The 288,358-nt window shown below is 38.0% G+C and overlaps 8 protein-coding genes and 1 pseudogene across 11 annotated transcripts; 4 read left to right on the forward strand and 5 right to left on the reverse strand.

Moving 5' to 3' along the window:
- Positions 1–16,053: 16,053 nt before the first annotated feature.
- Positions 16,054–16,479, forward strand: LOC137734255 (uncharacterized). The gene has a single exon (XM_068473551.1). It carries the CDS (start codon positions 16,054–16,056, stop codon positions 16,477–16,479), a length of 426 nt encoding a protein of 141 aa, XP_068329652.1.
- A 15,056-nt stretch (positions 16,480–31,535) lies between these two features.
- On the reverse strand, positions 31,536–32,774 carry LOC137735331 (uncharacterized). Its single transcript, XM_068474750.1, has 2 exons — positions 32,529–32,774; positions 31,536–31,991 (listed from the first exon to the last, which is right to left on the reverse strand). Exons 1-2 carry the CDS (start codon positions 32,624–32,626, stop codon positions 31,673–31,675), a joined length of 417 nt encoding a protein of 138 aa, XP_068330851.1. The 5' UTR covers positions 32,627–32,774; the 3' UTR covers positions 31,536–31,672.
- Positions 32,775–79,178: 46,404 nt separating this feature from the next.
- On the reverse strand, positions 79,179–83,224 carry LOC137735218 (probable plastid-lipid-associated protein 11, chloroplastic). Of its 2 annotated transcripts, XM_068474625.1 has the most exons (4): positions 82,750–83,224; positions 82,539–82,604; positions 80,676–80,824; positions 79,179–79,347 (listed from the first exon to the last, which is right to left on the reverse strand). In XM_068474625.1, the coding sequence occupies exons 1-3, from the start codon at positions 83,205–83,207 to the stop codon at positions 80,725–80,727; spliced, it is 624 nt and encodes a 207-aa protein (XP_068330726.1). In that variant the 5' UTR covers positions 83,208–83,224; the 3' UTR covers positions 79,179–79,347; positions 80,676–80,724. The 2 variants fall into 2 exon arrangements, with proteins under 2 accessions (XP_068330726.1, XP_068330725.1); XM_068474624.1 differs by lacking the exon at positions 79,179–79,347 and having other exon boundaries at positions 79,379–80,824.
- Positions 83,225–104,409: 21,185 nt separating this feature from the next.
- Positions 104,410–105,601, forward strand: LOC137733732 (GATA transcription factor 4-like). Its single transcript, XM_068472896.1, has 2 exons — positions 104,410–104,759; positions 104,854–105,601. Exons 1-2 carry the CDS (start codon positions 104,559–104,561, stop codon positions 105,388–105,390), a joined length of 738 nt encoding a protein of 245 aa, XP_068328997.1. The 5' UTR covers positions 104,410–104,558; the 3' UTR covers positions 105,391–105,601.
- A 2,802-nt stretch (positions 105,602–108,403) lies between these two features.
- On the reverse strand, positions 108,404–113,242 carry LOC137733733 (disease resistance protein RUN1-like). The gene is made up of 6 exons (XM_068472897.1): positions 112,600–113,242; positions 111,347–112,445; positions 110,945–111,241; positions 109,887–110,714; positions 109,071–109,671; positions 108,404–108,880 (listed from the first exon to the last, which is right to left on the reverse strand). The coding sequence occupies exons 1-6, from the start codon at positions 113,097–113,099 to the stop codon at positions 108,687–108,689; spliced, it is 3,519 nt and encodes a 1,172-aa protein (XP_068328998.1). The 5' UTR covers positions 113,100–113,242; the 3' UTR covers positions 108,404–108,686.
- A 9,320-nt stretch (positions 113,243–122,562) lies between these two features.
- On the forward strand, positions 122,563–141,254 carry LOC137733734 (uncharacterized). Of its 3 annotated transcripts, XM_068472901.1 has the most exons (51): positions 122,563–122,787; positions 124,303–124,600; positions 124,731–124,959; positions 125,072–125,411; positions 125,556–125,669; positions 125,765–125,893; positions 125,986–126,177; positions 126,270–126,464; positions 126,617–126,754; positions 126,840–126,962; positions 127,048–127,298; positions 127,770–127,873; positions 128,547–128,641; positions 128,718–128,957; positions 129,034–129,222; positions 129,326–129,410; positions 129,508–129,575; positions 130,402–130,547; positions 130,696–130,804; positions 130,938–131,084; positions 131,202–131,249; positions 131,322–131,450; positions 131,565–131,780; positions 131,915–132,031; positions 132,167–132,252; positions 132,335–132,440; positions 133,591–133,686; positions 133,967–134,119; positions 134,521–134,694; positions 134,809–135,029; positions 135,126–135,261; positions 135,338–135,463; positions 135,683–135,727; positions 135,942–136,019; positions 136,155–136,271; positions 136,617–136,743; positions 136,830–136,930; positions 137,005–137,142; positions 137,218–137,301; positions 137,675–137,821; positions 137,904–138,035; positions 138,117–138,146; positions 138,273–138,419; positions 138,499–138,560; positions 139,135–139,288; positions 139,386–139,577; positions 139,676–139,780; positions 139,996–140,130; positions 140,278–140,511; positions 140,675–140,779; positions 140,871–141,254. In XM_068472901.1, the coding sequence occupies exons 1-51, from the start codon at positions 122,689–122,691 to the stop codon at positions 141,018–141,020; spliced, it is 7,182 nt and encodes a 2,393-aa protein (XP_068329002.1). In that variant the 5' UTR covers positions 122,563–122,688; the 3' UTR covers positions 141,021–141,254. The 3 variants fall into 3 exon arrangements, with proteins under 3 accessions (XP_068329002.1, XP_068328999.1, XP_068329001.1); XM_068472898.1 differs by having other exon boundaries at positions 137,904–138,146; XM_068472900.1 differs by having other exon boundaries at positions 129,034–129,186; positions 137,904–138,146.
- A 1,224-nt stretch (positions 141,255–142,478) lies between these two features.
- LOC137734256 (uncharacterized) lies at positions 142,479–233,421 on the forward strand. The gene is made up of 5 exons (XM_068473552.1): positions 142,479–142,928; positions 143,658–143,875; positions 190,798–190,809; positions 233,090–233,179; positions 233,272–233,421. The coding sequence occupies exons 1-5, from the start codon at positions 142,925–142,927 to the stop codon at positions 233,419–233,421; spliced, it is 474 nt and encodes a 157-aa protein (XP_068329653.1). The 5' UTR covers positions 142,479–142,924.
- A 9,493-nt stretch (positions 233,422–242,914) lies between these two features.
- Positions 242,915–244,480, reverse strand: LOC137734778 (protein transport protein Sec61 subunit beta-like). Its single transcript, XM_068474064.1, has 2 exons — positions 244,355–244,480; positions 242,915–243,350 (listed from the first exon to the last, which is right to left on the reverse strand). The coding sequence occupies exon 2, from the start codon at positions 243,345–243,347 to the stop codon at positions 243,096–243,098; it is 252 nt and encodes an 83-aa protein (XP_068330165.1). The 5' UTR covers positions 243,348–243,350; positions 244,355–244,480; the 3' UTR covers positions 242,915–243,095.
- A 3,912-nt stretch (positions 244,481–248,392) lies between these two features.
- On the reverse strand, positions 248,393–252,037 carry LOC137735082 (F-box protein At5g51370-like; annotated as a pseudogene).
- Positions 252,038–288,358: the final 36,321 nt, after the last annotated feature.

Raw genomic sequence — 288,358 nt, forward strand, 5'->3', positions numbered from 1 at the left:
ATCCAACCTGATTGAAGGATATGGAAATGCCCGTATAATGTTGTTCAATGGTACCAAATTAACCATTAAATAGGCCCTTCATTCTCCTCGTTCCGGGAAAATGTTACTGAGTTTTAGAGATATTCGAGATAATAAATATCACATTGAAACCACTGAAGAGAATGGTTTTGAATTTCTATCACTTCTTACGAATATGGCCAGAAGCATATTCACGTGAAGCTAGAAGGTTTCCTGAGTGGGTTGTACATGACAACCATTCGAGACATAGAAACTTACTATGTGGCCGACCCTAAGCTTAGGTTCCAGACCATTTTGCTATTTTGGCATGACTATATGGGGCATCTTGGAAGAGATATGATGCGCTGTATCCTTAAATCTTCACATGGGGATCATATAACCTTTTATACTGGATGCCCAACTTGCAAAACATGCCACTTGGGGAAGTTAAACACTTAACCTTCATCTACAAAGATTAATCATAACCCTCCCAAGTTTCTTTAGAGGATTCAAAGGGATATTTGTGGACTTAACCAACCAACATGCGGACCATTTAGATACTTCATGATGTTGGTTGATGCATTGGCATGTTGATCACATGTATGCTTACTGTCTATGCGCAATGCTGCTTTTACGAAAATCCTAGCTCAAATAATTAAGCTTAGGGCTCACCACCCTGATTATCTGATTAAGTTAATTCGACTTGATAATGCTGAAGAGTTTACCTCTCAGTCTTTTGATGATTATTGCATGTCAATTAGGATTGAAGTTGAATGTCATGTACCCCATGTTTATTCCCAAATGGCTTGACAGAAACTTTCATAAAGCGCATTCAATCGATAGCTGGTATCTGCCTGGGGCTATGCAATATTGCATTCAGCTATGTTGGTCCACTTAAGGCCTACTGCTACTCAATCTCTTTAATCGTTATAGTTGGTTACTAGATATGAACCTGATGTCTTGCATTTACGTGTGTTTGGGTGTGTAGTCTATAGGCCAATAACGCCACTACTACATACCAAAATGGGTCATCAGAGAAGAATGAGAATCTATGTCGGTTATGATTTTCCATCAATTATTCGCTACTTAAAGCCCTTCTTTACCTCATGTTTTACATATTGTCACTTTCATAAGACATTTTTCCGTGAATTTCAGGGCTTGAAAGTGGTAAGGTTTTGTTCTACTTGTTGTAAACTTCATTATGGTACCAATTTCATGGAATTTTGGTTGAGAAATGAAGAAGATATGAAGTTTTGAAAATTTTCCAGTTTCCAGCGAGAATTTGAGTTACAGACGGCGGCGCTAACGGCGGCAGTCGGTGAGACTCACCGAAGAAGACAAGGAATATTTCGTCAATTTTGACGGAATATACTAACGGCGTCAGGTATATGTAACAATATATTCCATTTTTAGACGAAATTTTCCCTAACGCCATTAGGTACCACACGTGTGCAAGGCACATGCCCGCGCATGGCCGGCGCGTGGGAGGTCAGAAAATTATTTTAAAAATATGGGGATGTTCGTGAGGTTGAGTAGATCACGTTGGTGTATCCAAACACCCCATTTGAGCATTGTATGAGAAGTTATTACCTAGTTTTGGTTATGTGCTTTAAATTGACGTTTTTATAGTTGTTTCGCATATAGGTGAGACCTATCCTGAGGATGAGCGCAGTCACTCGAGGCAAGGGGGTTACGACCTTTCCACATATCAGTGAGTGGGCTTTTGGTTTTCCGTATATACCTATATACTTGTGGTTTTTCCCAAAAAATGAAATGGAATGTTTATATGTTTTAAATGCCATGCATAGTCTTTGCCTACTTTAATTATGCATTAATAGTTGCACATATTTATGATTGGTGCTACGGACGCAAAAGTAAGTGCCTGGTAAGTTTATAGATTATGATTGTGAATTAGTGGTTATGTAAGATGCATAGAGAGCTCATAACTTGCACCCCCGGTGTTAGTGCTCCCGCCCAGAGTAGGGCACAGTCCTTCACGTGATGTTCACCTCCTGCACCACACGTTCATCTTGGATCTAAGTTAGGTGCATAGTCCTATCGTACATACCACTATAGGTGGTTCTGACTAGTAGGTGACCTGCGATTATTCGCCCAGTCTTCACGTGATCGTAGCACTTGAGTGTATTTATTTACACCCAGTCCTGTCGTACAGACCACTTTAGGTGGTTCCGACTCGTGTGTAGGTATAGTTAGTGAGTTGGGGATTTGAGCTCTAGATTCAGCTGCACAGGTCACGTTAGGTGACTCCGGCTGACATGTTACTTGCATTAATTGACAATACCTGGGTTACTTACATTTTATGTGCAGGCATTCGACATGGCATATTTCTGAACATGTTCTCTATATATGTGTATATTCTATTTTCTGGGAAACTATATAGGTTTTAAGGCGAGGGGTTAGAACTTTTAATAATGAAATGATTTTGAAAAGCTTTGTTTTTGCCCACTCACACTTTCTGTTTTGCGCCCCTTTAGGTTCTAGTTAGAAGCAGCTTTGGTGGTTCACGAGGACTTGATGGTGGTTTTGACAGAACATCACAAATACCTTTGGGTGTTGTGTTTTTAGTATTCATTCTTATGGACTGCACTTAGGTTTTATGTGCTCTGATTATGTTTATCCCACTTAGTCTCACACTAGTGTGTTACTTTAACTAGTTTATTTAGTAGTTTGGTTTTTATTTATTCGTACTTTTACTATTATCTTTTGCTTCCACACTGTGCACATGGCTACGTCACCCTCACGTGACGGCTAGAACGCCTTGATTTCGGTCGGGGTGTGTCAGGAGGCAAACATCACAAACTAATATTAATCACATCACACAAATGAATGAATCAAAGGAAAAACTTATTTAGATTTTCAAGTCTATATATTATTTTACTTTAATAAAAATCGAAGTTGCTACATATGGAGATGCAAAAAACAATGTAAAACCCTGGTTGCAGTTTAGAGGACTCATCTTCACTAGATTTCAATAACACCCTCCACGCTACCAAAATAGTTTTGACAAGCATTACGACATCGTTGGATCACTTGAAGAATGAAAAAAAAAATATAAAATCACCCAAAACGTTGATTTCATGTTTTATTCAATGAACTTTTTCATCAATGTATTTGTGCTTTTAGTGGTTAGGATTTTGTTTTGCAATGGAATATGGGAGCTTAAAGAAAAATAATCTTAGAATATATGGTGAAATACCTTATGGGGTAATAATCATTTCATATTAGGGTATATAAGTTATTTTCTAATAAATCTTTACGTAAGGTGTATTCAACAATATGTGGGGTGCTAATAAAACAATCCATAATTTATAAATGTTGAGTTTTGATTATAATTAGTATTTAACTGTTGGGTCTTGAATAATTTTGCAGACAAGGCAAAGATTCGTAGCTCCAAGGCTTGCGCGCTCGTTGGGATAAAGAAGAATTTGTAGATTGTCGAAGAAAACCTGATCCCGATTGCGTTGCAAATGGAGCTTGGCGGCCTGGATGTGGGTGGAGATTTCGCAAAAGAAGGAAAGAGGCACAAATGGAAGAAAGAGCTCCATGTGGCACAAATATTTTAACCACGTGCATAAATTCAATTCCAAACATGCAAAATGTGGGCTCCGTCCTTGCCACATCCTTATTTAATGGCTAATTTAACAGATTGACTTACGATTGCACTAAATTGAAATAAAACAAAAGTAAGTGTATCAGATTGAAATATTTTAAAAGTTTTGTATGAGGTTGCAATTAAACACAAATCTAAGGGGACAAAATATAATTTACCCTAAAGGAAATATACTTTTACTTTTGGTCAGTGGTGATGCCATTTGGGCAGTGGCTTTATATTAATTATTATTTTTTTAATATCGTTTCCTATGCAAAGCGGAGTTGGTAGGCAGTGGAATTTGTCTCGGCAAATGAAGACCTTAGCAAATGCTTTTGTTCCCCATATAAAGTAGCCAATGCAGAGAGGTGAAAGGACACTCAAACAATCAAATAACTCAATCTCCCAAAACCAACAGATGCACCCTTACATTTATCCTTTCATCCCAAAGGTTTGTTTAACTTAGCAAGCTTTATAGAAAGAAAGTAAAGAAAGAAAACTCATCACACTTTCATTGATGCAAAATTGCATTGTTTGAACTGTACATATCATGGCACTACTGCATTAAATAGTTCTCACAACGAACCAAACTTCGTCACGCAAAGAAAAATTCCGTCTATTAAATATTGACACGATGAATCCTTCATCGCAAAGACGTTGTAGCACAAAGATCATGAAAAAAATGTTTGCACGACGTATAAAATTGTTTCATCGTGCAAGAGTTCTTGTGTGACGAAGCTATACTTCGTCAGGCAAAATAAAGGGGATCAAAGCCTATTGGTGCAGAGACCTCAAGGGTATGATGCCATGTCATCGCGTTGGGTTTATAGGAACGACAAACCATCATTAGGTAAGACTATGCGCGACAAACGTTTTCATTGAGTAAATGTTTATGCAACAAATTTGTCGCATAGTGTTTGGTTTTCAAGTAATTTTAATATTATTTAATTATAAAATTTTCGTCGTTTGGTATTCTGCTCAACGAACTTCTTTCTTGCATTTAATCATGTGACGAAGGCTTTCGTTGGGCAAAGGAATTTATTTATTTATTTACTTTTACTTTATTTATTTATTTATACTAAATTACAAATTTTAATTATTTTTTTTGTAATTATTTTAATTAAATTATAAACAACAATTAATAAACAAGAAAATCATTTATCAATATATATATATGAAAATGTACGTATAAGCCGATTTTTTTATTTTTTATTTATTTTATATCTTCTGAATATAATTAAACAAAACTACATAAAAAATACTAGGGATATTGATAACACCATTTCCAGTGGTTTGGGACTTGTCTCCACTACCAGAAATAACACCACCCCCATTAACAGGTGAAAGAGATAGGAAGACATCTTTATCCCTAGACATATAACAAGAACACCCACTGTCAAGATATCATACATTTGGTTCGGTGGCAGGTTGTGCATTGAAAACAACTAAACATCTGTTGGAGACTTTCTGAACCCATTTGGAGTGAGGCTTCACACTTTCCAAAATGGATGACTGCATAAGTTGAACGATTATGTTGACTTCATTAACCAGTCGATCCACTTGATTTTTCAAAGTATTATTCTTCCCAGAGTGGAGTTTCCTACACTTAGGACGAATGTGGCCCAATTCACCATAGTAATGACATGTGAGAATAAACCTAGTCTTTAAACTTGGATTGACTTTAGGTGCCACAGGAATAGATTCTCTCACAAATTTTGACTTAGGAGCCGTTGAGCTTGAGCCATTTTCCTCATAGCCAATACCACTTTTATCACCATGTGGTTTCCCAAAACTCAGTATCTTGTCAATTTTTTTAGCCCTAATGGTAAGACAAATAACTTCAGTTGCCTCATTCAGCTCAAATAGCTGTTTTCAGTTAGCCCCACGATACAAAACATTATTTACCTTCAACACATGAATTTGATTCATCAAGTTTTCTTGAGATTCTAGCAAGTTTTGAACCTGAGCTTCAAGAGCAGTAATAACACCATATTTTTCATCTTTGTCATTGTAAGTGGAATCATTCTCATTCAGCTCCTCAACATGGGCCTTAAGATAATTAACCTTTTCATCCAGTTTAGTTCTGGCTAGATGAAAAGACTTGTTTTCTTTTTGTAACTCAGCAACCTTCTTAGTTAGCTCAATCTTCTCCACTTTTGCAGTACATGTCTCAATGAAGAGAGTATCATACTTAATGCATAATTCATCATAAGTCATCTCCTCATTGTCACTCAGCACTAGATCGTCATTACTTGGATACACTTCCTTCATTGGAACAACAAAAAGGCAACAATTTTTTCTTCATCATCTGACGATTAGAATGCACAGATCCTTCACCTTCACTTTCACTCAAAGTAGCTATCATTGCTTTGTCCCTTTTCTGACTTGACTCTCTGTTGTTTGTATAACTGGCAGCACGATGTCCACTACCACCACAAGGAAAGCAAAGATTAGATTCTTCTGAGGAAGGTTTGTCCTTTGTACTTGTAAATATTCCTTGTTTTCTACTAAAAGAGAAATTTCTATGTGATTGGTAATTTGAATTTCTAGAGGACTCCCCAACATTTTTTTATCTCCCTTCTTTTATAGTAAGGCAAAATCATCTTGTTGAGCTTGCTCACAAGGCATATTGACAGTCTTAGCATTTTCAACACTATGAAGAACAACATCTCTCCCTTTCTTAGCATCATCCTTTTTCATGTCTAGCTCTATTTCATAAGTGATATGTTTGCCCACCAATTTGCCAAGTTTGACCTCATTCAAATCTTAAAGCTCTTGAATGGCAGCCTTCTTAGCCATGAATCTTTTAGGCAAGGATTTCAAGATCTTCTGAACAATGGTAGTTTCATCAATAGACTTGCCCAACCCTAAAGCTTCATTGGTTAACATTCCAAGTCTTTCATAGAAAGCTAAGAAGGTTTATGATTTTTTTCATCCTCAAGTCCTCAAACTTTGAGAAAGTTATTTGAAGGTTGAGATCCCTCACTTGTTTATCACCTTCATGAACTATTCTAAGATTGTCTCAAGCTTGCTTGGCTGTTGTATAATAACGAATGTGTGCAAATTGAGTTGGAGAAATGGTAGAGGTAACTTCACAAGGAGTTCATTCTACTTTAGGTTTAACCATGGATTCACCATTAACAATTCTTGACAGTGCCTTCCATTACAGGTAAGGTAGTCAACTGCAATTAAGTCTTGACCCTTGAGAAAGACTTGAAACTTTTCACTCCATGCAACATAATTAGTTCCATCAAAGAATGAAGGTGAATTGCAAGAGGTATCAACCTGTTCACAATTGTAACTCTGAGATATCACTTTATGTATATCTAGAGTGCTTTGATACCAATTGAAATTGGTACCAGGTGGAATATCCTGTAATTTAAAATTCAATATATGCTTGACTGAGTAGTCAACATCTTCAGTCAACTAAGTTCAGATTTGTTAGTTTACCAAAAGTAAGAATAAACAATTATACTTGGTTTACTAACGTATTCCTAGTTAACTAAGGTCTAGTTTAGTACACATTTATACTCTGAAAAACTTAGATGAAAGCACATATCTATTTGCGAACCCTAGAGACCATATATCACAAGGAAGTGAACATGATATGTGAACTAAAGAAGCAATAAACAACACAAGAAGTTTTTGGTCGGAAAAAATCCACCTTTGAGTTAAAAAACCGAGCATTTTCCTCTAAGTCTAATCCACTAGTACAAATAAGGTTTTTACAAAGTACCACGCAAATCTCAATTCCTACACCTAGTTTACGAATCAGCTTTACCTTTGTGCAACCTTACTTTGCACAAGATGAGGATTTATTCGGTCTTCATAAGGTGGCATTTTCTCCTGAACTCTTCACATTGTGGCACCGAAACAAACACAACCAATGCATATGATGATATGCAAATCTGGATTCAATGTTCAGTTAGTTTCTTCAGTCAAGGAAGAAACTAACGAGAATCCAACAAATGGATCAATAATTAAATTTCAAACTCGAATAACTTGACCACAAATTTAATGCAAAAACCATGAATACAATGCAACCTTATTCTACAATGACTGAGTGCTTAATGCATGAAAATGGTTTTGCAACGAAGGATTCATAAATGAAGAAGGTGAAGTCTTAATACTTTTTTCTCTCTTTAGAAAAATATATCTCGAAACCCCCCACAAAAAACAAAACATGACTGGAGATATATGCAAAATAGATGTTTCTTTTCAGCTAGCAACGAAAAGGAACACATGTCAAGCTACAAAACCATCTGGGCATATCAACAGCTAAAAGCTAGCAACCAGCAAAAATGTGTTAGTCAACCCATGTGTGCATGTCTTAAATTTTGTGCCTAGCTTGCTAGAAATTTGCGAGCAAAACTAACGGAACAACTAAGCTAGCAAGAATGTAACAAGAATGTAGATGTGAAATGCACATTCATGAACAAATCTTTTAAAGTTGCCACACCTTTGAACATTTATTCCAGCAGCAACCCATAACCAGAGTATAGCCTAAAACTAATTTGAGTATGTGTGGTATCATTACAATATTGACAAGGAAAGCCAACACACAAAAGACTAGCCTTCATCAAATTAAATTGGTTACCTTTTGGATGGTGATGAAGGTGGTGTACAGCGGAGATTGAGGTGGTGTTGTGACGAAGATGGTGGTGCTGTTGTGGTGGAGAGAGAGGGTGATAGTGAGTCCGATAGGTGATAGAGAGTGAGAGAGCGGAGGATATGGGTCTCTGTAAACTGGAAGATGACTAGGTTTGAGTAAGAAGAGGACGAGTTCGAGAGGAAGAAGAACAAATGAGAAAAAAAAGGTTCTCTGTAAGATTTAATACGATAACCTTTGCATGATGAAGATTCGTCCCGCAAACAAAACCTTAGTTGCGCAATTTTTAATGAAAAATTAAAAAATCCCACCCAAATTTTTCGTGCATTGCCAAATATTTCATATCATTACGGGACGAAATCACATGAGTTCGTCGCGCTAATACTCCTTACATGATAACTTTCTTGCATTTTGTCAATAATAAATATTAAAAAACTTGCTCAAAATTGGCAAAAAGAATTAAATCATCATGCGACAAGGCCTACGTCGCTTAAAGTAGCTTTGCACGACGAGTGCGATTGTTTTGTCGCGCAAAAGGTGTTTATTCGACTATTAGAACCCTTTCGTCGCAATGTGATAATTTAATTTTAGACCGTCCCTCTTTTGGCTTCTATAAATTGACTTGTTTTTTTCTTCTTCTAATTAATGTTATTCTTTTCAAGAATATCATGAATATTAGATCTAAGTATTCAACGGTTTAGATTTTAAAAACGATAAATTTGTGTAATGAAGCCTTTGTCATGCAAAACATATACCGTCCATAAACCCTAATGAACTTTATGCGATGAAGAATTTGTCCCACGAAGAACCTTTGCACGACCAAGGTCCAATTTTTCCCGCTAAGACCCTTTGCACAACGAAGATGGGATTTCGTCGCGCTAGTTATTTATTTATTTTTTAAATTTAATTAATATGGAATAAATTTTTTAAACTAAATTAAAGAAAATAAAATATTTAACTAAGCTATTTAAATTGTCTACATGAGATAAATCAAATTAAGCAAATAAATACTTAAAGTAAATATTTAATCCAGATACAAATGAACAAAAAAATTTAAAGCTACCGTACACAAATAATAATATAATCCGATTAAATACTTTATTTTTCCATATATAATAGCTAATTAAAACATCTACTGCACTGGTAGTGCTTGTGCATTTTGATCGACGTCATGCTTCCACGCCCAGTACGGCTCTTGAATATGTCATCAGGTTAGGGTCTGTTTCATCAAATAATATAATTAACCTGTTATGCACAAAATCTTTAAATATTAAACATTATAATATGTTATAGAGCAAAAATGTTATTTAAATTAACCTGTTATGCACAAAATATTTATATATTATAATATATTATAGAGCAAAAATGATTTTTAAATCACTATTTGGCAGTTTTTTCCAAGACGCCTACTCCTAGGACATTTGTTTTGCAATAACGACCCAATATCGTGCACAAGCATGACGTTCGACTCCCGCTCAAATCCCCTCAACTACATGTCATAGTTGATTTGCTTTGGCCCGTCATTATTACCCCTTCTGACCCGCCTAGACATTCTCTTGTTTTTTTATCAACGGAAAAAAAAAATCATAATCAAACTAAGTAATTCATCCATTTTTATGATAATAATCCAATAAATTTATATGACACAAATCAAAGTCAAATCCTCCCAAAGGCAAGCCTTGAGAAACGTATAAATACAAGGTCATCCCACAAGCATTGGGGTCGGAAAAAATCTCTACACAGAAGAACCTTTGCCAAACCTTTGCAGACTAATACACTACGAAAACCCTTTTCAAAGAACATTCAACCAAAGCCGAAGCACTTCCTTGAAGAATCAACAAGCGCTCGAGCCGATTCCTTCAAGAATTTGTTGCAAGCTTATAAACTTGTAGCAACGTTCGTTTCAAGATCAAGTTGCCAAGACCCTTGAAGCAACGAAATCCTGCATCAAACACTACCCTTGCCGCACCCTAGAGGTGAAGACCATCCATGAGTTGTTTTCAAGCTCAAAACTTGAAGCAATCATTCAACCGTTCGTCCGAGATCAAGTCATTGAGACCCTTGGATCAACAATCAACCATTTACGTCAAATCAATACAAATCTACTTTGTACACGTGTTCTCGTTTCACTTGATACAACATTTTCGTGTTTACAAGTTTGGCATGCCCAAGTGGGACCTCTCTGCCTCTCATCTTTGTCTTAAAAAACCGCATAAATGGCATCAAGAAATGATTAAGATGTTCCCGCTACCGACGCGAATAACAAGGGCATCCTTGCAACAAGTGGTGGCGTTTTGGGCGTCACAACCCGAAGCAAGGTAAGAACTCTCTCTGCAGTGCCTTCCACCCCTCTATTAACTTTGTTGAAGGAGCAAGAACACCCAAAGCATTAACTTGTGATCACCCTGACCTTGCTAAGGGCGCCAAAGGAAGGAAGCTCGATGAGGTACTCTAAGTCTTCGACTTCTGACGCTGACTCAAGAAGCTCATGTCATTTAGCTATGCAAGTCATGACTACTGGCACAACTTCCATCGAGGAATAGCTGGCACAAATGAGTAAAGCAATTGCAAGGTTGACAAGGACCATGGAGGAGAAGGACTTGCAAATTGCTATGCTCGTCAACCGTCTGGAGGCGCAGCATGACTATAATGTTGACCTGAAGGTTGACCCACCAAATGAGGAAACCAACGAAAAGGAAGAACCTCTAGTGGAGAAAGCCGAAGAGAAGCTAGACCAAGCAACAACGCTTATGAGATTTCTCTCTATCTAGCAGCTGTAAGAAATGATCACTAGCACCATCAAGGCGTAGTACCAAGAAAGCTCGCATGACTCTGTGCTGTACTCAAAGCCCTACTCCAAGAAGATTGACACCTTAAGGATGCCAAGGGGTTATCAGCCGCCAAAGTTCATGCAGTTCAATGGAAAGAGCAATCCTAAACAACATATTGCTCATTTCATCGAAACTTGCAACAATGTTGGGACAGAGGGAGACTACCTTGTCAAGTAGTCATGCGCTCGCTGAAAGGTAATGCCTTTGACTGGTACACTGACCTCGAGACCAAATTCATGAACAGCTGGGACCAGCTTGAAAAGAAATTCCTCAATCGCTTCTAGATCACATACCGCACCGTAAACATGTTGGAGTTAACAAGTACAAAGCAATGGAATGATGAATCGGTCGTCGACTACATTAATAGATGGTGCTCATTAAGTCTAGATTACAAAGATAGCCTTTCTGAAGCCTCCTCCAATAAGATGTATATTCAAGGCATGCACTGGGGCTTACACTACATTCTCCAAGGCATAAAGTCGAGGACATTTGAGGAACTGGCAACTCATTCCCATAACATGGAGCTAAGTATCGCCAACTATGGAAAATAGGAGCCAATCACCGATTTCAAGAAGGACAAGGTGTTCACTCTTAATGTAAACAAGACTGGGAAGAAGCCCACTAATGAAGCTTTTACTGTCAACACTACTCCCTTCAAGACCTCCCCTACGCCTGTTAAGATTTCTTCTAAGAACAAAGTGAAGGAGATAAAAAGAGGTCAACCTTTTTGCACCCAAGATAGGTACAAAAACACCTTGAAGAAGATGGAGTAAAAGACGAACCCTTTTCCGGACTCTGACGTGGCCACAATACTAGACGACTTACTAGAGAAGAAAGTGATCGATTTGCCTGAATGCAAGCGTCCTGAATAGATAAATCGTGTAAACGATCCGAAGTACTACGAATACCATGGTATCGTGAGCCATCATGTTAACAAGTGCTTCGCCTTTAAGGAGTTCATCATGAAGCTAGCACAACAAGGGTAAATTAAACTTGATCTTGAAGACATGGCTGCAATACACACTACAATGATTGTGTTTGGATCATTCGATCACGTGCCTCTCCAAGTGACGTATGCTCATTCCCATCCATGCTCAAGCCACACATCGCCTTTTACACAATCATCCATAGAGGCAAGTGACCAAAATGCATTTACCGACGATGAAGAGGGATGGACATTGGTGACCTACAATAAGACAAGGAAGCCAAGATCACAAGCTATCAATCCAAAAGTTGAACAAGCGAGAAAGCACCGCCCCCGCAACAATAGGAAGCCCAAGATAAACGTAAGAGCTGCTAAGCTGATGTACGTTGGGGAAACTATAAAGCGAGAGCCACGCATGCCCGTCTCCTTGCACAAGTACTTCTTGAATGATTTCTTCCAACAGTGCACTACCGCTGCTTGTCACATGGTTGAAGTAGAGATAGAAAACCCCTCAAAGGGCAAAGCTATAGCCGTCAAGGAAGAGAAAACTCCCACGCCTGAAGAAAGCCTGGTGTCATACTTTAGCTTCAAGGAGGCACTACGATTGCCCAAGAAGATGAGAAGAGCACTAATAGCGATTTTGGCGAGTCTCGATGACCACAAAGTGCAAGAAAACAAAGACAAAGGCTTAGAGCTTTGTCCATATAAATACGCCACATGCTGTTCTGCCCATGACGCAATCACCATCACTGACGAAAACTTGCTGCTAGGGTCAAAGCCTTACAACCCTCCTCACTTCATCTCTGGGTACGTGAAGGAGCACAAAGTCAACTGCATGCTTGTGGATGGTGGTTCAGCCATAAACATCATGCCAAAGTCAACAATGACTACAATCAACATAAAGGTGGGTGAAATGTCTCGAAGTCGTACGCTAATCCAAGGTTTCAACCAAGGAAGACAAAATAATATAGGCATGGTCCGCGTCAAGATGACCATTGGCGAACTCAAGTTGAGCACGATATTCTATGTGATTGATGCGAGAACTTCCTACAGTTTGCTATTGGGAAGGCCTTAGATCCATAAGAATGGAGTGGTGCCATCCACCCTCCACCAATGCTTAAAATATTATCGAGAATGAGTAAATGTGATACAATGCGACACCAAGCCATTCACCGAAGTTGAACCACACTTTGCAGAAGCCAAGTTCTAAATGGATGAAGATACGATGCCTGAAGCTCTTCCAAAAGAGATCAAGTCCACAGGCAAAGCTGCACCCAAAAAGAAGAAATGGCAAGCCGTGCCCAAAGAGTAAGAATGGGAAGCCGTGGCATCTTCAAGCAAAAACAATGATGAGCCCGCTAAGCCTGTAACAACCAAAGGGAATGTAATGCCCTTAAAAGGATCAAACACACCCATTTTCCGATACATCCCGATGTCGAGAAGAAAGAGAGGGCAATCCCTGTTCGAAACAAGCAAAGCCGATATACAACTACAAAAGGACAACATAAAGTTGCTCAAGGAAAATGTAATTTTACCTTTGACACAGCTAGGTGATGCTAAAATATCAAAGCCACCGCAAGGCTTCATACAACCTCTACCGAAAGGGACGAAACCAAACACTCTTCCAACCAAGAGGATCGAAGAATGCTTTAACCCAAACGCCTACAAACTTGGAAAGAAGAATGCAAACATTGTTAATGACAAAGAACGTGACCTTACTGAGACTCAAAAGAGGTTGAAGGAGCATGGTTACATAGTTGACAACAACAAAGCTGGACTTAGCTTCACACCAAATACACCCATGAAGATTTCAAGAAAAGTGAAAAATGCTAGCGCTCAACACATCAGTGTAAACTCGCCCCTCGAACATCAGTCTTTGATAGGTTAAATTGTTCAAAACCTAGAATTTCAGCACTTGATCGCATTAGAGGTCAAGAACGAACTTCTATCTTCAAACGGCTTAACACGTCAACACCCCAAAGCTTTGTCTTCGAAAGGTTGTCAAAACTTAGGAAACAAAGCAACACGACTAGCTCTGCTCCACGACAGTCTGCCTTGGAAATACTTATAAAGACTAAGAAGACTTCTAGGAAAAGAATGACAATGCCAAAAGAAGAAAAACTCGACGGTCTAGCAGAAAAAGATGACATTCGCAGCTCGATTCCTTCAAGGATGAAGCGCCAAGCAACCTTAGAAGTGGACACAAAAGGACACTCGAAGGTAAAGAAGTGCACCATCATCTACACTAGGCAATCTTCACGCCAACAAGCCTAAGTGGACGACACTAAAGAAGAGGTCCAAGACGTTTTCCACATCACGATCCAAGAAGATGAGGAAGATAAAGTTCCTGAGGATGATGTCACTGCTGCGCCACCATAACTCGAAGATCGAGGGCAAGCCACGATAGATGATCTCAAGGAGCTAAATCTAGGCATAATCAATGAGCTAAAGCCTATCGTCGTACTACTAAGCGCAGATGAAATCGAGGAGTATTACCAACTGCTGTTGGACTACAAAGACTTCTTTGCTTGGACCTGCAAGGAAATGCTCGGCCTTGACCCTACCATTGCCGTGCATCACTTGGCAGTTAAGCCTGGAACGCGACCGATAAAACAAACTGAAAGATGATATCGATTCGAACTCATCTCACAAATTGTGGCCGAGATTAACAAGCTAATCAAAGCAGGCTTCATTCGAGAGGTGTAATACCCTAAGTGGATCTTTAACATCGTCATTGTCCTTAGGAAGTCTGGACAAAAACGTGTTTGCGTAGATTTTCGCAACCTCAACAATGTTTGCTCGAATGACGAATCGAAATCATGGTGGACACAACCACTGGCCATGAGGCGTTATCATTCATGGACGGCTCACCTAAGTACAATCAAATCTGTATAGCTCTTAAAGACGAGGAATTAACAACCTTGCGCACTCTAAAAGGTATCTACTGCTACAAGGTAATGCCCTTTGGCTTGAAGAACGTTGGAGCTACATATGATTGTGCAATACAGTGGATCTTCAACGACATGATGAACAAAAACGTAGAATGTTACGTAGACGATGTAGTTGTGAAGACCAAGAAAATATCCGATCACTTGAAGGATTTACGAATGGTGTTTGACAGACTACGACACTACAACCTCAAGATAAACCCGTGAAAATGTGTATTTGGTGTCACTTCTGGGAAGTTCCTTATCTTCATTGTTAAGCAACATGGCATTGAAGTGGACTAATCAAAGATTAAGGCCATTTAAAGCATGCCCGAGCCAAGGAATTTACACGAGCTGAAAAGTCTAGAAGGACGACTTGCCTTCATCTGACGTTTCATCTCCAACCTCGCTAGACGCTATTAACCCTTCAGTCGACTCATGAAGAAGGACGTTCCATTGGTATGGGATGACGTCTGCCGTAATGCCTTTGAAAGCATAAAAAGGTACTAGCAAGCCCACCTGTCTTAGGAGCTCCTATGTTTGGAAAGCCGTTCATCCTATACATTGCTACATAAGAAGGTTCCATTGGAGCACTCTTAGCGCAAGAAAATGAAGACAAAAAAGAAAGAGCACTCTACTACCTAAGTAAAACCTTCACGGGGGCCAAGCTCAACTACACCCCAATCGAGAAGAAGTGCCTTGCTGTAGTCTTTGATGTCCAAAAGCTCAGACATTACATGCATGCTTACACCATCCACTTGGTTGCCAAAGATGACCCAGTGAAATAGGTCATGTTCAAGCTAGTTTTGACGAGGCGACTAGATAAATGGGCATTGATTCTCAATCAATACGAGATCATCTACGTTCTGGCTAAAGCCATTAAGGGACAAGTGCTAGCAGACTTCATTCCTGATCATCCAATCCTAGTCGATTGGAAAATCTCAAATAACTTGCCTGACAAAGAGGTGTTCTACGTCGACATCTTCTCGACATGGAAAATGTTCTTCGATGAATCTATACTAGCAGACGGAGCAGGGGCAGGAGTAGTAGTATTCATGTCACCACAAAGACAAATACTACCTTATTCCTTCCGGCTAAGCGAGCTATGCTCCAACAACGACGCTAAATACTAAGCGCTAATTATCAGACTCCAAATGACGATCGACATGGAAATCATAACGCTAGAAGAATATGGCAACTCTAAGCTCATAATCAATCAACTCTTGACTGAATATGAAGTGAGTAAAGATGATCTCATCCCATACTTCCGGCTAGCAACTCAACTACTCCGAAAGTTCGAGGCTATGACGTTAGAATATGTGCCAAGAAAAGAAAATCAAATGGCAGACGCTCTTGCTAACTTAGCCTCAAGTATGGCGCTAGGAGAAGACGAAGCTACAGACGTGCCAGTTTGCCAAAGATGGGTGATCCCACCCGTCATTAAAATGCTACTAGATGATACAAACATCATCTCAGTACTTCCAGTCGACACTGAAGAATGGAAACAACCACTAATTGACTACTTGGATAATGGAAAGCTTTCGGACGATCCTAGACACCGTTATAAAATACGTCGATAAGCACCCCGCTTCCTTTACTACAAAGGTCTTTTGAAGGAGTACTTCTAAGATGCCTAGGTGAGGAAGAAACTAATCAAGCTATGGAAGAAGCACACTCAGGCGTATACGAATCGCATCAATCTGGACCAAAGTTGCATTTCCAGCTCAAAAAGATGGGCTACTATTGGCCAAGTATGGTAAATGATTGCCTGGAACACGCCAAAATGTGCCAAGCCTGCCAATTCCACACCAACTTTATACATCAACCGCCTGAGCCATTACACCTTACTGTTGCTTCATGGCTATTTGATGCATGGGGATTGGACGTCATGGGACCAATTGCACCAAAATCATCTGCTGGAGAGGCTCTTAGCCGCAACAAACTACTTCTCCAAATGGGCTGAAACTGTACCCCTAAAAAAAGTCAAGAAGGAAAATGTCGTCTGTTTCATCAAAGAGCATATCATATATCGATATGGTGTGCTTCACTACATCATCACCAACAACGAAAAACAGTTCTCCAACCGACTCGTGGATGAGCACTATGAGAAACACAAGTTCAAACAGCACAAGTCTTCTATGTATCATGCTCCAGTCAACGATCTTGTAGGAGCATTCAACAAAACGCTGTGCAGACTTCTGAAGAAGGTAATCGGCAGAATAAAGCGAGACTGGCACGAAAGAATAAGCAAAGCACTTTGGGCATATAGGATGACACATAGGACTCTTACCCAAGTGATGCATTATTCTCTCGTATATGGCGTGGAAGCTGTTATTCCACTAGAAAATCAAATCCCCTTACTAATGATGGCCATACAAGAAGGCTTGATTAAAGAGGAAAATGCAAAGCTCCGACTTCAAGAGTTCGAAGCACTCAACGAAAGGAGGTTCGAAGCTTAACAACACTTGGAATGCTACCAAGCATAGCTATCCAAGGCGTTCAACAAATAGGTCCGCCCAAGGTCTTTCCAAACTGGAGATCTTGTCTTGGCATTACGAAGGCTTATCATCACAACTCACAAGGCAAAAAGCAAGTTCACATCAAAGTGGGATGGGCCTTACGTAGTACATGAGGTTTACACCAACAACATTAACTTAATCATGGCAGAAGATAGCTTGAATATCGGCCCCATTAACGGTAGATTCTTGAAGCGATACTACCCCTAAGGCAAACACCCAATGCTCCTCGCTTACACGAGCCTAAACTAAAAACAACACAATGCTCCTTGCTTGCATTAGTTTAAACTGCAAATGGCACCAAATGATACGCAATGCTCCTTGTTCGCACGAGCATATAGGGCGACAACCAACGCTTTTAGCCCCGTAAGAGCATAAACAGTGTACGGCAAAATAAAACAAAACAAAAATACAAAAAAAATCACCATCCAAAATCGCCGCAATCCATCATTCCTTGAACTATGTCATGACTTGATCCTTCCCCAACCGAGGCTACAAAGCCTTATTACAAAAATGAGCAAAGGCAAAAGGGCTTAAAACACAAAAATGGAAGACACTACTTGAAAGCTATATCCCTAAAACTATGGCGATGATCTTTAAGCAACCCTTCCAAAGTCCTCAAAGTCTCTACATTGGTAAGAGACAAGGTGGGCACTTCCATGGCCGCACCCTTCTCTTGCTCTAAGCATAAAATCTCCTCTTGATGATGGGAAAATGTAGCTTCTTGCTCCGAAAGAACACCTTGAAGTTGTGATGCTTCAGTTTCCAACTGCTCTCGCTCACATGCCAACACTTCTAGCCATGCCTGGACGGAAGACAAAGAAGTCCCTATGACTTGATAACCTTCCAAAGCAGCTTACTGAGAAGATTGAGCTTAGGCAATTGATAAGTCTATTGCCGCAAGTTGTTGAGCTCTATTCTCTAGACTCAATTTCTTCAAGGAAATAGCATGCAAGGAAGAATACTCAATTAAGGTAGCCATAAATTCGACAATCTTGGCTTTCAAGAAGGAAGAATCAAGGTTAAGATGGTCAATCGCAGAAACAAGCTTCAATAAGTCATCCTCAAGCAAAGCAAAGTCCTCCAACGGACATTTTAAATCCTCTTCTCAATATGGCTTTTGATATCCATGGTTGTGCAAAGGTTGATGTGATGGATAAGCTGCTCAGTGACACTAAGGTTTGGCCTCATCAAAGAGAGCTCAGAGTTAGCCGGCAAAGGTGTAGACGCATGACAGGCTCCTGTACACCTTCACCTACATACGACAAACTTGGGCAACTTGGTGGATTTGGAATGAGCTCTGTACCAGGCGAATCCCCAATCTCCTCGGTCGTAGGAAGATCGCCTCCAAATAGCATCTCCATATAAGAATGAACACTCATGTTTGCCAAGTTAAACTGAAGAGGCTCAAGCACCTTTTTCTTCTTGTGATGGAAATTTACATCGCTATCATCCAAATCACCTTCACACGATTGCTTGTTCAAAATATGTTGACGCTGCTGCAGAACAAACTCATCTTCATGCGAATCAACTTCATCACCCTCCTCTTCAGAAGCATCCGGATAATGAGAAGATGACACAGGCGTTGAGGAGCTAAAGTCGTAGTATGCAAAAGAGATGCACACACATAATCAAGAGGCGTCAGCTGCGTAGGAACCACATGACAACCCTCTCTTGGTGCATCATTGTGTGAATGAGAAGAATTGGTACCACTTGTCGTCCCCAAGTCACCACGGTACACCTTTAAGAACCAACCTACGTAGGTATGGGCCACCAATTTGCTTTTAAACTCGCTTTTGGCCGGAAGGGTGATCGAAGCATTTGTGCATGAACTGGTACAAGATTCCCAATGCATATACACGGCTTGCAAGGGTGTTGGCTATGTGACTTTCTTCCGCTTGCCTGGCATAAGTTGAACAAAACCAAATTCCCTACTAAAACGGTGATGACTATAAGGCTAAACAATGCATCGATCTCCTTGCCGCAAAGAAACACACCCCGAGCGAAGACTTGTAAGATAAGACAAATCGGAAGAATAAATGTGTGAATTATCTATGGGGCCTCGTCGTGCCGAGCTAACTCTCACTAGGCAGTCCATCCTCAAGTTGTTACAATTTCTAAACAGCGCTTACGCTTGTGAATCGTCAAAACTCTTCACATAAAGCACACCAGAATACTTCGTCATCAAAGACTTTGGCTTGACTAAAGTTGATGAAAAAGGCCCTGGCTTGTCTGAAATGAACGAAGAAAAATGAGTGCTGAAGTACTTACCCAACCAACCGTACACATAATGGTAGGGGAGTACCGCAACACGATCTTCAGTGCTCGCCGAGTTTGAAACAACACTCAAGTCGTTGTAAATGTTGGCTAAGACCAGAATAGCAAGACTAAAGGATTCACCTGTAGCCATCTTGCTAGCAACTTTGAAGATTCCGGGACGGATAAGGTTGACATCGTCTTTGGGGGAAAACAAACGTACAAAGCCAACAAGCTAAGAGATTAGCTAGGTAAGATTCTTCCAAGTGCTCTAGTGCTATGCCAAGATCCTCAATGCTCTCAACTCAGCAGGAATATGGCGTCTAGCTGGACCAATAACACTTGATGGATCCGAGTCTCCCTTCGGCCTGGTTGTCTTATTGCGGCTACTTTTCTTTGAAGGCCTTTTGTACTTCATGACATCCCAGTAACAAAATTGGATCCATGAAGAAATCTTTTCGCTTAACTTACCCTGAGCCTCCTGGGAAAGCTTGTGATACGCCCAAAACAAATAGCGGCAACTCGCAAACAACCTCGGCTGTTGCGATAAGGGGCACGACTACGTCACCCCTCAAGGAAAGTTGTGACCAAAAGGCACTACCCCACACGGTAAAAGTGACGCATAGCAATAAGCTCCAAGCAGTAACTATTGGGCACGGCAGTAACAGCAAACCCACAACAAACAATTGTGTGTGTGGAAAAAAAAAAAATACACACTCAATGGTCCTATATATAGGAGTCAATTTCTTCCTAATGCTATAAGGGAAATACATACCCAAATAGCAAAAGGAAAATAAAAAAAAACAAGGAAGTACATTTCCACCAAAAGAAGGAAGCAAAATCTAAGAAAAATGGCAAGTTTCAGCCAATCTGCGCAGGCAGGACATTTTTGGTGATAATTTAACTTTTCGAAAGCGTTTTGATGCAAGGCAAATAGAGAAGGAAGCTAAGTGGTTGAGGATCATTGTGTCCAAATTTCATAATGTTCCCTAAAGCCAAACGTTCCAGTTTTCAAAATTATTTTTTTTAGATAAGAGACAAAACTACGTTTCCCATATTTTTTTAGAATTTTCCAGAAGAGAAATCGACCTCAAAATGGTCAGACGACATGTTTCCCACAAAAAAAAAAAAAAAAAAAAAAAAAAAAAAAAAAGAAAAAGAAAAGGAAAGTAGGATACCTCTTGCCATGGGGAATCAAAAGGGGAATAAAAATACTTCCCCGTTGCGGTAGAAAATCAAAACAGGGAAGAAAGACTCCTTCCTTGCTGTGGAAAATCAAAACAAGGAAAAAACAAATCTCCTTCCTTGCTGTGGAATCAAAAGAAGAAAGGAAAAAAATCCCTCCTGCATGCCATGGGACAAAACAAGAAACCAAAAAAAAAAAAAAAAAAAAAAAAAAAAAAAAAAAAAAAAATTTCCCCTTGACATGGGATAAGAGAAAAAAAGGAAAGTAAAAATGCACACCTTACTCACCCAAGAATAAGCATTAAATCTTCCCAAAACCTTGAAGGAAATCACCAAAGCTTTCCAACATTTTGAAGGAGTCATCTTTGTTACCAAAATTGAAGAGGATTCCTATCGAAGGAAGGAAAAACGTTTTTTTTTTCCTACAACCACAAGGAAAAGTGTTTGTTGTCCCACAACCACAAGGAAAGAAGTTTGTTTTCCTACAACCACAAGGAAAAATGTTTGTTGTCCTACAACCACAAGGAAAGAAGTTTGTTTTCCTACAACCACAAGGAAAAGTTCAGAATGTGCCAAATGCATTTTGTAAAAAATTATGGAAAATCAACACGCACAATAAGTACGTGTCGATTCATCCATTTTCAAGTTTTCCTTCAAGATCAAGCCTCTACAGCGCTTGAAGAAAGAAGCTCATTTCATCAAGATCAAGCCTTTACGGCCCTTAAAGAAAAGTTTTCATTTCTTTCAAGATCAAGCCTCTATGGCCCTTGAAGAAATGTTCCGTTCAAGAAATACGCCTCACCTGCCCTTGGCGAAATTCACAACTTCAATTCAAAGGAAGCCTCTACGGCCCTTGAAGAAATGTTTTATTCAAGAAATACGCCTCTACAGCTCTTTGAAGAAACAAACTAATTCAAGATCAAGTCTCAACGACCCTTGAGTTAGAACATTCAAATTGCAGAACTTCAAAACATGTTTCCTACATGTGACAAGCACATGCCTACAACGCGCCTTGAAGTGGGGGCATTTGTAGACATGTAAATTTCGTTGCATATAAAACGATGAATCACAAAGCTCCACGTGGCATATGACTCATCACAAATGGACAAGTCATCAATGACATGTGGCACAAATTAAGCAACGGAAGTATAGAACATTCCCTAAATTCGGCAAAAAGAAGAGACGTCCTTTAAATTAGGCAAAGGAGGTCCAAAATCTTTCAAAATCGGAAAAAGTTAAAGCATATTCATAAAACAAGTAAGAATGGAAGATTGCTCACAAAATAGGCAACAAGGTTCTTAAATTCGGCTAAAGTAAGGAAAGTAGTTGAAATTAATACACAAAACATACCTAAATTCTCTCATGGACATATTAGGACACAAATCAAAGTCAAATCCTCCCAAAGGCAAGCCTTGAGAAACCTATAAATACAAGGTCCTCCCACAAGCATTGGGGTCGGAAAAAATCTCTACACAAAAGAACCTCTGCCAAGCCTTTGAAGACTAATACGTTGCCAAAGCTCTCTTCGAAGAACATTCAACCAAAGCTGAAGCTTTATGTCGACCAAAGCTAAAGCACTTCCTTGAAAAATCAACAAGCGCTCGTGCTGATTCCTTCAAGAATTTGTTGCAAGCTTATAAACTTGTAGCAACGTTCGTTTCAAGATCAAGTCGCCAAGACCCTTGAAGCAAAGAAATCCCGCATCAAACACTACCCTTGTCTCACCCTAGAGGTGAAGATCATCTACTTGTTGTTTTCAAGCTCAAAACTTGAAGCAATCATTCAACCATTCGTCCGAGATCAAGTCATAGCGACCCTTGGATCAACAATCAACTGTCTACGTCAAATTTGAAGACTCAATCAGAGGAAAATTATAAACAGAGATTGTAATCTACAAATTCAAATCAATACATATCTACTTTGCACACGTGTTCTCATTTCATTCGACACATAATTTTCGTGTTTACAAGTTCGTTCTTGCGCAATGAAACCCTTTGTCGCATAATTTTTTTAATTTATCTTTTATGATCATGACATTTTTGCGCGACAATGCCCTTCTTTCGTCGCACAAAGTTCCCTTACGTGACGAAACTTGATAGATCGCGCAAAGTTTGATCGCACAAATAGTTTGGTGGCATGAAACTCGTTGTAGAGAAAAAATTTATAAGAGAATAAATGTACGAAAAGAATTGAGAGCATCATGAAATCTAATAGTTGAGTATAAAAATACGGTAAACCATGCAACGACTCTAGCTCAGCTAAAAATCAAAACTCAACAAAAAGAAATTGAATCAAGAGTGCTGATAATGCATTAGAAATAAAGTATAAGAAGTACAGAGAACAACAGAGACAAGAGAGATTGGGAGGAGAAAATTGGAGTTCACTCCGTCTTATTGGACTGCCGCTTTATAGGCTTAGGATTTACATAGAAAAAAGTCTTAGCTAATTACATATTCGTATTGACCTAGAAAATAAACAGTCGCATTATAAATATTAATAATATATTGGATTTTAGATAAAGAGAAATTGTGTTAGAGGGGCTAAAATCATATTGTATAAAAGAAATGAAAATATAATGTAGACTATTGAAATCCAAAATTTATAACGTGAGTAGTATATTGTTTGTTAAATATTTGAGGGTTGCATTAAGCCATAATATGACCGAGTGACATATGTAATTTCAAACTAAATGACGTGAAGTTAGATTAATGAATTCAAGTGACTGATCCAAGTATACTTCTGTGAGAAAGTAATGCCGCACAGCATTCTTAACATCTAATTGTTGGCTTTTTAAATTAAAACGGTCTTTGAGATTGATATGACTTCTCATTTTGGTGTCCGACAATGGAAATCGATAAAAATTGTCCCTGGCTTTATTCATCATGAATCATTTTGGTTATATCGTGAAAAATTTGTCAATATCCTAGTAGATGGGTTTGTTTAACAATACCCTTAAAAAAGTGATCACGTGATCGTTCATGTGACAATTTAACGAAGATTTTGACGATTTTTTTTTTACGGTAAGATCAAAATAATTTACAATAAACAAAACTCATAAACCATTTCCATCAATTTTCATTTTCAGCTATCAAAATAAAGAATTATACTAATCCAGCAACCATTTTTACTAAAAAAACCTCTAATTGTTTAATAGGGTCGTCGCTCACTAAGTTTTCACCAGATATGTTCAGTGGAGGATGTGTCATGGTACGATCTCCCTCTCGAGCTAGCATGCGCATGCGCATGCACTTTTGATGAGTTCCACGCAATTAATCTTAAAAGCTTGACTAGTAGACCACTTTATACTAAAAGCCAATTATCAAGATCTTGTCTAATTTTTTTTTGCCTGCCAAAGTCATATACTATATATTTCCCCAAAACCAAGTAATTGACCCTCATGTGTTCTGATATTATAATGTGGGCGTGAACTTTGTGCTCATCTTTCAGCACTCAAAGTAAAACTATTCCCCATATTTTGGTAATTCCATGATCAAACTTCGGTGTCTTGGTTATTTCCACGCATTTTGTGAGAGGTGAGGGAGGCTAATCATGTTTTATGAATAAGCCTTATGAGTAGTTTGTCTCGCTTAATTCTTATAAGGGGCATTTATACTTAAGAACATAAAGAAGATTATTTTTTCATTATAACCAGGATGCTTTTATAAATCTAGTTTTAGTCCCTAACTTTCAAACCCATAATCAATCATATTAAATACCCCTGCCCACTTTCATTATTTTCAAATTTTTTCCTAAAATTCCTAATTTAATCATCAATAAGGCCTTAAAAATAGGAATTTTTATTTCTACATATCAAATTTAGTAATTTAAAATGGAAGACTTTTTAAGTCATTATGCTCGTGAGAATTAAACTATATAAAAATTTATACCGACAATCACAAAACCAAACAAATAAATTAATATCCAGACACAATAAACAATATACATTATAAAGGTACATGAATATATACATAGGTGCATATATATTGGTACACATATATACATAGGTTCATATGTATAGGTACACAAATGTATGTATAGGTGCATATATATAGGTACACATATACATAGGTTCATATGTATAGGTACACAAATGTATATATATGTGCATATATCTCAGTACATAAATATAGATTTATGTACATCTGCATAGGTACACAAGTTATGTATACATATATATACATGCATATAAACATATATGTATTGTTACCACTTAACATTTTTTGTACCCATATTGAATACACATTAAGTAAAAATCTTCTATTTATAATACTAAAAATAAAACAAAACAAAAGTTAATAATTATTAGCTAGATTTTAGGTGATATATAAAGTCAAAGGACCAAAATCAGTATTTAATCTTACACCCAACTTTAATAAAAAAATAGATCTTATTTAAGAATTATAATCTAATTTTCTATTCTTATATAATATAGTCGATTTTTTTTTATTATAAATTTATCTTGATGCTAGAATTTTTTATTATCATATAATATCGTTGCTCTTAAAAAAATATTTTGATGATTACTTTCATTCAGCAATATAATAGACATCAGGAAGTCCTATATTTTACTTTTTGGAAGTTCATGGATCATGAAGTACTAATTAATTACATGAAAAGATTTCGAGTGGAAGTAGTTGACAATTTGATGCGCATGATCTCTAAGTGCCTGATAGAAAGCAAGTCCATGAGTTCCAAACTCGTGATTGCAAAATCTAATTATAAGTTTTAATTTCAGAGAAATACTTGATTTTATTTTTGTTACATAGAGAGACAAAACTCAATAAAAGATGAGCAAAACTATAGAGTCCAAATCTTTTGCACTCAAAATTCTGCGTGGCCCCTATGTAGCCTGCCTTATTGCTTGACACCTGTATCAAACTTAACCCATCTAACTCTGTCAACTATTAATTAAAAATAAACTCCAGTTGTCGAGACACCCAAATCATCGCCGTTTACCAAATTGCACGCCCCTAATCTAGGGGTGGGCAAAAAAACCAGCAAACTGCAAAACCGTATCGAACCGTATGAAAAAAAAATAATTGAAAAGAACCATGTTAACCGGAAAGGTCAACTTTGAATCAAAAACTGAACTGGACCATTCAAACCGATTCCGGTTCCGGTTTCGAATGAACAAGAACTAGCCGAAACCGAACCGAACCATTTTATTAATAATAAATAAATAAATTATATATATACACAATGTCATGGTATAATAGGTTGAAAAATTAGTTTCACCAAGTTGCAAAGCAGTGGATCTCATCCCAATTAAGGCTCACTCACCTCACCCTCACCTCACTCACGGCCTCATATCTCTTAGTTACTGTTTCTTCAGAGGTAAAGATTTTCTCTCCCTCTCTCTCTCTCTCTCTCTCTCTCAAATCCACTATATTTCTTTGGCTCTTTTTTTCTTGGGGAGAATTGGAGTTTTCGAGTTGGGTTGATTTCTATTAGTTCATGGTTGGATTGTTTCGGTTTTTTATACCTGAATTAAGCTTTGGTTCGCCCACAACTCCAACTCCCGCAATGCAGACTTGTCGTGGACTCGGTTTCTACAGGTAAAACTCCATTTTCTTCTCCACCTGTTTCGTGATATCTTTGGACCAACCTCTAATTTTTGTTATAATTGTTAATCAAATATGTTGTACTCTCTAATCCAAAAAAATAAATTAAATTAAATGAAGTTAAATTAAACCTGTATTTGTTCATGCGAGATGTGGATGGATATGTGGAATTGTTTTGGGATTATAAGAATTGATAGGTTTTCAAGTGTTGGGTTGTTTTGCTTCAGATTATTTTGGAGTATCTCTCTCTTTAAACTTGCATATAAATAATTTAGTAATTAATTGTACTAATTTGTGTCTTTGATAGATCTAATGCTTGTAATTCAAAAACAAGAATGGTCACTAGTGTTGGATTTGTTGCTATTTTGTTTAGTGATTTGTATCTTGTTATGCAATTTTTCGACCCGGGTATCTGAGATATTTTGTGTGTGGGTTACTTGATGCAATCAGGTCATTTGGAGGCTCCCCTCTACCAAGTCGTGTGAATTCTCAACTAATCTTTCTTCATTTGCTATGTGAGTATTATTCTTTTGTTCTATTGTTAGAATCTACTCTAAGTTTTGTATTCGGGTTTTATACGGCTTTGTTGTGGGTTACTTGATGCAATCAGGTCATTTGCTGCTACTGCTGCCAATATTAGGAGGCTAATTCAGTAATTCTGCTTGAGTTCTTCATTTTTTTGTTTGTTGACTGACCAATGCATATTTCTTTTAATTGTCTCTTTTTGTTGACTTGGTGCTACTGATCAAAGGCATTTGCATTAAAAAGGATATGTGTTGTGTGCAACTTTATATATTAGTTTAAGAAGATGTATTTGAATGCATGATGATTTGGTGTTCAAATAATTTAGTATTCGGAATCGAAAATTGGCAAGAACTGAATCAAAATCGGTGTAGATCGAACCGTACGGTTCTAGTAATAAATTTAAACGAAATCGCACTGAACCAAACAATTGATATTTTAAGATTCCGGTTTCGGTTTAGGAATGGAACCGCACCGTGCCCGCCCCCACCCCCAATCCATTCCCAGTCCAATGACAAACAAGTTTCCAATTTGTAATTCCCTCAACAGAATCTTATGACTCGTCTCTTCGGTTGACAGACTGCGAGGGAATTTCTAAACCGTAGCCCGCTAATCCAGTCAAAATTTCTTTGTCATTCGTCTCTTCGTTCACCAAATTGCAGGCCTCCAATCCAGTCCAAGCCCAACCGTTAACTCCACTTCTACACCGTCAACGTCGTCTTCGAATTTCTTTGAACATCGAAGCTCTGTTTTCAATTTTTTAGGAAGTAACAATGGGTCTAGATGTCGATGATGAGGGTGACATGGCGAGAAAGATGATGGGTCGCTGAGTTCGAAAACAGAGATGTCGTCGTCTTTGAATTCGATTTCTCGTGGTGGAGCTTGGAAACTAGTTTCAGGTCAGCAACCAAAACCCTGAGATGAGTTGAGTTCTGGAGCGACGCAGCGGTATATTGTCGCCGGAGGAAGGGTCGTCGATGATGGGTTGTGGATCATCGCCGATGATGGGTTCTCTATTTTCAAATTTCTGTATCATTTGTCAGGAAGGTCGAGTTCTCTACCTTCAATTGGGTATTGGAATGATGAGAGAGAGGAGGAAGAGGAGAAGGAGGAGGAGAACGGGATGCTTGTGTCCGATGGTGGTGGTCTGGGTTTTTACGTTTCATTTTTATTTTTATTTTTTTCAGATAGCTAACAGTGTTTAAAGTATGGGTAATGATAGGAGATTAAATTTGTAGATGCTGTGACCTATTTTATCTGAGAAAAAGAGATAGTGCATCACAAATAGGAAGAGAGAGATTGAGAGTAGGCTTGCAAAATTATGTGTGATATTTTTCAGCCTTTGTGCCTTTATTTATAGTAAACTAATGAAGATTCCTTGCCTTGCAAGTAATACAACCCTAATGGGAAAAAAATCGTCTAGTATTCTAAATACAATCTACTAATGATTTACACAAGCATATATGTGCTAGAACTATATTCATAACATTCTCCCTTGAGTGTGTAAATACTCAAGTAAATAACGCATCAGATCTGTAGGCAAATGTAGAAGCAGGTGATGAAGTCGTCTCGTTTAGTCAGCAAAGTAGCGAATGCGAGTCTCAAAACAAATAGAATGATGCATAAGTAGTAAAACTCACAAAACCTCCAGAGATCATTCTCCCTCATATCCTTTAGTTGCACGAGCAGCAAAATCACCATCATATAGAAAGTTAAAACAAGAATTGGGATATGAGGGGTTTGGGCAAGAACATAATGGGGGAAACTTTAGGATTTTGAGAAAAAGTATGTGAGGAAAAGGGAGAGTGAATCTGTGATTTTAAAGAACCCATGGGACCCTTGCATGACGAAGAATTCGTTGCGCAAAGTCTGAAATAATTACTTCACCTTAAAAGCCTGATCGACTAATTTAGAAAAATGTTTTACGCGCCAAATACTTCGTCGCGCAAACCTTTTAGTAAATACTTCATCTTTAATGGGCCACCGACCATTTTAGAATCTTCATTGCGCAAGATTTTGGCACCAAATCTTCCCCTACCCGCGTTTTTTCTTTGCCTTTGTGGGACAAATATTTGGTGTTGTCGTGCAAAGGCCTCTTGCACGACAAAACTTTTCGTCGCTTAGTTTTGCGCAACAAGTCCCTAATTACACCGTGTAATTTACCTTTGCGTGAAGAAATTTGTTGCGTCGCGTAAAGTTTCGTCACACAAATAGTTTTTTGTACTAGTAGTACATTAATTATCATATGCATTGTTTCTACTACCCTCCCTTTTTCGGTCAACAACTATTAATTCGTTGTTATAATTTGGTATAGCTCAGAATAAATGAGAGAATCAAATACATATAAAGAAGGATTAGGTGAACATTGAAAGGAACGCAAAATAGCAATATTTTCATGTGTTGTTTTGCTAGATATATATTGCATGCATATACAACGTACTGATCGAGGCTTGCTTGTAAGTCGGATAAGAGAAGGTTGAGGGTATGAAGCCGAAGCAACCATGTGACCCATCTTAATGACAGTTCGGAAAGAAAGTAAAGTGTGGACCGATCGATGGAGGAGGAAATGATCATTGGCTAAACATAATATTATTTATGGACTGAGTTTCCTTCATTTTTTATCGGCCTTCACATGAGGATCAGCAAATTCATTGGAAAATTAATTAAACACTCAAACTATTATTTATAGGACCATGAGATATCGATGGATGAATTTCCCACCTCACCAAGTAATTTAAGCTCAATGTGTCAACATTGAAACAGAAGTTTAAATTCTTTAATTTACAGTACTTTATTTTGTCCAGAAGGCGATGAATTGGAAAAATGATTTTAAGTGATTGAATATATGGACTTCGAAACAAAAAACAAAAAAAAATTCAATTCACGTTGATGTGACATTATTTATTTTTATTTATTTTCTAGTATACTCTTAATCTTGTGTGTTTTCAATAAATAAAATACCTCACTAACATTAACTAGTGGTTGATATTTTGAGAAAAGTTTCGTTGACTTTGGCGTCAGGGTTGTATAATTTTATTGAATGTTTGTAGGTCCAATCAACCGCAGAGATAGAAAGATTATAAAATTATAATTAGAAGAAGAGGAAGAAGAAAAGAGATTTGGATGGGAAAGAAAAAGGGGAGACGATGGCTTCCGTTTCTTGTCAATTCCAGACCCCCAATGAGAAGGAGTTTTGTTGTTTTCTCATAAACGGCCAAAACACGTACAGTGCAAGAGGCCTTATCAGTTTGTGTACTACGGAGATATTTCACAAATTATACGGTGCTGGTCCAAAGCATGTGTAAGAAATATAGGTAATATCAAGAATTCGGGAACTAAATGAATGGCCTAGAAGGAACAACATCCACTTAAAAATTCCCACTTAAGTTACGTACAAATTTTCTTTCGTTGTTTTCTTTTGAAGATACAACGATATATTATTGACTTAAAAAAAAAAAGGTTAATCTTGAATGAGGAGATCTTGCATAAAATTAAGAAAGTCCGCAATCCAAACTAATTTGTTTGCTGTTAGTATTCTTTTTTTATCTCGAAAATTAATAGTAGACTTAAAAAATCACTTACATATGCTATACAAATTATTAAAAATAATTAGAAGAATAACAATTTTCACCCTCAAGAGTATAAATATACTGGAAGTATCAAAATCGATATCCTGGTGAAATCCTTCTCTCCTACGAAAACCTTTTATTTTTTCTATATTCATTTTCTTGTCCCCTTTCCTCATATAATATATATATATATATATATATATATATATATATATATATATATATATATATCATTGAGCAAGCACAATAATAGAGAGGGCCTGGCTTTCAGTGATCTGTAAAATTGAGCAGCAGGCTTTAGGTACTATAAATTCTTTGGTAAGAAGGCATGCCGAGAGTCTCAACAAAGCAAAGAGACGAACCCTACAGTACTACAAATACTCATCATCTGCGTCCTCACAACACTGCTGTGACAGAGACAAACCCTACAGTACTACAAAATACTCATCACCTACGTCCTACACAACACTCCTCCCAAACAAAAAGGTACAACATATTGGATAAAACTCTTGTAAAAAAAAAAATATTATATATTGGATAAAACTGAAATTAATTAATTATGTTAGAATAGAATTAATTAAAGCTCAGCTTAATATTTGATTATAAAAAATAAAAATAAAAATAAAATAAAAAACAAAAATTGCTAATAGGTGTTAACAGGGTGAAACGGATGACCCATAAACTTCTCGGATTGAATTTGGATGACTTGTTAGCTTAACGAATTGAGTTTGGGTGATTCATTTACTTAACAGGTCAGTTTCAAACTGATATCTTGAATTGATCAATTGATTGTAGTTCATGCAGGAAAAAAATTAAGTAGTTAATGCAAGAAACCTAGATAGTATAGCTAGTTCATAATGCATAAACCAATTTATGACTTTGGGTTTTTATTTCTGACCGAAATATAGAGACTGGACCAAAATATAGCGATTCATAGAGAGAGGCCTAAAGTCATTGGAAAACAAGCTTACCTTATTATTATTAAGAACACACAAAGGAACCCAAAAAACAATTAACACTCTAGATAGAAAGCAAGTACTAAATATGATATGTAATTTACATAATTGCTTCTATAAACACTTAAAAGCCTTTTATTTTTATGAGGCTGCTGATCGTTAAGGCTTAACATTTTTGGTATCGCTCACACTCTCTAAATTAATATTCTTAACACATTACATCCTTGAGAAGCTTGTACCTGCGCGTAGCGGTTCTTGGTGACGGCACGCCACTGCTAGGGTGGTTCTTGGTGTTAACCTTCTCACCGCTACCACTCTCTTGATTATGATCGTGTTGCTTGATCTTGTGATCCCCAGAGTATTCTGACCGGCTCGAGGCACTTCCAGTCTCGACTCCTCCTGCGGCCGCCATACTCGATTTCTTGGAAGAGCTACCGTGCCTTGTCGTGCTCCTTTCTTGATCACTTAAGCACCAATCACACAGTTCAGTTGGCTCCGCATATTCGCTATAATAATTGCTACAATACCTAGAATTGAACAAAATTGATTGGGAAACTGATTCAAAAGCACATAAATGTATAACAAATTCACATCGGTATCATGCTTAATTAGTAAATGAGTTTTCTTTGTTATTGTCAGCAGTAATTGGAATATTGACATAATAGGACTAGGCATGGTTATAGCATTATAAACATGTTTATACAGATACATGGTGATGATTGATGATGGCATAGAATGCATGCCCCACGGTTTTATCATGGTACCATGACCATGACCATCAGATATCATATACATGGTACCAATAATAATTAGGTAGGTTTGGTGGGTGTTTTATGGAGATGGGTCTATTCAGTTATCAGTACCTGTCGCACCTATGAACCATGATCATGATCATGATGATACAAATATATATATATATATATATATATATATATATATATATGTATATATATGATGCCTTTACATACATAGCAAATAGCATATCGTCATGCTATGTATGATGCATGGCATATATATATGATGGTGATGATGTTTATGATGATGGTGATGGTGAAAATACATACGAGTGTTGAAATCGATTGCGGCATTTGTTGCAGCGGAAGAGCTTGTCAGGAAAACCCACGTCACCACACATGCAGCAAACAGTTTGAAGATCCACCATCTTCGTTCTTGAAGCAATTCAGGAGATACACAGAATAATATTTGTATATATCAATTATCAAGAAACACAATTCAAAACCCAAAACCAAGAGAGTCAGAGAGATAACTACAGGAAGAGAGAGAGAGAGAGAGAGAGAGAGTTAAATATAAAGAGATATACGAGGACTAATGGTTTTGGAGTCGGTGTGTAAATTCCATATTTATACATGAAGTTAATAAATATTCTCATATTTATTTATAATATTGGAGAGATATACACAGGTAGACCACAGGTTGCGTGCAGTCGTTTTCAGTTAGGGCAGAGGGGGAAAGAAGAGAGGTGAACCTTAAAATAGAGGTGGGGAAATGACACTTCTGCCCCCATGCGGAGAGCTTTGCTTCTTAATTCCGTTTCCCATTTTTTTTTGCGTTTGTAAAAAGAAAAACTAATGAAAAATGTTTCAAAATTTTGAATTTTAATAAAAAACCATCTAATAATTTTATTTAATGATAAAGATAAGAGGAAAAAAAAAAAATTATCAAACACCCATGCGGTCTCCTTTGCTGCTGCATCTTCCAGTTGCTTCTTTTTCCAGTATTCATTAATTGGGGTCCAAAAATTGTCTTGCCATAAGCAACTCCAATCATGGCTACTCCAATATTTATTTTACTGCACACACCTCTATATATTTGTACTATACGTATATGTATATATATACACATATACATACACACCCTACTACATATTATATATTATGGACATATGAAGCACTGAAAAGTACCATGCGCAACTTTATTTACCAAGCCACTACCTTTTATACCTATAATTTTGATTTACATGATGCACCATTGAGACGAATCCGATGTTCCCAACAATTTCCATCCACAAAACCGTTGGTGCTGTGAGATGCTTTGGAAATTGTATGGTATCCAAAATTCAGGGTTTTTAAGTCCACACAGATATTGGAATGATTGAAGACTTGAGATGCTTCTGAAATTAAAGGATATGAAGTGGGGGTCGATCTGGGTTCATATCCGTGGGTGTATCTGGGCTCATATCCATGGGTGTATTCGATTTTATTGATTTCGTATGCGTTATTTTTTTTATTTTGCAGAGGGAGAAGATGAGATTGTAGGTGGAGGAGAAGAGGAAGCTGCATATGGGGAGACAATAGAAGAAAATTAAGTAATTGGTGTAGAAAGTTTAGAAATTGAAGATATATAGAGACAATTTATGAGTATTGAAGAAAATGTGTTTGGAAGGTGGGAATGTGCCAAGAAAATTCAAGAAGAGGAGAGAGAAGAATGTAGTACCGTTAAGTTTCATAAACAGCGTAGCACCGTCAAGTTTCATAAACAATGTAGTACCGTTAAGTTTCATAAACATTTTGTGTGAAGACGTGCGGGTCTGCGGGTCAATTTTTTTTTAATATTAAAATTATGTCTTTTTTTTTTCCTTAAATTTAAGTTCTTTTGTCATTTTTATTAAAATTTAATAGTTTTTCATTAAAATTTTAGTATTTTTCATTAAATAAAGTTGTAGCATAGTTTTTTTTTATTAAAATAAACTTAGCCGAAACCCTTTTCATGAAAGTTTGTGTGTTATCCACACTCCATTTTACTTCTGTTGACCCTAAAAACTACACTACAACAAAATAGCTGTTTGGCGAGGACTTTTGTCCTCGTTGAAAGTTGTTGTTTTATCGTTGAAGGTTTTCAGCGAGGAAAAAAATTCCTCGCTCGTTCCTCGTAGTAGGCCCGTCGAGAAATGTGTACAACGAGGAATTGTTTCCTCACAGAAATGATACAGTGAGAGTGGAACGTTTTCTCGTAGTTGAGTTGGAGCAGTGACAAACTCCTCGCTAAAAAGGTTGGAATGTGGTCGCCAAAACATTTTGACAACCTAAATATTGGCGTTCCATAACTTATATGAGGATAAAATTCCTCGCAAAAATAATCAAATTCCTCTCTGTAAATATCTTTTGGCGAGAAATTTGTAGGTGAGTTTTCAGCAGATCAGATGTTGCGAGAATAAATTTCCTCGTTGATAAGTATCTAGGAGACACTCGTTTCCTCGTTGTATCAAAGGTACTGAAAGTTAATTCATATTAGTCCAAAACCAAAATAGCTTACAATGATAATTCATAGTCTACAAATATAGTTACACTTATTGTTAACAACTATGAAAGTTCACATTGTTTTCACAAAAAGTTCACATATTCCAGCAAAACAAAAGGACTACTTATGGAGGTGGTTGCTGCCTTTTCATTATTTTGTGTAGGAGTTCCTCAAATTTCTTTTGGTTCTCCTTCAATTCTTGGATCTCTTGTTTTGCTTCACCAAGCTCTTGTTTTGTTTCAACAAGCTCTTGTTTTGTTGTCACAAGCTCTTACTGTTGAGTCTTAAGTTTTTCTTCTAAATGTTTGTCCAACAGAGTGTCTTCACGAGAGATAGACTTTGAAGGACCTTTGAAGTACCCAAACTTGTGACCAAGAACACCTAGAACAATTTCATCATCTGTCAACGTCACCGTACCATCTGGAAAAGTTGTTTTATTTTTCATACTTAGCATCTCTTCCTACAAATGAAAAATAAACTATCACGCTTAGCACCTTCATGTACACAAACATAAAATCTATCACATTTGGTTCCTTCATATATATATATATCATAAACATAAAAGCTTCACAGATTCTTCTATCTCGATTTAATCGTAAATGACTGTCTATAATTATAATTGCTTATGATCAATAATACACCTTTACCAACATAATGACATTATCAAACTCATACAAGCACAAAAAAGCCTTGCAACTTATCAAGCCTTGAATTACATGTCAGCTCTTAAGCTAAATAAGAGGTAATTGTCAAACAATTATATTTTTTTCCCCAAGCTAAAACCTTAATGTGCCAAACTTGAGTCCAAGGAATGACAGAAAAGTGACAAAAGACACTGAACACCACAAGTCATGGACAACACCTTTTTATTTACACGTCTTATAAGTGGCAAGACTCTTTTATGTAGGAGAAATAAGCAAGAAACAATACACGCTTTCAAAAGTTTACATGTCATATTATGACATACACATAAACATTGAATACAAACATATACATTGACATAGCAGGACTAGAATATACATAACCAGCATGTACATAACTAACTTACCCACTTCAGTTTAGCTCCTTCATCCCAACCATTTTTGGTGTTTTTATGCACAGCCTCAAAGTAATCAATTGAACTTAGTTGTTCTCCAGTTTTGGCTTCCTAATACATGGATCACAAATTAAAGTTAATAACTTATTATCCACCTAATATCTAGATTAAAATTATGAAAAACACATCTTACAATCTCTTCTTCATGGGCCCTAAAAGATTTTGACCCTCCTTTATGATTGTAAGTCAAATGAGACCTATTAATTGCATTTTTATTTGAGCGTTCCTGCATAGCAAAAATAAATTTGGTGACATGAAGAAGATAAACAACATACATGACAACCACAATTCAGTTCATTAATATACACGTGTACATTGAATTGAACACTTGCATAACGATCACAAAGAAAATTTCATTCCTCTTGACTAGTTACATCCTCATGTTTGTTTCGTTTTGCTTCTTCTAGAGTTGGGAAGGAATCAAAATGCTTATTCAGCTTGTGTCGAAAATCAACAAACCGCCTTTATAATGCATAGTGACATATCAATATCGTACTTGCTCTGCATGGAATTCAATTTATAATAAATTTAATTTAAGAAAGACTTTTACATACTGAATGTAACAAAAATGTGAAATGAAAATATTACTCACATCTATTCTTTCAATCATCTTATCCACATCCTTCTGTTCTACATTCCTCTATTGCTTCACATTTAGTGGTGCATAGGTCCGAACCACAAAACCAATATCATTCACAAGAAATGAGGAATTCAAACCTGTGGACTTCCCTTTTAGTTTTGTCAAAGTAATTGGTATTTTCAAACCACCAAGCTGCTCTTGCAGTTTATCAGAATTCTTCCCACGGGTCTTTGACCTTTTTTTTTTCCATTCACCTAAAACATTATTAATGCAAAATTTATTTTACATATGATACAAGAACCTTTTACAGAAACAAAGACAACACAAAACAAGTGGAACAATAAGGCTGAGTACCAAGAAAACCATAAGAATAAAAAATAAATTGAACACACTAATAACATCGTAAAAGAAACGACCCGCATTTTCTTGCTATAAAATAGAACACCTTTTTAGGTTTATATCAAGCACTTGCTCTAACTTTTAATCCATTAATGAAAAGTTCAAATAGTTAGTAAAACATGTCATAACTCTTACACAGATTATATTCAAACACTTGGAGAAGAAAATCACTTCAATTAAGCAACCCAATATAGATAACATTCAAAATAAAAAGGCATACCATTAGCACTTCCCTGGGTATTGATTGATGAAATAACAGCAACAACTATATTGCTTGAAGGTATCACAGTAGCAGCTCTAATTTGTGGATTATCAGTTGATGCCTCACTTGAAGAGTCACGAGGGATTCGCTTCCTTTTTCCTACCATAGTGATATTCTTCGAGAAGAAAAAAACTAACAAAGTTAAAATATGCAAGTTATTTGAGAAAGCTTAACAACACGACAAATTAGTTATATGAATATGGACAATGAATAATTACAATTGATCATGGGAAACTATTGCACCATACCCCTCAAATGCCAGAGACAATAACCATATGAAAATGAAAAAAATTAAAAACATGCAACCACATCATGGCACTACCAAAAATTCAAAAATCAGAAACTACATTAGAAAAATATTAGTAGTCACTTTCAAGAATTTCTTCATCTTCACCATCATCCAATGGATTATCTTCTTCAGAATCCTCCTTGTCGTGTCTTGAATTCACCCTATAAGTTGGATCACTTTCTACAACATAGACAGGAGGCTCATCTTCAGAATCTTCATCCATCACATCATCACTTGATAAGAGATTTTCTTGATCTTCTTGAACAGCCCAGCGAACTTCATTAAACTCATCCTCTTGGTAAACATTATTATCAGTAGTTGGTTCGATATCTTCGTCTACCTTTTCAGCCGCATCATTTTCTGGAACATCCCATATATGTCTGCATTGCACTCTTTGCACGACTTTCCAACTAGAACCTAACTTGTAATCGTCGACTTAAAACACTTGTTGTGCTTGTTCAGCAAGTATATAAGGATCATCCTTATACCACAGTGAATTTACATTGATGCTTAAAAGATGATAATCTTGATGTATCTTTCTCTTCTTAGGGTCTTTGTGAGTCAAGTCAATGTTAAACCACAAACATTTGAACAAAAATACCTTATTGCAATTGATGTAAGTCAATTCCAACACACTTTCTAAAACACCATAGTAATCATAACTACAATCACTATGTTCCCCAGAGACAAAAATTCCACTAATTTGTGTGGTATGATTATTGTCACAACTTTTTGTTTGAAAGCCAACTCCATTAACAATACACCCAGTGTATGTATGCACGCGGACATCAGGCTTGCATGACAAATAATGTAGATCATCAATGGCTTCCAATGATACCATTTCTCTCAAGCCATATATCTATTAATATTATAAAAATACTAATTATTTAAAGGAAAATAATGACACATATATTTTCAAACATAAACATGTTATAAAACTTACCCGATTTTCAAACCATTTAGAAAATTCTTGTTCCTGCCTTTGACATAAATTTTCATTGCTTTTTAGCTTTAATTCTTCCATATGTTCACTAAACAAGTAAGAAAAACAAATACTTAATTAATGCTATAATACATAAAAATGAGAATATATAGATGACATAGAAGATTACTTACATAAGATATGGTTGAACCTCATCATAATTGTGGAGCAAAAACCAATGAACTTTATCAATTTCCTTTTTAGGCAATAATATAAATTTTCTACCTCCAAATGGACGTGCTTTTTGGGAGAATACTGACAAACCACCCACATTTTGATCATTTCTTCCGTCATCATTTCACTTATTTGGATTGAAGCGTGTTTCAACCCCACGTAAGTCCAATGAGCAAAACGTCATTGATTCATTTACAATATATCCTTCTATTAGTGAACCTTCAGGACGAGCTTCGTTTTGCACATAATTTTTCAGTTTACCTAAGAGCCTTTCAATCGGATACATCCATTGATTGTTAACAGGACCGTCAAGTTTGGCTTCATGAGGTAAATGGACAACTAGGTGAACCATTATATCAAAGAAGGCAGGAGGAAAAATCATCTCAAGTTTGCATAAAGTTATAACAATCTCCTTCTCCATATGCTCTAAGTCTGATACTCTTAATGTTCTAGCATAAATATTCTGGAAGAAAATAGATAATTCAATCAGAGCATTGCACACTTCTGTATCCAAAAATGGACGAATACCAACTGGGAGAAGGCGCTGAAGTAAAACATGGCAATCATGACTCTTTAAACCAGATATTTTTCCATCATTGATGCTCACATTTCTAGAGATATTGGCAGCGTACCCATCAGGAAATTTGACTAATTTTAGAAACTTACAAAATTCCCTACGTCGAGGCATTTTTAGTACATACCTAGCATGTGGTTTTCTCATTTTTCCACTTTCAAGTCTCAGATGTTGATTTGACCTGATGTTCATAGCTTTCAAGTCTCGACGAGCATTATCTATGTCTTTTGTTTTGCCCTCAATATTCAACAATGTCCCAATTCAACTTTTTTTTTTTTTTTTTTTTTTTTTTTTTTTTTTTTTTGCAACATGCATAACATCAATATTATGTCTCAACCTTAGCTTCGACCAATACTCTAACTCGAAGAAAATACTTTTCTTTGTCCAATTTAACACTTCAGCCACTCGTGGTTGATCCCTTTCTCTATTATTCTCATATTTTCCAGGACTGAAGCTTCTGACTTTATCTGATTGTTGCAATATTTGAGCACCAAAGAGAACTTTAGGAGGAAGCCTATGTTCAATATGACCATTATATTCAATACTCATTTCTCTCTAAGCATGACCACAAGGTAGAAATATTCTATGGCCCATGTAAGATAATTTATTTGTTATCCTCTGTGATGTTATATCTTTATTGCAAATCGAGCATGCCAAGTAGCTTTTTGTACTCAAACTTGACAAATTACCGTAGGCAGGAAGGTCATTAATGGTCCATAAAACACATGCATGCATACGAAAGATTTTCCCTATAAATGCATCAAAAGTTTGAATACCATCCACCCACAATTCTTTTAACTCATCCGTTAGTGGACGAAGATACACATCAATCTCCTTCCCAGGTGCATTTGGTCTAGGAATAAGTAAAGTCAACATAGAGAACACTACCTTCAGCATTTCCAAGGTGGAAGATTGTAACACACGAGAATAATTGGCCACATACTATAAGGTTTACTTATATTTGCAAACGGATTAAAAACATCCGTAGCAAGGCCTAACCTAACATTTCGAGAATCTTGGGCAAACAAAGGATATTGCTTATCAAACTCTTTCCACTCATCTGAATCAGCTGGATGCCTAAGAACCCCCTCTTCATTAACCTTTCTCTCTTTGTGCCAATTCATGTCTTTTGCAGTATGTCTAGACATATACAACCTTTGCAATCTCGGCTTAATGGGCAGATAACGTAACACTTTTTGTGGAATCTTCTTGCGCTTTCCAAAACAAGGCTTGTACCTTGGCTCGCCACACTCGGGACATTTATCAAGTTTCTCATTAGTCTTTTAGAATAATGCACAGTCATTCTTACAAGCATGAATTGATTTGTACCCCAACCCCAACTCTCGTAGCATCGTTTTTGCATCATTATTTGTTGATGGAATACATGCTTCTTTTGGATGAGATTTTTTTTAACAAACTGAGTAGCATGTCAAAATGCTTGTTAATCATAAAAGAGAGACACTTAATATGCATCAACTGTACAATAAAGCTTAAAACAGAAAAGTTCTCACAACCAGGATGAAGCTCCCTTTGAGCTTTGCCAAACAAATACTCATATTTACTAGTGTGAGAGTTGTCATTGCCACTTGTGGCATCAACATTAGTTACCATATATGTTGGGCCTTGAAAAACATGTAGCATCTCAAACATCTCATTATCCTCACTATCACTATCATTTTCAATATCATCCTCTATTTGGGCACTTGACCCACTTTCTTGAAATTCCCCATGTAAAGTCCAAACTTTATAGTGTGGTACAAACCCGCTATTATATAAATGGGAACAGATAACATGCAAAGAATGAAGATTCCCATTTAGGCAGTCTCTACATGGACAACGTGTCTTGTATTCCTCATTCAAATGTTTCTTTGTAGGCAATATGAATAAGTTTACACCATTAGTGAATGCATCACAAAATCTATGTTTAAGGAACATCTAACTTCGATCCATTGCTAAGAACTATTAACAATCAAAGCATCATTATTTTTTGCCCCGACCTCATGACCCTCCAATACTAATAAAACAAAAAAGTATGACCTACGTCTTTAACACCTATCAAATAAGTCATATATCATGTTTATGACTCTAATTGCAAAGATATCATGTTTATGATTCTAATTATCAATGATCCACATATATTTTACAACTTCAACAACATGAAAGGTTAAAACAATAAAATTAGAAGTCAAGCAACTTACCTAAGAGGAGATAAAGCATATGGTATACAATTTCTCAATGTTTTCCAACTAGAAATGATAGTTCTCTCTGCTGCCAACTAAAAAGATATAAGTTAATAACACAAGTAGAATTGAAACTTACAAGAGGTCATGGTTAAAATAGTTGGGAGATAGAAAGAAAGATACAATCCTAATTTCTGTTTTAAGTTCTGTAATTAAGTTTTTATTTGTTACAAAGTCATTTCTATTTTAAAGTATATGTCTCACTTTTGGACTTAAAAGGCACAACACGTATAGAAACTTTCATTTAATCTGCCTACATAAGCATTTTGTGATGGAAAGATACATCAATTCATGACTTTAGACAAATGTGTAATTTTTGTGTAGGTTAAGTGGTTTATGCACAAACTTAATATAGATAAGTAAATTAGAAGAAAAAAAATTGTGAGAAGAATGAATATTGCAAAAGCAGCAGCCTCATCTCCACAAAAGCCCCAGAAAAACAATTTTAGCCAACCAATATTAAGCCCGATTTTGAACACCAATAACTATACCAAATGATGCAAACAAACATGAGATTTGAAGCCTGTTTTGAGTACATTAAAAGCCTCTACGATTTGTAGGAAACAGGGTTCTAAGTTGAAAGTTATGCAAGATACAAAATAGAGCCGTGAAACCAGAAACCCAATATTTGCTGCTGTCTGGCAACTTCGTGACTCAAGTTTGTACATGGTTTTGACATATCAAAACTTAATGGAATTATGTGAAATCAGATAGGCTTTGATCATGGACATGTCTAGTTTCAAAACACATGATAATGGATCAAAATGAATGCATAAGGACATAGAAATCAAGAGCCAAAGTAGGCTACTTAAAACATAGTTTTTGTTTGCAGAAAACATAAGTTCCCTGTAACATAGAACCCAAACTCTTCTAATTATAATTTCAGAATACTTCCATACAATCCCAAAATTATGTCTCTAACTTTCATTTCAATTATACTCACAAAAAAAGGTCATACCCAGTGGATAAGGCTCCCGCTTTACGCAAGGTCTGGGAGAGGTGAATGTCAGCTAGCCTTACCCCTATTTATGGAGAGGCTGCTCCCAAGTCTCAAACCCGAGACCTACTGCTCATGGGTGAAGACACTTGTCATCGCACCAAGTACGACCTCTTTAGAAATCAATAATGATTACTAAAACAAAATCATGATTTACCCAATTCAAATTATAGAGCAATCAGAGAATCATATTCCCATATGAAATCTAACTTCACAATAAGACAATGAGAACCCATAAACCATTAACAAGTAACAATCAAGTTTTACCCAATTCAGATTACAGGGGATACTAATTAACTTCACTATGGATGGATCATGGACTACAGTAAAACAATGAAAACCCACATCCATAACCAAGTAAAAATGTGAGCTTGTGATGTGGGTAATTCTAATTTCATGAGCATCATCAAAGAAAGATATGAAATTGGAGGGAGAAAGAGTGAGAAAATGGTAACTTACTGAGTGGAACTGTTAAATCCAAGAAAATAAGAATCCTTGGGGAGAAAGTCAAACCAATTTCATTGATGCAAAGCATCTATGGAAATAACAAGGAAAGCCTTGATTGGAAGCCTTGATTATACCAAAGTTGGTGATGAGTGAAACAGAGATTGGTAATGTAAATGTATTGAGTTGCCAACACAAATCCCAGTAAGACAATTTTAGCAACAACTGATAATTAGGAGAAGAGGATTAGAAGACGATAAATGTTACTCACAATTAACAAAAATTGACTTTTTAAGCCAAACCCTAAAACATGATATTTTGATCAACACACCCAATGTATAAAATTAAAAGTAATAAGAAATATTGATACAAAGCATCTATGGAAATATCAAAGAAAGCTGGAAATTTTTACCCATGTTGCAGGTCGACAAAAGGAACCATACTCCTTGCTTCTTCAAATATAGTCTTCTATACTTTCTTAGACCTCTCTAAAAAAACTAGATATAGTTTTCTCTCCTCGTTATCCTTCTTCTACCTATTTTTCTTTCTTTTTCTTTTCCCCTATTCTCTTCTCCTCCTTTTTCAGGCATCCTCCTTTTTCCACCCACCGTCCCTTGTAGAAGATTCCCCCTTTTTCTTTTCTGTTATTATTATTATTATTATTATGCCATAAACAACACCATTTAACACTTAGAAAAATATGGAGTTTTACAAACTTGGACCATTTGCGAGAAATATTTTTCTCGCTGAACACTTATGCGACCCAAATATAACATTTCTCGCTGTAAGTATGAATAAAAGGCGCCCTATTTGAAACTTTTGGGAAATTATAGCGGGAATGCTACAGCGAGAACCCATTGTCCTCGCTAAAATTTTTGTTCAGAGAGAAAAACAATAATTTCCTCGCTAATATTTTGGCGGAAAGGGAATTTTATTTCCCGCTAAACCTAGCACAAGAAGAACAATTTTTCCTCGCTAGCATTATGTATAGCGGCAAAACAATTTTCTCGTTGAAATTATTTTTTCCTCGCTGTTTCTTAGAGATGTAAGGAAACCAAATGATCTCACTTTTTTGCGAGAACTCAAAATTTTCCTTGCCGAAAGCAACTCTACAGCATGAAAGATAATGTTCTCGCTAAAACATTTCTCGCTAAGGGAACAATTTGTTGTAGTAGGCACGCGCATGCCAAGTAACTAATGAGCTAACTACGTTCTTCGGTTGATGCGGGGCGTGCCAACTCATTGGCCGAGCTCGGCCAAGGAGTAAAATTTGTTGATGTTACGTTGAACGCACTACTAACTTTGTGATCTTGCAACTGCGATTTAGGAAGGAACACGTCTCGGCCTTCGAGTTCTCGAGCCTGAAGACAAGGCTGCTAGTTCTGCGAAGTTCACGAATCGTCAGTGCTGGGTTCGGTCATGGTGATTATATTCGTAAGAGTATAAGCACGTCAAACAAGCTCCAAACTATACGGACACATGTACTCAAAAGAGATGTATGTCTTGATGGTAAATGTTGTTCAGCCGTCAAAATGCCAAACTCTGAAACTCATTTGTGAGTATCCAATCATAAAACCACTTGGCGTTCAATGTGCCAAATGTAGTAACTTGTAACACCTCACTTCGCCGAGAAGGCTAATAAGATGACCTCTGCCAATAAGGATTTGAAAACCCTTCTCGACCAAGACTTGGATAGATAACCAATCGGCCTCGACGCAATGCTATTTATCCAAAATTAAGGTGCTCTTCGGACGATGATTCTACGGCAACAGTGTTGTTTATCCAAACTGAAGATGTTCGTCGGTTGCCTCCACAGTGTTGTTTATCCAAACTGAAGATGTGTTGGCGGAAAAAGAAAATAAAAAATCTCAAGATGTTTGAGAGGTTTGCGCAAGGAAATTTGTGTGTTGAATTGGAGGGCCTCTCGAATGACGCACCCCTCCTATTTATAGCAACTAATCTCATCTTGGCCGAATCAGAACTATACTCAGATTAGGATTCTTCATCCTAGTCCAACAAAGGCTTGGCCAATCCTACTCCTACTAAGACTTTGAACCAAACTCTCTATCCGGCCACTTTCACTTCTTAAATCTCAGCGTCCTCACTCTATTGAGACTCCTTATCGTACTAGGACTTCAACCTATCCGTTCTTATCTAAATCACTCCTACTTGCAATAAGACTCGACCGCCCTAACTAAGCGGCTTATGACCACTAGACAGCCCATAGTACGTTAGGAAAAGCTTTGGGCCGAACATAAACCTACGCTTGGCCCAATAATATTATTTTGGGCCTAAACATTGCCCTCTCGCTCTGAGGTCTTCGGCTTAGGACTCCTTAGCCGAATTTCGACCTTGAAGAAGTGAAATTAAACCTTAAAAGGTAACTAAAGGATAATGAAAAGCCTCAAATATTCCATCCATCAAGCGCATTTATGAAGTAATATCGCACGATCTGATTTTGTCAGAAAACCTGCCACGTGGCATCTTCCTGGCATGTTTGTCTTTGACACTGGAACGTCCTGTCACACCCTAAAACCTTACCACACGCTATCATTATAACCTTAAACTATGAATTTTCCGGTCTGTTTAAGTCGTGCACACAATCAAACGTCTCCTCATCATTGAGTCCGTCGTCGCACACCATCATGCAACCTCGATCTGCGAGTTTCTTGGTCTTTTTATATGGATTTCCCGAATCTCCATGATGATTGTGAAATTGTCCAACTAATCTTACCCTTTCTTTTCAAAATCAAACGATTGGCATTTTTCAAAACCCTATAAATACTCAAAATCCTTCATTTTTCCTCTTACGCCTTCAGAACTCTTAGACATTTCATTCTCGGATCACCCTTCAAAGCTTCCTTTCTAGCCAGAAAAACTCTTTTGAATCTAGAAATTCCTTCAAGTTCTCCACAATAGCTCCCAACACCTTTATTTCCAAGTTTTTCGACGAATGTGCCAAGTGCTGGGACTTTATTGACCGTAGCGCCATGAAAAACCTGCGATTCGAAGGTGACTCAAGCACTTCCCATCAGATCTTAGGACCACTCTTTAAAGACAACGTCCCGGCGTCCATTACCAACCTTCTCAAAGATCACTACCTGGAACCCCTACTTCAAGGTTATGATTGGTCGAAGTGGGAATTGACTAAACCCCAAGGAGCTTAACCTTCAACTACCGCGGCCTGGGTAGTGTGGGTTGAAAGGATGGAGAAGTTCTTCAATAAAGAGTGGAGGATTCTCAACATTTATGATGCCATCAAGCTCTCAACCAATGAGATCGCCATGGACAAAGAATTTCTCATGGCAACTCTAGGCTTTTGGTGCTTAGCCACTAATACTATGGTCTTTCTGCTCAGCCTTATCGGTCCGACCATTCTCGACATATCAGCCATTCTCAGGACCTTCCCTTCGAGTCTCTCAATTGACGTCTTCCTCTCTAGGTGCCCATCCAACCTCGACCTCGACCTCAAGATGCTCTTCGACGAATACACTGTCGAATCGCTGAGGAAGAAAAATCAAGAGCTCCTGAAAGAAGAAGTTCAAAAGTTGCACAAGAACTTCTTCAACTACATCACCCTCATTCAATATTTCGTTGGCCGAGGGGAAGAAAACCTTAAAAAAGGAGAACATGAAGACTTCATCTTCTATTGGAACAACAAATTCATTTGTTGTACCGACTTAAATAAATGTTTGCTCGAGAGCATGCCGATCGCTAAAGCATTAGCCGGTGGTCATGTCCTAACTCTTAGCTCGACTATCCTTGCCCAACTACACGTTGTCTAGCAGAGACGACGGTCAACAAGATTGACCCACACCAGACCGGCCCACTTTGGGTATTTCAACTCTGGCTGCAAGTCTATTTTGCCACCCTCAGGCCAGAAGTCCCCAACTTCATACCCACTGAAGCGTTGGGTTTTCAATTGGGCTTTAGACCCGCTTTTCTTTACTCGGCCGAAGAAGTTTTTAAATACTTTTTCGGCCTAGAAGACCTTTCTGATGACGAATTTTTGATATGCTGTCGTCAAGAATACCCCCTTCTATCAAGCTCCCATCCTCGGCATGGAATGAAAACGAAGACGCTGACCTCCGAAAGAGCTGGAGGTCGTTCGCTTTATCTCGCGATCTTCCTTTTGGCTGTGATGCTAAGCATGCAAGTTGGGAAATCTACCAACCCCATTTTACCGCACGACAACTTGGTTACCTTTAAGGCTGCCTACTGCCTCTACTCACCTCCCGTTCTGTCCTAAGCCGATGATGCCTTTCTGGTTCTTCAGAAAGAGAATGCAGGGAGGCCGAGCAGGAATTTCAAGAAAGGTGCAAGAATTCCATTTTCGACCTAACGTCCCTGAGACTCTTAATACTGCCACCTTTGTTGACTGGTGGGCCGCATATACTCAAGACTTTTTCGACACACTAGTCGAAAATGTTATCAAAAAAATATTCGGTGATCACCCGAGGAAGACTTCCGCCTCGACACCCAAAGAAACAGCTCAAGGTATTTGCCTGTGTATATCATCTTACGTTAGCCATTTGTTTGAACTTTCTTCTGACTTGATTTTAGCTTTTCTAGGTAGTCATGCAGACACAGTAGCCACAGTAGCTTTTCTAGGTAGTCATGCCCCCTTGCCAACGAAAACTGCGACTGCCTCGCCCACTTTGCCGAGTAAACGGTCTCGTCCAGAAGTTGAAACGGCCGGCGATATTCCTCACCCCAAAAAACATGTAAAGAAGTCGACGAAAAAAAAAAGAGCGGAAGATCCATTCATATCCAGTCAGACCACATGAGCAATCTCTGAGTCTCCTCGCACCCCTGTTGCTCAGACTTCGACGAAGATGCAACCAAATTTTCCTGCCCGTCGAGCAGTTGAGGTTCGTCCCACTCAACAAGTTGTGGTCGAACCAACCAATGATCTGATGGTCAAAGCATCTGCAGTGCCAAGGCCAGCCATTGCTCCTGTCTTGGAGGAAGCGGCCACCTTACCGAGATAAACCTCCCCCCACATCCAAAACAAGAATAGTGGTCGTTCTGGAGGAAGAGGTATGATTATGTTACTGGCAACTTCTTCGAATAAATTCTGTATACTAATAACCTTTATTTCAGGATGATGACGGCAACGAAGCCCCAGTAACAAGTCGCCCTCGACTGACCAAACCCCTTACCACTTATCCTCCTCATGTGGTTGAGGCGGCTGACCATGTCGATCCTCCTGTAGCAGACCATGGGAAAAAGCCTCTCGTCAAGCGTGAAGCAATGGCGGAGACACCAATCCATTTGCAGGATCAAAACCTTGGCGTTCATCCACAAGAAGTCACTTCGGCTTTTGTAAGGCTCGATCCCTTTCTCTCTTTAGTTTTACTATAACAAGTCTGAACCGAGAAAAATATTAAATGTCAGGTACCCAACTATTCATTTTACTGACAATTCTATGCGCTGAAGGGTGTTATCTAAATTTCCTAGCCACCTCAGCGGCCGTCGAACGTGGATAACCTCCATCAACCACATGAATTAAAAAGCAATCTTAAACATTGGGCTCGGCCATTGAGCTCTGTAAGTTCGAGCAATGAACCAAGGGACATGGCCGAAGTCTCCTCTCGGCAGGTTTAAAACAAACTCCCTTTACTATGTTCCTTATAATTTTCCTTCTGCTTAAAATCTTTTCCTGTGCAGCGTTCATGGAAGGTCAAGCTTGACGCTCTACTTTTGAATACTTTTGCAGCAGTCATGTTTTCTGCCGCGTTGGTCGAGCCTTCGAATACCATAGCCGGATCCAATGCCTTTGCCAAGTTGTAAGAAATCCTATCCCTCTCTGCCTCACAGGTCCTTCAATGTAAAGGCCTCAAATCTGTAGGAAAGTGCCTGAACAACCTTACAGCTGGCGGCTTATTGAGCACCGAAAATGTCGTCTACTTATCCGATCTCCTGAAGCAGACCCGACAACACTTTATTACTTTTAAACAAGCTTTCAGGGCCGAGGATGACCTAAAGGCGCAAAGATTGCTCATGAGGCTAGCCGGTTGGAGGTTGAGGCCATAAAAGCAAAGAAAGCCCAGCTGACCGGCTTTGATCACCAAATTTCCGAGCTTCAACGTCAAATTGCCGAGCTTCAACAACAAAGGTCGGCTGTTGCTTTAGAACTCGAAAAGAATTTCGAGATGAATGAGGCTGGACTGATGGATTTCATGGCTGGCATAAAGCAGATCCAGCAACTTCAACTTAACAAAAAGATGAGGCAAGCCGAAATCATAATGAGCGAAGTAAGGTGGTTGGAGTTAAAAGCCACTCTTGAAGCCTTTCTTACTTTGACCCCCTAGGATTTTAGGAACCTTTTATAATTTCACTTATACGTCTTTTTGCAAAATCAATGAAATGATCTTTTATTCTCGCATCTCCCAAGTGACTGGGTAGTATTTCTTTAAAAATTTCCCTTTGATTGGCAACTTGTGAACTAAACCAATCCGATCCTTGAGGTGGTATGCCCCATTGCCGAGAACTTTGTGAATGAAGAACGGTCTTTCCCAATTCGACGACCATTTTCTAAACCTAGGGTCTTTAATTCCCACGGGTAGCACAGTTTGCCAAACCAACTCTTTTTCGCCGAACATTTTTTGTCTGACTCGTTGATTATAAGCTCACTCAGCAATCTTCTTCTGTGCCACTAATAAGTTATAAGTGTCAAGCCAAATTTCTTCCAAGTCTTCTAACTCTTGTCTCATGGCTTAACTGTATTCGACACTGAACAAACTACTTTGTTCGATCACTCGCAAAGAGTTTATACTCAGCTCGATCGGTAACATAGCGTAGTGTCTATAGGTTAGCATATATAGAGTCGTTCCGGTGGCTGATCAGAGTGAAGTTCGATAGGCCCATAATGCTTCATTTAGCTTCAAATGCCACATACCAGGTCTCTCTTACCATTTTTTCAAGAATACCAATCAAAACCTTATTACTTACTTTGGCCTGCCCATTTGCCTGTGGGTAATACGGCGTAAACTGCTCGAGTCGAATATTTAGATTCGTCGTATACTCCTTAAACCTGTCGAATGTAAAAATTGTGCCATTGTCAATTATGATCGTTTCTGGCACTCCGAATCTGATCATAATATTTTCTTCTACAAAATTGCAAACTTCTTTGGTCGTTAATTCGGCGTATGATTTTGCTTCGACTTACTTAGTGAAGTAATCGGTTGCCACTAGTATCCACGCGTGTCCTGTTGCTCCAGAAGACGGCGTGATTTTTGCCGATTACATCCATTGCCCATCCTCTGAACGGCCATGGTTTAGTAACTGAGTGGAGTAATTCGGCCAGGACTTTCTGTATAGGTCCATGAATCTGACACTATATGCATCCTCATGTATAGTCGATGCAATTCTTCAATATACTCGGCCAGAAATAGCTGTGTCGACGAAGCAGCCAACGTATCTTACGCCTAGATTGGTGAGCTCCACAAATCCCTTCATGTACTTCGGCGATTGCTTGGGCAGCCTCCTCTGGTCGTGTTTGTCGCTAATGTTATCGAGATATTGTATAATCGACCTTCTCCAATCGTCTGGCAATGTCTCGGCAGAATATACTTCTATAGGATCTCCTTGTTCTAACAACGATGGTAAGGACATCACTCGTGTACGTATCATGTGATTGCGCTGGAGAACTTGTTGATTAACCAAGGTTGGGTAAGATTGTCATCCTACAAGTATTGCCCGGCCTAGCTTGCCCCTCAGGAGTTATGCTTTGGAGGTTATTTGAGTGAGTTCATCCGCATCAGTGTTTCAAACACGCAGAATGTGCTCAAATGTAATTCCCTCAAATGACTCGGCCAAATAGGTGGCAACCATGTGATAGGGCGCCAAAGTACAACTCATGCAACAAAAAATGTCGTTTAGTTGGTTAATCACAAGTTTGGAATCACCAAGGACGAAGACACGGGCTACTCTTAAGTCGTGAAGGCGTGAAGGCCGATGATAATAGCTTCATACTCGGCCTGATTATTCGTACAACTGAAGTCTAGCTTAAGAGAGAAATACCAAAGGTAGTGGTCAGGAGATTGAATGACGATGCCGACACCAGCCGAGGCCGAGGTGCTAGAACCATCAAAGTGCATGTCTAGTAATTGTCTCATGTTTCGACTAGTCTGATGTCGACTTCGTTGCCCCCGAAACCATATGGAGAGGGTGCTGGGCCAAAAAATTGGCTAGAGCTTATCCTTTGACGACTTTTTGGGTCAGTATTGTAAACTAAACTCTGATAATGCCATTGTCTATTTCCCAATTCGGCCTTGTAGTATAGGCCGAGTAAGCATGTAACAATAACATCTGTTTGGGCGATGACCTGCGTAACTGATGGGAGCATGTAATGTCGAAGTTTTGACACGGTGAAAAACAAAGCCAAGAAAAGTTTCTCGATGATATAAAAGATAGCTTGTTCACGCCCAATATCGTTGTCTTGTGCGAAGAGGCAACTGATGGACTCGTCAGCCCCCGAAATGTATAGCTTATGAGGCCTACCGCATCAAGGCGGTATGAAGATTGGTGGCGCTGTAAGGGAGACCTTGAGTTACGTTAAAGCCGCTTGATGTTCTTCAATGCCACGACGGTGCACAAGAAACCCAAGAAGTTACCGGCCGATACACCGAAGGGTCACATAGCCGGGTTCATTTTGAGATTATGTTGGTGCATACGAAGGAACGCTTGCCAAAGATTATCCAGATATGTTTAAGGGCTGTACGATTTCACTACCACATCGCCGATATATACTTCTATGACCGTACCAATCAAATCATGGAATATGGTATTCATAGCTCATTGGTATGTGGCACCGACGTTCTTGAGGCCAAATGGCATGACGACCCATTCGTACGTGCCGAGTGCCCCCGGTCAACGAAAAGCGGTTTTGTGAACATCAGCTTCGGCTAAAAATCTGGTTGTAGCCAGGATGGCCGTCCATGAAGGACAACATTTCATGATTGGCTGCAGTATCAATTAACAAATTTGAGATCGGCATTGAGTATTCATCTTTCGGAGTTGCCAGATTCAAATTACTGAAATCGATACAGATGCGTAAGGCACCATTTTTCTTTAGCATCGGGACGATATTGGCCAGTTACTCGACGTATCGAGTGGTCTGAATAAACCCGGTTTTTCAAAGTCGAACTAGTTCACCTTTTATGCTGAGCTGTACTTCAATCGAGAATCAGCGAAGAGGCTGTCGGAAAGGCTTACAACCAGCTTTGATGTGTAATTCATATTCAACGAAGGTCCGATCGAGGCCTGACATCTCATAATAACTCCAAGCAAAACAATCTTTAAACTCGTTTAGTAATTTACAAAGTTCGATCCTCATGGAATGGGGTAACAACGCACTAATAAATAATGGTTGAGGGTCATCGGTCGTTCCAACATTTATTTCTTCTAATGGGTCCTTGACTTAGGGCCGACTGTCTTCGAGTTCAGCCGGTGCGGTTTAAACTTTATCTAACGATAATACTAGGCCGTTATCTCCCTCGACCAAAAATTTGATCAAGTTTATGCTCAAATGTGGATGCTTAGAAATAGCATACCAATAAGCCAGCAGACGTTCCATGGTGGATGAAACCGCAGCTCGGCGCCTTTCTCGTTTGGCGTCAGTCATCAGTGTTGGTAATTAAGTTGGCCAAGTCAAGTCTCACTGAATCTTGGTGTATAGTCTCGGCACCTACTTTGATGGCTTTCTAGACTGAGATCCAAGTCAGCCATCCGTCCTCATTAAAACCATGCAGGGTAATGCAGTTGATGTGATCGTCATAATAACAGGCTTGAATCATGTTAGTTTCGAACGGCAGATTATCAGCTGGGTGGACCACAACTGATTTGTCGTCCCAAAAGATGAGAACTTGGTATAGTGACGAAGGAATGCAGCTCGTTTGATGGATCCAGTCATGGCCAAGCAATGCATTATATTCGGTCTTTGAGTCAATTATAAAAAATGCGGTTATATGGTTGCGACCTGCAACGCCTACCTCTAACAGGAGCACCCCTTTGGTTTGGGACTTATCGCAGACGAAGCTGCTTATGGTTATTCCTGATGGTATGAGTTCGTCATTAGAACAGCGTAATGCCTTCGTGATAGATACATGCATGATGTTGACTGTGGCCCCACAATCGACAAACACCTTGGAAATTGGGTATCCTTCAATATGAGTCGTAACGTACAACGGCTTCAGATGTTGGAGATTAACAGAAGAGGAACGGGGGTGTCACATCCTAGCCCAGGCCCCCACCGACTTGACTCCATCGTAACACAATATTATTTGTTTTGGGCCCCGACCACGCCCTCACGATTTTGTTTCTGGGAACTCACACGAGAATTTCCCAGTGGGTCACCCATCATAGGATTGCTCCCGTACGAACTCGATTAACTTTGAAGTTCCAATGGAACCCAAAGCTAGTGAGCTCCCAAAAGGCCTCGTGCTAGGTAGAGATGGGAATACACATATAAGGCTTACAGGATGCACTTCCCTGGGCAATGTGGGATCTTACAATCCATCCCACTTAGAGGCCCGACGTACTCGTCGGCACACCACGACCAGGGTTAGGCTCTGATACCAAATTGTCACATCCTGGCTCGAGCCCCCATCACATCCCGGGCTCGACTCCACCGTAGCACGATATTGTCCGCTTTGGGGCCCGACGTACTCGTTGGCACACCACAGCCAGAGTTAGGCTCTGATACCAAATTGTCACATCCTGGCCCGAGCCCCCACCACATCCCAAGCTCGACTCCACCGTAGCATGATATTGTCCGCTTTGGGGCCCAACCACGCCCTTACGGTTTTGTTTCTAGGAACTCACATAAGAACTTCCCAGTGGGTCATTCATCCTGGGATTGCTCTCGCACGAACTCGCTTAACTTCAGAGTTCCGATAAAACCCGAAGCCAGTGAGCTCCCAAAAGGCTTCGTCATAGGTAGAGATGGGAATATACATATAAGGCTTACAAGATCCACTCCCCTGGGCGATGTGGGATCTTACAGGGGGAACAATTCGGCCAAGGTTACTTTAAGTTTGTCGTCCTTACTCACTTGCCCATCTTCTTCGGTGGCAATGAAATCAACTTATATTGCTTCCTCGACAACCACGTCCCCATCCAAGAAATTTGGTAAGTGTGTGGTTGGTCGAAATTTAGCAGGTAAATCATGGACCATGCTAATTTCCATGTTTTCAAATACTGAATGTCCCATCAGGTCCTAGTCGTTTTCCTCCAGGTGATCGAATGTAGTATCATGCTCTTGAGCATTCTCATCATGGTCACATTCTGCCTCATTGGATGCTTGCTCTTGTGGTATGGCACTGGACCTGTTTCATTTTGGCTGTCATTTTCGAGCATGCTCGTTGTTGAGGTTTGATTTTGTCCCTGCAGTGTCTTACGGGCTCGTTCTTCTTAGGTGATTCTGGCATTCCTTATGTCTAGGTACGCATCTAAACGCGCCACACGATCCTTCTCATCGGCCATAAAGCTGAAGAGAGATACGACCGAGAAGACTTCGAAATAATATCATAAATGTTGAAGGTCTTCAAGGGAAAAATGAAGCTCGGCGATGTCTATGTCTGTGTATGGGTCGACCTCGAAGCCGAGGACCCGAGCCTCACGTATATGCTGAAACCTAGCCTTTATTGCTAGATCAATGGTTTTTTGGATAATCTATTCAGCATCAGGGCAAGTTAGAGTCAGGTCAAGGGCTTCTTAACATGCCTTGGGCAAGCCGTACAAGTCATTGGAGGAATGTTTCTTGTGAAATTCTCGCATGTACTCCAAGGATTCATCGAGGAATGGAAGGTGTAGATTCCACCAGACTTTTATTAATGGCTCTTGCGGGGATAATGGGGGAAACTTGTTTTCGGTTTCTTTTCTGAAATGCTCGAAACGAGCTTTCATCTCCCCAGGCCGAAGAAGAAGTTTGATGCGTTTCTCAGACTCTTCAATGGTGGTTTCAAAGTCGCGATCAACTGCCTTTTTCTCTTGAAGTAATTCGGCCACGATGGACGGGGTTTGTTAGTCATCGCCGCTTCCTGCTGCTTCTTTCGGCTGCCACCTGGTAGTCGAAGTAGCCTGTGCTGCCTGTCGTCGAGCCATGCAGTCTATCCGCTGGCGACGACGTTTATGAGATTTGGATAACACCGTATACATGCCAGTAGGAGAATTGTAACTATACCAACGTTGGTCGCATGGCTCAGGTGGCTTGAAGGTTTTTTGACTCACCGATGAACTAGAACTGCTGGAGTTATGCGAGTAATAATCCTCATTATAAAACGGTGCGTCAAAGTCAAGACGCCGTCTAGTTGAGGTTGAGCTGTTCATTCGTACCTAAGGACCAAGCCTTTCGAACACCTTCTGGCGCTGGCCGGCACTGAGTTCCTCTAGAGGTGTCGTTGTGGCCATGGACGGTTGTCGTGGTGTTGGAGCCTGAGGTGTTTTCTCCTTAGGTTCAGTTAGGACAATGCGTGTTTTACAACAGCCACACAAAACCAGTGGTCCATCAGCTTCTTCTGCACTGGAGTCTAACATAGATTCAACTATGGCCGGTCCCGAAAACTCCGTAAGTGGTTCATTTGAAAATAAATCAATATTGAGTCGCGGCTGAGAGTTCTGCTTTAGGACATGTTGTACTGGGATGAACTCGGCCTTCCCTTTCCCTTTGCTCTTAGGCAGATAAGCATCCACCATGCTAATTGTCGTTGAGGGAAAATGATTAACGTTGAATGACATCATGGAACAGGACGCAATTGTCATTTGTTTTTCAGGAAACTAATTGTCATTTGTTTTTTAGGAAACTTTAGCTTGCCTTTATCAATCCAGCTTTGAATGACATCATGGAACAGGACGCAATTATTGGTGGTATACTTGTTCGATTTATGGTACTTGCAATACATTTTTCCTTTCAACTCTTCGGCCTTAAAAATGTTATGTCTTGGTCGAAGTTTAATGATCTTTGCCAACAACAACTGGTCGAAAATTGCATCGGCCTTGGTGATATCGAAAGTGTAGACTTTCGATGTTTTAATCATCTCTTCAGAAGCCGAGCAGGTTTTGGCGTCCTTGGAATTAATTTGAGCTAATGCCTTGCAAACGTATAGTTTATCTATTACTATCTTGGCCGTGTCCACACTGGTGTATTGGGAATCTTTGCCTTCAGCCAATGCGTAACTAACTGTGGGATTCTTGTATATTATTCCCCGGGATAGGGACTTCGAGATCTTTTCCTTTCGGAGCAAATAATCATACTGCTCGACGTGCTAGGCCAGTTCGCACATATCTCGGAAGTTTGTCCCCAAGAATTTCTTTTTATATTCCACATCAAGGCCGTTTAGAGCGATTCTGACGAATTCAACTTTAGGAAAAGGTACTCAGCACCAATTTCTGGCCAACTTGAACCTTGTTAAGTATGCCATTGGTGACTCGTCTGATGCTTGAGCCATCCTAGCTAGTGATGAAACTGACATTTCCATCCCCGGCCGATAGAATTGTTCATGGAACTTTTTGACCAGTTCCTCCCAACTCTGGACGGAATTAGGCGGGAGTTTGATGTACCAAGCAAATGCTGAACCTGTTAGCAAGAAGTTGAATAGTTGTAGTTTATGGAAGTCGCTATTAACATATCCGCATTGAGCAGTGAACCGAGCTACCATGTCTCAATGGTCATGAACTCCGAAATTTTAGCACTGGGCCCCACTGGGCATGCCAAAATGTTGACTCTAAAAACTACAAAGCCTACGTGGTGCATAGGCTGAGTAACTAATGAGCTAACTGAGTCCTTCGATTGATGCGGGGCGTGCCAACTCGTTAGCCGAGCTCGGCCGAGGAGTAAAATTTGTTGATGTTGCGTTGAATGCGCTACTGACTTCTTGATCTTGCAACTACGACCGAGGAAGGAACACGTCTAGACCTTCGGGTCCTCAAGCCTAAAGACAAAGCTGCTAGTTCTACAAAGTTCACGAATCATCAGCACCGGGTTCGGTCACGGTGATTATATTCGTAAGAGTATAAGCATGTCGAACCGGCTCCAAACTATACTGACACAGGTACTCAAAAGAGAAGTATCTTGATGGTAAATGTTGTTTAGCCATCAGAATCTCAAACTCTGAAACTCACTTGTGAGTATCCAATCATAAAACCATTTGGCATTCAATGTGCCGAATGTAGTAACTTGTAACACCTCACTTCGCCGAAAAGGCTAATAAGATGACATCTACCAATAAGGATTTGAAAACCCTTCTCGATCGAGACTTGGATAGGTAACCAGTTGGCCTCGATGCAGTGTTGTTTATCCAAATTGAAGGTGTTCCTCAGACGACTAATTCTACGACAACAATGCTGTTTATCCAAACTGAAGATGTTCGCCGATTGCCTTCACAATGTTGTTTATCCAAACTGAAGGTGTGTTGGCGGAAAAAGAAAATAAAAAATCTCAGATGTTTGAGAGGTTTGTGTAGGGCAATTTGTGTATTGAATTGGAAGGGCTCTCGAATGACGCACCCCTTCCTATTTATAGCAACCAATCTCGTATTGGCAGAATCAGAACTATACTCGGATTAAGATTCTTCATCCTAGTCCAACCAAAGCTAGGCCAATCCTACTCCTACTAGGACTTTGAACCAAACTCTCTATCCGGCCACCTTCACTTCTTAAATCTCAGCGTCCTCACTCTATTGAGAATTATTATCGTACTAGGACTTCAACCTATCCGCTTTTATCTAAATCACTCCTTCTTGCAATAGGACTCGACCGCCCTAACTAAGCTGCTTATGACAACTAGACAACCCATAGTACGTTAGGAAAAGCTTTGGGCCGAACATAAACCTATGCTCAGCCCAATAATATTATTTTGGGCCCAAACAACTTCATACACCTCTTAATTTATGGTCGTCAGAACCGATTGAATTAAAGAAGATCACATAATAGAAATTAACAAGGGATGTGTGAGAAGTAAAATGGGATGTATGGATAGCACACCCATTTTAAAAAGGCGGTACTATCTATATACCACTTTTTACCTTCCACACACTTTTTTTTTTATTAATATTTGTCATATAATCATCTTCAATTCATTTGATGACTAAAAATTAAGAAATGTGTGTAAAAGCTAAAAAGGGGTATGTAAAGAGTACCACCTTTTTTACAAAATAATATTGTAGGCTTTTTACCCAAAATGGTCCCTAAGATTTTCATAACACATAACTTTGGTCCCTGAGATTTAAAATCATTAGAAGTGGTCCCTGAGATTGTCCACCATCCATTATTTTGGTTCTTCCATTAAAAAACTCTATTAAGTTGTCCGTGAGCTTTTTAATGGAATGACCAAAATGATGGATGGTGGACAATCTCAAAGACCAAAGTTATGTGTTATGCAAATCTCAAGGACCAAAATTACGTGTTATGCATCTCAGGGACCAAAGTTATGTGTTATACCCTCAACTTAACAGAGTTTTTTAACAGAATAACCAAAATAATGGATGGTGACCAATCTCAGAGACCACTTCTATTGATTTTAAACCTCAGAAGCCAAAATTATGTGGTATACAAATCTCAGGGACTATTTTAACTAAAAAGCATAATATTGCATGTTACAAGTGCTATCACTACGCTCCTCGATGTTGAAGTGTGATGTACGCTCTTGGATTCTATATGTATGTATATATGAACTTTTGCACACACATCAGGTTTCATCGTACACAAACTAACTACTATTCTATCGATTAAGAATATATATACACACAAACTATTAATATTCTTGCACTTCACATCCTGATGTGGTTACTGTTACTTTTTTTATATGGGCAAAGCACACAACTTTTTAGTTTTCGTTGAATACAGGCGGTGCATGAAGTATTCCTTCATGAATACTCAAAATACATGATGGGGGAACATACACAAACTTTTGCAAATTTTAGTTCTTAATTTAAGTTTAGGTTATTATGTTTAAGATTCTATTAATCTAGTATTAAACTAACAAAAATGCTACAATTATCACATTTCTCATACCATATTTTGTACAACCTCTCTTATAGAGATGAGACGCACATGTATTGGTGGCAATCCACCCAATACCAGTAGCTCCTAGAGATCACTCTATGTATTTCTAGAGCAAAGCTCTGATACCGATTGAAATTGGTACCAAGTGGAATAACCTGCAATTAAAATTCTATATATGCTTGACTGATAAGTCAACAACACTAGTCAATTAAAATCAGGTATGTCAATTAAACAGCAGTGGAAATAATCAAATTAAAAACTAGGTTTACTAAAATGTTCCTAGTTAACTAAGGTCTAGTTCAGTGTAAACGCAAACCCTGATAAGTTTAGTTACATGGACAAGTCTATGTGCAAATCAAGGTAATCATGTATCATATGCAAGAAGTGAGATATAAATCCAAGAAAAGCAATAATTAATACAGGATGTTTTTGACCGGAAAAACCTTCATCTGGGTTAAAAAACTAGGAACTCTCCACTGAGTCTAATCCACTAGTATAAACAAGATTCTTACAAAGTAACTACACCAACTCAATTCCTAGATCATAATCTACAAAGCAGCTTGTACTTTTGTGCAATCTTGCCTTACACGAGATGAATTCCTTCGTTTTTCACGAAGTGGCAACTCCTTTTGAGCTCTTCACCTTATGGCACCAAAATTAAATCAACTTATGCAGATGATGTAATAATGAAGTTGATGCAAATTTGGATTCATTCTCTAGTAAGTTTCACCAGTCACACACTTGAAAGCTAAAACTAACCTGAATCCAACAAGAGGTCAGTTTAAAGATTTGAAAATTGGAAAACTAGACCACAAACTTAAAACAAAATCACAAACACAATGCTACCCTAGTATGCAGCAGTTTGGGTGTTTAATGCATGAGTGTGATTTTGTGGCTAGGGTATCTAATGATGAACTTAAAGATGCAGCTCAAAGCAAAAACAACTTTTTCTGAAAATTTAAACCTAAGAACAATGAAACCCTAGATTAAACTTTTATAGTGGGCTTTGAGGTTTCAGACAAGAGAGGGGATGAAAAAGTCATGTGTCATATGCAAAAGTAATCTGGAAAGATTTAGGGTTGCAAATCCATTTTCAGGAAAATTTAGGGAATTGCTCTCATTTCAAGTGATTCAAGAGTTTTGTTTTACCAATACTTAGAGAATGAATATATATATATATATATATATATATATATATGTGTGTGTGTGTGTGTGTGTGTGTGTGTGTGTGTGTGTGTGTGCGTGTGTGTGTGTGCGCGCGCGCGCGTGTGTGGGGAGGGGGGGGAATGACCTAAAATAGGGAATCGGATTCTTGATTTTCTTGAAATCGAACTACCGAACAATAGGAATCAACTTTTCTACCTAAAATACCCTTATCTCCTTCCCCTTTCACCTCTGCCTCTTCTTCCTTTCACCTTTATCTCTGCTTCGTTCTATCAAAGGAATATTATTCTGGAAAGATTTAGGGTTGCAAATCCATTTTCGGGAAAATATAGGGAATTTCTCTCATTTCAAGTGATTCAAAAGTTTTGTTTTACCAATACTTAGAGAATGAATATATATATATATATATATATATGTGTGTGTGTGTATGTGTGGGGGGGGGGGGGGGGGGGGTGGGGGGGGGGGGTGGGGGGTGGGGGGAGGGGGGGGAATGACCTAAAATAAGGAATCTAATTCCTGATTTTCTTGAAATCGGACTACCAAACAATAGGAATCAACTTTTTCTACCTAAAATACCGTTATCTCCTTCCCCTTTCACCTCTGCCTCTTCTTCCTTTCACCTTTATCTCTGCTTCGTTCTGTCAAAGGAATATTATTCAGGTTTCATGGCTTGCAGGATTATGCAGTTTTCATGACCAATATCGAGAAAAAGAAGAATTAGAATAGAAGAAGATGGGGGATTTTAGATTTCAATTTTGATCCTTCGTCGTTTAGCGACGACCAAATCACTTCGATTTATCCATCAACTCGATCTCTTCTGTTTGCGATGACCTGAATTAAACATTTACAAAAGCAAGAACATGCAGAGAGAGATAGAGACATAGAGCAAGGAGAGGCGTTGGTGGTGACATAAGAGGTGTTTGATGGTGGCAGGAAAGGCGGTGGCTTTAGTGTAAGAGGTGGGGAAGATAGAAATGGGGCAGGAGAGGATCACGGTAAAAAATGAAAATAAAAAATGGGGAAGATACAGATGAGGCAGGAGAGGATCATAATAAAAAATTAAAAATGAAATAATAGAAGTTCTACTAAAAAATACTCTCTACTAAAAAAAGAAAGAATAAAAGTTTTATTAAAAATAATTATATTATTTAAAACTAGGTATTTTTGTAAATGTTTATATAGATCAATGTTCGATTCCTGACAGTTTTAGTAAACAATTTCAATAAGAATATGATTCCGATTCCACATCATTCTAATTCTTTCTCAATTCAATTTATACTTAATTAATTCCTCTCAATCTGATTACGAATCAGTAACGAACTATTAGGGAGGAGAAGATAATTAACCAGCTAGCTAGACATTAAATATTATTATGTCACTATACCCTTTGAACAACGTCCATTTCTACGTCATCTCTCATTTGCTCTCTTCTTCCAAACCTTGTGTTCTATTCTACACCATACGACAGGGCAGCGAGATCTTAAGCCGGAGTAAAAAGATTTGACAGTGGAGCAACAAGGTCTGACGGATCAATAATATTTGAAATTTAAGATTGTAGACTGGCAGATGTGATGGCAGATAGAAATTCTTCAACGGAGAAAGAGGAGAAAGAGGGGGAGGTGGAAATTGTTTGAGAAAGAAATCGCAGACATAGTCTGAGAAAAAGGGTCTTTTGCAAATCTTGATAGTTCTACTTCTAGACTTCTATGAGGAGAGAACGAGGAATTGGAAATTTGGAAGAGATGAGCATAGAGAGGAGAGAGAGAGAGAGAGAGAGAGAGAGTAAAGTGGATTTGTAAGAAAAAAAAGGAAAAAATATTTTGGATTGTTAATAATAAAATATTATAATGTTTGTTAAATAGGGAGTGTTTTTGGAGATGATAAGTTAAATTGGCCAACTAATTTAATTTTTTTTAATACTATTTAATAGCTAAAATAAGAAAAAAATTAACATTATTATTGGAGATGCTGCCACACAGTTACCATTCTTGAATGAAATTTCTTTAAGGGTTTATGTCACAAATGATCCATGAAATTACGGTCCCTGAAATTGAAAACCTATCAATGTGTCTCGACACATCGTTAAAAAATAAAAATAAAAATAAAAGGCAGAGAAGTACCAAACTGACAAGCCAACCACGTCCATAGTTGTTTCAATAACGGACAACGAAAAAAAAGATGAGCACCAAATTCCTCTAAACCATGAATAAATACCCAGACGTTGAAGTGTCGCTGGGGGGGGGGGTGGGGAAGGGATGAACATCGCCATAAATTGCGCCACGTAAGGAAATAGATCCACAAAATAGTCTGGCAAAGACCAACCCTGAGCTTGAATAATGTTAGAAACCCAACGAAGAACAGTAAGAGAAACCACTAGAGATAAAGAAGAAGGATTAATAAGCAGTTCCTCGATCCATTTATCGAATCAAAATGAAACTGACCTTTCATTACCAAAAATCCAACTACTATGCTTATGCAGTAAAGGAATAAAATGCTTTAAACCATGTCACATTGCATATTGCAAGTAGATATCCTGCTTTTGATAATACACAATAGGAAAGTGCTAACGAGCAAAAGAACCTCACAAACAAGAAGATTACAAAGCCACCCAACCAAAACCAAAACCAAGTAAAGCCGTCAAGTTCAAAGTAGCTAGATCATGTAGACCAAGCCTTCTTCACTCTTAGGCCCACACAACATATGTCAAGTGTTGGAACCAAATTCGCGTACCGTCGTTGGAGGTGGAGATGCACAAATTCAAGTACATGTAAAAGAACAAACAGTCGTAAGCAAGCCAAAGACCGAGGGGATGGGTGTGCTAGTCAAAGACTCTTTCATAAGTGTTTTACCGGAGATGAACCCTATGTATTTGCACCAGTCGAGGAGATGACCTAGTAAAACAATAAAATCCTTATTAAACCGGGAAAATCCCAAAGGATATCTATGAAGTAAATATTGCTAAGGTTCTAAAAGACGATAGTCATAATTCGAGCAGCGGGTTGGGGCCTAGCACCTAGACAGCTAGGAAATTAGGCGGATTTAAGTAAATTTATTACATATTGTATAAATAAGTGTTTGTTTATACTTAAAAATTACATAATCGTACGGAGATGCATAAATTATATAACATAATGACATAAATTATAAAGTATTAGAACATATTGAAAACATGGAGAACAAGTATATATTGAGTGTTTATCCAAGTATTCAACTAGTCTATTACAGTTTTTTGTATAAAAAAAATACAAAATGAAAGTTATTTATTTTCTACCAGCGAGAGTCGCTACCTAGGCGGGTGTCTAGGCAGGTCTAGGTGGGTACCTAGGTAGTAGTCTCGGTGGGTGCCTAAGCAAGTGTACGCATCATTTCTTAATTTTCAAACGCCTATGGATTAATCAGGGCAATGACCAGCCACCTAGCACCTAGACTGCGCAAGATGAGGATTTTTTTAATAGTAATATTGCATCATCTTAGGAGTGTGATTACTTGAGGCGCACATCAATCCTTAGATTGCAAGGACTTCAAGATTATAAGAAACCTGCTGATTCTTTGCTGGATTAGATTTTTACATCTAATGAAACAAGTATGGTCAATCTCAACAAAGTCGTTAGACTTCACCATTTGATTTCGGAACAAGATGCTGGTGGCATCGCTACTCTGTTTATTCAGCTCGCAACAGAGCATATCGAGTCCATGACCGAACTTTTGAGGCATGTGTATTCTAATTCATCTTACTCTAGTCCTAAAAAATCATAATCCCATAGCAAGCAATAATTACTAATTTACGCAAAACTAAATCCCCAAACCAAATAAAATTATGTGCACAAAAAGAAAAATACTTCAAAAGACTAGTTGACCACTGATAAATTAAGAATTTATGCATAAACAAGTTTTGGTAAACAAATTGCACTATTTGAACACACCCTACCATTGATAGAAGTTTACCTTTCCATGTTGAAGGACAAACCTTAGCCCTATCTACCAAAGCTTGAAAGTGAACCCATCTCGGTTTACAATGGAATATAGAAACCACAAGATAAATGAAATGAGCCATATCCAACCGACTCCACCTAAGCCTTGCAATGGGAAGAGGTGCACCCAAAATAAAAAAAAAATGCTTTTTTTAACATTAACAAGCTTCCTAGAAGCACAACCATGCTTGTACAAGAACCCCCTGAAGAGAACGAAAAGATCGAACATTTCCACAATAAAAAAATAAAAAGATCATCTGCATATAACACATGAGTTGGATAACAACAACCTCTTGGTGCCAGAATAGAAGAAATGTTCCTGGTTGTACACAATCAAGTGATACCTTTGTTTAGAGCTTCTTCAACAAGACCCCAAAAAAAAAAAAAAAAAAAACCGGAGATAGAGGATCACCGTGAGAAAAACCATGTAAAGTGTCATTTACCAAAATGAAAGACGAGCTGACTATAATAAGTTATGGACCCAATCCACAAAAACACGATAGAAACTAAAACAAGACAACACACGGAAAAGAAAGTTATGGTTCAAAGGATCAAAAACCTTAGCAATATCAACTTTAATGCCCATGTTGCAGGCAGAAACTTTTTTGTCCATAATATTGAAGCCTTCTGAAACTAACCTGCTGCAATCAGAAATCCATATACTTTTCAAGAATGTCATTTGCTAAGGAGAGATAATATGAGCTGCAATAGGACCGAGTCGATCAATAAGAATCTCAAGAGTAATTTTACAAAGAAGATATATGAATGCTAATAATAAACAAGAACAAGAAAGAATACGAAGAACATAACATAAAAAGATATGACACCATGCTAAGAAATAACTGAGAGAAAGAATTATTTTGTGACAGCACATCTTCGATTCATGGTGACAATCAAATTTTAGTGTCATGAGTTAATTTAAAGTTTTAATTTTTTGGGTTGCATGGGCTTGGCTATGAGCTTTGCTTAAATTTTGCTCTATGAGCTTCATTTGATAGTATAGATAGTTTCAATTTTAGTTGTGAGGCTGTACTTCACTCTTTTTTTTCTCTTTTGGAATTATTACTTTGATGTCTTATAGACATTTTTGATGCATGATTGAAGCTAATCTAATGAAAACAAAACAAAACAAAAGGTATAACTAAATTTAACTTATGGATGGCTAGTGTAATGAAAGAGTGTTTACGTGAAAGGTAATGCTAGAGAGACTAAATTTGTAGACGAAAGTTTGAAAATTAAAGGACAAGGAAGTGAATGATTGGTTTATTACTTACACATTGATAAATGTGCTCATTCCTATTGGTAATACATCATTTAGTTTGTAAATTTCGTCTCCCTAGCATTACCCATGGTGAAACTTGTGTAATAAGTGGTTTTAGTTAGATTCCTAGATCTATGCTCTAGTGGAGGCGTGCGTAGGGGTCGGCAAAGCTAGGTTGGGCTGTTTAATTTATCATTTATTACGATTTTTTTTAATATTGAATGAGAAGGTTTTGAACTCAGGAATCAATCTAACCAACTTACCTATCACTGTGCTCGTCATCATCATTATGTCAGGGTTGTTATGAAATTTCAGAAGCCCTGTGCAAAATTTATAAAGGAGGCTCTTCTTAAGACAGTCTTTCAAAAAAAGTAAACAATGTATTGATGCTAAAACAATAACTAGAAGTGAACCAAACTTTAAAACCCACACTAATTATCAGTTTCCAAATATCATTAAATGTAAATAAAGCTACAATGTATTGATGGGTTTATGCATTAGCACTTCAAGTAGCCAAATGGATATTTTCTAGTAAGCGCCATCTTTTATACCTCAAACAAGGTCACAATGAAATTATAATAAGTATGAACAACGAAACTTGGTAGTCCACAATGTGTCTAGTGGTTTTTGTGACTACTTTTCTCTTGCTATGATGATTACTTGATTAATTTCTATGAAAAGGTACAGAAGAAGAAAAAATATCATTATAGATGAAAAATACGTAAATCTTCAAATTCCAACTTAATATACTTGAACTAGTAAATATTTTACCTTAATTGAAGTTTGCATCACTCTAACCACTTGAATTGTCTCAATAATTTAGAAATTTCTCTTCAATTGGCATGAAATTATGAATTAGAGATTTTGTGTTTTGGAGAAAAAAAAACAGCAGGGAGATATAAGGGAAAGGAAGAGAAAAATAAAAGAGGTGGAGTAAAAAACAATTCGTGGTGGAGGCCTCATGTAATATTCAACTTGTAATTGTTGTAGAGCCCACTAAAATATTATTAAATAAATTTTTGAGTCTTGTATGTTAGTGTGTAAATTGATGAACTGATTAAAGAAGATTATAAGTTTGTATTAGTGTTATGCTTCAGCTCATAGGCTGAGCTTGTGTGTTAGAATGTAATGTGTTGGTTAAGTCTCATAGGGCTTGATATTGGACAAGTGTCTTAATCTCAGTGTAGGATGTAATGGATGGCTGAGATTGAATTTAGAGATGTGTTTATCTCTCTCTCACCTTCAACGGTTATATTGTTGGAGTATGAGCTCACATACTTAGTGTGTATGCTCGAAATATATGGAAGAATTGCAAAGGGATATTCTCTTATTTATCTTATCTAAATTCTCTTTTTCTTCTTGCTTAAGCTTTATGAGTTTCTCTTCCATAACCACTGCTAGAATTCCTGTTTAATTTTGAATCCTCTAACATGGCCTCAAAGCCAGGTTAGGTCTAAATTCTCTGGGCATCGTATCTGTGAGGGATTGAGCTCAGATTCGTAGCAAAAGTTCATTACAGTCATTCAAACTTGTATCTGCGATCGAGTCTCATATGGCTAGATCTGGAGAATGAGAGCTTAGAGCGCCAGTTTTCAATGGCGAGAATTTTGATTTCAGGCAAATCAAAATGAAGACCATTTTTCGTTCACATGAACTGTGGGATCTAGTTGAGAAGGGCTACAAGAGTTCAACGAAGAAGAAGAATGAGCTTACAGAGGTGGAGAAGAACCTGATGCGAGAGATTGTAGTCAAAGATGCTAGAGCACTGGGAATCATCCAGAATGTCATTTCAGATCAAATTTTCCCGAGAATCGCAACCCAAGAAAGTGCAAAAGCTGCATGGGACATTCTGAAATAAGAATTTGTTGGTGATAAACAAGTAAGATCTGTGAAACTTCAAGGTCTTAGACAAGATTTTGAGTATACTTGCATAAATGATAATGAATCTCTCTCTGTGTCTATTGCTAAATTGTTTGATATGATTAATCAAATGAGAAGTTATGGTGAAAATCTAAGTAATTAACGAATTGTTTAGAAATTGTTAATTAGCCTACCTAAATCCTATGATAATATTGCAGTTGTGATAGAAAATACTAAGGATTTAGACACCATAGATGCTCAGGATGTAATTGCCAATTTAAAGGGTTATGAACAAAGGCTTGATAGGCATGGTGAGAGTAGTATGGAGAAAGCATTTGCTAGTTTGAACATTGCATTGAAACCAAATAGGTTTAATGGTCAAACAAACAATAGCAAATACCAAAAGAATTTTAAGTCAAAAGGGAAATAGTGGAATAACAAAACTGATTGGAGTAATAAGGTTGGTGTTCCTGTGAAAAATGAAGTAAACAACACTGCAGATAAATGTAAATTTTGTGACAGACTACACTATGGTGAATATTGGGTCAAGAACAAGGTCAAGTGTCACAAGTGTAATAAGATTGGTCATATTGCAAGATACTGTAATACCAACAAGGTTGTGCCACAAGCAAATCTTGCTCATCAGGTGCAAGAAGCTGGTAATTTGTTCTATGCTAATCACTTTGGTGAAGTAAAGAAGATGAGTGATGTGTGGTATATAACTAGTGGATGCAGTAACCATATGACATCCAGGGAAGATTTGCTTGTAGACATTGATAGAAATGTGAAAGCCAAGGTTCAAGTAGGCACCGGAATCCTGGTTGAAGTGGCAGGAAATGGGACACTGGTCATCGAAACAATGAAGGGTAAGACATACATAAAGGAAGTTATGCTTGTACCTGGTCTTGTAGGCAATTTACTCAGTGTCGGCCAGATGACTGAGCATGGTTACTTTCTTCTATTTGGAGACGATAAAGTGGATGTGTTTGATGACAGGTCTCTAAGAAACTTGGTGGTCAGTGTGAAATAGAAAGGGAATAGGTGTTTCCCCTTGATTTTCAGTACAAACAAAGAGCTTGCATTGAGAACAAATGTACAAGATTGTGCAAAGATGTGGCACAAGAAGTTTGGTCATCTAAATTTTAGGAGACTCAAACTATTACAGAGTCAAGGAATGGTATTGGGGCTGCCTAAAATCTAAGATAGTGATGAAGTGTGTCAAGGGTGTACACTTGGGAAGAATCACGGGGAGCCATTTCACAAGGAATCAATGTGGAGAGCAAGGGAGCCACTGGAATTAATACACTCAAATATGTGTGGTCCTATGCAAACTCCAAGTCTGAATGGAAATAGGTACTTCAGTACTTTCATAGATGACTACTCAAGGATGTGCTGGGTTTTTTTTTTTTTTTTTTTTTTTGAGAAACAAATCAAAGGTCTTCCATGTATTTAAGAAGTTTAAAGCTATAGTATAGCTTAAATGTGGATATCCTATGAAGAAATTGAAACGTATAGGGGATAAGAGTTCATCTCAAATGAATTTGGGAAGTTCTGTGAAAACTTAAGGATAGAAACACAACTCACTGTTGCATATTCTCCACAATAGAATAGAGTTGCAGAAAGGAAAAACAGGATTGTCGTGGAGATGGCAAAGTGCATGCTTCATGAGAAAGTGAAGCAGTGAACACATATGTGTATCTGCTAAACAGAAGTCCTACAAAAGCTTTGGGGAATATTACACCTTTTGATAAGTTCAGTGGAAGGAAACCTGGGATTAAACACTTGAAAGTGTTTGGTTCAGTGTGTTACTCTCTTATTCCAGGAAATTTGAGACACAAATTAGAAGAAACAAGTGTCATAGGTATTTTCATTGGATATAGTGCTTGTGAGAAGGGATATAGAGTGCTTAATCATGCAACTCAAAAGGTTCTGCTCTCTAGGGATGTAATCTTTGATGAAAATGGTAAATGGGACTGAGAAAAGCATAAAGTCAAGGAAGTATGCATCCCACTATACAAATGAGTTACTTGACATAGGTAGAATTGATAAAGTGTCTGAATCTAGAACAGGTAATATCTGATGGGTCTCAAATTCAAATTGAAAGTTCTCCAGCCACTGATTTTGATGAATCAACTAGCTCATAGTCTACACGTCAATACGATGATACTCCAGAGACGTCACTTGTGTATTGTTAAACCAGAATGCTTTGATGAAGCTGCACATGATGAAGCATGGAAAAAGGCAATGAAGGATGAAATAAGTATGATTGAGAAAAATCAAACATGGGAATTGGTAAGGAGATCATTTGATAAGCCTGTAATTGGGGTAAAATGGGTGTATAAGACAAAGTTGAACTTAGATGGCTTGGTTCAAAAGAATAAGGCTAGGCTAGTTGCAAAGGGCTATGCACAAAAGCTTAGGATAGACTATAATGAAACCTTTGCACCTGTGGCAAGGTTAGACACCATAAGAACTCTTATTGCATTGGCTGCAAAGAACAATTGGAAGTTGTTTCAACTGGATGTGAAATCAGCTTTTTTAAATGGTGTACTTGAAGATGAGGTGTATGTAGATCAGCCAAATGGATTCATTGTGCAATGAGGTGAGGATAAGGTGTACAAATTGCAGAAGCCTTTGTATGGTTTGAAGCAGACACCTAGGGCCTGGTATGGAGAGATTGATCCCTATCTTGCAAAGTGTGGTTTCAAAAGAAGTACCAGTGAGGCAACATTATACACCAAGTGTAGAGGAGACTCAGATTTGATCATAGTGTCCATTTATGTTGATGATATAGTCTATACTTGAAGTTCTCAGAAGTTAATGGAGGAATTCAAGATTGGTATGATGCATAGTATGAAATGACAGATTTGGGCTTGCTGCACCATTTTTTGGGAATGGGGGTTATGCAAATTGAAAACTACATCTTCATACACCATAGGAAGTATGCCTCAACTCTGTTGAAGAAATTTGGACTCCAGGATTGTAAACTTGTATGCATTCCACTTATACCAAATGAAAAATTGAGAAATGATGATGATAGTAGAGCTGCATATGAAGCTCAATACAGGAAAATTATGGGAAGCTTGTTGTATCTCATAGCAACAAAGCCAGATATAATGTATGTTGCATGTTTGTTAGCAAGGTTAATGCATTGTCCTTCTAACAAGCATTATGGGACAACAAAGAGGGTACTCAGATAAGTTCAGGGAACTCTGGATTTTGGTTTAGTGTACAAGAAAGGAAAATGAGCTATTTTGATAGGCTTCTGTGATAATGATTGGAGTGGTTCAGAAGAGGACATGAAAAGTACATCCGGTTATGCTTTTACATTCTGGGCAGTTTTGAGCACTTTCACTAATTTGGACGAATTTGGGTAACAACTTGAATCAAAACACTCAAAAACACAATCTAAAACATATTTTAACTAATTAGACACTCTAAGACACTTGGGGATTTGGTTTTTGACGAAAATCAAACAAACAAAACAAATATGTAAAATAGGCAGATTCTGACAAAATTGGTGGAATTAAATGGATGGTGAGATGGCTAGGAGGTTTTTCTCCACACATGGCATACTTGCATACAAAATAATCTCCAGTTGCTTATTCGATGAATTTATGAACCTCAACACCCCAAGTTAATTAGGTACGCTTAAATTAACTCTCAGATTTCCCTTAGGTCATTGAATTGAATGGAATTAGCGCATTGCAATCAAATTATTCCTTAAAGGTTTTCTATATGAAAGCGCATGATAGAAAGACAATCAAAGATCATTAGGTTCTATGGAAATCATAGGTGTTGACGAGGCATTCGTAACTATGAAAGCGCATGATACTTATGCCAAGAATTCACTTATCATAATTGTGACCAACAATCTTAACTACTCATGAATATAAGTTCCCAACGATTAGGTGAAGTTCCCTCATACCCTAGCATCATGTTTATGCATGCAAATCAAGCGTGCACTCTCAATTCATATACATAAGCAAGTTTTAATTAAAATAGATAAGTAAATTGAATTCATCATTCATGAAATCACAACTGAAAGTAATCAAATCATCATGCAAATACAACCATGGTTTCGAATTTCCCCCCTAGCCAAAGGGGGGATTAGTTCCTCATGCTTGCACAACAAAAAGTATTGAATTTAAACATTGAAATCATAAGAAAGAATACACCTATACGTTCAGCAATTCCAAGATGGATTTGATGCACAGATTGGCTCCTCTTCCTCCTCCTTGTTGCGGCACAAAGTGTGGGTGATGGAATTGGTGGTTTTGGATGGTGTTTTCTAGTTTGGAGGGATGGAGGATGGTTGATTATGGTGGGGAAGGGTGCGGCAGAGGTGTATGGATGTGGAGGGAGGTCTATGGAGGTCAAGAATGGGGAATGGAGGTGCGGCACAAGGGTTTTCTGTCTAGCATAAGGGGTGTACGAATTTTTGGCTGAAAATATGTTTATATAGTCCTAGGGTTTATTAGATTAGGGTTTACTTAGCAGATTTGGTGAATTAGGGCCCTAGAATTCGGCCATGGGTTGTCAAATCCACCTAGGAAGAGGTTTTTGGCCCACATAGTTTTATAAAACGAATTGTATACCCAAATCCACAAGGATTAGGCCTTGGAAATCAGAATCCCAAAGGGATTGGGCCTAGGAAGGTGCGGCTGATTTAGGGGAGAGGGTAGCTTGGCTTGCAAGGCAAGGTAAAGCCTTCTAGAAAGCTTTGGGGCGCCACTTTTCTAGGGTTTCTAGAAAGAGTAGGTTTTGTGGCAGATTTGGGCCTTCTAGAATAGAATGCTTCTAGAAATAGGTTCTAGAATGATCCATTTAAGTCCCCATGTAATTAGGAGTAAGACATGATAAGGTTTGGATAGGATAAGATGAGATAAGGTTTGGATAATGTTTTGGATAATTGGATAATGTTGGATAAGGTTGGATAATGTTTTGGATAATGTTTCCTCTTTTCTTGCACTTTCCTTATCCACTTTGTCCTTAGCTTAGTTCCTTCCTCTTCTTATCACATTTCCACCTTCTTGAAGTCCAAATTCGTCCATCCATGTTAGCCCACATGCAAGCTCACCACCTAGTGTCCAAAATAGCTCCAAAATGCACCAAAATGCACTTTCTTGATACTTTAACCCATAGGACCTACAAACACACGAAATTGAGTTGTAATACGACATTAACTAAGAAATAATAGCACGAATGCACAAGAATAAGCTAGTTAAGTCGCCTAAATATGCTCCTATCAGTAGTTGCTTCTTTTCTTGGGCCTCTATCAAACAACAATGTGTTGCTTTATCCACAGCTGAAGTAGAGTATATCAGTGCATCGGAGGCAACTGCACAAGCCACTTGGGTAAGATTTATGCTGGAAGATTTTGGTGAAATGCAATCTGTTGCAACACCACTGAATTGTGACAACATTTCAACTATTGCTATCACTAAGAACCTCATATTTCACCAGAAAACCAAGCATATAAATAGAAGGTATCATTTCATCAAGGAGGCATTGCAACAAGGAGTGATTGACTTGGTTCATTGTCGTACAAAGGAGCAAGTTGCTAACATTTTTACAATGGCCTTAACAAGATTGCAATTCACCTATCTCATAGAAGTTCTTGGGGTGAAATCAGTTCACAATTTAAAGGGGAGTATTAGTGTGTAAATTGATGAACTAATTAAAGAAGATTATAAGTTTGTATTAGTGTTATGCTTCAGCTCATAGGCTGAGCTTGTGTGTTAGAATGTTATGTGTTGGTTAAGTTTCATAGGGCTTGATATTGGACAGGTGTCTTAATCTTAGTGTAGGATGTAATGGATGGCTGAGATTGAATTTAGAGAAGTGTCTGTCTCTCTCACCTTCAATGGTTATATTGTTGGTGTATGAGCTCACATGTTGAGTGTGTATGCCCGAAATATATAGAAGAATTGTAGAGGGATATTCTCTTATTTATCTGATCGAAATTCTGTTCTTCTTCTTGCTTAAGCTTTATGAGTTTCTCTTCCATAACCAATGCTAGAATTCCCGTTTAATTTTGAATCCTCTAACACTGTATGGTCAAACACTTCGCTTCACTCAAAGCCGCCAGCACTAGTTAAGGTAACCTAATGACTTTAATTAATTACTAAGTTTTTGAACCACTGATATATGTTATTATCACGTACAACCATTCTTAACTAACTAGGCCTCTATCCCAATCTCACTTCGAAGCTCAAATTAATTTGCTTATGAATAAAAAGGTAATCCTCAAATCTATTAATTATGAAAAATTGGTTACTAAACATATTATAATCATCAAAACCGTCATCATTAAAAACAATAAGAAGTAGAGGATGAAGTAACAGTAAAAGTATAGTATGAAGTAAGTCGTAGTTGACTGGGGAGTGGAAAGAAAATTTTGGTTCCGTTAACACAGCTATTGTGGTGGTGTACCCGTGCTCTCCTACCAAATTATATATAGTGCACCAAAACCGGCCACCACCATCTTCTGCCTCTTTTGCTCATACGAAAGTGTCCTATAATTTTACTGTTACACTACATTATGATATACACTGTTATAAAAAAAAAATCTCCGCCTAAACCCCACCTAGGCTCTAGGAAGCTGGACACCACTCCGATTAGTGTGCTTAGACCCGCTTCGATATCCGCCTAACCTGCCTAAGTGCCCACTACATTATGATATACACTTTTATAAAAAAATCTCCACCTAGCGCCTCCTAGACCCCGCCTAGGCGCTAGGAAGCTGTACACCACCCCGATTAGTCCCTAAGTATTTGAAAATTAAGAAAGTGCGCTTAGACCCGTTTAGATATCCGCCTAGCCCGCCTAGGCGCCCACCTAAACCCGCTTAGGTCGCGACTCTCACTTAGATAGAAATCGATAACTTTCATTATGCATTTCAATTTTTCAATAAAATGTAAGAAACTTGTTGAATGCTTAGATGAACACTCATTATATACTTGTTCTCCATATTTTGTTCTAATACTTTATAATTTATTTGTCATTTTACTTTGCAATTTATGGATTCCAATATAATTATGTGTGTTTTTTTAAGTATAAATAGGTACTTATTTATTATATAATAAATTTGCTTAAATTTGCCTAGTCCGCCTAGGCACCCATCTTGGCCCTGCCTAGCCACCTAGACGCTAAACCCCAACTCGCTACCCAACTAGTGTCTATCGTCTTTTAGAACCTTGATGATATATGACATGTGTAACGCTCTCCTCTCTTCCATCACAGGTGTAGAGTGTGGTAAGCGACGTCTCCTATAATTAGTATGATCAGCACAACATTTCATGGATTAAATTCTCACATATTTATGTGTCAGGTGACACACCCCGACCCAAAATGTCCACTAGGACTCTGAATCGAGCTGTGCTGGCCGACACCTGGAAGGTGACGAAGCCATAAAGTACGGTGATGTGGAAAATATGATTAAATTTAAACCTAAAAGTGCCTAAGGACCAGAGTGCACTGCGAGCGGGAACGAGCCCATTTCACACGCAACGTTAGAGCATAAGTAAAGTACAGTAGTGTGGGTAAGGATCATACCCTCAGAGGTAGCCACCTATACTGAGATTCATCATTCACCCTTGTTTTTGCGCCCCTCCAGGTTTTAGCTGCTGAAAGGACCCACTGGGAAGTTCTTGTGTGAGTTTCCAGAAACAAAACCGTGAGGGCGTAGTCGAGGCCCAAAGCAGACAATATCGTGCTACTGTGGAGTCGAGCCCGGAATGTGATGGGGGTCCAGACCGGGATGTGAGATCAGGTGTCACTTGCATATATAGCATGCATCACTTAGACCTACATCAATTTAACTTTATTTACATTAATTATTTATGTATGCATGCATATGCTATTATATCAACATGTTCATAAATTTCACATTCATAATTCCTTCTGTGTAAGTTTATCTTACATTGCCGGTCCCAAGCCCGAATAAAGAAGAAGGAAAAGGACGTCAGGTAGTCGACAGCCAGCACTCCTAGATTACGTCGAATCCTTATGCATCCAAATATATATAAGATCGACAAAAACCCTGGCTAGCCTACCGGGCCGTGCATGTGGCAATTCATATCATGTCTATCGTGTTATGAAAACTTTACTTCGACGTTTACATGATCCGAGGGGAGCAAAAAGGAGTGCTCATGAGTGACATCTAATCTAAAGTAGATTGAGCATGTGAGATAGCATGAATCTGATATATTTTGTATATAATATATATACACACACACACATCAATAGTATTTAGGATTTTTTAATATGGATCCAAAGTAACTAAAAATTGGATCTATTTCAAAATGTAGTCTATTAAATTAGACCTATTTCAAATTTTCCCATAGTATTTTTGGTGTATCAGATCCATTTCGGACGTTAATAGCCAATATCATCAATACCTATTAGATAAAATAAAAACATTAGGTCATATCATATATCGAATGCTGCGGTGTTAAAAAAATGATTCTTTTTTTTGTTTCTGGTAGTGCTTTCAGTGTCAAGTTCTTTTCTATATATTGTTTGTGATTCTTATGTTTCTGTCAACACTTTCACACACACATATTCTTCATATGTTGCATTAACATTTGGAACTGAAAACTTGGTAAATAATATTGTTTCATTCAATCTGTTGTTAATATACAAAAAATATTGAAGTCAAATTGTTATACATATATAGATGGAGAGAGAGAGAGAGAGAGTTGGGCAAGCAAAAAGGCACAGTTTTAAGTAAGTAAACCACACACAAGTGTTCCCAAACGAAAAGGACTTGGATTGTCTGCCATCTTCATTTTATGCCCTTTTTATGCTCTCATATATTATGTGATCACGGTTAAACCACGTCAATATTTTATATTAATTTTTTTTATAAAAATAATAAGATAAAAGCAATGAAAATATAAAATATAAAGTAATTTAACCGTAACCACAGAAATAGAAGGACATGGAAAGAACATGGAATGGGAGTAGCAAACAATTCAAGTCGAAACGAAAAACACTTTGGCAGCACCACTTTTAATTCTTTTGCTGACGCCCTAGAACACATGAATCAGATCATCGGGACCACCTATGATTTTCATCTTTGGGGAGATTCTACAGTCTGATTGCGCAGACATTCTTCAGTGACACACACAGCTTCAACCGCCCACGTGTCTGCTCATGCTACATTGGCATGGAGAAATATTGTGCGTATTCCCTCCAATGGCAGATACATAGATGAAAATGTTTCTTTATATAATGAGTTTATATATTTGACACATCCTAAGAGAAATCTTAGTTTTCATTGTTGTGTACAATTATTCTTTGTCTTCCTCGTCAAGTAAGATGGCTTACGTGATGAAAAAGATAGATAAAGATAATGATTGTTGATGAGCACATGTAAAAGGTAGGACCGTTAAATGTCACTTCGAAATTTTCGTCGAGCTCACCAAAACTGCTCTTATCCTTTCTAACAACACTATATATTAGCAAGTGGTCATTTACCACAGTAGTGGAAAGATATTGTGCCCATGCATGACGGCATGATTTCAAATCCCGTCGGTGACTAATCTAACTTACTAACGCTATTGCTCAAAAAAAAAAAAAAAAAGACTATATATTAACTTCCAACAACAAAAAAAACAATATTTTCATCCTAATAGGTCGTAAGTGTAAATAACGGGTAAATTAAGAGAATAGATGGCTCAGACTATTAAGCTGCGATGCAGAATAATACTAATAATAATAATATATAATAATTAAATAAATAAATAAAAATTATGGATCTATCAGGGGTGGGGCTGACTGAAGTTCTTTCGGGGGTGAGTGAAGATCAAGCGAGTTAATAAACAATCACGGATCACCCTACACGTATGTATTGGAGTTTTCTATGAGTGTTTTCAGTAGAAAAATTATTCGGTAGATCTGCATCAATGTCAAAATGGATTGTCGTAAAAAAATAAGAAAACAACTTACATGAAACATGATAATAGCTATCATGGTGTCTAAAATCACTAATACAAGCTAGATGCATGGGTGGGATTCTCTTCGCACACAACTTTATATTATTGGTAAGAGACGTCAAATAACGGTAAACTCGTTCTATAAAATTCTCTCCTAAGATTGACCCAACATTATGTAATGTATGGTTGAGAAGAAAGATGACCCCCCATTAAGACTTCCTCCATTCCATCACTCCCCACTCCATCCACAAATTTTACAACTGCTCATCCCAATTCTCACTCCTATAACATTTTTCTCCTCCTTTGGAAATCATTGTTCTTCTCTTTTCTTCAGTACTTAATTCACCTGTTAAGTTCAGAGTCTTCAGATCCTTATAATCCATTGATGTGCCGATCAAGCCCTCCCTCAAGTCCTCAAACACTCATCAGCCTTTTTGCCTTCACATTTTCAGGACAGGATTCCGTACAGAGCCGGCACCATTTTCCTGATAGGGAAAAGAGAGGAGGGTGGGAGCCTACAGGTGTACAAAACACATATTGCTCTATGCACCATCAGATTTTGACCCCACTGTTCTTTTTTTTTTTTTTTTTTTTGTACGTATAATTTCATGATCAAGAGGGCCCATGACCCCATTACAATGTGATTTGACACCCGATGGTGGGGCTCAATAGATTTGGCTGAGGTACGACCCAGATTTGGACTTGGACTTGTGGTGACTCCCAACCAACCAATCCATCCATACAGGTTCATCATTTCCAAGTTTTATATTAAAACCTAAAATTAAGACAAATTTAACCCATAATATGGCCAAGGTTGAAAGGCTGACCCACAAAAATTTAGGTTTTAAACTAACCTATTCATTCTCTTATTGTTGAGCGAAAAAAAGTTTTGGGTTAAGACTTAAAATTTGGGCAATTTTATATACATTAAATCCAACGACTGAGCTCAAGTATGATCAAATTTGTTGGTAAAAAAAATCTAACGGTCCAAAAATCCAACGGATGAAACAAATAAAAAAAATTAAATCAAAATTCAACCTTAAGCTCTATAAATACATGTTTCTTCAGCTCGGTTTTTTTCGGAATCTAAATATTTTTATGTTAAAATGCTCTTAAAAATAAATTATGATAATCTACATGAATTTAGTTTTTGAAAAATGCTACCGAAAAAATTTTAGCCTAAATTTATTTTTAATAATCGCAGACTAAAATTTTAACCCATTACCATTTCAGCAAAAAAACTATTTATGGGTTAAAACCTAAATTTTCTGGATTAAAATTTTGAAAAAATTGCAAGAATGGTCCCTCAACATAACCCAATTGGAGCAAGGGTCCATCAATTGAAAATTCATGATCATTGGTCCTTTAACTCATCAAAACGTGCAGTTATGATCCTTTTCGTCAACTTCGTCAGAATTCTGTGAAAATGAATCATGTTAGAAGGAATATTGCTGCAATTAGGTTAAAATTGAGGGATCATACCTCCAATTGAGTTAAAGTTTGGAGACCATTTCTTCAATTGGATTAAAGTTGAGGGATCATTGCTACAATTTTTCTCATTTGGTTTTTTATATTTTCCCCTTGATTTAGTTTCACGTGCGTGCCAGGTAACTCATTTTGATGAAAGTTCTAACGGAGTTGATGAAAATGGCTATAGCTGCACGCTTTAATGAGTTAAGGGACCAATGTTCATAGATTTTTAGTTAAGAGATCATTACTCCAATTAGATTAAAGTTGAGGGACCATTGCTACAATTTTCTTTAAAATTTTAGATTTTAACTCAAGGGTTGGAGATAATCTACACATTCATTCTTGATTTTCCTTTTTCTTTTTTTTTTTCCTTCTAATAAAGAGGAAAATTTTAAAATGCTACATAGCATTGATGATGGAAAAATAAATTGCGGGGATTAAAAATAGAAAATCTAAACAGTTGCGCAAATCAAATTTGAACGGCTAAAACACTTACATTGAATGATACATAGCATAGAATCCACACCAAAACCCAACTGTCTCAATTGTACACCTCTATTACAAGGATAAATTCATCAAACACAAATTCATTTCAACCAAATCAATTAAAAATGAATTCCCGATTGATCTAAGTTTCGTGATCCAATAAGTAACGCTTAGGAGCATGACTCGAAAATAGAAAACTTGGAAATCATAAAACATGAGATTTGGTGAATCGTGAGGCGTAGTAGTGAGTGAGTGAGTGAGTGAGTGAGTGAGTGAGTGAGTGAGTGATGATTTCCAAAGCCATGGAACCAATATTTGCAGGCGTATTCGTGCGTAATCATAGAATTGCTCTCCACCTTAAACATTGCTGAAAATCTCCTTCCGATATCACTCTTGCCATTTTGGTCTTGATTGCGTGAGCAAGTGGCTTCTGAGGTGGGATGTTAAACAAGATTATCTTTTAGACTCCTAATTCAACAACCCTCACAAAAGTCTGCATTCACAACAAATAGTAGAGCCATTGTAGCAGGCACTTGTGATCTAAATATCAAAGACTACTATTAGTATCGAACACTTGTCCAAACTCACCACTGGGGTCGGAGGTTGGGTTAAGCCACACAATGAGCCAACAATACTTTGGTATCAAAGTAACCATTCTCGGGAGTCAAACCTACGACCGCACACATACAGGTGGAGAGAAATTCCACTAGATGTGTATAATGATATTTATACAACAAAAAACAAGATCGTAAAAGGAAAACTTCAAATATTCACTTATAAACAAAGCATTCACAGGAAACGGGTGAAATACCAACTCTTTGCACGTCCCTCTTTCCAAACATAAGGAGGCACGGTCAAGAACCAAGTAATCTCTATGAATGTCTTCTGCAACTCTACGATCATCATCTACATATACAGATTCAAACCCACAGCTTTTGGGGGGGTTTCAATTATCATATCATCAAATTAATTGCGGATCAAAATCATTGAAAAAAAATGGTTGCTGGCGAACCATAGCAAGAACCTAGTCATTATGTAGAGAGTGCATCTCTAACAAGCTATATGATTATCATGAGCATCATTAAAGTACTAGTGGTATTTATGGACAACCCTTTTATTTCTTTTGCTAATTTTGCAGATTGGAACGCAATAGTTCTGTAGAAGGCAGTTTCAGTCAATTGCAATATTTTCAATTGATATCATATTTAGATTTTAGTTACTTTGTCCTCTGTAATTTGTTCCTTTCTCTTGTAGTAATAACAAATGGTTGCATTTCTCAGCAAGAAAATTAAGAAGATATTTTCTTTGCAAATATAACACAAATAGGAGGCGGAGGTAAGGGTCAGGAATCCATCACTTTGACTTCTTGAAGCAGTTAACTGTCTTCAGATTTCCTAATCTGTTGTCCAACTGGTCTTTCGAGCTTCATTTCGTGACAGTATATACTATAACTTTGACCAGTAGCAACTATGAGCCCCTAATTTTACAAATATATACCTCTAGTATAGGCACGAGACAACGAAATTCAGATACAACAGACTGTATGTTTAACGCCTAACCAGACCTTAAAAAAATGGGAAATTGGCAAGGCTGTGGATTGATGAAATATGCAAAATTCAATGAAAAGTACAACATACTCTAAGGTAAAAACTAAAGTTATGCAAAAAGATAAGATCTGGAGTACCACGAGAAGGGAAGTAGTAACATTCTGAAGAAGAAAAAAAACGTTGATGGTTGGTTTTGAATAAGTGAACTCACATTGTGTCACTAGGAGAAATAATGAGATCACTGCAAACAACTTTCTTCTTCATTCTTTCCAAGTGTAGGGAGCACGGTCTACAACCAAATAGTCTCCTCGGATATCCTTCACAACTCGAATCTCGTCATCAAGGTACACAGTGTCAAACCTAAAAAGAACCAAATTCCTTTAATACCAAAAAACATAAAAGCTAAAAGAAAGCAGCACCTCCCCAAGTATCACAAATACGGATTTGGGTTGATTAGAAAGACATTAGTATTGAAGCCTTAAGGAATACAAAATGCACCTCAAATTAAAGCATCAGATTTCTGTAATGTCAAGTTGTATGCTGATATTCACGCAGATAGTATTGCCTGTCAGAGGTTTGGCTTTTCTATCATGCAAGGGTAAATAGAAGTAAACCAGGCTGTAAATTTTTCTCATTTCTTTCTTTCTTTCTTACTAGTTTTGGTTAGTAATCAACTCAAGAGTTGAACCAGCAGTTTTCTTCAGGAGAAGTGATGAGTCTTCTGGAATAAACCATGTGTACAAAACAATGAACAGGATGCTACTATCAGGTGCATAACTTCCTTGTGACAGAAGATTCAACCTGATCAATTACGAGTAAACAACCTATGGTCGTAAAAACCAAAGTTTAGACTACTCTCTGTGGCATGATAAACCTAAATTCCAAAATCATGCTACTAAAACCAAGCACCTAAAGAAAAGATGATCTTTAACAAGTAGTTTTCAAATTGCTCTACAAAACAAACAACTTGACTATTATAGTGCACAGTAGTTTTCGACAGATGTCTGTTACTAAAGTTGAAAATTCAATGCTCTGGGGCCATTAGTCACACTATTCACCTATCTTTCAAGGTAGTATATTAATCCAGAAGTAGAAGCTAACTCTCTCAAAATAACAACATTCAGAAATTCAGCATCCATTAAAAAGGGCTCTAGCAACAAGAGGTAGGTTTCAAGCACTGGGAACGCTGATATGTTGCCTAGAGGAACAACCAGGCACACTTCCTATATGATAAGAAAAGTGGACACCAAACAAAGCTCCTTTGTAATTGAATCCCAAATTACGGAGGAAGGCTACATCTTTTCTGAAGCAGCTCTATGTCACACCTCAAAACCCACAAATGAGAATTAAAAATAGAGCAATAGGTACTACCCATCTTCTTTCAAAACTAGCAACTTCTGGGATTCAGACGTCAAGAATAAATTAAAAGGAAGTATCTTTCATGCAACGAAACTTCATCAGGACAAAAGCAGTGATAAGTAGACTTATTGTTGGCACAAAGTACCAAGGAATTCCAATAACTGGAACTTGCAGCAAAGCGATACGTTCCCCCTTCAGTAAGGAGTTCTTGGGTTAAATCATGGAAGGTGAGGGATAGAACAGAATAAAGCTGTGCACCTCTAGGGCCTGTTATTATTTGTTTCAAAATTGGAAGAAAAAAATGCGGATATATGTACACTCCCACACAATGTAACAGAATGATTCACTTTGTCATTGAAATCAGAAGGTCAGGATAACAAGGAATAGGTAACGTAAAATAAATAACCAAAGAAACATTTATCATCACATATCAAGTTCAAAACAAATAAAAACCAGTAACCAAAACAAGTGGAGACATACCATGGATAAAACTGACTTAACAAAGAAACTAATGAGACTGTAAAATCAGTTCATGCCTTCATGAGACCGGTGTCGAAGCTAACCATATGAGTGAAGTTCATAATAGTCGGTTTCAAGCTCAGAGATGAAGTGATAGAGGCAAACTATATGGCTGAAGTTCATAACTTTTCTAACCATACCAAGCAAAGCAGTAACGACTTGGGATTTTCTTAACATCAGAAAATAAAGCACTCACCAGCCCTGCCCGAACGGCGGCAATGGAATTTCCCAGCTTTTCCCTCTTAGAACTGCACTTGTAAATCTAACACAAACCAAACATCACCAATTGATCATACAACAAAATATAATTAAGTAAATACCAAAACAAAGAAAAATAAACACTTCCCAAACTTCCAAATTGTAATTCGAATCGAAATTCAACTTCAACACCAAATTCTAACACATACTTGAAATTAACCCTCTGATTTGAAGCGACGGCGATATCAGAGCGGACGAAGAAAACCCCATCCGGAGGAAAAGTGATGACATTGTTGAGGACCCTTTGGCCGACATCGATCACCTGCAAGACGTCGCCGGTTTGAGTGCCGAATAAGGAAGCGTTCTGGATGATGAAGAGCTGCTCCTTCTCCGTGGTCCAGAGCAGCCGCCATGTGGCCGAGAGGGAGCCGCCGGTGGTGACGCTGTCTCGGCCAAGATCAGCCAGGTCGTCGATGGCCTTGACGATGGAGGCGAGCTTTGTGGGGTTGTTCTGGGTCATGAGGCCGCGGTCCTGGTCGCCGATGAGGTTAAGGAGGCGTTGCTTGAAGAGCTGCGATTGGGCGGTGGGGGCGGAGCAGGTGATTTTAGCGGGGCGGGTGAAGTGGGGTTTGAGGGGGATAGCGCGGAAGGGGAAGCACGTGGCCATTTGATTATGGGGGGTGATGAGAGAGGGGGAATGATGGTGGCGTAGTGTTGAAGGTTTGAGTTATGGAGGTCATGGCTGGTAGAAGTTGAACTGGATAATTGGCGGTTAAAACTTGAGAGGTTGGGGATAATTGCCAAATATTCAAAAATAGAAATTCATAGATAAAATTTATAAATTAAATGATGTGTTACTAAAAATGAGTACGCGCTTAAATAATAATTCAATTATCGAATTCCATATAATTTAGTTTTCAAAATTTTAGCAATAGAATGTTTCATTAAAAGATGAGTTATTATACCAAATGGTCTTTGAGATTTTCATGATCAATAAAAATGGTCCCTGAAATCGAAAATCAATAGAAATGGTATCTGAGATTGTCAACATCCATGATTTTGGTCTTTCCATTAAAAACACTTTGGTTAATTTTCAAAACTTCGTAACTCAATTGATTCTTAACCAAATTTGACCCATAATATATTAAAATGAAGATAACAAAGTGTAGAAAAAGATTACCTATTTGGAAGCCTAATGATTGTCGGAGATGGCCAGAAAATAACCTAAAAGATGACCGGTCCGCGGGAAAATTGGAAAACTCGCCGGAAACTGGGTAAACTTTAAACGTTCATAACTTCTTTAATACTCAGAGCAACTCCAGCGTTAGAGCCCTCCCCCCAAGCTATGCACTATTCAATCCACCTAATGAACAGTAACTGCCCTTAATGAATAGTAATAGTCCTGGCAATAGCATTTGCATCTCCACCGTTACACTTCAATAGCCCTAGCAATAGGTAATAAAATATTAGTATTTTTTTATTTATAAAATAATACAAAATAATTTTAATTGTAATATCGGATAAGATTTTTAATCGTTCTCGTTGTGTCACGTGTCATTATCCGAAGTATTATTAAATAATACAAAATAATTTTATTTGTAATTTCGGATAAGATTTTTAATCGTTGTCGTTGCGCCACTTGTCATAAAATCCAAAAAGACAATTATTGGGGATGGATTTCCAATAAATTTTTTAATCGTACTCGTTATGCCACGTGTCATTATCCGAAAATACAATTATTGGTGATAGATTTCTGATAAGATTATTAACCAATCATGTCGCACCACGTGTCATAATATGTTCACAATCTTTGAGGATAGATTTCCATCAGATTTTTAACGAATGACGGCATGACACATGTCATAATCTGTTCACAATCTTTGAGGATAGATTTCCATCTGATTTTTAACGAATGACGACATGCCATGTGGCATTATGTACAACCTAATCATTTCTGAATCCTCCATATAATCCACCATCTATTATCACAAATCTCACACCAATTTTCTCAAGATCTCTATCATTATTCATAGTTTCTGCTTCCTTCTTCACAAAAATCTGTATCATTATTCATAGTTTCTGTTTCTTTCTTACAATGTCTTCTTCTTCCTCAAGGATGATGTGGGAACTCGATCAGGAAGAGGAAGAATTGTTTAACCAATCAGAAGCAATGTTCAATCACCAAGGGGCAAAAAATGAGAGGGAAGAGGATGAGGAGCGTAGAATGAGAAATGACGAAGTAAGAATAGGCAGAGTCTCACATTCCCGTCGACTCATCCAAGTTATGGCTCAGATCTGCAGGCCCAGCCGTTCCGGAAACCTTGATAGAAGCAGGCAACGACGAGGTATGGAACTCTTGGATGATTATTTTGTTCCTAATAGTGCATTCCCTGATACGTACTTTAGACGTCGTTTTAGAATGGAACGACATTTGTTCAACAAAATCATGATTGCTGTTTGCAACCATGATTTTTACTTTGTGCAAAAGAAATATGATTTTGGTGTTATGAGTCTACTGCTTGAGCAAAAAATTACTGTTGTCTTACGGATGCTTGCATGTAGAGCATCTGCAGACCAAGTGGATGAGATAACGAGGATGAGGAAATCAACCATTCTTGAGTCCCTGATGAGGTTTTGCAGAGCAATCGAATCTATCTACACCGCTGAGTACCTCCGTAAACCTACAAACATGGACTTGGAACGGCTGTTGAAGAAGGCCGAGATGCGTGGTTTTCCTGGGATGATTGGAAGCATTGATTTTATGCACTGGACGTGGAAAAACTATCCAAGTGCATGGCAAGGCGCTTATGGGGACAGAAAATGAGCAAAAAGTATCATTCTGGAGGCGGTGGCATCTTTTGATACATGGATTTGGCATGCCTTTTTCGGGGTCCCGAGAGCTCAAAATGACATCAACATCCTTGCCCAATCCCTAGTATTCAACGATGTCCTGCAAGGAAAGGCACCAAAAGTCACGTATGAGGTCAACGGACGTATGTACGACGGGCCATACTACCTAGCTGACGGCATTTACCCGTGATGGTCAACATTTGTCAAAACAGTGCCACGTCCCCGAAGTGCAAAGGAAAAACACTTTGTCAAAGCTGTCAAGAGGGGTGCAGGAAGGATGTGGAGTGTTGTTTCGGTATCCTCCAAGCTCGCTGGGCGATCGCCAGGGGTGCTGCCATATTGTTTGATGTAGAGTCGCTTCGATCCATCATGATGACGTGCATCATTCTGCACAACATGATTGTGGAAGATGAGTACGATTATGAAGCTATTGATGAATATGAGCCAGACACGATGAACAATTCAAGAACACGTATATATTGTGCTCATGACGCCACCGATGAGCCCGTGCAACATGAGCCATTACAAAGGGATGGACGTTACAATGAAAGGCTCATTCAACGATATACTGCATTTCAAATGCCAAACATGCACAATGCCCGACAAATTGACTTGATAGAGCACCAGTGGGCATTGAAACAAGCTGAAGATAATTAAGTTCATTTAGTGTGTTTTTTTTAATTTGGTATGTTTATGTTATTTTATTTGGTGTGTTTTATTATTTGGTATGTTTATGTAATTTTTTTTAGTGAGTTTTTAATTATTCCGTATGCTTATGTAATTTTATTTGGTGTGTTTTTGTCATTTCAATAAATATTCTCTTAGTATAAATAACTTATCAAATTAATTTGAATAAATATTCAATAAATTGGAAACAACATAAATAATACAAACAATAAATAATAAATTACAACCCAAAGTGATTGGAAAATTATGGGCTCCAATTACAAAAAGTACTATATTCATCATCACTTAACCAATTTGTGGTGCTAGGATGATCTTCTCTTGTGGTGCTAGAACCATCTTGGCTTGCTATCGCTTCTCTTGCACACCTCCTTCGCACCACGTCCGCTTTCTCTGACTTCCAAAAAAATTTAGAATTTGGAGACTTCCCTTCTAAAGGCGTGTTCATAATCTCACGATCTCGTTGAGCCCGTCTTTCTTCTCTAACATGTTCTCTTTCTTGCCTAAGTAGCTCTCTTTCTCTCTCATTAGCCTGAAATTATCTCTCAATAGCTGCAGCTTTTGCGTCCTCTCTAGCCTTATCAGCCTCATATTTCGCCAGTTCCCTCGCCAAAGTCAATTCACCTTGGCGAGTAACTTCTTCCATGAACTTTGCATAATCATTCTTGGAAGCACTTCCTTTTCTCTTTGAAGCCTTCTTACCATGAGGCCTAATTGGATAACGGGTCGAACCCGACGCTTGTTCAGGGAGGGGCATTTCGGGCACTTCTTCTGCATCATCTTCATGAACATGCGAGACATGATCGGGTGTAGAGTGTAGAGGGGTGCTGTTCATGTGCACTTCTGGACCGACTGGCACAACTCTAAATTTAGGACAATCTTTGACAATATTCCAACATTCCCACCGGTTGAATGCTTTATTTTTGCTTTTGGTTTTGGCAGCGTACCAAGCTTGTGCTTGAAGTTCCTACACAATGCGGGAGAAGAAATAATTATAATGAAAATAAGTAACAAATAAATAATACAAACAACATAATTATAATGTAAGTAGGTAACAAATAAATAATAAATTATGTAGGTAACAAATAAATAGGTAACAAATAAATAATACAAACAATACATAATAAATTATGTAGGTAACAAATAAATAATACAAACAAATAATTATAATGTAAATTTGGGTATCAAATAAATAATTATAATGTAAATTTATCGATAAGTTGTTACTAGAAGACAGACGCCTTTGCTCCCATCCTCTTTTATGAAGATGTGGCATAAGCAAACATATTACAGTTTTTCTTTAACCATCACCACTGGCGAAGCTACATCATAGAAAAGAGAGGCGGCCACCCTTCCGGTCGTTAGAATTTGACACTGAAGACAAGAATCCACCCCTCTTCACTCAATGCTGCTGCTGCGTGTGAAAACACCAGGAAAGAATCAGAAAACCACAAATTCGGATGAGCATGAATTTGAAGGCCTAAAAATGACGACGTACAACAGAGATTTGGTTGCCTTTCTTTTCCGATTAGGAGGAAAATCATAAGATGACGCATTAATAGTTTAGGGGAAAACACAACCGTCTTTTGCTTTTGATTTTTTTACAAAATTGGTACTGCATTTGTTATGATATATCATAACTGCCACTGGACCTAATGAGCGCAACCCATTAGTTTCTACACCCTAATGCTCAATCACAAAAAAAAAAAAATGATCCTATCCAAAGATTTGATGATGGCCTTTAAGGGAAGATCATTTTCCAAGTTGCTTCTTATCTTGGAGGAGATGTCACTTTTATGTTTAATGGGACATATTTTTTTGGATCAACAATCCAAAGGTAATTGCCTTTCTCATCATGTGTTAGTACCATATTAACTAGTTATCACACATAAAAGATAAAATTATCAACAATTTTTACACTTTCGTTTTCTCTTCTTGTCATCATTCTCTTGTTTATGTCACTTAATGTTTATGCAATCATGTCAATTTATTTCACTTGCAATCTTTTCTTCTAAACTACCAACAAAAGTTGGGTGAAAACATTTTGATCTTTAATCTGAGTGTTCACATTTTCTGGGATGCTGAGTTGCAAACACTAACATGCAGTGCACACAACCCACACACACAAGTGGCATAACAAATGCACCCACACTTTTGAAGTTCATTCTGTTTCTTGGGTTTATGACATTATAAACAATATTGAGATTGTCTACTATGTAAAATGATTTGGTTGTCTAAGGTTTTTTGGAACCTTTTAGGCTTTTAAATTTCACCCCTCTCCTGACAATTCCTGGCTTCGCCACTAGCCATCACCTTGATCATACCTTGACGTTGTTACTTGTTGAGGTTGTCACGCATATATGTCCATTTGTGGTTGTGAGAAGTTGCAAAGTTTTGACAAATGGGGAGAAGAAAAAACTAGGAATTTTTCGCTACCAAGTTAGGTTGTCATGGCTTGATTTGATTTTCATGTTATTCTTTAAACCTAATTTGTTCTCATATTGATGGTGCAAGTGGTAGCGGGTGGAGGTGCAATCGGAACTGCATTGTTTGTGTAGAGAAAACCTTGCTACAACGTTAGGATCTCAAGAGCAGTTGGTAATTGCAACCTTTGCTAAAGATTTCTTAGTAATACCAAGGGTTCTTTCTAAATTTCTCAAGGGCGGAGCTTGGAAAGTTTATATGGGTGGGCTATTATTCTTTTTGTCTTCAAGGTAGGCTAATTTTTGTTGGTATTCAGACCATCTTCATCATTAATAAAACTTGAATAAAAATGAGAAAGATGGAAATCTTTATAAGGGGCAGTAGCAGCAACAAAATGAGAGAACAAAAGGCAAAGAGGATACGGGAAAAACAAAGAGCAGAGAGATCTTTCTCACAAAGAGATATTTTCTTCATTTGATTTCAGCACATGGGACATCTAATAAGGCATTTAGACAGCCCTTTTACAAAAGATCTAAGCCATACATGTGGCAATAGATTAGAGACCCAAAACATTTCATATTACATAAAAGGATTAACTTTAAAGCAAAGGATTAACTTTAACACTCCCTTTTAATGCTTTGCTGCTTCACTCCCAAAAGTTCTCTTAAGTAAATGAATCTACCCTTTGGTAATGCCTTGGTGAAGATATCAGCAACTTGATCTTCTGTCTTGTAGTAGACCACATCGACTTCATTGTCTTCCACAACACCTCTGATGTAGTGATGCTTCAGAGCAATATGTTTTGATTTGCCATTACAAACAGGATGCTTGCTCATGGCAATAGCTGACTTGTTGTCACAAAGGATAGGAGTTGCTGATTCTTGTTTTTCACCAAAGTCTTGCATAATTCTTCTCAGCCACACTGCTTGAGAAGTTGCAATTAAGGCTGACACATACTCAGCCTCCACAATTGATAGTGCAACTGATTTCTGCTTCTTAGACGCCCAAGAGAATACACCAATCCCTAGTGTAAAAGTATAGCCAGATGTGTTTTTCAAGTCATCCACATTACCTCGCCAATCACTATCACAGAACCCATACAATTTTGGCTCAACATTCCTTTCATACATAATACCAAAGTCAAGTGTACCTTGTATGTATCTTAGGATCCTCTTTGTAGCTCCATAGTGAATGCGAGTAGGCTTGTGCATAAATCTGGACAACAAGCTTGTAGCATACATAATATCGGGTCTAGTCACTGTCAAATACAACAAACTCCCAACTAGGCTTCTATATACAAATTCATCAGCATCACCATTACCATCTTCTCTTTGAAACTTTTCATTCACAACTAGAGGTGTTGCAACAAGCTTGCAACCAACCATTTTGATTTTTTCTAGAAGTGTTTTTGCATATTTCTTTTGAGTAATAAAGATACCATTATTTGATTGAATGATACTAATTCCCAAAAAATAATGCAACATGCCTAGATCACTCATCTCATATTTCCTCATCATGTCATTCTTGAAATTCAAGATCATTTTATCACTACTTCCAATATAAACCAAATCATCAACATATAAGGAAATGATAAGGATATCTGAAATACCTTCGATTTTGACATAGAGAGCAAGTTCATTCTCACTTCTTTGAAATCCCCTTTCATTGAAATATGAGTCGATCTCTCCATACCATGCTCTCGAAGCTTGTTTCAGGCCATAAAGTGCCTTCTTAAGCTTGTACACCTTGTGCTCTTGTCCTCTAAGAACAAATCCTTGAGGTTGATCGACGGACACTTCTTCTTTTAGGACTCCATTTAGGAAAGCGAACTTGATGTCAAGTTGGTGTAGAAACCACCCCTTCTAAGCAGTTATAGAAATAAGGCCTCTGATTGTTTCATGCCTAGCTACTGGTGCAAAGGTTTCTTGGAAGTCAATCTCGGGTTTTTGAGAATAACCATTTGCTACCAATCTAGCTTTGTTCCTTTGAACGGGACCATCTTGTTTGAGCTTAGTCTTATAAATCCATTGCACTCCAATGACGGAGTTGTCACAAAGTCTATCCATTGGTTCCCATGTCTTGTTTTTCACAATGACATTGATCTCCTCTTACATTGCACCCTTCCATGTATCTTCTTTCACTGCACCATCAAAGTTTTCCAATTCTGCAACATAGAAATTGCAGCTTTCATAGACTTTATTTAAGCTCCTTAACCGAACCGACGTTGAACTTGGACTCGAAGGTGTGGGAGAGTGAACTTGAGGATTGTTTTCAGGTGACAATTGTGGAATTTTCGGCTCAACTCCCTCTTCATTTGGCTAATTTTCTTCTTCAATTCTAATTAGTGTAGATTCTTCTCGGATGGTTTCTTGATTCCAATCCCACGAAGATTTCTCACTAAAGAGAACATCTCTACAAACCATAACTTTCTTCTTTTTTAATTTGTAGAGTCTATACCTTTTTGTGTGTGAAGCATAGCCTACGAAAATGCATCTTTCACTTGACTTATCAAGTTTTTGTCTTAGTTCTTTCTGAACATAAGCAAAGCAGATTAACTAGGGGTGGGCACGGTGCGGTTCGGTGCGGTTCCACCCCTAAATTGGAACCGGAACCGAAATATATTAACGGTTCGATTCGGTGCGGTTCCACTTAAATTTATGACTAGAACATTACGGTTCGGTCTACACCGGTTCCGATTCGGTTCTTGCCGGTTTACGGTTCCTAATAATAAATTATTTGAACACCAAATCATTATGCATTCAAATACATCTTCTAAAACTGATTACATAAAGCTGCATACAACACATCTTTTTTAATGCAAATGTCTTTGGTAGTGGCACCAAGTCAACAAAAAGAGACAACTAAAATACATATGCACTGGTCAATCAGTCAACAAACAAAAAAATGATGAAACAAATTGCAAGTTTTCAGACTTCAGAGAGCAAGCAAGAAGCAGCAGCTCCTGTACACAATTTTTCAACCTATTATACCATGACATGTGTGTGTATATATAATTTATTTATTTATTATTAATAAAACGGTTCGGTTCGGTTCGGCCGGTTCTTGGTCATTCGAAACCGGAACCGGAACCGGTTTGAACGGTTCGGTTCGGTTTTTCACTCAAAGTTGACTTTTCCGGTCAACACGGTTTTTTTCGGTTTTTTTCTTACGGTTTGGCGGTTTTTATGCCCACCCCTAAGATTAACCCAAACAATCTCAAGTGATTCACGGAAGGCTTTCTTTCACTCCATGCCTCAAATGGTGTCTTTCCTTCAATTGCCACTATCGGATACCTATTCGTCAAGTAGACCGCTGTATTAATTGCCTCACCCCACAAATATTGAGGCATTCCCTTGTCATGCAACATTGCCTTAACCATTTCAACCATGGTTATGTTTTTTCTCTCAACTACTCCATTTTGTTGTGAAGTGTAGCTGACAGTGTCACATCCCGACCCGGGCTCCACCACATCCCAAGCTCAACTCCACCGTAGCACGATATTATCCATTTTGGGCCCCGACCACACCCTCACAGTTTTGTTTCTAGGAAATCACGCAAAAACTTCATAGTGGGTCACCCATCCTAGAAATGCTCTCATCCGAACTCGTTTAACTTCGGAATTCTGATGGAACCCAAAGCCAATGAGCTCCCAAAAGGCCTCATGCTATATAGTGATGGGCATGTACATATAAGGCATAGAGGATCCATTCCCATGGGCGATATGGGATCTAACAATCCACCCCCTTTAAGGGCCCCATGTCCTCATCGGCACACTTCCTGCCAAGGATTGGCTCTGATACCAAATTGTCACATCCCGACCCAGGCTCCACCACATCCCAAGCTCGACTCCGCCGTAGCACAATATTGTCCACTTTAGGCCCTGACCACGCCCTCACGGTTTTGTTTCTGGGAATTCACGCGAGAACTTCCCAGTGGGTCACCCATCCTGGTAATGCTATCGCCCGAACTCACTTAACTTCGGAGTTCCGATGGAACGCAAAGCCAATAAGCTCCCAAAAGGCCTCGTGCTATATAGAGGTGGGCATGTACATATAAGGCATAGATGATACACTACCCTGGGCGATGTGGGATCTAATAGACAGTAAGCTGCCTTTCCAAGCCAATATCTTGATAAAACTTATCAAATTCTATGGATGTGTACTCTCTTTCTCTGTCACTTCTAAGAACTTTGAATAGATAACCAGATTGTCGCTCAACCATAGCTTAAAACTTCTTGAAGATTGAGAATACTTCTGATTTCTGTCTTAAAAAGTATACCTAAGTCATTCTGGAATAATCATCCACGAAGATTAGGAAATACTTGTTTCCCACTTGAGTGGAGGTCTTCATGGGTCCGCAAACATCTGTATAAGTCAATTCCAATGAAGCTTTTGTTCTCCAAGCTTTACCATGTAGAAATGAATATCTATGATGCTTCCCAAGTGCACAAGCTTCACAGATTTCTTCATTTTCTTGGATACTCGACAACCCATGCACCATTTCTTTTTCTTGTAGCTTCTTGAGACTTTGAAAATTCAAGTGGCCAAGCCTTTTTATGCTATAGCTTTGAATCTTCTTGCACTTCCATCTTGAGTGTACCATTCCTCATCTCAATCTTAACCAAGAGTTGTTCACAATTCCTCCCATCATATATCTTGCAAGTATTGTCTCTCAAATATAAGCAGTAGCCATGCTCAATGAGTTGTCCAAGACTTAGCAAATTTTGCTTCAAATCAGGAACTAACATGACATCCTTGATGAACATCTTTCCATTCTTCATATGCACGACAATAGTACCTCTTCCCAATGTATCGACTAGCTGCTCATTTCCCATCTTCACTAGGGTTGGGTTTGTAGTGTCAATATTATGGAGAATGTTCTTGTTCGCCGTCATATGATTGCTACAACTGCTGTCCACAAACCAAACTTTAGCTTATTCATGGACGGTTGTATCATGACCAACATAAAACATATTGGTCTCTTCACCTTTTGCTTTGGTGTAATGAGCTAGCTGATTATCTTTGTAGGTACAATCCTTTTGCATATGCTCAAATCTGCTACACTTGTGGCATTTCACTTTTCCCTTGAACCAACATTCACCAGAATGAGCTTTGTCACAAATTTTGCGCTTCGAAACATACAAACTCTTCTCAATCTTTTTCTTCTCTTCAAAATTACCCTTTCCTTCCCACATTTTGTTTTTGCCTTTCCAATTCTTGTTGGACTTAGCTTGACTTAAACTAGCTTCAGTTTTTGGATTCATTGTAAGTGTTCGGAAAACATTTTCTACATCATTATTGTCATGCCTGGATAGTCTCTAAGCAAAACCTTTGAGTGAACCAATCAATTCTTCAACACTCAAAGTTGACAAATCCTTAGTCTCCTCTATGATTGAAACTATGTTGTTATACTTTCTTGGCAAGCTAATTAGATACTTCTGAACTATTCTTTCATCAAACAAGGTTTCACCATAACTTTTCATTTGATTAATAATCTCAAACAATCTACTCAGGTAATCATATAGCAATTCATCATCTTTCATTCTTATGTACTCAAAATCTCTTCTCAAAGATTGGAGTTTGACTGCCCTTACCTTAGTAGAGCCTCTGTAGACTTTCTCCAGCACATCCCAAGCTGATTTGGCATTTGTCTCATTCGAAATTCTCAGAAAAAAATTCATCTGAGATAGCATTTTGGATGACCCCAAGAGCTTTTGCATCTCTTTTGATGTTTTCCTTCAGTTCCCTTGTTTGAGTCTCTATCAAAACCACAGTACTTAGAGGTACCACATAACCTTTTTCAATCAAGCTCCACAAATGATGAGATACAAAAATTGTTCTCAACTTTGTTCTCCAGAAGTCATAATTCACTCCACTAAAGATAGGAGTTCAAATCTCTCCACTACTACTTGAACCAGCCAAGAATTTGAAAATCTTGATTCTAGGGTTTCACCTAGAAATTTCCCCCTTTTGAGAATCAAAAAACGCCCCACTCTTTGATCAGATTAGCTCTGATACCATGTTGGTATTCAAACCATCTTCATCATTAACAAAACTTAAATAAAAATGAGAAAGATGAAAATCTTTATAAGAGGCAGTAGCAGCAGCAAAGTGAGAAAACAGAGGGCAGAGGATACGGGATAAACAGAGAGCAAAGAGATATTTCTCACAAAGAGATATCTTCTTCATTTGATTTCAGCATATGGGACATCTAATAAGGCATTTAGACTGCCATTTTACAAAAGATCTAAGCCATACATGTGGAAATAGATTAAAGACCCAAAACATTTCATATTACATAAAAGGATTAACTTTATAGCAAAGGATTAACTTTAACAATTTTATCAAAGAAGGTCGTGCTAATTTCAAAATTACACAACTTTGTCTTATCAAACTACACACTGTTTTCTAAAATTCCAAATTGACCCTAGGCTATAGCCCAACCTAGCCATACTTTACCTCCGCCCTTGAAATTTTTTAATATTGTATCCCTCTAGCATTTGCTAATGTCCTCGGTTCATGCTTTTCATCAACATTGTGAATTTATTGGTCACAAGTTCTGGCTATCAATGCTGCTAAGGATTCTACAGAGTTGGTTGCTAAACTACGAGCCTTCCACCACACCGCACAAACTAGGGCTGACAATAATCATTTGTCTAGGTATTTTGTAATAACAGATATAAAACAGAAATTCCACATGGCATTATTCTAGTGATTGAGTTTGTTAATACAGTTAGAAGGGTATCATTGTAATTGGGATATATGGCTATATAATAGATTGTGTAGCTATCATTTCCTTAAGTTCATTTGTATACATTTTCTCTAATCAATCAATACATTCTCTTTTGTTTCTCTCTACCAATTATTTCTCTTCCTCTGTACCAACTTCATCCTCTGCAATGTAGTACATGGTATCAGAGCCACTAGGCTCACGCCTTTGATTCTGGTGGTTCCATTTCCTATTATTTTTCATCTGTTTCTAGCTTAGTTTCTTTTCAAATTTTCATTAGATTTTCGGTGCTTCCACAATTGTTCTTGGGTTGACTTTTCTGCGATTGTTACGATTGTTGGGCTGATTATTCTGGTTTGAAGATTTCTCCCTCTGAAAAGAGCTTTGTATTGGGCAGGCTCCAATTTTGAGTTGCCTTGCTTTCGGGCAGTTCTATTCTTCTCTTGTGCATTATATCCTTCATCCGGATATCCGCCATCGCCCCAGTACTAGCAGAGACGCCACAATGGAAAAATATTGATGCGAACATCACCGCCACCACAATGATCACCTTCATTGCCAACATTTTGTGACCTTGAAAAACTAGCAGTTCTTTATTTCTTGCGTTCGTAAGAAGAAGATCGAAACAAAGACGATTGATCAAGGACGAAGACGAGAAATTTGTGTGTAATGAATGAAGAGGAAAAAGTTGTGGAATAATGGAGAAGCGAATTGAAACTACGAATTGGTGGAATGGAATGGATTGGAAGAAGTTGTCTAGTGCATTCTTGCACATTACATGTTCGACGAAATGACAACTCAAGATTTTTTGTGAAGGTTATGTTTCTTGTTACTTTCTCTAAATTCTTTGAAGAATTGAAATGATTTCTTACTACGATTACTTTTGGGATGTGACAATCAATTGTTTTCATCCAAATTAAGGCATGAAATCATCTCACTTTCGATCATCTTTTCTGAGTTTCATGTTGATTTTCTGATATTGGGGTTCAATATTATTGGAATAAGTATTTTGTTGATGGTTTGTGGATTTTACTCTCAATTGGGTCTTAGAGTTCATTGTTTAGACGATTAACAAGCTCTTGGAAGAAGTGGACTTGTTTTGAAGTATTAGATAGCACCGTGGATAATGTTTTGGGGTGACCAAGAAGCCTTGCAAATGAAGTATGAAGAATAGCACCATCATAAAGTTGCTTTTCTGGTGCACGTGGAAGCACAACCCTCAATTTTTCTTGAATGGTTATAGGATGTGATCTAGAGATTACCTGTCAGCACCCAAGAAACACACCTGTTGAAGTTACTCATGGTCCTTAATAATGCAGTTGTTGCTACCATAATTTGTTCCAAATGGGACTTAATTTCAAGATTGTATATTGTAAGTCCTTGAATTTTTGTTGTCTCTTTATTAGGTTTGAATTGTTCAGAAGCTTATAACAGCCTATAATGTTGATTTCTTGGAGTGTCATTCTCCTTGGTTAATTTTGGTATCTGGGAAGATTTAGGAAGCTATCGGGAGTGTCAATCTCCTTGGTTGATTTGATTTCTTGGAGTGTCATTCTCCTTGGTTAATTTTGGTATCTAAGAAGATTTAGGAAGCTATCAAGAGTGTCAATCTCCTTGGTTGATTTGGTTTCTTGGAAGGTCATTCTCCTTGGTTGATTTGGTCTCCTTGGTTAATTTTGGCATCTGGGAAGATTTAGGAAGTTATCAGAAGTGTCAATCTCCTTGGTTGTTTTGGTTTCTTAGAGTGTCATTCTCCTTGGTTGGTTTGGTGCCAGTCTCTATAAAGATTTAGGAGGGGTAATTTGCATATACAGTAAGTGTGTTAGTATGGTTTGGTAATTTACAGTCAGTTCAAAGTCGAAAATCTGTTGGGTATGTTAACGATAAAGCTAGATTGTACTTGTCGCTTTCATCATGGCTTCACCAACAGCAAAAGTTGTAGTCTTGTTTGATGATAATGGGGTGAGCAGAGGTTTTGGTCAACAGTTACAAAGGTATCAGTGGGTGTTTTCATGTTTGCAGCAGGTTAATTCTTAAAGCATGACAGATATTTTGCTCTCGCAGTTCCAGATCAATCTCAAATACCTGGCTAGTAAAAATTTCAATTGGATACTCCAAGTGTAGTTTAAGGAGGGAGTAATAACTGATATAACAGAAATGCCACATGGCATTATTCTAGTGATTGAGTTTGTTAATATAGTTAGAAAGGTATCATGGTAATTGGGATGTATGGCTATATAAGGGATTGTGTAGCTATCATTTCCTTAAGTTCGTTTGTATACATTTTTTCTTATCAATCAATACAATCTCTTTTGTTTATCTCTACCAATTCTTTCTCTTCTCTGTACCAACTTCATCCTCTGCAATGTAGTTTACATTCTGATTGCTATGTCATGGAAAAATCTACGTACTTTTTCCTTGTTCTTATTTCGTATAACTCTTCGTGGGTTTTAGTTTCTGTGGCATTGTGGTTATGCTTGCTCAAAGGCAGCAGCCAGCAGGCTAACAAGAGTATGCCAATACATTAAATAGTAGTTTAGATTAGTTTAAAATTGAAACTTGCTTGAACAAAAAAAAATGGAGTTTTAACGAAACACTCCCAGTACTGTTCACTTTAATGAAAAATGACATTTTTACTCTAAAAAGTCACTCCTGGTACTATTCATTTACAACACCTTTTTGTCCTTTTGATTAAAACTCAAAGTTTTCAAGCTCTTTTCATTAGTTTTTCTTTAAAAAAATGTATAACAATATGATAACAATGTAACTAAACTTATTCCACAACTTGGATGCGTAGAAATCCTTGCACATTCTATCACCGCTCATGTTCTTTGCCCTAATTGTTGCAGCATAGGATTGGACCTCACGAATGGAACCGTCCGCAACAACTTAGAAGCCAGGGTCATTGAGCCGGCACAATGAGCAAAGTGAAGATGTTTCAGGTAGAAATTCACACGCACATATATATATATATATATATATATGTTTAGTAATTAAGTATGGTAGTCTTGCTTGCTTAATAACAGGCTTTGTTAATTTTTTTTGAACTAGAAGTTCTTGGTTTGACAGTGTTTGCAACTGACACAACTATAACTATTCTCCGAATTCATGACAAGATCTTTCAACATAAACATTTAGCAATTTTAGCTAATTTAAATACTTAAAATTCAAATACAAAATGTAAAATACATTTTTAGATCGACCAGTGTGAGTAATCTTCCAACAAAAACTTCTATTTTCTTTTTCACTTTCAGTTCGAAATAAAATACTTTTGATTTTAATTTATCATTTTGGTTTCCATGTAACTGTGTTTGATTTTGTTACCAACTTAAATTGATTTAAATCACAACTTAAAATCTTAAACCTTGTTCTAAGTTTAACTCATAAATATTACTCTAGAATTGTTGAGAGAATAGTGTCCATATCCTAGAATTTGTTTATTAAACAAAAATCAATGACAAGAATTTATATGAAATAACTTTACTGTCACATAAAGTTTCTATTAATAGTTTATTGTTATAAGGTTTTTACATACGATCTATTATTGGAGCAAAATGTTACAGTAAGAACAAACTTGTTCAGGATAAGTTGGATGAAATGGCTTTACTATCACATGAAGTTTCTATTAATAGTGTATTATTATAAGGTTTTTTACATAACGATGTATTATTGGAGTGAAATGTTATAGTAATAACAAACATGTTCAATATAAGTTGCTCTCCAAAAGATGATGATAGGGAGACTAAATTTTTTAAACTAAATTACAAATCAAATGATGTATCATCAATAAGAAATAAGTATGTTAATTTACACTTAATTAATAATACAATCATTTACAATCATATCATTTGGTTTGTAAATTTAATTTAAAAATTTTGATCTCTCTAGCATTCATCATCTCCAAAACACCGCCTTCAAACCTTATGGCCAATAGAAGGCGACCACAGAGAAGATCAAAGTCCAAGTTTTGCATGCAAAGGGCCGTTTGGTAAGCAAAGGTGTCTCTTATGATCCTATCACGGAAGCAGAACACGTGTCGTGGCCCTAAGCCGATATCTTACTTAATTACTATGTGATGCGAGCCTGGCCCCACATCCCATGTCCACCGACATAGCCCAATTAATTTATAGTCACTTGATTTTCTTAATTTCTTAATTATATAAATTCCTTTCTGAAATTGAGAGAATCAGAATCTCTTCAAACAAGATGGGATTGGCAGAAACATATGATGATCATTGACACCATTAGTTAATTAATTGTATTATTATTTTAATTGATCAGGATTAATGGGCACATGACCATGCACATGCAATGAAATGCGTTACTTTTGAGGGAAAAAAATGCGTTACGCTTCGGGATCACCATTTTTCGTGTCATATGTGTCACGTGATTCGAGGCATCTTTCTCGCTTATGACAAAAGCTCCAAAAGCTACTTGGTAGATTAATTTTCCATTTAATATTTATAGAGATTTAGATGATCTTCAAGGTTGATGTACATACTTATCGTACACACCTCTCAATTTTGATTATTAAATCGAATAAATTGAAAAAGATCAAATAACAAAAATTAACAAAGAATATGTGTAATGTAAAAACAAGTATGTAGATAGCACTACTCCTAAGTAATTAAGGAAATGGAAGGAAAAGAGGTTGATTTGAATGGAAAATCCTTCGTGATTCCACGACTGCAGCTTCCTAAGAGCACTTTCACCCGTTTTTTCATTGCCATGGCAAGAGTAGCCTAATGGCAATTACTAGCCAATCTAAAAAGTAATTGTCTTTGTGCAACTCCATCCATTTTCCATTGCCATGACAATTACTATTCGCAAATGTATTTTTAATAAGTTTTTTATGCTTTGTTGGTCTTATTCTCCACGTGTTATTATCGCCTTAGATTATCGATGAGATTTTCAATCACTCTCATTGTGCAACGTGTCATTATCTATTCATCATATTCGCTCATTTTTTTATATAATATTATCGATCATTCACATCGTGTCACTTGTCCTAACTGCCAGTAATCAAACGATTGTCATCATGCCACGTCATAAAGTTGTTGGGCTCTTGTATTGAAGTTGTTGCAGTAGCCCCTAGGACCGTAGTTTCTGTTGGCTAATGTTAGCCAAGTCAGCAGGCATAGAGGCTGGTAAATCTTGACCTAGCTTTTGGTCGAGAAAGGGATCATCTCCGAATCCCTTCCTCCTAATCCACCAAATCTAGAGATCCGTCTTAAATTTCAAGTAGACAGGTCATGGGCCCACTTCAACAACATCGATACTGTCCCCACTTGACCACCTGCTCAATCTGTCAGGTGTGGGGTTTTAATACAAAATGCCTCGGTATTAGTTAGAGTAGGGTAATTTTATTTAAAGGGCTTGTTCTCAAGCCTTTTGGTGGATGTGGGATAGAGGAATTCTAACACTCCCCCATATGTAAAAGACCCCATTTTATGGGTCACACGTGAAGTTCCACAGATTGGCAACCACGTGGAACCAAGTCGGGGCTCACCTGTTCGTGCAGGGCCAATGGGGACCCACCTATTCACGTGGCATCTCTCGGCCTATGTGGAGCCAATGGGGACCCCCCCCCCATTCACGTGGTATCTCTCGGCCTATGTGAAGCCAAGTCGGGGTTCACCCATTTGTGTGGGGTCAAAGGGGACCCACCCATTCACGTTGCAATACGAGCCCGTCCCTTAGCTCTGATACCATCTTAAATTTCAGGTAGACGGGCCATGGGCCCACTCCAACAACACCAATACTGTCCCTACTTGACCACCTACTCAATCCGTCAGGTATGGGGTTTTAATACAAAATGCCTCAGTATTAGTTAAAGTGTGGTAATTCTATTTAAAGGGATTGTTCTCAAGCCTTCTAGCCGATGTGGGATAGAAGAATTCTAACAATCCAGACCGTTGAAATTTGATCTAATGGCTAAAGTTATTATAACTTTTAAAGTGGATCCTTGTTTGTAGCCGTTGAATTAAATTTCAACAACTCGAATCTCCGAACATGGTGAATTAGAAGGAAGGGATCCGGAAAGGATCCCTTTCCTTTTGGTCAAGCTTCGTGTGGCCCACCTTTTGCCCTCCTCATTACGTGACAGTGGAGTAGTTATTTTGGCTTTTGGGCAATTTAATAGCCTTTACTCTCCACGGGTGGACATGCTCTAAGGCAATGACAGTGGCAAGACCTAACCCTTAAGTGTTTGGTTGAAATATAAATTAGGGCTTCTGAAATACACAACCAAACTCCAAAACTATAATTCTATTTCTACTCATAATTGAAGTTCATATATATATATATATATATATGGATTTGAATGTCTTAAAACTCATACTTGAGTTTGCACATATCTTAAAACTCATATCTGGGACTAAATATAACTTAGAACTCATATCTGGGTCTAAATTAATGTAACTTTGAATTCATATATGAGTTTGAGTATGAGTTTAACTAAGAATTCAATAATGCGCTTCGAAGCAAAAATAAATTATAAGTCGTTATTTCCACCACTTTTGAACCCAAATCTGAGGATTTGAACATCATATTGAAGATGAGATGGTCTAGCTAATAATAAAATGGACGTAAAAAAACACTCCACATTTGCTTACTTATGATTATATGCCAAAAAGAAAAAGTTGCTTCGTATGTGTTAATTTGTAGTTCTTTAGAATTTAGATTACATTTACAAACTAATCACATTGGTAATTGTTAATCATTACTGTATGTGAAATATAGATGTGTTCAGAACGGATAAAGCTAGAGAAATCAAAATTTTAAATTAATTTTGTAAACTAATGATGTGGATATAAATGGATTATTTCTTAAGTGCTGATTAACGTGCTTATTTCCTATTGATGACATGATTTACAAATTTAATTTAAAATTTTGATCTCCCTAACATTACTCGTCCATAATCTTAAACCATGATCAAATTCACATACTCGTAGGAGAATGGTGAAAGAGTGGTTAACTATCAAACAATGATATTGTAGTCAGTATGAACTCGCATAACATGTTTGGGCCATAAGTAAAAATAATGTCTGCTGTCGGACCAACACATCTTTATTTGCACAAAATCGCACGACTTCAGCCTATCAACTTCAAAGATTAGTTTAGGATCTCATCATGGGGCTCAAACCACCACCTCACATCACTCCAACCTGTCCAAGGGCTCGGACAAAGTTCTCCCTGAAGCGCGTCTGCCACATAGACGATCAAAATCAAAAATATCTCGCCTTCTTGTATGCCTATGAATGTGTAATCCAACAGGCTGATGTTGTTGCAGTAATCGTGTGAAACGCCACTTGACACAACTGAAGGCTACCTACCAAGAATTACAGTCATTGTCAGCGCTAAATGTTTGATCTACCTCTGCTCCAGCTCAGCAATGAGGTTGAGGTTGTTCCTTCTCCACTGCTTATAAATAGAACCATAGGCCTTCAAGTTCAGGACCTTCGTCAAATCAATCTCGAGACATAGCGGCTGAAAATAAATGTCATATCCACTAGTGCAATACACCACGTGCAGCAACCCGAACAATTTTGGATTAATTGAATGGGTTACTAGAATGTATCAAATCAGATAAGCGAATTAATGGAAAGTCTCAATTCATATCATTTTAGTTACATCAGTTTCGGATTAAGAAACTTCAGCCCATGACAAATGTAGTGACTATGGTATAACTGCATAAGTTATACAAAACTGTCATTTGGTTCAACAAAAAGGAAATATCCCAACAAAGTACACTGCTTTCATTAAGTAACGTACGTTACAACCTCAAAGAATAAATTTTAATAAAATCAAAACGCTCTTCATACGACTTCAACTTGACTATTGCGCTAATGCCACGCTCTATATTTATCTTTTGAGATGCGAATGGATATATAAAATTTGAAATCTCCAACGTGGGGTCACTCAAAGTGCAAATTAAGCACTAAAGTAAGGTTAATTTGTGCTAACTTATAAGTTGATCACTTTGTATTTTACAAGAAAACCTTCTTTTTTTTTTTTTGAACGAAAAAAAAAATTAACGTTTTCTTGTAAAATACAAAGTCAAAGTGACTCTAAACTAGCTAATTGATATCTTGAGCATACCCAACATTGAAGGAACTATCGGTGTTCATGCATATGCAACGAAATACATTGAAGATGCCATTAGTAATAGGACTTCTGACACGGATACAATGTTATTTTGAAATGGTATGGTGTAATGTATAAATTTTTCTTTTTTTAAAGTACAAACAATAGCGTCAGTGTCATTATAAGTTTCTCTTAGCATAAAATTTATCATACAACGACATATTTAAAATTAAAAATGGAAGAAACATTAGGGGCAGATCCAAAGGGGTCTCCTGAGTCCCGGGAGCCTATATGTGGAAGTCAGGAAATATAAGGGGACAATCACTAGAAGACCCAATGGTCATTTGGTATGGGACCTATGTCCACAAACTACTCTAGTAAGTGCTTCTTCGGCAGGGCTTGGCAAGTGATGCTATATAGGCCTTTGACATTAGGCGTTGGAAGCTGTCGACATATCTGGGCATAACGACATTTTCATTGAGTACTGGACTAAATGCCTCAATGAAAAAAATTTAAAGAAAAATTTGTGATGTGCGCGCATGAATCCCATAAAATTATAAGAGTTCCAAATCCAACGCTGGAAAACATAACATTGTATTATTGATCGTTTTGGAGATGTCTCCATTGGTACCCTCTAGCCTAGGTTTATTATACTGTACAACTGATGGGCAGTTTTGTACCTATGTTGCATGAGTAGCATCATCACAAATGAAAAATAAAATATAAATGACAATTTATTTGCAAGTGATACTCTACTGGATGAATGTTATTTTTACATTACATAGTGATTCAAACTGATTTTCTAATTTAACATCTACTTTAATAAATTCAAAAAAAAAAAAACAAAAAAAATACTTGTTAATTTATTTATCCATACTGGGGTCTTTGGAGGGTTGTAGAAGCGTACTGGCGTACTGGCGTACTGTGCAGCACTAATGTGCTCTCTCTGCCCCTCTCTCTCTCTCTGCACAGAAAAAAAAGCCAGAGCCCCAATTAAAAACACTCGCCACTCTCTCTCCTCACGTTCCTCTGCTCCCTCCTCCATCAATATATCAAACCCCACCCTTCAACCTCTCTCTCTCTCTCTCTCGAGAGCTGAGCCTGAGAGAGCCAGAGAGAAGCAACTCACACCCAAACCCCATTTCTCTTAACTCACTCACTTTCCTCGGTCTCACTGAGTCACTGCCCTCTCACTCGCTCTCTCTCTGTAGAACTGCAAAGCGAAATAATAAATAAAAGAATAAAAATGGAAGACTTCTTCCCCGTCGACGACCTTCTGGATTTGTCAAACGACGCCCTTTTCTCACCCTCCACTGCTTCCTCCACCAACTCCATGGACCTCCACCACCATCCGCCGCCACTTGACCACCTCCACGGCACCACCACCACCTCCCTTTTCGCCCCCGCCACCACCTACACCGACTTCACCAACAACCTCTGTGTCCCCGTAATTCCCACATTACCCTTTCTCCATTCAATTTCCCCATTTTCATATTTTTATGACGTTTTCTAATTCTGGTTTTGTTTCTGGGTTGCTGTAGAGTGATGACGTGGCGGAACTGGAGTGGCTATCGCGCTTCATCGACGACTCCTTGACCGACGTCCCCGCCACCGACCTAGCCGGTTCCGCATCCTTCCAAAACGAAGCGTCGTTCATGTTTCCCAGTCGGGTCCGCACCAAACTCTCCAAATGGGCCGGCCCGCCTGACCCCCAAAACTCCCCCGCGAGGCCCAACAGGCCTAGGAGAGAGCCGTCGGAAGCGTCCCCTTCACCGCTCAGGTGCACGCACTGCGCCTCGGAGAAGACGCCGCAGTGGCGGGGAGGACCGATGGGCCCCAAGACGCTCTGCAACGCGTGCGGGGTCCGGTACAAGTCGGGTCGGCTCGTGCCCGAGTACCGGCCGGCGGCGAGTCCGACATTCGTGCTGACTCAGCACTCGAACTCGCACCGGAAGGTTCTGGAGCTTCGTCGCCAGAAGGAGGCTTCCCAGCAGCAGGCACCGCAAGAGCAACCACAGCAACACCGTCCGCATCAGCAGCAGTTCTATCTTCACCGCGACGAGTTTCGAGTTTGCTGACGTGTGAAACACGTGGCGGTCTCTCAGTTGATGGGTCGTGTGGAAATTTGACCATAAACTATGGGAATTTTTTGTTTTTGAGGCAAAGAAAAAGTTGAAATTAATTTCCATTACTATTTTGGATATTTAATTAATCAAAATAAAATGTATTAATTTTTGTGAGGGGGATTATTGATTAATAAATGAATTTGGGGTGGGCCGGTGGGTGATTTTAATTAGGACCACCTACCAATGCTCTCACTCTAAACAAAGCATGGCGGGCATGATGGGGAGGGAACGGCACGTGATAAAGTGGCTGATCTTGTTTTTTTTTTTTTTTTTGGTCAAACGATAAAAATTAAGTGTCAGATTAAGAAATTGACGGAACTCAAACTCACTCTGTGGTGTAATGGCTGATTTAATATTTTTGTATCACACAATTACAGTTGAGCAATTCACTTTTCCCTTGATAAAAAAGAGTTGGGTAAATAGAATTGTGCTAGCAACCGTCGCTCATATGCTTTGTAAAATTGTTAATGATTGCCAATTATTGATGCATTACGTGACTAACTTGCGGGTAACTTTGCTCTGTTAATGCATTATAAGGTCTCGTTGTCAATTATTGATGCATTGTGTGACTTGGTTGTGGAGCCTTCTGCTCCAAGAAATTAATGTCTTGACATAAATTATAGATGCATTTGGAAAATCCTCTTGCCCTTGTGAGATGAAAGGAAGCTTTGGATGGGTAATGGATCATCAAGGCGCAAATTAGGGCTTCTGAGGCCCAACATGTGAAAATAGGGGAAGAAAGAAAAAAGTAAGATAAATGAGTTGGTGAATAGGTGTCAAGTTATGGTTGGTGGAACTCCAGGTCAGCTAATGAACCCAAAACATGGAAAAATTTCTCATGCATAAGGTATTTCAAATGAGTTGGATTTTTTGTGCTTGTATAATAGAGGTATTCGTTGATCTACCCTCTAAACTTGTAAAGATTAGTCAATTTCCCCCCTCAACTCTCATAATTAGTCAATTTCCCCATTGTTGTTCACTTTTCTGAATTTTCTATCTATGATTTCGTTAAGTATATCACGTGTTATCCACGTGACCGCCTTTTAAGGGCAAAAATGTCATTTTCTCTACACCTTCTATCTTCTTCCTTTCTCCATCCATGTTTTCTACTCCCACCTAGATTCTTCTTTGTTAGAGAAGCACCTCTTCACCAAAAGAGAAATTGACCAAAAGGAGAGAAGCACCTTAGTTCTTTAGCGTGGCAATGACCTTCGACACCGCTTACAATCCATGGCTCCATGGCACCAATAAGCCCTCCCATGAAACATTTCAAATCATAGCCAACCGATGGCGATGCCTGCTAACCCTCCCATGAAACCCTTCCATTTCAATTTTGTATAAAAGTAGCAAAAAAACTGACTTGAATAATGAAACTCCAAAACCCACCTGCAATTATACACCTAATACAGCCCATAAAGCAAACCCATCACAAAACCCCTAAATCTCATTCTCCATAATTGTCGAAACCCATCCCCAAACCCCCAACACACCGACGCCACTACAACAAACCCCAACAGTGCCGCTGCACCCAAAAACATCAGGAAACCCACTGGAAGCTTAGCTCGGGCAAGGGAATTGTCGTCTGTCGAATCGGAGCCTCCTGGGGCAAAAATGAAGCGAACGAGCTAGAGAAGAGAGGCTGGGCAATGTGGGTGGCCAAGGAGACGAGGGAGAGTGAGAAGGAGAAGGGAGCTGGGAGAGGTGGAAGGTCAAAAACGTAGAAAAGGGCAAAAATCGATGGGCCGAAGGGGAAAGTGAAGAGGTTTAGCAGTGGAATAGGAAGCGGAGGAGATGACTGATGAGAGGGTTCTGAAGAGGAAGAAGATGATGAAGGTGGAGGAAGAAATCGCGTCGATGGAGTACCGGTGGAACCAAAACGAGCTCGGCTCGGAGAAAAGGAAGAAAATAGAAAGTTTGGAGGAAAATAAGAAGATAGAATGTTTGGATAAAATGACATTTTTGCCCTTCAAGGCGGTCACATGGATAGTACATGACATACTTAACAGAAGAATAGATGGAAAAGTCAGAAAATTTAACAACAAGGGGAAAATTGACTATTATGAGAGTTGAGGAAAGAAATTGGCCAAAATTAAAGTTGAGGGGGAATTTGGCCAATCCTCACAACTTCAGGGGGTAAATTGATAAATACCTTCTTATAATAATCAAACTTATATAGGGGAAATGCCACTAGCACTACGGTCTAAAATATTTTTCTCTACTTAAAGAAGTCTCATGTTTGACTCTTATAGGTGATGAGTTTTATGACTTACCCGTTATGTGACTAAGCAATTTTGAGCTCAACTGGGGCGAATTTAATAGTTGAGTATATTTTGAGCTCATATTGATTCTTGCTGGCCATTTTGCAGGTTTACTATACTTACATTTTACATGTGCATAAAAATTAAAAATATTAATTTACTAATATTATTTTTTTGGTCAAGAATTTACGAGCATTGAGAATACATGTTTATAGATTCGGTCTATAATCTATGTATTTATATAGCAATGGCTTTTTAGCCAAACTAATCTTTAAGATTTCATCTCTTCACTTTGGTCTCTGAAATTTGAAATCAATTAAAGTGGTCACTAAGTTTGTTCATCATCAATCATTTTGGTTATTCCTTGAAAAATCTCCATTAAATAAGGATAAAATGAAAAAAATATCCTTAATTTTTTGTCAAAACATTTTGACCCATTGTTTAATAAGGAAAACACTAAATTAATGGGTAACTGAAGGTTTCATTTTGATGATGACTCATAAAGTGATGACTCATAAAGTCATTATTTCAAATGTATTTTCTAAATTAATGGGTAACTGAAGGTTTCATTTTATTTAATAAGGAAAACATGAAAATTGAATAATCTACTCTTTATGGTATTTATGAAGAATCGGCGAGAAAAGGGATTCATGTATTCATGAATTTTTTTTTTTTCGAACGATAAAGTTTGTTAAATTAGTCTCCGATGAAGTTTGAATCCACATCATTATGTAAGAGCCCAATTCCTTTCTACCATTCTGGTAAAGGTCACTTACATGTATTCATGAAATTGGATGAACCCTAAACCCTTTTAAGAGATTAGTCTTACATAAAATCGGTATTGAGGAAGAGGGAAAGAGATAAGGATGGGCGGCTGCCATGGCAACCGATAAGAAATTATAAATCCACCCATTACAATTATTCAGATAAAGTAATTTGATAGCACAGAGGGAGGGCAAAGATGATTGTGTCAAGTATAACAAATGTCTTTCATGACCGAGAGAGAGGAAAGCGAGAGAATACTAAAGAAACGAAGAGAAAGAAGACAGCGGTGAATATAACGAAAATCTTGCAGCTTCTTCGACCGCCGGTATTGCTTGCTCTCTCTGCTTCTACCAATGCTTCTGCTGCTGCAACTGCAATCGCAAGCGGCTTATCGCCCACCTGCTGCCCTTTTTCTTGGTCTAGACAAAACACAAATACCAGACAGTCCAAGAGATCAATACAATCAATACAGCAAGTTCTTCAAAAATGCAAGTGGATATGGACTTACATGTGTACACTAAGATTGATATATATCGTATTTTAAAGCACAAACAAGAACAATGCCGGATGACAAAGTGAGAGTACGAACAACTTTGCTAAACAACATACCATTCTCTTCATTAGAGTCTCCAAAGATGCTGCGGAACCAATCTTCCTTTTGCCAACTAAAAACATAGTCTTTATCTTTCACCATGGGTCCACCCCACAGGAAGTAGGTTCCTGGAACAAATTCTTCCAAATCCTCATAAAAGGGATGGCAAGGGTCTATGTTGTAGTCTTGGATGCTCATGATCTCAACTTCTCGCTCGTGCACAAGTTGGATGCCGCACTCTTTCACTAGAAATGGAGAATGTGTAAATATTGAAACAGTCACTTCATCGCCACATTCTAATCGATTCCCAAACTTCCAGTGGCTTAACCATGTCATGTCGTTTCCATCATCAGGAATGCCGTAGCAGGAGGGGCCATAGATCCAATTAAGATTCTTGCTTTTGTTACTTATTTTGATCATTACTGGATTAGGCATACCAGAAAAATTATACACACCAGAATTTGCATAGACGGAGAAGATATTCAATCCTTGGATCTTGAAATTAGGAAGTGAAGGCAAAGTAAAAGATATTGAGGACCCTTTACTTGTATGACTGAACCGGCCTGGAACCTCGTTTCCAGGAAGAAATGTGCTGAATATACCATATTCATACAATCCCTATGCCAGATAGCAAACAGTAATTAGTTGTTTTACCAAAATTTAGTTCTTCCCAACTTTTCTTTCTCTAGCTTACATGTCACATGATAATACACAAACCATCATTGCGTTAAATACCAGCAGTGTGAGCATGTCATGCAAATTTGGAAAAACAATTGGGGTTACATATAGCATTCTTGTGAGAGAGAGAGAGAGAGATAGAGAGAGAGAAGCACCTCAAGGGGACGGATCATGCCATCCCGATATAGCATATCTGGGATGAACATCCTGATGGCTTTCATGGATTCCAAGTTGCACAATCCCAAAAGTTTGATCATTTCTACATCAACTCTTTCAATGGGTTCTAACTTATACCAGTACTCAATCTCAGCAAGTTTAAAGTTGTAACCATGCATAAACCTCTCCGGGATGCACGAAATTGTTTGAAATGTTATTTTTTCCAAGGATTCAGAATGTACTGTAACTAATTCTGTAACTCTCGGTAGCCCCACAAGCGATTTGAGCTTTGAACACCGGGAAAATGCAAGGTGATTGAGCTTCGTGAGGCCTCTGATGCAATCTGGTAGGCTACAAATTGGATTGCTACTTAGATCCAAACTCTGCAATGAGGGTAAGTTACCAAAATCCCTTGGAAAAGCATCATCAGAAAGATTGCATTCCGTTAGACTTAAAACCACTAAAGTGTGAGGAAAAGTGGTAGTGTGTAATCTACTTATTGGAATTTCATCTCCTAGAAACACTTTTAGAGATTCCATCTTTCCCATTTCCATGGAAAATTCATTAAGACTCGAACAACCAGATACAATAAGTGTTTCGAGTGATTTAAGCATAGAAATGCTCTTTGGAAGCTTTGTAATATTTCTGCAACCTTTCATATTCAAGTAAACAAGCTTCTCTAGATTTCCAATGGATTCATGGACATAAACCAAGCTTACACAATCTTCAAGAATAAATCTTTCTAGATTGGGGACCGATGAAAAGTCAGCGGTTTCAATGAGATCATGGGAATGGCTGAGATCAAGGATCTTTAATGCTGGAAGATACTGTAAAACGATAAAATGCAAGAAAGCATGGGATTAATAATTGGCGTTAAAAAAGAGTTAATATGGGAATTGTTCTTGGCACTCCAAAAATCTCATTTTGCACTCCTCATAAGTGTATTTTTCATTATAAATATAGAAAGTTTGGAGTGCTAATAACAATTCCCGTTAATATTAGCGCATATAAATCCCTAGATTCCCTACAACAGAAGAACAAAACAAAAGTTCAATACCTTTATTCCCTTCCATATTTGTCTTAGGCTGCTGTAGTGCATTTCAAGAACAACCATGCTCTCTAAAAGAAGATCGCTGGGTATAGAGTCTAAGGGGAATTTAAGCCAATGCAACCATCTCAATCCATTAGGAAATTCTTCATAGCATCCATTAAGTTGTACATAACTAAGCTGGAGGAATCTCAACTTGACCATCCTTTTAAATGCCTTGGTTTCCAAGACAACCATATTCGATTTTCTTGAAGGGCAGTCCGCAGGATGCATGTTCAGGGCAAGACCTTCAATTTTTTTTGAACCCTAATACAAAAGAAGAAAGAAAAACAAAAGAATTTGGATTGGTAACACACACTTAAACACAAAAAGAGGAAAATTCATCCATAATTACAAAAGGAAATTTCTTACATTCTTTTCTCTCAAGACATTGAGAGAATCCTTATGATTCCATAATCTGCTACGTTTCTCAGGCTCTTTCGATTCTTGGCGAACAATTTCTCTTCCCATGTCCCGAATCATTTGATGCATCTTCACTTTATTATATTCATCAACTGTTACCAAACATCGGTCGATGAGATTTTGAATGCCAACAATTGTAAAGAAGCCGCATCCATCTAGTATCTTGACAATGACATCCTTATCCTTTCCAATAAAGAAACATGCAATGTGGAGGAATAAATTTTTGTCATGGTCATCTTGTAAGGATTCGTAGCTTAATTTGAGCTTATTCATGATGTCACTGTTTGGAATAGCTTCCAATTTCTTCAATGCACTTTCCCATACATCTAAATTTTGCCCCGATAGAGAGGAACCAAAAACTTGAAGAGCCAATGGAAGTCCACCGCTATGCCTTACTACTCTTTCTGAAAGTTCGATGTAACCATCAATTGGATGGTCTTGTCCAAAAGCATGCCAACTAAAGAGCTCCAATGATTCAACATGATTTAAAGTTTGAACATTATGTACCTTAACAGCCTTCTGAGACTTTAACAACCCTGCACGCCTAGTTGTTATAATGATTTTACTTCCTGGATAAAACCAATCTTGCATTCTAAGTATTGCATCTAATTGGCTCGTATGATCTACATCATCAAGAACGAGAAGAACTTTTTTGCAGCTAATGACATCTTTAATCTTAATTATTCCCTCGCTAATACTATGTATCTTCACTTCTCTCCCACCCAATATATCATAGAGAAGTTGCATTTGAACTTGTACCAAGCCATTAGGTCTTTCAGAAATTTCCCTGATGTTTTCAAGGAAACTTCTTCCTTCAAATCTTGAAAAATTTGAATTGTAAACAACTTGCGCAATGGTTGTCTTCCCTATTCCACCAATACCACAAATTACAAATATGCCAACATTGGATGATCCATCTTGTAACCATAAAGTAATCTCTTCTACTCGAGAATTGATACCAACCAGGTAAGGGGCAACACTTAATGGCGTGCGACTTAATTTGGCTTCGATCACTTTAACAATTTTCTTGATAAACTTCGCCTCATGCCTAAAAAATTGCAATCGAAATGACTTCAAATGATCAAAATTATAATGTATATAAGAGGTAATTTAGTGACAAAGTTAATCCACTAGCTAGCAATAAAAAGATAATCTAATTACTGAAACTTCATAAAAATAAATCAGTTGTAGTAGGAGTTTACCCATCATTTTCATTTTGTAAGACCATCCCTGCTAGATCTGCAACTTCTGCAAGTGCTGCCCTCCATCCATTTACCCTGTCCTTGCTCAAAGATCGATTTTTTTGGTGTCTAGAAAATGCTTTCGCAAATGATCCAGTCTGCTTCCTCACCTCCGATGGATCAATGTCATAAAACACTGGTATAACTATATTTTTAGACGCCTTCTTCCGTTCAAGGATCATCACAAGCTCGTCAAGGCACCACTTGGAAGAAGCGTAGTCTTTTGAAAACACTATGACTGAACTTTGAGAGTGTTGGATTGCTATCGGCAGCTCCAACTTAATATCTTCCCCTCTCTCAAGTTCATCATCATCTCGGAAAGTTCGAAGGCCTGCACTGACAAAGGCTTCATAGAGGTGGTCGGTAAAAGTCTTGCGAGTGTCTTCGCCTCTAAAACTCAAGAACACGTGATAAGTACTAGAATCGGAAGACGAGGCTTCTCGAGCTCTAACGAGAGCCATGGACGAACTCAGTTCTCTTGCTGGTAATTACTCTGCTGATCATAGAGATAAGGTGATACTAATGTCCTTTCTTGGTCAAGCAAATAAAGATAGTCTACCGCATCGACTTAAAAGCAATTGGAGCAACATGAAGGTACATATGCCCTCTCTTTTTTCACTCAGCCAAGAAAACGAAATCAGGTTCCTTACAACCATAATGCATGACAGCTTGGTAAAACTGGGGCAACGTGCGAATTTGATAGTGACATAAATTGGAAGATGCCAAACTTTTCTTAATACAAGTGATATAGGGAAGCATAAAATTTGAACTTCGGATATTAGGTGCAAAGAAGAATACTTTTAACCAACTTAGCTACAAGTCTTTTATGAATTGAAGATATAAGTAGTATTACAATTTAGTGATATTCTTAATTATTAAGGTTGACTTATTAGTTAGCTTAGCCTAAATCAACACCTCTTAGAGTCGAACCTAAAACTAAATGTGAAAAATGGGACTTTTTCTTTCTTTTTTGGTAAATATATATGTGACAATTTTTACCTTATATATAAATATATATATATATATACACACACATATATTAAATAAATGCATATACCGTAATCAAGTCCTATTGTCAATGGAAAATCAAGTGGGAGGGGGAGAGATTCCCTTTGCTTTTTTACAAAGGTTGTCTTGGTGGGTTTGTGTGGTGGCAACACACACAAATATATTAAATAAATGCATATACCGTAATCAAGTCCTATTGTCAACGGAAAATCAAGTGGGAGAGGGAGAGATTCCCTTTGCTTTTTTTACAAAGGTTGTCTTGGTGGGTTTGTGTGGTGGCAACGGCATCATGCGACTAAGGTGTCACAACGACTTTCAGGAGACGTTTACTAATCCATAATTAAATTAAGATGAATTGAATTGAGGAGGAATTAGAATGAGGATGAATTGAATTGAGGAGGAATTAGAATGAGGTGGAATCATAATCAGATTCTTGTTGAAGTTGTTTACTAAAACTGCCTGGAATCGGAATAGGAATGATGTTGAGTTCGTATAAATTGTTTACTAATTCACTTCAATTGGAATGAAAACTAGATTGATTACTAAATTGCTCTTACATAAATAAATTATTTTCTTACTAATTAATTAAATTAAATTCTTAATTAAATTTATATAATAAAATTTATTTATATAAAAATATTTAAATAGGTTTTATTTATTTATTAAAAGATGGCATAATGAGTGTCAAATGAAGAGCAATGTTAGGATAATCAGAAACAAGTGAGGGCATAATTGGTAGAAGAAATGCATTCCAGATTCCTCAAGTGTCAAGGAATTGAAATACCTCCCTCATGTAGGGAGTCCAATTCCTCCAAAATTAGGAGTTGGATTCCTTAATGCGCGTGAACCTCACATGTATTTTGATTTCCTAAGATTACATAAACAAATGTGTATCCTGTAATAGGAATTCAATTCCGTAAATTAATTCTGATTACGGGTAAGTTACGAACTAATCCATCAAGTTTGGTTTTAACTTCATTTTAAGTATCGTGCACAAAAATTCATGCATTCTTCCATTAAGTACCCCTCAGCAATTAAGGCCTCAGGGTGCGCATGATTACACGCATAATTTTGAAGTGTTAATAAATACCTACAAAACAATGTAATTAAAATAAAATCTGGTAAGTTATATTAAAAAATATATATAAACATATTTGATTAAGATGAAATTAAAATTACATTAGCATATTTACGAACCTCTCAATAGTATACAGCCATAAAATTGAATAGCTCCAACAATTAATGCTTCCTCAGCTAGATGGATAAACAAATGTTCCATTACATCAAAGAAAGACAGTGGAAAGATCTTCTCCAAATGAAAAAGTGCATGGACAATCTGATCTTGAACATGTTCAAAATCAGATAACATGTTCACTTTTGAGCAAAGTTGTCTAAAGAAATAGGTCAACTCGATTAATACCTCAACAACAGTTTTAGGCAAAGCTCTATGTGCAGCTACAGGAAGTAATTGTTGCATTAGTATATGCTGGTCATGGCTTTTAAGACTCCAAAGACTACGCTCCTTTATGTTTACACGACGAAAAATATTTGAAGCTTAACCGTCTGAAACCTTTACTTCCTTCAATACTTTTATGAACACATCTTTATTTTCTTTATTCATAGTAAAATAAGCAGGAGGTAGGTAAACCTTTACTCTTACCTCGTTCTTGGGGGTGTAATGGTTTTTTGATGCTCAGCTCTTGCAAATCAAGTTGTGATTTCAAATTATCCTTAGTCATTTTAGCAACACCTAACAATGTCTAATGCATATTTTCAGAAAAAATCTTTTCAATATGCATGACATCCAGATTATGATGAACCAAATTATGTTCTCAATACAGTAACTAAAAAACATAAATACTTTTATTCTTCCATAATGATCGATCATTTTTATTCTTAAGTTCATCTATTTTCCTTTTTCGAATGCCTTCCTTTTTACACTCTGTGAGTATCCTTTGTAATTGTCTTTTCACATCAGTACCAGAAATTTAGGTGGTGCACGTCCTCATTCTTGTGTGCCATCAAAAGATGCCTTATCTTTTCGAAACTTATGACTTATGGCTAAGTACCTAAGGTGACCTGTGTGGCAATAATTTCTTCTATTAGTCAGCCAACGAGATCTTGTGTTCTTATTGCAAGAAGTAGACCTGTAAACGGGTCGTGTTTGTTGCGTTTGGGTCTGGTTCAATCCGACCTGTTAAGTTAACGGGTCATCCGAACCTAACCCGTTAAGCTTAACGGGTCACCTGAACCCGTTAACAACTATTATTATTATTATTATTATTATTATTTTGCATAGTTTATTTTTTGTTGTAAGACTTTACTGAAATTACTAAAACATTCTCAACTAACGGGTCTAATGGGTTGACCCAAAGTGACCCGTTATTTAACGGGTTGTTAACGGGTTCACTCGTTAGCGACCCGACTCGTTAAGCATCCACCCAAATACTAATATTAACGGGTTGGGTCCAAAATGTCAGCTCTAGCAAGAAGGACATGCTTTCCCACCTTTAATGCTCCAATCCGATAAATTTCCATATGTAGGAAAGTCACAAAAGTCCAAAACAATGCAGCATGTAGTTTAAACATCTAATTGCTTAAGGCATCATAAGTATGTACACCTTCATGCCACAATTCCTTTGAACTCCTCAATCAATGGTTGTAAATATACATCAATCTTATTACTAGGTGCTCTCGAGCCATCTGTGAGCACATATAATATATAGAAAGGCTGCTTCATGCATATCCATTGACACGCTCGACCCTGATATTGACCAAACACCAGAATAGGCACGTGCTAGCTGACACTAGAAGGTGATGAAGCCATATTAGGATGCATGAAAAGTAACGAACATAAATAAAAGTTATCAATTTAATTATAGTGAATATGCAATTGAGGAACGTGTTCAGAGCATACAACTAAACAGAGACACTAAACAGGAATAATATAAAATTGAATGAACAAAAGGATGGGCCCCCCACCAAGAGGACTCGAAGATGCCGATGCGGAAGTGCCTTGACGCCGGGATTATACGCCTGGATTCTAAGTCCTGAGGGGGGTGCAAAACAAAACATGAGTGGACTAAGTTGATATATAAGTAATACTAAAACAGTTATTCAACAACGTACTGACCCCCAAAATTTATGAAAACTCAATAGTATAATATGTAATAGGTTTTCCGAGAACCCTAACATGTCATAAAACCTTCATAAAATATATATCATAAATAGTGTGTTAAATAGTGGTATCAGTATCGCCCGAAGGCATATAAAACTCTTCATTCACCTGAAGGCCTTCATTCGACCCATAGGCCCTTACATCACCCAATCGAAGCCATATATAGATATCATTCGATCTGTAGACCCCTACATTACCCGACCGAAGCCATATATAGATAACATTTGCCCGTAGGCATATAGTGACCACTAGATAAGCACAAAACTCATTGAACATAATATTTCCAAAGTATAAGTATATATATCTCAACGAAGCTCAGTAGCTCAAACATCATATCATAAATCATGTTCATAGTATATAGTCATCAATCATATATACCACGAAGAACGTAAAGTCGATAAAGCATGATAATTCATAAAGCGTGAAATATCAATAAGCGTAAATCCAATTTACTCATAAACGTTTCATAAAACGTAACCATTAAATCATGCTTTTCATGTATGTATTTCTAGCAATTAAAACATGCATTTTGGAAGGGGTCCACTCACAGATACTTTGTCGTCAAGAGCCGTGCGAAATAGGAAGGACGGAAACGCTGCTAATAATCGCACCTAAGCACATAAAGGGTCCAATTAATAAAAATCTACCATAACTATTGAATTTCATAAAACGAATGTCATAAACGGATTTAGGACGTCAAAAAACGTAAGGGGGGACCTCGGGTACCCTCACGTATTGCCACACGCGCCCTTACGTGCCTCCACGGGGTGGCGGCGGGATGGCCACGCCCCGATTTGGGTCGCCGTAAAGTTCGCTAGAAAAGTCAACGGCGTTGCCATGGAGGGTGGTAGAGCACAGTACCTCCTGTGGAGGTGCATGTGCTCCACGCGCTGGCCAAGGTAGACACATATGCGCCCATACGTGGACCCACGCTCGGCTTAGGATTTGGGTTGGTTCCACATGGGTTGGGCTGATGGTTTTGGGCCAAGGGTTTAATGGGTTTAGGCTACAAGGTTAGGCTTGGGCCTAGTTTGGGTTTGGGTTCAGATAGGGCCGGAGGCCTTGGGTTTGGACTTTAGGGCTATTAGACTTGGGCTGGGTTTAGTGGGTCGAGGACCCGAGTTTGCACGGTCCAAAGGCTTGGGTTTAATGGGTTTGGGCTTGGCTTAGAGGGTCTCGGGTTTTGGGTTACCCAGTCAGGTCGACTCGATTTCAGACTGGTTTCGATGGAAAAGGAGACCCGAGTTTCCTGAGCTCTATTCAACTCCGATTCTCCACCCTAACCTACAATCTACCCACCAAATTGAAGACCACCAATAATAGTTTATGAATATACCTTTTGTTTCCCAAGTGGTGGCCGAAGTTGGCCGGGAATGTCGTCTAAAACCTACGGTTCACGCCAGGAACCTGGGTTTGGTTTCCTTCCCACGTCGAGAGGTCGAGAAACTTGTCGTGGGGGTGGTGGTATCGTCACTGTTGTGGTGTGGGTTGCCGGAGGGGAGAGCATAGAGAGAAAGTTAAAGGGGAGATGAGAAAAAGAGAGAAAAGTGAGGGAGAGAAAGAGAGAGAAAGAGAGAGAGAGTTGAGTTGCTTTGGGTCGAGAGACAAAAACTGAAGGTGGGCCCTTTGGGCACACCAAACAAGACCCAAAAGTAAACCTATTTCAAAATATCCCATTTTTTGTGAAATTACAAAAATGCCCTTTTGTTTCGAAAAACTCTGGGACGGGTTGTTTCATCCATGATGACAATTATATGGTATTAAGACAACACGCCACGTAGTGTGAGGTATGGTCATTGTTCTCAATGTGTTGAAATCATCCAATGCCAAACCAAGACTTATATTACAAACTTTATTGGCAAAATCTGGACTCTTTGCATCCAAAGTTTTTCATGCTTGTGTCTACATGATGCCTTAACACATCATCATCTTTACACTTCTCTGCATGCCATTTCATAAGCGAAGCAGTTTTTTATGACATAAAAAGTCTTTGCAATCTTAGCTTCAATGGAAACTATCTGATTTGTTTGGCTGGTATTATTCTAATCACATTTTGAACTTTATCAGATTGAACTTCATTCATAACATTATTAGGCCAATCTTCATTCAAATCATCATTAGGCTTATCCTTAATCATTTTATACCTATAGTGGTGATAAATGACACATTCTCTAAGATTCTCATACTCATTTCGAAATAACATACAATTATTGGGACATGAATCTCATGTCTTGTACGTGAAACCCAAGTCTTGAGTTTTCTTTTGAGCATCATAATATGTAGTTGGTATATTTGCTTCATTGGAAAATGCTTCTTTCAGTAACGTTAGCAAGATTGTCATTAACCTGTCTATCCATCCATAAACATTTTTGTATGTTATAACCGAACAACTTAGTGAACTTTTTACACCTCGGATACAAAGGACATTCTATATCTTGTAACATTTTAAAATATTTGTAGTTTCATCATTTGGCCCTTTACCATGACCATATTTGTTTGCTAATCATTTTCTGTGGCTTGATCATTTGTTGTCGGTTGATTGTTCCCTGAATTTGAATCAAAATTTTGATGCCCAAATGTCTCATGTACCATTTGAAATATATCATCACCCACAACTATCACAGTACCTTGGTTGGAATTTACTGAATTATATGGTATTAAGACAACACGCCACGTAGTGTGAGGTATGATCATTGTTCTCAATGTGTTGAAATCATCCAATGCCAAACCAAGGCTTATATTACAAACTTCATTGGCAAAATCTGGACTCTTTGCATCAAAAGTTTTTCATGCTTGTGTCTACATGATGCCTTAACACATCATCATCTTTACACTTCTCTGCATGCCATTTCATAAGAGAAGCAGTTTTTTTATGACATAAAAAGTCTTTGCAATCTTAACTTCAATGGAAACTATCTGATTTGTTTGGTTGGTATTATTCTAATCACATTATGAACTTTATCAGATTGAACTTCATTCATAACATTATTAGACCAATCTTCATTCAAATCATCATTAGGCTTATACTCAATCATTTTATACCTGTATTGGGGATAAATGACACATTCTCCAAGATTCTCATACTCATTTCGAAATAACATACAATTATTGGGACATGAATCTCATGTCTTGTATGTGAAACCCAAGTCTTGAGTTTTTTTTTTTTGAGCATCATAATATGTAGTTGGTAAATTTGCTTCATTGGAAAATGCTTCTTTCAGTTTCGTTAGCAAGATTGTCATTGACCTGTCTATACATCCACAAACATTTTTGTATGTTATAACCGAACAACTTAGTGAACATTTTACACCTCGGATACAAAGGACATTCTATATCTTGTAATATTTTAAAATATTTGTAGTTTCATCATTTGGTCCTTTACCATGACCATATTTGTTTTCTAATCATTTTCTGCGGTTTGATCATTTGTTGTCGGTTGATCGTTCCTTGAATTTGAATCAAAATTTTGATGCCCAAATGTCTCATGTACCATTTGAAATATATCATCACCCACAACTATCGCAGTACCTTGGTTGGAATTTACTGAATGATACGCTTTGCCATGGTGGGTCCAATTTTTGTAATTTGACATAAACTCATCAATTAATCAATTATTATATGTGCTATTGCCTCATCCCTTGCAACAAAGTAGCGATTGTAACATTTCTTGCAAGGACAATAAATCCTTGTGTCACCCATATTGTTATCAAATACAAAGTCCAAAAACTGGCCAACCCGATACTCATTAGATCTTCTATGTGTTAAACTAATCCAACTTTTATCCATACCTAGTTGCTATAAAAAGATAAAGAAAGAAAAAAGCATGCACTTTTAATGCTCTAAAGTAATTCGAATAAACATTAGGTGTATGTGCATGTAGGAATGTAGTTTCTAGTTTAAAAAAACAGAAAAAGAAAAAGAACACTCCTATACATAGCATATAAATTTCATTTTTGTTCTCTAATAATCAAAGTACTTATTTGTTTATAAAACAATAAAACTGAAACATACCGAATATTTGCTCAGCTTGATTCAAACTTGTTGTCAACCATAAAGATAGAAACTCAATATAAGATCCTGCAATACATATGGGATTACAAATGGATCACAAATGAATTTGAACTATAACTCATATGGGATTACAAATGGTGCTAACGATTGTTGATATTCAAACAGGGTTCATATGTGATTAGAAATGACTCCTCATCTAAATTAGAAATGTCATATGAAAATTCATTTCATTCAGAGCTAATAAATTAACAAGTAGTCATAGAAACTAATTTACCCAATTGGAAAACCTATCTAACAAAACTGAGTATTAAAAATAACTCAAAGCATCACAAAAATACCCAATAGAAAAAATCAATTGCTTACCTTGACCAAAATTGGGTTAAATTGCCTCATTTTGAAAGCTTGACTGATTGTGGATTACAACTAGATTTAGGGCTGAATTGAAGTGTACAATTGTGAGAGTTTGTGAGAATTTTTTGCTACAACAGCGGACGTCTGCAATTGGAGAATTTTCCCGAGAAAAAGTGGGTTTCGTTTTATTTTTCTTTTCTTGGAAAATTTGGGGGAAAAAGGTAGGAATTGTGGTTTGGATTTTAATGGAGATGTGCGATGGTAACTGCAATGAGAAATGTTTATAGAGGGAGAGAAGGAAACCAAGAGGGAGAGGGAAATGAAAAGAAAGGTGTCGCATAAAACTCATATTATACTACATTTGCGATGTTTGTTGCGATGCTATTTTTATTTATGTCACATATACTTTAGCGCCAACACCTTGTGCGAAAATTACAAATATTTGCTATGCCCACTAGTTTCATTGCAAAAAATATGCCGCAAATGGCATAAGACTTTGTAATATATTCTCATTGTAGATACAACCACATTTCTATAAGTACAATTTTACTTCAGACGTGAGACTTATGGCATGCGGAAATTGCATACTAACCATTTTGAGATTTTATCTCTGGAAGCAATTTCTTAGAGCATGAAAATACCATGAAATTATTTATCAAAGATTTTGAATGAAGATCCTAAAACCTAAAGAATATAAAAAACTATTGTCAACTCCTGCACTTCCCTGGATCAAGTTCTACTCAAGTTCAATTTTCTTGAAAATTGAAGTCACATTACTTCAAATTTGACAATGGTGATTAGTCGAATGAAGGCTTACCATCATTAGGAGAGTCACTTATCAAGGAGTTATTGATCAGGAAGAGTCTTCAACAATATGCTATAATGGATATATAATCCTTCGACCCCAGTTTTTATCCCATTATATTTTTCTTAGCAATTTTTTAGCGAGGTAGCACTATGCTGTCCAAGACCTTATCAATGTTTCTTAAATCATGCTAGATTTTTCTCCTTTGCTTTGGTTTTGTCCCATTGAATTTTCCAAACAAAGTTTTATCGAGGTAACTATCATTAACGATGGACATAACTTCATTAGTGCACAATCATCCAGAAAAGAGCGTTGTGAATATTTACGTTCATGAGCTTCTCCTCCAAGTTACACGTATTCTATACAAAGGAGTGTAATAATAATGGAAGACACTTATTTTTTCCTCCTAATCTCTGGATTGTATGTTTCTGTTCACTATTACTTTATCTTTTATTCCCAACCCACGTGGGCCCACCAGAAGGTAGCACCAGTCGAATGAAAAATAACCCGCAGGTGATCGTACCACTATATTAATCCGCACTCAGATTTCAGATCAGACGCCACCAAACCAACAAGTCTCACCCTCTCTCTCGACTCTCTCGCTTCTCTCTCCTGTCGACCATTTCTCCGAATTCACCAAACTGCCCTTCTTCTTCGTAATCTTCTCTCTGAGCAAACCCTAGCTTCCGTCGTCGCGATGCTCAATTTTACGCCGACCACCGCCAGCCAGATTCGCTTCCTACTCCAGAGCCTCAACGATGCCACCTCCGACTCCGTTCTCCGAGAGCTCTCTCAGGTACTCCCCCTCTGTTTTCCCATTTGGGTTTGATTCGCCTTGTTTGCGTGCTAAATTCGAAGCCGATTTTTCTGTAATTTTTTGGGGGTTTGGTGAATTAAGACGAACTTCAATTGCATTTCTAGGAGTAGAAAAGTAGGAAAACATGATTGAAATTTGTCTCTTTTTGTTTAATTTTGGATCACTTAGTGAAGTGTTTGATATTATTGAAGGCCCGTAGGTTGGGTCTCTGTATTATGGTTCAATGCAGTGTGGAAACTGAAGCAACCCATGTGTTGTTTTTTCTCCGTCTTGTAAATTTGCGCAAAATTTGGTTTACAAATTGATGGGGCAGCTGGTGTTTCTCAGTGCCACTTAGCTGTCCCCTAGGTTTGTGCTAGAAAATTTATACTACTCATTGCAACTCCGGCTGTAAGTTTTGTGTAGAAGTGTGTTTATTGAGTGGGGATTCGGTACCATGACGAATTGAATTAGAAGTGGTTTCCGGACCATGACGAATTAGAAGTGGGGAAGGTTAACAAAAGGGGAACATGCGAAAGTTGATATCTTTTTTTGTTTTCTATTTGTAAAATAATTGCGGATTGGATTTACATGACAAATTATTGTACCCATTCATTTCTCGACCATGTATTGGGTTGTGGACGGCAATTTTAAGGCAATATCTTCAGCTAACAGCTTTAATACATGAAACTTGAACATTGTTTTTTCTTGGTAGAAGATATTTATTTTTGTGGTTAAGCGAATGGTTGAAAGCACACACTAGATTAGTAATTACTAGTTACGCTTGAGATCTCTTTGCTTTATTTTTGAAGTAGCCTGCAGGATCTGTTGCTCGTACACTTGGCCACTATAAAGTTAGTGTATTTTTAGAGTAAATTGTAACAGTGGTCCCTTAACTTTAATCAAATTGGAGCAATGGTCCCTCAACTCATTAGAATGTGTAGCTATGGTCATTTTTGTCAAAATGAGTTATGATGGAAGGACCATTGCTACAGGTGGAGTCCCTCAACTTGTCAAAACGTGTAGCTATGGTCATTTTCGTCTACTTCTTCAGAATTTTGTCAAAATGAGTTATGTTGGAAGGATCATTGTTACAATTGGGTTAAAGTTGAGGGACTATTGCTCCAATTGGGTTAAAGTTGAGGGACCATTTCTCCACTTAAATTAAAGTTGGGGGACCAATGGTAATGGGTTTTTAGTTAAGGGACCATAGCTGCACGTTTTGATGAGTTGAGGGACCAATGGTAATGGATTTTTACTTGAGGGACCATTGCTCCAATTGAGTTAAAGTTAAGGGATCATTGCTACAATTTAATCTTATTTTTAAGCTGGGTGCGAAGGTTAAAAATTTGAGTAAACGCTGAAATCCTGAGTTATTCACTAGATCTATTTCTAGGTTTCAATATTTCTAATGTTGCTGATAAACAAGTAGGCTGGAATGACAGTTTCTTACAGTTTATCAATCATGAGTCCTCACTGGATCTCCTGCTGATATAGTCTGTGATTTCGTGGCAGTTTACTGAATATGGACTTGAGGGAAGCATTTTGCTGCTACAGACCTGTCTGGATCATCTCACTAATTACAGAACAGACTTAAAGAACGCAGCATTGGAACGAGTTCTTGCCTCAATTTTCAAATATCTCCTTGACAGACCTAATTTCAGTACGGTGTTTTGTGAGTGCCTAAGAAATACAGAGATTAATGAAGGAATTCTTGAGAATTTCTCTAATGCATTACACCTATCTGTATCGGAGAAAATTGGCATTGCTCTTGCGCTGTCAGATTCTGAAAACCTAGACACCAGGATATGTGGTAAGTCTTGGATGAACGATGTACTGTATGATTTATAATATATTTTTTCTGTACAAATTTCTGTTCCACTGCCAGTATCTTTTCATTTGCTGCCTATTTCAACACAGAGCTGATTACTTTTTGATTTCAGGCAAGAACTTCTGTATGGATCAGATCCAGAAATTGTGTGAAAGTCCTATTGCTATGAATTCGTCTGAGCAAATTCAGAACATTGTTATATTCCTCCAGCGGTCTGAGGGCCTTTCCAAGCATGTGGATTCCTTTATGCAGATGTTATCTTTACTGCAACTGAAAGATGACAGTTTTTCTGTTTTAACTCCATTGCTTTCAGATGAGCTCCGTGATGCCAATTTTTTGAGGTGCAGTGATTTTTCTGATTGTCTTTCTGTTACTTTTTTTTTTTTTTTTTTTTTCTATCCGTTTGTCATGCCAGATGCATCCTGTACTCAGTAGCATTAATACTCTCTGCAGCAATGTGGGTTTGTTGCATGAAAGCGGAGAAAATGATTTTGATGCTATTTTAGCTGAAATGGCGAAGGAAATCAGCATGGGAGATGTAATGAAGGAATTAGGTTATGGATGCACAGTTGATTCATCTCAGTGCAAAGAGATTTTATCTCTTTTCTTACCACTCACTGAGATTACTATTTCAAAAATACTTGGCATGATTGCCTCTACTCATGTTGGTCTCGAGGACAATCAGAATGCATTTTCAACATTCCGGTTGGCGGTTGGTAACAGCACTTTATCTGATCTGCCTATGTTGAACACCTGGAATATTGATGTCCTTGTAGATACAATCAAGCAACTTGTAAGTTTACTTCTTCTATTCTTACAGTTAGTGTGTTTTTTCTTTTCCTTTTCATTTTTGGGTTTGAGTCTTGTGACCTAGTTACCTAGTGAAGGAAGCTGCAACCCTTTTCTATTCTAATATAGTATAGTATGCTTATTACAGGCTCCCGGTACTAACTGGATACAAGTTATTGAAAATTTGGATCATGAGGGATTCTTCATTCCTAATCAGGAGGCATTCTCTTTTTTCATGTCTGTATATCAGCATGTCTGTCAGGTATGGGTGTGTTCTTGAATATTTTAAGATCAGTAATTTGCAAATTGTGATGTTTCTGTCTATTAATCTGTGGTCACCGGACTTGAGCTGTGCAGGAGCTGTTCCCCCTCCATGTTATCTGCGGGTCTGTTTGGAAGAACACCGAGGGTCAGCTATCCTTCCTTAAACATGCTGTGTCAGCACCACCTGAAGTGTTTACCTTTGCCCACTCTGTTAGGCAGCTGGTATGAACCAATAGTTATCCAGCATATACATTTTCTCTGTTCCCTTATGTTATATTTGTTTGACCTTTATGAATTATCTATCATACTTTCAGGCCTATATTGATGCAGTGCATGGCCATAAGCTTCAACTTGGACATGCAAATCATGCATGGTTGAGTCTTGACCTTTTGGATGTACTGTGTCTACTAGCTGAGAGGGGTCATGCTCTTGCTGTCCGATCAATGCTTGAGTATCCTCTTAAACACTGTCCTGAAGTCCTGCTTCTTGGGATGGCGCATACAAATGTACCACTCTGAATTTTTTTCGTGCTTTGTTGTTCTAAACCACTGGTTTCTCCTAGAGCTTTTGTCTTATTAATTTACATTTGAAATTGCAGACTGCTTATAACCTGCTGCAATATGAAGTGTCTTATACTGTTTTCCCCATGATGGTAAAAAATGCCATGGGCATTGGCATGATTAACCACCTCTGGCATATTAACACCTCATTGGTGTTGAGGGGATTTGTGGATGCTCACAATTGTGATCCAGATAGCATAGCTAGAATTTTGGATATCTGTCAAGAGCTAAAGGTAAGCTGCTTGTGGACTCCTCACCAGTTGTCTGTTGCACTTGTGTTCGCGTTATTGAGAAGTAATATAGTTATGTAGTGTCTATTGGGGTCCGTTTTGCCTAATTTTAGTGGAATTGCTATTTATTCTGGTATGTCTTATTTGCTTTGTAGATTCTGTCATCTGTCCTAGAGATGATCCCTTCCTCTTTAAGTATCAGATTGGCAGCCCTTGCTTCTAAAAAAGAGCTTGTAGACCTTGAGAAGTGGTTGAGTAATAATTTGAATTTGTATAAGGATACTTTCTTTGAGGTAATGTGGCCTTACTATAAGTTTAGAAACCAGAATATCAGAATCATGAATATAACCGCCTTATAATCATAATGCAAATTTTCAGGAGTGCATAAAGTTCTTGAAGGAGATTCAATTTGGTGGTTCACAGGATTTTTCCACCAGACCTTTCCAGCATTCTGGTGCCGTGTCTAATATTTATGTGGACACTGCTACTATCTTCACGAAGGTTTTACAACTTGGCATGTGATTTTCTAGGATGTTAAGCTTCATCATCTATCATGCAGAATTTCATTCTCTGTATTTTATTTTAGGTTCTTAAAGCTCATGTTGGCTTGGTTGCCTCTAGCCAACTTACTGAGGAGATGGAAAGGTTGTCTGTAACAATTATGGATTCGATTCCAAGGCTCCCGAATGGTGGCACGACAGAGTCTTCAACTGATGGATATGCAGATGATATTGAAGCTGAAGCAAACTCTTACTTCCATCAAATGTTTTCTGGTCAATTGACAATTGATTCAATGGTCCAAATGCTTGCCCGATTCAAGGAATCTTCTGTAAAAAGGTATGTCTGTTAAAGCTTTTTCATCTGGTAACTTTAATAATATTTCTTACACGTTCTCTCATCTTTTTAAACGTTTACCATTATGGTATCAGTCAAAGTCAGGATGTACTTTGAAAAGAATCTGAATATGTATCTTAGTTTCTACTTTTTTTACTGTGTTTCAAGACTCTCAACCGCTTCCAACTCAAACCTTTTGCTCACATTTGAGAGGCCAAATTGCTTTCTAATAATTTCATTTTATTACATGCTATATGGATGTACTATTATGTAAGTGAACTCAAACTTTTGACATGATGTAAAAGGTTATAAAAGGATTGCTTTTAGAAGGGGTAGGTTTTATTTTGGCACTTGATATTCTCCTGTCTGTTAAGGGAAGGGGCATAGACTCCATATTGGAATTTGCTGAGGCTACTTTACACTACTTTTTGAATTGAGAGTTAATTAACATGCCTGTGCTGAGTTAATTGACAGGGAACAGTCAATTTTTGAGTGTATGATTGCAAATCTGTTTGAAGAGTATAGATTCTTCCCCAAGTATCCTGAAAGACAGCTCAAACTTGCTGCAGTTCTGTTTGGTGAGTTTCGTTCTAAGTTTTGCTGTTAACGATACGCAGGTCCAAAACATATATCTAGCTTTGCCTTAGAACTATTGTTTGTCTATTGTAAAGAATAATCTAAAACAGAGTTCAGTATAATAATTCTGGTTGAGATGAAGGATTATTTTTTAGGTAGGTAGAGGAGCCACATATATCTTCTTTATGTATATTCTTTTGGTACGTGTAGCAAGGAGGATGTATGAGAAGCAGTAAGAATAATCTATATATTTTATTTTTGTATGTTATATTTTTATATTTTGTGGTCTTGATGGGCATTATATTGCATGTCTAGTGAATGCACTTTCATCCAAACAAACAAATACACAGAGAATGTACTTGTTAATAAATTAGCTAGATGTGCTTTTGGTTATTTTATGCATTCTTTTGTATATATGTGGAGGAACTCGTAAGATTTGAGTTTGTTTATAATCTAATGTTCTTTTTCGCTGTGGATTCCCTTAGGTTTTTATAAATTTGTTGTGAATATGCTTCTTCTGTAAACCTTTTCTTTTATTTTTATTTAATTATGTGTTTTAATATGCTATTATTTGTACTAGGGATGCCTCTTTCTTTTTTTTTAAATTTTTTTATTGTTTACTTTACATCAACTGTCAATGTTTGTAAGCAATGTTGTTTCATAATCATGTTTCAGGCTCTGTCATCAAGCACCAGCTCGTAACTCATCTGACTCTTGGGATTGCTCTGCGTGGTGTTTTAGATGCATTGCGCAAACCTGCGGATTCAAAAGTTTGTACTTTTTCTCATTGAATTCTCTCATAAGGTTTTCCTATTATGATATTGCTGATGGTCTCTCTACTTGCAGATGTTTGTGTTCGGAACAAAGGCCTTGGAGCAGTTTGTGGATCGTCTGATTGAGTGGCCGCAGTATTGCAATCACATTCTTCAAATATCCCATCTGCGGAGTACTCATTCAGAGCTTGTGGCTTTCATTGAACAGGCTCTTGCCAGAATTTCTTCAAGCCATTCAGACTCGGATGGAAGTAACCATGCTTCTGCTGCTCATCACCATGGTCCCAGTCAAGCTACCCCAGGAAATGTGGAGGTAGGTGGTGTAGTCAGATTGGTAGAGCTACTCTATTGTTGTCTATGTTTTCTTATATGCTGAAACATTATTGCAGTTAAATGGTTCTACCATCTTACATAACGGGCAACAACATTCTTCTCCACTCCAGCTTCAACAGAGACATGAAAGTTCTCTTGATGACCGTCATAAAGCCTCGAATTCATCAAACGACATAAAGCCACCTTTATCTTCTGCTGTGCAACCTCCTGTTGGTCCTGTAGGCGATACTCCTCGTATTCAGAAGGCATGCTTGTTTTATTTTTTAAAAGGGGGGTTGGGACTAGATGCTATCAGCTCATTGTATCATGGAATTTTGATTTCCTACATTTTTTACTGAAAACTTGCAGTCACAAAGTGCACTCAGTGCTCCGGCAATGTTGTCTTCTCCTTCCCCTGGTTTCGTTCGTCCTACGCGAGGAGTTACTTCTACCAGTAATTTTCAACTTTATCTCCAAGCCATTGCTTTTTCATTAAATATTTATTATCTTGATGTATGTTAACTTACATTAACTATGCAATATCAATGCAGGGTTTGGCTCTGCTTTGAATATTGAAACATTAGTTGCTGCTGCCGAGAAAAGAGATACTCTTATTGAGGTATTGTGTTCCATCTATTGGCACCTCCCTGGCATGGATATGCACATTGCAGTCAGATTTTGAAAACTTATGTGGAATGCAGCTTCACTTGGTCAAATTGGTTTTTTAGCTTCTATACCAGTATCTGTCTCACAAAGCTTATTCCCGTACTTGGTTACTATATTTGGATTAGTGAACTTTTAACACGAGTATTCATATCAGCTCTTATGGACTGATTGGCCTATGTGGGACCAGAGTGGGATGGGTTTTTTTTTTCCCTACTGCAAATATCCAATCTTAATATTGCAATTGGTTTTCTTTTCTCTTGTTCTCCTGTGAATTTTCTTAATATTAGCTCTCATGGGATGATTGGCCTATGTGTGCTTGATGTGAGTGGTATCTCTATTTGGCAATGGATCTGATTTGTGGGTCCAGTGTATCCTTTAACAACATCGTTTCAGTAATCACTGAATAAGTCTGTATGTGATTTCTGATCCAAAAAATTTGACTTCCTCTTTATTAACAAGGTGCTTCGCTTCTTCACCCACTTTTCCCATGCATAAGTATATGTGCTTTGATCATCTTGACTTCGATGGAGGAACATCAAAGATGGCTACTCTCTATAATCATTTATATCTTTTGTTTATGACTTGGGGGCTGTAGCACATAGAGAGAGGATTTCTTTGTTTTTCGTTTCTCATATTTATTCTGTGTGCTTTTGAGAAGTTCTTAATTGTCTGAACTTGATGTTATGTTAGAGTTTTGCAGTTTGTGGGTGAAGTATCTGAGCTCTCCATGTTATAAGATTCTGAGTTTAATGCTTACAGGTGTTTTTTCTTTCATACAGGCTCCAGCATCAGAGATTCAGGACAAGATATCATTTATAATTAATAATATTTCAGTTGCCAATGTTGAAGCTAAGTCAAAGGAGTTTGCTGAAATAATCAAAGAGCAGTACTATCCTTGGTTTGCACAGTATATGGTTATGAAAAGGTAAGACACTTTCTTGTATCTGAGATATATAAAGATAATTTTAGATTTTATTTTCTTTGTTTATTTTTTATATATTTTTTGTATTTAGATTAGCTCACTTTCCTTTGATGATTGTCCTAACTTGTGCATCAACATAACCTCTTGGCAGGGCAAGCATTGAGCCGAATTTTCATGATTTGTACCTGAAATTTCTGGACAAAGTTAATTCCAAGGGTTTGAATAAGGAGATTGTTCAAGCCACTTATGAGAACTGCAAGGTTTTTTGTCTTTTCTTATTATGTCTTTTCCTTTTGTGGTTGGGTTCAAGGTTTCTTGTTTTACGTGTGAGGTATTTGCACATTAGAGTATGATTATATGGCAGTATTATTTAATGCCTGCACATCCTCTCAGGTTCTTCTTGGATCTGAGCTTATAAAGTCAAGCGCAGAAGAGCGTTCGTTGCTAAAAAATTTAGGTAGCTGGCTTGGGAAGCTTACAATTGGAAGGAATCAAGTCTTAAGGGCTCGGGAAATAGATCCCAAATCTTTGATTATAGAGGTAATAGTTTGATCAATGTTGTCTTTCTTGCCCTGTGGCATAGACTTGTGCTACTTATTAAATGGTTATCATTTGGTTTATGCTAATGTACCCTCCTTTCTCTCCCTCACTCTGCAGGCATATGAGAAAGGGTTGATGATTGCAGTTATACCCTTTACTTCAAAGGTATTGTTGTGGTTGTTTTGCTTTCTTTTTCTCTGGCCTAGGATGTATGAAGATCTTATGCTTTTGCTGCAGATTCTGGAGCCATGCCAAAGTAGCTTGGCATATCAGCCACCAAATCCTTGGACAATGGGTATTCTTGGATTACTTGCTGAGATATATTCAATGCCAAACTTGAAAATGAACCTGAAGTTTGACATCGAGGTATCGCATGTTTTATTTTTTTTGGTTTGCTACTAAAGAGCTTGACTTCTATAGTATTGTAACTATTGTTATAATATTTATTTGTATTTATACCTTATTATTTTGGAATTGCAGGTTCTATTTAAGAACCTTGGTGTGGATTTGAAGGAGATTACCCCAAGTTCTCTACTCAAGGACCGGAACAGAGAAGTTGAAGGGAATCCTGATTTCTCTAACAAAGATATTGGAGCATCCCAACCACAGATGGTTGCCGAAGTGAAACTAAATCAAGTTGAACTACCAGTTGATGTTGGTCCATCTAATTCTGCAAGCCATACACATATATCTCAGGTTTGTTTCCAATTGTTGAGGAATTCAGATCATTTGGGTGATCAGTTGTGACACATTTTCAGATCTTTTGGGTGATCAGATGTATGACACATCTTTTCTTATTAGCTTGACATTTTGTTGTATTTTCTATTTAGTATGCGACCCCTGTTCATGTTTCACCGGGAACCTTAATCGAGGATGAAAAGGTGTTTCCTGATCAGATTCCTGCTCAAGGACTGTTACCAGCTACTCCATCCCAGTCACCATTCTCTGTTAGTCAGATGCACTTTAATGTTTTGTTTTTGTATGAGATGTTTTTGTGTATGTGATCTATTAGGAATTAATTGCCTTCTATTTAGTTTTCATTCCCTGATCCTCTTCTTGGCTGGATCTCTGGTCTTTTGCAGCTTCCCACACCAATATCTAATATTGCAACTCACGTGGTTATCAACCCGAAACTCAGTGCTTTGGGATTGCACTTGCATTTTCAGAGGTTCTTTGATAGTCCTTCCTTACATATTTATGTTAGCCAGTTCTTTGGTAGAATTGCTCATTTTTCTTTTCTCATATTGCAGGGTGGTTCCAATTGCAATGGACAGAGCTATCAAAGAGATAGTAACTGGTATCGTTCAGCGCAGTGTTTCTATAGCTACTCAGACAACTAAAGAGCTTGTCTTAAAGGTAAGTTAACTCATATTTTGAGGTATTAATTCTCGTTACTAGTGGCCATTGTTTTATCTTTAATGCTGTGTTCTCTGTTAAATCTTGTCATCTTCATGTAATATTTCTTGTCCCTGATTGCTGTTTGATTGCACCAACTTTTTGCCCCTATTTTGCATGCTACAGCTTCTATGACATCCCTTCCTCGTCTAGTCAATCTTGTTATGCGTGCTTACTCGTATTTGATATCTGTGTTGTGGTAGCACTTTTATCTTTGTATATGCCAAATTTTGAGTACCAAGAGTATGTTTCTGTTCTGTAAAGAATAGCGGACCTAGTTCAGTGATTTTCTTCTATCTTTATATGTACAATGTCAGGAAACATTTCTGCACTTTGGGTTTAGCATTGGGACTAATACTGCATTTCCATCTGCAATTGGCTTGTTGGTGGAGTTCAAGATAATGTTTGTGATTACTATTTCATTTCTAATTAGCATTGCAATATTTTGTACATTGCTGTGCTTCTCTTGCTTTAGTCTGTATTAATGGGGTTGAGGTCAGTACAATCAAGAGTTGACATTGAAGTTCATTTGCCACTCCAATATGTCTCATACACCCATCAGGTTGAATAGAACATTTATAGGTGTTTTTATTTCTTTCTAACTAATGACCTAGGGCTGTGATTCTTCTGTATCACATTAATATTTGTCACTAGATTTTTTTTCTTTATTGTTAAGATTAGTGTAGAACCGAGCGCAATGGCGTTCTAGGATTCATATAGCCGATCCCACTTAGTGGGAAAAGGCTTTGTTGTTGTTTTATTGTTAAGATTAGTGTCGCACTTCCCACATTAAAATTTCAACAAAGTAACCATTTGGGAAAAGCTTACCTCACCTCTGTTTTCATATCATGTGAGGCACCGAGTTGCAAGAATATTTATGCTGTAAAAATTCTTTATACATTGGATGTCAAAAGTAAGAATCGTAATGTAGATCTGATTCATCTCTCTTACTGTGCTCTATTTTCATTCCTTACATTGTTGCTATGGGTTGTGTTGGGGATTACATTTCTGTAGTAAGATTCATGGTAAGGCTTGGTTTGGGTGCATGGCTAAAAGTTTTACAGAAAAAAAACTATTTCATCCAACATCTCCTCATTACTTGTGGTGGCAGGATTATGCCATGGAATCCGATGAGACAAGAATATTACTGGCAGCTCACTTGATGGTTGCAAGTTTGGCAGGAAGTCTAGCTCATGTAACTTGCAAGGTATTTCCACTGACAGTAAATTTCTTGGGATTCTTTTGGCAAAAATCATTGATAGCCTACCTGTTTTATAGGTTTTTACACATGTTATAGTTTGGGCACATTTGAAACACCTATTCGCATGCCACATGATGTATCTGATACAAAGAAAAATTGCAGTGTTCCTATTATTCTTCTGATGATGTATTCTTCCCTGCTGTAAACTTCTTTGGTGGGCCCTTTTCTTGGTGACCGACCGTTTATGTCCTGATGTTCATCTTCTGTTTGTATTTTCTTGAAGCAGGAACCCTTGCGTAGTTCAATATCAACCCAGCTGCGGAATTCCCTTCAGGGATTAAATATTCCAAATGATCATCTGGAACATGCTGTACAACTTGTTACTAATGACAATCTGGATCTTGGCTGTGCAATCATTGAACAGTCTGCTACTGATAAGGTCTGGTTCGATGGATGAATGCTTTATATAATACGTATATATGCTTTGGAATTTGATGTTATTGTTTGTTTGGTGTTAGTTCTTTTTGTGATGATTATTATGGTGGCAAGATGTCACACAACCATTGAAATATTTTTTGTTGCTCAATAGTGGGTTAAAGTCAGTATGCTGGAACCTGGGTTTGAAAACCTTTCATACCATTTTCTGGGTAAATGGGTCAGGGAGAAATATTTTTAAGGATTATATGTTAATGGAAGTTTTCTTTGGGAATGATTAAAAAGTCAGTTTAGATAAACAAATAGTAACTAATAATTTAATAATTAAACAAAATTGTTCATATTTAGAGAGAAAAATGGAAATGGAAATATTCTGTTCTGTAACTACTCTCTAATTGTTTGCAGGCAGTACAAACAATTGATGGAGAAATAGCTCAACAACTTTCATTAAGAAGGAAGAGGGAAGGTGCAGGTACAACGTTTTTTGATGCTAACATGTATACACAAGGAGGCAGTGTGCCCGAGTCCCTTCGCCCAAAACCTGGTCATTTGTCCATTTCTCAACAACGAGTTTATGAGGTATTTGCTATTTTGGCGAGTTTATGAGGTATTTGCTATTTTGGCGAGTATAGTCTGGTGCTTATATGAATGATTAGTAATTTTGTTTCTTCTTGCACCCCCTCTATCATATAGGACTTTGTGCGGCTTCCCTGGCAAAACCAGTCTAGCCAGAATTCGCATGTTCTCCCTGCTAGTACTGCAGCTACATCTGCAAGTGCAGGTCTAAATAGCACATTTGGTTCAGCCTCGGCTCAAATTAACACAGGCTTCTCAGCAGGCCCCGGAAGCAAATTTGATGCAGTTTCTCGTCCACTGGATGAGGCGATTGAATCCAATCCGGCTCTGCATCCAAGGTTTCTTTTTATTAGATTTATAGTTAGTTAGTTCTTTTGTTCATATACTTGAAGTATTAATTGCTTGAATGTTTGTAATTTTATGTGATGCTTCAGTGCATCCTCTATTAATGTCGGAGCGGGTGATGGTGTTTCCCAGCATGGTTCTGAGAATGATTCTGTCATTGGTTCATTTCCTCCTGCTGCTTCTGCCCTAGAGCTGCAATCAGTAGAGTCATCTGATACTATACAGGTTGAAATTTTTACATGATTGATAATGCGTAAGTTGCAATTTTTGTTATTTTCTCATAATTGCATTTGGATTCTAGGAGTCTGGAATTTCTTCACAGCCACAACCGTCACCTACTGTAACTGAACGTCTGGCAAGCAACATATCAGAACCTTCTCTCAATACGAGGGATGCATTGGATAAATACCAGATTGTTTCACAGAAGGTTGAAAATCACACCTATGTGGCTCCTTTCTTTCTCATATGCCTTTTCTTCTGAGACCTGGACTTTCTGATATTTGTCTTCTTCTTATCTATGTTGGGGATGAATTCGTGATATATTCTTTATGGATGTCCTTTTTGGTTTATTATTAATTTTTAGTGTTAATGAATTAATGAAAATGTATCTTTTCTTAGCTTGACATATGTTCTGTTTATATTTCAGCTTGAAGCTTTGGTAACCAACGATGCTAGAGAGTTAGAAATTCAGGTATCACATATGTTCTTCCTTGTGGTATATACTGCCTCCAGATTCTGAACTTGAAAGATATTCTCGATATGCATCATCTAAATTTGAACTAGATTGATAGTATTTTCATTTCTGTACTCATACATACATTATACATATTTACATGTACAACGCGCATACATTGGCGTACATATTTCACACGAGTTTAATGTTCTTTGACCTTATGTCTATCCAGGGAGTAATTGGTGAAGTTCCTGAGATTATACTCAGGTGTGTTAGTCGAGATGAGGCTGCCTTGGCTGTGGCTCAAAAGGTCAGTGCTACCCTTCATGTGAAGCTTTTATTTATTTGTTTGACCAGTTAATTACTGCAGTTGACAAGATCCCTGGGAAGAAAATTTATATCTCCGATACCCGATGCACCAATGCTTGTTTTCATTGTGATACAGGTTTTCAAGGGTTTATACGAAAATGCATCGAACCATACTCATGTCAGTGCTCATATTGCAATGCTGACAGCTATTCGCGATGTTTGCAAGCTTGTTGTTAAGGAGCTCACTAGTTGGGTATGCGCTTTTGTACTTGTATTTGGAGATAACTATTGTTAACTGGAAAGCCTTTATCTTCTTTTTCAAACTGAACTACTTATTATTTGGGGTCATATTGGGCCACCAAATTTTCTTCGTAAATTTGTTTGCCTTGGTGATCTTCACATATTTGCTCACATTTTATCTTTTATAGTTGAGCAAAACTTTTAAATTTCTGAGTTTTATTTTGTAGGTACTAATGGCTATATAATCATGTCACCTTCATATTAGTTAGAAACTTACAAAACCAATATAGATATTGTTCCAAGGCTTCTGGCCTTCACTTTTTCCCATTAGAATATGTTGGTTTGCAACTTCTTGCAGGTTATTTATTCGGATGAGGAGCGGAAGTTTAACAAGGATATTACTGTTGGCCTCATTCACAGTGAATTGCTAAATCTTGCAGAGTACAATGTTCAAATGGCAAAACTTATTGATGGGGGCAGAAATAGTAAGTAAAATAGCTGTGTTGTATACTGAATCATTGATTAATACTACTAGAGTTGTTGTAACTTATCAAATTCTTAAAATATGCAGAGCCTGCAACTGAGTTTTCAATTTCCCTTCTCCAATCTTTGGTGATTGAAGAATCTAAAGTTATATCAGAACTTCATAATCTTGTTGACGCATTGGCAAAGGTTTGTGTAAAAGAAAAAAAAAATGTTCTTGTGTTTATTGTAAGTACATTCCATTTATCTGTTCTGTTACACAGCTCGCTGCAAAGCCTGGATCTCCTGAGTCGCTACAGCAGCTGGTTGAAATGGTAAAGAATCCTGCTTATATTCTTGGTGCGCCGTCTGCTATTAATGTAGGAAAAGAGGACAAAGCCAGAATATCTAAAGATAAAAAGGTCGGTGTAGATGTCTTCAGTATCTTTGTGTATTTATTTTCGGCGCTAACTAATATTTTGCTTTGGTTGTAACAGGCTTCTGTTCACTCTCCGGTGAGCAGGGAAGACTTTAGTAATGTGGAGTCTGTTGAACCAGATCCTGCTGGATTCCGTGAGCAGGTATCTTTAGACATTAATTATATTCGTAAACCTCACATTGTTAGATGGTAAGGATATTAAACAGAAATATTAGTTGCAATGAATATTTAAACAGAAGAATGCCTGTTTGTCTGTTTCTTTTTATTATTATTTTAATTTTTTCATTGGGGGAGTGGGAATCCTGTTGTCCTGTTGCTTTTTTCCTTGTACATTGTCTGTCACATTATTGCTTGATACATATTATTGGGAGACGGAGCACTTGAAAAGAGTGGACCTTTTTTTAGGTGGATAAAAGGGTGAGATCTTAGATAATTTATTAGAGTACAAAAGGAAATCTTTCTAGGTACATACAAAGATTCTCTAAAGTGGTTTGACTTCTGTGGATATCCTGTAGGTGTCTATGCTGTTTGCAGAGTGGTACCGGATTTGCGAACTTCCTGGTGCAAACGATGCAGCTTGTGCCCATTTTATCTTGCAGTTGCATCAAAATGGTCTGCTGAAGGGGGATGATATGACAGACCGGTTTTTCCGTGTCCTCACAGTGAGTTCTCAATTCCTAAATTGGTTTGCTTTCAGAATGATACTTAGTGCTATAAAGCATATTTTCTGTTACTCATTTTCAGGAGCTATCTGTTGCACATTGCCTATCTTCTGAGATGACAATTCCAAGCTCACTGCAAACGCCTCAACAAGTGCAGAATCTCTCCTTCCTTGCTATTGATATTTATGCTAAACTTGTCTTCTTAATTTTGAAGGTAATTATTCCTTTGTATGTATGTTTTATGCTCTTTATGATTCCTGGACCTAATTTAACTATGGATTATCTGTTGGAGCAGGGATCAAGTAAACTATTTCTCTTGTCTAAGGTGAGTACAAATACAAAGTAATTTTTCGTTTGATTGAATCTTGTTTTTATTGCTTATTCAATAATTCGTGTCGCTGATTTTCTCAAAAAGAAATATTCATTTGGCTGATTGTTTGACACTTGGCAGATATTGTTAGTCACAGTGAGATTCATTCAAAAGGATGCAGAGGAGAAGAAAACATCTTTCAATCCAAGACCGTATTTTAGATTGTTTGTCAACTGGCTTCTAGACCTTGGTTCTTTGGATCCTGTGATTGATGGTGCTAACTTTCAGGTCTGGACTTCTGGGGTCCCTTGCTCCTTTGGTTTGTCATTTTTGCCTCTTTCACTAATGTTGGTTATCTATGTTGCAGATATTGACAGCATTTGCAAATGCATTTCATGCTTTGCAGCCCCTTAAGGTTCCTACGTTCAGGTTAGTGTCATAGTCATACTTCATACTATTCCGTCGTTGGTAGGAAATGAAACGAGTTGTTATAGGAAATTGTAGCTTGTACAGTTGCAGTGGTATGTTATATGTTCTTTTTGTTATGTGATTATGAACTGCTACCCTGTTACTAATTTTGACTGGACGACACTTTTGGAAATTTGTTTAATGTTTATTTGGTTCTGTGATTATGAACTTCTAGGTTGTTACTATTTTTGATTGGACGACACTTTTGGAATTTTATTTAATTGGGGATTGGCTTTGAGTTAAGTTTGGACTGTCCCTTGTAACTACTCCATGGGTGTTTCTTCTTGATCCATATTTTTGAAATCGCAAAACTTTGTTACTTACTCTTTGTCCCTCAATTTTGCCTCTTGCTTATCACTTTTTCTTTTCTCTCTGTTCTTTCCTCAGTTGCTTGTGTATTCACATTCTTGTATGTAAATATTTTAGTTTAGTCTCGGTGTACATAAGTTAGATATGATGATATGTGAAAGAATAGACTTTGATCTTAATATTCCTTGGAACTGTGCATTCCGTTTCTGAGAAAATTCTTTACCAGCTTTGCATGGCTTGAGTTGGTGAGTCATAGGAGTTTCATGCCAAAAATGCTTGTTGGAAATGGTCAGAAGGGTTGGCCCTATGTCCAACGTTTGCTGGTACATTTGTTTCAATTTATGGAGCCATTTTTGAGGAATGCTGAACTTGGAGTTCCGGTCTGCCTCTTTTCTCTTCTGGATTTCATTGTTTGCAGCAGTATTTCTTTATATGCTCTCTGTCTCACAGAATTTTCTGGTATTTTTATCCATGTAGGTTCATTTCATGTATAAAGGCACACTTAGGGTGCTTCTAGTGCTACTTCATGATTTTCCGGAGTTCCTTTGTGATTATCATTTTACTTTCTGTGATGTAATCCCTCCAAGCTGCATTCAAATGCGAAATATCATCCTCAGTGCATTTCCCCGTAATATGAGGCTACCAGATCCATCTACTCCCAACTTAAAGGTGGCTGATGATCTTGCATATCTATTTTGTATTTGTAACATGGTTAGGATATAAAAACTGATCTGGTGGGGACTGGTTTGTCCCCTGTATATATGCAGATTGATTTGCTTGCAGAAATCAGTCAGTCTCCACGTATTCTTTCCGAGGTTGATGCAGCTCTAAAAGTGAAGCAGATGAAAGCTGATGTGGATGAGTATCTCAAGGTACGCGGACTTTTTGGCCAGTAATCTTTTACTATTTCATTCGTTATCAGCTAATTTGTTTTGACGTTAAATAATCTTGTACTATTTCGCTCTGACTTTCTTTTGTATAACATATATCTTTTTAATCTTTTATAAATTACACATTGGGTTCCCATCGTGGTTTTCTTCTTGTAATATTTTATCGTGCTTAAACATTGTTTCAAAATACTTTACAGACAAGGCAACAGGGTTCTTCATTTCTGACTGAACTGAAGCAAAAGTTGCTCCTTTTACCAAGCGAAGCTGCCTCAGCTGGTACTCGTTACAATGTACCCCTGATCAACTCCCTTGTGCTTTATGTTGGGATGCAGGTACTTGTTCTTATGCTGGATTGTGCTACGAGATCCAACTGTTACAATGCTTTTTTGTTTAACATCAGTCCTTGTTATGTAGTATTGAAACTTACATGTAATCCAGCAGCTTCAGTCGGGTTCTTATATTTTGGGTTGATTTTACAGGCTATCCAGCAGCTTCAGGCTAGAACACCTCATGCGCAATCTACCCAAACTGTTCCATTGACTGTCTATTTGGTGGGTGCTGCTTTGGATATTTTTCAGACTCTGATAGTGGACCTAGATACTGAAGGGCGCTACCTTTTCCTAAATGCGATCGCAAACCAACTGCGTTATCCAAACACCCATACCCATTACTTTTCTTTCATTGTTTTGTACTTGTTTGCTGAATCAAACCAGGTGAGACAACTTAGATGCTTCATATATGCTCTATCATAGTCGTCTGTTGTTTTTGTTGAAAAATTTATGGGGACGTCCCCGAATGCATGTTCTTAGATTGTTTTCATATCAATTACGATTGAGCTGCATCTTCTAACTGTAGAAGTTATTTCTTTTACTTCAGCATGAAATTATCCAGGAGCAAATCACAAGGGTATTGTTGGAACGGCTGATTGTCAACCGGCCTCATCCATGGGGTCTTCTAATTACCTTCATTGAGCTTATCAAGGTAACTTCCCGTCCTTCCAAAATGAAAGATCGAAAGAAACACGAACTTCGCAATCTGAAAAATTCGAAATTGCTGTTTTTAAAATTTTCAGAATCCGAGATACCAGTTCTGGAACCGAGCTTTCATCAGATGTGCGCCAGAGATTGAAAAACTCTTTGAATCTGTCTCAAGGTCTTGCGGGGGACCAAAACCAGTGGACGAAAGTATGGTCTCAGGTTGGGTATCGGAGAGCGCCCACTAATTATTTGTATGGCCAAAAAACATGATTTGTGATTTTTGTGACACTAATCGGCAGCAAGTTGCATCTCCAGTCTTTTAGGTGTTCCAACTTCATTCCCCATGCTACTGTATGTATTTATTTTGTATTTTAGATCTCTTGTAATTAAATATTTACCTAAATTGTAATTTGTTTAATGCACTTATTTCAATCAAGGTTAAGTCTGACACTTGATAACCAAGTAACTTGGTTCGAGAAGCACCTCCTGAGTACTCTCTTATATTCTTTTTGAGAATCGCAGTGATATATATGTTGCTTGGTGCGTGGCCTTCTTTTTCTCTTGGTCCGGGTTGAAATTCTCGGCAAGGTTTTTATTGAGGCTCCTGATTTGCACCATATCCTTACCTTTGTACTTTTTCAATCGTTTATCAATAAAGTCTTTCATCTCAAAAAACTAAAAAAAAGGCTCGCCTCTTTCTTTCATTAATTGATAGCCATAGATCAACATCATGGATCAGAACTTAATTGACCAAAAAGGAAAAAAAATCAGCACTTAATAGCAACTGTCATAGCAAAGCTGGATATAAACCATGGAACTTCCATGTGAAAACAACGAAGTTGTTAGACTTTCAGATTATCTTAAAGACTGTCCATTGTGTTAGAGGGGCAAGAGTCGACTTGTCCTTGGACCCCGGCCTCGTTCAAAGAGTAGGTTATCCATGGGCAACGCCGCTTTCCGGGCCAAATGCAGCACCACCGGAAACGCCAAGCACAAAATTAGATACATCACAGGTCCCCAGGAACGGGGGTGGTGGAAAAGCAGAAGCCACAAAAGTGAAGCAACTGAGACTGAACCAAACCCCATCATGGCCGTGCGGCACCAACAAATTGTAAGATCATATGTGCTGGTGCGGCTAGTAGCGGTGTCCCTGCTCGTAAATAGTAGCAGCAGCTCGAGTAAGGTAAAAGCAAAGCAATAAGCAAGAACGCTCGACATGGTGATCATCGTGAGTGTGGGGTTTGTTTGGAAGAGATCTTGTTGCGGATATCTCATTTGGACCAACGTCAGGATGGTCGAAATGGCAAACGCAAGAATGTTGTTACGGTGTGCGTGTCGGTGGTTGGTCAGTGGTGCTGCAACGTTGACATAGACGAACAGCTGCTGCTGATTATTGGATAAATACGTGACATTATAAATTGCCATCCTGCTAGCGAATAGCTCTATACCAAGTGTATTTGGTGTTTCAGAATTGAGAGACCCAGCCATTCTAAAGCTCTATATAAAGTGTCTGGTGTTTCAGAATTGGCGAAAATTCCCCTTAATTTCCAAAATTGTTTAGATTTCAGAATACACGTCAATGAGCACGAGTTGACTTGATTGTCGGGGGACGTGGCTGGGTTGGAGGACCGCCAGCTAACACTGGGTTGGGAGGGTAATTCTCAAAAGTTCAGAGGGTGATTTTGTCCATATGGTTTAGAATTCATGATATCTGTGTTTCGAAAGATGTCGTTGTTTCATTTCCAAATTTGCTGCAATGACTAATGAGTTGGCAGCCTCAAAACATCAAGCATTGGGTTTCCGTTTTAAGAACACTTCAAGTTCCATCCTTATGTTTTTTTAACACATAGATGCAATGTTTGGTCGGGTACAAAGTATAATAAAGCATTTATAAGAGGATGATTACCCTTTTTTTTTTACATTTTTTAAGATCTTATAAATCTTTTCCTACATCTATGCATTTGTTTTTCTCAGTTCACAATTTAGCAGAATGAGAGTATATTTCTGTTTACTATAAGATGTGAATTCTAACCTTTATTCATACCTGCAGGCTAAGAATTGTGGTAAAAGAGTTTATTGTGGTTAGCTTAGAGGAAAATGTGAGATTAGCAGTTTGAAGAGTACTTTCTCCTCATTTGTTTGCTTTAACATGTGTAAGTTGTAATTATTATTTTTCTCTTCATGGCGTACTTAAATTTGGAGATCAGCATATATTTGTTTTTGACATTTCTTATTAAATGTATTTGAAAACCAACTGAAGAAAGTATCCAATTTTTTAGCAATTAAAAAAAATCACCTCAATAATTACAGTTTTATTCCAATTTCTAAGCAAGGGGAAAAAACCTCTGAAGTTTCAATGAAGAGAGTCGGAATTTCTGAATAGTAGATTTATGTAAATAGGATTGTAAATATGAATGTACATATATAAGTAAATAGAGATGTAAACATTGTTGTTAGTATGTCTAAACAGAATTGTAAACCCGCAGCAATGCGTGGGCTCTTTTGCTAGTATACTACAAAATTGTTTCAGAATTTGCAGTGACTTGTGGGTTGTTTCCTAAGGTCTTATTGACCTTTTAATTCACCACTACGAAATCGTCACGAAACCCACTTTTTTTGGATCAGGATCCTCTCCTGAGCTAAGGGTGAGGATCCTCCTGACCAAGCACATCGGACCGTTGAAATTTTATCCAATGGTTACAATTATTATAACTTTTAGAGGGATTCCTGTTTGTAGCTGTTGGATAAAATTTCAACGGCCCGATGTTCTTGGTCAGGAGGATCCTCACCCTTAGCTCAGGAGAGGATCCTGATCTTTTTTGTGTTTGGACACAAGACTAGGAGTTTTGGTCGGGTGCTTATATTTTGGGTTGATTTTACAGGCTATCCAGCAGCTTCAGGCCAATCTACCCAAACTGTTCCATTGACTGTCTATTTGGTGGGTGCTGCTTTGGATATTTTTCAGACTCTGATAGTGGACCTAGATACTGAAGGGCGCTACCTTTTCCTAAATGCGATCGCGAACCAACTGCGTTATGCAAACACCCATACCCATTACTTTTCTTTCATTGTTTTGTACTTGTTTGCTGAATCAAACCAGGTGAGACAACTTAGATGCTTCATATTTGCTCTGTGATAGTCGTCATTCTTTTTGTTGAAAAATTTTTGGGGGATTGTTTTCATATCAATTACGATTGAGCTGCATCTTCTAGCTGTTGACGTTATTTTTTACTTCAGCATGAAATTATCCAGGAGCAAACCACAAGGGTATTGTTGAAATTTTTTCAGAATCCGAGATACCATTTCTGGAACCGAGCTTTCATCAGATGTGCGCCGGAGATTGAAAAACTATTTGAATCTGTCTCAAGGTCTTGCGGGGGACCAAAACCAGTGGACCAAAGTATGGTCTCAGGCTGGGTGTCGGAGAGTGCCCACTAATTATTTGCATGGCCAAAAGACATGATATGTAATTTTTGTTACACTAATCAGCAGCTAATTGCATCTCCAGTGTTTTAGGTGTCCCAACTTCGATCGTCACGCAATTGTATGTATCTATCTTGTACTTTAGATGTTTTGTAATTAAATGTTTACCTACATTGTAAATTGTTTAATGCTGCACCACCGGAAAAGCCAAGCACAAAATTAGATACACCACAGGTCCCCAGGAACGGGGGTGGTGGAAAAGCAAAAGCCACAAAAATGAAGCAATTGAGACTGAACCAAACATCATGGCCCGTGCGGCACAAACTAATTGCAAGATCATATGTGCTAGTACTACTAGTAGCGGTGTCCCTGCTCGTAAACAGTAGCAGCAGCTCGAGTAATGTAAATGCAAAGCAATAATCGTGAGTGTGGGGTTTGTTTGGAACAGATCCTGTTGCGGATATCTCATTTGGATCAACGTCAGGATTGTCGAAATGGCAAATGCTAGAATGTTGTTACGGTTAGCGTGACGGTGGTTGGTCAGTGATGCTGCAACGTTAACATTGACCAACAGCTACTGCTGATTGTTGTAGAAATACATGACATTATAAATTGCCATCTTCCAAGGCACCTAGCGAATACCTCTATATAAATTGTATTTGGTGTTTCAGATCTCAGAGCGAATATTGAGGATAAACCAGCTCTACTAGCCTCCGCTATATATAAGATGCTACTCCTTGGTTTACGACAAATAACTTTCCAGATTGGCACATTCTCATTGGCCTGCAAGACTAGAATCTTAACGTCGGAAAAAGAAGGAGAAAGTAAGGGCCTGTTTGGTATCCTACTCAAAAACTTGAATTGTTCTTAAAACTAACTTTTAAGAACATTTCTTAGAAACAGTTCTTTTTAGGTTTCAAAAACGTGTTTGGCATTGAACTTAAAAACTATTTTTGAATCTAAAAATTTGAAAACTTGTTTGGTTTAACTCTTAAAAACAACATTTTTTTTTTAAAATTATGTATTTGTTTTAAGATATACAAAACATATGAAATTAAACCTTAAACATACTATTTTGATATTCATGTGGTAATACAACACATGTATGCTCGGTAATCAAATTAAACTTCAAGTCTTAGACAATAAATATTACATTAAAACATTCTAGAAAACCAATAAACTTTGAGACTAATTGTGGTCTCTAACATCCTTAAAAACTATTCATTTTAGACTATTAAGCCATAATTTTTTCCTCGACTCAGACATCTTCATAAACATCCTCCTCCAATCCGAGCTAGTGAACTTCTCCAAAGCTTTCAAATAAGCGGTATCATCAATATCTTCCATGCCCTCAAGTACTTCCATACAATCTTCAATGGTACTTAACTCTCTCAATGGGGAGGATACTTCCCTCTCTCTTTTACGCTTAACCTTCTCCAATGTAGCCTCAGTCTTGGCATTAAGCGACTTTGCCCAAGCTGCAATAGCTTCGTCCATTTTGGTTGACTTGGATGACTTTGACTTCTAGGAAAGATCACATGGAGGAAAAAGAGCACAACGCTTGGTACTGGTTCCTTCATGTCCCTCACTAAATGCCCTTGAACCACTTCCGATACTTTGTCTAATGCGTGCACCAGTGGTAAGAAACCCAGCTTCTAACTCTCTCTCAAAATCAGAATTTGGAGGAGAATTGGTGGATGCATACTGCATTTGACCAGTAGCAGTGGTATTATTGAAAATCTGTCCAAGCACCTCATAATGAGAACACCCTTTGCTACGGAAACGGCTAGCAAACTTGTTTTTCTATAAAATTTTAATATAGGTTGACCACACTTAGAAAATAATATTATAAATGCATATCTATAAAGAAAATACATTATATAATATAATAAATACCTTAATATAAGCTGCCCAAACTTCGTCCGATGCTTGAACAGTGTTTGCAACAGGGTCCCAACCCATCCCAGTATGATTAACAAGCTTGGCAAACTCACAGTAAATCTTCCGCAACCGATTATATTTTTGCTTCAATTTTTCAAGAGTGTATCTCTTACCATATTTGTCAAACAACTTCATGTCAATCGCATCCCACTGATTCTTTTCTAAAGTGTTGGTTTGCAAGCCTTTTTTTGTCTCTTCATACAACATACTAATGAAGTAGTCTTCAATAGGTTTTGGCCAATTAGCTTTATCATCAAGGTCATTTTCAAAGTCCTTGTTTGACATCTCTCAGACACGTACTAGAACAATGTAAACGGAAACATCGAAATTAATACAAAGCTAAAAGCTACATTCACTTATGAATGTACAAAACACATATATACTCAGTTCTATGTAGTATGTACTATATACTCAGTTTTCACGAACTAGATGATAAATAAAAAGACATTTTATGCATGCGAATATCAAACAAAATAAGAGTAGTGTGACCTAAGAGTAACTCATTTACCTCTTCCAAAGACACAGGCATGACAATACAACTTAATTCAAAGACCAAAATGAAAATGAGACTTCTCTTATTAAATCCAAACAGGAACCATTACTAAAAAACACAACGTAATTCAAAGACCAAGTCTATCATTAAAGCATTCACAGAGAAAATATGAAAATTTCATTTTTGAACTCAAACATTTGACGTTTTGGCTACTCCAAAGACCCATCCAATGAAACAAGTATATCACATAATATTACTTGCTACATACATGTAGCAAATGTCAGAAATCCATTCTATGAAACAAGCAACCATATGAATTTTGTAACCAACCACATATTTACCATGTCAGCATAAAAAAAGGATCTGAACCCATCAGCTAATTCGTGTCATCTATCGATTCAAGATAGCAAAAATCCAGCTTAAAAAGATGATTTTCAAGCTCTTAGCCATCTAATAAACAAACCCCACTTCCAAAAACTCCTCAAAAGTTGAGTTTGAATGGAAAAACGGATAGCAAATTATGACCATTAGACTAACAAAGAATGGATTTTTTAATACACTTTTCATGTAAATTAATCACAACCAGATGGTGGTTCCCAATCATTTTCTGAACTAACTAGGTAAAATGTGAGTGATGAACAATCAAAGCATTAAAGTATGGTTTTTTTTTTTTTTTTTTTTTTTTTAATATATATATATATATATCTATATATCAAAGAACAGAGAAGATGAGGAGGAGGACCTTGTTCGATGATCGGATTCTTGAGCTAATAAGGCTTGTCTAGAACGCTCTTCACCGAGAACGAAAACGACCGAGTCCGATTCGATGTCCTTGTAAACAAAAGCTTGTATTTGTTCTTCCTGGAACCGAAATCGATCAGTTTGGATTGCAATTTGCAATGCCACACTGTCTCTGCTCCATTGCTCGGAATATATATATACAATACATAAATGAATCACACCAATTAGACAGATAAACTCAATTTCTCACAACCCAACACATAAAACACATAAATCCAACTTTCTGATCATTTTCTCCATTCTGAGGAACCAAACAAAATAGTAAGAGAAAGACCCATTACCTTGATCGTTCTTGACAGTGAAGATAATGGCCCAGTCTCGTCCCCAATCAACCACTCAGAGATTCGAAGCTTAAAGCTATTCGCCGGAACCTTCACCTTACTGGCCGGAACCTCTTGGTCGTTCGTGGTTGGTGAGGTGGAAGGCTTGTTCGTGGTTTGCGCGGCGCAGGTCACTCAGACCTCCATTGCGATCTGAATCTGTGAAAAAAAAAAATAATACTAAAACCTGACTTTTGTTGTTTTCAAATTATAATGGGCTGTTCTTAAATTTTTTTGAGTCCAGTTTTGCAAAATGGGCTTACCAAACGGGTTTTTTTTTTACTTTAAAACTTAAAAATTATTTTTGAGTTAAAAACCTTGAACTCAAATCCAATACCAAACATGCCCTAAGAGACTCTCATGTATAAAAGGAGACCATTCTCATACAATTAGGGGATAATGTCACTACTGTACTTAAACTCATCATTAGAAGCTACTAATGATGATTATGCTTGAACCTATGTATTGTGTAAACTCTTCGCTATTAATGAGAACTCCTCTATTCCGTGGATGTAGCCCAACTTAGGGTGAATCAAGTACATCTTGTGTTTACTTCCTTATCTCTATCTCTTTACTTATTACTAACTTCTCTGCAACCGCTCATGTGCATGCAAGAGACATATTTTATTGCATCATATTGTTCATAGCATATAATTCCACTTTTTATTGCATCATGTTAGGATTTTGACCTTGTTTTTGTGAGCAATTATACGTTAGCTTTATGTATGAAGTGAGGACATTTTTAGCATAACGGAATGATTTCACCTTTTTGTCCTCTTCGCATTATATATATAGACTATCACCAAGTGACCGGAGCAACCTCGCAAAGCTCACAAACTTGACACTTTACGTTGTTCCAAAGTCTCATTGATTTTGTGCATCAACAAATGTCATTTTTGAAAGGGCAAGATTCTTGCCTTGGCTATAAGAAAGTTATCACTCTCTACGCTGACTAGGCTTGGCAAACGGGTCGTGTCTATCGTGTTCTTGTCGTTTTTGTGTAACACCTGTTATCTTAACGGGTCGTGTCGTGTCATACACGTTATCTTAGCAGGTCCTTAACAAGTTGGGTCACTTTACCTAACGGGTAAAGTGACCCGACCTGTTATGACCCGTTAAGAAAAATATTTTTTTTTCTTAAATTTGCACATACCACACATTGCCACATAAATATTACTTCAAAACATTAAAACACATTTGTCGCCAGGTAAGAGAGGGATATGGTGATCATGAATCCTGGAAGGAGGTGGATGGGGTGGTATCACAAAAAGCTCATTAAATTCTCCAATAAGAGATTGTAATTCTTGCAGTTGCTTGGGAGTTACGTCACTGAAAGGTACCCCTTGAGTTTCTAGTGAACAGAGGAAGAATCCCAAATTAGAGTTGCAAATCTTCTTATTGAGATGTTGCAGGGCTACATCCTGGATTAGAGGCCTTGGAGATGGTGAATTTCTCAGTTTGTAATGCTTTGGGTGCTGTGTGAATTCCATAATCAGCTTTTGGAAATCCCATAAGGCCGGACTAATTGTAGAAAGCCATTGGACTCCAAGAACTAAATCACAACCACAAAGAGGTAAACAGATCAACAATGCAATCATAGTCCCAAAGACAATGCATTAGATTTACAACAACCAGAACTTGGGACCTTCCCACCATCAGCAATCATCACTTCAAATGCTTTAGTTGGATGTACCTGTTGGCCCCATTGTTTAGCAACCTAGAATCTACAAAGTTGTGAGTGCTGCCAGAATCCAGTGAGATCCTAACAGAATGACCATTCACAGAACCATGTGCTTTCATAGTTTGAGCAGTTGGGTGTGAAGTGGTACCATAAAAGGCACATTCACTAAGTTGCATTTGTTTGAATTCAAGAGTGGCTTCAATAGTAGTCTCACCAACATCAATAATTGTTTCAACCCACACTTGAGGCCCTTAACCCATTTATCATTACAAAACCAACACTCTCCATTCTCCCTTTTCAACTGAATTTCAGCAGGTGAAAGTTTCTTAATAGGGTAATTATGTAGCCTAGGAACATAAGGTGTAGTCACTGTGGTGTTTGGCAACTGAATTTTTGGCAGTGTAGGGTTTGCTGGTTTGTAGGATCCCCCCTTAAGTTCCTGAAATTTGAAGTCTAATTGAATATCTGTAGCAATAACTTCACAAAAAGTTTTGGGTTTCAGTAGTTTCACATCAAATTTCAATTCTCTCTTAAGACCACCAACGAAACAACTATTCAATAAAATAGGACCAACTTCACTGGTATGATTAGCAAGTTTTCTAAACTCAGTAATATACTCACGAAGAGTACCTGTGTGGGGAAGTTTGAAGAGTGCTTCAACACCGTCTTCAAACTCAGAGAGCCCGAATTCTCTGCACAATGCTCGAGTGAAGTCCTCGCAGCATGAGACTATTGAAGGATCTCACCATCTAGATGCGAGGAGACCACGCCGATCGTGGGGAATGAGCTCCAGTTGAGCTGTGAGGGCTACGGGGCGCCTGGATCTGATCGATTTCACGAGAAACTTGGTTATCGGCGTGGTGCTAAGCCGATGAAGCATCGCTCCCTCTACGAACACTTTGCTCCCGCCAGAATTGCTCGAAATACATTGGTATTCGAGTTTCGAATGCATGGTCGATAGCTTCGGCGAAGAGAGTGGGAAGATTAGCAGGGGTGGATTCAATGGCAGACATGCGAGATTCCATAACGGAGATGCGAGTGTTTGGATTGGGTCAAGGCATAAAACGGAAGGGATACCAAGATGGTGGGAGATACCAGTAATAGGACTCAGCCGAGGATCGGTTCAACCTTGACCGATGATTGTGATGGCTATGGCGGTGCAAGGAGGAAGACAATGAACAGTAAAAGGAAAAATACTTTTCTATTTCTCCTGAGCTAATGAAGAGCATCATTCTCATTAATTATCCTGATCGTTCAATTTTTATCCAACGGTAACATTCATTAGCTCAGAAGAGAATCCGTTCAATTTTTATCCAACGGTAACATTCATTAGCTCAGAAGAGAATCCAAATCCCCACGTCATAGTGTGTGAATGCCAGATGGCAACAACAACTACTTCTTTAAAATAAATCCATAAAACTAAATGCTATTACAATTTGGTCCCCAAGCCTTACAATTTAACCCACACCACATCGATCAAGCAAATTCTTCAATCTATAACACTCACCATTTTTCTAACTTTCCGAGTGTTCCCTTCTGCAATTTTTCCTATTTTACAGACAGCGGAGAGAAATAATTGATAAATAGATATGGCACCGAGAACTGCTGGTGTGGAAGTACCATCGTCGACCGCCACCGTGAATGCTGGAGAAAGCAGCGGATGCACGGACGCTGCCACAAAGTGTGGAGCTTAACCAGTGACCTCTTGCTTGATATGTTAGTTACTAATTTTAATTTTATTTACATTTGTGACCATTATTAAATTTTAATGATTTTTTTTATAATTTATTTTTCATTTATTGAAATTTGAATCAAAACCATAAAATCTTCATCCTGTAGAACCCACTCGCTTTTAGATTTTCTGAGTCCTGCGATTTTGTAATAATCTTCCATAGTGAATGACTTTTGTTTGTCTTGGTTTCGCTTGATGTGCCTGATATGAGCTTCAAATTGAGATAATTTTAATTTTCACTTAATGCGTTAATACTTTTAATTTCCGATATTTTGGGTGAGTCTCAATTGCTCAATGCGTATAGTTTGCTTCAATTTTCATCTTCTTCCGGGTTTCCGTGCAATTTTTTTGAAGCCCAAATTATTCAAATTCAATTTCATTTATAAATTGATAAGTGTGGGTGTCAACACCCAATTAGTTGCAAGCCTTCAGCTTCTTAAAAGGCTAAAGCATCTTTCTTTTTGAATGCTACTAGACTCATCCCGTTGTCCTATTTCTTCACCCACATTTTAATTCTACCCACATTTAAAAGTTAAAAAATTAAAACGTTATTTTCACATCCACTATTATTCTTAAAATAACCTCTAATTAACAACTTGTCATAAAGCCTGCGTATACCTCCCATTCTGAGCACACCCCACAATCATGTTGATCCATGAAACAATATTCCTCTCTGGCACCTCATAAAAAATTCTCTGCGCACCATCAACATCCAGACACCATACATAGCATTCAAGCAGCGAATTCCAGACACCATAGATAGCCAGCAAGTAGCGAATTCCAACTCATAACACTCCTCTCAATCATACCATCAAACACCCGGCGTGCATACTCAACACCACCCATGAACCCACTTACTAGAACCCTCATGTGCACCTGTAATACCCTAAAAATTTAAATATATGAATATGTGGAAAAAAATCGATTTATGGTTATGTAAAAGTTTTGTTTCTGGAAATTATTATAATTTACATAGTAAAATTTATCGTTAAGTGGAAAAGATGAAAATAACCCTTGTTGGTTTTACTTAATTATATGAGGATGTATTCTATACTCATACATATGAAATTATCTCTTGTTAAATTTGGGTAGAGCTCGGTCCTACGAGCGCATAGGCGTAAACTGTTTGTGAAGCGGAGTTATTACAAAGGAGTTATTAACATTTAAAGTTAGGTACATTTTGGTAATTTTACTTCATTTTAGAAGGCTCCAGAAAATCTGGAGCACTAAGTTGTGCCATGTGTCACGTGTGTGGCTAGGATGAGAGGAAAATAAGAGAAAAGAGAGAGAGAGATGGATGGCTGAGATGGAAAGGAGAGAAGAGAAAGGAGAGAAAATGGTGGAGAAACTTCCCAATCAAGGGGGGGGGAGGAAGGAGAGAAAGGAGGGAGAAGGAAAAGTAACACGAACCCTTTCAATCCGCTGACCCGACCAGACTCCATTTGTCTATTCCAGCCACTGTTGATGACGGGGATGGTGTCAAATTACTCCTCACTTCGAACCTAGTCATTACCTCTCCCATTTACACCCGAAAAACTAAAGAAATTGATTTGATTTTAGGAGAAGCCGCACGGTGGGTGCGACGGGTTTGGCTTCGATTCGTCAAAACCTGAAAAATCCTTCAATTACCACCAGCTTTGGACTCTTGTTGAGGCCTAGAACAAAGCCCATGCATTGGTTGGGGTGTCGGAGTTGTTTTGGAGTTGAATCAAGAACACCAAAATCAATGGTTTTCGGTGGTTCGAGGGCGATTTGAGATGTTTATTGGCTGAATTAGACTTCGGCCTAGGAATGAAAGTTGTTTCTGTAAAATTTGGTAATTTTTAGAGTTGGTTAGAATTTGGGGTTTCCATTTGCTGGAAACCGCCGCCCACGGCGGAGCATGGCCAGTTGGCCGATGCTGCCATTTTGTTGGATATTCTAAATACGAATTTGTTATCCATTGGATGTGTTTCAATCATTATAACTAATGTTGGATATTTCGTTTATTTGGAATATAATCGGAAATGGATTAGGATTGAATTGTGAACTACGAAAGGCTTGATCTCATTCAAGGGTACGTAGGCAGTCTAACAGGAGTTAGATGCAGCCTTAATTAATCGAGACAAATCTTTTGTTGAGAAATTGAACTAAGAAAAGGAATTTGGTGAATAATTTGAGATTTAACCTTATGTTTTGGTAAATAAATGTTGGTCATAAATTTTTGTGAGGGATTAAGAAATTGAAGTAGAGAATCGTGATTAATGGTAGTTAACTAAACAAGAGTTTAGTTTGGGCCTATCACCAATATTGTTTTCCGAAATAAATATTTCGGGGTGAGGCGTTACAACACCTATTCCCCTTTTATCACCAACCCCGAGGCCTAAAAACATACGAATAGGAAAACCCATCGCCTCTGCCTCTAAACCCACCAGCCATTTATACAATTCAACAAATTCTGCGCGAAGTTTTGCTCCGAGCATAGCCTTTGATCAAATGGTTCCCCATAGTAGTACCTGTGTCTTCAACATTTTTGAAAAATTTGAGGGAGTGATTGAGACACCCAAAAGCAACGTAGAATGACAAAATCCAAACAAGAATTTAGGGTGTGCTTGCAGATCACTAGAAGCAACTTGTTTTTTACCTTGTCCTTATATGTCATTTTACAAGAGGTTAAAATTGACATAAAATAAAGTATTGAAAGATGGGTGAAAAAAATAAGACAGCATGTAGGTTTATCAGCACTCTTATTTTTTACTATTCAATTGCTTACTTTCACCAAATTTACAGTTTCTTCTCTCTCTGTATCTCTCATTAGCTGCATCTATTGAAATGTCCCACATTGACCGTATTAACGAGAAAAAAAAAAGTTTAAATATCCTAACTCCACTCCAACTAACACTGAGGCCTTTTGTGATAAAACCCCACACCTGACAAATTGTGTAGGTGGTAATTACCAAGTTGGGGACAATATCGACGTTGTTGGAAGTGGGTCTTGGCTCGTCTTTTTGATAATTCTACAACATCGATGACAAGAAGAAGTACAGAGGGATGCATTGGTTCCCACTTTTGAGGTTCCTTCCATGAGCAGGCACCCTTAATAAAGAATGAAAAGTTTCTTGATCAGATCCCTGCTCAAGGACTGTTACCAGTTACTCCATCCCAGTCACCATTCTCTTCTCAGTTGTATGTGATGTTTGTGTGTGTGTGTGTGTATGTGTTCTATTAGGAATTAATTACCTTCTAGTTAATTTTCGTCCCCTGATCCTCTTCTTGCTGGATCTCTGGTCTTTTGCAGCTTCCCACACCAATATCTAATATTGCAACTCAAGTGGTTATGAACCCGTAACTCAATGCTTTGGGATTGCACATGCAGTTTTAGAGGTTCTTTGATAGTCCTTCCTTGTAAATAGATCTACTTGAGAGGTCTTAGCTAGTTTTCCTAGATGGTGGATTTCTTATCCAATATTTTGTAATGGGTTATTATACAAAATGGTCCCTGAGATTTGCATGATCAATAGAAATGGTCCCTGAGATTGAAAATCAATAGAAATGGTCCTTGAGATTGTCCACCATCCATGATTTTGGTCCTTCCATTAAAAACGATTTTGGGCAATTTTCAAAGTTTCGTAACTTAATCGTTTCTTAACCAAATTCGACCCATAATATATCAAAATGAAGATAGGAAAGTGTAGAATAAGATTATACCTATTTGGAAGGCCAATGGTGTTGGCATGAGTCAAACATTTAGTTTAGGAATGTAATCCTATAATTTATTCCTTGTATAATTGGAATTCTTATTTCTTGTTATGTGGGATATTGTACAACTATATATTTACCTCCTAGAGAGAGGAATAAACATACAATTCAAACCCTAAATACTTTTATCTTGGTACCAGAGTAGGTTCGAACCTAACTCTCTTTCTCCTTACAGCCGCTGCATCTGAAAACCAAAAGAAAAAGTTTTTCCAGCCACATCTCTAAAACCCAAAAGAAATTATTTTTTTCTTCCAGCAATTGTCTCGAAGCAAGAGACATTGTTGCTTATCTCACTGAAAGAAGAAAGGATTACTAAACAACAAAACCTAGGAAAACCAAAGTCCAATGTCTTGAAGCAAAAGACGCTAAACTCTAAGTGCCAACAGTCTCTTCCATGGCTGATTATCAAGCGCAAACCTAAGTCGGGCAATTGGCAGAACATGTTGTCATACATGCTGGACCATATGCTGACCTACAAGCGTGGCCAATTTCTGAAGTCAGGAACACCAGTGTAGGAATTATGTGTATGTCAAGAACAATCCGATGATCCAAGTAAAATTGGCACTGCATTCACGACATCCAGTAAACGAGATTCTGGTTGGATAATTGATTCTGGGGCTACGGATCATATGACATATGATGAATTCTTGTTTCACCACTTAATCGTGCCACCCAAGGAGAATGTTATCACATCAAACAGTGAAATTGCTCCAGTTATAAGAGTGGGTTCCATTGCACTTACTCCCTCTCTATCTCTGCATAACACTCTTCTTGTTCTTTCATTGTCGAACCATTTACTTTCTGTTGGTCAAGTTACAGAACAATTAGATTGTGTTGTACTCATGTTTCCCACTTTTTGCCTACTACAGGATATCCAGACACGAGCGATCATTGGGCGTGGTACTAAAAGGAAAGGGTTATATTATGTGGATGATGTGGTACTGGGACGAGTCAACCAAGTGAGCAGTGGTCACAACAACAAGGTTAAGAAAATCTGGTTATGGCATCGTCGACTAGGACATGCATCTTTTGGTTATTTAAGAAAATTGCTTATGTCTTTATTTAATGGCATTTCAGACTCTGATTTTTAGTGTCAAGATTGCATTCTTGCAAAAATTCATTGTAGTTCTTACCACTTGAGTCTCAATAAAAGATCACTACCCTTTGAGTTAATTCACTCTGATGTATGGGGTCCCTCACCAATAACAACGCGCCACGGTATTCGGTGGTTTGTTACCTTTGTAGATGATTGCACCAGAATCACTTGGCTCTATACCATTAAACAGAAGAGTGACATTGAGAAAATTTTCCAACAGTTTTATCGAATGATTGAAAATCAATGTTCTCTTCCTATCAAAGTCCTAAGATCCGATAATGGTGGAGAATATCTTAATTCTGAACTATCACAATTTTTGGCAGAGCACGACATATTTCACGAGACTACTTGTCCTCAAACTCCTCAACAAAATGGTGTGGCAGAACGTAAGAACAGACATATCTTAGAAACTACACAGGTTTTTCTAATTAGGGCTTATGCTCCTCATACCTATTGGGCAAATGCAGTTATGTATTCCGTTTATCTTCTTAATTGAATGCCCTCTCGAATTCACAACTTCCGAACTCCCATGGAAGCCTTGATGGATTATGTCACTCTACCATCTTCTCTTCAATTATCACCTCACATATTTGGATGTGTGGCTTATGTGCATCTTCACAAGAATCAACGGAGTAAATTGGATCTGTGTACTGTTTGTTGTGTATTTTTGGGATTTAATAGCCAACATAAGGGATATCAATGTTACCATCCACCTACTAAGCATTTCTATGTCACCCTGGATGTCACATTTTATGAAACTGAGATGTTTTTCATCTCTGATCAAACCCACGGTACTTTTCAGGGGGAGTTGAATAGTAAAGATGAAGACTACAATTGGTTTGATGTTCCATATGAACGAGACAGTTGGCATGTTCCTAGTGGTACGTGAGAGACCGAGACTGAATACTTAGGTGTTATAAGCAACCCACCTGACTGTTCCTCACCAGAGGGTCGCGACACAGCAAGCCAAAGTCCAATGGATCTTGACCATGAAACCCCTGACCGACAGATAACTCATGCAGCGTCGAATAGTAGGCCTACACCATTTATGGATTCAATAGAAGGTAGTGGGTCCACAAGTGATACTGAGACTGTGCAAACAGAAAATAACCCTTATTCTCCTTCACTAGTATATACTCATGTCCCCGTGGATATCCAAGAGGTACATTTTCATACTCCAAATATTGTTGAACATTCCTATATTTTACCTCCTAGGCAAAACCGTGGGAAACCACCTGACAGATTTTCTTTGGAAGGAAAAGTGAGATATGCAATTGCATAATATGTGTCCACTCATCGACTACCACCTAAGTACCAAGCCATGGTGAATAAATGGCTAGGATTAAAATTCCAACAAAAGTGCAAGAGGCTTTGCGAGATCCCCGTTGGGTAGAAGCCATGGGAGTAGAGATGGAAGCCTTACAAAGAAATGGAACGTGGAATGTAGTGTCACTACCACAAGGGAAGAGACCAGTGGGATGTAAATGGGTGTTCACCATAAAGCACAAGGCGGATGGATCCATTGATAGATACAAGGCAAGATTGGTAGCTAAAGGGTACACACAGACATTTGGAGTTGACTACCAAGAAACATTTGCTTCGGTCGCAAAAATGAATACTACTCGAGTCCTTTTATCTTTAGCAACTAACATGGACTGGCCTTTGAAACAGTTCTATGTGAAGAATACTTTCTTGCATGGAGATCTGGAAGAAGAAGTATACATAGGAAAGTATGTAGACTCCGAAAGGCTCTTTACGAATTCAAACAATCACCCAGAGCATGGTTTGGAAGGTTCACTGAGGCAATGAAAAAGTATGGCTATAGACAGGGAAATGCGGACCACACCCTGTTCATCAAACGCATGGAAGGTAAAGTTACTTTATTGATTATCTATGTGGATGATATGGTAGTTACTGGTGATGACATGGAAGAAATAAAAAGGCTGCAGAGGTATCTTTCATCAGAATTTGAGATGAAGGATCTAGGAGGCTTGAAATACTTCTTGGGCATTGAAGTTGCTCGTTCTCGTGATGGTATTTACTTGTCTCAGTGGAAGTATGTTCTTGATCTTCTCTCTAAAATTGGAATGTTGGCTTGTAAGCCAGTTGAAAATCCCATTGTAAAGAATCATCACCTGGCGATATACCAGGATCAAGTTCCTACCAATAAAGAAAGATATTAGAGATTGGTAGGACGATTGATTTACCTATCACTTACACGTCCAGATATTGCGTATGCAGTTAGTGTTGTAAGTCAATTTATGCATGTTCCTAGTGAGGATCACATGGCAGCAGTGATGCGTATACTGAGTTATCTGAAAGGTGCACTAGGTAAAGGACTGATCTTCAGGAAGCATGGACATATGGAGGTAAATGGGTATACTGATGCTGATTGGGTAGGAAACATTACTGATCATCACTCCACATCAGGTTACTTCACATTTGTAGCAGGAAATCTAGTAACTTGGAAAAGCAAGAAGCAAAATGTAGTGGCTACATCCATGAATGAGGTAGAGTACAGAGGAATGGCACATGGAATTTGTGAATTGTTATGGCTCAGGATTCTTCTCACTGAGATTGGGTTCAAGCCTCAAGGATCTATGTTATTATCATGCGACAATCAAGCTGCGAGAGAAATAGCCAATAATCCCGTTCAACATGATCATACAAAGCATATGGAGGTAGATAGACACTTCATCAAAGAGAAGTTAGATATCAAATTGATTGATATTCCATACGTGAGGTCTAAAGAACAATTAGCAGATGTGTTAACTCATGCGGTTTCAACAAGGGTGTTTCAAGACTCACTTGACAAGTTGGGCTTAGGAGATATCTATGCACCAACTTGAGGGGGAGTGTTGGCGTGAGTCAACCATTTAGTTTAGGAATGTAATCCTATAATTTTTCCTTGTATAATTGGGATTCTTATTTCCTGTTATGTGCGATATTGTACAACTATATATTTACCTCCTAGAGAGAAGAATAACCATACAATTCAAACCCTAAACACTTTTATCTAATGGTTGCCAGAGATGGCCGGAAAATAGCCTGAAATGTGACTGGTTCGCAGGAAAACTAGAAAACTCGCCAGAAACTGGGTAAACTTTAAACGTTCATAACTTCTTCAATACTTAACCAAATTGAGTGATTCAAAACCGAAAATAATACTTCTTGATGAGATGAAGAGAATGGTACCTTTTTCAAAGGCTAACTCGCCGTGGTTTGGTCGGACAACGGCTCGAAATTGGCTTACCATTTTCGAGTTAGCCACTTTCAAGCAGTTTTTCGGCCAAACCACGACGAGTTAGTAGTAAATAAAGATACCATTATCTTTGTCTGGTCGAGAAGTATGATTTTCGTTTTGAATCACTCGATTTTGTTGAGTATTGAAGAAGTTATGACGTTTAAAGTTTACCCAGTTTCCGGCGAGTTTTCTAGTTTTCCTGCGGACCAGTCACATTTCAGGCTATTTTCCGATCATCTTCGGCAATAATTGGGCTTCCAAATAGGTATAATCTTGTTCTACACTTTCTTATCTTCATTTTGATATATTATGGGTCGAATTTGGTTAAAAATTGATTGAGTTACGAAGCTTTGAAAATTGCCCAAAGAGTTTTTAATGGAAGGACCAAAATCATGGATGGTGGACAATCTTAGGGACCATTTTTATTGATTTTCAATCTCAGGGACCATTTCTATTGATTATGCAAATATCAGGGACCATTTTATATAATAACCCTTTTGTGATTCATGTTTTTATTTGAATAAATTGTTATCGTTTCTTCAAAAAAAAAAAAAAAAAAAAAAATTGTACAACATCAGGAAACATTTCTGCACCTTGGGTTTAACATTAGGACTAACATTTCCATTTGTAATTGGCTTCCTGGTAGAATCCAAGATAATGTTTGTGATTGCTATTTCATTCCTAATTCACATTGCAATATTTTATACATTGCTTTGCTTCTATGTTTTCATGTCATGTGAGGCACCAAGTTGCGAGAATATTTATGTTGCAAAAGATTTTTTATACGTTGTTTGTCAAAAGTAGGAATCGGAATGTAGATCTGATTCATCTCTTTTACCGTGCTCTCTTTTCATTACTTACATTGTTGCTATTGGTTGTGTTGGGGATTATATATCTGTAATGAGAATCATGGTCAGGCTTGGTTGGGGTTCATGACTAAAAGTTTTACAGAATAGAAACTATTTCATCCAACATCTCCTCATTACTTGTGGTGGCATGGAACCCGACGAGACAAGAATATTATTGACAGCTCACTTGATGTTTGCAAGTTTGGCAACAAATCTAGCTTATGTAACTTGCAAGGTATTTCCTCTTACAGTAAATTTCTTAGGATTCCCCTGGTAAAATTCATTGTATAGCCTACCTGTTTTATAGGTTTTTATAGATGTCTCACAACTATTGAAATATTTTTTGTTGCTTCATAGTGGGTTAAATTCAATATGTTGGAATCTGTGTTTGAAAACATTTCACACCATTTTTGTTTGAAATGGTACCGGGCATTATGTTTTTGATTAATAAGCTTCGTTAAAGATTGAAACTTTGAGTAATAGGTTTTTAAGAAAACTGAAGTTCTTTGAAAAAGAGAGAGATAAGGAATCAAAAGTCTGTGTTTTTTTCATTACAGAAACCATAAAGTTTACAAGGACTATATCACTCTTTTCTGATCAAAAACAGAACCTACACTCTAGAGGCCTAGGAACTCTTCTCCAGCCATTAATGGACATTGGAGGATATCATCCATCCACTTGGAAGAAGATGGGAAACACAGTACAATTAAAAACAGATAAGAACACAGCTGTAAGTATTCTAAAAACAGAAACTCAACTAGCCGTTGCACATTTGAACCTAACGGCTACTTGCTAAAAATAGCAAGTTCTTCACCTCTTCGATTTCAGAGTTCTCTTCACTTCTTTCTACAGGATTGTCATCTGCAGTTCGACATTAAGCTTGTATGCAGCTTAAATCTCAACAGCCTCTCCTAAGCTGCTTACTGGCTTAACTCCAAGTCTTAATCTCAACTGATTAAATCTATCTTTTGGCAAAGCTTTTGTAAATATGTCTGCAAGTTGTTCTTCACTTCTGCAGAACTGCACATTGATCATCCCTTCTTGCAGAGCTTCCCTTATGAAGTGATACCGCCTGTTTATGTGTCTAGTTCTCTGATGAAATACAGGATTTTTGACCATAGAAATTGTTGACATATTGTCACAAAATAAAGGTGTTGCCTCAGTTTGCATTTCCCCAAAATCATCAAGAACAAATCTTAACCAAATTGACTGTGCAGTTGCCTCAGCTGCTGAAACATACTCAGCTTCAACGGTTGACAGTGCAACTGTGTTTTGTTTCACAGAAGCCCAAGAAAATACCCCACTGCCAAAACTGAAAGCATAGCCAGAGGTGCTTCTGCTATCATCTTCACTGCCTGCCCAATCTGTATCACAGAAACCAATGAGGATTGCAGACTTGTCTTTCACATACTCAATGCCATAGTTTAGGGTCCCTTGCACATATCTCAGTACTCTTCTTGCAACTCCCAGATGCTTCTTAGTCGGACCATTCATAAACCTTGATAACAGACTTGCAGCATACATAAGATCAGGTCTAGTTGCTGTTAAGTACAACAAGCTTCCCACAATTTTTCTGTAAAGCCCTTCATCTGCCAACTCACTCCCATCCACTTTTTTAAGTTTTTCACCAGTAGATAAAGGAATAGACACATGTTTGCAATCTTCAAGCCCAAATTTCTCAAGTAGTGACTTGGCATACTTACTTTGATGAATAGATACACCTTGATCAGTTTGTAATATCCCCATACCAAGAAAGTGATTTAGGAGACCAAGATCCGACATTTCATATTTCTGCATCATCTCCCTTTTGAACTCACAAATCATCTTGTCACTGCTTCCAGTATAGATAATGTCATCAACATATATTGAGACAATTATCAACCCTCCTTCATCATCAGATCTTGTGTATAGGGTGGCTTCACTTGTACTTCTTTTGAATTTACACAGAGAGAGATAAGCATCAATTTCACTGTACCCGGCTCTAGGTGCCTGTTTAAGTCCATATAAAGCCTTCCTTAACTTATAGACCTTTTGACCTGCATTTTCCAACTCAAAACCTTCAGGCTGCTCAACATACACTTCTTCATCAAGCACACCATTCAAAAAAGCGGATTTAACATCCAGTTGAAACAACTTCCAACCCTTTTGTGCTGCTAAAGCAATGAGAGTTCGAATTGTGTCTAATCTTGCCACAGGTGCAAAAGTTTCATTGTAGTTAATCCCTGGTTTCTGTGCATACCCCTTGGCTACAAGCCTGGCTTTGTGTTTTTGAACTGTTCCATCCAGATTCAATTTAGTCTTAAACACCCATTTCACACCTATAACAAGTTTATTAACAGGTCTCTCAACAAGTTCCCAAGTATTGTTCTTCTCAATCATTTCCAATTCTGCATTCATAGCTTCTTGCCAAGCTAAATCACTTGCTGCTTCTCGATAAGTCTCAGGTTCTATAATGCACATGTGACACCTTGCATATATATCTTCTAGAGTTTTCAACTTCACTGGAGTGGAGCTTGGTGTGGAGCCTTGACTGTGATTTCCACCATTGTCCTCAACTGACTCATGAGCAATAGTGTTTGAATGAGAACTTCCAGCACTGTTATACTGGAATTCATCAGTTTGTTCCTCTCTACTTTCTTCTTCATAGTCAAATCCTTCAAGATTGAAATGAGTTGAGGTAGGCTCCACTTGATCATTTTTCCAATTCTATGACTGTTTTTCACTGAAAATTACACTTCTTGAGAGTACTATCTTCTTAGATTGCAGATCATATACTCTATATCCTTTTTCACAGCTCCCATATCCCATGAAGACTCATTTCCTGGATTTCTCATCAAACTTGTGCCTCAGATGTGACGAGACATGAGTATAGCATACACAACCAAAAACTTTCAGGTGCTTGATTCCAGGCTTCCTACCTGTGAATGCTTCAAAAGGAGTTTTGTCTAGAACAGATGTTGTAAAACATCTATTTTGAAGGTACACAGCTGTGCATACAGCTTCTGCCTAGAATTCTACAGGCATTTCTTTCTCAATCATCATGGACCTTGCCATCTCACCAATTGATCTATTCTTCCTCTAAGCAACTCCATTTTGCTGAGGAGAGTAGGCAATAGTCAGTTGCCTCTCCATTCCCATGCTTGCACAATAATCTAGAAACTCATGTGAGGTGTATTCACCACCTTTATCACTCCTTAGCTTCTTTAAATTGAACCCACTTTGCAGCTCAACAAAAACTTTGAATTTTTTGAACACATTGAAGGTATCAGATTTGTTTCCGAGAAAGTATACCCAACACATTCTTGAGAAATCATCAATGAATGTGATGAAGTACCTATTTCCTCCAATGGACTCATTTTGCATAGGTCCACACAAATCTGTATGCACCAATTCAAGTGGGCAACTTGCTCTCCATGTTTTTTCTTTGTCAAAAGATTCTCTGTGATGTTTGCCTGATACACAACCTTCACACACATATCTCATTTCTGTCAAAACAGGTAGTCCAACCACCATTTCCTTCTGCTACATCTTTTTCATACTATTAAAGTTCAAATGTCCAAGTCTTCTGTGCCATATCCATGAATCTTCAACCATATATGCTTTTCTTGCTGCAGGGGTTATAGATTCCAGTGAAAGAGGAAAACATCAATTTCCTGCCATGATCACTTTTGCTACATTGTTAAGACTGCTATCATAAAAAATCACTGCCATATTACCCCCAAATAGGACATAGTAGCCATGCTCCATCATTTGGCCTACACTTAGTAAGTTTTCATCCAAACCAGGAACCAGCAATACTTCATTGATATATCTTTTCCCACGCTGAGTTTCAACCACTAAAGTGCCTTTTCCAGTTGCTTGTACAAGATCACCAGTGCCCATTTTAACTTTACAAGTCACAGATCTGTCAAGATTTATTAAGGTAGACTCTTGTGATGTCATGTGGTTGCTGCAAGCACTGTCCACAAACCACACACTTCTATCTTGCATAGTTGATGAGTGACAAGCATAAAACATGGTTCCTGTAGTTACTTCTTCTTCCTTTGCACAAAGAGCAACTTGCTTGTGACCATCACAGTCCTTTGCAATATGACCAAAACGATTGCACTTTCCACATTTTGGTTTTCCTTTGTATCTGCACACACCAAAATGATATTTCTGGCATACTTGACACTGTGGTTTCACAGAACTTTGACTACTGCTCCCTTGCTTGTTCTGTGAATTGAATCTGTTGTTCCAATTTCCTCCTGGATTGTTGCTCCAGTTTCCACTCGGAGACCAGTTTGATCCCTTCTTGTTTTGTCCCTGCCACTTTTGATTTGGCCTACTCTGAGAACCTTTGTAGGTGCCAGTGACCTGATTGTTTCCAACTCTGAGACTACTAAAAGCCCTCTCAGTTCCTGTCAATCTATCCCTTTCATCATGTAAGTCTTCCCTTTTATCATATACTTTGACAGATGCAATGACTTCTTCCACTCTAATAGCATCCAGATCTCGAGTTTCCTCAATAATAGAAACAATGGATTTATACCTCCTACTTAGACTCATCAATAATTTCTGCACAATTCTTCGTTCAGTCACATCTTCACCAAGAGACTTCAGATTATTCACAATTCCAAAAAACCTACCCAAATAGTCATCTAGGTTTTCACTATCTGTCATTCTCATATATTCAAAATCAGCCCTAACTGCTTGAAGTTTTACAGCTCTTACCTTTTTATCTCCTCTGAACTCTCTTCTCAGGATGTCCCAAGCCCCTTTTGCAGTCTTCTCATTTCTGATACGAGGAAAAAGCTCATCTGTTATAGCTCCTTGTATAAGACTCAACGCCTTGGCGTTTTTGATTCTGTCTTCTCTGGAGATGGTGGGTGGTTCCACTGGAATTTGCTCAGCCTTGCTACCCTCCTCTCCAGAACCTTTTTCCTCTTCAGGAATCTGCTGCATTTGTACACCAAGTTCCACTACATCCCATAGGTCATGCGCTATGAGGATAGTCTCCATCTTGACAGCCCAAAAATCGTAGTTTGCACCATCGAACTGTGGAGTTCGTAAGTCTCCACCGGAAGAACCTGATCCCACCATTTTCTTAGTGAGTATCAGTGAATCAACCAATAAAGGAACCACCTTTATCCCTTCTGGGAGTTTTTTCTAGGAGGAACCTCTCTCACAGCTTTACACCCTTCTTCGGAATCAGACCAAAAGCTCTGATACCATGTTTGAAATGGTACCAGGCATTATGTTTTTGATTAATAAGCTTCGTTAAAGATTGAAACTTTGAGTAATAGGTTTTTAAGAAAACTGAAGTTCTTCGAAAAAGAGAGAGATAAGGAATCAAAAGTCTCTGTTTTTTTCATTACAGAAACCATAAAGTTTACAAGGACTATATCACTCTTTTCTGATCAAAAACAGAACCTACACTCTAGAGGCCTAGGAACTCTTCTCCAGCCATTAATGGACATTGGAGGATATCATCCATCCACTTGGAAGAAGATGGGAAACACAGTACAATTAAAAACAGATAAGAACACAGCTGTAAGTATTCTAAAAACAGAAACTCAACTAGCCGTTGCACATTTGAACCTAACGGCTACTTGCTAAAAATAGCAAGTTCTTCACCTCTTCGATTTCAGAGTTCTCTTCACTTCTTTCTACAGGATTGTCATCTGCAGTTCGACATTAAGCTTGTATGCAGCTTAAATCTCAACAATTTTCTGGGTAAACGGGTGGGAGAAAAATATTTTTAAGGATTATATGTTAATGGAGTTTTTCTTTGGTGATGATTAAAAAGTCAGTTTAGATAAGCAAATAGTAACTAATAATTTTATAATTAAACAAAATCGTTCATATTTAGAGAGCAAAATGGAAATCGAAATATTCTGTTGTTAAGTACTCTATAATTGTTTGCAGGCAGTACAAACAATTGATGGAGAAATAGCTCAACAACTTTCATTAAGAAGGAAGAGGGAAGGTGCGGGTACAACGTTTTTTTTTATGCTAACATGTATACACAAGGAGGCAGGCTTGCCTTGGCTGTGGCTCAAAAGGTCAGTGCTACCCTTCATGTGAAGCTTTTATTTATGTTTGAGCAGTTAATCACTGTAGTTGACTTGGATGCTCTTGGAGTTTTCTCTGCTGATGTCAAGAAATTGCATTGATTAACCCTGGGAAGAAATTTTCTAGGGACGTTTTGATATAGACGCCTCGTTTTTAAATGTCATAAACTAAATATTTATTCTTTTTACAAATTTGATTAAACATTTTCCCTACAATTTTGGTACTTTAATTTTTTTTTCATTAGAAGTCTATTCACATTAGCATTCCCTTTTTTTCCTCCTATTTTTATGCATCTCTTATTATGATGATTTAAGATTTTTTTTTAAATTTTTTATTAAAATATTTATTCTAGTAAATTAAATAGAATGTACAAAATTCGTTGTTAGGTACGTTTGGTTATATTGGTAGATTTGATTGTAATGGTACATTTAGTTACTTGGTTCATTTGAATTTTTGGTACATTTGAATTTTTGATACATTTAGTTTTTGGTATATTTGAATTTTTGGTACGTTTGTTTTTAAAACATAAGTTTTATTACTTTTTGTCCTAATAATGAGGAATTACTTCAATTAATTTTTTTTATATAAAAAGAGTTGTTAAAAATGTAAAAGTTTAAATTACTTTAATTATTATTTTTTTATTTATAGAAAGAGTCATTAATCAATGGATAATAGCCTTTTTGTTAATTCAAAATTATATGATTTATCGTTATTATTTAGCATTATCTACAATAATAAGGATTTATCTCCGATCAACTAAAAGTTGTTCCAGAGACTTATCTACCAAAAAAACAAGACTATCTAGAGCATTGTGTATGAATCAAACATATTTTTAAACATTCCAAAAAGATGAATATTCATTTTAATATAGTTTATAATTGGGTACATTTTAATTTGGGGTTGGTACATTTTCGTTCGACGTTGGTAAGTTTTCATTTAATGTTGGTATGTTTCCGTTTGGTGTGGGTGTATATTTAGATTTGAAAAGTTTAAATTTTTAGACTTAAATATAGTTGAAATTATTTAAAATGTATAGCAGAAATTTAAATGTAAAATAATTTCAATTTATCTGAAGTAATTCAAGTTTGAGTATCTTAATCAAATGTTTCAAAAGCTTAATAAAAAACTCAAAAAGCATAAATATTTAGTCGACAAAAGTCTAAAATGAGGCATCTAATTCTAATTTTCTTAAATTTTTTATATCTATGATAACCGATGCACCAATGCTTTTTTTAATCGTGATACAGGTTTTCAAGGGTTTATACGAGAATGCATCGAACCATACTCATGTCAGTGCTCATATTGCAATGCTGGCAGCTATTCACGATGTTTGCAAGCTTGTTGTTAAGGTGATCACTAGTAGGGTATGCGCTTTTGTACTTTTGTTCAGCGATAGCTATTGTTAACTGGACAGCCTTGGTCTTCTTTTTCAAACTGAACTACTTATTTATTTGGGGTCATATTGGGTCACCAAATTTTCTTTGTAAATTTGTTTGACTTGGTGATCTTTACATATTTGCTCATATTTCATCTTTTATAGTTGAGCAAAACTTTTTAAATTTCTGATGAGTTTTATTTTGTAGGTACTAATGGCTATATAATCATGTCACCTTCATATTAGTTAGAAACTTACAAAACCGATATAGATATTGTTCCAAGGCTTCTGGCCTTCACCTTTTCCCATTATAATACGTTGGTTTACAAGTTCTTGCAGGTTATTTATTAGGATGAGGAGCGGAAGTTTAACAAAGATATTACTGTTGGCCTCATTCACAGTGAATTGCTAAATCTTGCAGAGTACAATGTTCAAATGGCAAAACTTATTGATGGGGGCAGAAATAGTAAGAAAAATAGCTGTGTTGTATACTGAATCACTGATTAATACTACTAGAGTTGTTGTAACTTACCAAATTCTTAAAATATGCAGAGCCTGCAACAGAGTTTTCAATTTCCCTTCTCCAATCTTTGGTGATTGAAGAATCTAAAGTTATATCAGAACTTCATAATCTTGTTGACACATTGGCAAAGGTTTGTGTATAAGAAAAAAAATTGTTCGTGTTTATTGTAAGTACAGTCCGTTTACCTGTTCTGTTACACAGCTCGCTGCGAAGCCTGAATCTCCTGAGTCGCTACAGCAGCTGGTTGAAACGGTAAAGAATCCTGCTTATATTCTTGGTCCGCTGTCTGCTATTAATGTAGGAAAAGAGGACAAGGCCAGAATATCTAAAGATAAAAAGGTCGGTGGAGATGTCTTCAGTATCTTTGTGTATTTATATCCGGCGCTAACTAATATTTTGCTTTGGTTGTAACAGGCTTCTGTTCACTCTCCGGTGAGTAGGGAAGACTTTAGTAATGTGGAGTATTTCGAACCAGATCCTGCTGGATTCTGTGAGCGGTATCTTTAGACATTAATTATATTCATAAACCTCACATTGTTAGATGTTAAGGATATTAAACAGAAATATTAGTTGCAAATTTAAACAGAAGAATGCCTGTTTGCCCGTTTCTTTTTATTATTATTTTAATTTTTTCATTGTGGGAGTGGGAATGCTGTTGTCCTGTTGCTTTTTTCCTTATACATAGTCTGTCACATAATTGCTTGATACATATTATTGGGAGACGGAGCACTTGAAAAGAGTGGACCTTTTTTTAGGTTGATAGAAGGGTGAGATCTTAGATAATTTATTAGAGTACAAAAGGAAATCTTTCTAGGTACATACAAAGTTTCTCTGAAGTGGTTTGACTGCTATGGATATCCTTTAGGTGTCTACGCTGTTTGCAGAGTGGTACCGGATTTGTGAACTTCCTGGTGCAAACGATGCAGCTTGTGCCCATTTTATCTTGCAGTTGCTTCAAAATGGTCTGCTGAAGGGGGATGATATGACAGACCTCACAATGAGTTCTCAATTCCTAAATTGGTTTGCTTTCAGAATGATACGTAGTGCTATAAAGCATATTTTCTGTTTCCTCATTTTTCAGGAGTTATCTGTTGCACATTGCCTATCTTCTGAGATGACAATTCCAGACTCACTGTAAACTATTTCCCATCTAAAGTGAGTACAAAGTAATTCTTCGTTTGATTGAATCTTGTTTTTATTGCCTATTCAAGCTTTCTTGTCGCTGATTTTCTCAAAAAGAAATATTCATTTGGCTGATTGTTTGACACTTGGCAGATTTAGCAGTCACAGTGAGATTCATTCAAAAGGATGCAGAGGAGAAGAAAACATCTTTCAATCCAAGACCGTATTTTAGATTGTTTGTTAAATGGCTTCTAGACCTTGGTTCTTTGGATCCTGTGATTGATGATGCTAACTTTCAGGTCTGGACTTCTGGGGTCCCTGTTTGTCATTTTTGCCTCTATCACTAATGTTGGTTATCTATGTTGCAGATATTGACAGCATTTGAAAATGCATTTCAAGCTTTGCAGGCCCTTAAGGTTCCTACGTTCAGGTTAGCGTCATTGTCATACTTATTACTACTCCGTCATTGGTAGGAAATGAAACGAGTTCTTATGATAAGGAAATTGTAGCTTGTATGGTTGTAGTGGTATATTATATGTTCTTTTTGTTCTGTGATTATGAACTTCTAACCTGTTACTAACTTTGGCTGGACGACACTTTTGGAATTTTATTTAATGCTTGTTTGGTTCTGTGATTATGAACTTCTAGGCTGTTATTATTTTTGACTGGGCTTCACTTTTGGAATTTTATTTAATTGGGGATTGTCTTCGGGTTAATTTTGGACTAGTCCATGGGTGTCTCTTCTTGAGCTTATCAAGGTAACTTCCCGTCCTTCCAAAATGAAAAATCGAAAGAAACCCAAACTTTGCAATCTGAAGACATTCTAAATCGCTATTTGAAAATTTTTCAGAATCCGAGATACCAGTTCTGGAACCGAGCTTTCATCAGATGTGCGCCGGAGATTGAAAAACTATTTGAATCTGTCTCAAGGTCTTGCGGCGGACCAAAACCAGTGGACCAAAGTATGGTCTCAGGTTGGGTTTCGGACAGTGCCCACTAATTATTTGCATGGCCAAAAGACATGATTTGTAATTTTTGTTAACACTAATCAGCAGCAAGTTGCATCTCCAGTGTTTTAGGTGTTCCAACTTCAATCCCCATATTGTATGTATTTATCTTGTTCCTTAGATGTTCTGTAATTAAATGTTTACCTAAATTGTAACTTGTTCAATGCACTTATTTCACTCTCTTTTCTCCAATTTGCCTCTTTCTTTCATTAATTGACAAAAATAAATAAATAGGGTAAAGTACAAAAAATTACCACAACTATTGATGTCACGACACTTTCATACCTCATCTTTTAAAGATGAGATATGACATTATCAATTTTAAAAGATAAGGTATGAAAGTGTCGTGACATCAATAGTTGAGGTAGTTTTTTGTATTTTACCCAAACAAATAATACAACAATAACAACAAAACTTTTTTCCACTAAATAGGGTCGGCTATCAAAAAATAAAATAATAAAAATAAAAATAAAAATCAGCACTTAAAAAATGACTTTCAGAGCAAAGCTGGATTTATTTTACACCAAATAACGTCCATGTCAAAACACGATCGTAATTCAAAAGACTTGTACTTCAGAAGGGGCAAGAGACCTGTACTTCTGATCATCCAAAAGACAAATCCATTGTGGTAAGGGGCAAGAGACTTGTACTTCGACCCCGGCCTTGCTCAGAGAGTAGGTTACGCATCGGCAGCACTGCTTTCCGGGCCAAATGCACCACCACCGGAAAAGCCAAGCACAAAATCATATACATCACAGGCTCCCATGAACGGGGGCTGTGGAAAAGCAGAAGCCATAAAAGTGAAGCAACTGAGACTGAACCAAACACCATCATGGCCGTGCGGCACAAACAAGTTGCAATGTCGTATGTGCTAGTACTATAAGTAGCGGTGTCCCTGCTCGTAAATAGTAGTAGCAGCTCCAGTAAGGAATATGCAAAGCAATACGCAAGAACGCTCCACATGGAAATCATCGTGAGTGTGGGGTTTGTTTGGAACAGATTCTGTTGAGGGTATCTCATTTGGACCAGCGTCAGTATTGTCGGAATGAGAAAAGCTAGAATATTGTTGCGGTGTGCGTGACGGCGGTTAGCCTGTGGTGCTGCAACGTTAACATTAACGAACAAAGGATTGTTGGAGAAATACCAGACATTAACAATTGGCATCCTCCAAGCAAGTAGATACTCTGAATTCTGAGAGAATATTTGGGAAAAACTCATATGCCGAGTTGGTCTATATAAACTACTAGTATGGTTATCCCAGCTATCTTTGGGTAAGCGGATCTTCGACAAAAAAAGAAAAAACAAAGAAAAGAAAGTTGGGAAGAGGATCTCCTCCGGATCCTCTTTGTGGGGATCGTGAGCATCCTCTAATCCTGTGCGTTTATTGTTTATTGTGCGGTCATAAATTATTTTAAATATATGTATTTAATATTAAACATGAACAAGAGCTGACAAAAATTGACCGTCCGATGAACGATAGAGTTCGAGATCCCCACAGAGAATCTCAGGATCCTCTTCCCTACAGTATTCTCAGCTGCCAGATGGCAGCTGCTAACTGGTCTGGCGGCTGCTAAATGGTGCTTAAAATGACACTATCACATACCACTAGAAGTCAACTTCGTTCAACTCTGATTTGTACCCACGAAAGCCAGAAGCAACTTCTCTTTTGCACAATTGTTTTCAGAGTTTCCATCTCACCACTGCCACTGTTCACCGCACCACTTCCACTGTTCACCGCAACCTTTCCATTCCAGATGGCACTATCACATAGGACTAGAGGTTGTGGTCGACTTCTTTGAACTCTGACGTTCAACCCACAAAAACCAGAAGCAACTCCTTTTTGCACTTTTTTTTTTGAGTCTAGCGATAGCTTTAGTAGTTAAATGTTAGATTAGCCACTGACGGGATTCGAACCCACGCCGTTATGCAATGATACAACACTTTTCTACCACTGTAATAAAGGGTCACTTGCTATTATCATATAGTTTTATATCTTTGTTTGCAAGTAACTTCCTCTTGGTGTCATGTTATTTGTCCATGAGTTCTGTATTTATCATTTTATGAGCAAAATATGTCGTCTCCGTACATAAAAAACAGCAATACTGCAAGGCCAAAGTTATTTTTTTATTTCCGCATTTATACATGGGCCTTGTTTAACTCTATTGGTGTCCCTGATTATTAATACCCATTTACCCATTTACTGTCACATCCGAACCCGCCGTTACCAAGATATTGTCCGCTTTCGCATTCCCTGGTCCGAGGACAAGGCTACGGCACGGTTTTGTTCCTGTGGACCGGTACTCGTCCGAAGCCAGCGCCTGCCAGACCCCTAACCGGGCCGCCCACAAAACGCGTCTTGGTAACCAACAAGGTTGCGAATGGATATATAAGGCCAGGACTCGACCCTCATGTGGCCGATGTGGGATAGGTTTACCAAGCCTATCCACCCCCCTTAGGGAGCCCGACGTCCCCGTCGGCACACCACCAGCACGAGTCCGGCTCTGATACCAAATTGTCACATCCGAACCCGCCGTTACCAATGAAACTTCTCACCTCAGTGACGGTTCGTGGTTGCTCCCAACTCTCCACAGCTGCAACCTTTTGAGGATCAACCAGAATACCTTGAGCAGAAATGATGTGCCCTAAAAATGCAACTTGATCTAACCAGAACTGGCACTTGCTAAACTTAGCATACAATTGGTGTTCTCTCAACCTCTTCAACACCAAGGTAAGATGTCGAACATGCTCTGCTTTGGACTTAGAATACACCAGAATATCGTCAATGAAGACAATAACAAATCTATCCAGGTAAGGCTGGAATACCCGGTTCATTAAATCCATAAAAGCTGCTGGTGCATTCGTCAACCCAAATGGCATAACCAGAAACTCGTAATGACCGTAACGAGTCCTGAACGCCGTCTTAGGAACATCATCCCTACTAATCTTCAGCTGATAGTACCCAGACCTCAAGTCTATCTTAGAGAATACACTAGCACCTCTCAGCTGATCAAACAAATCGTCGATACGAGGCAATGGATAACGGTTTTTAATCGTCACCCGATTCAATTGCCTGTAGTCGATACATAGCCTCAAAGTCCCATCTTTCTTTTTCACAAACAACACTGGAGCGCCCCAAGGTGAAATACTAGGCTGAATAAATCCCTTATCCACTAATTCCTGTAACTGCACTTTCAATTCCCTTAACTCAGCAGGAGCCATACGATAAGGAGTTAAAGAAATAGGATTGGTACCTGGAAGCAACTCAACATTGAACTCCACATCTCGATCTGGGGGTAAACCAGGTAAATCCTCAGGAAAAACATCAGGGAAGTGTCTAACCACTCTCACATCCTCGATTCTGCTAGGAACGGCCTCCTCTAGCACCACATGAGCTAGATACCCCTGACAACCTTTAGTCAACAACTTCTTCGCTCGCAAAGCCGAAATAACACCGTGTCTTACCCCACTCTGCTCACCCACAAAAGTAACCTCAGGTAATCCAGGACGGTGAAAAGTAACTACTTTCCCGTAACAATCAATGTTGGCACGATAGAAGTGCAACCAATCGTTGCCCAAAATCACATCAAAATCGACAATATCTAACGGGATAAGATCAGCGGGCATAACAACACCCTCTACTATCACTGGACATCCTGGGTACATACAATCTACAACACATCTCTCTCCTCTAGGCATAGCGAACTCTAAATTGTACCCTAGAGGTGTGGGGCGAGGTTGCGTTACTTGAGCAAATGTATGAGAAATAACGGAATGTGTAGCTCCACAATCAATTAAGACTCTAGCAAAATAACCAAGAATGTTTAACGTACCCATAATCAAGTCCGGGTTGTTCTGAGCATCCTGCAGGGAAATATTGTGAATACGCCCCTGGCCCTGCTGTCGTCCACCGCGACCTCTGCTCGCTTGAACACCGCGACCTTGAGCTCCACGCCCCTGACTGGGCTGACCCATCTGTCTCGAAGACCCTGCACTACTAGTAGCATTCTCACTCTGCTGATACTGTCCTCCTTGGTACCACTGAGAACCACCTATTGGAGCTGGAGGATACGGCAGGTAGTTGCTGGGATACGGGGGATAACCACCTTGTGAATACGGGTCCTGGGGGTACTGATACGGTCCCGGAGCATAGGGAACAACATCACCCTGATAGTGATAGGCACCACCTCTACCTGCTTGACCATAATTACTCGGACCTTGGATTTGCCGAATCGGTGCAGGTGGCGGCATAAAGGTCTGCTGTGGCTTCTGCTGCTGACCCTGGGGACAATTCACAGCTATATGTCCCATCTGTCCACACGTGAAACAAGCACCGTTGCCACGCCTACATTCGCCGAAATGTCGGTTATTACATCTACGGCAAAATGGAACTCGGTTTCGACCACCATCACCTTGTCTCTGGCCTTGAGCACCTCCATAAAACCTACCTCCACGTCCTTGTCCAGAGGCACTGAAACCACCACTAGACGAACTCGAACTGGCACCACCCTTTTTAAAGTTCTGAGTCTGGCGAGGCCCAAGCGACACTTGACTTTTCCCTTTGTCATCTTTCTTTTCATCACTGTCACTAGACATATTCTCTGAGTCCTCTACCCTCAACAATATCTCATAGAACTCCTGGTAGGACTCACAGTGAGTAGTAGTGGCCATAGAACGCCATCTTTTCCTAGTGCCCAAGCGAAAACGACGAAGCATCTCCGCCGGATTACCAGCGACATCAGGATAGTAATGAGACAAATCAGTGAACTTACGATAATACTCGTTAGCCGTCATCTTTCGCTGTTTCAACTCAGTGAATTCCTGTTTCTTACGATCAATATACTCAGGTGGTACAAATCTCCTTTGAAACACGTCCTTAAAAACATTCCAATCGGTCCTCTGAGCTGGAGTCAACCTACGAAGTTCTTGTTCCCACCAAGCTGCAGACTCCATCTCCAGAAACCAAGAGGTTGTCTCAACCCACCTTTCCATAGGAAGGTTCCCCTGGTTATGTAACACACGGAAAGTCTTCTCTAGGTGTTCCAACCAACGTTCTGCGCCTTCGTGACCCTCGTTACCTTTAAACTTATCCAACTTCAGGTTATACATAGTTTCCAGAGGAGTCCTCTGGGGAGGGCGCATCACTGTTTGAAGGGCTGTGGCAATCACTTCCCCCAACTGAGTAAGATCAGGGAAATTTGACTCATCTGAGCGACGTGGTTCCCGACGAGGCAGCATGATTCTGACAGAAGACACCAACTATTAGAATACTCACAAAGACACAGGACTGCCAAACCTAGGCTCTGATACCAAGCTGACACACCCTGACCGAGATCAGGGCGTGCTGGCCGTCACACGAAGGTGACGTAGCCATGTGCGCGTGCGGAAGCTAATGAGAAGGTAATATAAAAGTACTAATAATTAAAAACCTAATAGCATACAAAGTACTAGTGTATGTGAGACACAATTCAGAGCAAGTCTACAACAGTCCAAAAGGAAAAGATACGACATATGTACACCCGAAGGTGACCCTACAATGGTGAGTGTCTGTCAGAAATGCCGGGACGCCCTCTGGGATAAACCACCGAACTTGCTAGACCACTAGAACCTGGAGGGGCGCAAAAACAAAAGCGTGAGTGGGCAAAAACAAAGTTCTTTGAAAACTCTTTAGCAAAATACATTCTAACCCCTCGCCGTAAAACCTGTATACTTCCCAGAAAATGAACATATATACGTATGTATAGATATGTCAATCATACTCCATGATATGCCATTCATGCTCACAATATGCCATTCATGTTTGAGAATATGCCACAACAGAATCTCATAATCAAATATAAATGCTCAAGCGTAATTCACATCAATAACATATAATCTGGCAGCCGGGAGTCACCTAACGTGACATGTACCGCTGCATATAGAGCTCCAATCTCAACTCAACATCTGAATTTGCACACAAGTCGGAGCCACATAACGTGGTCTGTACGACAAGACTGGGTGTAATATATATACGCTCTAGTGCTACGATCACGTGAAGACTATGCGAATAATCGCGGGTCACCTACGAGTCGGAACCACCTAATGTGGTCTGCACGACAAGGCTTGCACCTAACTTGGATCCAAGGCGAGCGTGTGGTGCGGGTGAACATCACGTGAAGGACTATGCCCTGGCCCTGGGCGGGAGCACTAACACCGGGGGTGCAGATTATGAGCTCTCTAAGCATTTCAAACTACGATTGCATAATAAACAGGAATGCATAACCACATGAATACCGCTTACCTGGCACTTACCTGTGCGTCCACAGCACCAAATACACATTTATAAATGTATGCCAATTACCAATGCACGTGATAATGCGTAAACGTCATTCATATGATGCATGGCATAAAACAAATAACCTTTTTTATTCTATTTCTGGGAATTTAGAGGTATATAGGTATATACGGAAAACAAAAGCCCACTCACTGATAATTAGAAGGGTCGTAGCCCCCCTGCCTCGAGTGTGTACGCTCGTCTTCGGAAAACGAATCACCTATACGCGACAAAGTTATGAAAACGTTAATTTAAAAGCACCTAAGCAACTTCTCGTAATAACTTCTCATACATTGCTCAAATTGGACAATTGAATATACCAACGTGACCTACACAACCTCAGGATCACGCCCATATTTTTAGAAAAATTTTTGGACCACGCACGCGCCCCCACGCGCCGTCCTAGGCACGGACCTACGCGCCCCCCACGCGCGGCCACGTGCCAGGCACACTGACGGTGTCAACAGACGCCGTCAGGAATATTCCGTCAACTAACGGAATATTCCATTAGACTTAACCGGACGCCGTTAACGGCGTCAGGAATATTCCGTCAACTTTGACGGAATATTCCGTCTTCTTCTCCAGTCTAACCCCGACGCCGGCGCCGTCGCCGTCGCCGGCACCGTCGCCGGAAAACCTGCAACTCACTATATCTCTCTCGTTTTTCCACCTTTTTCCACGTTTCTTGCACCAAAATGAACCTTAAAGCTAGTAGAACATGATCCAACAAGTTTTAAGCCCTAAAATGACGAGATTATACCTGTCCAAATTTCCAAAACCCGGCCAACTTCGAACCTAGCCTTCCCGACGTCCAAACTCGTCCAACGAACTACTCCCAAGCTCCTGGGAACTTCACAAACACAACTACAAGCTTAGAATCTCCTAAAACAAGCTAGATTAGGTTTGCATGAACAGTGTATAATTCGGACCACTTCGAAACGACGTGAAAATGGTAGTTTTCTTACCTGGAATTGGTTTGGTTGTGCTCCTCACAACCTCACGAGTTCAATGGTGCAATTTGTTTCCTCGATGGTTGATGTTTTGAGTGTGTTTGTGTGTGGTCCGTAAGTTTGCAGAAGGAAGAGGAAGAAGATGGACTCGGGGAGAGAGAGAGAGACTGAGAGACAGAGTGAGGGAATGAGGGAGGGAATCCCGGGAGAAAAGAAAATGTATGATTGTGTGTGGTCCCACCACCCACACAACATAAATATACACGTAAAATAACAACTAGGGGGTAAAATCGTAATTTCAATGTACGTTTCGTTAGTTTCGGGACGGGATGTTACAACCTACCCTCCTTAATAGAATTTCGTCCCGAAATTCAAAACAACCTCATTTAACCCCTAGTAATCGAAGAACAATCTAGGATACAAATCCCTCATCCTATTTTCTGTCTCCCATGTCGCTTCTTCAACCGAGTGATTCCTCCACAAGACTTTTACCAACTTCACCGTTTTGTTCCTCAGAACCTTTTCGCATTCCCTGGTCCGAGGACAGGGCTACGGCACGGTTTTGTTCCTGTGGACCGGTACTCGTCCGAAGCCAGCGCCTGCCAGACCCCTAACCGGGCCGCCCACAAAACGCGTCTTGGTAACCAACAAGGTTGCGAATGGATATATAAGGCCAGGACTCGACCCTCGTGTGGCCGATGTGGGATAGGTTTACCAAGCCTATTCCGAACCCGCCGTTACCAAGATATTGTCCGCTTTCGCATTCCCTGGTCTGAGGACAGGGCTACGGCACGGTTTTGTTCCTGTGGACCGGTACTCGGCCGAAGCCAGCGCCTGCCAGACCCCTAACCGGGCCGCCCACAAAACGCGTCTTGGTAACCAACAAGGTTGCGAATAGATATATAAGGCCAGGACTCGACCCTCGTGTGGCCGATGTGGGATAGGTTTACCAAGCCTATCCACCCCCCTTAGGGAGCCCGACGTCCCCGTCGGCACACCACCAGCACGAGTCCGGCTCTGATACCAAATTGTCACATCCGAACTCGCCGTTACCAAGATATTGTCCGCTTTCGCATTCCCTGTCCTCGGATCAGGGAATGCGAAAGCGGACAATATCTTGGTAACGGCGGGTTCGGATGTGACATTTACCATTTTTAATCCGTTTATCTTTTATTTTATTTTTTTACCATTACCCCTTTTTCACCCATCTACATGTTTTTTAACAACTTGAAAACTAAAAAAAAAAAAAAATTTTTTTGACAATTAAATACCGTGATAGGTAACATTCATCATACATTTCCCTATTTTAATTTTTTAAGTCTTTATACCATTCTAATAATTGAAATAATAGTTTACGGACGATATTTTTAATTGTTACCAATGAAGGTAATATAATATTTGCTAAGTATTCTTGGGTTACGAAAACTCTTTAGAAGATGGTATTCTTGGGTTATTTTACCCATAATGTAAAGTATTAACATAATATATATATATATATATATATATATATATATATATATATATATATATATATATAATGAGCGACATTATATTATAATTAGCTATATAAACCATGCACTATAGTCAATAGCATTGATTTAAGTTTTGTCCGATAGAGAACATGGTTAGGAGAAGGATTACACTTGTTGACCGTGAATCATGTCTTTTCAGCAACAATCAAAAGATGCAACATTCAAATTGAAGAGATGTGATTGTTGGGTTAATAACACAAGTTCCCATCCCATGTCAAACGGTCGCATATATATATATATATATATATATATATATATATAATTTTATTTTTAAAATATTCAACATTACATATATAAAATAAATGGGTAAACGGTTATCCGTTTATAACCGTGGTTAATACCCATAACCAGCCATTTAAATTTCACGGGTAAACGGTTATACCCATAACCATTTATTTATCTAAATAGTTACCTAACCGTAACCGTAAAATTTAAATGGGCCGGTAACCGCGGTTACCCATAACCGTGGGAATTTTGCCCATCCCTAACTGCACCTGCATATGTTCTTATAATGGAAAATAAAAATATTGGAGACCCAATATAGGCCACTAATCAGCTATGCGTATTAATCAATAGTGGCTGCACTTACACAATCCATTAGCTCATAAACCCTAAAAACTATGACATATTAAAACTTAAGGGTTCACTCTATCATTCTATTTGGACCTAAAATTATTGGCTTAGGCCGAGTATGGAATTGTTCTCAGCCCAGAAGCTTTGCTCGAGGATTTCTACAAACCAGCTGGTTCATGGGCCACCTAACTGAAGTCGGCCAAGCCCTGTTTGGTAAAAAATATTCCAGATGAATAGGAAGTAGGTGGGCCCTATTGCGAAGCGGATGAATAAAGTGGTTAAGTCCTGATGCAGTAAGAATTCTCGGTCAGAGAAGGATACCAGAAAGTGGAAGTGAATATGGCCTAATAAGAGGTTGAATTCAAAATCCTAATAGAAGTAGGATTGGCCGAGGTAAGATGGATTGGGGTAAGGAGTCTTAGTTCGAGTATGGTTAGGATTTGTTCTTGCTACTATAAATAGAGAACGGAGTGTGCAATTCAAGGCCTCTCCAATTCAACACACAATTGCCATGCGCAAACCTCTCAAACAACTTGAGATTTTTCGTTTTCTTTTTCCGACAGCACATCTTCAATTTGGATAAACAGCACTGTGAAGGCAACCGGTGAACATCTTCAGTTTAGATAAACAACACTGTTGCCGTAGGATCAATCGACCAAGGAGCACCTTCAGTTTGGATAAACAGCACTGCGTCAAGGCCGACTGGTTACCTATCCAAGTCTCGATCGAGAAGGGTTTTTGAATCCTTATTAGCAGAGGTCATCTTATTAGGGTTTTCGAATCCTTATTGGCAGAGGTCATCTTATTAGCCTTCTCAACGAAGTAAGGTGTTACGAGTTACGACATTCGGCACGTTGAACGCCGAGTGATTTTATGATTGGATACTCACAAGTGAGTTTCAGAGTTTGGCATTCTGACGGCCGAACCACATTCACCATCAAGACATACATCACCTTTGAATACTTATGTCCATATAGTCTGGTGTCGATTCGATGTGCTTATACTCTCAAGAATATAATCACTGCGACCGAATCCGGCACCGACGAATCGTGAACTTCGCAAAACTTGCAGCTTTGTCTTCAAGCTCGAGAATCAAAAGGCTGAGATTTGTTCCATTCTCGGCTAAAGTCGCAAGATAAAGAAGTCAGAAACGAGCTCAATGCAACATCAACAAATTTTACTCCTCGGTCGAAGGACGTTGTTAGCTTATTAGTTACTCGGCCTGCGCGCCACGTAGGCTTTGTCATTTTTAGGGTCAACATTTTGGCACGCCCGGTGGGACTTTGTGCTAGACCTTTGGAGTTCATAACCATTGAGACACGGTCCGTAAAGAAGAAAACAATCATGGGAAAGTCAATAACCGACTTGCCAGTACAAGGCCCTGGACAAGATTTGTCTTAGGTACAAAATCCCCTCATTGTTATACCACCCGAGGCTACAAGTGCAACACGCCGAGAAAAGGAAATTTGTCTCGGCGGACAGCCTCGCAACCCAGAAATTCCCAACCAAACGACAGGCATTTTCGTTGAAGGAATAGTGGAAGATTACGATGAAGATGGTGAGGAAGGTTCTGACCCGCCAACTAGGTCGTTTCTTCGAAGATGACTTGATGAACAATCTCGGCAGGTTGAGCAGTCGATTGGCCAGAAAATGAATGATTTGCTTGACGGAATACGAAGCAATAGTGATACACAGACCATGATGCTTCAACTATTAGTCAGTAAAGCCTTCAAAGATGGCCACGTCGGCCAACCTCGACAGCCTCCCTTTAGGAATATTCCATTACAAGCCGAGAAAGGATCCGCTCGGCTACAACCAATTGACTTGGAAAAAAGAGGCGGATCAAGCAGTAGATCTGATGGGCTTGACTAGGGAGTAGAAACAACATCTGTCAATATGACCGAGGTCCAAAGAATGATCGACTCGGCCTTAAAAAAAGGGCTGAAGTTCCCAAAGTTTATCCATCTGTACCCGGCTTATGTAGAAAAGTTCGAATACCCTAAAGGCTTCAAGATTGCCGACTTTAGTCTTTTCGCTGGAAAATCGTCCTTATCTTTGTAAGAACATGTAGTTCGTTTCACTGCGCAATGTGGAGACGTTAATAGCGACTTCCATAAACTATGACTATTCAATTTTTCACTAACAGGTTCAGCCCTTGCTTGGTACATCAATCTTCCACCGAACTTCGTCTAGAGTTGGGAGGAATTGGTCGAGAAATTCCATGAACAATTCTATCGACCAGGGATGGAAATGTCCGTTTCATCGTTGGCTAGGATGACTTAAACTTCAGACGAATCGCCAATGGAATACTTAACAAGGTTCAAGTCGGCTAGAAATTGGTGCCGAGTACCTCTCCCTGAAGTTGAAATCGTCAGAATTGCCCTAAACGGCCTGGACGTGGAATACAAAAAGAAATTCTTGGGGGCAAATATCTCACATCAAATTTTTTTCGTGCCCTATTCTTTTCTTTGGCACATAAATCATCCATCCCCCTAGATTCCCACGAAAATCCTTCCCCCACACTTGCAAATTGTAGAACAAAAGGAATTCCCTCTAAGTCATGCTTTACTATACTTTAAGAACAAGGGTATGGATAGTCCTATTCTAGGCTAGGTAAGGATAATATGGTTAACAAAGAAAATTAGGCTAACTAAGGCTCAAAGGGGTTAACATACAATACATATGCAAAGGGTAAGGCTTTTTGGCTCTCGTTTTAACTAAACAACTTCATCTTGTTTTATGTTATGCACTCAATTTTATGCTTTGAATGAAATGGGCATGAGTTCTAGTATTTGGAACTATAGTGATGAAACGCATTCTAAGTAGCAACCAAGCAAAGAATAATGAGATCATGCAACGACTTAGAAAACAAGAAATCAAGATTAATAACTCTCCAAATAAAGTTTAGGCTCAAGTCTCTCAGGGTTGTAGCGTTAGTTTGAGTTTCTTCCTTCAAGCATGTTACAAAAACTTATTTTTTTTCCTTTGTGGTTATATGTGAATTCGTAAATGTCAACTACCACTAAGCATAAACCAAAGAGCATATCAAACTTCCATCCATGTTTGTAACTTTCTTCAATAGTCATGCAATTAAAAATCAAATCCTCATCATTGTGTTGGAAGGTATCCTAAGACACAAACAAAAACGACTCTCAAAACAACTCTTTTTGGGTTTTTAAAACACTCTTTTTCGATTTTTTTTTCAAATTTTCGGATTTTCTGTTTAAGACACATAAAAACACATCAAAACACACTAAAAACGCTTAAAAACAGTGAATAACAACTTTGGAAATGATAGGTGATAAAATCCCACGAATTTTCATGAAAAAAAAACAACTTGTTTACCCCCCCACACTTAAACCAAACATTGTCCTCAATGTTTTAAGCATAAACTCACAAACAAACAAATAACACAACTAACAAACATGACAATAATGGCAAAGTAAAAGCAATAAAGAGTAGGGTTTAGGAACGCAAATCTGGTTGTGGGAGCCGGAGATTCCTAGGTCTTCTTTATTTAAATGCATGGGTTGCCTCCCAAGAAGCGCTTGCTTTAACGTCTTCCAGCCGGACGATACCTCCTTTTAAACTCCCCTAGTGCCCACAGCATGGAATTGATCTTTGAATGGAAGGTGATACTTGAAATGATCCGGTAATGGTTTAAATTCAAGATTGGGTGCCTGAATCATCAACAACCTATTAGTATAAAAGGAAATTGAAATTGGAGGAGGTGGCTTACCTATGTCCTCCAACAAGAACTCAAGGATAAAAACATCTTCTTTGAACATTTCAGGAACTTTGCACTTGGACAGATTTGGTGTGAGGATTGTTCCTTGTCCTGTGTCATAAAATTCAACTTCTTTGGGGTTTTTTTGTCTCAAGAACATCCTCTTTGATGAATTCTTGATGTTCCCTACTTTGCACCTTTGGAAGGGCTTCCAAGATGTCTTTTTCACTTTCTTCTTCCTTGGAAATCATGAACCTGCAAGAAATAGGGACATTGGGTGGAATAGGGTTAGAAAGAATTAAATTTGGAACAACCTTACCTATGGTGGGCGAATTGGGGTCTTGAGGTGGCTGCGGCAAAGGTGTTTCCACCCTTGCCGTGGCTTTGTCCAACTCCTCTTCCTCAAATTGCAATCTTTCATCTTCCTTGTGATTTGATTTTGATGGTTGAGGGTCCGTTCCAACCTCTTTGCCACTTCTTAACGTGATAGCATTGGTGGTTTCAAATCCTCCCTTCGGATTTACAATGGTTGAACTAGGGAGTTTGCCTTGGTCACGAAATTGTCCTACGAACTCTGCTATCTGCCCAATTTGCTTTTCCAAGTGGTCCACCCTTTTTTCTTGATTTTGCTTCACTTTGTTTTGATTCTCTTGCCCCTGAGACAAATTGGTGAGTAACTTAATAAGCATATCATTATAGAAAGATGTACCTGAATTTGTTTGGGTAGGTTGTGGTGGTTGCATAGGTGTTGTATAGAAGTCCTCATATGGCTGCCAATATTCTCCTTGTTGAGCCTCGTTGGCTTGATTTTGTGAGCCCTGCACCAAAAAAATTAATTCATTAAGAATTTGATTATAATCTATTGACGAACCTGAGTTTGGTTGGGCATATTGAATATGAGGTTGTGGTGGCTGCATAGGTCTTGAATAGAACTCCTCATATGGCTGCCAATATCCTTCTTGTTGAACATGTTGAGGTTCCCACCACATAGAGTTTGAATGATCACTCCAATCTGAATTGTAAGTATTGGAAAACACGTCATTCCTTGATTGATTATGATCAAATGTACCAACTCTTTGGGACCTTTCCATGAGATGTGACAAAAGAGAAGCATTATCAAGAGCCATGTCGTGCTTCTCTAGTACCTAAAATCAACAAAACAAAACAAAACACAAATCAGAAACTAAAACTAAAATACATAACTGAAACAAAGGGAAACAACGGGGGATTAGCAAAGTTGCTAATTGATGTGAAATATTCTAACACTCAAATTAAAACCCTATGATTGTAGTATATGAAAGTAGGGATCGTTTTACTCCGGGGATTAGAAGGGATGCTAATCAACACAATTAAGACTCAAAAACACTAAACTAGACTCTATAGACTCTAAACTAACTTAAAACACTCAAAACAGCAACAAACACTTAAAAAGACTCAATTCTAGACCCAACAAGTGATCTTGACGAAAATAAGACTCAACTTGACTCAAAAGACTAAAAGAAAACAGATTTTGACTCAAATAACAAGACTAAATCAAAGGGGGATTGTTTTTGACGAATTTAAAACTTAAAACAAAAACTTTGTAGAAAATACTTTGGAAAAACGAATTTAAGTGAAATAAATGGGCGAAAGGCTAGTTAGAGGGTCTTTCTCCACACATGATATATGCATATGAACCAATTTCCAATTATTATTCCTTTAGACTATGAATGACAACGCCCCAAGTTAATTGCATCGCACAACTAACCATCAGATTTTCCTTATTTCATTGAATTAGATGGAATACACATCTAAACCAAATTATCTTTCTCAAGTTCCCTATATGAAACGCATGATAAAGATACATATCAAAAGTCATTAAGTTTTGTGAAAATCATAAGCATTGACAAGGCATTCATCACTATGAAACGCATGAGACTCATACCAAGGATTTACTTAACACGATTGTGACTAGCAACCTCCACTACTTGTGAATATAAGTGAATAACTTTTACGTGAAACCCCCTTATACTCTAGCATCAAATTCATGCATGCAAATTAAGTGTCGACCCCCAACCCACATACATAAACAAGTTTTAATAACTTAGATAAGCAAATCACATTCAAGCCTTAAGAAACAATAACTGGACGTAATCAATTCATATAAAACATATAATCATGGCTTCGAATTCACCTCTAACTAAAAAGAAGTTAGTTCCTTATGTTTACAACAAAACAAAGATAATTAAACTTAAACATTAAAAACAAAGATAGAATACACCTAGAAACACTCCAGGTGGCTCCTCCTTCCTTCCTTGCTGCCAACAATGGAGATTTGTGTGAATTTAGGCTCTTGAGGTGTGGTGGATGGTGTGGTGTGAATTTGTGGTAGAGGGTGGTGGTTTTTGAGTGTTGTGGCATCAAGTATTTATAGGGTGAAGGGGAGGCACGAATTTGGGCTGAAAAGGAGAGGAATTAGGACTCCAAATCACCAAAGAACAAGGATACTTTCAATCAGATTCCAAGGAGGACAAGGAATGGTCCTTGTGGCAAATTCTAGAACTTCTAGAAGGGTTACATGTGGCATAAACTTAATGCATGAAAATAAGGCTTATAGAACTTGATATTTAGGTGATTTAATGTGAAAATGAGTCCTCTTTGAAGTTGGAATTAAGGTAGGAAAAGATTAGGATAGGATAAGATAAGATAAGGTTGGATAAGGTTTGGATAAGATAAGGAAATTTGGATAAGGTTCCTTATTTCTTGCTCTTTCCTTATCTTCTTTGCATTTGGACTTCTTTCTCCAGATTTGTAGCCTTTCCTAGCATCTCTTGACTTCAATTTCGTCCATCCACATTGCTCCATAGTTAAGCTATCCAATCCATGCCCAAAACTGCTCCAAATAGCCTCAAAATGCACTTTCTTGCTCCTTTTGCCATTAGGACCTAAAAACATACGAAAATAGCTTAAAAGACTAAAATAGATAGTAGTTAAGTAACTAAATGCAAGGAAACAACATAACTAAGTAGCATAAATATGCTCCTATCACTAATCCCCGGCAACGGCGCCAAAAATTTGATGTGAAATATTCTAACACTCAAATTAAACCCTCTTTTTGACAATTGTAGTATAGATATAAGTAGAGATCGTTCTAGGCCAGAGATTAGGAGGGATTGCTAATCTAATGAAAACTGACTCAAAGATACAAAAATATGCTTCAAAACACTTAAACAAACTCAAAAGACTCTTAACTAAACTTATATGACTCAAAACAAACTTAAGAGACTCAAAACAACACAAAACAATCAAAAAGACTCAAACTAGACTCTAGGACTCAATTTGGACGAAAATAGAATTGGTTTTGACTCAAATCACTCAAAAACACTAATTAGGACAGATTTGACACAACTAAATAAAGGGGATTGGGTTTTTTAAGAATTTAAGATAAAAACAAGTAACTAAAAGACTTAAACAAGGTTTGGACGAATTTGGGGATATGGATGGGTGATTAGCTAGCTAGAGGGTCCTTCTCCACACATGACACACTTGCATACAAATTGATTTCCAGTTGCTTTTCGATAAACCATGAACCTCAACATCCCAGATTAACCGTGACATCACTAATTAACCCTCAGATTTTCCTTTAGTTATTGGATTGGATGACATCATACGACAATCCAAAGCATTCTTCAAAAGTTCCCTACATGACATCATAATAGAGATACAATCAAAGATCATTACGTTCTATGAAAATCATAAGCATTGACAAAGCACTTGTAACTATGACATCATGATACTCATGCTAGGAATTTACTTAACATGATTGTGAAAACAACCTTAACTACTTGTGAACATAAGTTTGTAACGATTATGTGAAACTCCCTTATATTCTAGCACCAAATTCAAGCATGCAAATGAAGTGTGCACCCTTAATCAACAAACAAGAATAAGTTATCCATCAAACAATTAGGTAAATTGCATTCACAATTTATGAAATCACAACTGAAATTAATCAATTCATATTGCAAATATAATCATGGTTTCAAAGTCTCCTCTAGCCAAAACAAAATTAGTTCCTCATGTTTACAACAAAACAAAGAGAATATAAATTAAACATTGAAAACAAAGATAGAATACACCTAGAAACACTCCAGGTGGCTCCTCCTTCCTTCCTTGCTGCCAACAATGGGGATTTGTGTGAATTTAGGCTCTTGAGGTGTGGTGGATGGTGTGGTGTGAATTTGGGGTAGAGGGTAGTGGTTTTTGAGTGTTGTGGTATCAAGTATTTATAGGGTGAAGGGGAGGCACGAATTTGGGCTGAAAAGGAGAGGAATTAGGACTCTAAATCACCAAAGAACAAGGATACTTTCAATCAGATTCCAAGAAGGACAAGGAATGGTCCTTGTGGCAGATTCTAGAACTTCTAGAAGGGTTACATGTGGCATAAACTTAATGCACAAAAATAGGGCTTCTAGAACTTGATATTTAGGTGATTTAATGTGAAAATGAGTCCTCTTTGAAGTTGGAATTAAGGTAGGAAAAGATTAGGATATGATAAGATAAGATAAGGTTTGGATAAGATAAGGAAATTTGGATAAGGTTCCTTATTTCTTGCTCTTTCCTTATCTTCTTTGCATTTGGACTTCTTTCTCTAGATTTTTAGCCTTTCCTAGCATCTCTTGACTTCAATTTCGTCCATCCACATTGCTCCATAGTTAAGCTATCCAATCCTTGCCCAAAATTGCTCCAAATAGCCTCAAAATGCACTTTCTTGCTTCTTTTGCCATTAGGACCTAAAAACATACGAAAATAGCTTAAAAGACTAAAATAGATAGTAATTAAGTAACTAAATGCAAGGAAACAACATAACTAAGTAGCATAAATATGCTCCTATCAATATTCGAGATATGTACGAACTTGCTCAGCACGTTGAGCAGTATGATTATTTGCTCCGAGAGGAAAAAAATATCAAAGTCCCCATCCCGAGGAACAATATACAAGACTCCCACGGTTAGCTGCGCATTGGCCGAAAGCGTGGATCCCCAATACGCCAGTGTGGATGCGGCTGAAATAGTGATAGATAAACCATACGTTTGCAAGGCATTAGCTCAAATTAGTCCCAAAGATGCCAAAACCCGTTTGGCCTCTAAAGAGATGATTAAAACATCAAAAGTTTACACTTTCGATATCACCAAGGCTGATGCAATTTTCGACCACTTGTTGGTAGCAAAGATCATAAAACTTGGGCCAGGACACAACATTCCTAAGGCCGAGGAATTGAAAGGCAAAACATATTACAAGTACCATAATTCAAACAAGCATGCTACCAATAATTGCGTCGTGTTCCGTGATGCGATTCAAAGTTAGATTGAGAAGGGTAAGTTAAAATTCCCTGAGAAACAGATGGCTGTTGACTTCAATCTTTTCCCCTCGACGACAATTGGTATGGTGGATGCTCATCTCCCTAAAAACAAAGGAAAAGGGAATGCCAAATTCGTCCCGGTACAACATGTCCGTAAGCAGGATGGTCAGCCGAGACTCAAGATTGATTTATTTTCAAATGCACCACCCACGAAGTCTTCAGGGCCGGCAATCGTTGAACCCATGTTAGGTTCTAGTTCTGAATAAACTAATAAATCAATGGTTTTGTGTGACCACTGTAAAACACGGATTGAACCTAAAAAAAGAACATCTTCGACTCCAACTTCATATCCGCCGTCCACAGCCGCAGCAAAACCACTGAAAGAACTCGGTGCCGGCCAACGACAGCAAATGTTTGAGAGACTTGGCCCACAAGTACAAGCAAAAGACCCAACCCCAGTCAGACGACGTCTTAACTTTGACGCACCATTATATAATGAGGATTATTACTCGCATAACTCCAGCAGTTCGAGTTCATCGGTGGGTCAAAAAACCTTTAAGCCATGTGACTAACGTTGGTACAGTTACAATTCTCCAACTGGCCTATATACGGTGGCAGCCAAAAGAGGCAGTAGGAAGTGGCGACGACCGACCTACGTTGACCATTATGGCTGAATTACTTCAAGAGAAAAAGGCAATTGATCGCGACTTTGAAACCACCATTGCAGAGTCCAAGAAACGCATCAAGCTCCCTCTTCGACCCATAGAGATGAAAAATTGTCTTGAGCATTTCAGACAAAAAGCTAAAAGTAAGCTTCATTCGTTACCACTGCAGGAACCGTTAATAAAAGTACGACACAATCTACACCCTCCATTCCTCAGTGAATCCTTGGAATACATGCGGGAATTTCATAAAAAATATTCTGCCAATGACTTGTACGAACTGCCTAAGGCATGTCAGGAAGCCCTCGACCTAGCACTAACTTGCCCTGATGCTGAACAAATTATTCAGAAAACCATCGATCTGGCAATAAAAGCTAGGTTCCAGCATATACGTGAGGCTCGAGTCCTCGGCTTTGAGGTTGACCCATACACAAATATAGACACCTCCGAGCTACCTTTTTCACTCGAAGACCTTCAGCACCTGCGATATCATTTCAAAGTCTTCTCGGTCATGTCTTTTGTCGGCCTTACGGCCGATAAGGAAAATCATATGGCGTGCTTAGATGCATATCTGGACATAAGGAACGCCCGAATCGCCTATGAAGAACGAGCCCGTCAAGCACTACAAAAAACAAAATCACTTTTCGGCAATAAACAGGCTTGAGGACGATGACTAGAATGAAATAGGTTTAGTCAACGCGCCCCAAGAGCAGGTACATACTGAGACATTAAAAAATCCTGTCAAAGACAGTCCAAAGACTGATACCACATCTTCTAATTTGGAAGTCAACGACCAAGACCCGATGGGTTATTCGATCCTCGAGCACATGGAAATCAGCATGGTCCATGTCCTATCGACTGAATTTCAACTGAGAACCCACCAGTCAAAATTTTTAGATGGGGACGTGGTTGCTGAAGAAGCAACACAAGTGGATTTTATCGCTACTGAGGAAGATGGGGAAATCAGTAAAGGCCACAAACTTAAGGCAGCCCTGGCCGAGTTGTTTCTCTACTCTTCTTCTGTTAACCTCCAACGTCTAAAGCCGTTATACTTCACGGCTTATATTGAAGGATACCCCATTTCCAAGGTGTTTGTCGACTGTGGAGCCATAATCAACATCATGCCGATTTCCATCATGAAGGCATTACGCCGCTCCAATGACGAGCTCATACCATTAGGGATTACAATGAGTAGCTTCATCGGCGACAAGTCTCAAACCAAAGGAGTGCTCCTGTTAGAAGTTAGCGTTGCAGGTCGCAACTACATGACTGCATTCTTTATAATTAACTCAAAGACTAACTATAATGCATTGCTCGGCCATGATTGGATCCATCAAACAAGTTGCATTTCTTCATCACTATACCAAGTTCTCATCTTTTGGGATGGCAAATCGGTCATAGTCTATCCAGCCGACAATCAGCCGTTTGAAACCAACATTATTCAGGCTCGCTATTACAACGATCACGTTAGCTACATCACCCTACAAGGTTTTAACGAGAACGGACAGCCGACTCGAATTTCAGTTCAGAAGGCCATCGAGGTTGACACCGAGACTATACAACAGGATTTGACATGACTCGGCTTGGCAGATCTAATTACTAACGCTGATTACTGACGCAGCCAAACAAGAAAGGCGTCGGGCCGCGGTTTCATCCACCATGGAACGTCTTCTGGCTCATTGGTATGCCATTGCCAAGCAACCGCACTCGGGCATAAACTTAATCAAATTTTTTGCCGAAGCGGATAATGACCCAGTTTTATCGCTAGACAAAGTTCAGGCCGCACCAGCCGAGCTTGAAGACAATCGGCCCCAAGTCAAAGACCCATTAGAAGAAATAAATGTTGGCACAGCCGATGAGCCTTGACCGTTGTTTATTAGTGCGTTGTTGCCGCCTCCCATGAAGTTTGAGCTTAGTAAATTACTCATCGAGTTTAAAGATTGTTTCGCGTGGAATTATCACGAGATGCCAGGCCTCGACTGAAACCTTGTCAAACATGAGTTACGCATCAAAGTTGGTTGTAAGCCTGTCCGACAACCACCCCACCGATTCTCGATCGAAGTACAGCTCAGCATAAAGGACGAATTAGTTCGGCTTTTGAAACCCGGGTTTATTCGGACCACTCGGTACGTCGAATGGTTGGCCAATATCGTCTCGGTGCTAAAGAAAAATGGGGCCCTATGCATCTGCATCGATTTCCCTAATTTGAATCTGGCAATTCCCAAGGATGAATGCACGATGCCGATCTCAGATTTATTAATTGATGCCGCAGCCAATCATGAAATGTTGTCTTTCATGGACGGCCATGTCGGCTACAACCTGATCTTTATTGCTGAGACTGATGTTCACAAGACCGCATTCCGTTGCCCGGGGGCACTTGGCACATACGAATGGGTCGTCATGCCATTCGGCCTCAAGAACGCAGGTGCCACATACCAACGAGCTATAAATACGATATTCCATGATTTGATTGGAACGGTCGTAGAAGTCTATATCGATGATGTGGTTCTAAAATCGAAAAGCGGCCGAACGCATCTAGATGATCTTCAACAAGCATTCATTTGTATATGTCAGCATAATCTAAAAATGAACCTGGCCAAATGCAATTTTGATGTATCGGCCAGTAATTTCTTGGGTTTTCTTGTGCACCATCGTGGCATCGAGGTCGACGAAAATAAAGCTCGCGTAATTATTAATGCTCCACCCCCGACGACCAAGAAGCAACTCTAGTCGTTACTCGGGAAGATAAATTTTCTCCGCCGTTTCATAGCTAATTCGGCAGGCAAAATGAAAGCATTCTCTACACTTCTGAAACTTAAGGACTCCGATAAGTTTGAGTGGCACGAAGAACATCAAGCGGTTTTCACGCAAATCAAGGTCTCTCTTACCACGCCACCAGTACTAGTACCGCCTCGCCGCAGTAGGCCTCTCAAACTGTACATCTCGGCAGCCGACGAGTTCATCGGCCTTCACATCCTCCATGACTTACGAGCAACCCGTGTTGTCATCCTTGGTGATTTCGAACTCGTGATTAACCAACTAAACGTGCTTGCCACCTATTTGGCCTAGTTATTTGCGCGGATTACATTTAAGCACATTTCGTGTGTTCGAAACATTGACGCAGATCGTCCAAATAGCCTCTGGAGCACAACTCACGGGGGGCAAGTTAGGCCGGGTAACACCCACAGAATTACGATCTTACACAGCCTAGGTTAATCAGCAAGTCCTCCAGCGCAATCATGTGATACGCACGAGAGTGATGTCTTTACCATCGTTACTAGAGCGAGGAGATCCCATAGAAGTATGTGCTGTTGAGACATTACAGGACGATTGGAGAAAATCGATTTTACGATATCTTGATAACCCCAACGATAAACATGACCGGAGGACGAGGGTCCACGCCATGAATTACGTGTCGTACTAGAATGAATTTTATCAAAAGTGTGAGGATAGATTACTATTATTGTGCCTCGGCCCACAGGATGTTGCCCAAGCGATGGACGAGGTACACGAAGGGATCTGTGGAGCTCAGCAATTCGGGCGTAAGATGCGTTGGCTGCTTCGTTAACACAACTAATTCTGGCCGAGTATATTGAAGGATTGCATCGAATACTCCCGAGGATGCATACAGTGTCAGATTCATGGGCCTACACAGAAAGTCCTAGCCGAATTACTCCATTCGGTTACCAAACCATGATAGTTCAGAGGATGGGCAATGAACGTAATTAGAAAAATCATGCCGTCTTCTGGAGCAGGAAAACATGGATGGATATTAGTGGCAACCGATTACTTCATAAAGTGGGTCGAAGCAAGATCATACGCCGAATCTTTACGACCGACAGGTTTAAAGAGTATAATCTTTACGACCGAAACGATCATAACTGAGAACGGCATAATCTTTACGACCGACAGGTTTAAAAAGTATATAGTGAACCTAAAAATTTGACTCGAGTAATCTACGCCGTATTACCCACAAGCGAATGGGCAGGTCGAAGCAAGCAATAACGTATTGATCGACATTCTTGAAAAAGCGGTAAGAGAGAGGCCTGGGAAGTGGCATTTAAAGCTAAGTGAAGCATTATGGGTCTACTAAACTTCACCCCGATCTGTCACCGAAACAACTCTTTACGCGCTAACTTACGGACATGACGCTATGTTACCAGTCGAGCTAAGTATAAACTCATTACGAGTGATCGAGCAAAGTAGTTTGTTCAATGCCTAATACAGTCAAGCCATGAGACAAGAGTTAGAAGACTTGGAAGAAATTCGGCTTGACGCGTGTAATTTATTAGTAGCACATAAGAAAATTGTCGAGCGATCTTATAATCAGCGCGTAAGACAAAAAACGTTTGGCGAGGGAGAGTTGGTTTGGCAAACTGTGTTGCCTGTAGGGATTAAAGACCCCAGGTTCGGCAAATGGTCGCCGAATTGGGAAGGACCGTTCATCGTCCATAAAGTTCTTGGCAATGGGGCATACCACCTTAAAGACCGAACTGGTTTAGTTCACAAACTACCAATCAAAGGAAAATTTTTAAAGAAATACTATCCAGTCACGTGGGAGATGCGAGAATGAATATCATTGTATTGAATTCATAAAAGGACGTACAGATACATTTATAAAAGGCTCTTAAAAATTCTAAGGGGACGAGGGGAGAAAGATTTCAAGAGCGGCTTTCTACTCTAGCCACCTTATTTCGTTCAGTATGATCTCGACTTGCCTCGTCTTTTTATTAAGTTGAAGCTGCTGGATCTGCTTTATGCTGGCTACGAAAGTCGTCAATCAAGCCTTGTTCGCCTCGAAATCCCTCTCGAGCTCTGAAGCAATAACGGACTTTTGTTGTTGAAGCTCGGCGATTTGACGCTGAAGCTCAGAAATTTGGCTATCAAAACCGGTCAGCTGTGCCTTCTTCGTTTTTATTACCTCGACCTCTGACCGGTTGGCTTCATGCACAGTCTTCGCTGTCTTCAGCTTATCCTCGACCCGGAAAGCTTATTCAAAAGTGGTAAATTGTTGCCGAGTCCACTCCAGAATATCGGACAAATAGGCGACATTCTCCATGCTCAAGAAACCACAATTTGCGAGGTCGTTCAAGCACTCCCTTACAGAGTTGAGGCCCCTGCACCAAAGGACCTGAGAGGCAGAAAGGAATAGCAGTTCCTGCAGCTTGGCAAAAGGTTGGGACTCGGCCACGGTCTCTGCTGGTTTGGCCGGGGCAGCAGACGAGCCAGCCGAGTCAGTAGTACTCTGAAGAAGAACATCAAGCTCGACCTCTCACAAAGGCTGCACAGAAAAAGAAAATTTTTAAGCAAAAGGAAAATTGTATGGGATGCATAAAGGAATTGGCTTTAAACCTATCGAAAGAAGACTTCGGCTATGTCCTATGGTTTGTTGCTCGAACCTAGAGAGCTCAATGGTCAAACCTCGTATTTAAGGTTGCTCTTCAATTCACGTTGCCGATGGAGGTTATCCACGTTTGACGGCCACTGAAGTGGCCAGGAAATATAGATAACACCTTTCAGCGCATAGAACTGTTGATGAAATGAATGGTCGGGCACCTGAAATTTAATATTTTCGTGAGTTTAGACGTGTTATAGTAAAATTAATAAGAAAAAGGGATCGAGCATTACAAAAGCTGAGGTTTTGATCTTGTAGATGAAGCAGTATTTCTGTCGTTGCTTCAGGCTCGACCAAGGGTCTTTTCCCACAATTGACTGTGGGAGGATCCAGTTGAACAACCACTTCGACCACGAGGGGAGGATTAGCAGAAGGAAGTTTGGTTGGTCGATGGTGACTCGCCATCGAAATTTCGTCACCCTCGTCACTCTCGTCATCCTAAAATTAAAAGCCGTTAGAACTTGTAAATCTAATAAAATGAAGAAGATCGTTAAAACAACAGTCTTACCTCTTCCATGATAACCGTTGATTGCTTTGGATTTTTAGGGAGATTTTTCTAAGTCAAAAGGGCTGTTTCCTCCAACAAAGGCATAACGGCAGACTCTTCGACCAGTGGAACGACAAGTGGCTCAACCGCGACTCCAGGGACGGGTCGAATTTGGACGGCTTGGCCAGCGGGAGTGGGCCGTTGTTCCGTAGAAGCTTGAACAATAGGGGCAAAAGAAGGGACACTAGGAACAGTCGCTCCCGTAGTCTCGCTAGAGATAACATGAATCTCCCGTTCTCCTTTCTTTGCCAATTTCTTGACACGTTTTTTAGGTCAGGGAGTTTCACATGTTGTATCGGCTTCTTGGCGAAGTCGTTTGCTTTGCAAGGCTTGCGTAGCGGTTTTCGCCTTCTTAATAGAGGCGATCGATATTTTCCTGGCCCCAGCCGCAGTAATCACATCCGCCTTTTTTGACATTCGACTGCCTAAACGACTCCAACTATACAGCATAGAAGTCTCGTGTGTCATCCAAAACGACACTCAACCGATCCAGAACCACATCTTTAACCGAAGCACCAAAGAAGTCTCGTGTGTATTCTTCCCACCAGTCGTCGAAGGTGTCAATACCAAGAGATTCGGGAACAGCTGGCCGAAGGCAGAATTTCTAGCACATTTCTTGGAATTCTTTCTCAGTATCCCGACACTCCCTCTTCAAAAAGCCAGAGAGGCACCATCGGCTTAAGAGAGAGCGAGAAGTAAGTAGAGGTACCGGGCAACCTTAAAGATAGCCGAGCTGTCGAGTAGTAAAGTGAGGATGGTAGACCTCTCCACTTGCTCGACGAGCATCATAGCCAAGGGGAAGGTCACGCGTTAGCACGAACGAACCCGAGTTTCGATGAAGGCCAGCACCTTCAGCTTCGTCCCAGGCTGATGTTAGAAGCTTGATGGAGGAAGGGTACTCTTGACGGCGGCATATCAAAAATTCATCGTCGGAAATGACGTCTAGACCAGAGAAGTATTTGAAGACTTCATTTCTTTGCCCTGATGAGGAGGCACCGATCGAGAAGCAAGTGCTTTAGTAGGTAGAAGACTGGAGATCTCTGGCCAAAGAGTGGCGAAGTAAACTTGCAACCAGACTTGGAAAACCCAGAGGGGTCCATTCTGGTGTGGGTCGATTTTATGGATGGTCGCTTCGGCTATGCAACGCAAGAGATTAATAAGCACGGTCAAGCTGAGCGACAGGGTATGACCGCTAGCCAAGGCTTTGGCTACCGGCATGTTCTCGGCCAGGCATTTGTTTGACTTCGTACAACAGATAAACTTGTTGTACCAATAAAATTGGAAGGCTTCGTGTTCTCCCTTCCGTAGACTTGCCTCCCCTTGGCTAGCAAAATGAAGAATGAGAGTGTTGTAGTTGAAGAAGTTCTTATGTAACTTCTGAACTTCTTCTCTTGAAGGCTCTTAGCCGTCTTGACTCAGTGTCTCGACGGTTCATTCGTCGAATAATGCCTTGAAATCCAGATTTGACGTACATCCAAGAAGGGCGGCATCTACTGGGATGCCAGAGGAGGAAGTGTCGAGGATAGTAGAGACATCGAGGATGGTAGGACTAAGAGGGTCGAAAGGAAGAATCATGGTGTTGGTGGCTGGGCACCAAAGGCTTAGTGTTGCCATAAAGAATTCCTTATCCATGGTGATCTCCACAGTCGAGAGTCTGATGATGTCATGTATGCCAAGAGCTTTCCATTCTTGGTGGAAGAATTTTTCCATCCGGTTAACCCAGGCCACCTAGTTTGCGTTGGTCGTGGGCCATGCTCCCTAAGGTCTTGTCATGTCTCATTTCAACTAGTCAAATCTTGCAGTAAAGGGGCCAGGCAGTGAACCTTGAAGAGCACGGTGAAGGACGATGGTATTGCGTCCTTGAAAAGTGGCCCCAGGATTTGGTGAGTAGTGCTCAAATCACTCTAAAAACGTAGGGTTTTGATGGAGCTCCAATAAAGGAAGTCATCGGTGAAAGTTTGAGTGTTTTGGGGTTTGAAGGAATAACTTCTAGTTTAAAAGTTTGAGTTTCCTGGGATTTTGAAAGCAGAATAACAAGAAGATTTAGGGGTTTTGGAAGTGTAATGTACAAATGGGAAGGTTTCAGGTATTTATAGGCGTTTTGAGAGGAAGGCTAAACGTTTGATCTTTAAAAGCATTCGATTTTCAAAATTTAGAGGGAAATCGACCGGGAAATCGCCAATCATTTCGAATATCTTAGAAATCTCCAAAGATAGGATCGAGGTTTTCGAGGACGCACAATTGCGTGTGGCAGCGGATTTAATGCATTGATGAGGAAGAGACGCTTCGGCGGGCGCACATTTTTAAGGGCCATGATTAAAGGCTGTTAGGTTTATCGAATAATCGACACGTGGCAGAACATTGGGAAAAACAAAGATCGTGCAACCATATTTCATAAATGCGCATAGTGGTGGTTATCGAGACGGTTAAGTCTAATGGCAAAGGACGTTTTTGCTTCTTCAAGGTCGAGGATTAGCGGTCAATGACCTCAGAAGCGAGGGGGTAATGTTTGGACCTAAAATTATTGGGTTGGGCTGAGTATGGAATTATTCTCAGCCCAGAAGCTTTGCTCGAGGATTTCTACAAACCAGCCGGTTGATGGGCCACCTAACTGAAGTCGGTTAAGCCCAATTTGGAAAAAATATTCCAGATGAATAGGAATAGGTGGGCCCTATTGCGAAGCGGATGAATGAAGTGGTTAAGTCCTGATGCAGTAAGAATTCTCAGGCAGATAAGGATACCGGAAAGTGGAAGTGAATATGTCCTAATAAGAGGTTGAATTCAAAATCCTAATAGAAGTAGGATTGGCCGAGGTAAGATGGATTGGGGTAAGGAGTCCTAGTTCGAGTATGGTTAGGATTTGTTCTTGCTGCTATAAATAAAGAACGGAGTGTGCAATTTAAGGCCTATCCAATTCAACACACAATTGCCCTGCGCAAACCTCTCAAACAACTTGAGATTTTTCGTTTTCTTTTTCCACCAACACATCTTCAGTTTGGATAAACAACACTGTGGAGGCAATCGGCGAACATCTACAGTTTGGATAAAAAGCACTATTACCGTAGGATCAATTGACTAAGGAGCACCTTCAGTTTGGATAAACAGCACTGCGTTGAGGCTGATTGGTTACCTATCCAAGTCTTGGTCGAGAAGGGTTTCTGAATCCTTATTGGTAGAGGTCATTTTATTAGCCTTCTCGGCGAAGTAAGGTGTTATGAGTTACGACATCCGACTCGTTGAATGCCGAGTGATTTTATGATTGGATACTCACAAGTGAGTTTCAGAGTTCGGCATTTTGACGGCCGAACCACATTCACCATTAAGACATACATCACCTTTGAATACTTGTGTCCATATAGTCTGGTGTCGATTCGTGAACTTCGCAGACCTAGCAGCCTTGTCTTCAGGCTCGAGAATCCAAAGGCCAAGATTTGTTCCTTCATCGCCCGCAGTTGGAAGATAAAGAAGTCAGAAACGCGCTCAATGCAACATCAACAAATTTTACTCCTCGGCCAAGCTCGGCACGCCCCCATTCAACTGAAGGACGTAGTTAGCTTATTAGCTACTCGACCTACGCGGCACGTAGGCTTTGTCATTTTTAGGGTCAACACATTCCCAGTCAATTTAGTTCGAAACTAAATCCTTCACAATTAAGCAGTGGAATTACAAAATACAAAAATTTTATTATTTCGACCTCCGTAGCTACTTGCATTATAAGTCAAATTAAACCATGAAAAAACAAACAATACTCATATAATCACGTTTCTTAACAGAGTAGCATTTTTTCAAGATTGATTCAACTTCAGTGGTGACGAGGGTCGGGTACTTCGGGACTTTGTTGCATGGTGTGGTAATGGCTTGGTGTTGCTGCTGCTACTATATCGTCCCTGCCGTAAAACCCTAACTTGTGATTTTCCTTTGATTTTTGAAGCAATTCACTCAGTAATGTGCTAGTTATATTTTTCTTCTTCGTCTCTAGGTAGGGGTCAAGGGACCGACTTTCTGTGCCAGTAATTATGAAGAAAACGAAGATGATGATAAAAAGGCATAGAAAAAAGTTCAGGCCTTCCATAACCTAGGGTTTGGGCTACAAACTCCACCACTATATCAAGCTATGGTGCAAGCTTATTTATATATATAGTCAGACTATATTCTTTCTTTTTTATGGATGAAGTAAGACTACATCTTAATTCTTATAATGGAATCACATGATGCTCAATACTTACTATTCTACTTTGTCTTTTTTTAATGGTGCTTAACGTCTTGCAGGCACATTAAGAGCTCTAAATAGAAAATAAAAAATAGATAAATTTGTGTGTTCGTTGCACATAATCATATGATGTTACTTATTGTCAACGTGTTATAAAGTAGGTAAACAAGGAATTCATACTTGAGATCATAATATCAACAAAACAAAGATATGTATAAATTGAGAACAGGGGAGCAAAAAATAATCCAAAAATTTTGGAGTGGTCACGTGATCTTTTACCAACGAAAGACGAGAATGCCTTTATTAAATTGGCAAGGCCCACATTTAGTCTACAATCTGTTCAATATCCCTTAAGGTGACACATGTCAGGGCAATACCCTACACATATGCCATCCCTAACTCTATGAATACCCCATCTCCACCATGAAGCCTTGAATCTCCCTATTTTCAGAGAAATTGACTTAGGCATCGGAGATCCATTGGCCAAACTCCCCTTCACCCCACCTCATGGGCACGAGTGGCTTTGGCTTTTGATCAAAGATGTTTATTTGTTTTGTAGATACACATTCGTTAAGATTGAAGACGACAGATATTTGCTACCAAAAATTGGTGCTTTCATTTAGAGCCTAAGTTAATTCGAAGAAGGCTCTCGTAATCACTTTTAGAATTTTCTGTTATGTAGAATTTCTCATATGCTTCTAGTCATCGAACATTTATATAAGTTTGTTGATCAGTCACTGGAGAAAGGATACGATGGTGGGAAATTCTGAAACCACAATAAACAGAATGCCCTACATTCAAGGATATGAAAAACAACAGGTACGATAACAGCGGCAGTAGCCACTGCAATGGCCTAAACGGTTAAAAAAAGCAGCCAAAACCCAAGCTCAAGGAATAGCCACAAGTAGAGCCCAAAGCACAACCCCACGTGAAGCTCAGGATGCGGTTTAGGCCACTGTTGCTGCAGCCAACACACATAAGGTGTTAACACTAGTCCACAAGCCAGGAGGGCTCAACCCACAATAGGCCAAAGTTCTGGCCTTTGGAGCCTAAGAACATGTACTAACTTAGTGGCTCTATCTTTCCCAGACCTAGGTTTGAGCCCAATAAGCAGCAATGTTGGCCTAACCAGCAAGAAGATCGCATGCCTAATCTAGGCCAAGGCAACGTGGGCTGGCTCAACTTGGATCCGCGCACCAACGCCCAACCCACTATGGTAGTCCAACCCTAGATAGGTTCTAGAACGGTTCAGCAGAACCGACTTAGGCATGATCGACGATTCAACCAAGGGTATTTCTGAAGTCTAGATTTATTTGTTTGGCTTTCCCTGTCAAAAATTGTAAATGATACTACACATGCTCTTAGATAGTCTTTGAATTTATAACTGTGTTATAAGTTTATCTTGCTGGATTTTGGGTCCAATGGCATTAGTTAAGGACAATCATCATCACAAAAGGGTTGTTCATACATGTGCATTTCATATCTCTATTTGTGTTGCATTCTGTCTAGTTTGATTGTCTAGTCAGTTTTGCGCGCTAACTTCTAGCTATTTGGGCACACAACTTAAGACAGCCCATAAGGGCTGATTGACACCGTTTTGCTGGTGGTCTGTTTCTGGCCCTTGATCTGCTCATATTGTCTGCTAAGTTAGTAGGTGGTCTTTGTCCTTGTTAGATGTGCAAAAATCAAATTTGTCTTTATAACCTTGGCTAGGGTCTTCATCCTCTTCGTTTGAGGTAAACTAACTTTAGAGAGGGACATTGTTTTTCATCTCCATCTCAAAGCCCGTAAGAGTATCAAGCATTTTTCTGGGTAATGTTCTTCTTTGAATATTTATGAATCTATATGTAAAAATGCTTGTTCAAATATTCTTATATGCTCATTTGTTTTGGCTAGGAGTTTTACATTTTCAGAAAAGAGTTGATTGTAGCTTTGAGCTACCTCTTGTGTTCTTCTTTGAAACCTTAGCCACAAAACCATGTTCATGCATCAAACACCCAATCTCTACATATTAGGGTAGCACTGTCTTCATGATTTTGTTTTAATTTTGTGGTCAAGTTCTTCAAGTTTCAAATCTTTAAACTGACCCATTTTGGATTCTCATTAGTTTCTTCCTATAAGTATTTTTCTAGAGAAACTGATTGGTCATTGAATCCAAATTTTTTTATAACCATCATTGTTATATCATTTGCATTGGTTGTGTTGGTTCTCGGTGCCACAAGGTGATGAGCTCAGGAAGAGCTACCACTTCATGAAGATCGAAGGAGTTCATCTTGTGTAAGGCAAGGTTGGACAAAGGTAAACCTGCTCCGTAGATAGGGATCTAGGAATTAAACTTGTGTGCTCTTTTTGTGAACCTTGTTTACACTAGTGGATTGGACTCAGTGGAGAGTCCCCGGTTTTTCAACCTAGAGGTGTTTTTCCAGCCAAAAACTTCTTGTTCTCCTTGTCTCTTAAACTTGTCCACATATCTTACTTACTTGCATAAGTTTCATGCATCCTATAAGTTGTTTTTTTGATATGTGTTAGCTACCAAGTTTACACTGCATATTATGAACAATGAACTGAATTGTTGTTGACTAGGATAACTTGTAGTGAACTAAGTTTGATTCGTAAATTTCCATTTGATTAACTGACGAATTTGTACTTAGTTGACTGGTAAGGTTGACTAGTCAATCCAGCATACTTTGTTTCATGATTTCTTTGTCATTGCTCTTTGCATAATGAACTAATATGTAAATGTCATCAAGTTTAGGAATTATTGTTGTGAAACTAATCTGGGCAAACTCTGATTAATTGGACATATTGGTCAGTTAGGATTTGTTACTGCAATTACCCTTTACATCACTGATTGACTTGTAACCAGTTAACTAGCTCTGTCATGCTCCTATCCCGACATACGTCAAAGATCGACACGTGACGTCACAAAATACTCGTATATCTCACATACCCCGTCTCCGGGATATGGCAAATCACAGTTCGAGAATCAAATTGCAAAGTAATTTTTTGTTTACTTTATGGCTACATCTAACCACCTCGTTAGACTACCTACGTACCCTCAATAAGGATCAAGCCATTCGTAGTTCACTTATCACAAAATCAGACGTTTATTCCACTAAGTTCAAGCAGAAAAGCATAGCATTCCTCAATCATTTATTATAACCTGACAACATGTAATTCCTGGACTCAGGCTACATAACCAATCCCCATGAAAACATGATTTCTCTCCCATCCAACATATGAATCATTATGTCTAATCATGATATCGTAATTCACAGCACAAATCATATTTAAGAGCTCATGAAACACCAAAACCATTCTCTAGCCGCATTAATTAATTAATTTGATCAAAGTAATAACAATCATTCCCATATATTCTAAATTCATACCTTATGAAATCATAATCGAATTATAGAAAATCCCGAAGGAGTCACTCAGACGTCCAACATCTTTTCTAACTCATTTCACAAGACTCTCGAAACCATTGACACAAATATATATAAAACTAAGGCTAAAGTGACACAGTTAGGCCAAACCTACTTCTCCAAATAATGGGATTTTAGGCTACTCCACAAAATTCAACAACCTTGGGTTACGGACCACTCAACGGAACCAAACCAAATATGATCGCCTATAAAATGTACCAACTAATCATCATTACCTCTAGAATGCGTATGGTCCCCCATCGCGGATATACCAAGCAGAACCATAGGCATAATCTCATCGTGCAGGCAGTGATCACCCATCGCGGATATACCAAGCAGGACCATCCATGTACCACAACTACATGGTGCAATCTCATCATCACACATTAAACATAATTATACGCATACATGTTATCGATTCCACATATCAATTAGCATCTAGTCATATGGAGCACAACACAAGGAATTCCCTTAATTACTAATTCTACTAAAAATCTAATAAAGTACCTAACTCATCTCTTGCCTTCCATCTCCATGTCATGCTAGGTAGAATGCCAAGTTCAAATAGATATACAGTTGGTAGTCATATCCAAATAATTATGAAACAATATTTAAATCCCATAATTGTCATAACATTCATCATAATTATCAATCACATTATTAAAAAGATAATTAAACACATATATGTCATAAACATCATCAGTGCACAAGCCAAATCCTATTTAATAAGCATAGGTCTATGGCTAAATATATAAAAATAACATTTCAATAGAAATCATTTTCATAAGATCAATTCTTAATCACAATTGATACCAATAAAAGAAATTAAGATAATAATCATGTCTCATATATTCAAGTCACTATCTAACCAATATAGGTCCACTGGTCACGCGCCGTCACATGAGTTGCCGCAGGTGGCGGTCGGCTATCCCGACTCGCCAGTTGAAAATTCAACTATTTTTAAAAATTACCAAAAATCACAAAAATGAAGATCTCAAAGAGTAGATCAAACTTTATACCTGTGGCCAAGTCCAATTTGGCCGGGAAACACCTCAATTTCACTCAAACCCGCCGAAACCCTAAAAAAATGTGTGCTTTGACTCGGCTTCCAATCGAACTCCGACGCCTCCAACATTGCTTGGGCTTTGTTCTTAGGGTTGAGGGGAGTCTTTTGGTGGTAGTCATGGACTGTGAAACTTACCAGAGCACCCGGAAAAGGGATAAAGCTGCCAGAACACCCACGGGTTTGTGGCTTCGAACTAGAAAAATGGGAAAGAATTTGGGAAATCTAACACTACAAAGATGTAGGGCTCATCAAGGGATTTCCATGGACACCAAGATCACCCAAAACAGAGTTCGTATGAAGGAGATATGAGCAGTTAAGTTGGCGGGTCGGGTGGAGAAATCGGGTTGACCGGTTCTCTCCCTCTCCCTTTCCTCCTTTCCCTCCTTTTCTTTTCTTCTGATTGGTCTCCTTATCCCACCTAAATATGATTGCCTCTTTCCCACAAGATGGGAGTTTAAAATAAATTTAAAATCTATAGTTTAGTAACACAACTTCAAATGTTCGTATCTATACCGTTATAATTCGAACTCACAAACGGCTTTCACCTATGCGCTCATAGTTTCAAGATCTATTTGAATACGTTACTTGTGACCTCAAAAGGTCAACAAATTTTAAATAATTATCTTCCAAACTTCAAACTTCGTAACTGATTTAATTAAAATCTAAATCCAAATAAATTAATATAATTTCTCAAAAATAATATAAAATCTCAACAATACAAATATGTAGAACATAACGGTGAAATCCAGGAACGGGATTTCACATTCTTCCCCCCTTAGAAATTTTCGTCCTCAAAATTTTCAGTACCAATCCTTTCAACCACTCACACAATTAATTACCGACAAGTTCAACAAATTCGAGTACCATTTCCCAAGTATAATTGCCATAAACAAAGCGGCAACATTGCTAATATGCTTACAAGCACAACATCGTCATCCCAACTAGACCTGGCATTCGTGTCGTGTTTCTCGTGTTCGTGTCGTTTTCGTGTCATACCCGATAGCTTAACGGGTCGTGTCGTGTAATACCTGTTAAAGTAAACGGGTAATATGACCCGACCCGAAATCAACCCGTTAATATTATCAGGTAATATGACCCGACCTGTTACCCGTTAAGAAAATTATATTTTAAATCAATAAAAATGAAAAGAAAAACATAATTTGACCCAAAAAAAATGTAAAACATAATACTAAATTAGTATATACATACTAAATTTCGGAGTTGACCCCTTAATGAAAGTTGTAAAGCTTTTCATTACGAGTGATTACATTTTTCACACTTATTATTATTAATTTTTCACTCAAATAAATAACATTGTTCATGAGATTTGGAGGGTGTTAAAAATCTACACTTAATTATACTTTCATCAAGTATAACATAAGATTTTATGGTATCCACTAGTGTAAATATTTTAAATTGAAGATCGAATTCATTCATTGTATTCATATAGGGTCAATGAGTGTAGCTGTAAAAAAATCATCAAAATCGGAGTTAAAATGACCGTTAAATCGTAAGTTTTCGTTTATAACCGTCGAAAAGTTTTGTCTCATTACTTGATCTCTGAATATTTGTTTTTTTGCAATTTTTGGCGTATGCAATCTCGAAGCATATATAAACAAGTTTGACGGTTGGATCATTGAAATTAGTTTCGTAGGATGCGTATCTCATCAAAACGATAGATTCACTAACACTTAAGAGTTTATTTATACTTTCATCAAGTATAACATAAGATTTTGTGATATCCACTAGTGTAAATATTTTAAATTGAAGATCGAATTCATTCATTGTATTCATTTAGGGTCAACGAGTGTAGCTGTAAAAATCATCAAAATCGGAGTTAAAATAACCGTTAAATCGTAATTTTTCGTTTATAACCGTCGAAAAGTTTTGTCTTATTACTTGATCTCTGAATGTTTGTTTTTTTTGCAATTTTTGGCGTATGCGATCTCGAAGCATATATAAACAAGTTTGACGGTTGGATCGTTGAAATTAGTTTCGTAGGATGCGTATCCCATCAAAACGATAGATTTACTAACACTTGAGAGTTTATTTATACTTTCATCAAGTATAACATAAGATTTTGTGGTATCCACTAGTGTAAATATTTTAAATTGAAGATCGAATTCATTCATTGTATTCATTTAGGGTCAAGGAGTGTAGCTATAAAAAATCATCAAAATCGGAGTTATAATAACCGTTAAATCATGATTTTTCGTTTATAACCGTCGAAAAGTTTTGTCTCATTACTTGATCTCTGAATGTTTGTTTTTTGCAATTTTTTGCGCATGCGATTTTGAAGCATATATAAACCAGTTTGACGGTTGGATCGTTGAAATTCGTTTCGTAGGATGCGTATCACATCAAAACGATAGATTCACTAACACTTAAGAGTTTATTTATATTTTCATCAAGTATAACATAAGATTTTGTGGTATCCACTAGTGTAAATATTTTAAATTGAAGATCGAATTCATTCATTGTATTCATTTAGGGTCAAGGAGTGTAGCTGTAAAAAATCATCAAAATCGGAGTTAAAATAACCGTTAAATCGTGATTTTTCGTTTATAACCGTCGAAAAGTTTTGTCTCATTACTTGATCTCTGAATGTTTTTTTTTTGCAATTTTTGGCGTATGCGATCTTGAAGCATATATAAACAAGTTTGACGGTTGGATCGTTGAAATTAGTTTCTAAGATGCGTATCCCATCAAAACGATAGATTCACTAACACTTGAGAGTTTATTTATACTTGCATCAAGTATAACATAAGATTTTGTGGTATCCACTAGTGTAAATATTTTAAATTGAAGATTGAATTCATTCATTGTATTTATATAAGGTCAAGGAGTGTAGCTGTAAAAAATCATCAAAATCAAAGTTAAAATAACCGTTAAATCGTGATTTTTCATTTATAGCCGTCGAAAAGTTTTGTCTTATTACTTGATCTCTGAATGTTTGTTTTTTGCAATTTTTGGTGTATGCGATCTCGAAACATGTATAAACAAGTTTGACGTTTGGATCATTGAAATTTGTTTCATAAGATGCGTATCCCATCAAAACGATACATTAACTAACGCTTAAGAGTTTATTTATACTTTCATTAAGTATAACATAAGATTTGTGGTATCCACTAGTGTACATATTTTAAATTGAAGATCGAATTCATTCATTGTATTCATATAAGGTCAAGGAGTGTAGCTGTAAAAAATCATCAAAATCGGAGTTAAAATAACCGTTAAGTCGTGATTTTTCGTTTATAACCATTGAAAAGTTTTGTCTCATTACTTCATCTCTGAATGTTTGTTTTTTGCAATTTTTGGAGTATGCGATCTCGAAGCATGTATAAACAAGTTTGACGGTTGCATTGTTGAAATTAGTTTTGTAGGATACGTATCCCGTCAAAACGATAAATTCACTAACACTTAAGAGTTTATTCATACTTTCATCATTTTGATGGGATATGCATTGATGTTATACTTAATGAAAGTATAAATAAACTTTAAGCGTTAGTGAATCTTATCGTTTTGATGACTTGGAATAAATATATTAATTATTTATATATTTTAAGTGTTAATTAGACTATGTTTCAATTAGTATGTGATGATATTTAATAATAAAATTACATTTATGTTTTTTATTACGTATTTTATTTTTATTCAAGTTAAAATGTTATAAGAGATAAAAAAAAAAAGAGCTGGTTATTTGTTTTCTTTGGGTTAAACATTAGGCGGGAAATTGATGGATATAGGTTGCAAAATTTCCCAAACATTAGGTGGGAAATGGATGAAACTCTTGAAATATTAGGCGGGAAATTAATTATTATAATTTTTTTTTTATGTTTTTGGTATTTTTAAATTACTTGATATTTTTATTTTTAATGTGTTTTATGATTTTTAATCTCAATCTTTGCCTATAATATACTATAAAAATAAATAAATTAATAAAACTTAAATTTTAAAATTTATATAAAATAATAATAGAATAATAATTAATAAACAATATATACATATTCATTATATCTATTGCATTTTATAGTAAGTTTTTTTTAGTAGTTTAAAAAATTAAAATCATCAAAATAGCATTTTTCTTATCGTGTCGAAACAGGTTACCCGCGTGTCATTCTCGTGTAAACCTGTTAAGGGCCCGTTATTAACGGGTTATTATCGTGTGACCCGATAATGACCCGATTAGTTATCGTGTTGACCCGAAACCCGTTATTTTCGTGTCGTTTACGTGTCGTGTTAACGGGTCGTATAATAAATTGCCAGGTCTAATCCCAACTCGACAACATCACTAATCTTTGTACAAGCGGAGTGTTACTTCCATTAATAATTCAATCATATGAACACAACCATTTCACAAACATCCATATCCATGATTTAAATGAAAAGCAATTTGACTACTATTTGAAGTAACAATGATGCATGTGAATTTCTCACCACATTTTCTAAGATTAAATAGAAATTAGCTGAACCACTTATTCAATGTACTATCAACATTCATCGCCAGAAACTCTGCTTTCGAATAAGTTAGTACAATTGATGAGCTCAACATATCAATACCAACCAATAGCAATGTCACATAAACAACACAAGCCTTCAAACCAACAAGATCAAACGGTTAAGTAGCATCCCGTCAGAATTACACATTACATTACCCCAAAAACCGTTGCAAGCCGATCAATGAATCTCACATTTAGTCAAACCCTGTAACTCATATTAAATTCTTTCGTCCTACCAGTACAAGAATATATCAACTTTAAATTTTGTTAGTCAATTTAATATCATGCCATCAATCACAAGAACTCAAAACCACTGGCTATCTAACAAAAAAAGCACAAAGTTGTAGAAACACTTCATGGAATTCAACAAGCGTGAATCATTAGATTTCAGGGCTACATAACAAACCACACGACATTCAAGATTCCCATTTCATCAATCAGATAAATCACTATAGTTCAACATGATACCTTAGTTCATAGCATGTAACATATCAAAGAACCAACGAAGCATAGTCTTATTCTCAAACCACATTGATCCACCAATCTATTCATAATAATAACAATCGCATCCAACATCATTCCACAATCACTCCAATTACTCATTCCATGAATCAAAGATGCACAACATTAACGTCTAACTACATCAATCTATCAATGAAATAACATATCATTTCACAAATTTAATTAAAGAACTCTACATAAATCCCCACTTGGATTATAAGTAATAACATGGTGAATTTCATTTATATTCACAAGGTCTATTGTGGGTAATTCTCATTCACTCGAATCTAACCTTATGGGAATGAGCGAGAGCAAGGATTCCGAACAACTCAACAAAATCCAAAATATCCAGTGGTTTCATGTAATCTACCCAAATCTATCACATGTATAATCAGTGCCTACATCAAGAGAATGGTGCACTGGCCAACCAAAACTCGGATAACTGCGAAGCTTGGGCAAGTGACAATAATACAAGTATATGATACCCAATAAAAACAGGTCATCGATCACAATCTATAAACATCAAATATAAAATCATGCTTTATGGAATCATAATCATGTCACTGCAAACTCCGAAGACGTCACCCAGACATCCAACAGCTTTTCTAATTCAAACCGAAAGATTCTCAAAACCATCATTCATATGTACATAAAAAAAATTAGGGCTAGAGGGACGCAGTTCAGCCGAAGCCTACATAAGTAACCAAACAGGAAGTGGCCCCCCAAAGCGGATTAACCAAGCAGAGCCACCCCTGAGAAAGTAACCAAGTAGGCAATGACCCCCAATGTAGATAAACCAAGCAGAGTCACTCCTACAATTGTTAAGAAGTGATCACCCAATGCGGATTAACCAAGCGTGATCACTCCTAAGCATACATGGCCATAAGGATCGCCCAACGCAGATTAACCAAGCGCGATCCATATATAGTATGGTCTCCCAATGCGGATTAACCAAGCAGGGTCAAGATAATCAGGTAGGTAGTGACCCCCCAATACGGATTAACCAAGCAGAGTCATACCTACAGAACTATTAGGCAGTGATCACCCAAAGCGGATTAACCAAGCATGATCACCCTTAAGTATAAATGGCTATAAGGATCGTTCAACGCGAATTAACCAAGCGCGATCCATATATAGTATGGTCCCCCAATGCGGATTAACCGAGCAGGACCATTAATGACCCCCCAATGCGGATTAACCAAGCAGGGTCATAGTCCCCTACTAGCCCTCAATTTACAAAACATTTCAATATACAATTCGAATCACTTTTCCACAAATATTACCAATCCATGAATCAAGTCACATTTAATAAAAATAGATTGATGGTCCATTATGAAAGAATCACATTTTAATAGAAAACACATTTATAAAGCCATGTCATAATTACAAAGGATATTAATATAAAGAATCAAGTAATCACCACATCACATATTTTAAAGTCACTCACCGAGACAAGTCCGCAAAGCTTCACTGAGTCTCTAGTAATACTTAATAATTCAAATGGTTCAAGACCCGTTGACCAATGTAATACCAATGTAAATCATAATTCCCATATACACACACACACACACACACACACACACACACGCACACACATATATCACATATATACATCTTTATGCATAAAAGTTGTGAAATCATGTAACCACAATGCATATCGTAATTCACACCAACAAGACTCGAGAAGGTTGCATATCATAGAGTATGATCATTTGCTCTGATACCACTAAAAGTTGTCACGCCCCGATCCCGACATACGTCTAAGATCGACACGTGACATCACCAAATACTCGTATATCTCACATACCTCGTCTCCGGGATATGGCAAATCACAATTCGAGAATCAAAATGCAAAGTAATTTTTCATTTACTTTATGGCTGCATTTAACCTTCTCGTTAGACTGCCCACGTACCCTCAATAGGGATCAAGCCATTCGTAGTTCACTTATCACAAAATCAGACGTTTATTCCACTAAGTTCAAGCAGAAAAGAATAGCATTCCTCAATCATTTATTATAACCTGACAACATGTAATTCCTGGACTCAGGCTACATAACCAATCCCCATGAAAACATGATTTCTCTCCCATCCAACATATAAATCATTATGTCTCATCATGATATTGCAATTCACAACACATATCATATTTAAAAGCCGACGAAACACCAAAACCATTCTCTAGCCGCATTAATTAATTAATTTGTCAAAGTAATAACAATCATTCCCATATCTTCTAAATTCATACCTTATGAAATCATAATCGAATCATAGAAAATCCCGAATGAGTCACTTAGACGTCCAACATCTTTTCTAATTCAATTCACAAAACTCTCGAAACCATTGACATAAATATATATAAAACTAAGGCTAAAGTGACACAGTTAGGCCAAGCCTACTTCTCCAAATAATGGGATTTTAGGCTACTCCACGAAATTCAACAACCTCGGGTTCCGGACCACTCAGCGGAACCAAACCAAATATGATCGCCTATAAAATGTACCAAGTACAACCAATCATCATTACCTCTAGAATGCGTATGGTCCCCCATCACAGATATACCAAGCAGAACCATAGGCATAATCTCATTGTGCAGGCAGTGATCACCCATCGTGAATATACCAAGCATGATCACCCATCGTGAATATACCAAGCATGATCACCCTTGAATATATATGGTCCCCCATCGTGGATATACCAAGCAGGACCATCCATGTACCACAACTACGTGGTGCAATTTCATCATCACACATTAAACATAATTATACGCATACATGCTATCGATTCCACATATCAACCAGCATCTAGTCATATAGAGCACAACACAAGGAATTCCCTTAATTACTAGTTCTACTAAAAATATAATAAAGTACCAAACTCATCTCTTGCCTTCCATCTCCATCTCCTGCTAGGTAGAATGCCAAGTTCAAATAGATATACAGTTGGTAATCATATCCAAATAATTATCAAACAATATTTAAATCCCATAATTGTCATAACATTCATCATAATTATCAATTACATTATTAAAAAGATAATTAAACACATATATGTTACAAACATCATCAGTGCACAATTCAAATCCTATTTAATAAGTATAGGTCTATGGCTAAATATATAAAAATCACATTTCAATAGAAATCATATTCATGAGACCAATTCTTAATCACAATTGATACCAATTTAAGAAATTAAGATAATAATCATGTCTCATATATTCAAGTCACTATCTAACCAGTATAGGTCCACTGGTCACGCGCCGTCGCATGAGCCGCCGCGGGTGGCGGTCGGCCGTCCAGACTCGCCGAAGAATTCAACTATTTTTTAAAAGTACCAAAAATTACCGAAATGAAGATCTCAAAGAGTAGAGCAAAATTTATACCTGTGATCAAGTCCAATTTGGCCGGGAAACGCCTCAATTTCACTCAAACCCGCTGAAACCCTAAAAAAATGTGTGCTTTGATTCGGCTTCCAATCGAACTCCGATGCCTCCAACACTGCTTGGGCTTTTTTCCTGGGGTTAAAGGGAGTCTTTTGATGGTAGTCATGGATGATGAAACTTGCCAGAGCCCTCGGAAAAAGGGATAAAGCCGCCGGAACACCCGTGGGTTTGTGGCTTCGAACTAGAAAAATGGGAAAGAATTTGGGAAATCTAACACTAAAAAGATGTAGGGCTCATCAAGGGCTTTCCATGGATACCAAGATCACCCGAAACGGAGTTCGTATGAAGGAAATATGAGCAGTCAAGTTGGCGGGTCGGGTGGAGAAACCGGGTTAGCCGATTCTCTCCCTCTCCCTCTCCTTTTTTCCCTCTTTTTCTTTTCTTCTGATTGATCTCCTTATCCCACATAAATATGATTGCCTCTTTCCCACAAGATGGGAGTTTAAAATAAATTTAAAATCTATAGTTTAGTAACACAACTTCAAATGTCCGTATCTATACCGTTATAATCCGAACTCGCAAATGGCTTTCGCCTATGCGCTCGTAGTTTCAAGATCTATTCGACTACGTTACTTGTGACCTCAAAAGGTCAACAAATTTTAAATAATTACCTTCCAAACTTCAAACTTCGTAACTAATTTAATTAAAATCTAAATCCAAATAAATTAATATAATTTCTCAAAAATAATATAAAATCTCAACAATACAAATATGTAGAATATAATAGTAAAATCCAGGAACGAGATTTCACAAACTTGTTTGACTAGTCTACTGTGCAAAGTTAGATTTTTATTTGCAGGTTATTTCGCTTAGTACCAATTTCAATATTTTTGCCCATTTTTATGTAGATTTGAAGAAACTAGCCACAAACCTAGCGTCATGGCAATGTACAATTTTGTCTCAACCCCTAGGATAGCGCGTCAAGAAGTATTCATTCTCAACTCAACCTGCAAGCAATAGAAGTCAGCAGCGTTTGATACCACCACCACCACATTCATTCACTCACTAACTGAGCTCAGTCTCGAGTTGGCACGCCCCTCATTCAACCAATGACTCCTTGAAGTTCACGAATCATCTGCATCATGCTCGGCCGCTATAATTATATTTAGTGCATCGAATGAGTACCAGACTGTATTGGTACAAATATTTAAATGTCTTGATTGTAAATGTGGTTTGGCCATCGAGATGCCGAACTCTGAAATATACTTGTGAATATTCAATCATAAAATAGGTTCGACTTTCAATGTGCCGAACAATGTAATCTGGTAACAACTCACTTCGCCAAGAAGGTTAATGAAGTGACCTCTTCCAAAAAGGACTTAGAGATTCCTTGCTAACCGAGATTTGGATAAATAACCAGTTAGTCTTGAAGTAGTACTGCTGAGACTAACTGAAGGTGCTCCTAGATCGTCTGATTGTACTGTTCCAGTGCTATTAATACTAATTGAAAGTGTCGCTAGTTGCCAACCATAAGGCTGTTAAGATTAACTGAAGATGTGTTCAACGAAGTTAGAAAGGTCAGTGTTTTCTTAGGAACGAAAGGGTTTCGCATAAAGTAAGAGTTTACGCATGACAGATTTGTGTGTTGATTGAAGAGACGTTGAGTGTTGCACACCCTCTTTTATTTATGGTAGCAACTTTTCCTGGTGCCGAAGTAGAGTGCTATTCGGATTAAATTTTCTTGGGATATCTTGAATGAAATATCTTATACAAATTGAACTCAATCACTCATACTAGGCAAGTGACTCTAAACCTGTCCATCTTTTGGTATCCAATTCATTTTCTATTTTAGCTAAACTTTAGAATATTAAGAATATTCTCACGCTGTCTAGATTTTTTAGGATTCCTAATTGAACTAGGACTTAGCCGTATCCATACTTGAAATTTAAGTGTCCTTCATGAATTCAAACTCGGCCAAATTCGTTGCATCCTTGGGGTAGCGGAAAATATCTTTAATACCATTCTAGTGTCTGCGTGTGGGCGCATTAATGTATCTTGCCAAAAGATTCACAGCGAAGGAGATGTCAAGTGTAGTTCATTGAGCCAAGTACAATAAAGCACCAATTTCACTTAGGTATGGAACTTTGGGCTCCAAAATCTCTCAACCTCCTTAGGACGATAAAGATCTCGTTGTGCATCTAAAGTACGAATGACCATATGAGTACTCGAATGCTTCGTTTTATCCTCATTAAAACATCTTAGCACCTTTTGGGTATATTTTGATTAATGTATTAGGATTCCATCCGAACTGTGATCGATCTCTGGGCTGAGGCAATATCGAGTTTTCCCAATATCTTTCAACTCAAATTGCGATTTCAAGCAAAAGGCAGTTTTTCTCAAGCTATTCGAGAGTTCCAATGAGATTCATGTCATCGACATAAACTGCAACGATCGTAAATCCGAAATGTGACTTCTTAATAAACACGCATGGGCATAGTTCCTTATTCATATAACCTGACTTATCCAATACTCACTCAGACATTTATACTACATCCATCCAGATTGTTTTAATCCGTAGAGTGATCTCCTCAATTGAATCAAGAGGGTGTTTCGTGGTTTAAAACTATTTGATTTAGTCAATGTAAGATATTCTGGAACTTCCATGTAGATTTCCGTATCAAGATCCCCATAGAGATAAATGGTTACCACATCTATGAACTGCATATTCAGTTTTTTGAAAACTACCAAATTGATAAGGTACCGGAACGTAATGTCATCCATTATGGGATAATACTCCTTGTAAACAATCCTAGTGTGTTGAGAGAAACCTTTCGCTAATAGGCGTGCCTTATATCGCCTATTTCATTCTTCTCATTACGTTTCTCATGAAAACCCACTTGTAGCCAATGGGCATCAAATGTGGTGGTGTGGGAACTATGGGTCCAAACACTGTGCTTTAGCATGCGAATCAAATTCAACCTAGATTGCTTGTTTCCAGTTTGACCAATCAATTCTACGTTGACATTCATCAACGAAACGTGGTTCAATGTCATCACTAAGCATGATGTCAGTAGCTATTGTGTAGCATCGTCGATCTCTCATTCTGATTCCAAACAGAATCCAAAACTGCATAATGGACCGAAATCTCATGATTCTCTAGAGGCCGGTTCATCTTGTCTAAGACATCACTGTAATTTAGAATAAACTTATGCATTGGAATGGTTAAGTAAACGATGATTGGATTCATACTGCGGTCACTAGTTTGTGCTATTTTTTTCTCTCGGGGTTGTGAATCTTTTGAACTAAGAGAGGTCTTCCACGTTTCAGGGTTGAAATCGATGATTGGCTAACTACCAGTATACCATGCAGCGTGGGAAGTGCGGCCCATCCTTCTTCGGGGATAACACATCTTTCTGGGGCAATGGTACAACTTATATAGGTACGTCGATCCTTGCAGGTGCATTTACATTTGGTATATGTGATCTCATCACCTTTGCTGGGCCAGTAAAAGTATCTGATATGCTTTGAGCAAGGCTCTGTAGATCTAGAATACGATGCACCTTAATTTGTGACTGGGTAGTGCGAGGATCTAAATGAGACATAGTGAGAGTAATCCATGACAATTTGTCGTGTTCTTCGGGAACGTTAGCATTCTTATCTTCCCCTAACAACGGGAAGACTGTCTCGTCTCAGTTTTAATTCACAAACGGGCGATAAAGATATCTCATGTCAAGGGCTCTAAGTAACGACTTGATGGTGAATCATAAACGAAATAGATTCTCATTCTTCTTTGAGGACCCATTTTGGTACGTAGTGGTAACACTATTGGCACATAAACTATGCACCCAAACACACGTAAATGTGAGACATCAAGCTCGTACCCTGTAATGGTGAATGAGGTTGAGTAACGACAAGCCTCAGGTAGACAAACATGGCTGCATGTAATATTGCACAGTCCTAGGGAGATACCGACAATTTGGTTCGTATCAAAGCTCCTGCCAGGCCGTTTTGGGTATGAACATAAGGTACTAGATGTTCTACTTCAATCCAATAGACATGCAATAATCGTCAAAAGACTGTGATGTAAACTCTCCAGCATGACCTAGTCAAATCGACTTAATCGGATAATCAGGATGGTGAGCCCTATGCTTAATGATTTGAGCTAAGAGTTTCACAAAGGCAGCATTGTGTGTGGACTGTAAGCAAACATGTGACTAACGTGTCTTGCATCAACCAACACCATAAAGTATCTAAATGGTCTGCATGTTGGTTGGATAGGTCCACAAATATTGCATTGAATCATCTGAAGAAACTTAAGGTGGGTTGTGAATGATAATTGTAGCTGAGGGTTGAGTATTCAACTTCCCATGTAGCATGCTTTGCAAGACGCGTGTCCAGGATACGAGGTTAAATGATTCCTGTGTGATACTTTGAGGATACAACACATTATATCTCGTTTAGAATGTTCCATACGATCATGCCAAAGAAACAAAGTGCTCTAGAACCCAGGGTCATGGCCGGCTACATGGTGGGTCTCAATGGCTCAAATGGTTGTGATGTACAATCGACTTGGGAGACCTTCCAACTTCTCATGAATATGCTTTTGGCCATATTCGTAAGAAGTGATACAAAGAAATTTAGAACATTCCCTTCAGTGGCTTCAATATAATATTTATTATCTTGAATATCTCTAAAGCTTAACAACGTGCTTCTGGAGCGAGAAGAATAGAAGGCCTTTTAATGGTTAATTTGGTACCATTGGACAACATTATACGGATCTTTTCATATCCTTCAATCATATTAGATGAACTTGAGAGGGTTGCCAGAGGTGCATTTTTAGGTATGAAATTAGTAAAATAGTGTCGCTCACACAAGACAGTGTGCTTGGTAATACTATCAGCCATATAACTAACTCCCCCACTAGTCATACTTAGAAATAAATTAATTGAATCGGCCACATGCATAAATATAATTTCATTCATTCAATTAATCAATCAAGAAATAATATCCAAAAAATAATTATCCATAATTCAAAATAAACCAACCAAACAAATTATTCCAAAGACTTGGAAAATTGTCTGTAAAAATTAACCACAAACTTAAAAAATAAGAGGGGTTCGGCCACATCTAGTGGGTTTGCCGCTAGGGGTAAAAAACCCTCCCAAACATGTCAAGAAAAATAAACTTATTCTTCCATAGAAGCGGATGCCTTCGGAAAATCTAAAATCTTCATGGTTGTGGTAGTTACTTTGCAATTTTTCACTTGTGCAAAGTTAGACTCACAACGGGAATGATACTTGGCAATAATCCTCAAGATTAGCTTGGCATACGGGTGACCAATGTTACCTTGATCCACAGGGATATCACATGTCTAGTTCAATGGAATCCAATTGAAGGGTAGCTTTTCCCTTGTTCTTAAAGTAAGGGGACTTAGGGGTGAGGGACTTGCGCTTTTAGGTAAAATTTCCTCCCTTAGCAGGGCCTCTGCTATGTTGATCTTGGAAAAAGGTTGGGATTGCTTCCTATTTCCACGACGTCTGTTAGAATAGGTCACATGAGGCGTAGCATTTGAGCCAATGGGTCGAGCTTGATGATTTTTCATCAAAAACTGGTTCTGCTTTTCAACGATAAGTAAAATAGAGATCGAATCTAAAAATTTGGTGAACTTCTTTATCCTATATTATCGTTGTAGGACAATATTGGTGCCATTGAATGTCGAATAGGTCTTCTCCAAGAGATCCTATTCAATCAAGTCCTCGTTATAGAACTTGAATAGTGATTAAATTCTACAAATTTCAAAGTTGTATTCATTCACAGACTTAAAGTCTTGGAAGCATAAGTGCTGCCAGTCGTTTCTTGCTTCAAGCAAGTAGATTTGCAGTGCATCATAAATGTGTCTTCAGATGAAGATCATGGCAATAGCTTTGTTAGTTTCATCAACAGGGATGCCCGTAGCCTTTTTGATGGTGGCTCGAAGACTTTTAGCGGTGAGATAGTGCTTCATGTCCTAAACCCACTTCAGGTAGTTTCTTCCAGATACTTCTAGAGCAATGAAATCGAGCTTGTTCAAGTTCGACATGTCGCTGAAACGGAGGGAGTAAGAACATGGTTAGTCATATGGAAAGACATAGATATACAGTTTTTAACAATCGTGTTCTATAGACATGTATAGGTTTAATTTAAACATGAAAGCTTCGGGTTTCATGGTGTGAGATTTGACTGAAAACTTCAGGTTTCAAAGGCACTAATTTAAGGTTTGATTTAGGATGAACTTTCGGTTCATAAAAGGGGTACCTGCAAGAGCACATAATACATATACAACTGAGTGTAGTGAATTTGGGGTTTGCTTTAGAAATCCAAGTGTGAGTGCTTCGAGACTACAAAAGAGAGTCAACGGTTCAAAGAAAAGAAATAATTTATTGAATCGTTAATGCCAAAAAGTGGCCTTCAGGACAATAATTTTGGATGTTTTGTCAGATTAATGGACTGCTGGTTACTTTAATTAATTCAATAGATCGTAACCATTCAGGTTTTATCATGGAAGCAAAATAATGATATTCGGGTCATATTAGTTTCGATTGGTTTCGGGCCAAGCGATAATGAAATTATCTTGTAGTACGACTTCAACCAAAAATGCCCAAAGATATTTGGGTATGGTTAAAAAACTGAAAAAACAACAGCCCAATATGTGTGGGCTAGCTGTGTGAGTCATAGCCCTGCAGCAAGCTGCAGGCCTTGCGCCACGGGTCACGGCTGCAAGCCAGTGGGCAATGGGATGGGTAGGCTGGAGGCACGGGAAGCCGAGCTTGTGTTGGCTTCTTTAATGGGCCGAGGCAGGGCTGGCCAGTAGCATGAAAAGCTACTAAAGGCGAGCGAGGGCGCGAGACTGGCCCAGCAAACATCAGGATTGAGGCTGGTGGGCCGTGGCTGAAAACTAACCCAGCAATGCTGCAGGGGCAGGGGCAGCAAGCCCAACTAAAACTAAAACCCAGGCCAGAGGCCTAGTCATTTTCACGCGCAGCAAACCTAAAGGCTGCTGCCTTGGGTCCAGACGTCGTACGATGTTGTCCGGGGGCGTTGCTCGACGTGGCTTGGTTACAGGCCTGTTAGCATCGCTCGGCGCGATGCCGCAGAGCCGCAGAGCCGCAAATTCCAGAAAATTGTTTTTTGTTTTTTCAAAATTTTCTTCAAATCCTAATTACTTCTAATTGCTTTCGATTATTTGACTCACAAATTCCACATAACATAATTATAATTGTGCAATGCATGAACATGTGTGTGTGTGTGTGTGTGTATTTGACAAATATATAGACATATACAACTGAGCCTATGAATTTGTAGAAGAACATATATTAATGTAGGGTGTTCATCCATCATGGGGAATGTTTTCATGCTTCATAGTCGTTTCAAATATCTTAATTTATATTAAAAGAACCTGATTGGCAGAAAACAACTAAGCCTTTGAATTTGTAGAAGAACTTCACGAACCTTTAGTTCTTAGCTTCTAGTAAAAGCGTGCTGATAACGTGTTATAGACCTAATTTACTAAACAATATAATGGACAGAGAGAGGGGATGCAGCAGCAATAGAGAGAAAGAGAGAGATATGTAATTGTGAGGTGTGTGTTATGCCACCTTATTGTGCCTTTGTTTATAGTAGTAGGAAAAGTAAATTCCTTACCCCCAATAGAATTACAACTCTAATAAGATAATATTTAATCTAAGAAATATGGTTACAACTCATCTTCTTCATCATGAACAATTTATTTAAATGTATATTATATATTGTATATTTTAAAAGTGGGTTGTGAAGCCAACTTGCGGACATACTGACGTTAGATTTGAGCCAAATAATGTTGCTTTTAGACTAATCAACAATCCTCTAATTCAACGTTTTCAGAGAATTCAATTTTGATGCAAGTTTTTGCATTAGTGATTGCAATGATTCATATTGGAAAATTGTGAGTGCCTTGGATTCAATTTTATGTTGATCAAGCTGGATCTCAATTTTGCAAGTCATCGCAACTACTGTGTTGGATAAATATTAACAATCAAAGATAAATTTATATATGCTAATAAATAATAAATGCGAATTGATAATTTAACAGAATATGAACAAAAACGAAATAATATTCAAACAGACAAACTGAAGATCGAGGCTTGCGTGCTACAATGTCCTTAGAACAGAAATTTCGTCCCTACTCAGTGATTGTAGTTTTATGGACGTCTACCTCACCAGGATTGAACGATCTAAGTCAAGATTCTAGCACTGGAAAGCTAGACTTCTGGCAAATTTTTTTGTGGTTCTCTTAGTAAGAAGGTTTGGGATTGTAGAAGAAGAATTTGATTTTTCTATGTTCTAAGTGCTATGTAGATGGATGTATATATAATAGATTTATGCATGTTTGCAACATGTATGAGAATGGGATGCGTCTGTTGGAAGACATCTTCTTAGAGGGGTTCTTTGCTCTCTGGTTGTGTTCTTTCATCGCTTCAGACTTCATCTGAAAAGATAAGTCTTTTGATAAGAAAACATTAATTAATTAAATTCAAAATTAATTAAAAAATAATTAACTAAAGAATTTAATTATTAGAGCCCGAGCCCCAAGGTCCACGATCCATCTTTTGATAATTAATTATATACTAATTATATATTAATTATCAATTAATTAGCGCACCCCAAAGCTCAAACCTAAAGTTGAGCTCAATTTTATTCTCTATGGTCTATCACTCCAATCACTTTCTAAAAAGGACAAAATCTTATAAAGTGAGGGAACCTTTTAGTAGTGACCAATTTGAGACAATGAAATATCTACTCAAAATTTTCAATATGCTGTTTTACTACTAATGCTTTTCTGCATCGTCTGCTATCTATAAAATATAATTGAAAATCTTACATGGATAAATTAGTCGTTTCATTTTAAGGTACATAAGTCGTTCAATATTAAAATTTACATGGAGTGTATTTAACAATATAGACAGTGATACCAAAAAAATACTAAATAAAATTAATTTTTCATGTAAAACAGATTATATATGCCAAAAAGTGGGAAAAGACTAAATCAAATAATGAGCTAATAATACGTGATACGAAATGACACGTGTTGATCTAATGATGAACTAATTATTTCCTTATATTGCATGTAGTTTTTACTAGTAAAAGAGAGAGAGAACTAAAATATATGAAAATTCTTAAGGAGCTTTTGGTGCGTTCGAAGTAACACGTGGTACGTGATGTCACATGATGAGCTAATGATAATTATTTTCTTACATTGCATGTAGGTTTTTACGGGAGAGAATCCTCTTCAGACCTAAACTATCCGAATCTTCCGGATCCTCCTCCTTCTTTCTTATCCACAATTTTGCTTCTGCTGCTGCTGCTTCTTCTTCAATTCTTATCCTTCAATAATCATTCTCCTTCACTCCTGGGTCTTTTTCTTCGCATTTTTTTGGGTATGTTTATAGGAAACTTCTACATGGCCAGTTTTATATAGAATCGCAATCGTTGATAGTTCCGGGGAAGTCACAATGCTGACTCCGAGAAGCACGATGCAGATTTCAAGGAAGCCACGATGCCAACGCAACCTTTAAAGAAGAAGGATATCAAGGATCCTGAGAGTTTGAGTCCGAAGAGGATCCTTTCCCATTTTTTACTAGTTAAAGAGAGAGAACTAGGGGTGGGCAAACGGATAGAGGAACTGCTGGTAGGGGCGGGTAGTGTAGGTTCGGGGCGGGTCCTTTTTTTTTGGGGAACAAACGGGGCGGGCCGGGCCAGGTCATGGTTATTTATGGGGCGGGCCGGTTCCTAAACCTTAAAAAACAGGACCCTGGACTGGCCCTTTTCTAATTATAATCAACGGTCAAGATTGAATGATAACCTATCATTCAATCTGAACCGTCAATTTGTAACCTAGGTTTCCAAATCAGTTTTGGACTTCAGTGTTCAGTCTCGATCTCTCCAACACTCCAACCCTCTCAGCTTTCTCGAATTTGCGGGCACCGCTCCTCCGTCCACCTTCTCCAACACAACTCCAGCCAGCCACAAGCAAGCCACACACATAGACAAGCACACGCACCCTGCTACTCACTCTCTCACTCCCACGCCCCACCTCTCCACTGTCACTCCTTCGAGCCTCGACTCCCTCGACAGCTACTGTCTAGTAGTGTTTACCATCGACGTCGAATTCGCCACCAAGACTTTCTGGGGTGGGAAAGTCGAACCTGCTTTCCAGGTTCACCAGGAACAAGTTTAATTTGGAGTCCAAGTCTACCATTGGCGTCGCCGTCGAGTTCGCCACCAAGACTTTGACAGTTGATTGCAAGCTCATCAAGGCTCAAATTTGGGACACTACTGGCCAAGAAAGGTGATATTTTTTTCTCCTATTTCTTTTTTCCTCTCAGTATTCTCTATATTTTTAGTTTTTCTGATTTGGGTTTGATTATCTAGCTGATTACTTGGAAATATTTGATATATATAATATATTGGTTTGATTTTTGATTGAATGGTATGCTTAATAGTTAGTTTGAGTTTTGGTTTGAGTTTCGATTAGTTTGAGTTTTGGTTTGAGTTCTGTGATCAGACAAACAATCTAGTTTGATTAGGTATGTATAAAATAAAACTATAGTTCATTGTTTGTCCATATAGTTGGAAACTTGGAATATGGTAGAGATCTTCAGATGAATGAATCTGTGCAGTTTTGAATATATATATATATATATATATGTGCAGTTTTGAATATATATATGTCCAGATCACGTTTAGCAGTAGGATTTGTCGAATATTTGGCATTATTGTTGTTATTATGATTCAATGGCTCTTTTTACATTTGACTTGTCCATGCGGTGTCTTATATTTTTTTTGTTGCAGACGTCGTGATCATAACGGGGAGTCATTTTATGGACTGGAAATTCTGGATGAAAGGGTGAATATTTGCTAGTTCTATTTCAATTTTTGTGAACCGTATAAGCAATTCTTCTTAGCACAATGGATTTGAATTTGAATCATTCATCATTTTGTTGACTTTTTTGGGTAAGTGATTCAAGATGGAAGCACAAGCGTTGGGAAAATGGGAATTGTTAGACCATAAAATCTGATTGCGATGTAATGTTGTTATTTTTAGATGTTGGACAATGTAATGTTGTTATTTTGGATGCATTGTTAATCTATGAATTTGGAGTCTTGGACAATGTGTTGTTATTTTGGACGATGTCATGTAATATTGTTATTTTGGACTCTCGGAATTTGGATATGTTGTTATTTTGGACGTTGGTAGTGCCGTGGCAGAATCATACAATCTGTGCAATTGCTGGCTGCAATTTGTTCTGTGCAATTGCTGCAATGATGCAATCTGTGCAATTGACGCACTCTGCAATTTATTTATTTTTTAATTTTTAACCCAAAAAAAAAAAAAGAAAAAAAAAAGGGGAATCGTGGACCCGGCCCAGATTGGCCCGTTTCAAATGGGTCGGATTCGGTTCAATTCCTGTAATGAAATATAATGTACCCGGACTGGCCCTACCCGTTTCGTTTAAGCTCCGGTTCCTTCAAAATTAGGCCCGGGCCGGGCCCAGCCCTAGAGAGAACCAAAATATCTGAAAATTTGTAAGGAGCTTTTGGTGGGTTCAAAGTAATACGTGGTATGTGATAGTGATACGTGGTTCGTGAAAGGGATTTGCTTCGGGTTTTGTTGGGTTCGAGCTAAGTTGGATAGAAAAGTTCTATGAAGGTCGCCACAACCTCTGGTCCTGTGCGATATGCTTTGGCACTGGCAGCAGCAAAAGTTGAACAATCAGCGTACGAATGTTTCCGCGTTGTATGTTTCCGCGACTAAGGAGGATGTAGTCAAATTAAGATTTGATGGGATTTTAATAAATTTTAAAATCAGGATATAGTCAATTAAAATTTTGAAAGAGAATTTTAAAGGAGTTTGAAATCATGGTGTAATCAAATTAGGATTTAAGAGGATATTAAAAAATACAATTAAATCTATGGATAGTCAATTACAACGTTTTTAAAAAAAAGTCTACCAAATCTAAGTGTAGTGAGAATATCAAAGATTTGCTAAGATTTTAATGAATGGAGGATTTTGATGTATTTGAAAGTGGATTGTATAAATACCAATGCCATCAAGAATCCAACCCTCCCCTCTCAGATTTCTTTTCACATTCATCACACTTCCTCTCTCAGTTAGAAGAAGAACAGTCTTCCTCAATCCCTTGAGGTATTGCTTTTCTCTTCTGTGTAGTTGTACTCAGTCTTCAAACCTAGTGCCAAAACCTCCAGGGCTGATAAACCCAAGCTTTGAGGAAACCTATATCTGTTGTTTGGCAGTGCCGACAGCAAGCCAAGGAATTAATGGAGTGCCTTCATCCATTGTATGCCCCAATTTCTCGATTATTATAATTCCCCCCACCCCACCCCATATTCATTTTTCACAAAAGAGCAGAGAAATTATATATAAATTTCTAATATTTCACAATTCGTTTTTGAACAATTTATATATAAAATTTTGGTTCTTTGAGTCAGCGCTTATATTGTTGGTTTTGCTTGGTTTTTGGTGAAGTAATTAGCAAAACCCAGTTGCCACAAGCTGGATTTATCGACAAAAATTCGGGTTTAGGAACACAGATCTTTGCATATTTAAGGAAATGTAAGGAAGCTGGAAGCTTTTCTGCAAAAACTCATTTGTTAATTTGGTGGCTTTTCCAATAACTAACCGGTGGAATTTGGAGTTTTGCTTGGCTGCTAAGGTGAATTTGGCTGTTTTGGAAATTACCCTTTTTCCTGTTACAAAATTGGATTCTTATCTCTTTCATTTCGATTTGTACAGCTAATAGATAATTTTGATTTGGTATTGTGATTTGGTAATTTTGATTTGTATAGAGCAGCGAATTATAGTGAAAATAAGACAAATTAACCCCAAATAATGCATCACTTGAACCCCAAATAAAGAAAAAGGCTATGCAAATGTATGCAAATTGCTCCAAGTTCATGTAACAAAATGTGTAAAGACCTGTACAATAGGACATGTTTTAGAAAACTAGTCTCCAACTATCATCTGACAGCCAGGATTATTACTATGGACATGTGGAGAGACAAACAAGGTGACTGCAACAACAGTTGGCAAGAGTTTCATGTACAAACATTGTAGGTTAATCTTTTGAAATTCTAAGAAATCCTAAACAAACCCATGAAAATCCACATAAATCTATTAAAATCCATATAGAATTGTAAAATCTATTAAAATCCTTTGAAATCTGTTACTTAAAAAAAACTTTTAAAATCCTCTGAAATCCAAATTGGCTACACCCCCCTAAGAATGACGGCATTCTACAACCCAACGAGTAGCTGCCATGTAGTTACTTGGTATTCGTGTTGTGTCGTTTTCGTGACATATTTGATATTGTAATGGCTCATGTCGTGTAACACATGTTAAAGTAAACGGGTCATATGACCTAATCCGAAATTAGCCCGTTAATATTATCATGTAATATGATCCGATCCGTTACCAGTTAAGAAAAATATATTTTAAATCAAAATAAAAATGAAAAACATAATTTGACTCCAAAAATATTGAAAACATAATACTAAATTAGTATATGTATACCACATTGTAACAAATCTTATTCAAAACATAAAAACAACAATTTTCTTTTAAGTATTACATACCCCAAAATAAGAGTCTAATGAAAAAAAAGAAAACATTAGTACATTATTACAAAATACCAAATGCTTAAAGATATGCAAAATGAAAGGAGTTGCATTTCAAGGTTGAGGAAACCTTGCACGTTTTTTACAATAAAACCCTTCAATTTTCATCAATCACTAAGGGAAATGGTATTGGTTTATTTCGAACTCCCTTAAGAATACTATTCATAAGAGTTTGTACGATGATGTACCCATCCTCAAAGCGAAGAGGATGCCATAACAAGCATTTACATATTTTTTTTTCACATTTTTCACACTTGTAAATTAATTATTATGTGTTTGGTTTTTTTAAATTATTTGATATTTTTATTTTTAATGTGTTTTGTAATTTTTTTAATCTCACTCTTTGCCTATAAACTATTGTATACTACAAAAATAAATAATTAAATAAATTAAATTCAAAATTTTAAATTTATATAGAATAATAATACAATAATACATATTTTAATATACAATATATACATATACGTTATGGCTATTGTATTTTATAGTAAGTTTTGTTTAATAGTTTTAAAAAATTAAAATGATCAAAATAACTTTTTTTCTTAATGTGTCGACATGGGTTACCAACATGTCACTCTCTTGTAAACCTGTTAAAGACTCGTTATCAACAGGTTCTTATCGTGTGCCCAGATAACGATCCAATTAGTTATCATGTTGACCCAAAATCTATTATTTGTTATTTTCGTGTCGTGTTAACGGGTCGCGTAAGAAATTGTTAATTAGGTTTAATATAGTAGTATTTATAGAGAAACTTGCTAGAGCAGGTTATGTAGTATCCCACATCGGCCACATGAGGGCTGACCTTGGGCCTTATATATCCATTCGCAACCTTGTTGGTCACCAAGACGCGTTTTGTGGCGACGGCGCTGGCTTCGGCTGGAGGTACCGGTTCCACAGGAACAAAGCCGTGCGGTAGCCCTGCCTTCGGGCCAGGGAATGCCAAAGCGGACAATATCTTGGTAACGGCGGGTTGGGATGTGACAATTTGGTATCAGAGCCGGACTCGTGCTGGTTCGGTGTGTGACGTTGTCGTTGGCTACGGCCGACGGGGACGTCGGCTCCCTAAGGGGGGTGGATTGTAGTATCCCACATCGGCCACACGAGGGCTGACCTTGGGCCTTATATATCCATTCGCAACCTTGTTGGTCACCAAGACGCGTTTTGTGGCGACGGCGCTGGCTTCGGCTGGAGGTACCGGTTCCACAGGAACAAAGCCGTGCGGTAGCCCTGCCTTCGGGCCAGGGAATGCCAAAGCGGACAATATCTTGGTAACGGCGGGTTGGGATGTGACAATTTAGCTGACACACCCCGACCGAGATCAGGGCGTGCTGGCCGTCACACGAAGGTGACGTAACCATGTGCGCGTGCGGAAGCTAATGAGAAGGTAATATAAAAGTACGAATAATTAAAAACCTAATAGCATACAAGTACTAGTGTATGTGAGACACAATTCAGAGCAAGTCTACAACAGTCCAAAAGGAAAAGATACGACATAATTACACCCGAAGGTGACCCTACAATGGTGAGTGTCTGTCAGAAATGCCGGGACGCCCTCTGGGATAAACCACCGAACTTGCTAGACCACTAGAACCTGGAGGGGCGCAAAAACAAAAGCGTGAGTGGGCAAAAACAAAGTTCTTTGAAAACTCTTTAGCAAAATACATTCTAACCCCTCGCCGTAAAACCTGTATTCTTCCCAGAAAATGAACATATATACGTATGTATAGATATGTCAATCATGCTCCACATATGCCATTCATGCTCACAATATGCCATTCATGCTTGAGAATATGCCACAACAGAATCTCATAATCAAATATAAATGCTCAAGCGTAATTCACATTGAATATATATAATATGGCAGCCGGGAGTCACCTAACGTGACCTGTACGGCTGAATCTAGAGCTCCACTCTCAACTCAATAACTGAATCTGCACACGAGTCGGAACCACCTAACGTGGTCTGTACGACAAGCTGGGTGTATTATATATATGTATGCTCTAGTGCTACGATCACGTGAAGCTGTGCGATAATCGCGGGTCACCTACAAGTCGGAACCACCTAATGTGGTCTGTACGACAGGCTTGCACCTATCTTGGATCCAAGGCGAGCATGCGGTGCTGGTGAACATACACGTGAAGGCTGTACCCTGGCCCTGGGCGGGAGCACTAACACCGGGGGTGCAGATTATGAGCTCTCTAAACCTCTCAAACTACCATTGCATAATAAACAGGAATGCATAACCACATGAATACCGCTTACCTGGCATTTACCTGTGCGTCCACAGCACCAAATACGCATTTATATATATATGTATGCCACTACTAATACATGCGATGATGCGTAAACCATATTCAAATGATGCATGGCATAATACATATAACCTTTTCTATTTAATTTCTGGGAATTAATATGTATATAGGTATATATGGAAAACAAAAGCCCACTCACTGATAATTAGAAGGGTCGTAGCCCCCCTGCCTCGAGTGTGTACGCTCGTCCTCGGAAAATGAATCACCTATACGCGACAAAGTTACGAAAACATTAATTTAAAAGCACCTAAGCAACTTCTTGTAATAACTTCTCATACATTGCTCAAATTGGACAATTGAATATACCAACGTGACCTACACAACCTCAGGATCACGCCCATATTTTTAGAAAAAATTTTGGACCACGCACGCGCCCCCACGCGCCGGCCAAGGCACGGACCTACGCGCCCCCCACGCGCGGCCACGTGCCAGGCACACTAACGGTGTCAACAGACGCCGTCAGGAATATTCCGTTAACTGACGGAATATTCCGTCAAATCTAACCGGATTCCGTCACTGCCGTTAGGAATATTCCGTTAGACTTAACGGAATATTCCCCTTTCTTCTCCGGCGAACCTCCGGCGCCGGCGACGGCGCCGGAAAACTGGGTAATTTTCAAACTAAGTTTTCTCCTTCGTTTTTCAACCATTTTTCACGTTCTTTATACCAAAATGAAGCTTAGGACTAGTAGAATCACGTTAGACTAGTTTTAAGGCCTAAAAATTGCTAGATCATACCTGTCCACGACTTCAAAGTTCGGCCAACTTCGAACCTAGCCTTCCCAACGTCCAAATTCACCCAACGAACTACTCCGAGGCTCCTTGGGACCTCACAAACACCTCTACAAGCTTAGAAATTCCAAAAACACACTAGTTTAGGTTTGCATGAACAATGCAATAATTCGGCCATTGTTGAAACGACGTGAAAACGTTCGAATTCTTACCTGGAATTGGTATGGTTGTGCTCCTCACAACCTCACGAGCACGAGGGTGGTCTTGGTTTCTTAATTGGTGCAGGTTTGATATGTTTGTATGTGTGTCCGTGTGTAGAAGGAGAAGAAGAAGAGAGGAACTCGGGGGAGAGAGAGAGAAAGAGAAAGAGAAAGACAGAGTGAGGGAATGAGGGAGGGAATCCCGGGAGAGTGAGGGTGATGTGTGAGTGTGTGTGGTCCTACAACACCACACTACACAAAACTAATCTGATAAAAACGAATTAGGGGGTAAAATCGTAATTTCCCATGTACGTTAAAATGAAATTTGGGACGGGATGTTACAGGTTAAATATTCTCTCTGAATTCTGAAACACTAAATACAGTTAATATAGAGCTACTAGACAGGAGGATGACAATTTATAATGTCATGTATTTCTCCAACAATCAGCAGCAGCTGTTCGTGCATGTTAACGTTGCAGCACCACAGATTAACCGCCGTAACGGACGCCGCAACAACATTCTTGCGTTTGCCATTCTGACAATCCTGACGTTGCTCCAAATGAGATATCCGCAACAAGATCTGTTCCAAACATACCCCACACTCACAATGATTACCATGTCGAGCGTTCTTGCGTATTGCATTGCATTTACCTTACTCGAGCTGCTGCTACTAGTACTAGTACATATCATTTTACAATTCGTTGGTGCCACACAGCCATGATGGCGTTTGGTTCGGTCTCAGTTGCTTCATTTTTGTGGCTTATGCTTTTCCCCACTCTGCTTCCTGGCGACCTGTCATTTACCTGATTTTGTGCTTGTTTTTTCAAGTGGTTCTGCATTTTTTTTCGGAAAGCGGTGCTGCCGATGGGTAACCTACTCTTTGAACTAGGCCGAGGTCTAAGGACAAGTCGACTTTTGCCCCTCAACACAATAGATTTTTCTGTAAGTTTAGAACGTTTAACAACTTATGTTGTTTTGACATGGAAGTGTTTGATATTATATTTAGAATTGGCATGATGCATAATTCTTATTATGTTTTTGTTTTTATTATTATTTTTTTTTATGAAGTAGGATTTTGATAAAAATTACAATGGTCTAAGTTCAATTGAAAAAAGTGAATTGCAGAAGTATTTCGAGGATGAAAGAATAGATAGAAAAGTAGAAATATTTTCTTTCTTGGTGGCAAATTGAGCATTTTTATTATCCGATACTTTCTCAGTTAGCATGAGATGTGTTAACAATTCTCATTTAAACTGTTGCGTCATAATCTGCATTTAGTATTTGGAGGTAGACTGTAGACTACTAGCTAGATCAGTATCGTAGTGCACATGAGATTGGTTCTTTGGAAAATGAGGTAATATATTTTTATATGGCATAGTACTATTGTTTTATTTCTTTTTATAATTATTTTTGGTAAACTTCTCATAATTTGAATGGTTTATAGTGTTCATTTTTTCTATACTTGGTTTTAGTGGAAAAAAGTTCTAATGTGGAAAGCCTTACCGAAAATATCATTAATATAATCAAGCCAATGTTCTAATACCATTTCTTTATGATGATCGTTGTAAAATTGAAGGATTTTGTAAGAAGAACGACATGCAAGTTTTATGGCAAGGTTTTAACCTATGAGAAAAACTTCACAACCTTGAAAAGAAAAACTATCCTTGCAAATTTGATGCTTTTTTATTAAGCTCTTATTTTGGAGTATGTAGTACTTAATCACAAATGTTTTTTTAGATTTTAAAATAATTTTTATTTGATAGTGTGGTATGTGCAAATTAAAAAAATAATAATAATAAAAAAAATATTCTTAATGGATCGGATCATTTTATCTAACAGCTAAAATGACCTAACCTGTTAAGAATTCATTAAGATAATAGGTGTAACACGACCTGACCCGACCTATTAAAATAAGGGATGTTTTGATATAAACGCCTCGTTTTTAAATGTCATAGACTAAACATCTATTCCTTTTGCAAATTTGATTAAACATTTTCCCTACAATTTTAGTACTTTAATTTTATTTCATTAGAAGTCTATTCACGTTAGCATTCCCTTTTTGCCTCCTATTTTTATGCATCTCTTATTATGATGATTTAAGATTTTTTTTTTTTTTATTAAAATATTTATTTTAGTAAATTAAATAGAATGTAACAAAACTCGTTGTTCGGTACGTTTAGTTATAATGGTACATTTAGTTACTTAGTAAATTTAAATTTTTGGTCCATTTGGCTAGTAAATTTAAATTTTTGGTCCATTTGGCTTCTTGATACATTTGAATTTTTGGTACATTTAGTTTTTGGTACATTTGAATTTTTGGTACGTTTGTTTCAAAACATAAGTTTTATTACTTTTGTCCTAATAATGAGGAATTACTTTAATTAATTTTTTTTTTTATAGAAAGAGTCGTTAACAATGTAAAAGTTTAAATTACTTTAATTAATTTTTTTTATATAGAAAGAGTCATTAATCAACGGATAATAGCCTTTTTGTTAATTCAAAATTATATGATTTATCGTTATTATTTAGCATTATCTACAATAATAAGGATTTATCTCCGATCAACTAAAAGTTGTTCCAGAGACTTATCTACAAAAAAAAAAGGACTATCTAGAGCATTATGTATGAATCAAACATATTTTTAAACATTCCAAAAAGATGAATATTCATTTTAATATAGTTTATAATTGGGTATGTTTTAATTTGGGGTGGGTATGTTTTCGTTTGACGTTGGTACGTTTTCATTTAATGTTGGTACGTTACCATTTGGTGTGGGTATACATTTAGATTTGAAAAGTTTAAATTTTCAGACTTAAATATAGTTGAAATTATTTAAAATATATAGCAGATATTTAAATGTAAATTAATTTCAATTAATCTGAAGTAGTTCAAGCCTGAGTAACTTAATCAAATGTTTCAAAAACTTAATCAAAAACTCAAAAAGCATAAATGTTTAGTCTACAAAAGTCTAAAATGAGGTGATCACAACCTCAAGTCCAATGTGAAAGGAGGTGCATAAAAAGTGGAGCACCTTTCTATGCACCTTTACAAGTAGTTTATATAGAGGTACTCTGGATATCAGGGTTTTCATAAATATTCTCTCAGAATTCCGAGACAATCTATACAATCTATACAAGTAGTTTTTATAGACAATCTATATAATTAGTTTCTATTTGCTTGGAGGTTGCCAATACTTAGGAGGATGCCAATTGTTAATGTCTGGTATTTCTCCAACAATCATTTGTTCGTTTATGTTAACGTTGCAGCCCCACAGGCTAACCTCCGTCACGCACACCGCAACAATATTCTAGCTTTTCTCATTCCGACAATACTGACGTTGGTCCAAATGAGATACCCTCAACAGAATCTGTTCCAAACAAACCCCACACTCACGATGATTTCCATGTGGAGCGTTCTTGAGTATTGCTTTGCATATTCCTTACTGGATCTGCTACTACTATTTACGAGCAGGGACACCGCTACTTGTAGTACTAGCACATACGATATTGCAATTCGTTTGTGCCGCACGACCATGATGGTGTTTGGCTAGTCAGTTGCTTCACTTTTATGGCTTCTGCTTTTCCACAACCCCCGTTAATGGGGACCTGTGATGTATATGATTTTGTGCTTGGCATTTCTTGTGGTGGTGCATTTGGCCCGGAAAGCAGTGCTGCCGATGCGTAACCTACTCTCTGAGCAAGGCCGGCGTTGAAGGGGTCGAAGTACAAGTCTCTTGCCCCTTACCACAATGGATTTGTCTTTTGGATTAGACCTGACATTCGTGTCGTATTTTCTGTGTTCGTATTGTTTTCATGTCATACCCAATATCTTAATGAAATTATCCAGGAGCACATCACAAGGGTATTGTTGGAACGTCTGATTGTTAACCGGCCTCATCCATGGGGTCTTCTGATTACCTTCATTGAGCTTATCAAGGTAACTTCCCGTCCTTCCAAAATGAAAAATCGAAAGAAACCCAAACTTTGCAATCTGAAGACATTCTAAATCGCTATTTGAATTTTTTTCAGAATCCGAGATACCAGTTCTGGAACCGAGCTTTCATCAGATGTGCGCCGGAGATTGAAAAACTATTTGAATATGTCTCAAGGTCTTGCGGCGGACCAAAACCAGTGGACCAAAGTATGGTCTCAGGTTGGGTTTCGGACAGTGCCCAATAATTATTTGCATGGCCAAAAGACATGATTTGTAATTTTTGTTAACACTAATCAGCAGCAAGTTGCATCTCGATCCAGTGTTTTAGGTGTTCCAACTTCAATCCCCATGTAATTTGTATGTATTTATCTTGTACTTTAGATGTTTTGTAATTAAATGTTTACCTAAATTGTAAATTCTTCAATGCACTTATTTCACTCTCTTTTCTCCAACTTGCCTCTTTCTTTCATTAATTGACAAAAAAAAAAAAAAAAACAAAAAAACAAAAAAAAAAAAACAACAACAAGAACAAAGCTTTTTCCTACTAAATGGCGTCGGTTAACAAAATAAAAATAAAAATCAGCACTTAAAGTGACTTTCAGAGCAACGCTGGATTTATTTTACACCAAATAACGTCCATGGCAAAACACAATCTTAATTCAAAAGACTTGTACTTCTGAAGGGGCAAGAGACTTGTACATTTGATCATCCAAAATAGACCTAGCCGTTTCTGACACTATACGATGACATGACACGAAAATAACGAGTTTTGAGTCAACACGATAACTAATCGGATCATTATCGGGTGACCCGTTAAGAACCCATTAATAACGAGTATACACGCGGGTAACATATGGGTAACTCGTTTTGACCCGTTAAGAAAAAAATTATTTTGATAATTTTAAAGTTTAACTACTAAAATTTTTATTATAAAATACAATAGCCATATTAATATATACAATATATTCTATATTAAATATATAGTTTTGTATTATTATTCTATATAAGTTAAAATAAAATAAAAAAAGTTTTAGTCATTATTTATTTTTATTATGAGAGTTCCTTATTATCATTACTAGGATAAATTTTACTTAACATGTTGTTGTCCAAAATTAAAATAAACTAGTATAGTATTTGTATAGGTAATAACTAAGAAGACATACATACAAGTATGAAAAATGTGAAAGAATATATAAACACTCGTGATTCATTATTATTCCTCCACGAGTAGATAATGGTTACACTTACATTATTGTTTAGATTTTTAAAATCCTGTAAACCCTCATGACTAATGTTTTTTATTTGAGGGAAAAATTAATAGAATTAATAATAATTATTGTAGAAGTGCAAAAAATGTAAAAAAAAAATAAAAAATATGTAATCACTCATAGTGACAAGCTTTACAGCTTTCATGAAGGGGTCAACTTCAAAATCCAACACTATAATCCATAAACCTTAAATTTAAATTTAACCGTCAATTGTCATTTATGTTTTATTCTTCTTACTGAATTTCATTTAATTTTTTTTTTTTTTTTTTGAAAATATGATCATCTGGCGGATGTAAGAAGATGAATGGTTTAGATCTTTGATATCACGTTTCGATATTTACTGTTAACTGAAATATGAGTCGATGTCCTATAGTTTGTAGAAACTTTATAAACATCAAGCAATATTTTTACTAACCGTAAAACTCTGAATATAATATCAATGACCCAAACCGTTCATCTTCCTGCATCCTCTAATAGATCATGTTTTCAAAAAGGAAAATCTGAAAAAACAAAATTTGATGAAAACAATGAAACGTAAATGTAAACAACAATCATCGGTTAAATTTTGATCTATGATTTATATGATTATAGTGGCGAATTTCAAAGTTAAGCTCTTCATGAAAGTTGTAAAGCTTGTCATTACGAGCGTTATATATTTTTTTCTATATTTTTTACACTTCTACATTAATTAAAAAACTATTAAAGACTTTACTCAAATAACAGCCGTAAGATAAATAAGAGTAAATCTGTACCGTTGGATTCTATTTCATTTATATTATTAGAACTTTTTTGGATGAAAAAAATCCCTTCTCTGTTCCAATATTTTCCAATTTTACCATTTGATCAATTTAGGTAAGCGAAAATATAAAGAAAAATGCGTTTTTATGTTTTGGATGTGACAATATGATACGTATATACTTATTTAGTATTATGTTTTTCATTTGATTATTTATTGGTTTAAAATATATTTTTCTTAACGGGTAATGGGTCAGGTCGATTTTGAGTCTAATCATTTTACCCGTTTATTTTAACGGGTGTTACACGACCACCGAATAGACAGTCAATGGAACAGTTTGGGTAGATTGTGCGTGAGGGGTTCTATCCTGAAGCTGCTGGATAGCCTGTAAAATCAACCCAAAATATAAGCACCCGACTGTCTGTGCTACTCAAGTCAAGACCATCTCTTGATACAGATATAGTCATGAAGGTCATTAGATTTCGTATTCATAAAATTATACCCCCGGTGCATCCTTACTCCCTCTTAGTGAAGCACAACACCAATAGAACTAGAACGTGGCAATCAAGAAATCTTGAAAACAGTGAATTTTTATAGCGAACATTTTGGGAAAGTAATGGATTACATGTAAGTTTCAATACTAAATTACAAGGACTGATGTTAAACAAAAAGCATTATACCAGTTGGATCTCGTAGCGCATCCAGCATAAGAACAAGTACCTGCATCCCAACATAAAGCACAAGGGAGTTGATCAGGGGTACATTGTAACGAGTACCAGCTAAGGCAGCTTCGCTTGGTAAAAGGAGCAACTTTTGCTTCAGTTCAGTCAGAAATGACGGACCCTGTTGCCTTGTCTGTAAAGTATTTTGAAACAATGTTTAAGCATGATAAAATATTATAACAAGAAAACCACGATGGGAACCAAATGTGTAATTTATAAAAATTATATGTTCAGAAAATAGAAAGTCCAAGCGAAATAGTAAAAGATTATTTAATGTCAAAACATGAGGATGATATTTCCCATTTGAATGCAGCTTGAAGGGATTACAACACAAAAAGTAAAATGATAATCACAAAGGAACTCCGGGAAATCATGAAGTAGCACTAGCAGCACCCTAAGTGTGCCTTTATACTGAAATGAACTTACGTGGATAAAAATACCAGAAAACTTGGTGAGACAGATAGCAAATAAAGAAGTACTGCTGCAAACAACCAAATCCAGAAGAGAAAAGAGGCAGACCGGAACTCCAAGTTCAGCATTCCTCAAAAATGGCGGCTCCATGAATTGAAACAAATGTACCAGCAAACGTTGGACATAGGGCCAACCCTTCTGACCATTTCCAGCAAGCATTTTTGGCATAAAACTCCTACACTCACCAACTCAAGCCATGCAAAGCTGATAAAGAAATTTCTCAGAATCGGAATGCACAGTTCCAAGGAATATTAAGATCAAAGTCTATTCTTACACATATCCTCATATCTAACTTATGTACACCGAGACTCAACTAAAATGTTTACAAACAAGAATGTGAATACAGAAGCAATAGAGGAAAGAACAGAGAGAATAGAAAAAGCGATAAGCAAGAGGGAAAATTGAGGGAGAAAGAGTAAGCCCTAGTTTAGTACTGAGGTGATTTTGAAAACAAATGGCTATCAAAAAAAAGCTGGGAGCTTTTTTATGTTTGGTAAGCATTCAGCTTTAGCATTTTTTCACAGTTTTGGGTGAAAAAAAGCTAAAAACACAAAGCTGCAAAAGCCAGCTTTGAAAAACCAGCTTTTTTTTTACATCTGTTTTACATAAAAATTTATCAAACACTATAATATTGCTTTTTTTTTTTTTTTTTTTTTTTTTTTCCAAAAGCACTTTTACAAAAAAGTTTACCAAACACTCTACTGCTTATTCTCATAGCGCAGCAGAAGCAATTTTTTTTTCAAAGCACAGCAATACCAATCCAGCCCAAGTAGCAAAAGTTTGCTATTTCATAATATGGATCAAGAAGACTAGTTACAAGGGACAGTCCAAAATTAACCCAAAGCCAATTCCCAATAAAAAATAGTAACAGCTTAGAAGTTCATAATCATAGAACCAAACAAGCATTAAACAAAATTCCAAAAGTGTCATCCAGTCAAAATTATTAACAGGTTAGAAGTTCATAATCACAGAACAAAAAGAACATATAATATACCACTACAACCATACAAGCTACAATATCCTTATCATAAGAATTCGTTTCCTTTCCTACCAATGACGGAATAGTAATAAGTATGACTATGACGCTAACCTGAATGTAGGAACCTTAAGGGGCACATTTGCAAATGTTGTCAATATCTGCAACATAGATAACCAACATTAGTGAAAGAGGCAAAAATGATGAAATGGGCCTAACTGCCTGTATTCTACACTTCTAAAGCTTTATACAATCTAGACGCTTCTCCACAAGTGATGAAATGGGCGTTGGAACTTGGCCAATATGGCCTAGTTTACCAACCTTATACGATAATAAAGGCCCAAGCATTGGCAAATTTCATAGCAGAGTTCACTCCTAACTTGAATGATGCAGGAGGTCAGCCTGTCAATGTCCTGGAGATAGAAAAGCACACAGAGGTGCACCAGTCTGATCTATAGGAGATTTTTGGCATTTACATGTCAATGATTCATCAAACTACCAAGGATCAGGAGCAGGTCTAGTCCTCATCACCCTGGGCAGTTCATTGCTCGAGCAAGCAATCACTTTAGGCTTCAAGGTGTTAAACGGCAAAGCAGAGTACGAAGCCTTACTAGTAAACCACTGATTGGCAAAAGACTTAGTGGTGAAGAATGTTCTGATTCTCAACTAATCACCAATCAAACTTCAGAGAAGTACGCGGAAAAACACCCAAGGATGGCATGGTACCTAGAGAAGGTACAAGAATAGCTCACGATGTTTCAGACCTACACTCTCACTTAGGTTCCATGAGCAGAAAATGCCTACGTAGACACGCTAGCAGGCCTAAGTTATACCCTCGACCATCAACTCAAATGCCCTATCCTAATCGAGTACTTGGAGAAGCCGAGCATAGACGTAGAATCGGTAATAGAGGTCAACGCAACCTTGAGTTGGCGAGATTTCATCATCGATTTCTAAGTCAACGAAACACTATCTGTAAACATATTGTAGTAAAAAAAAGCTCTAAATGAAGGCAACACACTACTGCATATGGAATGGCAAGCTCGTTTATAGATCCTTTTCAGAACCACATCTTCACTACGGGGTGCCTCCCAACGACCTGAAAGTTCTTATCTCAATCCACGAAGAAGTTTGTGGAAATCACTTTAGAGGCTGCTCCTTGGCACAAAAAGCTTTCAACGCAAGTTACTGGCCTATTATCCATCAAGATGCCAAGGAATTTGTACAAAGGTGCGATAGCTAGCAGCGTTTCAAGTCAGTGCCTGCACTACTTGCCAGTGAGGTCTATCCGCAGACAGGCTCATGACCATTCATGTAGTGGGCAATCGACCTGGTGGGACCAATGCCTTTATTACTGAGGGCAGATACATGATGATCATAGCGACCGACTAATTTACCAAATTGGTCGAAGCTGAATCCATGGCGACTAGCACCCAGATAGACATAGAGCGCTTCATATGAAGGAACATCATCTGCTAGTTCGCCTCCCACATTCCATCATCATAAATAATGGCTCGTAGTTCGTAGGCAAAGACTTGGATAAGTTCTTCTAGAAATATGGCATCAAGCAGCAAATGTCTATGTCTAGGTATCCCTAGGGTAATGACCAAGCCGAGGCATCCATCAAGATAACCTTAAAGCCTTAAGAAGTTTATTTCAGACAAGAAGGAAAAGTGGCCAAACAAACTCCCCGGTGTTCTATGGGCGAACCACTTACTAAATGACTAGCAACCAGTGAAACTCATTTCTTTTTGGCATTCAGTTAAGAGGTGATCATTTATTCCAACGTCATCGTGCCCAATATCAGCACTTTACCGCCAAAAAGAAAGTAGATGTCCACAAACCTAGACCTAGCAAAGGAAGATGTAAGAAGGTTATCACACGTATCATGACCTATTAGCAGTAGCTCCTCTCCAGCTACAACAAAAGGACGAAAAAGGTAGCTACAACCTCACTACCATGTACGACAAAGAGATCGAGAAGTAGTGGAATGCTATAACCTGAGGAATTACTATGTGTGACAAAACTTGAGGGTTTTAACCTCTATAATCTGATGTGCATGCATGTCTAACTCCGGCGATGAACTCTGATGAAACCATTGAGTTTGAAGCCTGTAAGGGTTGCTCTCCTTATGGTTTTGAGTTATGCGAATTTGGGGAAGTATTATAGGCTATTTGAATTCCAAATCTCGAATTCTTACTCGTGCATGCACTATGTTCTTGTTTTCCAAAATCCAGCGAGTGTGCTCCAAGGAGATCCCTTGAATCCGAGGTGGATTCGACCTCCATTGTGCCTAAATCCGTTTTAGGTAAGTCACTGTGCTTCTCAGTTGTATTTTATACAAGTTTAGAAGTTAAATTCGTGAAATTTAAGATTGAATCCATGCTCTACAATTATAAGGAAAAATTATGCAGATTTCGGCGTGTTTCGGTGCCGACGATCGAAGGCAGATGGCAATCATAGGCGACGAAGAGTGCGGCCTTTACTCGCCGAACCGAGATGGCGAGTACAATAGGGCTAATGCCGACGACGACAACCACATGATAGTTAGATTATGCTCTTTCCTTTTTGGCGTGTAGGATTTGAGGTCTAACCCTACGTTTTCGGTGTTCTAAATGACGTGATGTTCTTTGTTTGTGCAAATGCGATGTCTAAGTACTAGTTTTAGACGTTTATTCATAGATTTCACTTTAAAGCTTATGTTAGCTTTATAATTACTTCATAGGTGACTTAGAGATTAGAAAGGAGTTAAGCAATAAGCCTTTTAAGGGCGTTTTGCTTTCCTATGAGTGGATCCCTTCAAAACTAAATGTTTTAAAACTATTATTATTATTATATATGTTGATGCATGTGATCATTACTAATAGTCTGTAAAGAGACTTATATCTAGTTAAATTACGTTCATATCTTGAGTCCATTGGTGATTTATTTGCAGGTACATACCTTTCTAGTAAAGGCTAGAAACGCTAGTCATCAATCAGGTAGATGCCACTCTACCTGTTTGATATATATTTGAGTTACTTTGATTCTTTGTTTGATATGACGAGTGTTGTGATTTAAGTTTGACTACTATTATTGTAGTATTATATGTATGTAGTTTTCGCTATATATGTGTTTTCAAAACGGGGGTTATTATATTCGAATGATTTTAACTAGAAAAACTTTATCCACTCGCACTTTGTTTTTCAACCCTTCAGGCCGTAGCAAAAATAATGATAACCCCGAAGGTGATGAATGGGCTTGTCAGTGAGACATCCATAATCTGGACTTTGGGTGATGACCTTTACTGCAGTTTATTCTAGTTTGTAATAACTGAATGATCATGCTTTCAATTATGCATAGCATTACACTTTTATGTGTTTACTATTGTGTGAAACTTCTAGTTGCATTGATGTGATGTGACAATAATAGGATCTTATCTTTGTACTTGTGTCCCCAAGTGGGGAGGTTGATTAGGAATCTTTATGGAAGCTACTATTTTATATTAAATGAACATTTTGGTTCAAATTCTCTCACATTATAATTATCTTACTTCGCTTTGTTATCAAGTTGGCTTGTGACGCCATCTCTCAATGGGGTTGTATAGTCAATTTAGTGATTGCCAGCACATCACGGCATCGTAACTTGTGTTATTGGGGTTAGGATGTGTCGGCAGCAGGGTGTGGAACTAATCTTATGCCTCGTCTTGTAGGGTTGTGGTGAAAATCTTGCTCATGAGGGCCTCAATGTTCCTGTAGAGGATTATGGTGCTGCAATAATGTTTTAAGTGCTTTTCTAAATCTTTGTCTCCGTTGAAGAGGGTGAAAAACGACATGTTAAACTTGGGCGGTGGGTCTGTCCGCTCGATCTCGTATGTGAATGGTGACTTACTCATGTTTGTTACTTCCCTCTAGAGCGCCTCGTCGATGGTCTCTACATTACAAGAAGTCATACAATCGCTTAGATAAGAGCCTCTTTACTTCTTTTTGCTAGGGTAATGAAACTTCCGGTTGCTTCTGGCGGTGACTTGAGGGTATGCATTACTTTCCCTTTTGTTCTGCAATGCACGTCATTCGTTTCTAGTTGGTAAGCGAGCTGTTCGTGGTTACACTTGGCATGAGCTGCCAACTGAACTTCATCTGGATTGTACTTTTGTTTCTTCACATTCCATGTGCTGCCTGCTCGGGTGCGAGGTAGAACTCATCTTGGCCTTTGGGTTCTAGAGCTTGAAGAAAAGGCTGCTAGTTTCTTTGAAGTTCACAAATCATCCGCATTAGGCTGAGCTCAGTCTCGAGTTGGCACGCCACGTAGGATAAGCTGCTAAGTAGTTTTTAGGGTCAACATATATAGAAAGAGTCAAGTGAGAGTTTATGAGAGTAGTGTTCTTATACCTCAAGAAAGATAATAGTACTCTTTCCACTTGCACTTTTCATGTGAGATTAGAGAGATCTTCTATGTTATCAAAACACAACTAAGTATATCATGTGTCATAAATAATTAGAGAAAAGTTCTTTTTCAAATGTACCTCCACTTCCACTTGTGTGTTGAGCCTCCACTTCCACTTGTGTACTGAGCAATATTCCAAGTACATTGAAAAATATCTTGTGAGATTGAATGTGCACCGCGATGGTGATTAGTCGAGGGGTAGACTTCTACATGCCCTTGACATCAAAACTCGTTATTTATGAAAGCCGAATTGAAAGTCTCTTAAGCCATTTTTAGTTATGAAAGGGAAAACATAGTCCGGGCTATAATTGGGCTCATTTAGTCGGTCTGAGATGGAAGTTGGTGCCATAGCCAATGGTTCGGCTTAAGTTCTATCACTCGAGCACCCGACCAATGCTCATAAGACGATGCGCATAACAGTTGCCAACATAACACCGAAGAAACAACAGTCAATAAATATATGGTATGTTAAATGGTAAATCTCGTCAAACCGCACCGAAGTCTTTTCAGTTAAAACTGCACGTTAGATGGGGTCCATTTTTAAGCAACTAAGACCATTTTCAAAGAAAATATCAAATTATAACAATCAAATTACCATGGATGGATAATGTGACAATATGAAGTCTTATTTCAAATTTTGCACTTTTCCAACCGAATTATCCAATGCTATTTTATTATTTAAATAAAATTTTAAGTAGTTGTAATTATTTAAAAAATGTTGAAACCAAATTTTATTTGTTGAAATGTTAGTGAAATAAGAGACCCACAAATAAAATGAATTAAAAACAAATTTGACATCGATGTCAAATTTGACTCTAAACTACAGAACCTTAAAATACAATCATTAAATAACACTTCGATTAGAAAGACTTGATGTCAAATATGCACAATAGTATTCCACTTAAAATTTTGAGATGCTCTAAATATGTGTCCCAACCCACAACAGCTTTAGGAAGGCATTGCAGTTGATTTACCATCAAATAGTATTACTCAAAACTCGCCGCACACGTACAAGGAAATTGATTTTTGCACGCCCATTTTCACTTATTGCACATCGTTATATGTTTCTAGCCATTGGATTGAAAGAAAAATCAAAATATGAATGGGCAAATATAAAAGGTGGCATGAAAACCGCGAAAATGTAGAAGTGAAGGGCCTAGAATTCCATCAAGTAAAGCAATCTCAGAACCAAAATTGCCTAAAACTCTGTTTCAACCATTCACATAGTACAAAGAAACCTTACAAAACCCGAGTCTACTGATTCATGATCCATAAAACACCATATATAATTTTGTTTTCCCATTGTTAGCAGCAATCTTCTCTAAGCCTCTCTACGGACAAAGTAAAGCTTACCCATGACATGAAGAACGGCAACAAAGGCGATGAAACCAATGCTCATGATGAGGACAACATTCGGGGAGATCTTGAGTCCCGGGGCATCATCTGTGTAAAACTGGAGCATCGTCCCTGCTGCACCTCCTGAAGCACCACCACTCGTCGTCCTCCTTCTCCTCATGCTTGCAGTAGCTGCTGCACTTCCTCTTGGGGGAGCTGCTCCACCGCCTAGAACCATTTTCTATAACACCAAATCGAATTAGAATCTCAATTCAACATACATGATACAAAACTAAAAGAATAAGAAATTTAAAACAGGGACAAAGAAAACTTATGACAGAGGATTTTAGCCGTATTCAACTCTCTGTGAAACAAAAAAATTATAGCAACTCATTCAAAATCGAAGATTCTACTGTAACTGAAGTTGGGCACCACAAGCAAAATGGCATTGAATTTGATTAACCACTGAATTAAATATCCAATCAATGGCAAACAACCGAAGTGTTATTTACTGACTCATTTGAAGGCTTTGTGATTAAGAGTCAAATTTGACATAATGTCAAATTTATTTTTAATTCATTTTAATGGTGGATCCCATATTCCACTAACATTTCAACTAATAAAAATTTCGTTTCAACATTTTTTAATAATTACAACCATTTAACGCTCTATTTATATAAAAAAATAAAATTTGACAATCGGTTAAAGAAGTACAAAATTTAACATAAGACTTTGGATTGCCATATCAGCCATCAATTATAATTTGACTCTTATAATTTCAAAATTCTTTTTGGAGATGGTCTAAATATCTAGTCTAAACTAAAAGCACCCATTAGAGATTCAAACAAAAAGAAATGATAACAACATCAGAGATCTAGAGAATTGCCGAATCCAAACGAAAAATCAAATTAAAGAAGCATCAAAATATCATTTAGATTGCAAATTAACCATTGCAATTTATCTAATCAATCAATTTATAATTCAAATTACCCAAAAAATTAAAAAATGAATCGAAAAGTCATACGATTACATAGAAATTAATAGACCCTAAACTCAATTGACCCATGAAAATTTTGAATTATACACAAAAAATCAGGTCCGAGAATCAGATCCAAGATACAATACGAAAGCAATACAAAGAATTCGCAAAATTAAATCACCATAAAATTATAAAATTGAAGATTACATGCAGCGGATCAACGATCGTACACGAAGAAATGGAAAGAGAGGGAGATGGAGACGAACCTGAGTCGACTCGGTGGAGAGAACGAGTTGGAATGCTGAGGCTTATCGAGGCTGCTGCTTTTGAGAGTTTGAAGATCCGGAGAACGTCTTTTGGACTACGATGGGATGAAAGTTCCGTTTTATATGGGGAGTGCAAACGCGTTGCGGGTCCCTTTTGTCTACGTGGCTTACTGGTTGACGCTTCCACGCCGACTCTTCCAATTAGTTTCTGCCACGTAGAAGGCCAAATACGAGTGCCTTTATTTTATTTTATTATTATTTGTAATTTTACACGTCAAATTTGAATAGGAAAATTCAGGAGAGGGAAGATGTACACGAACAATGCTATAGTGTGGACGTTTTCACGAAAAGACGACTCTTGCTATTTTTCAGTTCAAACGTTTTAGAGAAAATTTCAATTATCTTTAAACTTTAACTCCATTGAAATATTTTTTAAATAAAAATATGTGATCATTGGTTCCTTAATTTATCAAAACATGCAATTATATTTTTTTTGTCAACTTTGTTAGAATTTTTGTAAATCATGTATCACATATTTAATTAAGTGAAAAATATAGAAAACCAAATGACAAAAATTGTCGGAGCCGGCCCTGATTAGACCATCTCCAACTCTTGGCCTAAAACCTAAAATTTTTAGCCTATAAAATTTAGGTTTTAACCCAAAAACAGCTTTTCTGCTTCAACTCTTATAACCTAAACTTTTAGCCCCAATTTATTAAAGAGTGAAGTTAGGCTAATTTTATTTTTAAATTAACTTTTAAAAAAAATTATATAAATTGTCCTAAATTAATTTTATGAACATTTTAACCTAAAAATATTTAAATTTTGATAAACATTGGAAAATCACTAAACCGACACATGAAACTCATGAAATACTATAAAAGAATATGAAACACATAATTTTAATTGTTGAGTTTAAATTTGGGCTATTAGATCTTCTTTTTTTACCGTTAGATTTGATCATATTCAATTTCAGTAGGTGGATTCAATAAGTTTATAAATATAAAACAAAAATATTAACTAAATTAAATGTGGACCGTTGGATAACCAACACCTCATTTGAATGTGAGTCGTTGATCAACAAAAACAGCCGTTGGGCTTAATTTTATTGGCAGATAAGTGGGAGACACACTCATGGGAGTGCAGGCTCCACCACTAATCTTGGCCTAAATCCTGGGCTAAATTTGACCTTTTCTTTTAGGTTTTAAGTTTTAGGTCCAAATTAGAAATTGGGTTTGAATGACTTGGGGGAATAGAAAGGAAACTATAGGTTTTAGGCCATGAGTTTGGAATTGGTGTAAGAAGGGGACATCATTTTTTTTTTCTTTTACATATTTATAAGTATTAAAAGAAAACAAATAAAATTCTGGTACAGTGAACTTGCAAATTCGACTATTCGTTCTTCATCGACGCTTCGAAAACTATACGGTCTTTAATATGCATTCCAAGGACCAAATTTCAAGCTTTCGATTAATTCAAGGATCATAAGTTCATAATCATAACTCAATTCTTTAAGAACCCAGTACCCAGAATTTCAATTGAAGCAATTTTTCAATTCTCAACCGAGCTGCCGAACTGGCTTTGAATTCCAGAATTTTGAATCAATTTCCGAGTCTCCGTCGTCCCGTGACCCTGACCTCCGTCCACTCAGCATCCTGAGGTTTTCCAATTCCCGTCCCACCACTCCAGTCGTGGTGGCAGACGGCCTAGAAGCAAATTTGAGCAGGGTCCTTGCCCCACTTTGACTCCCATTTAGACGGTTGGGCCAGAGTGACAGAGCCCACTTTTCATTTGTTTTTTTTTTTAATTGATTTTCGTTTGGTTTTCCTTAAAAAATTTTCAATTTCAACTTTAAATTTTTTATTTTTTTTTAAATTTTACTAATCAGTTTGCGTTTTACAAATTAGTTTTAATTTCGTATCAGGACTACCAAAGCCGCAGAGTACGAGAAATTTTTCCAAGTGATGGGAACACCATGACACGTGGTGTTCCCTCACACATTAGGATTTGACATCTTGAATATCTTTCAATTTTATATTTCAATAAATAAATAAAACTAAATCCTAATGTGTGAGGGAACACCACGTGTCATGGTGTTCCCGTCGCTTGGAAAAATTTCTCGCAGAGTACAACCACCATGCGTCGTGTCAAACATTGCAAAAGTAGCAAAGTCCGAGTATCGACATGCAAGTAATTTTAATAATATATGTTGAAACTTTTAATTGATAAGATGTATGTTGCTCATTTTAATTTTTTTTAATATAATCGATGAAGTTGAAGATTTGGTGTACGATGATATAATCAAAAAATTTTCTTTAAAAACATGCAAGAAGACGATTTCTTAAAGGTTGAAATTTAAAGAGTTTTGCTTGGATTGATCATATATGATTTTGCTATTAATCGTCAGGTTTAGGTACTATATCCTCCCATTGTATTTATTTTTTTTCAAGTAATAATACGGGCATGGGGGCCTAATCCAATTAGAGCAATGATTCCTTAACTTTAACTCAATTGTAGCAATGATCATTCCATTATGACTCATTCAAATGGAATTTTAACAGATTTGACGAAAATGTCTTTGTTTTGATTAGTTAAGAGACCAATGATTATGTATTTCTCAACACTAAGTTAAACAGTCTGATAGAAAAGCTGAAAAGCGGTTTTTTTTTAAGTATAGTAAGAAGTTGCAAATGAAAGTTTCAACGATTTTACAACGAAGACATTTTTAGCAGACGCACATATGAGTATCATTACTTTCCAAATAAGCAAATTCCGAACGAAATCTTGTTTTCCAATCGAGTAGCCAACCCTCATATTAAGCAATATCAAGGGCTTTATTCTCAATGACTTTCAATGTTATTGGCTTATATGTCTATGTTAGGATCAGGATACACCTTTTTGATATATGTTTTGACACATGTTTTAATGGCACTCGCTCTGTAATATTTTTTCAAGGATTCAAACGTTTATTTTTAAGTCATTCCTTAAGAGATGATGTGTACAAAAATTCATTAAAATCTAAAGTCATATAACCATTGAATTAAATTTAGTGTTTCTATGTAGATTCGTATTCTTTCATTTTTTTCACTACAAATGAATGTTTTAGTGTTTTGAATTTGACTTATATTTTGCAAGGATGATCTATTAATAATGTATTAAAATAGATGGTTCGAATCTTTAAAAAAAAATTACTGAATGAGAACTACAAAAACGTGTCAAAATGTGTTTCCGAATCCTGACTTTATATGTAAATATATTGATCAAATTGGAATAAGATCAGCAAAATTAGAAAAATGTAACGGTTTGGATCCTTAAAAAAATTATTGAATGAGAGCCACAAAAACATATGTCAAAATATGTATTTCTGGATCCTCTAAAACATTATTAAAAATACATTCATCTTTCCAGCATATAAAGCAAAATTTCTTGCCATGGTATAGTATGAATAAATTAATAATATAAAATGATATTTGTAAATAAATTAAAAGTGCTAAAATGAGTGAAGGGGATAAAACATAAAAGGAAACTATTCGACTTTGTTTAAAACAAAATTTATACACATACTGTTCCCATAAAAAAATAAAAAAAAATAAAAACCCACTATTCCCACCCAAATATTACCTTTTATGGCAAATCGCCACGGGTAGTTGAGAGTATTAATCCATACACCCGAAGTCCTCCGTCCTACTGGCACTCCCCTGATATCACTTGTACGAAAAAAAATTCCATCCATACCTCATGGGAAGGTTCCCCTAATTGAAGTTACCAAAATATATCAACAAAGTTAGTTACGCTGTTGAAGAAACTCGAACGTCAAATGAGTCGAGACATTAACACAAGGACGTAAGAAAAAATGAATCACATAACATAACAGTTAATGTCACTATACTTCAAGGTAAAAGAAGTTCACTCCTAGTAGATGTTACATATCGACAACGTCGAAAGAGGAGATATACTCTACCCCATGTGTTTGCTTACTCTTAACTCATAGCAAGTCAGTGCAGCTACTTCAAATGACAAAACTAGCACGTCTAACCTTACTGAATATTAGAGAAACAGGACTGGTCTTAAATAACACCGACAACTTGATGCTCAACTGCAGTGGCATGGTTTCTGTGGGCGAGGAAGCAAATGACCCTCGGTTATCACAACGCTCAACATCTACATAAGATTACAATCTAATCTATTTTCTGTGTCGATCCAAGCACTCAACGGCTGCCCAGTGAATATGAGGATGCCCATTGAACTAAAAGTCGAGACTCGCATCATCAAGCAGTAAAAGTTAAGGCTTTAATCTCTTGAAAAACCTACCGCCTTTTATTCCCACTCCAGTCTGGGCAAGACTTGCCGACAAGAGAGCTTTGGAATTTGGTCGCCATGTCAACTCCTTAAGGACAGAAAATAACGTTGCCAAGGCAGGAGTAATTTCACTGTCCGTTACACTGTTACATGACACAACTCTAAGCCTCTGAAGCTCTTTCCAGCAAAGGAGTACTGACTCGAGACCTCCTGTTGTCAGCAGCGAGCATCCTTCTAGAGCAACCAGCTTCACCCTCCTATGTGATGAAAAAGGGCAAAAATATTAACAACGATCACACTCGACAATAATTAATGGTTGTTGCTTAACATCAATCTCAAGCTAGATTATAACAGTAAGAATGATGGCTACTCATACATACAACTGGGGAGAAAAGAAACAAAGAACCTCCAATAATGAATGTAAATGGTCCTTATTCACAAGTTCTATCCACATATTTACGGAAAAAGAACTCTTCAAAAGGCAGAAAATGAAAGTCCTAATCACAAAATTCATAGAATCAAAAGAAACTCAAACTGATCTCTGCATGCAACAAACAGATTTTAGTTCATATCAATACTCAGCCGTAAAGTCATACATCTGTGGAGACGTGAAAGAAGGCAATAACAAGACAACTAGTTTTTCTAAATATCCTGAAACTACAATTTTGTAAATCGATCGAGAGGAAATGTTTTTGAAAGTGCACAAATCAAAACTATTTTTAGCACAGCACAGCACAAACCAAAACTAAATTTTCCAAATTGTTACTGTCTTATTTTGCTAGCAAAACCAGTCCACATACAACCTTCAAGCAACTCTACATATCTCCTTTATCTGACATAATACCAAATGGATATAATCTCTGGAACAGCACCTTTTACCACCCAATTTTTTCGGAAGCTCAGAGCAATCCACGTAATGCATATTATATGACCATTGCCGATTTCATTTCCAAGAATAGTGGACACCACAGCCATAAAGTGTCTATATCCAAGTTCCAACTTGCTGAAAACTTATTCGACTTTCATTTTTTTTCTAAGTCTCCTATTTCTCTTTATGGAAATCCTAATGTGTGGAATTCGAAATAAATTGCAGCACCTCTTGTAGTGGGATAAGCACTAACCACATAATTACATATTTATAGCAAATTGGTATACCCAACTCATCCAACAAAAATATATTCATTAAACCTATGAGGATCAAGTTCCTACATCAAACACCAGGGGGATAAGGAGGCCACACAAATACGGTGTAGGCTTTGATTTGCTTAATTATTGTGTACTAAAGCTAATCACATTTCAATCTCTACTTCCTTAGTTAACCTTGGATGATTGCATTAAATAAAGCCTACAGCTTAGCAAACAAGACAAAGGTAGGACTGGATAGTGGACTCCAGAATAATTTAGATGGGCCATTCTAAGGCAGTTCTAGCCTTAGAGGCAGAGCATTCTCACAAGTTCATTTCTGATCTTTGTCTGGAAGTGTTGCAATAAATGCATGCCATTAGTTAGGAACGGGTGTGTTTCAAAAGTATTCGAAGAAGAAAATTGCCCTACCCAATCACCACGGGTGGGATCTCGTTCTGATGAACCTCCAATTATACTGGACTCACTTTCCTAAAGGAAAGAAATTATACCACAAGACACTTCTTAGGATGGTATTTCCATTAACGCAAAGCCCCAAAATGTTATTACCACTGAAATATTAAATTAGTCAGGTACGCTCCCTACAGAAGAACCACAGACCTAAAAACCAATTAACCATGTTTAACTATTTGCATATTTAGGACAATATTTCTTCCATTTAGTACAAACCAAATAATATGGGTAAACAGTACAACCATCTCCTATGGCATACTCAGAAAGGATTTATCGTGCATAAGAGTTTTTTTCTATTTTTAGATAACCAATTTACCAAAGGCCAATGTAAAGTTCAGACATAACACAAATCTAATCACAAGTTTACTTCAACATATCTCAGGCCACAAACAGATATAAAACACAGATGGGAAGAAAAAAAAAATCTCGTACCTACAAATACTCGCAAATGCAAATACTTCATCCACCAATCCCCAACAATCCTGCAGAACAATATCCCTAACAGCCTCACACACCATGAACAATGCTCTCACACCATGCTGATCCCGCACTTGACAGCGCCGCAAATGCAACTCCTCAATGGTGGGACAAGACCCCAAATGCTCATCAGGTCCCGGGCTCGTGTCAATGCTCTTGCAAGACTGAAGCACCAAAGTTTTCAAATTCCCACAAAAGGGCAGAGCAGCCAACCACCCACCATCCATCCTATGATCATTGAGAGTCAATTCCTCAAGCATTTGGCAGCACTGCCCAATCGCCTTAATCCCATCGTAGCTCCCTTCACACCCACAGAGCTCAAGCTTCACTAACCTCCTACAACCCTGAGCTAAAATCGTCAACCCAATATCCGAAATCACCGCACTATAAAATCCGTCAACAAAACCAATCAATTTCACAATCTGCAAGTTCCTACACCCACTAATCCCCTTCAACGCCAAGTCCCCACAACAATGCAGCTCCAATTCCTGCAATGTCTGGCACTCCTTAGCGATCCTAACCAACCCATTTTCGCTGGCTCCGATAACCGCGATTCGCCGTAAATTCAGGTACGATTGCGCAATCAATCTCAGCCCATGGTCCACCACACTGTTCTTTAACACATCGCTCTCCTCAATAAACCCATTGGGGCTGAAGAGCGAGTCGATATAAACAGTCAAAGCCTTCCTGGTCACCAGAATCCCTGAATTCCTCGGGGACCGAATGCAGGCATGGACAATATCGACATCGTCCAGATTCGGGAACCGGGCGAAAACCCGACCCGAGTCCAAAAACCCCCAATCGAAAAGCTTCACGGAAGTCACCAGCCGGCCGTGGAGGTACAGCCAGCGCTTGCAGACGAGGGAGTTGGGGAGATACCGGGAAATCGGGAGCTTGGAGAAGATACAGAGGAGAAGCTCGTCGGAGAGGAGGGAGGTGGAATCGGGTGCGGGCGGGTCTAGGGTGAGGGAATTGAAGGCGGGGGAGAGGTCCGGCTCAGAGTGAGGAGACGGCGAGGCGGTGGACGGAGAGAGTAAGTTGAAGTGGTTCTGCAGCTGCATCTTCATGATAACATGCTGGAGAGTTCGGTCCGGGAGGCTCAATTCCGCGGCCGTTTGGGCAGAACTGCCGGTGGTGATACTTTTGGGCTTCCGGATTTTCTGTCTGGTGAAATGGTTGACATTTGTTAAAAGTTTTTTTGGTAGATAGAGAGAAACAAGACAAAAAGAAATAAACCATAATTGGGGTTTAGGGTTTGTGAAAATCTAATCATTTTGGGTTTAGGGTTTCTGAAAATCTAATCTTTTTCTTAATTTCCTTTCTCTCTATCTCTTTCTTTCTCTAGGAAAGATTGCAACTTTATTACAACGAAATAACGAAATTTAGTAAAGAAAACTTTAGAAGTACATAAAAAAACAGACGAGCCACGAGCTTCAACATAAATGCCAAGATTAGTATTTCACTAGATCTTGAACAAGATTGAGTTTTGGATAAATATAGTATGGGTAAATGTTAAAGTAAATAGTGAGAAAATGACTCCTTTATCTGCTACAAACGAATCTACGATAAATACAGGTGAATCTACAGTAAGGTAGAAATAGGTGTGCGTGAATTGGCTAAAAATAAAACTTCGATAACGTGGAGTTTTCTCATTGGATGATTAGGGTGTTATGCGTGGAGGATGCGTTGTGTTTTTGCTGTTTTTGGCTTGGAATGATTAACGAATGAGGGGTTTCGGAGACGAAACAATCTTATCATTCGGTGGAAAAGTTTTGTCTCACATTAAAGGGGTTGTGGTTTGGAAAGTACAACTCCTAATTTTGCAACACCCCACTCCATACGTAAAAGAAATTGCACCACAAGTTGCAAGTTACTTTTTTGGATAAGACTTGCTTTCAAAATGGCTTTTTTCTCCTTTTTTTGCCCCTTTATTTCCACGTAATTTGCAATTGCAATTTTCCTTCAAGAGAATAAAGGGATGAATGATAAGTGTTGTACCGGATTAATAATTGCCATATAGAAATGATGATCTTATTTTAGAATGGTTATATGTGAATCAAAATGAGTTGTTTTATACATTTTGACGACGATGTTCATTAATTACCGCGTGTATTAACATAAATTTCAACGGTACTAACTAATAATTTGGTACGAATTAGCGATTTAAATAGAACATTAACTGGAAGAGGGTGTGAGGAAACATGGCTCCCTAACTCCATGCACCTTCGTACGTTTTATACACCACATCACCTTCATATGTCAATGACCTTATTGGTCCTATCACTCGTGGTTGAGAGGGCTTTGGCCTCATGTAGGGGCAGCTAATCTGTTAAGGTGATATGTGCATGTAAAAAGTGTTCTAGAAAGTTGAAATTTTATCACAAAATTAGTTGATGATATAAAAAGTATTTCAATTATTCATAAAAAAAAATTTAAATTTCTTTCTTTTTCTAATGTGAGATTTAATTCCTAATATATATGTTATTTGGATAAATTGAATTATGTTGTAGTCATATTTAGAATAGGAATGTGATTGTGTAAATCCTAGTAGATATGAGAATGTATCTTATATTCTTATTAGGAGTAGATTACCTATTAAGAGTTGTAATCCTAAGGAGAAAGGTTTTTACCTATCCTGCTACTATAAATAAAGGCACAATGGGTGGAATAACACACACCCACAATTACACATCTCACTCTTCACTTTACTATTGCCGCACCTTTCTCTCTCTCTATGGCCTCCATAGTTGTTTAGTAAATTATGGCTATAATAAGTTATCAACACGCTCTTGACGCTACGCTAAAAAGAGTTTGATCTTCAATTAGGGGAGTATTACATTTTAATCATGCTTTTTATGATTAATTTATTATTTTGAATTAATCTACATGCTATTGATTCAATTTAATTTTTGTTTGTTGAATGTGATGCAACGCATTGGAGATGCAATTCCGGCTTTCTGAGAAGGATCTTCTACAAATTCAAAGGCTTTTGTTGTTTTCTGCCAATCAGGTATGCTTAAAATAAAGTAAGATATTTGAAATGACCTTGAAGCATGAAAACATTTCCCATGATGCATGAACCCCCTACGTTTATATTTTCCTTCTGATATATATATATATATATATTGTATATGTTCATATATGTCAATATATATATTTGTTTCATGCATTACGCATATATGCTATGTGGAATATGTGAGTCAAAGAATCGAAATAAATTAGAAGCATATTAGGGTTTGTAGAACCTTAACAATTTCGAAAAATAAAGATAGGAACTTGGGATTTTGCAGCACCACTGCCATGGCACCATTATAAGGACCACTGTGCTGGCTTGAAGCTCAGCCGTGTAGAGACCCCCTTAAGACGACGTCGTTCGACGTCTTGGACTTATGGTGAAGCTTTTGGGCTTTGCTACCTTTGTGAAAAACCAGGCTGTGTGCTTGGATTGGTGGACCACAGGCTATAGCCCTGACCCACACCAGCACATGCTGGGCTGGTCTTCAAGTCTCGGCCCACACCAGTAGCCTTGGCTGCTGGGCTTAGCCTCTGCTACGGCACACTTCTTTATAAGCCAGCCTATAAAGCTGGGCTTTGTTTCTGTGGCCCATAACTTGAAACCTAGCTGCAGCTGGGGTTTCCCTCGCAACCCGCAAGTCTTTGGGCTTGCTCCCATGCCTATCTTTGGCCCAAAGCTAGCATCATTAGCTGCTGGGCTTCTTGTCTCTCGACTGTGACATGTAGCTCACTCTCGAGGCCTTTTTTGGGCCCTGCCTTTTACTCAAGGCACCCAACCCGAGCCCAAATTATTTTAGGGCTATATTTTTCGACCAATAATATTATTTTGCTTCTACAATCGACTCGGTATGGCCCGATTTATTGAATTAATTAAAAGTGACTTGCAGTCCATTAATCTGATAACGAATCCAAAATTATTGACCTGAAGATCACTTTTGGACATTAACGATTCAATAATTTATTTTTATAATTTGAACTGTCATATACTTTCGTAGTAACGAAGCTCTCACACTTAAGTTCCCGAAGAAACTCAAATTCACTATACTTAAATCAGCATATTGTATTCTGTGTTTCTTACAGGAACCTCTCATTATGAACTAATTGTTCATAATACTAAATTGAATCTGTAGTTTCAAATTTAGTGCCTTTGAAGCCCGAAGTTTTCATAAAACAATACACCCATGAAAACCCGACGTTTTTCATGAAAACCATGTCTTAGCACTCGAATGTTCTAACTTTGATGCTTATGGTTGATTCATTCCCATAGCACTAATCATAATCTTGTTCCCTCTTCAGTGAATTGTTGAACTGTAACAAGTTCGATTTTCCTGATTTGGACGTTTCTAATAGAAACCACTTTATGTGGGGTACAAGACGTGAATCTCCACTTGACTATCAAGAAGCTAAGAAACCATTGAAGCCATGAAGAGCTGAATAAGCCTCCGCCATGATTTTAATTCGAAGACTTATGCCCGAAACATCATCAATGGAATACCTCCCGAATGAGGATTCCATGGCTCTTTGGCTCGCTCCTACGAACCGTGTGATCGTGCGAGAAGTTTATAAATCTGATCGAATTTTGACTGGAGAATATTTTTCTCGTCCTTCCATGTTTCTAACTCGCCGCTGAAGCTGCAGTGTAGAAAGCGGAAGTTTACCACATTCTCGGATCTGATTACTACCACAAACATATGGTAGAATTACGGCCTGCCAAGGTGTGGCATCATGCCTGAAGCATGATCCTTGGCACCTAAGACCTAAAAGTTCAAGAGTAAGGGATAATATTCCCGAACCTTGACCTTGCAGAATCTTCTTCTGTCTTGATGGAATAGATCATTGGTTATGCACTTGTTCGTGCCCCTACCAATGTTGTTAAGGAGTACCATTCTAGTAGTCAATATGTGAGACTAACTTTTGCTCCACCTAACACTGTTGGAAGAGCCAAATTTTGACATGGATGGCCTTGTTGGCCGAATCCCCTTAGTAAACCATTTACTTTGTGAACATTTTTCCATGTTCTTGGATTCAATTTTGGTGTATGTTTTACTTATGGATAATCTTATTGATATTGTCCTCGAATATGAGTTAATTGAATCATGTTTCTTAATACATGTGACCGATTCAATTAAACATGTGATAGGTTGGAATGTGGGAATGTTAGTTGTCTGGATGAATGCATACTACGCACACTAACTTTACACCTAAATCACAACTCTAACAATGACTTCAGGTCTATCCAACCTGATTAAGACCATTTAAGGGACCTTAAATTTTCCCTGACGTTGAGTTTTTAAGGATATTCGAGATGACAATGATCATAAATGAAACCATTGAAGAAAATAAAGTGAAATATCTTTGCACCACCTCCAAAAATGAGCCTGAAGCTTTGATTTGGGGCCAATGGGTTGTCTCCCAACTGGGAATACACCACATGTGGCCGGCCTAGAGCCTGGTGATTGAGCAATTTACTTGCTTTGGCACGACATTTTGGGACACTTAGGTCGAACACTGATGCTACAATGCATCTCCTTATCTGAAGTAAGGATATTGTGCCTACAAGAAACTTTGCCAAGCGTGCTCATTAGGGAAATTGATTTTCTATATCAGTCATCGCAAAGAGCCTCGCCTAGTGATCATAAAGCGCAATTTAAATGATTGCCCGAATTTTGGTGAACATACCAAGTTTTCGATTTCTGCCTAGGGCTATGCAATCCTTGTACGCAGTTACGTTGGTTTGCCTTAAGGCCCATTGCCACCCAACCTATATGACGTTACGGTTGGTTACTGGGTACGAACCTGACAATTTTCGTATTTACGCATTTGGGTGTGCATTCTATGTTCCAAGTTACGCCGCCGCAACGTACCACCATGGGTTCTCAAAGAAGGATATGTATCTTATGTCGATCATGATTCTCCTTCACACTAGCTCTCTTAGAGCCCTTACATGCAATCTCTTTACCACTCATTTGTGGGTTGTCACTTTAATGAGACAGTCTTCCTACTGCTAAGGGGAAGATATGAACGCCAACGTTTCTGTAGAACGATGCGAATTTGCGTGGATGTTACTCACTATGTTTCATCTTGATCCCAATACTGCACATGTATGATAAGTAAGTGCGATGAATTCTAGATTTCAGAATGTTGCTCTAGACGTATTCCTCTGATCGAGCTAAAGTGACGAAACCATATACCAGCTGCAAACATGCTTGCAAGGATATACGTAATTAACGAACGTCAAGTCAACATCCCTGGAGGGTGTGCCGCCCTGGTTGGACTGTTTGGACGTCCCTGGTGGACGGTTCGGTACACTGGCAAATAGCCAATCAATCTGTCTTGGCCTAGAGCACGACAGATCACTCGGTTCGTATGATTCATTTCCCTAGAAGAGGAAGACATGGCACAACAATGAATCTAAACTCGATCGCTGTCTCAAATCACTTCCATCTCATGAGATTAATTCAGGTTTCTCCTGAGATTTAAAGTTCTTGGTCCAGTATACTAGTTTGGATGAGCTAAATGGAATTGAAATGAGAATATCATCGATGATGTTTTCACTTATATGGTAGCTACCGACATAAATGAAAAGCAACGATATTGAACCGTGTTCCGTTGATTAAGTGACAATGTAGAACTGATTGGATAACTAAAGTTACAATCCAGGTCAAATTCCTTACCAAAGTGTGTATTGGACATGTCGTTCCTACACAGCCCAAGTTAACCCTGTTGTGTTACAAGTGGGAAAGGAAGCGTTATGAGATGAATGAAATAGTGCGATATGATGCACGCCTTATGGTGCAAGGTTTATCTCAAAACGTCCTGTGATTAATAGCAGCATTATGAAATGTGGTTAGTGTTTTCTCCATAGGGATATAGATACGAAGATTTACATGTAAGTGCTCGAAGAATTACATGGATTGGTTCAAATAGTTCTAAAACCACGGAACACCCTCTTAAACTTGTTTTGAGGCGTTCACTTATGGATTGAAAAATTTGATGGATGTGGTATACTCGTCTACGTGATTATTTGATCAGTCAGGGCTGAATTATGCCCTTGTGGGTTAAACTATGAAGTCTTATCCAAATTGCTAGAGTTACAGTTTATGTCGTTGACACAAATCTTACTAAGACTTCGAAAGAGCTTGAGAAAACTGCCTCGCACCGGAAGATGGAATTTGAGATGAAGGATCTTGGGAAAACTCGTTTATACCTTAACCTAAAGTTGAAGCATTGTTTTGACGGTATTTTGGTTTACCAGTCGAACTACACTCCGAATGTGTCACCTTTGAGAATACCTTTGATCATCCATACGTTATATGCAAATGAGATCCTTGAAGAGGTTATGGAATCGAAAATTCCATATCTAAGTTTAACTTTGCGCTTCGTTGTACATAGCTCATTGTATTTAGATAGGACATCTCCTTCGCTGTTGATCTTGGTAAAGATGCAGCACCACGCCTAAACGCAACCACTAAATTGGTATTAAAGACATACCCTGAAGGTACTACGAGGGCAAATTCCAAGGTATCTCGAGCGAATCCAACCGCTCTGATCCTCGGAATGATGCTTGCCTTGTTTGTTAAACTGACGCTGGTTACTTATCAAACCCGCACAAGGCAAAATCCCCAAATGGTTATGTCTTTACCGTTAGGGATATCGCAATATCTTGGAGGTCCACGATATGACCTTAGTTGCGAAATCTTCGAATCGTTCCAAGACTTACCTCACTTCACTACGCCACAAGTGAGACATGGTTAGGAGTTCTTGTTGAGAATTTTGAAGTACTTGCTATGTTTTCATCCATCGTTGAGTCCCGACGACGATCCATGAAGATTATGCCGCATGTATCAACCCGACCAAGCCATGATACATTAACGAAGTCAACGCCAAGACATATTGCGTCTACATCTACATCAGCAAAGCATCAGGGGATTGAAGTCATGCAATCCGTTCCCAAGACAACTTGGCCGATCTCTTCACCAAGTCATTGCCCAAGTCTACATTTTAGAAACTCGTCCAAGGAATTGGTATGCGTAAATTATCTGAGTTGAATCACTTGTAGTTCTCTTATTTAGAAGTTATGTCTAACTCAGGGGGAATATCTTAAAGCATACTCACATGATCTTAATGTACTCTTTTTCCTTACGATTTGGAGCATTTTTCCCACTGGATTTTTGCTACCTAACTAGGTTGTAATGAGGCACCCATCCCGGGATGATCATACTCCGTTAAGTTCACTACCTTCGTCCAATTTGATGAATGTTTTAGACATTATGCATATTTTTCTTACTTTTCTCCTTAGTCTATGGGTTTTCCCCATTCCTTGGGTTTTACCATAGCAAGGTTTTTGTGAGTTTTTACAAATGCATACTTCAAAGTAAATTTGAGACTCGCGATCATCCGTTGTGTCGATGACTTCATCAACCATTCTACCTTATCTGCTAAAGAATCTAATGTGATGGTTTGTTGAGCATTTACACACTCAAGGGGGAGTGTTGCATTCATATTTAGAATAGGAATGTGATTATGTAAATCCTAGTAGATATGGGAATGTATCTTTCATTCCTATTAGGAGTAAATTACCTATTAAGAGTTGTAATCCTAAAGGGAAAGGTTTTTACCTATCCTACTACTATAAATAAAGGCAAAATGGGTGGAATAACACACACCCACAATTACACATCTCTCTCTTCTCTCTACTATTGCCGCACATTTCTCTCTCTCTATGGTCTCCATAATTGTTCAGTAAATTATGCCTACAACAAATTAATAGTTCTCGTGATAATATATTAATAGGAAGATAGCCTTCGTAGTTAAAAAATTCAAATTTAAACCCTTGTGGTGAAGTCCGGTAAGATTCAAACCCAAAATAAAAAATTTCATCAACTTTCTGTTAACATCTCCACCCCGTCTTTTTTCCATATAGCCTTGTGCCTTTGCCGGATCCAGATCATCAATAAAGATTCCTTACACGGATCCTGCGAACCATATAATCATGTATTTCACTTCCTTCTCTTCACTTCTCTCTCCTGCTCTCCTTCTCTCTCGCAAATAGAATGCTTCTCCGTCTCGACAACACCGATTTCTAGCCTCCTAAGTAGTCCATAAGCCCCAAAAAACCCCTCAAATAGCTGTTGAATGCTAATAGGCACATCGACTCCGACGACTAGCGGCGATGCCACTAACCCACGCTTTCTAATTCGCCGCTGAAAAAAACCTCAATTTTCTCTCGCTCAAACTTGGGTTTTTAACCAGAAAAGAAGAATCTAACATGGTAATGTCTACTATTCAAGAAATCAAAACAAAATTTGAATAATTGGGTTGTCGAATTCGGCTCAAACTTCAAATTGGGTTGTCAATTATTTGTCTTAATTTGTTTGGAATTGGAATCTTCTATCAAGAGCAATTCGGCAGTTCCATCATAGCCCACTATACAAGCATTCTAATTTGTATACTCACTGTGGTGGTTCAATTTTTTCATCTGCAAAATTTTGGCATGGATGAAAGAGAGCAGCAGTAAGACAAAGAGAAAGAGTAAGCAAATAGGCCACGATTTGGATGGAGAAGTTCCAATTATTGATGAAAATGTTAATTTTGAGCTTGAATCCTAATAGACTACATCATAAGGGTTTATATCTAAATTTTTTCACTATGAGGGTTATCTTTTAATTACGCTATCACCACAGAGACCATTAATTCAATTAAGCCATGTTATTTTTGTGGAGAAGAACATGAAGCCTGTATATATATTTCTGTCTGATACAAGTAGGGTAAACTGTCAGTTGACACATTGAATTATCACTCCAATTAAAATTGATCCATGAACTAGTTTTTGGGTAAATTAAGGATCTTAATCTTTTGATTTTGTTTATGCCTTGCAAGTTGATACAATAAAAAATAGTTTTTGTTGTGGCTTACTTTAATCTAACAAGGGAGGGAAAGAGAGAGAGAGAGAGAGAGTAGAGAGAGATGTGTTTGTAAGGTTATGTAGAGGATGTGTTATTCCCCTACGCAATGCCTTTATTTATAGTAATAAGGGAGGAAAGAATCATTCTCATCCAAGGAATACAAGTCCTAATATGGAAGAATAACTAGTATTAAATCTAATCTAGGATTTACACAATCACACTCAAATACAATGTTTATAACACTCCCCTTTGAGTGTGTAAATACTCAAGTAGATTCGACATCATGTAGAGTTGAGGAAGTCAACTCGTCGGCACTAATTCTGGGAACACGTTAGTCTCAAGGTAAAATAGGAACTTGCATATGGAACTAAGTCTCACAAAAAATCTAATGGCTATGTAAAACTCGAGTAAGGACAAAAACCTACACTTTAAGGAAAAATGCATGAGAAATGCAAAGTTAAATGAAACGTCTACGGACGTCATCATGGATATGATCAACCCAAGGTGGGTCCTTGTCCAAATCTCTTTAGGTAGCAAAAACCCAGTGGAAAAAATGCTCCTAATCGTAGGGAAAAAAAGTACATTAAGATCAAGCAAGTATACTTCAGGATACTCCCCCTGAGTTCAACATAATTCCAAAGAGAACTAACAATGTTACAACTCTAAAAGTTTACGCATACTTATTCCTTGAACAAGCTTCTGAAACATCGCCTTCGGTAGTGATTTGGTGAAGAGGTCAGGCCAATTGTCTAATGAACTGATTTGTGTAACTCCAATCTTCTGATGCTCTTACTGTTGATGTGAAAAGAAGAACTTCGGCGCAATGTGCTTGGTGTTGTCTCCTTTGATGTAACCCTTCTTGAGCTATTTGATGCATGCTGCGTTATCTTCATAGATCGTCGTCGGGACATCAAAGACGGGGTAAAGATCACAGGAGCTTCAGATGTGGCCCACAACTGCTCTCAACCAGAAGCATTTCTGAGTAGCTTCGTGTAAGGCGAGTATTTTAGCATGGTTAGACGAAATGACAATTATGGTCTGTTTAGTTGACCTCCAAGATATTACGGTGCCTCCAATAGTAAAGACATAACCCATTATAGAGCGCATCTTGTGTGAGTCAGATAAGTAACCTATGTCGGCATAACCAACAAGGCGATAATCAACTCGAGATAAGGGGATACGGTATCACTCGAGGATCTGTAAGGATAGAACAAGCCCATATCCGTAGTACCCTTAAGGTAAAAGAAGATGTCTTTAACACCAATCCAGTGTTTGCATTTCGGTGCATTATTGTATCTTGCCAAAAGATTAACAGCGAATAAGATGTCTGGTCTAGTGTATTAGGCTAAGTACAATAAAGCGTTTATCGCACTTAGATAGGGAACTTCAGGTTCCAAAATCTCTTCATCATCATCCTTCGGATGGAAGGGATCTCGTTTTGCATCTAGCGATCGAATGACCATAGGAGTGCTCAAATGCTTCACTTTGTCCTCGTTAAAGTGTCGTAACACTTTCTGGGTGTAGTTCCATTGATGTACTAAGATTCCATCTGAATAGTGTTCTATCTTGATACCAAGATAATATCTAGTCTTTCCTTGATCTTTTATCTCAAATTCTGACTTCAGGTGCGTGACAGTTTTCTCGAGCTCTTTAGGAGTTCTGATGAGGTTCATGTTGTCGACATAAACTGTAACAATCGTAAAATCGGAATGTGACTTCTTAATGAACACGCAAGGGCATAGTTCATTGTTCACCTATCCCTAACTAGTCAAATACTCACTCAAACGGTTATAACACGTTCTTTATGATTGCTTCAAATTGTATAGTGAACGCCTTAGCCGAATTGAGAGCATGTTTCGAGGTTTGGAAATATTTGATCCAGTCAATGTAAGTCTTTCGGGAACCTTCATAAAAATTTATGTATCAAGATCCCCATAGAGATATGCAGTTACTACGTATAGTCAATCCTGGGGTGTTGTGAGAAGCCTTGCGCAACAAGACGAGCTTTGTAACGCATAATTTTGTTCTTCTCATTATGCTTCTGAACGAAAAATCCACTTGTAGCCAACAGGCTTCACATTTGGAGGAGTAGGAGCTACAAGTTCAGACACCTTACGTTCCACAAGTGAATCGAGTTTGACTTGGATTGCTTGTTTCCAGTTTGACCAATCGATTCTACATCGAAATGTCATCGCTCAACATAACCTCAGTAGCTATTGCATATGCTAATGCATTGTCGATAATCATCTCATTTCTACATCAAACATCTTCAAGCTAGCATAATGAACCAAAATCTCACGATTCTTGGGAAGTGGATTCGTTTCTTCAAGGACACTAAAGAATGATATTTAGTTTCTGTAGAGGAACGAGCAACAGTGCTTTGTTTCTTTGCACTCCAACTGATGAGATTAAAGCCAAGAAATTCACAATATCCACTAGTGGAACACCTATCAAATGTGTAGCCAGCCTAATCAGCATCAGAGTATGCTAAGAGATAGATATGACCCTTTGTGAACCATAAACCATGTGAAATAGAACCTCTAAGAAATCTAAAAACCCTTTTGGCTGCTTGAAGATGTTGTTCCCTTGGAGCATGCATAAATTGACATATCTGGTTCACAACAAAAACAAGGTGTAGAATTCTCGTGTTTACACAAGGTCTGGTCGAGTCCAAGTGAGATATTATAACCCACCAACTATAGAACGATATTCAGTGGGATTTGATACGAGTGGCCCATTGTGATCCAGTTTCTTAAAACCAAGAGGAGTGCAACATGGTTTTGCACCCTCCATGTTTGTTTTCTTAAGAAGATCAAGTAAGTACTTGGTCTGATGAAGAAATAGCCCTTTGTTGGATATGTGTACTTCCAACCCCAAGAAATAGTATAAGGGACCAAGATCTTTCATTGGAAATTGAGTACTGAGTTGTTGGATAAACTGTTGGCGGAGTTGTGAGTTGGGTCCAGTGACTAAGATGTCATCTATATAAACAAGAACAAAACCAACTGAGGACCATTAAGAACAAACAAATAAGCATTGGATTGGGATTGTTGAAACCCAAGTGTATGAAGAGCTTGAAACATTTTATCAAACCAAGCTCGAGGAGCTTGTTTGAGACCATATAAAGATTTCCCTAGCTTGCAAACATAACTGGGAGAGTTATGATCAACAAAACCAGGAGGTTGTTGCATGTAAACATCCTCATTTAAATCTCCATGAAGAAAGACATTGCTGATGTCTAATTGGTTCAAAAACCAATTACCGAACTGAAGGTTTCTTGAAAATCAACTTCTTCTTGCTAATGAAAGCCATTTGCCATAAGTCGGGCTTTATACCTATCAAAGTGTCATCTGGATTTTTCTTGACACGGAACACCCATTTACAACCAACTATATTTTGGGAAGGATGAGAAGGAACAAGAGACCAAGTGACTGTGGTCATTAAAGCATTATATTCATCTTGCATTGTAGCTCTCCAGTGAGCATGCTTTGATGCTTGCAAATAAGTACTTGGAATAAATTCAAGATCAACTAGAAGTGGATGTTTTGTTGATGCATAAGCTTTAGATGTTGATATCCCAGCCTTGAATCGTGTAATCATAGGATGTGAATTTCCATAAATAAGTGGATGACTTGGCCGAATGGTTGGCAAGAGAGAGGATTCTGAGAGGGAGACAAAACTGGAAGAACTTTGAGAAGTATCCACTGAATTTTTGCCTGAATTATTTCCATTAGAAGTTGAGTTCTGAGTGGTAGGGACTAGTACAGAAGTACATTGTGGTGTTGAAGATCCACTACCAGTAGGAGAATGGTAAGGATTTTTGCTGAAGTAAAGATCCAAAGATGGAGAATACACTGGAGATAAACTTTCTAAACTTGAATTCTGAAGCTGTAATGACTTAAATGGATAAAAACTTTCATCAAAGACAACATGTTTTGATATGTAGATTCTGTTTGTGATGGGATCAAGGCACTTATAGCCTTTATGATAAAGACTATATCCCAAAAACACACAACTTTTGCTCTTAGCATTCAATTTGATGTGAATATAAGGCTTGAGCTATGGAAACATTGACAACCAAACACTTTAAGTTAGAGTAATCTGGACGCTGATTGAAAAGAAGTTCCCAAGGTGACTTTGTAAGACTAAAAATAGGAAGTCTATTAATTAGATACATTGCAGTGGAGAATGCTTCAACCCAAAAAACCTGAGGAACATGAGATGCAACGAGCAAAGTTTGAGCTGTCTTAACAAGATGTTTGTGCTTTCTCTCAGCACATCCATTTTGTTTAGGGGTATGTGGATAACTAAATTGATGTAGTATACCATGTTCACTGAGAAATGATGAAAGAGAATGACTAGTAAATTCACCCCCTGAATCTGAACGCAGAACCTTGATTTTATTTCCACTGAAGTTTTCTACATAGTTTTTGAATGTAACAAATGTAGAAAATACATCTGACTTAGACTTTAGTGGAAAAAACCAACTATATTTGCTAAAGTCATCAACAAGAAGTAAGTAATACTTGAAACCACTATTAGATGTGACAGAGGCAGGTCCCCACAAATCGTAATACAGAAGTTCGAAAGTCAGAGTTATTGATGAAGAAGCCACTCCAAAAGGAAGCTTGTGGTTCTTAGCAAGTGCACAATCTGAGCAAAAAAGAAATCAACAATGGTCTTGCCTTGCAGTGTAAGATTATTGGTGATTATTACCCTTCTAAAGATTAAGGAGGAAAGATGACCTAAGTGCTTGTGCCATACTATGACGTATGAGAACTGTTGAAGGTGGAGAAGTATGAGAACTGTTGGAACCTTGAAGAGGGTAGAATCTATCCCTAACTGGTCATTGCAAAAGCATCTTCCCTAAAATACGATCCTTGACAGTGAATCCATAAGAGTCAAGAGTCAATGAACATTTATTATCCTTAAGAAATTGATAAGCAGACAAGAGATTATGTTTCATGAAATGAACATATAAAACATTTCTCAACTTAAAGGAAGTGTGAGGAGTGTGCAGAGATGATGAACCAACATTATGGATAGACAAACCTTTACCATCTTTAATATACACTTTATCCTCTCCATTGTAGGGAGTATGAGAAGAAATATTGGCAACATCATTGGTGATGTGAGAAGTGGTGCCAAAATCAAGTAACCAAGACTAAGAAGGCTTGGCTGAGTGATGCACACATATGGCAGCAAGTTCAGCTGGAAGAATGTGACCACAGATGTCCGGATTCATACGATCAAAATAGTCAATTGCCTCATGACTGGTAGAACCACAAATCTGATAAGGAACTTTGAAGGTGGAAGAACCTTGTTAATTTCGAGAGCCTTGATAATTTCAATTGCCACGATTGTTGGTGAAGGTACCACGATGATTATGAAAGTTGTGATTGCCTCGATTAGAGGAGAAATTACCTCGAGTTGTTTTGCCACGATTGAATTTATACCAAGAAGCAGAGTGGAGTGGTTGGTTCTGAGCAGCAAAGGCAGATGGAGTAGGAAGTAGAGGAATCTGAGATTACACTGAGAAAGCTTGAAATGGCTCAGTTGTAGAGGATGAAATGACATTATTTCGTTGAGCCATAGATAACTTTTTGGTAAGTAAGAGACCATGGAGTTTATTAAGGGATGTAGAGGATAACCAAAGCATGATGGAGTTGAAGAATGACTCGAATTCATTAGGCAATCCATGTAGTGTGGCAGCAATTAGGTCACGATCAGACATTGAAGCACCAGTGGCTTGCAAGGAATCTGCAATTTCCTTAATTTGTTGAAAATACTCAGAGATTAAATGAGATCATTTATGAATTGATTGAAGTCTTGATCTCAATTGATGAATATGAGCTTCTGAAACCCTACCAAAATGTTATTCAAGCTTTACCTAGAGCTATGGAGTAGACGAAACTCCAACTGTGAACAGAATGAGTTCTTCAGATATGGTAGAATTTAGCCAGATCAAGAGATTTTGATCTTTTTCATACCGATTCTCAAAGGCAGGGTTCATCGATTGATCAGGCAAGAAATGCGGTGGACAAATGTCAATGCTGTCAATGATACCAAGAAGTTTATAGCGCCTGAAAATTGGAGCAAACAGTGCTCGCCATGACAGTTAGTTGGATATTTTTAGTTTAATCGCCACCATACTACCGATGTTGTGAATCGCAAGAGAGGTATACGAGTTCAGAGGACTTGGGTTAGAAGAAGAATTAGGGTTTTGGACCGAATGAAAGATGATCGGAGAAAACAATCCAGTCGATGGCGATTCAAATTGAGCACTAATAACTTGCAGAAATCAAGATGCAAGAGAGATCAGAGGCGAAGAATTGAAGAATCAGAGGGAAAAAAGCCAGAATCAATCGATTTGACAAGAGGAAGATGGGATCGGTGCTGTGAAGCAGAAAGGCGAGATACCATATAAAAACAGAAAACTTCCTCTGTAAGTTTTTCAACTGTATTAACTGAATAATCAATTACACAAATATGGATATATATATATATATATATATATATATATATATATATAGCTTTGGGCTATTTACATGAATACCCTTAACTGCCTTAACTAATTCTTTAACTACTGTAACTAATCTCAGCTATTAACAAAGCTAATTACATTTTAGTTTTAACAAACCATTTAATAGTAACTGAAATGGATGACTTGTCATTCTCTTTAATAGCCTTGTCACTCATGCTAGATCCGTAAAAGCATCTGACATGCTCTGAGCTACACTCTGAAGATCTAATATACCCTGCACTTCAGCTTCAGATTGAGCGGTGTGGGGATCTAAATGAGATAAAGTGGGAGTCGTCCACGATAATTCACATCGTTCTTCAGTAACGATGGCGTTTTTATCTCCCCCTAACAACGGGAAAACTCTCATAGAAGTGACAATCCACAAAACGAGCGGTAAAAAGATCGTCTGTCAAAGGTTCTAAGTAATGGATAATTGAAGAAGAATCATATCTGACATTGATTCCCATCCTTCGCTGAGGCCTCATTTTTGTACATAAGGGCAGCGAAATCAGCACTTAGATTGCACAACCAAAAACGTGCAGATGCGATAATTCAGGTTCGTATTCGATAACCAACTGAAGGGCACTATCTGGTTGTGTGAGGTCCCGTATTTGAAAATTAAATGTTTATTATTAATATATACATATATTTCTATTTTGTTAAGGTGGGTGTATTAGAAACCCAGTTTGATTTAAAGGTCTAGTATACCTGTTAAATCCTATCCTCAGATTTCACTATTTAAAATTACGTAGTTTTTATTATTAACTCGATGCGTTTACATTTACAGCGTATATTTTTTTGATAAGTGAAAAGATGAAATTGCCTCTATTGTATTAAACGGGATTCTTCACGGACGTATTTGATCCTTCCAGTACTTTCCATATTTCTTTACATATTTGGATAGTACTCGTTGATACGAGCATGTGAGCATAAACGGAACGTAATTTGGAGCTACAATGAAAGAGTTATTAACATTTAAAGTTGGGGGTATTTTAGGAAATTTAACATTCATATCTAGTAGGCTCCAGCAAAATTTGGAGCAGTGAGGAAGTGACATGTGGACGACTGAGATGAAAAGAAAAGAAGAGAAAGGAGAAAGGGAGAAAAAGGGAGGAGAGAGAAGTGACCAATGGGGGAGAGAAGAAATGAGGGGAAGGGAGAAAGGTGAGAGGCAAGAAATCACCCTAACTCGTTACACCCGCGACCCAACCAGGTTTCGGCGACTTTTCCTAATGGTTTTCCATCCATTTTTCGGCATTTTATGACCTTTCACCCTTACCAAACACCTACCCAACTTCCCCTCTTTCATTTCCACCTAAAACCTGAGCCAATTTGGGTCTAATTCGTGGAAATCAAACCCGGGAATTTGATGGGTGTACGATGGCCATTCGTCTATTTCTGAAGGGTTTTTCATTAACCATCACCACCCTCAAGTTTCTTTGGAGTCTAGGAACAAAGCCCAATCAACATTGGAGATGGCGGAGTTGGGTTTGATGTCGAATTGAACTGCACCCAATTTCTAGGGTGCCGGTGGATTGAGGAGGTTTTCAAGAGTTTCCTGACCGAATTGGACTTCGGCCCAGGTATGAAAGTTGTTCTCCTTGCTGAGATCTACATTTCTGTAAAATTTGATAATTTTTAGAGTGGATGAAATTTTCCGGCAAGTCGGGGCAGCCAACCGCTGCGTGCGACGGTGCATGGCGTCAGCATGGGTGCCGAGACCTGACCTACCCATCCTAGAAAAAATTTGATGCCTTGATTTCGTATTTGACATCCGTGTAGTGAAATTCTGATATTTTAACATAGTTTCGTAGTTGACCGCCTAGTTAGCCACCACGGGGTCATAATATTAATTGACGATCCAACCGTTGGATTGACACCAAACTTTAATACGAAATAGTATGTAATATTTGATGACATTAGGAACTGATAGATCGGGAATCCGAGTACGGATCTTCCCGAATTGGATTCTTAAGTTGTAAAATCAAATGTTGACTGCCACTTGAATTTGCGATTGGCGAAGATCTGACTGTTAGATCGTTCTGAAATTTTAGGATATTGATCTATAAGATTAATGAGACTCTCAGGAAGTTAGGGATCAAAAATCTAATAGGCAGATCTTTCGGTTTAGATTTATAGGGTTGTGGACCTTACTCTCGACCTTGATCGACGATTGGCTTTTTAGTCAACTAGCTTAAGTTCTTCTAGCATGTTGGTTATCTTAGAGTGCGATTGAGATTTCATGGAGCTTGATGGGCTCATTGTGATGACGTGTCTTCCTCGATTGATGTGCACCTCGATTTACGTACTAATGGCATCACATTGTGTTATGCTTGTTTATTTTATATGATTTAACTTGTGTATTGAACTTGTTGTGAAGTGTGGTTGATTTGTATGTTTGGCCTGATGTGATGAAAGGTGAGGGCTAGTATTGGACCATGAACCCATTGTCATAGGGTTTGTTGCTTCGAGACTTGTTTCACATATCGTATCATTATTTCATTTCTCATTTCGTTGAGCCGTTCTAATTGTACCTTGTGCTTTGTTCCATTTCTTGTTTCATTGAGCTTTTTTGTTTTGATTATTTGTTTCATGTGTGGTTCTTCGAGTGTTGCTATATTTCTTGGACTTCTGCTTAGTTTGGTTGAGTGATCTGGAACTGAGTTTTCGCTTAGGTTACGTTGAGTGGTCCGGTTCCTTTATCCATCTGGATTTCGTTGAGCAGTCTGGAATCGTATCCACTCGAATTTTGTTGAGAGGTCCATAATCCCTTATACTCTACGATTCCTTTGAGTGGTCCAGAATTGTATCTTGGTTTGGATTCCGTTGAGTGGTCCGGAATCCCCTTTGGTGTCTTGGTTTCGTTAAGTGGTCTGAAACCCAATGTTCATGGATTTTGTTGAGTGGTCTGAAATCGTATAATTTGACTTGTTGGTTCCTTGGATTTAATTTATTTGAGAAAGTTTCATAGATGTAGGTTTCGTTTGAATTGTGTTGCTCTAGCCCTGCATTTCGGTGTATGATATGTTTTATTGATTGATGTGATTGTGGAATGATGTTGGTTGTGATTGTTTTCATTATAATTAGACTCGTTGACCAATATGGCTAGAGATTATGTTGTGATTCGTCGAATGTTCCTTGAGATGTTGCATGCCTGAATCATGGTATTATGTTAGGACATAGTGGTTTATGTGATGAATGTTCGAGTTTAGTGAATGATGAACTACGAATGGCTTGATCCTTGTTTAGGGTACATAGGCAGTCTAACGAGAAGGTTAGATGCAGCCATAAAGCATATGAAAAATTACTATGTGATTCAATTCTTGAGTTGTGCTTTGCCCATATCCCGGAGTCGGGGTATGTTAGATATGGATTTTTTGTGATGTCACGTGTTAATCCTGGACGTATGTCGGGATTAGGGCATGACAATACCTATTATTCTTAGCCCATCCAAAACGGATACCACTCTACCATTCTCAGTTACCTTCTTCTTGTCTCTAGAATCGTTAACCATTTTGCAACGTGCCTAGTTTGTATGCGAAGTGATGACAGAGCATTCTAGCATGCATATTATTTGAAGGTGTTAGTTGAATGTGTCAATCATATTAGCTATGAATTCGACACCTTGTACATGCAATGCCTTAGTCATCTTTAGCCATAAAACCATCCAGTTGGAAGCAAGTTTGACACCGCCTAATTCTACTATATTTAAATAGAGGTTTATATTTCATTCTTTCATTCACCACTTTAGGAAACATATGTTGGCTACTGAGAACCCATGCATGTATGCATGCATGGTCTAGGTATATGTGTGTGTATATATATTACGTTATATATGTGTGTGTGTGTGTGTGTGTGTGTGTGTGTGTGTGTGTGTACATATGTGTGTATTTACATATTATATGTGTTTAAAGAGAAAGATAAATTATAAAAGATAAGAGTGGAATTATACATGACGTTGGCTGTGATCAACTTTGTAGAGCTTGGAACTTCAGTTGGAACACAAAGTTAAACTTTAACTTCAGATTTGAGGTAGGGGTTCCTTGGGGAACTTATCATCATTAGAATATTTGTCTTCTTTAAGCTTTGTGACATATGTGTTATATTTAATATATCTCTATAATTGATATAATTGTGTATATTGGAATATGATTTATATTATTGTTGATAACGTGGATACTATGATGATGATTATATGCATATGTCATTGCATATTGGAGGAGATGGATTTCATTGGGTATTCGAGATTGGGATATGGAAATGGAAATATTTTTTTGTGTAGATGAGTTCGACTCTCGTAGGGACCAACAAGGGTGGCAAAAGTGAAATTATAGGAATGGTACGAAGTAGTGGAGACTCTGGCGTCTGAAATGAGAACAAGATGACTAAAAAAAGGGGAAATTTTGATGACAGAGTTACAGGGGTTGGTTTATATAATAGAGCATTCAGACCACTGTTGCAGTGGTAAAATGCATGGTATAGGACATACAGATCCGCATGTTTTATTATATATAATGTATGCTTGATAACATGTTATGATTGATTATGCGAGCATGATACTCGGTTTAGCCTTGACAATTATTCTTGATAGGAGTTATGTCCCTATTGAGCTGTGATTTTGCTCACCCTTTACATTTTTGTCCTTGCAGGTTTGGTACAAGATTAACGAAGGGTAAATGAGTTGAGCTTGTGTTAGACGAGAGATTTTAAGAATTTTATTTCTGGACACCTTGTAAAGATTTTGGAGTTATTTTTATCAGAGAAGTGACAGGTTGGGTCACAACAGACCTCAAATGAACCAACATGGTTGTGTGCAATATTGTATGGCCCCAAGCAGCGATTGGGAGCTTGATACGTATGACAACGATCGAGCAATCATTTATAAGCGCTTAATAAATGCCTCTGCCAGGCTGTTCTGGGTGTGAAAATAGAGTACTAGATGTTCAACTTCAACCCCAACCGACATGCAATAGTCATCAAAAGTTTTAGATGTAAATTCTCCATCATTATCCAATCAAATTAGATTTTATCAAATAATTAGGATGGTGAGCCTTGAGCTTAATAACACGAGCCAACAGTTTGGAGAATGCAGTGTTCCTTGTGGACAACAAGCACACGTGTGATCAACATGTGGAAGTGTCAACCAAAACCATAAAATATCTAAATGATCCGCATGGAGGGTGAATCGGTCCACAAATGTCCCCCTGAATCCTTAGTAGAAAAATAGGAGGATTCGAGCAAATCGTGTCATAAGAAGGCTTAATAATAAGCTTTCTCATAGAGCAAGTTTGACATTCGATTCCTTGAATCGAACCTAAATTTCGGGGTTAGTGGATGCCCGTGTGAAGATTTGAGGATACCGCATATCCCACACGATCATGTCAAAGTGTAATTTCGTGCCCGGTCTCTGAGGTAGGTCGGCCACGTAGTGGCTCTCTATAGGGTATATGATTGTAGTATACAAACCACTCTAGATACGCTCCATCTTTTTTATAATACGCTTTTGGCCATATTTGTAAGAAGTGATGCACATAAATTTAACTACATTTTCTACATAGGTTTTCGCATGGTAATTATTATCTTTACTGTCCTTGAAACTCAGCAACGTTTTTCCGGAACATGGAGAATAAAGTACGTCTTCAATGGTCAAGATTATACCATTGGACAACATTATACGTGCCTTACCGTATTCGTCGATCGGGTTGGATGGACCTGAGAGGGTTGTCAGAGGTGCATTCTTAAGTATGAAGTTAGTGAAATAGATGCGTTCATGCAAAACAATGTGTGTGGTTGCACTTTCCCACTAGTCATACCTAGAAATAAAAATTAATTTGAATTGGTCATATGCATTAAAGTTCTAAAAACAAATATCCATTCAAATAATTTAAGTATTCAAGAATAGGGTGGGCATTTGGAACCGAAACACGAATCAAATTGGACTGTATCGAATGGTTTGGTTTTACGGTTTTAAAACAGTTGTGGTTTTGAAACCGAACTGCGGCAAAGAAAACGGTTTGGTTTCAGTTTTGGGTTTTCAAAACCGCACCGAAATCGAAACCGTGCCATATATTTTGAATGTTATATTTTAACTTTTAATTAGTTCAACTACACTATTCGAGTCACCATATTCATCTGTCTATCTTTCTCTCTCAAAACTCATCTTCATCTCTTTCTCAAAACTCATCTTCATCTCTTCCACAGTCAACATCAATTAGATTTTCTAATTTGGTCTGTTTCTAATTTTATCTCAATTAGATTTTGTTGTATAAGTTTTTATTTTCATGTCATCAAAGCCGCCTCAAAGTGATTTATTTGCGATACTTCTATTCATACTAACATGCGTCACAAAGTATTCACAATTTGATACAAGTCATACTCAATTTGCCACTGGTTTCCTCGATGATGAGGGTTGATCACGAAGGTGCTTCTCTAGCGAGAGCAGCTTATTTGTCGACCTGCATACTATTTAAAGAAAATTTATCATAGGACAGAGGTTTATAATCAACAAGCTAGAATTAATAATTTTACAAAACTTATACGAGCTAGTTCATTTTTATGTAGTTTTGCTGCCTTTTTTTTGTAGTTTTGCCTCTGTTTTTTGTTGCATTGTTGTTGCTGTTTTTGCTCCATGATCATTAATTAATATATGAGGAAAATAAGATCGTCTTATGCGTAAATAGGTGTATATTTTAAATTGTACATTTTGTTTCTCAAAAATTGAACCAAAACCATTTGAAACCACACCAAACCGAACCAAACGGTTTGGTTTCATTTCGGTTTTGGCTTCAAAACCGCATCGCAAAAAGTTTCGGTTTTGGTTGTGGTTTTACTCGAAACCGCATTGAGCCGCACCGTGCCCACCCCTATTCAAGGATGGGTAATTAAAAAAACTTAATATCCAAAAACAAATTACCAACAAATAATCCAAACATAAAGGAAAATTGTTCAAACTTAAACCAAAAACAAGGGGGGTGGAATTCGGCCCTAGGGGTCTAAAATTCTACTACAAATAGTTTATGTCTACGATTCTAATCTTCTATAGGGGTAATAGCCCCTTGAAAATCAGAAACCTCCGTTTTGGTACTTTTCGGTTCATCCACTTGCATGAAGTTTGATTCAAACTTCTTAAGATGAGAATTATATTCAACTACAACCTTCTGGGAGCACGGCAAACATAGGACCAATGGTCATTTGAACCACAATGGTAGCACATGTTCACATCCATAGTGTCAAGTGCTTTGCCCTTATTCTTGAAGTTTAGGGCCTTGAGAGTGAGGTTAGGGCGCTTTTAGGCTCAGTTTCCTCCTTTAGATAGGCCTTGGCTCTATTGACCTTGACAGGGTGGCTTTTGGCCGCCCCTACCATGCCTATATTGGCGTTTTGGGCATTGGTTTGTGCTACAGTGTGATTTAGGCACAACAGTTGCCCAGTAGGTCGAGCTTGATGATTCTTTATCAACAGCTGATTCTGCTTTTCAACGAGAAGTAAAACATAGATCAAATCCAAAAACTTAGTGAACTTCTGAGCACTATATTGTTGCAGCAGGAAAATATTGGTAGCAGAGAAAGTCGAATAGGTCTTCTCCCGAAGATCCTATTTAGTCAAGTTTTCATTATAGAACTTGAGAAGTGATCGGATTCGACAAACTTCAGAATTATATTCATTCACAGACTTAAAACCTTGGAACGATAGACGTTGCCAGTCATGTTTTGCTTCAAGCAAGAAGTTGTTCTTTTGGTGATCGAAACAATCAGCAAAAATAACCTAAAGTGCTCGTGGATCATTTTCAGCAAGGTACTCGATTTGTAGTGCATCATGAATATGTCTTTGGATGAAGATCATGGCAATAGCTTTCTTAGCTTCGCCAACTGGGTTGTCCTACTCATCTTCAATGGCGGGACGCAAATTCTTTGCGGTGAGGTGGAGCTTCACATCTTGGACCCACATGAGGTAGTTTCGTCCTGAGGCCTTTAAAGCGGTGAAGTCAAGTTTGTTAAAATTCAACATGTCCCTATCACAAAATAAATGGACAAGAATGTGGTTAGTGTAATGGAGAAAAATTAATCCATTCACATAGGAGTAGAATATTCAGGTTCTAATAGACATTTATTGGTTTAAAGTAACATGAAAATGCTTTGGGTTTTCATGAGTGATGTTTTTAAGGAAAACTTCAAGTTTTCAAACAAGGCATCTTTCTAGAAACTTCAGGTTCATATGTTCCTGCAGACAAGCACTAAAATATATATATATATATATATATATAAAGAAATATGCAACAAGAAAATATGCAAATAGATCTTCAGGTTTAGAATTATAATTGAATTAATTATTTGGACTTCGGGCCAAAATTAAAGTGGGTGAAAAATTATAAAACCCAAATTGTCTAAAAAAATAAACAATTAAACTCGGGGCCCAAAAAAATGGACCAAAGCCCATGGGTGGGCTGAGAAGATTAGTACGGTGACATCCAGGCCCAAAACTAGGCTGAGGTAGGCACATGCCTTGTGTGCGGGTAGGCCCAAGTCATTTTAGCTCTATTAACCCAATAAGCGTTCAAATCAGCGTATAGGCCCTATGCAGCGTGGCCTAGTCTGAAAGACTGAAATCATGAAATCGCTATGTGGGTGTGGGTGTTACCTGCTGGAGTGTTTCCTGAGAAATCGGGTTGGAGACTGAGAGGGTCTCGAATTGAAATTGTGGACTCAAATCTTAAAGGTCTGATTTCTCAACACCAATTACAAAAAGCAATAGACCTTCCTTCCCATTTCAGCTCACCGATTCATCCAGAACCAAATTCGTTTGGGTTTCTTTGTTTTTCTTACAGTGTGAATTGTTTGACTAGACCAAACAGTAATTCTAGTTTGGGGCTTAATTTCTAACAGTCATCACCACAAAGGTTTAACTCTTAAATTTTCACCACATGAGCTATCTTTCGAATCTTCTATAATCACAGGGATCATTTGTCCAATTAAGCCTATTAGCAATTTTTTTTTTTTTTAAAACACAACAATTTCAAACCAGCCATTAACAAATCGTTTCTATCAATCGTTTCATTGCATTGATTCTTGAAAAACACTTAATACACAAATTTCTAACTTATACTCACATCTTGTGTTAGCCTAACTCTAGTAGAGAAATAAAAAAAAAGCAGAACAAGCTTTTTTATGGGGCAATGGGACTAGATTTCTCAGGTCTCATGTCCTGTTTGGTAGGTAAGATGAGATAAATTATTTCTAATTAAATTACATTTGTAGCCCAACCAATGTTTGGTGAGAAAAATTGTAATACAAACTAAATTGGTTACAAATCTGAAATAAGGGAATATATGATGGGTTGTGAAACCCAGCTACACACATGGATTATGTAACCCATCACTGCCAATTCAATCTCATCCTTAAGACACAATCTCATCTATCCCCCCAAACGGGCCTTAATGTTTGTTTTTTCGTTTGATTCTTTGTGCCTGAGGGATCAAGGACGTCTCCATTTTAGTTCTGACAAGCAATTGAGACTCCCAAGTCTTCATTAGTTTTTGTCGAGTCGTATGAGTCTAGACTCCTCGGCTCAACAGGTACAACATGAAACCAAGTTTAGATCTGATATGGGAAACGGCGATAATCAAGTCTATTTTTTTAATGGGATGAGTTTTATTTGTTGCTTAATTGTCGTTATGGTTTGTAATAATTCCAGAAACTCAGTATGAGTTGTCTAGTCTCCTCAACTATTCGTGAGTTTGGTAGTCTCTATAGAGGCGAGTTTGGTTGCTCTGAGGTCGATATGGTAGTTTTTCACCCAGAGTATTAGTGGTGAGTTGGTTTCTTTTGTTGAATCAACTATTAAATGGTCCTTTGGGATCATGAAGTCTGTTGGAGCCGCAACGTCTTTTTCTGCATGTCCAGATGGAAGTGTGGCGTTTTTCTTTTGCACAATTGTTTTGAGAGTTTCCATCTCACGTATTTACGTACTTATACCTATCCACTGTCTCTTTGAGTATTCTCTTGCAACAACAGTAATTATTAGCGTTAGTAAGTTAAATGTTAGATTAGCCATGGACGAGGTGTCATTTTATTTGACTATGAGTTATGTATATATCATTTTATGAACAAAATATGTCGTCTCTGTACAGAAAAAGCAGCAATACTGCAACGCCCAAGTTTTTTTTTTTTTTTTTCGCATTTATACATGGGCCTTGTTTAATTCTATTGGTGTCCCTGATTATTCGAGGCCCCGGAACTTTGCCTTGCCTGCTCAAAATTTTTCTTATCGTACCGCACCCGACTTTTAAACCATGTTCTTAATAATAATGGAAAATAAAAATATTGGAGACCCCAATATAGGCCATTAATCAGCATGCGTCATTTGGATCCGTTAAAAAACAGGTCATTGATCAATCAATAGCGGCTGCACGTACACAATCCATTAGCTCATAAACCCTAAAATCTATGGCATATTAAAACTTAAGGGTTCACTCTATCATTCCCAGGCAATTTAGTTCGAAACTAAATCCTCCACAATTAAGCAGTGGAATTACGAAATACAAAAATTATATTATTTCGACCTCCGTAGCTACTTGCATTATAAGTCAAATTAAACCATGCAAAAACAAACAACACTCATATAATCACGTTGCTTACGCAATAATCAGTCGGCAGACGGAGTAGCATTTTTTCAAGATTGATTCAACTTCAGTGGTGACGAGGGTCGGGTCCTCCAGGACTTTGTCGCATGGTGTGGTAATGGCTTGGTGCTGCTGCTGCTGCTACATCGTCTCCATCGTAAAACCCTAACTTGTGTTTTTCCTTTGATTTTTGAAGCAATTCTCTCAGTACTGTGCTAGTTATATTCTTCTTCTTCGTCTCGAGATAGGGGTCAAGGGACCGACCTTCTGACCCAGCAACTATGAAGAAAACAAAGATGATGATAAAAAGGCATAGACAGAAGTTCAGGCTTGCCATAACCTAGGGTTTGGGCTACAAACTCCACTACTATATCAAGCTAGGGTGCAAGCTTATTTATATATAGCAGAGTCAGACTATATTCTTTCTTTTTTCTGGATGAAGTCAGACTACATCGTAATTCTTATAGTGGAATCACATGATGCCCAATACTGAATATTCTACTTTGTCTTTTTTAATGGTGCTTAACGTCTTGCAGGCACATTAAGAGCTATAAATAGAAAAACAAAAATAAATAAAATTGTGTGTGTTCGTTGCCCATAATCATATAATGTTACTCATTGTTGACGTGTTATAATGTAAGTAAACAACAAATTCATACTTGAGATCATAATATCAACAAAACAAAGATATGTATAAATTGAGAACTGGGGAGAAAAAAATAATCCAAAATTTTTGGAGCAATCACGTGATCTTTTACCAACGAAAGATGAGAATGCCCTTAATAAATTGGCGAGGCTCACATTCAATCTACAATCCGTTCAACATCTTTTGAGGCGACACATGTCAGGGCAATACCCTACACATGTGCCCACCCCTAAGTCTATGAATACCCCATCTCCACCAAATTATGGTTAGTTTTTGTTACACAATGAAGCCCTGAAATTCCCTCTTTTAAGAGAAACTGACTTAGGCATCGGAGATCCATTGGCCAAACACCCCCCTCCCCACCTCGTGGGCGTGCGTGGCTTTGGCTTTTGATCAAAGATGTTTATTTGTTTTGTAGGTACACATTCGTTAAGACTGAAGACGACAGATATTTGCTACCGGAAATTGGTGCTTTCATTTAAAGCCCGATTTAATTCGAAGAAGGCTCTCGTAATCACTTTCAGAATTTTCTATTACATAGAATTTCTCATATGCTTCTAGTCATCGAACATTTTTAAAAGTTCTTTGATCAGTCACTGGAGAATAATTATTGACATCATACGACAACCCAAAGCATTCTTCAAAAGTTCCCTACATGACATCATAATAGAGATACAATCAAAGATCATTACGTTCTATGAAAATCATAAGTATTGACAAAACATTCGTAACTATGACATCATGATACTCATGCTAGGAATTTACTTAACATGATTGTGAAAACAACCTTAACTACTTGTGAATATAAGTTTGTAATGATTATGTGAAACTCCCTTATATTCTAGCACCAAATTCAAGCATGCAAATTAAGTGTGCACCGTTAATCAACAAACAAGAATAAGTTATCCATCAAACGGTTAAGTAAATTGCATTCACAATTTATGAAATCACAACTGAAATTAATCAATTCATATCGCAAATATAGTCATGGTTTCAAAGTCTCGACTAGCTAAAACAAGTTTAGCTCCTCATGTTTACAACAAAACAAAGAGAATATAAATTAAACATTGAAAAGAAAGATTGAATACACCTAGAAACGCTCCAACAATCCAAGCTTGAATGGCCAAAACGTCTAAGGCTTCTCCTCTCTTCTTTCTCCTTCTTTGTTGCGGCACAAGGGTGTTTGGGTATGAAATATGGTGATGGATGGATAGGTTGGATGGTGGTAGGGGGTGGATGATGGCTGAATGAATGGAGAGAATGAATATGGATGTTTAGAGTGACTCATATGTACGGCAAATTATGTATATATAAAGGGAGAAAGGTTAAAGTCTTAATTAAATGTTTTGGGAAAGAATTTAGCTCCAAATCCTCAAGGAAAAAGGGTAACAAATCAGAATCCCAATTGAAAAAGGGAAGGAAAAGGTGCGGCACAACTTTGAGAAAAGGGGAAAGAAGATATATGGCAGATTTTGGAAGAAAAGGGTAAGGAGGGTACGGCAAAGACTAGGAGAAAATGGACCTTTGGTTTGTGTCCTAAAATGCATAAGAAACCTTCAATGTTGCTGGAATTTAGGGACATTTAGGATTAGGAAAGGTTAAACCAAAATAGGAAACCTTGGCTTAACTTTTCTACTTCAAGTAGGAATCCTTCTTTGACTAGGAATCCTTCTTTGACTAGGAATCCTTCTTTGATTAGGAATCCTACTTTGATTAGGAATCCTTCTTTGATTAGGAATCCTAACATCTTTAAGTCTTCAATTTCGTCCATTCCTTTTGCTCCAAGCATATGCTATCCATTCCAAGTCCAATTTTGCTCCAAAAGGCTCCAAAATGCACCTTCTTGCTACCTTAGCCATATGAACCTAAAAACACACGAAAATAGCTTAAAATACTAAAATAACTATGAATTAACAACATAAATGTAAGAAAACAAGCTAACTAAGTCACCTAAATATGCTCATATCACTTAATAGGCTCATTGCCTAACTTCTTTCTAATCTCTAGGTCACTTGTGAAGTAATTATAAAGCTAACATAAGCTTTAAAGTGAAATCTATGAATACTTGTGTAAAACTACTATTTAGACATCGATACAGAGAACACCACGTCATTTAGAACATCGAAAAACCTAGGGTTAGGGTTCGGGTCCTGCACGCCAAAAAAGAAAGAGTATAGTCTGACTCTATCATGTAGTCACCGTCGCAAGCGTTGGCCCTGCTGTACTTGACATTGCGGTTTGGCAAGTAAGGGCCGTACTTGCCGTCGCCCATGACCGTTGTTTGTCGCCGATCGTCGGTGCTGAAACCACGCCAGAATCTGCATAATTTTTCCTTAAGATTGCAAAGCATGGATTCAATCCTAAATTTCATGAATTAACTTCTAAATTTATAGAAAATACAACTGAAAAGCATAAGGATTTACCTAAAATGGATTTAGACACAATGGAGGTCGAATCTACCTCGGATTCGACAGATTTCCTTGGAGCACACTCACTGGATTCTGGAAAACAAGAACACGAGTAAGAATTTAAGGTTTGGAATTCAAATAACCTATATTACTTCCCCAGATTCGCATAACTCAAAACCATGAGTAGAGCAGCTTCTACATGCTTCAAACTCAGTGGTTTCATCGGAGTTCGTTACCAAAGTTTGACATACTTGCACATCAGATTACAGAGTTTAGAACCCTCAAGTTTTGTCACACATAGTATTTCCTCAGGTTATAGGCATTCCACTACTTCTCAATCTCTTTGTTGTACATGGTGGTAAAGTTATAGCTACCCTTTTCGCCCTTTTGTTGTAGCTGAAGGTGAGCTGCTGCTAGTAGATCGTGATACGTGTGATAACCTTCTTACATCTTCATCTACCAAGTCTAGGTTTGTGGTCATCTCATTTCTACTTTACTCAGGGCTTGATAGTAGAGTACTGATATTGGGCACGATGAAGTTGGAATGAATGATCACCTTTGAACTAAATACCAAGTCTAAGGTCATCTTGATAGACGCCTCGGCTTATTTTCCTTTATTTTCATCACTTGTTGAGAAACGTCTAAACCAGATAGAGCTTTAAAAGTGTAGAATACAGGCAGTTGGGCCCCCAACTCTTTTTGTATAAGGGCAGAGCTTACTGCTACTTTGGATACCGCCAAATAGATTTATAAGTCATCTATTGCTTCTGGCTTGGATAGTAAAAGAGGTGATGTGAGGTACTTCTTTAAGTTTTACAATGTTTTTTCGCACTTATCATCCTACTTGTTTCTCTGCACCTCCCTAGTGGCCTTGAAAATGGATTTGTATCGGTCGGTAGATCGTAAATGGAAATGGTTAAGTGACGTTGTTTGTCTAGTCAGACTTTGGATCTCTTCCAAAGTAGTCGGGGATTTCATATATAGGATCTCTCGGATCTACTTTGGATGTGCTTTAATTCTTCACAAGGTCATAAGGTACCCTAAGAATCAGCCTGGGGAGACACCAAATGTGCATTTGGGGGGTTGAGCTTCATTTTGTACTTCCTGAGGATGTTGAATGTCTTTGCTAAGTTCGTGATGTGGTCTGACTACTACTTACTTTTCATCATGATGTCGTCAACGTAAACTTCCATAATTACTCCAATCTGCTTATTGAACATCATGATTTTTTTTTCTTGTTAGGCTTATACATTGCAATCTAATTGTGGTTCAAGTATGCGTCCAAGGAACTGAGCAACTAATTCCTAGATGTTAAGTTCACCAGTAGGATGATTCGAAGAATCGGATAAGGATCTTTAGGGCATACTCTTTATTTACCCTTCTCTTTCTCCATCACTAGCATGACGTTGGCCATCCATGTTGAGTGCCCCACTTTTTCAATGAATTTAATCTCTAGTAATTTGTCTATCTCCTTTTCAATGATCGCCACCCGTTCAAGAGCCGAATGTCACATTTTCTAGATCATTGGTTTAGCAGGGGGTTGATGTGCATCTTGTGGGAAGCTATCTTGGGGTTGATGCCATGCATGTCAGAAGGTGACTATTCAAAAAGGTCACGGTTTCCCTAAGGAAGTTCGTGAGTTCCTCTTTTTCCTTTGGGCTCAAAAGTGAGCCAATTCTAGCCGTCTTCTCCAAATATTGGGGATTAAGAATAATGTACTCGTCGTTTTCGTCGAGTTTCCATCCTGTCGCATTTGCCAATGCGTCGACCTGGACACCACATTCTTGATCTGTATGTTGTAATAGCTATTTACTAGAGGTTGAGTCATCTTTTCTACACTTCAGCCATTACTGTTGGGGTGAAAGAATTTTTTTTTTCCCATTTATTTGAGAACTTGTACACCGCATTATTAAGACATTACTTTGTCAAACTTAATTTCTCCGACTCTTCCTCTCGGGATGTGGAATTGAATGTTTTGATACTTGATCTAGGTCACAGCTCTAATCTTCACTAGCCAGGGCTCACCCAAAATCCCATCATGGAAAGACGAGTCGTTGACAATCATAAAGATCTGCGATGAAACAATTGGAGTACTATTTACATCGAGGGTAATAGTGTTGATGACAATTATTGTAAGACCGTTGAATTTGGTCAAGACCTTTGCTTTACGTATGACCGTGCTCTCTAGGCATCTTCTGAATTACCGATAATTGTAGAAGGTTAACTACAATGTCGTTGTACACCATAATTCCATCTACAATGACGTGGGCCAGTAGGAAAGATACCACCATGGCGTCGTTGTAGGAAAAGTCACCTACTTCGACGTCCTGTTTAGTGGATTTGATAATCGGTTCAGGTATATCATTTACGACTTGAGCCTGGATGGCTGATCTTGCATGTTGGATCTTCCTTTTATTAGAATTGTTGGTGGACTCGACAAAGATGTCGTTGATTCATATCACTTTGGCTGAGGGTTCGGCATTGGCATCTGCATCTAACCTCAACAACGATGCTGGCTTGTCGACGTACTTGTCACATCTGCCTTTTTTCCCAATTTCTCAAGGTACTACTTCTAATAACAACAATTAGTGGTTGTGTGTCCTAAACTCTTGTGTAATGTACAATACTTTGTCTGGTCCAGCTTAGAAGTGTCCTTATTCGTGAGCGGTGGCCGTTTGAACCATGGTTCATCATTGAGTTCGCGGAGGTTTTAGTTAATCAGGACTGAGAACTTGGTGTATATTTTGGACGTTAAGCTTTCTTTCGCTGGGGAACAGCCCTGCCACTTGCTTCCTAGCCTGGTTTTGTCGTTGAGCTACTTCTTGCTCGTCTTTTTCTGAGCTGCCTCCAAGTCTTTCCATTACTGCTCAGATGTTTTTTTGGGCACGTTTGGCCTCATCCCAAAAGTGAGTGCGTTTTTGCCAACACATAAGAATCTACCATGGTTAAGTCCTCTCCCATGATTAGCTATCCTAAAAGGAGGTGATCTATTGGGAGTCTCTTCCTAAATGCTAAGGTTGCCATGGTATTGTCATATCCGACAATTATAGTTTTTTCCTCCTTGAACCTCTTCACGTACATACGAAGCGACTCTTTTAGATCTTTCTTCATGTTGAAAAAGTTGTCAAACTTCTTCTTGATCAAGTGGTAGGACAAATATTTCTTGGTGAAAACAAAAAAAGTTTGTTGAAGTTTCGGATTGAGCGCGACGGTAAGGTATGAAACCAATATTATGCCTCATCCTGCAATGTTATGGTGAAAATTTTGCACGTGATAGCATTGTTGCTCTTATAAAGAATTATGGCGCTGCGGTAATGCCTCAGGTGTCTCTCGAGATAGTCGTCTTACTTAAAAGTGGTGAAATGTGGTAGGTTGAACTTCTGCGGTGATTTTGTCTAGTCAATCTCGTCTTTGAATGGTGACCTGCTCATGTAGGCCACATTTCTCTAAAGAGCTTCATTGATAACTTCAATGCGATGGAGTCAATACAGTTGTTCTACTAGAAGTCTCTATATGTCCTTTTGATTTGCCTCTACTAGGGCAGCAAAGCCTCATGCTGCCCCCGGTGTTGACTAACTGGTTTGTGCTATTATTTCACTTGTCAACAGAGGCCTAATGCCCTTATGCCCCTTTCTATCTCTCCCTTTTGGTCAGGCCCCCATGCCACCCTATGCCAAACCTACCATTGCTAAGCCCAGAACCGTGTCGACCTTTGCCTTTAGACAGATTGAGACAACTCACCCTTGCCCTCGGCTTTAGCCGAGCTAGTCCTTCTAGCACCGTGGCTTCTAACCATGCCATCCACATCGACGTCACACCAAGCTACTCCAGCAAACCCGTGGCTCCGACCCGGTTGTGAAGAAAAAAGATTTTTTTTATTTTTTATACTTTTGATGCAACAAAGAGAAGAAGACGACGACGATCAAGGGGTACAATTTCCTTTGGTTTTCTCTTTTTTTTTTTTCTTAGGAGAATAATTGTTCTCTGGGTTATTTAATCCTCTGCTTAAGGTAAACTTAAAAAGGTTATATAGGCAATTGATTTACCTTTCACAGAACACTTTAACTTCAAGTCAAAGCCCAAAATTTAAAGCAACTCAGGAAACAACTCTTTTGCTCGACTACTCAACTTGGGATTTCTACAACTTCTATTCTTTCCTAAAAATTATGAAGCTGATACATGGACTTTTATCTACGAATGACAAGATTGCTCTTATTAAATTGGCGTGGCCTACATTCAATCCACACACAGTTCAACATCCCTGGAAGGCCTGAGCAGTTAACTACAATCTCATCAAGCTCTCCTACCCATGGGAAGGAGAAAAGTCAAAGGTATTATAAATCCTATCCTTATTCTATCCTAATTGAAGGTCAACTCTACCAAGCAAGGAATTATATTCAAATCCAATCAAGGATTACACAAGATAATTGTAAGATATTTATTAAATAATATCTTAGAATAATTGTTTATTTGTTTTGTATGTACAAATTCGTCAAGATTGAAAATGATGAATTTTCGCTACCACAAGAATGCATTGCACTGTACTGGTCAACTAGAAAAATTTCTTAATTAAATTGGTGTGGCAATCAAACAAATCATCGTAATAGAATATGAGCTGGAACCAAACCAAGAAATATAGATACACACATATCAAACTGAAAAATTGGATCCTTTCTGAATATCGAATGAGTCTCCGAGTCCCAAATGTGTAGCTTTTGACCTTGCTTCTGATTGGTTATGCCGTGAGAGCCAGATATTAGAGTGAATTTAATAATAAGTTTGGTGCTAACTTTGCCCCTTTCGGGGTGTCGAATGGTTACTAATTTTTTAATTTCATTTAGCACTTTCGTACGTTAACAAATAGCAAGGTGCTTTTTCATGTACAAGCACTTAACATGGTAATATATGAAATCGTGCCGATAAAGAGATATATCTATTTCATTTGCCTATTTGTGAATTTAGATGACATGAGCCTATTGGCCTTACATGATTATATAACTAAAACACAAATTAAAAAAAAATGGCTAACCTGAAGCACTTCCAGCAGCATCTATTGAATGAGTTTGAAGGAGGAAGAAACACCACAACAATGTCCAAGTTTTGTACAAGCTCTTAGCCTTATAGAGACTAGGACTCCGTCCATAAAGGAGACCCAAATTCCACTTTATAGCCTACAAATTAAGCATCATAATTACATGATTATCAAGGACTCAATCACCCTTATTTGGATTCCAAGACACGAAATTATAAGGCTGATATAGAGCAAATCAAATCACAATCTTAGCATTAATCTCTAGTATTTCATTCTTGTTACATTGTAGACCATTTAAAGGTTGGTTTATATTGGATTAAGTCTAACATTCTCCCACTTTGTCTGTAAATGTAATATTCATGCTTGTGTTTCTGAAATAGGGATCAGTACTACTTATGCTTAGTGATTGTGCTCATGCCCTATCCTGAATGCAAGTTTCTGTCAAATAAGTCTTTTCAACATTAAACTAACAAGGTTGTAAAATTAACATAACCTAAAACCTTCATAATCACTCATGCTAAAATCTTCATTCACATGAAACACCGTCAAATTATGATTAAAAGATGAACTTTTATAATATGTATGTGTCTTAACTCATATGATCTCAGGTCCTCTATATTGTAGCATAAATGCTGCACTTAATGCTTTTTTTAAGCTCCCTAGTTTGCCAATTAAACACATTCATCTAATGAATGAAACAAAATCTGCAATTATGAAAACGAATAGTAATAACACAACACTTGCATAGATATTCATCAGATAATTAACTAACACATAAAAAATGACGCAATGAACAGAACCGGAAATTGAAAATGAATGCATGAATTCAAAATTATGATCATATGCAAATGTAAGGCATTACAAGTATGAAACTCAAGTTCACATTGATCTACAACATCGTTAATTGAAAACCAATATTTAAACCATACTTTTGATTGGTGATACCTGATTGGCTCCAAATCTATGGTTGTAGAAATAATAGCATTCAAACAAGCACGCCGAAAAAAGCAAGCGTATGATCAGATCCATCTGCGAGATAGGCCAAACATCTTTTTCCTAAACGAGGATAGAGCTGGTGAGTGACGATTGCCCGATCCCTTAAAGAGGGTTTGGAATCTGGGAGTACTCTCTGATAGAATTGACGCTTTGCATGGGCACTCTATTATTGCCTCCTAATCTTGAGGGGGTGATCAGGGTTGTGTAAACTGCCTTACTCAGTCAATGAATGCATATCTCCACCAAATTGTCTTTTTTTTACCTTTTATTAACATGTTTGTTGGAACCAACTACTTGCAAAATAGTAAACAATCGTGAACAAGCCTGGGACCGAGGGGTGGAAGGGTGGGGGTGGGGGTGGGTGTGTGCCGGCAAAAGGCTCTCTGACGGTCAAGTTAGTGAACAATTTTAGACTCAAGCAATGGGCAAGAGAAGTAAAGTGTTCAAATTGTGTTATCAGAGATGAACCCTAGACGAGTGTATTTATACTATGGGGAGAGAGACCTTTTTAGGGTAGAACCCTCGTTCTAAGCTAGCAGAATCCTAAAGGATATCTAGAAGTAGATATTGCACCTTCTTAAAGGATTTGATTGTGTCCATATCTGGATCAGATCATGTATCTTGTAGATCAAGCATGGTCATCCAGCAGAGTCGCTTGGATTCTGCCTATTGCCTTGGAACAGAGTGATAGTAGTACCGCTGCTCTGTTTGATCCAGCTCCACCCTGGAGCCAGTGAGTCCATGACCGGACTTCCGAGGTATTTGTATTAGGATCAATGAAAAGCAAAACGAAACATTAAGCATTTGTTACACAAAATCATACAATCTAACAACAAATTAGTATGTATCAATAATTACATATTAATGGTAGGTCCTTATTAGCCTCAAAATTCTTTATAAAGATTAACAAGTAATCAATTAAGGCTCCTCAATATGATTACGCGTAACAGCGAAGATTAACAAATGCACATAGACACCGAGTACATATTCGTGCAACTTAAACATGTTGTTGTCCTTTAAGTTAGGATTCAAATCCAGTTTCTTTAATCACCAATACTTATTAACATGTACCAAATGGCTTGCAACTAACCAACATATTCGTGCGAAAATAGTATAACATTTTAACAAATGCATGCAAATTAACTCAATAATCAACACCCTTTTGCTCAAGATCAACATGATTAGGATAATACACTAACAAATTTCACCAAGTTTTAGGATTCAAAATCATATTACAAAGAATTTAACGAGTGTGAAATCCAAATTTTCTTTAACTAATTCTCTCACTTGGACAAACACTCGTTAATATATTTGTTCAAAGAATATACCAAAATAATGTCGCTTCATATTTTAGACATAATAGAATAATACCAAAACCAATATAAAGTTGTCAAACAAAATTTTAGCAAAAAGTTACTCTTACTCTATAATTTACCATAATTAATTTGTAAGTTTTATTAATGCACAAAATTTTGCCGATCAAATTAGA

Source organism: Pyrus communis, chromosome 5 (assembly GCF_963583255.1).
Source record: "Pyrus communis chromosome 5, drPyrComm1.1, whole genome shotgun sequence".
In the NCBI taxonomy this organism is placed as follows: Eukaryota; Viridiplantae; Streptophyta; class Magnoliopsida; order Rosales; family Rosaceae; genus Pyrus; species Pyrus communis.

Coding starts and splice junctions, on each gene's coding strand:
- LOC137734255 (XM_068473551.1), top strand. CDS start 16,054: ATGACGATCGACATGGAAATCATAACGCTAGAAGAATATGGCAACTCT.
- LOC137735331 (XM_068474750.1), bottom strand. CDS start 32,626: ATGGTGGATCTTCAAACTGTTTGCTGCATGTGTGGTGACGTGGGTTTT. Junction 31,992..32,528: donor CGCAATCGATTTCAACACTC/GTATGTATTTTC, acceptor GTTCAATTCTAG/GTATTGTAGCAATTATTATA.
- LOC137735218 (XM_068474625.1), bottom strand. CDS start 83,207: ATGGCCACGTGCTTCCCCTTCCGCGCTATCCCCCTCAAACCCCACTTC. Junction 82,605..82,749: donor AATCAGAGGGTTAATTTCAA/GTATGTGTTAGA, acceptor GGTTTGTGTTAG/ATTTACAAGTGCAGTTCTAA. Junction 80,825..82,538: donor CCGCCGTTCGGGCAGGGCTG/GTGAGTGCTTTA, acceptor GGTTCTTTTTAG/GTTTGACACTGTGTACCTTG.
- LOC137733732 (XM_068472896.1), top strand. CDS start 104,559: ATGGAAGACTTCTTCCCCGTCGACGACCTTCTGGATTTGTCAAACGAC. Junction 104,760..104,853: donor CCAACAACCTCTGTGTCCCC/GTAATTCCCACA, acceptor GGGTTGCTGTAG/AGTGATGACGTGGCGGAACT.
- LOC137733733 (XM_068472897.1), bottom strand. CDS start 113,099: ATGGCTCTCGTTAGAGCTCGAGAAGCCTCGTCTTCCGATTCTAGTACT. Junction 112,446..112,599: donor TTACAAAATGAAAATGATGG/GTAAACTCCTAC, acceptor GCAATTTTTTAG/GCATGAGGCGAAGTTTATCA. Junction 108,881..109,070: donor AGACTCTAATGAAGAGAATG/GTATGTTGTTTA, acceptor TGTTTTGTCTAG/ACCAAGAAAAAGGGCAGCAG.
- LOC137733734 (XM_068472898.1), top strand. CDS start 122,689: ATGCTCAATTTTACGCCGACCACCGCCAGCCAGATTCGCTTCCTACTC. Junction 128,958..129,033: donor CTACCCCAGGAAATGTGGAG/GTAGGTGGTGTA, acceptor ACATTATTGCAG/TTAAATGGTTCTACCATCTT. Junction 135,262..135,337: donor AGTCATCTGATACTATACAG/GTTGAAATTTTT, acceptor TTTGGATTCTAG/GAGTCTGGAATTTCTTCACA.
- LOC137734256 (XM_068473552.1), top strand. Junction 233,180..233,271: donor CCTTCATTGAGCTTATCAAG/GTAACTTCCCGT, acceptor AATTTTTTTCAG/AATCCGAGATACCAGTTCTG.
- LOC137734778 (XM_068474064.1), bottom strand. CDS start 243,347: ATGGTTCTAGGCGGTGGAGCAGCTCCCCCAAGAGGAAGTGCAGCAGCT.